The sequence below is a fragment of the Pongo pygmaeus genome, chromosome 3 (assembly GCF_028885625.2).
Source record: "Pongo pygmaeus isolate AG05252 chromosome 3, NHGRI_mPonPyg2-v2.0_pri, whole genome shotgun sequence".
NCBI classification, from domain to species: Eukaryota; Metazoa; Chordata; class Mammalia; order Primates; family Hominidae; genus Pongo; species Pongo pygmaeus.
In genome coordinates this window covers 39,827,051-40,115,408 of record NC_072376.2, presented here as the reverse complement: position 1 = coordinate 40,115,408, position 288,358 = coordinate 39,827,051, and the positions used below count along the sequence as shown (strand labels likewise).

At 43.6% G+C, this 288,358-nt stretch overlaps 2 protein-coding genes across 8 annotated transcripts; one reads left to right on the top strand and one right to left on the bottom strand.

Moving 5' to 3' along the window:
- The first annotated feature begins 74,619 nt into the window (after positions 1-74,619).
- On the top strand, positions 74,620-283,907 carry RBM47 (RNA binding motif protein 47). Of its 7 annotated transcripts, XM_054486415.1 has the most exons (8): positions 74,620-74,716; positions 74,874-75,032; positions 161,446-161,530; positions 241,072-241,194; positions 268,751-269,904; positions 270,956-271,162; positions 274,713-274,924; positions 281,087-283,907. In XM_054486415.1, the coding sequence occupies exons 5-8, from the start codon at positions 268,782-268,784 to the stop codon at positions 281,324-281,326; spliced, it is 1,782 nt and encodes a 593-aa protein (XP_054342390.1). In that variant the 5' UTR covers positions 74,620-74,716; positions 74,874-75,032; positions 161,446-161,530; positions 241,072-241,194; positions 268,751-268,781; the 3' UTR covers positions 281,327-283,907. The 7 variants fall into 7 exon arrangements, with proteins under 7 accessions (XP_054342390.1, XP_054342398.1, XP_054342397.1 ...); XM_054486422.2 differs by lacking the exons at positions 74,620-74,716; positions 74,874-75,032 and adding an exon at positions 75,575-76,090 and having other exon boundaries at positions 270,959-271,162; XM_054486414.2 differs by lacking the exons at positions 74,620-74,716; positions 74,874-75,032 and adding an exon at positions 75,576-76,090.
- On the bottom strand, positions 213,924-214,217 carry LOC129035704 (large ribosomal subunit protein eL37-like). Its single transcript, XM_054486424.1, is given in 1 exon segment — positions 213,924-214,217. A coding segment is annotated over 1 exon segment (294 nt).
- Positions 283,908-288,358: the final 4,451 nt, after the last annotated feature.

Here is a 288,358-nt window from a genome sequence, read left to right as displayed (position 1 = left end):
TTGAAGGGAACTATGCCAGTTTCAGTATCCACCAGAACAGCAGGTCCTGGTTAGCTCCAGTCCAAAAGTCGATTTTTTTTCTTTTTCTCAGCGGGGGAACATGGTCTGTGTTGCCTAGGCTGGAGTGCAGTGGCGCAATCTCGGTTCACTCAAACCTTGGCTTCCGGGGTTCAAGTGATTCTTGTGCCTCAGCCTCCCAAGTAGCTGGGACTACAGGCGTGTACCACCATGCCTGGCTGATTTTTTGTATTTTTTGTAGAGACAGGGTTTCGCCATGTTGGCGAGGCTGGTCTTGAACTCCTGACCTCAAGTAATCTGCCAGCCTCGGCCTACCAAAGTGCTGGGATTACAGGCCTGAGCCACCGCACCCAGCACAGAAGCCCATCTTAACAGAAAAATTTCTCCTGTCGATCTAAAGTTAATTTACGAACTTGCATGAAAATGCAGCTTCTCAGAATCTGCCAAAACTAGATTAGAATGATAAGCTTGGCCCTTAGCCAGCCCTGAGTCATATGGATTTCTGTTTTCACCCTTGAACCAAAAGTTGGGGTTATGAGACCAGCCAGAATATGCTGAATGGGGTCTCCCCCCATCACCACTGCCACCTACCACATTCATCCCTTAATTTGCCACTAGATGCTCTGAGGAAAGGGTCAAAACAGGGGCCACTCCAAACCATAAGCGAGAAGTGGAAAAAAATATACAGGTGAAAGCATGAGTTTACTAGCAATGTCATTTCAGTGGTTGGGCCAGGAGTTGGGGATTGGGGCAATGGAAAGACAAACTGATAATTTATTCAAGGAAAAGTCAGCCATCTAACCCAGGGGCTCAATGAAATCATCACATTTCAATTTTAGCTGTTTATGGCACATATAAAGCGATCTTGCAGGTAAAAAGTTCAGCTTGCCATGCATTAATTACCTCCAGGTCCATCTGGTATTTCTAGTTTTGTATGTTTGTAGAATAAAAGTGAAAAGGAAAAAAAAAAGTGTCCTTGTTTTTGCTCAATATTTCTGTTGAACAGAAATATTGTGTGTGACAAACACAGAGTTTGCTTACAAGTTGGAGCTGCCTTTTGATTAATGGTTCATTTAAATTGTTAGTATAGGAGATAATGGGTAAAGGAAGATTCTTAAAAATGGAAGCCCGGGGTTCTAGCTGTGATACTTCCTCTGCTTAAACCAGTTATGTTCTTATTCGAGTTTCTGTACCTTGCCCTGATCTGATTTTTTTTTTTTACCTGTTTGACATAGAAATTGTGGGAAGAAGTGAAAGAGGTGAATGAGAGAAAAAAACGTGTGGCGTGCTTTAAGTTTACTGGAAAGTTCATCATACATATTATTGTGAACTTATTTACAGTTTATGCCAGTGATAGTTTGCCTTGCAAATAGTAAGTGAATGTTTATCGATTTGCATTTGCATGACAGCATTGTTCTTTATGTTAAAGCACTTTTTAATAATCAATTAACTGTTACTAGTTTTCTGAATGTTCATTTTGTTGATTGTCATATAAAGAATATGATGGTAGTAGAATGTAGCTGAAGTTTGCGAATGTGGAGAACTTTATATTGTTCATCCCTCTGAAAAGACGTATAAGAGAATTTGTTTACTACAATATACTCAGGGCTTGGAATAGTGGCTGGTACATGGTGAAACCTCAATAAATATTGAATGATGTAAGACAGGAGCCAATTAGCAAATCTTCAAAGGAATAGCATATTGATTATATATAAATGATACATAAATTATACATTAATGGAGAAGGTTTAAGCAAATCTTTCTAAGTCCTCTAATTCCAGGTTGGGACAAAAGATATTGTAATTTAAATTTAACTGGCTGGGTGCGGTGGTTTACGCCTGTAATCCCAGCACTTCGGGAGGCCAAAACAGGTGGATCATGAGGTCAGGAGTTTGAGACCAGCCTGACCAACAGGGTGAAACGCTGTCTCTACTAAAAATACAAAAATTAGCTGGGCGTGGTGGTGCATGCCTGTAATCCCAGCTACTCAGGAGGCTGAAGCAGGAGAATTGCTTGAACCCAGAAGGCAGAGATTGCAGTGAGCCGAGATCACGCCACTGCACTCCAGCTGGGCAACAGAGCGAGACTCCATCTCAAAAATAATAATAATAATAATGATTTAACCTATTGCTCTCCTCTCCTCTTCCACTTTAGCTTAATATTTGCAGAGTTTGTAGTTAAGAATAGTATAACATTTTGTGGCAGAGGAAAGGAAACCTTCCTAAAAGAAACAGTGTATTGTATTTTTGTCATTATGTTACAGATAAGGCATATGGGGGAATGATGGCAGGCCTTTTGACTTTACTTTCATTAAGGATTCATAGCCTGGGCTCATGACCTTAAGATGTCCCTTCCCCACAGATAATTAAATTATCTTCTTGTGGCTTTCATGATTTCCATTTCCTTTTTTCTTGTTTTAGTAGAGACAGGGTGTCACTATGTTGCCCAGGTTGGTCTCGAACTCCTGGACTTAAGCAGTCCTCCTGCCTCAACTTCCCAAAGTGCTGGGATTACAGGTATGAGCCACTGCACCTGGCCAATTCTCATTTCTGGTTTTTTTTTTTGAGATGGAGTCTTGCTCTGTCACCCAGGCTGGAGTGCAGTGGCGCGATCTCAGCTCACTGCAACCGCTGCCTCCCGGGTTCAAGGAATTCTCCTGCCTCAGCCTCTGGAGTAGCTGAGATTACAGGCGTGTGCCACCACGCCTGGAAAATTTTTGTATTGTTAGTAGAGATGGGGTTTCACCATGTTGGCCAGGCTGGTCTCAAACTCCTGACCTCAAGTGATCCACCCACCTTGGCCTCCCAAAGTCACAGACGTGAGCCACCGCTCCCAGACTTATTTCTTTATAATAGAATACAACCCATTAAGCTGAACAAGCAGAAAAAAAATGGAGCATAGTCCTATTCTTCCATATTCTTAGGCAAGCTCCTACATTTCTCCAGGTTTTGATTTCATGCTCTATAATTAGCGGTGGCAAACTAAGAACTGAACATCAAATCCAGCCTACCACCTGTTTTTATATGGCCAGTGGGCTAAAGATAGTTTTTATATCTACAAATTGAAAAAAAAATCAAGAGAAGACTAATATTCTGTGGCATGCCAAGCTATATAAAATTCAAATTTCAGAATCCATAAATAAGGTTCTATTGGAACACAGCCAGGCTAATTTGTTTATGTATTTTCTGTAGCTGCTTTCACACTACAACGGCAGAACTGAGTACTATGTAAGTTTTTAAATAAATGAAAGCAACTTAACTGTTTTTCATCAATTGAAGTATAATCTTTAAAATGAATTTGGTAAAACCTCCTCACTTGGGGTCAGGAGCTCGAGACCAGCCTGGCCAACATGGTGAAACCCTGTCTCTACTAAAATACAAAAAATTAGCCAGGTGTGGTGGCCAGTGCCTGTAATCCCAGCTACTCGGGAAGCTGAAGCATGAGAATCGCTTGAACCTGGGAGGCAGAGGTTGCAGTGGGCTGAGATCGCACCACTGCACTCCAGCCTGGGCGACAGAGTGAGACTTGAGACTCCATCTTAAAAAAAAAAAAAAAAGTCCTGGCTGTTTCCTTCAAGTACAAGTTCAGGTTTTTAAGTGGATGTTCTAACATTCTCTTTTCAATCAGAATTTCAACCACAAAAATCAGAGAAAGATGAGTCAGAGTCAATTCTACCCAACAGGGAGTCAGAATGGAATTCTTGAGTAGATTAGTCCCAGGTTTCAATTTCTACCACTGATCACCCAAGAAATATAGCACTTAACTTCTTCGAGCCTCAGTTTTCTCATCTGTAAAATGGCAGTAAACATAGTTATCTCTAGGGCCGAGCTAGTACATGAGAGCATCCCAGGTATTAATTTGGTGTCTTTATTTCAAACCAATATTCCTTAAATATTTATTTACTGTTAGTGGGAGTGAAGAGAAACTGTTTTCCTATTGACAAAAATAAGTTGCTCATCATTTTTTAATGTTCAAAATATTTCTTACACGAATTTATTTGGAATTGCCTTTTATTTTGCAGTTTTTTGCATCTCTTGCAACTGTCAGTTACTCTTAGCCACCAAAGATAAGGCCAACATATATAGGTATATTTATTAAGTCTAATTCAAAATACATTTGAGAGGCTGGGTGCGGTGGTTCACCCTTGTAATCCCAGCACTTTGGGGGGCTGAGGCGGGCGGATCACCTGAAGTCAGGAGTTCAAGACCAGCCTGGTCAACATGGTGAAACCCCGTCGCTACTAAAAATACAAAAATTAACTGGGCGTGGTGGTGCGGGCCTGTAGTCCCAGCTACTCGGGAGGCTGAGGCAGGAGAATTGCTTGAATCCAGGGGGCGGAGGTTGTAGTGAGCTGAGATGGCACCACTGCATTCCAGCCTGGGTGACAGAGTGAGACTCTATCTCAAAAACAAAACAAAAACAAAAACAAAAACCAACCCCTCCCATCTTGTTCTTATCTGTGTGTGTGTGTCTGTATGCTCACAATACATGTTTGTGTGTATACTTTCCTGAAGCAGACCTTTTGTTAAGGGATAGATTAAAGCTGTTATAATTTAAATGATAAAGAGTAAAGTTCTCCTCAGTAAAGAACACTAGGCCCATGCATTGTTTTGCTCCAGATTTGAATCTTCCCTGGCTGCCTTAGGCCTCAGGGTTAGTGCCCTGTGGTCATTGAACTTGTAAGCCCTCCAGATTCTGAAAAGACATAGATGCCACACTAACAAGAATTATCTTTTATTTGCATTCAAGGGCTCTGTATGATCTGATGGGATTGAGACCAATTTACATTTTTTTTAATGTTTAGACATATATAGACATATTTTTTTTTTTGGCTGCTCCATAGACAGAGCAGGGGCATCCCATAGGCAGAGTAGCCCAATTTACATTTTGCCTGTTGAGTAGGGAGTGGGGGTAGAAATCTGAGTTAATGGTCATCAGATTTCTGATTTATTACAATTATCTTATAGAATGGTCTCCTTGAGCTGACTCATGGTTGAATCCTATGAGGACTAAATAAGATAATATGTACATAAGGCCAGGCGCGGTGGCTCACCCCTGTAATCCCAGCACTTTGGGAAGCCAAGGCGAGCAGATCACTTGAGGTCAGGAGTTCAAGACCAGCCTGGCCAACATGGTGAAATCCTGTCTCTACTAAAAATACAAAAATTAGCTGGGTGTGGTGGCATGCACCTGTAATCTCAGCTTCTCGAGAGGCTGAGGTTGGAGAACCTCTTGAACCTGGGAGGTGGAGGTTGCAGTGAGCTGAGATCGCACCACTGTACTCCTGCCTGGGCGACAGAGTGAGACCCTGTCTCGAAAAAAAAAAAATGTACATATACAAGATACTCTCTTACTACCTTACTGCTTGACACAAAGTAGGCACTGAAAGAAAGGTGATTGACGGAGTCATTGTCACCCTGTTGCAGATATCTCCTCAGAAGCGGAAGATATATCAAAGCACCAGGGAGATGTGAGAGGTAGGCTGTCCAACAGAACTCTCTGCAGTGATAAAAATGTTCTATATTTGTGGTAGCCACCATTCACATCAGAACTGAGGGATGCATTTTTTTAAAATCTGATTTTAAATAATCTAAAACTTAAACCACATATGTGGCTGGGCCATCATACCATATTGAACAGCACAACTCCTGAATTTTAAAAGATATCAATAAAGTATTAGACAAATTAATATAGCTCTGGTAACACAGAGAGAACTAATCTTTCTGATTTTTTTTTTTTTTTTTTTTTTGAGACGGAGTCTTGCTGTGTCACCCAGACTGGAGTGCAGTGGCGCAATCTCAGTTCACTACAACTTCGGCCTCCTGGGTTCAAGCAATTCTCCTGCCTCAGCCTCCGAGTAGCTGGGACTACAGGCACCCGCCACCATGCCTGACTCATTTTTTGTATTTTTAGTGGAGACGGAGTTTCACCACGTTGGCCAGGCTGGTCTTGAACTCCTGACCTCAAGTGATCTGCTTGCCTTGGCCTGCCAAAGTGCTGGGATTATAGGAGTGAGCCACTATGCCCAGATTGTTAATAAGATACTAAAATGGGGAAATCCATTACAGGTAAAGAATTCCCACTAAAATTTATGATAAACAAGCATATATATGTATGTGTGTGTGTGTGTGTATATATATATAAAATTATTGTCTTTAATTTTAAAAAGCATATATATATACACATACATATATGTATGTGTATATATACATACATGCATATATACATATGTATACATATGTATTATGTGTGTATGTGTATATATATGCTTTTTTAAATTAAAGACAATTTTTAGAGTAATTTTAGGTTCCCAGCAAACTTGAGGGAAAGGTACAGAGATTCCCCATATACCCCTGCTCCCCCACATGCACAGCCTCCCCTATTATCAACACCTTCCACCAGAGTGGTCCATTTGCTACAATCGATGGACCTACATTGACACCTCATTATCACCCACAGTCCATAGTTTACATTAGGGTTCACTAATGGTGTGGAACATTCTATTAGTTTGGACGAATACATAATGACATGCATGCACCATTGTAGTATCATACAGAATAGTTTCACTGCTCTACCACCCCCCAGTGCTCTGGCTATTCACTCTTCCCTCCCTCTGCCCAATCTCTAGCAACCACTGATCTTGCTACTATCTCCATAGTTTTGCCTTTTCCAGCATGCCATGTAGTTGGAATCATTCAGTATGCAGCATTGTACATATAGTAGAAGCCTTCTGATTGTCTTCTTTCTCCTTTTTTTTTTTTTTAAGACGAGTCTCACTCTGTTGCCCAGGCTGGAGCGCAGTGGCATGATCTCGGCTCACTACAACCATCTGCCTCCTTGGTTCAAGCGATTATCCTTCCTCAGCCTCCTGAGTAGCTGGGATTGCAGACGTGTCCCACCACGTCCAGCTAATTTTTGTATTTTTAGTAGAGACGAGGTTTCACCATGTTGGCCAAGCTGGTCTTGAACTCCTGACCTCTGGTGATCCTCCCGCCTTGGCCTCCCGAAGTGCTGAGATTACAGGCATGAACCAGTGCGCCCAGCCAGGATTGACTTCTTTCGTTTAGCAATATGCATTTAAGTTTCCTCTGTGCCTTTTCATGGAACAGGCCTATATTGAACAGGATATGTAATGTATTATGCTATAATGATGTGGGAAGGTGAATTAGAATGATAACATCTAGGAAAGGTGTTCAAAAATATAATCACATAGTTTGTTAATATCACATATATTCACTCCAAAATATATTCAAATGATTTAAAATAATACTAAATGAAATTTCAGTATTAGTGAAATCGGAGCCTTCTTCCAAAATAGAAATAACTCCACACCATGGATTCAGTAGTGATTTCACTTATGTACCATACGTAATTGAAGAATTAACTAATTCAACAGTTTCTGGAGCTCTCAGGTACAGGCTATTAGGATGAACCATGCAGACATAGGGAAGAATGTAACAGAAAGAAGAAAGGATCTGGGGGAAGCCATTGTACCGGGAAGCACTGAAAGAGGACCACTGTGGCTGGGGTAGAAAAAGGGAGACAGAGTAGAGCTCAAAGGAAAGGGAAGTGAGCAAGGGCTTAATCTTGCAGGACCTTTCAGGCCACAAAAAAGAATCTGGATTTTTTCCTTAGAGCAACTGACTTTGAAAAGTTGGTGGCTGGGGCCGGGCGCAGTGGCTCACGCCTATAATCCCAGCACTTTGGGAGGCCGAGGCAGGTGAATCACCTGAGGTCAGGAGTTTGAGACCAGCCTGGCCAACATGGCGAAACCCTGTCTCTACTAAAAATATAAAAATTAGCCAGGTGAGGTGATAGGCACCTATAATCTCAGCTACTTGGGGGGCTGAGGAAGAATAATTGCTTGAACCCAGGAGGTGGATGTTGCAGTGAGCTGAGATCACGACACTGCAGTCCAGCCTGGGCGACAGAGTGACACTGTGTCTCAAAAAATAATAATAAAAATTAAAATACAAAAATTAGCCAGTCGTAGTGACACGCGCCTGTAGGGCCAGTTATTTGGGAGGCTGAGGCACAAGAATCGCTTGAACCTGGGAGGTGGAGGCTGTAGTGAGCCGAGATGGTGTCACTGCACTCCCGCCTAGGTGACAAAGCAAGACCCTGTTTCGTTTGTTTGTTCGTTTGTTTTTTGAGATGGAGTCTCTGTCTATCACCCAGGCTGCAGTGCAGTGGCATGAACTTGGCTCATTGCAACCTCTGGCTCCCGGGTTCAAGCAATTCTCCTCCCTCAGCCTCCTGAGTGGCTGAGATTACAGGTGTCCACCATCACACTCAGTTAATTTTTGTATTTTTAGTGGAGACAGGGTTTCATTATGTTGGCCAGGCTGGTCTCGAACTCCTCACCTCAGGTGATCCACCTGCCTCGGCCTCCCAAAGTGCTGGAATTACAGGTATGAGCCACTGCGCCCAGCTGAGACCCTGTTCAAAAACAAACACACAAACAATCACCACCACAACAAAAGACATATTATATATAGTTGTTCTAGTATCAAATAATATATAAATGTAATATTATAAACATTCAGAATACCTTAAACAGGGGCTACCATATAGTAAACACTCATACCAGCTATTAAGATAATGCATCATTAATCTACTAAAGATAGATTCTCTATATGCCTAATTTTAAGAGGGGGAGGAAGACTCTCTGATTTTAAATATAGAAAATGGATCAATGGCTGAGTGGCTCATACCTGTAATCCCAACACTTTGGGAGGCTGAGGCGGACAAATCACTTGAGGCCAGGGGTTCAAGACCAGACTGGCTGACATGGCAAAACCCCGTCTCTACAAAAATACAAACATTGGCCAAGTGTGGTGGCATGTGCCTGTAGTCCCATCTACTCGAGAGGCTGAGGCAGGAGAATTGCTTGAACCCAGGAGGTGGCGGTTGCAGTGAGCCGAGATGGTGCCATTGTACTCCACCATGGGCAACAGAGTGAGATCCTGTTTTTTGTTTTTTGTTTTTAAAAAGAAGTTAGGGGTTGCAAAGGGATGATGACAAAATCAGATTTTGCATTTTAAAGAATCTGATGATTGGAAAGAAAACAAATAGATGGAAATCTGTCTAGGGAGAAGCATAAAAACCCACCTAAAAAATGAGGGCAACTGAGTCATATACAAGACCTTCCAAGAATGTAGTAGATTTCCATCATGTTCCATGGCATAGCCCCAAGATGTTTTACAACACAGCGGCTGGGAGGATTCTTTAAAAGTCAGATTCTATCATTGCCTTTCCCCATGCCCTCCAGTGGGCCTCTGTCTCCCCTGAGCCTAACGCTGCCCTGCAGGTCCAGGACCCACAATCTCTCTGACCTCATTTACAATTTCCCCCCTCCTGCTGCTCGAACCCTACTGGCCTCCTAGCTGTTCCTTTAACATGCCAAATACTCCCTGCAGCGGAGTCTTTTCACTTGATGTTCCCTCTCCTTAGAATTCTCTTCCCATCAGATATTTTCATGGCTCCTTCCTCATTTCCTTCAAGTCTCCATTCAGATGTCAGTGTCAGTCGTCAGCATGTTATCAGCCTAACCGGCATATATAAGATCACCTCTAGCCCCGAACAGCCCCTTTTCCGCTCACCCGGCTTTCCTGTTCTCCACAGCACTTATCACCAGCTGACATGCTACGGGCATACCTCGCCTTAGTGTGCTTTGCTGATATTGCACTTTTCACAAAGTGAAGTTTTGTGGCAACTCTGTGTCAAGCAAGTCTATTGGTGCCATTTTTCCAACAGCATGTGCTTACTTCGTGGTCTCTGTGTCACATTTTGGTAATTCTTGCAATATTTTAATTGTTGTTATTATTATATCCATTATGGTGATCTATGATCAGTGATCTTGGATATTACTATTGTAATTGCTTTGGACACCATGAACTACCCATATTAAATTGAGAACTCAATCAGTAAATATTGTACGTGTCTGACTGCTCCACTGAACAGCTGTCCATCTCTCTCCTCAGGCCTCTAGATTCCCTAAGAAACAACAATACTGAAATAAGGCCAATTAATAACTCTACAACAGCTTCTAAGTGTTCAAGTGAAAGGAAGAGTTGCATGTCTCTTACTTTAAATCAAGAGCTAGAAGGGGGCAGGGCATGGTGGCTCACGCCTGTAATCTCAGCACTTTGGAAGGCCGAGGTGGGCAGATCTCTTGAGGTCAGGAGTTCAAGACCAGCCTGGCCAACATGGTGAAACCCCGTCTCTACTAAAAATACAAACATTAGCCTGGCATGGTGGTGCATGCTTGTAATCCCAGCTACTCAGGAGGCTGAGGCAGGAGAATAGCTTGAACCAAGGAGGCAGAGGTTGCAGTGAGCCGAAATTGCACTGCTGCACTCCAGCTTGAGCCACAGGAGACTCCACCTTAAAAAAACAAACAAACAAAAAACAAACAAACCTATAAATCATTAAGCTTAGTGAGGAAGGCATGTCTAAAGCCAAGTTAGGTTGAAAGTTAGGCTTCTTGCAGCCAAATTGTGAATGCAAAGAAAAAGTTATTGGAGGAAATTAAAAGTGCTACTCCAGTGAACACATAAATGATACAAAAGCAAAACAACTTTATTGCTGATATGGAGAAAGTTTGAGTAATCTGGATAGATGCTCAAACCAGCCACAATATTCCTGAAGTCAAAGCCTAATCCAGAGCAAGGCCCTAACTCTCTTCAATTCTATGAAGGCTAAGAGAGAAAAGGAAGCTGCAGAGGAAAAGTTTGACACTAACAGATGTTGGTTCATGAGATTTAAGGAAAGAGGCCATTTCTGTATCATAAGAGTGCAAGATGAAGCAGCAAGTGCTGATGTAGAAGCTGTAGCAAGTTATCCAAAAGGTCTAGGAAAGATTATCAATGAAAGTGGTTACACTCAACAACAGATTTTCAGTACAAACAAAACAACATTGTATTGGAAGAAGATTCCATCTAGGACTTTCATAGCTAGAGAGGAGAAGTCAATATCTGGCTTCAAAGCTTAAAAGGACAAGCTGACTTGCTAGGGGCTAATGCAGCTGGCCACTTGAAGTTGAAGCCAATGCTTATTTAGCACTCTGAAAATCCTAGGGCCCTTAAGAATTATGCTAAATCTCCTCATCCTATGCTTTATAAATGGAACAACAAAGCCTGGATGACAGAACACCTGTTTACATCATGGTTTACTGAATATTTTAAGCCCACCATTGAGACCTGCTGCTCAGAACAAAGGATTCCTTTAGAAATATTAGTGCTCAATGACAATGTGCCTATTCACCTGAGATCTCTCATGGAGATGTACAAGTAGGTTAATGTTTTCATGCCTGCTAACACAACCTTCATTCTGCAGCCTATGAATCAAGAGTAATTTCGACTTTCAAGTCCCGCTATTTAAGAGATAGATCTCAGCAGGATGCAGTGCCTCATGCCTGTAATCCCAGCACTTTGGCAGAACGAGGCAGGTGGATCACTTGTGCCCATGAATTCCAGACCAGCCTTGAGCAACATGGTGAAACCTTGTCTCTACAATTAAAAAAAAAATTAGTTAGGCATGATGGCAAGTGCCTGTAGTCCCAGCTACTCGGGAGGCTGAGGTGGGAGGATCACTTGAGCCCAGGAGTTTGAGGCTGCAGAGAGCTGTGATTGCCACTGCACTCCAGCCTGCATGACAGAGCAAGGCCCAGATGAAAAAGAAAGAAAGAAAGAAAGAAAGAAAGAAAGAAAGAAAGAAAGAAAGAAAGAAAGAAAGAAATGATCTCATAAGGGGCTGAAGCTTGCATCAATAGTGATTCCTCTGATAGATCTGGACAAAGTAACTTCTATACGCACTGGGAAGCCACAAAATTGATGTGGCTCGCTTTATTGCAATATCAACTTTATCATGGTGGTCTGGAACCAAACCCACAAAATCTCCAAGAATGCCTGTATTTTTTTGCTTGCTTAAAGTTTGTCTCTCCCCACTAGAATGTAAACTCCTCGGGGGCAGGGACTTTGATTTGTTCCCTACCTTATCCTAAGCACCTCTAGGTGTTCAATAATCATTTGTTGAAGGAATGAACAGATGAATGAATGAATGAATGGATGAATGAAAGGTGGATTTGATGACCTCTTAAACTCCTTCCCCACTTCACCAGCTGTAGTTTGGAGAACCAGAACCAGCACTTCATGTTCTGCTACCTTGTGCAAAAGCTTCCTGGCCCCTTCCTTTGGGGCAAGTTCCAGAAATTATGGCCAATCTCTCCCATCTTCTACTTCTTTCCCCATCTTAAGTGTCTGTAAGGAACTATGCCAACCCTTCATCCAGTACCAACTTTTCCAGTGCCAACTACCTTCTCCCCAACTCCTGTGTTTTACCAGGTGAGAAAGCAGGCCAGGGCAGCTGGGAGCCACTGGGGCTGGATTGGGAGCAACATTTGGTTGCTGTCATCCAATTGCAGCACACTGGAACTCCTCCAAGGACACGACAGAGAAGCTGCTGCCAGGTCCCCCCAAAGGCTGCATAGACTTTATCCCCACCATACAATGCCAGTCCTGTTGATAAGTGCCCCTATATTTGTTGTAGCACAGGTGCAAACTACATTAAACACACCTGGTAAGTTACTTACTGTGTTTTTTTTTTTAGAGGGGGAAACAGGCAAATGAGATTTTTAGTCTGTCTCAAAACATCAATATCTTCTTTTTGCAGGGAGAAAGTGCTGGCGAGGGGGAAGCAAAATATACAGAAAAGAGAGTGGATTAGGCACCAGAAAGTCTGGATTTGAATCCCAGTTTGTGAGTTGGTGTGTGCCACAGCCTTGGGCAAACCTCTTCTGTCTTCAGTTTCCCATCTGTAAGCAGAGATTAGAATTCCTGATCTGCTGGCCTTTCATGGATGTTGTAGGGATCATAAGACAATAATAGCTGCATACTTTGTGAACTATATACTATTCCTACATGGAGATTTTTATGAACAGAACCATAGTGGTAGCATCTCTCTAATGCCTGATGAAATGAAAGCATGATCTCTCTTCACCCAGTAATGAAAGTTCAACAGAGGTGAGGAAAGGAATCACTATACATTTTTAAACTTCATATTTCTTTTTTTTTTTTCAGAGTTGAGGTCTCACTCTGTCATCCAGGTTAGAGTGCAGTGGCGTGATCACTGCAGCCTTGACCTCCTGGGCTCAAGCAATCCTGCCACCTCAGCCTCCCTACTAGTGGAGACTGCAGGTGTGAGTCACCAGGCCAGCTGGACTTTGCATTTCTGTGGAAAATGACTTTTAGTCATTTATATTAAGTTAATAACAAAAAAAATGGATTCATGCAGACATGGTGAGTATTTGAAATTATGGCTCTGAAAAGAATTTACTTTTTTTTTTTTTTTTTTTTTTTGCAAAGAGGGGGTTTTGCCATGTTGCCCAGGATGGTCTCAAACTCCTGACCTCAAGTGATCCACTGCCTCACCCTCCCAAAGTGCTGGGATTACAGGTGTGGGCCACCTTTTTAAAGAATTTTCTTTAAAAAGAAAAAAGGTTGCTTTGATTTTGTGTGCATGTGTATGTGTGTGCGCGCGCTCATTTGAAATAAGTGTTCATCCAGAAATGCTTTAAAAATATATTCCACATAGCTGGGCGCGGTTGCTCACGCCTGTAATCTCAGCACTTTGGGAGGCTGAGGCGGACGGATCACATGAGGTCAGGAGTTCGAGACCAGCCTGACCAACATGGAGAAACCCCGTCTCCACTAAAAATACAAAATTAGCCGAGCATGGTGGCGCACGCCTGTAATCCCAACTACTTGGGAGGCTGAAGCAGGAGAATCACTTGAACCCAGGAGTAAGAGGTTGTGGTGAGCCAAGATAGCGCCACTGCACTCCAGCCTGGGCAACAAGAGCAAAACTCTGTCTCAAAAAAAAAAAAAAAAAAATATATATATATATATATATATATATTCCAGATAATCTTAACCTAAGCAAATAGTTTAATTAAGATTGACATTTTAGGCTGAGCGCAATAGCTCACGCTTGTAGTCCCAGCACTTTGGGAGGCCGAGGCAGGCAGATCGCTTGAGCTCAGGAGTTTGATACTAGCCTGAGCAACATGGCAAAACCCCATTTCTACAAAAAATACAAAAATTAGCCGTGCATGGTGGCATACACTTGTGGTTCCAGCTATTTGGGAGGCTGAGGTGGGAGTATGGCTTGAGCCTGGGAGGCAGAGATTGCAGTGAGCAGAGATTGTGCCACTTGAACAGCCCGGGTGACAGAGCAAGACCCTGTCTCAAAAAAAAAAAAAAAAAAATTCAGAAATTGAAAAAAAGATTGTCATGTTAGAGTACAATGTTATGAAAGAAAATGTCATTATGCTTGTTGAAGAGTATGAGCAAGACAGTACCCTAGTGTTCATTTGTCATTTGCAAGCATGACATTACTGTGTATATCCAGAGAAGTGGTGAGAATGGTTTACTGTTTATAGGAGGAAGAGTAGGCGGGCATAGGTAAAATCTCAAATAAAAACCCTACAGTGAGTAGAATTAAATTATCTATATGTATCTTCCCCACATTAAAAAGACTTGAGACTTATCAAAGAAAAAATCTAAAATTGCCTTGGGTGGTTGATTCTGAGAATGAGTCAGGTAAACCTGGTGTGCTGTGTGACACTGTAATGAAGTCTTCTGACTGCACTCCAATGTTCAGTTTCCAAAGCGTTTCCATCCAGCTTGGAACTAAGCCATGGCCTTGGCAACTTTATTCACGTACTTTGTGACTCAGTAGTTCCTTCTGCAGGATGTGAATGGAAAAGAGGGTGGAATCCTGCCTACAACATAGACCTTGGTTACAGCATCCCTTTTGGTTAGCAGAGTTGGTGAAACTAATTCAGTTGAAAGTAAATTGCTAAAATAAGAGCTTGAGTTTGTGAATTTCAGATGTTTGTGTTATCCCTATCTACATAGCATGGAGCTCCAACATGGTACTCCCCACCTAAAGTGGCATGGCTGCAAGGATTTCTGAGAAATGAAGGGAGGTATGGATTTCTCCTGTTTTGCCAGTTAATGTTTGCTTACATTTGGAAGGGACGAGTGGGTATCTGGTAGTTCTGCCTGTGTCATTTGAGGTCATCATTCTGTCCTCTCAGGAGCTGAAAACACCACCGTTTAAACCTGAACCTTGACTCCTGGTTGCTCATACATTTGGCAGCCTAGAGACCAATTGCCTTTCATGCATGTTTTAATCATGCAATACATGAAGCCTGGGAAATAAAATTTCCACATTATATAAATTGCAGTAATCAACTCTTGACAGATTTCTGCAAAATGTTTGTCAATAGCTTCCTTCAATGTCCTGAGACATTTTACAAAGAATCATTGTCAGTGTTTCAGAGTGAAAGAAAAATGAGATAGTTATCTACATGATTGCTCCATTCTACTATTGCATGTGCTTGGATGCCAACCAGATTTCTAATAGGGTTTAAAATGTCAGCCAGAATGTACTGAATCTATAGTAGAGGCTAAGATTAAATTTCCTTTGGTTTACTTAGATAAGCTGAGTTTGGGGTTAGTTTGGAAGGAAGGAGGGAGGAGTCACTGGTTTTAATAATATAATTCACTACCCTTTAATAAATCTGGTCTTACTTTCCCCTTTAATCTGTTCCTTTCTGTGCTTTTTATCATAACCAAAGAGTTGGGTAATATTCTTTTTTTTTTTTTTTTTTTTTTTTTTTTGAGACGGAGTTTTGCTCTTGTTACCCAGGCTGGAGTGCAATGGCACGATCTCGGCTCACCGCAACCTCCGCCTCCCAGGTTCAAGCGATTCTCCTGCCTCACCCTCCCTAGTAGCTGGGATTACAGGCATGCGCCACCGTGCCCGGCTAATTTTGTTTTTTTTTTTTTTTTTAGTGGAGATGGGGTTTCTCCATGTTGGTCAGGCTGGTCTCGAACTCCCGACCTCAGGTGATCCACCCTCCTTGGCCTCCCAAAGTGCTGGGATTACAGGCGTGAGCCACTGTGCCCGGCCAGAGTTGGGTAATATTCAAATCTATAAATGGCATCTTCTTTGAAGAAGTTATTTAAATCCAAAAAAAAAAAAAAAAAGGCTGGGCACAGTGGCTCACGCCTGTAATCCCAGCACTTTGGAAGGCCGAGGAGGGTGGATCACCTTAGGACAGGAGATCGAGACCATCTTGGCCAGCATGGTGAAACCCTGTCTCTACTAAAAATGCAAAAATTAGCTGGGTGTGGTGGCTCATGCCTGTAGTCCCAGCTACTCGTGAGGCTAAGGCACGAGAACTGCTTGAACCTGGGAGGCAGAGGTTGCAGTGAGCCAAGATCATACCACTGCACTCCAGCCTAGGCAACAGAGAGTGAGATTCAGTCTCAAAACAAACAAACTAAAACAAACAAACAAAACTTAGCCAGGTGTGGTGGCAGGCACCTGTAATCCCAGCTACTCAGGAGGCTGAGGCAGGAGAATCACTTGAACCCAGGAAGCAGAGGTTGCAGTGAGCAGAGATTGCACCACTGCATTCCAGCCTGGGTGACAGAGCGAGACTCTGTCAAAACAAAAACAAAAACGAAAATAAAAACAAAACCCACAAACTACCATGAAAAGAAATTAGCCATTGAATCACATACATTTCTCTATCTCATGAGAAAATAAAAATGGAGCAACTCAAGCAATCCCTTCATACTCTCCCTAAATTAAACAATGATGTAGAGTTCCCCACTGAAAATGAATTTGCTCAAATCAGACCTGAAGAGCATTACTTTGTTTGAAATTCAAATAGACACAGATGTTTTCTGTTTGATGAAAACAATTTCTACTCTTAAATTGCAAACAGCCTGGGCGTGCCGGCTCACGCCTGTAATCCCAACACTTTGGGAGGCCGAGGTGGGAGGATCGCTTGAGGCCAGTCCAGCCTGGGCAATATAAAGACACCCTGTGTCAAAAAAAAAAAAAAAAAAAAAGAAAAGAGAAGAAGAAGGTTGAAAACAGATATGCTAAGTTCACATGTCATTTTTGGGCCTCTTTGAGTATGCCTGGAAATGCTCCAGATTCAGCCCAGCCTGGCAAGCAGCACAAGCTTTGGGGACATTTCTTGGGCACCGTCTATGGGGAAAGGTCTCAGATCTCTCTGCACCTGTCTTCCTGCTGATATTGGCAAAGCAGAGCCATGTTACTGAAGCTCTATGACTCTTTCTTTTTTTCTTTTTAAACAATGGCTGTTGGCAATATCTGGGCTCCCTTGTGTTCTGCCACGGAGATTTTCTTAGTGTCCAGGAGTCTCTCCCTCCGCATAGACTCCTGGATTGAAATCCTGCGGAAAAGAAGGAGTTCATGTCTTCAGGTCAGGGTAAAGAATCACCATGATTGTGTGCTTTTTAAAAAAATTTCTTTGGCCAGGTGTGGTGGCTCACACCTGTAATCCCAGCACTTTGGGAGGCCAAGGTGGGTGGATCACCTGAGGTCAGGAGTTTGAGACCAACCTGACCAACACAGAGAAACCCCGTCTCTACTAAAAATACAAAAAATTAGCCAGGCGTGGTGACACTTGCCTGTAATCCCAGCTGCTCGGGAGGCTGAGGCAGGAGAATCGATAGAACCCAGGAGGTGGAGGTTGTGGTGAGCTGAGATCACGCCATTGTACTCCAGCCTGGGCAACAAGAACAAAACTCTGTCTCAAAAAAAAAAAAAAAATTCTTAATTTTTCTTTTCATAAGAGACAGGATCTTGCTATGTTGCCCAGGCTAGTCTCAAAGTCCTGGGCTCACATGACCTGCTTGCCTTGGCCTCCCAAAATGCTAGGATTACAGGCATGAGTCACCATACCCAGCCAATTGTGTGGTTTTAACTCCTGAGGAATCCCAAGTATCTTTCTATACAAGCATAATAATATGGATGGAACTGTGTATGTGGTTGAGGTGCTGTGACTTCACTGTCACACATAGACCATTTCAGTTTATTATTTAGTTCATGAGCATAAAGCCACGGGAGGTTCATGATTATAGACATATGGACCTGGATGGGGATCTAAAGGTAAGTCTCAAACTTGAAACGTACATTAGCTACCTTTCAAAGATAGTGTTTGTCTATTCCTAGTGACCTCGAAAATATATAAGCAAAAAAATCTGGACCCTTTACAAAAGGAGAGAGTCTTTCCTTCCGCATCTCCCATCCCTGTGGCCTTCCCTGGGAAAAAGTGGAGGCAGGGACCTAAATCTTCTCAGAATTTCTTGTTTTTTTTTTTTTTTTGAGACGGAGTGTCACTCTGTCACCCAGGCTGGAGTGCAATGGCGCGATCTGGGCTCACTGCAAGCTCCGCCTCCCGGGTTCACGCCATTCTCCCACCTCAGCCTCCCGAGTAGCTGGGACTACAGGCGCCCACCACCACGCCCGGCTAATTTTGTTTTTGTATTTTTAGTAGAGATGGGGTTTCACCACGTTAGCCAGAATGGTCTGGATCTCCTGACCTCGTGATCCGCCCGCCTCGGCCTCCCAAAGTGCTGGGATTACAGGCGTGAGCCACCGCGCCCAGCCCGGAATTTCTTTTCTCAGTGGAAATCTTTGATTTAGTCCAATCTCTGTATTCTAAAGATGGGGAAAATGGAGGCCCAGAAAGTTGCAAGGAAGTATGGGTATTTGATGATGAACGGAGACCGACGCCTTGTCTCTCTGTGTCTAACTCATCGTTTTCAGCGCGGTATCACCATGCCTCTCTGCCATATTACCTTGGGCACATGCACAGAATTTTACATGTAACATCAGAAGCCATTCTATACTTGCCTTTAGGGTGTGGTTCTTGTGCTAATGTAATATTTGTCTTCTTTCCACCCTGTTTGCACAAACTTCCCTAGAGACTGCAGGAGATGTCTGTACTTTGAAGGAGTCTGTGGCCAGGAGCAAAGTAGGATAAACAGTGATTTTTTTTTTTTTTTTTTTTTTTTTGAGACGGAGTCTCGCTCTGTCGCCCAGGCTGGAGCGCAGTGGCATGATCTCGGCTCAAAAGCAGTGATTTTCAAGTGCTTTCCCAAACATCCACAGAAAGAAATACATTTTGTGACCCAGTTCCCAAATGACATGGCTATGGAGGTGCATGTATGTGTGTACATACATAACTGAAACAAAGCCCACAGACAAACACTGGCTCTTACTATTGCAGTGAATTCTGCTCTGTTTCATGTTTGGAAAACCTGTTGCTTGTGACCCATTGAATTGATTTTATGTGTCTTTTATCAATAAGACACGAGTCTGTGGCTTTACTTCATGGACTGTATCTGGCTTGCCTCATCATGTTCTTCCTGACCCAAATATAGCCAAGCAAATTGTTTCTTAATATGGGACCCAGTTATAGCCTATAAAACATGTCACAGGGCGCCATCTTGGTTGGTGTTGTACATTATCAAAGGACTTTCCCCTGGGCAGACACATGTTCCCCAGGGGAGCAGATGCCCTTTAAGGACAAAGCTTGCATTGCCTCTTTTAAGCTGCTGGCTTGTCTTTTGGGTTCCCTTTCCATTGCCCTTCCCAAGTAGGAGTAATCAAAAAATAGTTGCAGACCAACCTGTTCCACTCTATGACCTTGGGCTAGTTGCTTAAACTCTTTGACCCTCAGTCCCTTGATCTATAAAATGAAAAAAAATAATTCTACCTCACACGGCTGTTGTGAAAGATAAATGATATATTACATGTGAAACTGCCTTCTCTACATTAAAGTCAATGTTAAGTATAATTATAATCTTACCTATATCACTATAGGCCATGACACAAAAGAATTAAATGTACAAATAACAAGGGGACCTGCTCTGAACACCTCATTAGTTTCTGATACTTCAACTCCCTGGTATTTAATAAACTAACAAAAACATTAATACATTCTAAAAGCTGATCATTAAATAAACCTATTAACATCTATGTAAAGTTATATGTTGCTACCTAACAAGCCACCTTAAAACTTATTGACTTAAATTTATATATAGAGAAAGTAGAACAGTGGTTACCAGGGGCTGGGAGGAGGAGGGAAAGGGGAACTATTGGTGAGTGGGTACAGCATGTCAGTGTGGGATGATGAAAAGGTTCTGGAGATGGATGGTGGTGATGGTTGCACAACAATGTGAATGTACTTCATGCCATTGAACCACACGCTTAAAAATTGTTAAAATGGTTAATTTTATGTTATGTACATTTTGCCACAATAAAAAAGAAACATGGGCCAGGAATGGTGGCTCATGCCTGTAATCTCAACACTTTGGGAGGCCAAGGTGGGTGAATCACCTGAGCTCAGGAGTTCGAGACCAGCCTGGGCAACAGCTGGTCTGAAATTAGCCAGGATGGTGGCCAATTTCAATATTTTGAAATACAAAAATTAGCTGGGCATGGTGGCAGGCACCTGTAATTCCAGCTACTAGGGAGGCTGAGGCAGGAGAATTGCTTGAACCCGGGAGGCAGACGTTGCAGTGAGCCAAGATTGTGCCATTGCACTCCAGCCTGGGCAACAAGAGTGAAACTCCGTCTCAAAAAGAAAAAGAAAAAAGAAAAGAAAAAGTTCTGGAGATGGATGGTGGTAATGATTGCACAACAATGTGAATGTACTTCATGCCATTGAACCACACACTTAAAAATTGTTAAAATGGTTAATTTTATGTTGTGTACATTTTGCCACAATAAAAAAGAAACACGGGCCGGGCGCAGTGGCTCATGCCTGCCATGAGAGATGCCGAGGTGGGCAGATCACCTGAGCTCAGGATTTTGAGACCAGCCTGGGCAACAGCTGGTCTGAAATTAGCCAAGCTGGTGGCTAATTTCAACATTTTGAAATACAAAAATTAGCTGGGCATGCTGGCAGGCGCCTGTAATTCCAGCTACTAGGGAGGCTGAGGCAGGAGAATCACTTGAACCCAAGAGGCAAAGGTTGCAGTAAGCCAAGATTGTGTCACCACACTCTAGCCTGGGCGACAGAACCAGACTCTGCCAAAAAAAACAAAAAACAAAAAAAAGGGAAGAAAACACTTGGTGACCTAAAACCACAATGCTTTTAGAGTTAGAATTTTGGCCAGCTCATCTCTGCCCTATATGGTGTCTGCTGGGACAGTTCAACTGGGACGGAAGCAAGCATCCAAGATGGCCTCCTCTGTCACACTGGTGCTGGCTCTTAGCTGGGATGCCTCTTTTTCTCCATGTGGACTCTCAACCTCCAAGGCTTCTTTCTCCACATTGCTGCTGTCTACAGCTGGACAGCCTGAACTTCTTTACAAGGCAGTTGGGTTCTCAGAGAGAAAGCAAAAGCTCTAGATCTCTTAAGATCTGGGCTTGAAGTCCCATTACCTCTCAGTGGTTCAGGCAAGTCATTTTGCTGGTACAGATCCTGCGTGGGAGGGGAAGACACACGGGTGAATTCAGAGGGGCATGGTTCCTTTAGGGCCATTTTGTAACAATCTACTACAGCCTCCATGCCAATTTATTAGTATTTCTCCATGCTCTGCCTTATCTTGAATTCTGTTCTAGTACTATATCTCCAGATTAGCACATAGGGTCATGGTTAAGACGATGGACTTTGGCCTAAGGCTTCAAATCTTGGCTCTGCCATTTGTTGACTGTGAGACCTTTGGCCAGTTCTTCACTCTCTCTCTGTTTCAGTTTTCTTACCTATAAAATGGGGATGACAATAGTCTTTATGTCACCGTGTTGCTGTGAGTGTTGAATGAATATGAATAAAAAGCTTAATAACAGTGCCAGGCACAAAGTAAGAACTATATAAGCATTTGCCATTATTGTTATTGTCATTGTCATTGTTATAATAAACATAAGAAGCAGTATGGTGGAGAAGGGAATATTTAGAGCTAAATAAGACAGAAAGGTTGGAAACGCTTGGATACGCAGGACCTCCCTGCCTCACAGAGTTCTCACTTACATCTAAATCCTTTGCTGACATTTAAGCTTTTTTCCTTTTGTTCTGTACACAGGAGACATGGAGAACAGCTGATCAACATCTCTCCATAATAATCTTCTGAACACCTGAAGACAGCTGTGAGAGCTTAAAGATTTGCTGAGGCTAATCTGGGTACAGGTAATTGCATTGATGATATGTTCAAATGCATCTAAGTCTATGCCTGAGTATAGTTGCTGGGTTATAAACAGGCACGTCACACTTCTCTTATACACTTCAGGAAGCTGGAGCGCTGGGTCTTGCTTTCCCTGAAGGCATTAGGGAATGTGCCTGCTCTTTTTCAGAGCGTAAACCTGGAATAGGTTTCCAAGGAGGACAATGCAAGCCGGGGCTGAGAGGTGCCATGTGTATGGCACCCTGCTGGCCCCAAAGACCAGTTAGGCCAGGAACCAATCCTGTTGAACAGTTAATTAGCACCTATTGTTTATTACTGTGAGTTCTTTCTGAGCTTACCAGTGGCCCTTTTGCCTAATCCAATGGACACTTTTCTTTTTTCTTTTCTTTTCTTTTTTTTTTTTTTTTTTTTTTGAGATGGAGTCTTGCTGTCACCCAGGGTGGAGTGCAGTGGTGCCATCTCAGCTCACTGCAACCTCTGCCTCCCGGGTTCAAGCTAGTCTCCTGCCTCAGCCTCTCAGGTAGCTGGGACTACAGGCATGAGCTACCAAGCCCGGCTAATTTTTGTATTTTTAGTAAAGTCAGGGATTTGCCATGTTGGCCAGGCTGGTCTCGAACTCCTGACCTCAGGTGATCCACCCACCTTAGCCTCCCAAAGTGCTAATATTACAGGCATGAGCCACTGCGTCTGGCCCCAGTAAGCACTTTTCTATCCTCAGCTTCATGGACAGCCTTGCAGCATTTGCCATCCTGTCTTATTTTGGAGTGAAGCAGTACATTGTGATGTATTGGAGCCAGAATGCCTGGATCCAAGTCTTAGCTGTGCCCTTTCCAGTTCCACTGACCTTGAGCAAGTTACTTAACCTTTGAGTTTCATCATCTTTATCTCCATCTATAAAATGGGACTGATAATAGTACATTGTCAAAGGTTGCTTGAAAATTTTTAAAGCTATTTTTTTAGCACAGGGGAGGAAAACAGTAAAAATTCAAAAAAAATTTAAAAATCTCTTCTCCATTGACTTCTGGAACATTTGGTTCTTCTCTTGACTGTTGGAGCAGTCCTTCTGTTTCTTTTGCCAACCTTCTTCCACTCATCCATGAAAAACTGGTGGTTCCCCCAAGATTCTGTCTTTGATCCTCCCCTCTTCTCATTTTGTATAACTTTCCTATGTGATTTCTGCCCTTGGTCTTCCAAACCGTTGTGCCCTGATGCCTTCCAAACCTTTATCTCTAGGCTTTTTTCTTTGTAGACTCCTTTATCTGGATGGTCCAAGGTTCCTTAAATTCAAAAGTTCTAAAGCCAGAACTTCCACTCTTGGCTATAATGGGGTAGTAATTGGTACTAGACCAGCCATCCCACCATTAAAACACACCCACACACACACACACCCCTGTAATCCCAACACTTTGGGAGCCTAGGTGGGCAGATTGCTTGAACCCAGGAGTTGTTTTTGTTTTTGTTTTTGTTTGAGACTGAGTCTCGCTCTTGCTGCCCAGGCTGGAGTGCAATGGTGCAATCTCGGCTCACCGCAACCTCTGCCTCCCAGGTTCAAGCAATTCTCCTGCCTCAGCGTCCCGAGTAGCTGAGATTACAGGCATGCACCACCATGCCCGGCTAATTTTGTATTTTTAGTAGAGACGGGGTTTCTCCATGTTGAGGCTGGTCTCGAACTCCCGACCTCAGTTGATCCACCCACCTCAGCCTCCCAAAGTGCTGGGATTATAGGCATGAGCCACCGCACCTGGCAAGCCCAAGAGTTTAAGACTAGCATGGTCAACATAGCGAGACCCTGTCTCTAAAAAAAAAAAAAATCTTTTTTTTAATTAGACAGGCATGGTTGCGCATCCTGTGGTCCCAGCTACTTGGGAGCTGAGGTGAGAGGATCGCTTGGGCCCAGGAGTTCAAGGCTGCAGTGAGCTGTGATTGTACCATTGCACTTCAGCCTGAGTGACAGAGCGAGACCCCGTCTCAAAAACAAAACAAAACAAAACAAAACAAAAAACAAATATTAGTCAACTGTTTCAGGAATTGGCCAGGAGAGAGTACAAGTCTCTGGTCCCTGAGGGAAAAGAAACTCATCTTTTTTTTTTTTTTTTTGAGACAGAGTCTCGCTCTGTCGCCCAGACTGGAGTGCAGTGGTGCAATCTCAGCTCATGCAACATCCACCTCCTGGATCCAAGCGATTTTCCTGCCTCAGCCTCCCGAGTAGCTGGGATTACAGGCGCCCGCCACCATGCCTGGCTAATTTTTTGTATTTTTAGTAGAGACCGGGTTTCACTATGTTAGCCAGAATGGTCTCAATCTCCTGACCTCATGATCCGCCCACCTCAGCCTCCTAAAGTGCTGGGATTACAGGTGTGAGCCACCGTGTCCGGCCGAGAAACTCATCTTTTGTAAGCCCCAGAATCATTCTGGCTCTTTACCTGGGGGGCAATTTCCTGGCATCCAAGCAGGAAAAGGAGAACTTAGTAAGCTGAGGAGGCAGAGTTCAGAGTTTCGGGCAGCTGAGCAGCTGGAATCTGCTGGGTAGAACACTGAAGACAGGAGCTTTGCAGAGGAAGGACTCCAAAAAATCCTCGTGGGGGCATCCTCTGAGCACTTGGTTAAGAGCTGTGTTGCACATTTGAAAGGTGAGACTACCCAAGGATGACCAGGTACCAGCTTCTGTGTGGTTAGAAGAAGCTGAGCAGAGATTGAGTTCAAGCAGCAATGGAGGGGGCGGGCATTAGTTATGGCTCAGCCTGAGTGGGAAAGCACTCTAACACTTTGTTAATGACACTCCAGGCATCCAGCTGTGACATCGAAGAGTTCACATCTTAAAAGTAAGGACCATGGCCGGGCAGGTGGCTGGCGCCTGTAACCCCAGCACTTCAGGAGGCCGAGGCGGGCTCAAGCTTGAACTTGAGCTCTTGAGCTTCAGCTCAGGAGTTTGAGACCAGCCTGGGCAACATGGTGAAACCCCATCTCTACAAAAACTACAAGTAGCCAGGTGTGGTGGCATGTGCCCGTAGTCCCAGCTAATCAGGAGGCTGAGGCAGGAGGATTGCTTGAGCCTGGGAAATTGAGGCTGCAGTGATCGCTGATCACACCACTGCACTCCAGCCTGGGTGATGACAGAGTGAGGCCCTGTCTTAAAAAAATAAATAAATAAAAGTAAGGATCACGGTCTACAGCAATATTTCTTAAATTGTTGTCCCCTGACCAGCAGCATCAACATAACCTGGAAATTTGTTAGACGTTACTGTTGGAAATGCAAATTCAAGGGCCCCACTTCAGACCTACTGAATCAGAAACTCGGGAGAAGAAGCACAGAAATTCATGTTCTAACAATAGTTCTTCAGATGATTCAGATACAAACTAAATTTGACGCGACTGTCCTAGAGGAAGGCCCACACCAGACATGCCCTAACAAAGCCTAAAACTACGCCTTGACAAAATCCACAGGTGAAACAGAGCTCGAAGGTTGGAAAAATATCTTGAAATTTCCAAAGATCTACCCTAACGAAGTTAAAAGCAAAACAAACAACTCGTATACAAGCTCAAAGTGACCAGAAAATAACTGACCTGCCTACTGGAACAAAAATAAAGATAACAGAATCCAAAATTTCTACAATGTATTAGCTGTAGTGTCCAGTAATACCACAAAACATTACTAGACATGCCAAAAAAAAAAAAAAAAAAAAAGAAGGAAGAAAGAAAATAAAGAAAAACAAAAGTAGTCAAAGAAATTGACCCTGAGACTACTCAGATATTAGATGTAGTAGACAAAGACATTTAAGCAGTATTTATAAAGATATTTGTCCAGGTGAGGTGGCTCATCCCTATAATCCTAGCACTTTGGGAGGCCAAGGCAGGAGAAACACTTGAGCCCAGGAGTTCGAAACCAGCCTGGACAACAAAGTGAGACCCTGTCTCTACGAAAAACTGAAAAAAAATAGCCGAGTATGGTGGTGCAGGCCTGTAGTCCCAGCCTGTGGCTGAGGCAGGAGGTTTGATTGAGCCCAGGAGGTCAAGGCTGCAGTGAACCAAGATTGCACCATGCATTCTAGCCTAGGCAACAGAGTGAGACTCTGTCTCAAAAAAATAAATAAATAAAAATTAATCTTTTAAGGTAAAAATAAAGACATTCAAGCCTGAGAAATATAATACTACCCTGTCTCGTGGCTGGGGGCAGTAGCTCACGCCTGTAATCCCAGCACGTTGGGAGGCCAAGGTGGGCAGATCACTTGAGGTCAGGAGTTTGAGACCAGCCTGACCAACATGGTGAAACCCTGTCTCTACTAAAAACACAAAAATTAGCTGGCCGTGGTGGCAGGCACCTATAGTCCCAGCTACTCGGGAGGCTGAGGCAGGAGAATTGCTTGAACCTGGGAGGAGGATGTTGCATGAGCTGAGATCACACCACTACACTCCAGCCTGGCGACAGAGCAAGACTCTGTCTCAAAAAAAAAAAAAAAGTAAAAAAAAAAAAAAATAATAATAATAATTCCCTGTCTCTACTAAAAAAACAAAAGTAAAGGCTAGGCGCAGTGGCTCACGCCTGTAATCCCAGCACTTTGAAAGACTGAGGTGGGCGGATCACAAGGTCATGAGATCGAGACCATCCTGGCCGATATGGTAAAACCCTATCTCTGCTAAAAATACAAAAATTAGCTGGGCATGGTGGTGTGCACCTGTAATCCCAGCTACTCAGGAGGCTGAGGCAGGAGAATCACTTGAATCAGGGAGTTGGAGGTTGTAGTGAGCCGAGATCACGCCCACTGCACTCCAGCCTGGGTGACAAGAGTGAGCCCACGTCTCAAAAAAAAAAAAAGAAAGAAAAGAAAGGTAAAAATTAGCTGGGTGTGGTGGCTTGTGCCTATAGTCCTAGCTACTCAGGAAGCTGAGGAGGGAGGATCGCTTGAGCCCAGAAGTTCAAAGCTGCAGCGAGCTATGATCGTGCCACTGCACTCCAGCCTGAGTGACAGAGGAGATCTTGTCTCTAAAGAAAAAAAAGACCAGGCATAGTGGCTCATGCCTGTAATCCCAGCAGTTTAAGAGGCCGAGGCTGGCAGATTGCTTGAGTCCAGGAGTTTGAGACCAGCCTGGGCAACATAGCGAAACCTCATCTCTATTTGAAAAAAAAAATTAAAAATAAAGATATTTAAAGAATTAAAGGAACACATGTAAATATGCTTAAAATAAAGGAAAATATTATCTTAATGAGTAAATAGGGAACCTCAGCAGAGAAATGGAAACTCTAAAAAAGAAGCAAATGCAAACTCTAGAACTGAAAGGCAAAATAAAATAACAAAACTCACTGGAAAGGCTTAACAGCACACGGAAGATGGCAAAAGAGTCAGTAAACCCAAAGACCAACCAATAAGAATTATCCTATTCGAAAAACAGAGAAAAAAGATTGGAAAAAAAATTAATACAGCCTCAGAGACCTGGAGGACAATATTAGACCTACATGTAACTGATGTCCCAAAAAAAGACAGTGAGAATGGGACAGAAAAATAACGGAAGAATGAATAGCCCAATATTTCCCAAAGTTGATGAAAATATCAATAAATCCAAGAAGCTCAGTGAATCCCAAGCAATATAAGTACAAAGAAAATCCATACCTCAGCTCATCCTCCCCAGATTGTCCAACAAATTTCATTTTTAGAAATAAAGAAAAAATGGGGCCGCACAAGATGGCTCACGCCTGTAATCCCAGTATTTTGGGAGGCCGAGGTGGGTGGATCACCTGAGGTCAGGAGTTTGAGACCAGCCTGACAAACACCGTGAAATCCTGTCTCTACTAAAAATAGAAAAATTAGCTGGGTGTGGTGGCGGGTGCCTGTAATCCCAGCTACTAGAAAGGCTGAGGCAGGAGGATCCCTTGAACCCAGGAGGTGGAGGCTGCAGTGAGCCAAGATTGCGCCACTGCACTACAGCCTGGGCTTTAGAGCGAGACGCCATCTCAAAACAAAACAAAACAAAACTTCACTTTTCTAGGCACATTTGTTCATCTCCATTTCCATTACATTAGGTCAGGCTTTTACTGGCTATAGTAAGAAGCTCAGATTTAGTAATCCAGTGGTCTGGGTTTGAATTTTGGCTTTAACCACTTACTAGATGTGACTATGGGCACGTTCTTTGACTTCTCTGAGCCTTAGTTACACAGTCTATAAAACAGGAATAATAATAAACCTGTCTGTGGAGATTTTTTTTTTTTTTTTAGATAGAGTCTCACTCTGTTGCCCAGGCTGGAGTGCAGTGGCGTGATCTCAGCTCACTGCAACCTCTGCCTCCCGGGTTCAAGGGATTCTCCTGCCTCAGCCTCCCGAGTAGCTGGGATTACAGGAACCCACCACCACGCCTGGCTAATTTTTGTATTTTTAGTAGAGACGGGGTTTCACCATGCTGGACCTGAAATAAGCCTGCATGTTCTATATTGTTCTGAATCCTCACACAGGTCGCTGGGTTACTCTCCTCTCTCCATTTCACGTTTGAGGATGTTGGCCAGGCTGGTCTCAAACTCCTGACCTCAAGTGATCTTCCCGCCTCGGCCTCCCAGAGTGCTGGGATTAGAGGCGTGAACCACCATGCCTGGCCAATCTGTGGAGATTTTTAAGGTTGCATAGAAATATTCAGTGTCGCCACTGTGAGAGTCCCAGGTGGACTATGTTATGCTATAATTACAGGTATTCCCCAGGCTAAAAGAACAGAAGCTATTTGGAATATTGCCAGTTGCCATGGCAGAGGGGAAAAGAGTCTTCTGACACATTATGGTCTAGCTCTTAGTCCTTAAAGTTTTGGCTGGGCGCGGTGGCTCACGCCTGTAATCCTAGCCCTTTGGGAGGCTGAGGTTGGCGGGTCACCTGAGGTCAGGAGTTTGAGGCCAGCCTGATCAACACGGCAAAACCTCGTCTCTACTAAAAATACAAAAATTAGCTGGGCGTGGTGGCGGGCGCCTGTAGTCTCAGCTACTGGGGAGGCTGAGGCGGGAGAATCACTTGAACCCGGTAGGTGGAGGTGCTGCAGTGAGCCGAGATCATGCCACTGCACTCCACTCCAGCCTGGGCGACACAGTGAGACTCGTCTCTGGAAAAAAAAAAATTAGCTGGACATGGTGGCTCGTGCCTGTAGTTCCAGCTACTTGGGAGGCTGAGGCACAAGAATCCCTTGAACCCCGGTGGTGGAGGTTTCAGTGAGCTGAAATCGTGCCACTGCCCTCCAGCCTGGGTAACAGAGTGAGACTCCATCTCAAAAAAAAAAAAAAAGAGATTTCAGTATGGATTTTGGAGGGCCACCAAATTCAGATCATAGCAGTATTTGTGCTATAAAAGCCAAATACAGAGTCCTGTGTTAAGGAACTCCAACAAAGTACATGAGAAGGAAGAAGCAGCAGCAGCTTTGCCAAAATGATTTGATAAAAGAGAGAAATAATGTATTCAGAGCAAAGGGGAGGAACTCAATCTTTGTCTAAGATGAACTTCCGAATCAACTCATTAATAAATGCTCCAATAAAAACAGTGTACTTGTTATGCGTGAAATGCTGTTTTAATATTCTTAAATATAAGACAGATAATGATAGGTGTTTACCATAGACTGTTTGGAGTCTGATCTTTTTTTTTTTTTTTTTTTTTTGAGACAGAGTCTCGCTCTGTCACCCAGCCTGGGGTGCAGTGGTGTGATCTCCGCTCACTGCAACCTCCGCCTCCCCGGTTCAAGCTATTCTCTTGCCTCAGCCTCCTGAGTAGCTGGGATTACAGGCGCGTGCCACCACGCCCAGCTAATTTTTGTATTTTTAGCAGAGACGGGGTTTCACCATGTTAGTCAGGCTGGTCTCGAACTCCCGACCTCGTGACCCGTCTGCGTTGGCCTCCCAAAGTGCTGGGATTATAGGCATGAGCCACAGTCCTGGCCCCGGAGTCTGGTCTTATACTTGATTCACTGAGTAGCTCAGTTACTTAGTTGCTCCCTGCATCAAAGAGGCTCTTATAGTAATAGTAGCTATTAGCAGCTGACAACTATTTTACACAGATACATCATCTCTAATTTTCAAAAGAGTTCTGCGAGGAAGGCATTTGTTGTAGGCAAAATGTCTAAAATGGCCCCTAAATATGTCCCACCTTAATCTCTGGAACCTGTGAATATGATGAGATTTCACTCTGATGATATTATGTTGTATGACACAGTTGACCTTAAGAAAGAGCGATTATCTGGGTGAACATGAACGGCTAAAGCAGAAAGCGGCAGGCACGGTGGCCCATTCGTGTAATCCCAGCACTTTGGGAGGTCAAGGCAAGAGGATTACTTGAGCCCAGGAGTTTAAAATCAGCCTGGGCAACATAGCGAGATCCCCACTCTACAAAATAAATAAGTAGAAAAAAAAAAAAGAATAAAAGCAGAGAGCTTTCTCTGGCTGAGAGCAGAAGTCAGATGTTTTCCAAGTGTCAGAAGGGTTAGGTGTGTAGTTGCTGCTTTGGAATAGAGGGTCACTGTGGAGGAAGGGGGCAGGCTTAAGGAGCTGAGAAATGGCCTCTGCTGACAGCCAGCGAGGAAACAAGGCCTCGGTCCCACAACTGCAGGAACCTACATTCTGCTGACAACAAGGATGAGCTTGGAGGAAGACCCTGAACTCTAGGTGAGGACACAGCCAACCAACATCTTGATTTCAGCGTTTCAAGGCTCTGAGCAGAAAACCTGGTTACGCCATCTGGGGCCTCTGGCCTACAGCACTGTGAAATGATGAGTGGGAGTAGCTCTTACCCTCTAGATCTGTGCTAATTTGTTACACAGCAGTAGAAAACTAATAAAGCATTCATAACCTCCTCCTGCAGAGGAGGAAACTGAGGTACAAGGAAGTTTAGTAAATGTGGTGAAAACTATCTTGAGAATGTGGTTAGGGCAGGATTTGATGCAGGCAGACAGACCTACCCACGTCACCGTTCAGTAATGTGTTAACCAACCAAGATCCACAGGATGCAAAAGGAATAAAGCTCTTGATAGAGGGAAGGATGACTCAGCTTTCTACTCAGTTTTAGAATGACTCAGATTCTTATTTACTATTGGCTGAACAATGGCTTGGGTTTCTGCAAGGATCTTGATCTGTGGGAGTGGCTCCCACGTATCTGCTCTGTTGAGATGTATTAGCTTGTCTCCTTTTTTCGCTACAAGCATTAGATGACTGATTTCCAAACGAGTGAAGCTGAATGGATTTAGCCAGATTAACATTCTAACAGCAAGAAATAGGGGAAGAAAAGGCAAATCCTGGGGCGCTTTGTTAACACAGGGAATCACTCACACAAACATACTCAGGAAAAGCCTTCTCTCCAAGGCCTAGCTTTGTAGATATTCAGCTTCCTGAAGACATGCCAGTTTTAAAAGGAGGAGTTCCAAAGAGCAGTTACCATCAGGACCTGGCCCCAGCTCTTCATGTGACCTTTCCTTCCTCTTTCCAGCTTACTCCACTCCAGCCGCAGGACCTCTGGACCCTCCCTTGAGTATGCTAAACTCCTGCCTGCCTTGGGCCATTGTGCCTCTGTTCTCTTTGGCGTGGAATATTCTTTCTCTAGTTCATGTCGTTAATTCACTTAGATCTCTGCTCAAGTGGCATCTGACTGGAGTGCCTTTCCCTGACCAACTTATTTAAAGCAGCGCTGTTCCCTGCCTGTCACTGTCTCCTTATCCTGCTTTATTCTTTTTCTTACTCTTTTTTTTTTTTGAAGAGGGGGTCTTGCCCTGTCTCCCAGGCTGGGGTGCAGTGGCGCGATCTCAGCTCACTGCAACCTTCACCTCCCAGGTTCGAGCAATTCTCGCGTCTCAGCCTCCCAAGTAGCTGAGACTACAGGTACGTGCCACCGTGCCCGGCTAATTTTTGTATTTTTAGTGGAGATAGGGTTTCACCATGTTGGCCAGGCTGGTCTCGAACTCCTGACCTCAGGTGATTCACCCACCTTGGCCTCCCAAAGTGCTGGGATTACAGGCGTGAGCCACTGCGCCAGCCCCTGCTTTATTCTTCTTCATAGCACTTTGGCTACCTGATATGCCTCAGATGTACAAATAGGTTTATTTGTTTGTCATTGCCTTTCTCCCGCATGAGGACGTAAGCTCTAGGAGGGCAGAGAGGCTTTGTCTGTTTTATTCATTGCTGTATTCCCAGTATCCACAATAATTTACAGCACATAGTAGGGAATCAAATATTTGTTGAATGGATTAATGAATCAAGAACAAAAGCGTTGCATCTGTTAAATGATTTGGCATTCCTGAGCTATTTCTGCACTTAATCTCTCTCTCTCTCTCAGGGGTATTTGCTAATGGGTCTAATATGGGAAAGATACTTAATTCCATGGTTGTACAAAATCTAGAATACAGAAGATTAAAACCTGGAGACAAGGCCGGGTGCAGTGGCTCATGCCTGTAATCCCAGCACTTTGGGAGGCTGAGGTGGGCAGATCATCTGAGGTCGGGAGTTCAAGATCAGCCTGACCAACATGCAGAAAATCCGTCTCTACTAAAAATACAAAATTAGCCAGGCGTTGTGGCACACACCTGTAATCTCAGCTACTTGTGAGGCTGAGGCAGGAAAATCGCTTGAACCTGGGAGGTGGAGGTTGTTTTGCGCCATTGTACTCCAGCCTGGGCCACAAGAGCGAAACTCCGTCTCAAAAAAAACCAAAAAAACAAAAACCTGGAGACAGTGTGGTGTAAGAATGAAGTCCTTCAGGCCAGGCGCAGTAGCTCACGCCTGTAATCCCACCACTCTGGGAGCTGAGGCGGGTGGATTGCCTGAGGTCAGGAGTTCAAGACCAGCCTGGCTAGCATGGTGAAACCCCGTCTGTACTAAAAATACAAAAATTAGCCGGGTGTGGTGGCACACACCTGTAGTCTCAGCTACTCAGGAGGCAGGAGAATCACTTGAACCCAGGAGGCGGAGGCTGCAGTGAGCTGAAATGGCAACACTGCACTCCAGCCTGGTGACAGAGTGAGATTCCGCCTCAAAACAAACAAACAAACAAAAAAACGAATGAAGTCCTTCCTTGACTTTCAATAGGCGTGTGACCTAGGAAAAGTCATTTACTTCTTTTAGCTCCAGATGTCTTATCTTTTAAATGCGGATAATGATAGGGTGCTGTTTGAAGGGACTAGAGCAGATGGGATCTGGCGATTTCTTCTTACACTAAGATCCTTTGAAATTACAGGTCAGTTGGTAGGGAATTAGGAAATGTTGGTTTAACCCTATGTTAAATGTAAACTGAGTGTATAACATAGGGCTAGTCCTTTAACCTCTCTAGAACTCCAGATAAACCAGAATTTCTTTGAGGTCCCTTTGAGGTCAGCTCTCAATCAACTGCAGGCATTGGGAGGAACCAGGTTGACCAGATGTCCAGGTGTTTGTGAGACCTTAATCTCTGTCCCTCCAGGGCTTGGGTCCACCTGTTGTTTGGTAGAGGTGAGGCTTGTAAAGTAGGTATTTTCTGTAAGTATTTTCAGTAAGTATTTTCTGAGCACATGTTTTGTGCCATGTGCTGGGGATACCACAGTGAACAATGCAGACAAGGCCCCTATCCTCTCACATTCTAGGGATAAGAAACAGACAATAAACAGGTAAATGGAAAATAAATCAAGACCGGATGCAGTGGCTCACGCCTGAAATCCCAGCCCTTTGGGAGTCCGAGGTGTGCGGATCACCTGAGGTCAGGAGTTCGAGACTAACCTGGGCAACATGGTGAAACCCCCTACCTCTACTAAAAATACAAAAATTAGCCGGGCATGGTGGCGCACATGTGTAATCCCAGCTACTTGGGAGGCTAAGGCAGGAGAATCGCTTGAACCCAGGAGGCAGAGAGAGGTTGCAGTGAGCCAAGATCGCACTGCTGCACTCCAGCCTGGGTGATAGAGTGAGACTGTCTCAAAAAAAAAAAGAAAGTAAAAAAGAAAATAAATCAAGACTAATGTGATATTGTGGTATAATAAAAAATATATATTTAGTTTTTTTCCTCATTTCCCGCCCAGAGCTCCTAAAACCTTTGTAATTTTCCAAGTGATAAGTTGAAAAGAGTGTCTTTTGTTACTCATAAAAAGCCCCTTTCAACTATACCTGAGTTTTTTGTTTTTGTTTTTGTTTGGTGACAGGGTCTCACTCTGTCACCCAGACTGGAGTGCAGTGGCATGATCACCACTCGCTGCAGTCTCGACTTCCTGGGCTCCATCAATCCTCCTGCCTCAGCCTCCCAAATAGCTGGGACTACAGGCACATGTCTGGCTGTATTTTAAAATACATCTGGCTAATTTTTAAAATTTTTTGTAGAGGCAGGGTCTCACTGTGTTGCCCATGCTGATCTTGCGGTCCTCCTGCCTTGGCCTCCCACAGTGCTGGGATTACAGGCATGAGCCACCGCACCTGGCCCACACCTTCACAAGTTCGTGAAGTGACTTTGGGAAAACCCCTAAGGAGGGGGCGCTGGCTGTCAGGGGAGCTATCTTTGTGATTAGACATTGAAACTTTCGGCCCCACTGTTCAACCTCCGGGGAGAGTCGGAGGGTTAAAATTTGAGTTCAATCAGTAATGGCCAGTGAGTTAATCAATCATGCCCACATAATGGAACCTCCCTAAAACCCCTACACAACAGGGTACAGAGACCTTCCAAGTGAGTGAACAAACACATCAAGATGCTAGGAGGTCAAAAGGATGTGGCTGGAGAGAAAAAAAAAAAAAAAAAAAAAGATGCTGGGAGGGTGGCACGTCTGGAGAGCATGGAAGCTCCACCTGTCCTCATACCTTGCCCTGTGATCTTTTCCACCTGGCTGCTCCTGAGTTGCATCCTTTACAGTGAACTGGGTGATGGTACGCAAAGCATGCTCCTGAGTTCTGTGAGCCATTCTAGCAAATTATGGAACCCAAAGAGGGGATTTTGAGAACCCTTTATTTATAGTCAGTTGGTCAGAAGTATAGGAAGCCCACTGGTTCCTGCATGGTTTTCTGGGCATAGCAGTTGTTCTCCTTCGTACTCCAGCTGTTTCAGGAGCAACAGAATCAAGGTCCTCTAGATTCAGAGAGACAGGTTATGAATTTAGACCTTGACCTTAGGCCTTGACAACAGCAGATAACTACTAATTAGAACTGGCTGGCTGGGCCAGGTGCAGTGGCTCACACTTGTAATCCCAGCACTTTGGGAGGCCAAGGTGGGAGGATCACTTGAGGTCAGGAGTTCAAGACCAGCCTGGCCAACAAGGTGAAACCCTGTCTCTACTAAAAGTACAAAAATTAACTGGGCCTGGTGGCGTGCACCTGTAATCCCAGCTACTCGGGAGGCTGAGGCAGGAGAATCACTTGAACCCGGGAGATGGAGGCTTTTTTGAGACTCTGTCTAAAAAAAAAAAAAAAAAAAAAAGTATAGGAATCCCAGGCTTGCATTTTGGCATCAAAGGGTAGTCTTATGGGACTGAGCCCTTCCTCAGTGGGGTCTGTGCTAATTCCAGAGAGTTAGTGTCAGAATTGATATAAATTGTAGGACACCCAGCTGTTGTCTGCAGAGAATTGGTGAATTGCTTCGTGTGAAAAACCTACCTGGTTTTCCTGACATGTGTTGTGTTGTCAGAAGTGTTCTGTAGGAGTATAGAAAAAAAGGGTTCTTTTTTCCTTTTTCACTAGTGATAAGTGCTAGGCAGGAAATAGAAGAATGATATCACAAAGAATAGCAGATAGGATCTGTTGAGTTAACTTAGATCAGGAAAGGCCTTTCTGGAGCATTTAAGCTGAGCTTTAAGGGATGAGAAGAATCCAGCCATGGGAAGAGCCCTCCAGGCAAGGGAAAAGGCAAGCACAACCCTCGAGGCCTTGAGAATGGAAAGGGCCGGGCTGCCTTAGAACCAGACCAAGGCCAGTGTGCAGAGGGTGTGGTGATTGAAGGCACAGTGGATGAGGTGAGGCTGTGAGGCAGGCAGGAGCTCTTCATGTGAGTGAGGCCTTAAAGGCCATGGTTAGGGGGAACCATTGCCCCAGTTTGCCCAGAACTGAGGGTTTCCTGAAATGCAGGACTTTCAGTGCTGAAATCAAGAAAGTCCTGGGCAAAACAGGATGAGGTCACCCTAGCCATGGTAAGGAATTGTGCCAAGCCGATATTGTGCTGTACTCAATCTGCAATAGGCAATCACTGAGGGTTTTTTTTTTTTGATACAGTTTCCCTCTTGTTGCCCAGGCTGGAGTGCTGTGGCACGATCTTGGCTCACTGCAACCTCCACCTTCCAGTTTCTTTCTTTCTATTTTTTTTTTTGAAACGGAGTCTCACTCTGTCGCCCAGGCTGGAGTGCAGTGGCATGATCTGGCCTCACTGCAAGCTCTGCCTCCTGGGTTCACGCCATTCTCCTGCCTCAGCCTCCCAAGTAGCTGGGACTACAGGTGCCCGCCACCACGCCCGGCTAATTTTTTTTTGTATTTTTAGTAGAGACGGGGTTTCACCGTGTTAGCCAGGATGGTCTCGATCTCCTGACCTTGTGATCCGCCTGCCTCAGCCTCCCAAAGTGCTGGGATTACAGGCATGAGCCATCGAGCCCAGCCAACCTTCTGGTTTCAAGCGATTCTCCTGCCTCAGCCTCCAGAGTAGCTGGGATTACAGGCACCTGCCACCACTCCCGGCTAATTTTTTTGTATTTTTAGTAGAGACAGAGTTTCACCATGTTGACCAGGCTGGTCTCGAACTCCTGACCTTGTGATCTGCCCGTCTTGGCCTCCCAAAGTGCTGGGATTACAGGCGTGAGCCACCGCGCCCAGCCGGCAATCACTGAAAGGTTTTAAGTAGGAAATGATGCCTAGTGATTTCTGATTTTAAAGGTCACTCTGGCTTTTGTGTGGTGAATGCTTAAGAAAGGAGCAAGTGGGAAAAAGAGGTGGCCAGTTAGCCAATTATTACACTCCTCCATGCAAGAGATGATGGGGCATTGAAATAGATTGAAGATGGAGAGATATGAATGGATACAAGATACATTTTGGAGGTAGAATGAACAGGACTTGGAAATGTATGTAGATAAGGCAAAGGAGTTAAAGATGATATCTGGAGCAGCACAACTCACAATTGCAAAGATGTGGAACCAACCTAACTGCCCGTCAAGCAATGAGTGGATAAAGAAAATGTGGTATATATACACCGTGGAATACTACTCAGCCATGAAAAGGAACGAAATAATACCTTCCACAGCAACTTGGATGGAGCTGGAGGCCATTATCCTAAGTAAAGTAATTCACGAATGGATACCAAATATCATATGTTCTCACTTATGAGCAGATGCTAAGCTATGATGATGCAAAGACATAAGACTGATATAACGGGCCAGGAGTGATGGCTCACACCTGTAATCCCAGGACTTTGGGAGGCTGAGGTGGGCAGATCATGAGGTTGAGTTCGACACCAGCCCGGCCAAAATGGTGAAACCCCATCTCTACTTAAAAATTACAAAAAGTAGCTGGGCATGGTTGCACACACCTGTAGTCCCAGCTACTTAGGAGGCTGAGGCAGGAGAATCACTTGAACCCGGGAGGCAGAGGTTGCAGTGAGCCGAGATCGCACCACTGCACTCCAGCCTGGGCAACAGAGTGAGAATTTGTTTGAAAAAAAAAAAAAAAGGAATGATATAATGAACTTTGGGACTTGGGGTGGGGGGGAAGTCAGGAGGGGGAAGAGGGATAAAAGACTACATTTTGGGGTACAGTGTACACTGCTCAGGTGACAGGTGCACTAAAATCTCAGAAATCACCACTAAAGAATTTATCCATGTAACCAAAAACCACCTGTACCCCCAAAACTATTGAAAGAAATTTTTTAAAGATGATACATGCACTCTGGTTTTACTATCTACTTAATTGGTTTTGCCAATAGAGAGAAATCTGAGGAGAACCTGGGTGTGGAAGTTCAGAGCAGGCAAGGATGGAGGTACCTGGAGTTCCATTCAGAAGAAAATGTGATACTCAGAATGAAAACACTCTTACTGTTAATGTTCAGGGTATTTTGTAACCATTAGCTAATTAGTTCTCAAAATAGTTGTTCTGAGTTGTTAATTACCTAAATTCCATTTTACAGTTTCTGGAGAAGAGCAAGTGTCGGTAATTTGCCTAAGGCTAGAGTAAATTGTAGAACTGACAGCAGCACCAATTAATTCCTGGTAGTCTTATGTTCTGCCAATCTTTTAAAAGAGGAGCTCTTAGTTGGGATGAGTAAATTGAATGATGTTTAGGAGAGTAAGGCATAGACTTAATAGTCTGCGGGTTGTGCTTCGACTTTCCCTCTTATTACGTAGGTGACATGGGCACATATATAATAAGAATAATCCTTAGTCAGGCTGGGAGCGGTGGTTCACGCCTGTAATCCCAGCACTTTGGGAGGCTGAGGTGGGTGGATCACGAGGTCAGGAGTTTGAGACCAGCCTGACCAACATAGTGAAACCCCGTCTCTACTAAAAATACAAAAATTAGCTGGACATGGTGATGCATACCTGTAGTCCCAGCTACTTGGGAGGCTGAGGCAGGAGAACGGCTTGAACCTTAGAGGCAGAGGTTGCAGTGAGCTGAGATCGTGCCACTGCACTCCAGCCTGGGCAACAGAGCAAGACTCCGTCTCAAAAAAAAAAAAAAAAAAGAATAATCCTTAGTCTTAGTTTACTCATCCATAAAATAGTAATTTTTATCTTATCTTAGAAAGTCAAATGTTCAACATTTTCTTTTTGTGGTGTCCTCTGCCTAGAAACAATTTTGCCCAGAAAACTATTAACCTACTAGAGAAATCTTCTTTGATCATCCTATAATAAATTAACAGCAGCCACCTTTCACCTAGAGGCACTTTTCACCCCACTTTAGCCACGTTTGATTTCTCTTTATAGCACTTATTACTGTCTGACCTATTATATATCCATTTTTATAAGATCATAGATTTTGTCTGTTTTATTCCCTGCTAGTATCACCCATGTCTAGAACATTGCCTGGAACAATATATGAGTGCTCAATAATATTTGTTCAATAAATTAAATGAAATTATGCACATAAAATACTTAGCACAATATCTGCTCATGACAGAAACTCAGTAATTGTTAGCAGTTCCTATATCAGAATGGGAATTTGGAGACGTACTCAATTTCATACATTCCTTGCCTAAGAAACTTTTAAAGCAATTTTTTTAAATATATCTTTATTAAAAATAACCTTTTTTTTTTTGAGACAGAGTCTCGCTCTGTTGCCCAGGCTGGAGTGCAGTGGCGCAATCTCAGCTCACTGCAAGCTCTGCCTGTTAGCCAGGATGGTCTCGATTTCCTGACCTCATGATCCACCCGCCTTGGCCTCCCAAAGTGCCGGGATTACAGGCATGAGCCACCACACCTGGCCAAAAATAACTCTTTAGGCCGAGCATTTAATGCTCACACCTGTAATCTCAGCATTTTGGGAGGCCAAGGCAGGAGGATCACTTGAGGCCAGGAGTTTGAGACTAGCCTGAGCAACATAGAGATACCCTGTCTTTATATAAAAAATAATAATAATAAATAAAATTTTTAAAATACTTAGTCTATTCCTGGCCAGATGCAGTGGCTCACACCTGTAATCTCAGCACTTTGGGAGGCCAAGTTGGGTGGATAATTTGAGGCCAAGAGTTCGAGACCAGCCTGGCCAACATGGCTAAACTATGTTTCTACTAAAAATACAAAAATTAGCCAGTTGTGGTGGCAGGCGCCTGTAATCCCAGCTACTTGGGAGGCTGAGGCACAAGAATCGCTTGAACCTGGGAGGCGGAGGTTGCAGTAGTTGAGATTGCACTACTGCACTCCAGCCTGGGCAACAGAGGAAGACTCAGTCTCAAAAAAATAAATAAATAAATAAATAATTAAAAAAAATAAAATTATATATATATAAAATATATATTTGGGCTATTCTTGAAACAGTATACCAGTTGTGTACTTCATTTTATTAACTTACAAAAAGACAGTCTTTATATTCCTTGGTGATTCTCATTATTATTTTGTGGATAAGTTATGTGGCTATGAGAACAAAGCAAGCCCAGAGCTGAGTTTTTTATTTTATTTTATTTATTTGTTTTTTCTGAGATGGAGTCTTGTTCGGTTGCCAAGGCTGGAGTGCAATGGCACGATCTCAGCTCACTGCAACCTCCACCTCCTGGGTTCAAGTGATTCTCCTGCCTCAGCCTCCCAAGAAGCTGGGATTACAGGCATGCACCATTATACCTGGCTAATTTTGTATTTTTAGTAGAGATGGGATTTCACTATGTTGGTCAGGCTGGTCTGGAACTCCTGACTTCAGGTGATCCATCTGCCTCAGCCACCCAAAGTGCTGAGATTACAGGTATGAGCCACCGTGCCTGGCCTCAGTTCTTTATTTTAGAAGTGGGTATCTTTTTCTCTAAACAAAAACAGAGTCAAACATATGCTATATAATCAGTGAGTTTGCAAACGAGGATTCCAGCTCCTTCTGATAGATCAAAACTAAACATGCTAGGTTTCAAGTCTGGTATGGAGGGAAAAAAAAGAACTAAACATGCAAACCAACAGGCTCCTAAAACTATCGGTGAGTCAACTAGAAAAACAAAAAACACTCTCCTGGTCATGGCTGGGCTAGAGTGGGTGGAGGAAAAAGCTAAACGTTTGTTCATAAAGACTCTGATTCACTTAGAAAAAGAAAAAGCCAGATGCCATGCGATTGGGATTTGTGTTCACTGCACTGAGGAGTACAGAGCCTTCGTACTCTCAGGGATGACAAGCCATTATTTCACCCTGAACACAAAGAACGGTTGCTTCGTGCACCCCTCACTGTGATTAGCTCTTGCAAATAGGGGATGAAGAATTGAACCCGAGAGGACCTTGGCTGTGGGCCAAGGGCTCAGAATTATTTATTTTACTTTGGTTAAGGAAACAGGGTAAGAGGGCCATGTCTAATAGCCTATTTCTTCATGGGCCCCTGATTTAGGCTTAACAGGATAATAATCACGCACTGTTCTCTCTGAGAGCAACAGGAGTTTTCTTCCAAGAGACCCTGGTTGCACATGCTGGTTTGAGCCAGTGGTGTGCTGGTGGATGTTTAACCACCAGCTTGGGGGAGGTAGAAGGGCTTGTGTGTAGTGTTTGCTGATTTCTGCAGTGTAAATATTCCCACTCTGGCTGATTTCAAGCTACTAATCTGACATCACTGAATGAAGAGTCGGGAAGAAAATGTGAAGTAGCATACTGTTATAATACAATTTCCACTATTCAAATATGGTCGGGTGCGGTGGCTTATGCCTGTTATCCTAGCACTTTGGGAGGCCGAGACAGGTGGATCATTTGATGCCAAGAGTTAGAGACCAGCCTGGCCAACATAGTGAAACCCCATCTCTACTAAAAATACAAAAATTAGCTGGGCGTCGTGGCGGGCACCTGTAATCCCAGCTACTCAGGAGGCTGAGGTGGGAGAATCACTGGAACCCAGGAGGCAGAGGTTGCAGTGAGCCAAGATCATGCCACTACACTCCAGCCTGGGAGACAGAGCGAGACTCCATCTCAGAATAAATAAACAAATAAACAGGCTGGGCATGATGGCTCCCACCTGTAATCCCAGCACTTTGGGAGGCCGAGGCAGGTGGATCACCTGAGGTCCGGAGCTCAAGACCAGCCTGGCCAACATGGCGAAACTCCGTCTCTACTAAAAATACAAAAATTAGCTGGGCATGGTGGCACATGCCTGTAATCCCAGCTACTAGTGGGGACTGAGACAGGAGGATTGCTTGAACCTGGGAGGTGGAGGTTGCAGTGAGCTGAGATCGTGCCACTGCACTCCAGCCTGGGCAACAGAGCGAGACTCCGTCTCAAAAACAAACAAACACAATTGATATAAATAACCTTAAAAACATAAACCACAGTGAACTGTAATAAAATCATTAGGAAGTGATAAGTTTTGAGTATTATTGCTTCATTGTAAGTGTAATGTATTTCATCGTAAGTTCATATAATTTAATTTTAGTAATGGTTGTGTTTAACAACTGGCTTACAGACTTTCTGAAAGTTTAACAATTGGCTCTCAGGAGCCTGTCAGAGCAGGTTCAAGGTGCCCTGCTGATGTGAACCCTGAGGCAGGAGTCCTGTGTGGTCTGGGGCCAGGAAGAACACAGCAGACCCATTGCTTCAAAGTGGAGCTCACCATTCTCTTCAGGGGTTCTCTTTTCTCATTCTGTGAGAATTGTCATTTTAGCATACCTTGCCTCATTTTACTCATTAGCAAAACAGACAGAAGACCACTGCCATTCCTGGTTATGGAGTCTGTAGGCTACCTGTGATTTTACAAAGGAGGAAAGTAAGTCTCAGAAGAGTCATATAATGATGGCGGTGATGATAATGATGATGATGATAGTTGACACTTGTACTATATATGCCAGTTACTGTGCTAGATGCATTACATAATATCTCATTTGAACCTCATAAAAATCATATGGGTAGGTGCTATTATTTGTATTCTCATGTTGCAGATGAGGAAACTGAGACACAGATGACTACACAGTATTTTCTGATTCCACTTCTAGAAAGAAGTTAAGTCAAGATGGAAATTCAGTCTGTCTGGCCAAATTGCTCCTGCTCACAGCTGCTATAATCATATGGTTTGTAAGTGAGGCAGGGGTTGGCAGGAGTCAAGGGTTGGGGAGTGGGGCTGGTGGTCAAACATAGGTCTTCCAGTTCCTGTGGTGGCATAAAGATTGAAAAAGGTGAACTTCTGTGGTTGGTTCATTGTTTTTATTCCTAGTTTATCTGTGGAAAAAGAAAAGTTCTGAAGAATTGAACCACTTGGTCAAATGAGTTGAGTGATCAAGAATGAATGTACAAAAAAATAAAAAAGATTGTCCCTACAAAAAAATAAAAAAGAATTAGCCGATGTCGTGGTACATACCTGTGGTCCCAGCAGTGAGGTATGATCACACCACTGCACTCCAGCCTGGGCCACAGAGTGAGACGCTGTCTTAAAAAAAAAAAAAAAAAAAAAAAAAAAAAGAGGCCAGATGCGGTAGCTCATGCCTGTAATCCCAGCACTTTGGGAGGCTGAGGGGAGTGAATGACCTGAAGTCAGGAGTTCAAGACCAGCCTGCCTAACATGGCAAAACCCTGTCTCTACTAAAAACACAAAAAATTATCTGCGTTTGGTAGTGCGTCTGTAATCCTAGCTACTTGGAGGCTAAGGCAGGAGAATCGCTTGAATGCAGAAGGCAGAGGTTGCAGCGAGCTGAGATGGCGCCACTACACTCCAGCCTGCGCGACAGAGACTCTGTCTCAAAAAAAAAAGGAATGATCATGGGCTTCTCCTAGGCTTCCTAAGGTGCCTTTGAAAACAGGTAACTCTCCAGATTTGAGAAAAAGTGATTGTGACAAAAACTCACATCTTCCATTTCCTTTCTTAAATGGAAATAACATGTTGTGTGTGTTAGAGATAGGACAGTTATAGATATCTTTTTTTTTTTTTTTTTTTTTGAGACGGAGTCTCGCTCTTTCGCCCAGGCTGGAGTGCAGTGGCGCAATCTCTGCTCACTGTGAGCTCTGCCTCCCGGGTTCACACCATTCTCCTGCCTCAGCCTCCCAAGTAGCTGGGACTACAGGCGCCCGCCACCACGCCCAGCTAATTTTTTGTATTTTTAGTAGAGACAGGGTTTCACCGTGTTAGCCAGGATGGTTTCGATCTCCTGATCTCGTGATCCGCCCGCCTCGGCCTCCCAAAGTATTGGGATTACAGGCGTGAGCCACCGAGCCTGGCCTAGTTATACATATCATCATACCTTCTTTTTTTTTCTTTTTTAAGAGACAGAGTTTTACTCTATCACCCAGGCTTGAGTGCAGTGGCACAGTCATAGCTCACTGCAGCCTCAAACTCCTGGGCTCAAGGTGATCCTCCTGCCTCAGCCTCCCGAGTAGCTGGGACTACAGGCACGTGCCACCACACCTGGCTTTTTAAATTTAAATAAATTTTGGCAAATCCACAAATGGAATATTAACAGCCTTTTTAAAAGAATTAGGTGGATTCAAAAGCACATACAGAAATCAGTTACACTTTTGAGTTATATTGTAACTAAAAAAAAGCAACGGCAGAAAAGTGTGATAGTATGTCATCATTTATGCAAAAAGAGACAAAGGAAAGGTACATATGCATATATGCTTGTCTACCTGCTTCGTATCTCTAAAAGGATACACACACACACACACACACACGTGCGTGCGTGTGTGCGTACATCCCCAACAGTTACCTCTAGGAGCCTAGGGGGTTGGAATGGAAGGGAGATGGGATTTTTTACAGCGTAGCATTTTATTTTATTCGTCCTTTATCTGTATGCATGCATTACCTATTCAAATAAATAACTTTTTTTTTTTTCTTAGAGACAGGGTCTCACTCTGTCGCCTAGGCTGCAGTACAGTGGCACAATCATAGGTCACTGCAGCCTTGACCTCCCAGACTACTCTCTCAGCCTCCCAAATGTAAATTTTAAAAACCACTTTCACATACGTTATCTTTTCCATCTTCATTATAACCTTATACTATAGTAGAGCAGATTGTATTCTTCCCAGTTAGGGATGAGAAAATGGAAGTCCAAAGAAAAGTGACTGACTCAGTGTTACCCAACAATGTAAGTGGCTGAGGTCAGGTGGAGACAGCCTATGGCTCTAAAAGTAGGTGGGACTGCATCCAAATTGTCTCATTTTTAGCCCTTGTTTGTGTTTTTTCCCTCTGAAGATTCATCATTTATTAATAAACAAGGGACTTTTTTTAAAAAGAAAAGGAAATAAATGTGATGTGGGAATGTTAAAAAAGAAAATAAAAGAAAGAAGAGAAGAGAAAAAAAGAAAAGAAAATCCAGGACAGGCACTGTGGCTCACTCTTGTAATCCCACCACTTTGGGAGGCCAAGACAGGCAGATCACCTAAGGTCGGGAGTTCAAGACCAGCCTGACCAACATGGAGAAACCCCGTCTCTACTAAAAATACAAAATTAGCCGGGTGTGATGGTGCATGCCTGTAATCCCAGCTACTTGGGAGGCTGAAGCAGGACAATTGCTTGAACCTGGGAGGCAGAGGTTGCAGTGAGCCGAAATCAGGCCATTGCACTCCAGCCTGTGCAACAAGAGCAAAATTCCGTCTCAAAAAAAAAAAAAAAAAAAAAAAAATCAATTCCAGAGTAGTCACAAACATAAACTCTGGAACCAGGTGGCCTAGGCATGAATCTGGGCTTTACCACAGAGAGGTTAAATAACTGGCCCAATGTCACACAGCAGTAAGTGGCAAAGCCCAGCAAATGTGAAATGGGCATAGTAATACTATAATTCAGGTTATTCAGATTTTTTTTGTGAGAATCAAATATGTTCATACTAATAAAGAGCACTTAGATAGTGCCTGGCACAGAACACGTTACAGAAGTGTTTGTTGAATCAATAAAAATATACCAATGCCCTTTTGATACCTTAGGATCATCATTCACCAAAAAGCTGCTTCTTTTCTTGGCTTTGTGTTTCTATCACTCAGGAGGCCTCCCATTTACTCTTTGAGAGTGAAGACTATGGCTTCATCATTTTTCACTGTATCCTGCACAGAGCCTTGTATACAGTAGGTGCATAATAAATGTTTGATAAATGGAGACATTTAGACTCCAGACCCAAATATGCTGCTTAAAGTCTTGGAAAACTCTGCCCCAACATTCTCTGTCATTGGCTATATGGCTTTTAGAACTATTTTTTGACAATAAAATATAATAAAATTTATCATTTTGATGATTGCTATTTTTTTTTTATTTTTTTATTTTATCTTTTGTAGAAATGAGGTGTCACTATATTGCCCAGGCTGGTATCAAACTCCTGGCCACAAACAATCCTCCTGCCTCAGCCTCCCAAATTGCTGGGGTTACAGGGCACGAACCACCACACCTGGCCTAGTGATTTTTTTTTTTTTTTTTTTTGAGATGGAGTTTCTCCCTATTGCCCATGCTGGAGTGCAATGGTGCGATCTTGCTCACTGCAACCTCCACTTCCTGGGTTCAAGCGATTCTTTCGCCTCGCCCTCCTGAGTAGCTGGGATTATAGGTGCCTGCTACCATGCCTGGCTAGTTTTTTATATTTTTAGTAGAGATGCGGTTTTACCATGTTGGTCAGGTTGGTCTCGAACTCCTGACCTCAGGTGATCCGCCCGCCTCGGCCTCCCAAAGTGCTGGGATTACAGGCATGAGCCACTGCACCTGGACGGAAATATTATTTTCTATGTCCACAATTTAAGCACTCTATACATAACAACTCATGAATCTTTACATATATTCTCCCATATATCTTGGTGCATACGAATGTGATATTCAAGTCTATATGTGTCAAAGTAAAAATTATTGTGGAAAGCCTGAGCACGGTGGCTCATGCCTCTAATCCCAACACTTTGGGAGGCCAAGGTGGGTGGATTACTTGAGGCCTGGAGTTCGAGACCAGCCTGGCCAACATGGTGAAACCTCGTCTCTACTAAAAATACAAAAATTACCAGCCCGGCCAACATGGCGAAACCCCATCTCTACAAAAAATGCAAAAATTATCAGCCTGGCCAACATGGTGAAACCCCATCTCTACTAAAAATACAAAAATTACCAGCCTGACCAACATTGTGAAACCCCGTCTCTATTAAAAATACAAAAATTAGCCAGACATGGTGGCAGGCGCCTGTAATCCCAGTTACTCGGGAGGCTGAAGCAGGAGAATTGCTTGAACCCTGGGAGGTGGAGGCTGCAGTAAGCTGAGATTGCACTACTGTACTCCAGTCTGGGTGACAGAGTGAGACTCTGCCTAAAAAAAAAAAAAAAAGACTGTGGGAGCATTAAAGGTGGAAGGATGGGGAAGGCAGCAGCACTGTGAAGAGAAAACTGTTATGGAAAGCGGGAGATTCATGTTTTGCTTGAGCCACTGATGAGTTCTCTGGCCTTCAGACTAGTTCTCTGAGACTTTGTTTTCCTCACCTGTGAAATGGAAGCATTTGGCCAGATGAGTTCTAAAGTCCCTAACATGTTTGAAAAGTGCTAGGACTTTTTTTTTTTTTTTTAAGACAGGGTCTCACTCTGTCACCCAGGCTGGAGTGCAGTGGCACAATCACAGCTCACTGAAGCCTCAAACTTCCTGTGCTCAGGTGATTCTCCCACCTGAGCCTCCAGAGTAGCTGGGACAACAGGCACGAGCTATCATGCCCGGCTAATTTTCAATGTTTTCGTAGAGATGGGGTTTCACCATGTTGCCGGAGCCATTCTTGACTGAACTCCTGAGCTCAAGCGACCCGCCAGCCTCGGCCTCCCAAAGTGCTGGCATTATAGGCGTGAGCCACCATGCCCAGCCTGAAAAGTGCCATGACTTTTTAAGGGAATTTAAGAGATTAATGTAATTAGCAGGGCAGGAGGAGGTCTCCCCAGATGGGTATTGATACCTCAGTGGGACCAAGACTCCCACACTGACTGTGCCACCTGTTTGAGTGGTCTGATTACCCACATCCTCTTTTGAAGGAGCTATGCCCCATCCCTTTGCACGGAGATTCAGTTTCAAGTTAATGTGGTCCAGTTCTAAAAGTCCAAAGAGATTCTTTGCTGGCCTTGATACTCATAGGAACATTTTGCCACCTATTTTATTTTGATCACAACCCAGAATTCCTGCACTGATAGATTACTGAGTCTTTTGATTTATTTTTTTGCAGAAGTAAAATCTGGCAGCTAGTAATCTGGTTATTTTCTGATCCTCGTGGCCAGATGGCACTTTCGATGTTAAAACTGTTCAGAGAAAGAGGTTTCACAATGTTCTATACCTTCTCTGCACTGTTTCTCACATATCCACAATTTTGATGATGCAAACTTTTTTCTGAGCCCAGAAACTTAGACATTCAATGATGAAAACTGATGCGGGAAGCTCCCAATATCTGGTTAGCCAGGGATCATCCTCCAAACCCTGTTTGATTAGACATTCGATACAATGATTTATAGTTCCTGTTTAGATATTCACTTTGATGATGAGCATTTAAAACTTTTTCCATTACAGTTGTTATTACTGCGTGATAACCATTATTGTTGCATTAATAATGAATATCGTATAGAACACTTGCATATTGTCATTTGCAGAGTATCTTTTTATATTTGCCTTTTTTGGGCCGAGCACACTGACTCATGTCTGTAATCCCTGCACTTTGTGATGCCAAGGTGTGAAGATCTCTTGAGGCCAGGAGTTAGAGGTCAGCCTGGGCAACAGTGAGAACCCACCTCTATCTATAAAAAAAATTACTGACCAGGCCCAAATAAAGCAAATTTAAAAAGATACTCTGCGAATGACAATATACAAGTGTTCTATACAATATTCATTATTAGGCCGGGCACGGTGGCTCATGCCTGTAATCCTAGCACTTTGGGAGGCCGAGACGGGCGGATCACGAGGTCAGGAGATCGAGACCATCTTGGCTAACACGGTGAAACCCCGTTTCTACTAAAAATACAAAAAATTAGCCGGGCGTGTTGGCGGGCGCCTGTAGTCCCAGCTACTCGGGAGGCTGAGGCAGGAGAATGGTGTGAACCTGGGAGGCGGAGCTTGCAGTGAGCTGAGATCGTGCCACTGCACTCCAACCTGGGGGACACAGCGAGACTCCGTCTCAAAAAAAAAAGAAAAAAAAAAAAAAATTCATTATTAATGCAACAATAATGGTTATCATGCAGTGGCTCAGGCCTGTAATCCCAGCACATTGGAGGCTGAGGCAGGCAGATCGAGGTCAGGAGTTCAAGACCAGCCTGGATGATATGGCAAAACCCTGTCTCTACCAAAAAAACAAAAAATTAGCTGGGTGTGGTGGCACACACCTGTGGTCCCAGCTACTTGGCAGGGTAAGATGGGAGAATCCCTTGAACCTGGGGAGCAGAGGTTGCAGTGAGCCGAGATCACACCACTGCACTCCAGCCTGGGTGACAGACAGACAGGGAGACCCTGTCTCAAAAAAAAAAAATCTGCCCAAGCCTTTCCACTGTTTTTTTTTTTTTTTTGAGACGGAGTTTTGCTCTTGTTGCCCAGGCTGGAGTGCAATGGCGTGATCTTGGCTCACTGCAACCTCCGCCTCCCGGGTTCAAGCAATTCTCCTGCCTCAGCCTCCCGAGTAGCTGGGATTATAGACATGCGCCACCAGGCCTGGCTAATTTTGTATTTTTAGGAGAGATGGGGCTTCTTCATGTTGGTCAGGCTGGTCTTGAACTCCTGACCTCAAGTGATCCGCCTGCCTCAGCCTCCCAAAGTGCTAGGATTACAGGCGTGACCTACCTCGCCCGGCCTCCACTGTTCTTTTGGGTGCCCTTGCCACCCAAAATAACTCTTTTAGTGCAATACAAGTACCTAGTTTTGGGCCAGGCGTGGTGGCTCACGCCTGTAATCCCAGCACTTTGGGAGGCTGAGGCAGGTGGATCACGAGGTCAAGAGATCGAGACCATCCTGGCTAACACGGTGAAACCCTGTCTCTACTAAAAATACAAAAAAATTAGCCGGGCGTGGTGGCGGGCACCTGTAGTCCCAGCTACTTGGGAGGCTGAGGCAGCAGAATGGTGTGAAGTAAAATCTGGAAGTAAAATCTCCGCTGGAGGCAGAGCTTGCAGTGAGCCGAGATCGCGCCACTGCACTCCAGCCTGGATGACAGAGCAAGACTCCATCTCAAAAAAAAAAAAAGTAAAAAAAAGTACCTAGTTTTGTTATTTAACTTATTAAAAAGATACTTGTTTTTTAAAAATTTTACATGCTGTTTCCCTTATTTCTGTTTACTTCATAATCTTTCTTCTTCTTCTTTCTCTTTCATTTACTAGAACTCAAATTAGAGAGTTTGAAATGCATAGCAATGCAAATAGTTCTTGGATTGATTTCTGACTCATCATCTTTTAGCCAAACAGCTTGAAATTACAGTCAATTGCCTATCTCTTTGGCAGCCTCTGAAGACTCCCTTAGATTTCTGGAGCTGGGAGTTCTTTTTGGTGTTATCTAGCACAGCTTCTTCATGAAACAGAGGAGAGTAAAGGGGGTAAAGTTACTGCAATAAGTTCAAACGAGTGAAGGGAAAACTAGAGAAGGAGTCAGAACTAGAACCCGCATGTGCAATATTCCAGCCCAGGTTTTTTTCTTCTTCCCTTTGCTCTTCCATGAGTGCTATCCCTCCTCTAACCTTTTACTTAAACGAATGTATATTATCTCCCTAATCCCATGTGATGGATTCAAGGATGATTTTATTTTAGTTTTTATTTTTTGAGACGGAATCTTGTTCTGTTGCCCAGGGTGGAGTGCAGTGATGCCATCTCAGCTCGCTGCAACCTCCACCTCCTGGGTTCAAACCGTTCTTCTGCCTCAGCCTCCCAAGTAGCTGGAACTACAGGCACAGGCCACCAGGCCCAGCTAATTTTTGTATTTTTACTAGAGACAGGGTTTCACCATTTTGGCCAGGCTGGTCTCGAACTCCTGACCTCAGGTGATCCACCTGCCTTGGCCTCCCAAAGTGCTGGGATTACAGGCGTGACCCACCATGCCCCGCCTTCAAGGATCATTTTAAATATCAGTGGGTTACACAATTGTGACACTTGAGACACAGCAGTCATAAGACTAGCAAGGCCTCTTTGGAAATCACAGCTTTCAAGATGGGAGTCTCCTCCCAATTTTTTTGTTCTAGTCTTAGGGCGGTAACAAGGGGCTTTCTCGTGACATACCTAAGCCTTCCTGCTTTGGACTGAATTGAAAGTAGGGCAGTACTTGCCAATCCCGTGATATTTTGGTGTCTCTCTCTGGTCCTCACCAAGATTAGGAAGTGGGAACATTTAAATCCCATGCCTGCAGGCTCCCTTTCTCCCTCCCTTCCTTTTTTCTTTTTTCCTTTTTCTTTCTTTCTTCCTTTTAAGCCAAGCACACTGCTAAACCCAAATTTGGAGGTTTTCTAAAAGTTAGGCCTCTTTAAACTCGATCCTTTCCCCCTTCTTTCTCCCACAGTCATGATGCCTGCCTCACAATGCACCCAAAGGCAGTAAGTCTACAAATGCACAGAGGAGGAAAATTGGAATCATGTACTGAGTTGTATTTATTTATTTCATTTTTAATTCTTCTTTTACTATTTATTTATTTTTTTGGCCAGGCAAAGTGGCTTATGCCTGTAATCCCAGCACTTTGGGAGGCTGAGGCAGGAGGATCACTTGAGGTCAGGAGTTTGAGATCAGCCTGGGCAACACAGAGAAACCCCATATCTACCAAAAGAAAAAAAAAAAGAAAAAAGCTGGGCATGGTGTATGCCTATAGTCCTAGCTACTCAGGAGGCTGAGGTGGGAGAATCACCTGAGGCTGCAGTGAGCTATGATTGCACCACTGCACTCCAGCCTGAGCAACAGAGTAAGAGACCCTGTCTCTATAAAAATAAAATAAAATAAAACTTGTTTTTTTAGCCGGGCGTGGTGGCTCACACCTGTAATCCCAGCACTTTGGGAGGCCGAGGCAGGCAGATCACCTGAGGTTGGGAGTTAGAGACCAGCCTGACCAACATGAAGAAACCCCGTCTCTACTAAAAATACAAAATTAGCCGGGCATTGTGGTGCATGCCTGTAATCCCAGCTACTCAGGAGGCTGAGGCAGGAGAATCGCTTGAACCCGGGAGATGGAGGTTGCGGTGAGCTGAGATCACACCATTGCACTCCAGCCTGGAGACAGACTTCTTTTTTTTTTTTTGAGACAGGTCTTGCTCTGTCACCCAGGCTGGCCTCAAACTCCAGGGCTCAAGGGATTCTCCCACGTCTGCCCTGTGTGTAGCTAGCCTACAGGTGTGTACCACTGTGCCAGTACCATACAGAGTTTTAAATTATTATGATTTCTATTTTGAACACATGACCTAAATCAAACCATGATAGTCATCTTTTTTTTTTTTTTTTTTTTTTGAGATGGAATCTTGCTCTGTTACCCAGGCTGGAGTGCAATGGCGCCATTTTGGCTCACTGCAACCTCTGGATCTGGGGTTTAAGTGATTCCCCTGCCTCAGCCTCCTGAGTAGCTGGAATTACAGGCACACATCACCACACTTGGCCAATTTTTATGGTTTTAGTAGAGATGGGGTTTCACCATGTTGGCCAGGCTGGTTTCCAACTCCTGAGCTCAGATGATCTCAGCCTCCTGAAGTGCTGGGATTACAGGCGTTGAGCCACCACTCCCGGCTTGATAGTCATCTTGTGTTTTGAACAGTGTATGAGTTTTCAAACTCTTCTTGTCGTTTAGACCTAGACTCCATTCCTTGCTAGCTGGGAGACCTTGAGTCAGTCATTTAACCTCCTTGAGCTTTTGTTTTTCCCATTTGTCCAGTAGCTATACTAGCTCAAAGGGCTGCTAGGAGAAATAAATAAGTGCTACCTGCTTGGCATATGGCAGCTCCTAACAAATGCTAATGCCTCTTTCATCCTTGCCCAAGTAGTGCCTCTCCTACCCCCTTTCCACCATTGCTCTGCTTTTTCTGTCCCTCCTCAACCCTCCTGGTTCTTTCCTCATTTCTTTTTTTTTTTTTTTTTTGAGACGGAGTCTCGCTCTGTCGCCCAGGCTGGAGTGCAGTGGCACGATCTCGGCTCACCGCAAGCTCTGCCTCCTGGGTTCACGCCATTCTCCTGCCTCAGCCTCCCGAGTAGCTGGGACTACAGGTGCCCGCCACCAGGCCTGGCTAATTTTTTTGTATTTTTAGTAGAGACAGGGTTTCACCGTGTTAACCAGGATGGTCTTGGTCTCCTGACCTTGTGATCTGCCCGCCTCGGCCTCCCAAAGTGCTGGGATTACAGGCGTGAGCCACTGCACCCAGCCTCTTTTTTTCCTTTTTTGAGACGAAGTCTCACTCTGTTGCCCAAGCTGGAGTGCAGTGGCACCATCTCGGCTCACTGCAACCTCTGCCTCCCGGGTTCAAGTGATTTTCCTGCCTCAGCCTCCAGAGTAGCTGGGACTACAGATGTGCACCACCATGCCCAGCAGATTTTTGTATTTTTAGTAGAGACGAGGTTTCACTGTGTTGGCCAGGCTGGTCTCAAACTCCCGACCTCATGATCTGCCCGCCTCAGCCTCCCAAAGTGCTGGGATTACAGGCATGAGCCCCTGCGCCCGGCGGTTCTTTCCTCATGTCTACTAACGGCATGGCTAAACACGAGTTCATTTTCCTAGGCCAACTCCCCATTTCTTACACTCCAGGCTGTTTGGTTCATTTGCATTTCCACCCAGCAGGGAAGACTAACTTTCCTTCTCCCGGCTCTGGAATTTGTGTTTCTGTTTGTTTGTTTGAAGTCTAACATGGCAGGGGATCCTCCTGCATCTTCCATTCCTGCTCATCTTGGTTCTTCAGAGGGGATCACGTCTTCCCTGGCAGGGAAATTTTAAAATAACACCTCAGGCAAAGCACAAAAAGTCAGCTGAAACCAGCTTTCCCCAAAGACCAGCTGCCTGCTCACCCAACAAACAGTTTGGAATTCCTCTACAGGATTCTATCTTTTGAGGGGGTGTATTTATTCAGCCCTTGGTTTACTACCACAGCTGGTATTTGCTGTCACCCTGTGATAAAAACTACCAAGATAAAAGCTTTCTTAAGGACTGACGTCATCTTTGAGATGCCTCAGGCTGATCTGCAGAGATTTTCACCACAGTTACCTGCCTTTGCACCAGTCCTCCGGCCTCACGTATTTTCACACCCTTGGAATTTACTTCATTGATTCCTAATGGCCTGGGCAAATGGGCCTGGAAAGGGAGGTTCTTCTCTGCAATAAGATCACAATTAGAGTCAGCCCTATGGGAGGGAGAAGGAGAGATTTCCTAACTTTTCCTGAAAGCACACCAAGAATTCCCCTTGGCCCAGAGCTGGGGTCAGGAACGCGGCTTCCAACTTCTTAGTGTGTACCCAAGAATTAAAGCCAGGAAATCACAGCAGACGGGTCATGTATTCATTCATCAGACATTTATTAGGCATCTACTCTGTACGAGGCACTCTACTAGGGCCTCGGTTTACAAAGATGCATGTCATAGTTCCTACCAGGCAAAGTCAAATAAACCTACGGATGCTCACAGTGCTATGTGATTCACATCTTAAGGGAGGTCTGTGTTGGCCGGGTGTGGTGGCTCACGCCTGTAATCCCAGCACTTTGGGAGGCCGAGGCGGGCAGATCACCTGAGATCAGGAGTTCCAGACCAACCTGGCCAACATGGTGAAACCTCGCCTCTACTAAAAATACAAAAATTAGCTGGGTGTGGTGGCATACACCTGTAATCCCAGCTACTTGGGAGGCTGAGGCAGGAGAATCGCTTGAACCTGGGAGGCGGAGGTTGCAATGAGCCAAGATTGTGCCACTGCACTCCAGCCTGTGCAACAGAGTAAGACTCTGTCTCAAAAGAAGAAGAGAGGTCTGTGACAAGGTCGAGGATCTCGGAAGAGGGAGGCCATCACACTGCAGATGGTGGAACCTGTTGGAGGAAAGATAGCATCACAGAAGAGGTGACTGTCCGCAGAGCCTTTCAGAAGGAAGAGCTCAGCCACCGGAGAAAAATGACATGAGGGCTGAAGTGTGGGAGAAAGAAGGACTCTGTTTGAGTCCTTTCTGAAGCAGGCCCAGAAACAATAACTTGAAGTCAGTCATGAATTTGGGAGATGATTCCAGGAAACCACAGAGGGGTGTGGGGAATGCAACAGGGAGTAGAAGAAGGGCATGGCATGTTAACAAGATGGTTGCCACTGTGGGCGATTGGAGCTCGGTCCCACCAGGCAGCTCTGGAAGTTGATATAGAGCAAGTTTCAGAGTCATCCAGTAGAAGGGCAAAGAAGGTGGGTGGGGGGAGTTGCTTCCAGGGATACTTCCAGCTTGCCCTGCCTAAATGTTCTTAGAGCCAAAGAAAAGCCGCAGGAGAGTTGTAGATATTTGCAGCAGTATTCAGTGTGTACGGGTCAATGCAGCCAGATATCAGCGAGGCCCCACAGCATCTGCTACATGGACCAAAGGCACTGAGACATGAAAACAGCACCACAGGCTCGGTGCGGTGGCTCTCTCCTGTAATCCCAGCACTTTGGGAGGCTGAAGCAGGCGGATCACCTGAGGTCAGGAGTTTGAGACCAGCCTGCCAACATGGTGAAACCCTGTCTCTACTAAAAATACGAAAATTAGCCGGACGTGGTGGTGGGCGCCTATAATCCCAGCTACTCGGGAGGCTGAGGTAGAAGAATCGCTTGAACCTGGGAGGCAGAGGTTGCAGTGAGCCGAGATCATGCCACTGCACTCCAGTCTGGGTGACAGAGCGAGACTCTGTCTTAAAATAAATAAATAAATAAAATAAATTTTAAAAACAATAAAAAAAAAAAAAAAAAAGGAAACAGCACCACAAATGATGGGCCATTTGTTGAAGTGGCAAGAAGTAGGTTGTGATCTGGGAAGGCAGAGTGACACAGAGACACCAGCCTTGGCCAATATACCACATGGATGAATTGCTAGCACTTACGGGGATGTGAATGAATCATTCCTTCTTCTGTACTCCCAGGCAAAGCAGAGCCCTTGTGCTACTTTAGTATTAGCTTTGTATGCCTACGTGTACCCGACCAGACCATCAGTTGTGGATTGTGATTTCACTCACCATCCTGACTCTAACAGCCAGCCCAGGGTCTAGCACAGGGCAAGGACTCAGAAGGTATTTGAGTGATGGATGGCTAGTTTGGTTTATACTCACAGCTCTACCCAGAGCTATTTACTGTGCTTAGAGCAGGATTATCTTGGATCCAAAAGGGCACGAGATTATCTTGTGGATGCACTTTGGAAGTGGATTGGAGAGGCGTGGTTGACAGGATGCTCTGAAATATTTTGGAGCTCCTTCTCTATAAGTCCGAGCCGGTTCCAGGAGACACTTCCTTCCTCCGCTGCTGCTCTAGCAAGGCGTTGGTGGAACTTTGCCGAATCATCATTTTCATGGAAGACATTTTGCCGCAGTCCTGATGTCATCGGAGCCTGGACTTTCCCTCTGGCCTCAGCCAACTGAGTGGCCTAAGCTCCTCTTTCTGACTAGTTCAGACAGCAGTTGCCTCTGGTTGCCAACCAGAGAAAGAGGCTATCATTGTCATTCAACAAGAGGACGACTTTCTGAAGTGGCCGTGTGACCTTTTCAGAAAATCCCCATGGAAAGGGGAAATATTGTGATGGTAAACAAGAGGAAAACAGAAACAACTCAGTCACCAAAATGGGGCCTCACATCCAATGATTCTGACACAGACCTCAAGATAGAGGAAAGTTAATAGGATCGCATCATAGAGTCCATAAAGAATCTCTAGAGGTCTAGTCAGTCCATCCTCCTGCTGGAGATACAACCAAACTGAATTCATTAAACAGCTATACTTAAACATTTTTTAGCAAAGAATTTTTTTTTTGTCTTTTCTCATTAGACATCAGAAAATGTTTAGATAAGAGGCTCTTTGGAAAAGAGATTTCTTTTGTCTTTTCCCATTAGGGATCAAAAAATGTTTACAGGTAAGAAGGAATAATAGAACTTATTTCCTGGAAACTCATTTCACAGCTGAGGAAATTGAAGCAGAGCCAATACTAAAATGTGTTTTGAGCCACAGTTCAGAAACTTCTTTCAATCATTCATCAAGCATTCCTTGAGTCCCTGCCCCATGGACTTTTACTTGGAGCTGGGGAAATGCAAGTCAGCAAGGCAGTTTCTACACTCCCAGGAGGCAGCTTATAATCCAGATGAAAATGAATATTTGCATTGAATTAACTATAACCAGATGTCACCAATGCCATAATGAAGGCACATTCAAATGCATCTTAAGTCTTACCAAAGGCCTTTTTGGTTTTAAAAAATGGGCACCAGGCTAGGCGAGGTGGTTCTTGCCTGTAATCCTAGCACTTTGGGAGGCCCAAGGTGGGGGGATTGCTTGATTTCAGGAGTTTGAAACCAGCCCAGGCAACATAGTGAGACCTCATTTCTACAAAAAATTTTTAAAAATTAGGTAGGCATGATGACACATACCTGTAGTTCCAGCTACTTGGGAGGCTGAGGTGGGACGATCACCTGAGCCTAGGAGGTCGAGGCTGCAATGAGCCATGATTGTGCCACTGCACTTCTGCCTGGGAGACAGAGTGAGATCTTGTCTCAAAAACTAAAAATAAATATAAAAACAGAGAAATGAATTCACTTGGGCACACACTTAATGACAATTGTGTAAATCCCTAAATTCTGCTGTAAAAACAGAAAACACATGTCCCCATCTCAAGTTTGTAGTGCCAGGCTGTTATTTGTTGAAGGAGTTCAAAGGAGCTAGACCTTCCTACTGCTGCAACCTTGGAAATGTGGTCTCACTATGTTGCCTAGGCTGGTTCTCCAAAATAAAAGAAGAAAAGGAAAATCCTTCTACTTGTCCAGATTTATTGTAGAAAACCACAATGAGGCTGGGCACAGTGGCTCACACCTGAATCCCAGCACTTTGGGAGGCTGAGGCGGGCAGATCACTTGAGGTTAGGAGTTCAAGACCAGCCTGGCCAACATTGTGAAACCCCGTCTCTACTAAAAATAACAAAAATTAGCTGGACGTGGTGGTGGGTGTCTATAATCCAAGCTACTTGGGAGGCTGAGGCAGGAGAATCGCTTAAACCCAGTAGGTAGAGGTTTCAGTGAGCCGAGATCATGCCACTGCACTCCAGCCTGAGCGACAGAGCGAGACTCTGTCTCAAACAAACAAACAAACAAAACAAAATAAATGAAAACCACAGTGATACACACTGTCTTTCTCTCTCTCTCTCTCTCTCTCTCTCTCTCTCTATATATATATATATATATATATACACATATATATTTGAGACAGAGTTTTGCTCTTGTTGCCCAGGCTGGAGTGCAATGGTGCGGTCTTGGCTCACTGCAACCTCCACCTCCCGGTTTCAAGCAATTCTCCTGCCTCAGCCTCCTGAGTAGCTGGGATGACAGGTGTGTGTCACCACACCCAGCTGATTTTTGTATTTTTAGTAGAGACGGGATTTCACTATGTTGGCCAGGCTGGTCTTGAACTCCTGACCTCGTGATCCGCCCTCCTCAGCCTCCCAAAGTGCTGGGATTACAGGCGTGAGCCACCATGCCCAGCAACTCTGTAACTATTTTAAGCAGAAAGGGATTTATTTATGCAAGTAGGTGCTTACACAATTTTTTTTTGTTTTGTTTTGTTTTGTTTTTGAGATAGAGTCTTCCTCTGTTGCCCAGGCTGGAATGCAGTGGCACAATCTCAGCTCATTGCAACCTCCGCCTCCCGGGTTCAAGCAATTCTCCTGCCTCAGCCTCCCAAGTAGCTGGGATTACAGGCACCTGCCACCATGCCCGGCTAACTTTTGTATTTTTAGTAGAGACGGGGTTTCACCATGTTGGCCAGGCTCATCTCCAACTCCTGAACTCAAGGTGATCTTCCCACCTCGGCCTCCCAAAGGGGTAGGATTACAGGTGTGAGCCACTGTGCCCGGCCCTAAACAGTTGTTGGACGAGCAGGTACCTGGCTGGAACTTTGGGCATGACGTCCATAGCAACACTGCAGAACTGGCCTGCCAGGGGAGCTGCTGCATCAGCCCCATCCAGGAAGGTTAGGAATCAGAAAACTACCCCTGTAACTATTGCGTTCATGGACATGCCACTTTCATTTTTCAGGGATCAGAAAAGCTGCCACTGCCACATCTGGAACAGAGCCATGCTATGTCTGCCAGGTCCATACCAGCAAAAGATGGGTGCCCTGTGTTTTCTCAACACCCACAAAGCTAGAGCAGCACACTGGGGTGGAGCTGCAGGAACACTCCATGTATGTGCGCCTGTACTTGCTGGAGAAACAGCCAGAAACCTGGCCTCTCCCTTGCTTTTACCTTCTAAACCTGGCCCAGATGGATCTGTTTGTCAGAACATACATTACATTTGGAACTTTGACTGCAAGGAAGTCTGGGAAAGGTAGCTTTCAGCTTTCCAGCCTTTTAGTACAGGAAGGCACACTGGAAAAAGAGTGGAATGAGATCATCTATAATAGTTACCACATTCAACATCTCTATAGACCTTGTCATCTCTTACCTGGCCCTATGGACCTTGTCATTTCTTACCTGGATGATTGCAATCTCCTCATAACCAATCTCTCTGCTCCCAAGTTCCTTCTTCAGTCTATCCTCTGTGGTGTGCTTGAGGTTTTTTCCCTAAGATACATCCTTGATTCTGTCACTTTTCTGCTCAAAGTCTTGTCACCCATAAAAATAAGAACCAGCTGGGTGTGGTAGCTCACACCTGTAATCCCAGCACTTTGGGAAGCCAAGGTTGGAGGATTGCTTGAGCTCCAGGAGTTTGAGACCAGCCTGGATGTAAAACCCCATCTCTACAAAATATACAAGAATTAGCCAGGCGTGGTGGTACATGCCTATAATCCCAGCTACTTGGGAGGCTGAGGCAGGAGAATCGCTTGAACTCAGGAGGTGGAGGCTGCAGTGAGCCGAGATCGAACCACTGCACTCCAGCCTGGGAGACAAAGTGAGACTGTCTCAAACAAACAAACAAACAAACCCATTCTCCTTTCAAAGCTCTTAAGGACCTGGCTCCAACCCATCTTACTAGCTGCAAATCCTGCCACTTTACCACACTCCCAGGCTTCAGTCACACCTGGTACTAAATGCTTTCTAATCCCAACCCCTACCCCCACACCCCAGTCTTGTCATTGTTGTTCATGTGGTTCCTCTGGCTAGAATGCCCTGCCACCCTTCATTTTCTCATTTTTAATTCCCTTTTTCAGGTTGGGAATGGTGGCTCATGTCTGTAATCCCAGTACTTTGGGAGGCCAAGGAAGCCAGATGGCTTGAGCCCAGGAGTTTGACACCAGCCTAGGCAACACAGCAAGACTCCATGTCTACAAAACATTTTAAGAAAAGTTAGTTGGGCATGGTGGTACATGCTTGTAGTCCCAGCTACTTGGGAGGCTGAGACAGGCAGATTGCTTGAGTCCAGTCCGGGAGTTTGAGACTGCAGTGAGTTATGATCACACTACTGCACTCCAGCCTAGGTGACAGAGTGAGACCATCTCTAAATTTTTTTTTTTCTTTTTGAGACGGAGTCTCGCTCTGTCATCCAGGCTGGAGTACAGTGGTGTGATCTCTGCTCACTGCAACCTCCACTTCCAGATTCAAGTGATTCTCGTGCCTCACGCCCAGCAGTGTTTTGTATTTTTTGTTGTTGTTGTTGAGACACAGTTTCACTCTGTCACCCAGGCTGGAGTGCAGTGGTGCCATCTTGGCTCACTGCAACCTCTGCCTCCCGGGTTCAAGCGATTCTCCTGCCTCAACCTCCCAAGTAGCTGAGACTACAGGCACGCACTGCCACACCCACCCTAATTTTTTAATATATTTTTAGTAGAGACTGGATTGCTCCATATTGGCCAGGCTGGTCTCAACCTCCTGACCTCAAGTGATCCGCCTGCCTTAGCCTCCCAAAGTGTTGAGATTACAGACATGAGCCACCGCACCTGGCCTAAAATTTTTTCTTTCAATAAAAACATAATAATAACTCCCTAGGAGCTAGGCCAGGCACAGTGGCTCACTCCTGTAATCCCAACACTTTGGGAGGCCAAGGTGGGTGGATTACCTAAGCTCAGGAGTTCAGGACCAGCTTGGCCAACATGGTGAAACCCTGTCTCTACTAAAAAAATACAAAAATTAGCCGGGTATGGTGGCGGGCACCTGTAATCCCAGCTACTTGGGAGGCTGATATAGGAGAATTGCTTGAACCCAGGAGGCACAGGTTGTGGTGAGCCAAGATCATGCCATTGCCCTCCAGCCTGGGCAAAAAGAGAGAAACTCCATCTCAAAATAATAATAATAATAATAATCCCCTGTCCAAATATTACCATTTCTAGGAATCTTCCCTTACTTTTTCCCTTTATCCCCACAGGCACAATTAATAGATTCTTCTGGCATATACAACCATCTCTACTGCTCCCCTCACTTTGTACTCTTGTATAGTTATACATGTGTCTGTAGTTCCAAGGTGATGGAATGGATCATGTTTCTATTTATCTGTGTATGCCCAGTGTTTGACTCTTGATACATTATGAATACTGTTGAACAAGTGAATGAATGGATGAATGATTGTCCTGCGTGTCTAAGACACCCAATCCCACCTGACTGGCTTTTATCTTCAGTTTATAGACCTGCTCATCTCAAAAGGCCAGCTCTCCTTTGATCCGACGGTGATTACCCTATCACTGTTCTTCATTTCGTGGCCCCATTAGTTGAGCAGTTTGTCTTGCTTGCTGTCTTCCCGTCTTCACTGCCCAGTCAGTGCTCAGCCTTACCACTCCACGGAAACCACCCTTGTCAAGGGCACCTGTTATCTCCCAGTTGAGAAACAAAACGATCGTTTTCAATCCTTGTCTTACTAACCCTTCGCCTCAGTTGACTTTGTAAATATGCCTTCCTTCTTGAATCTAATTATTTCCTGGACTAACGCTTTCTTCTTAGCTTCTCCATGTGCTCTTGTCCCTTTGCCAGGACACAGTTTCTGTCCCTAGTCCTATCCTCTTCTTGTTCACCCAACACTCTGGGTGATCTCTTGGCTTCAAGCCCTATCAATTCGCTGCCAAGACATCAAACTTGTGCCTACATACGGGACATTCTTCTGCCTGCTAGGTGCACCTGATGAGGCTCACTAGGCCTGTATGTATGGGAGTTTTGAAGTTCGGGAGTTTGAAGATGAATTCAGGCACTACTGCAATGACCTCCAAACTGGTGCCTCTGCTGCTGCTCTGATCCCTTGCTATGTGCACTAACACTGCACTCAGAACTAGTGACCTTGTTAAAACTAGCATCTGTCTGGGCATGGTGGGTCATGCTTGTAATCCCAACGCTTTGGGAGGCCAACATGGGCTGATAGCTTGAGGTCAGGAGTTTGAGACCAGCCTGGCCAACATGGTGAAACCCTGTTTCTAATAAAAATACAAAAATTAGCTGGGCATGGTGGTGCACCTCTGTAATCCCAGCTACTGGGGAGGCTGAGGCATGAGAATTGCTTGAACCTGGGAGGCGGCGGTTGCAGTGAGCTGAGATTGCGCCACTGCACTCCAGTCTGGGTGACAGAGCAAGGAACTCTTTCTCAAAAGAAAACCAAAAACGGCCGGGTATGGTGGCTCAAGCCTGTAATCCCAACACTTTGGGAGGCCAAGGCGGGCAGATCACGAAGTCAGGAGTTCGAGACCAGCCTGGCCAACATGGTGAAGCCCTGTCTCTACTAAAAATACAAAAATTAGCCGGGCGTGGTGAGAGGCGCCTGTAGTCCTAGCTACTTGGGAGGCTGAGGCAGAAGAATCGCTTGAACCCCGGAGGCAGAGGTTGCAGTGAGCCGAGATTGCGCCACTGCACTCCAGGCTGGGCAACATAGACTCCGTCTGAAAAAAAAAAAAAAAACCGACTAGCACCTATCTGACTGGTCACTATTTTACTCAATGGCTCTGCACGCCATCAGAGCAAAAGTCAAAGTCCTTACAATGGACCAGAAGCCTTAGCAGGCTGTATACAGTTTGGCCCCATTATCTTCCTACCTCATTTCTTATTTCGTTTTCTTTTCGTGTGTATGTGTGTGTGTGTGTGCGCATGTCACAGAGTTTCGCTCTGTTACCCAGGCTGGAGTGCAGTGGCGTGATCTCAGCTCATTGCAACCTCCACCTCCCAGGTTCAAGCAATTCTTGTGCCTCAGCCTCCTGAGTAGCTGGGATTACAGGTGCCTGCCACCACGCCCGGCTAATTTTTGTATTTTTAGTAGAGGCGGGGTTTCACCATGCTGGCCAGGCTGGTCTCAAACTCCCAACCTCAGGGCGATCTGGCTGCCTCAGCCTCCCAAAGTGCTGGGATTATAGGCGTGAGCCACCGCGCCAAGCCCTCATTTCTTATTTCTATCCACTCTGGCTACTGCAGCCCAAGCCTTCTAGCTGTTCTTTCTTTTTTCTTTCTCTTTTTTTTTTTTTTTTTTTTTGAGATGGAGTCTCGCTCTGTCGCCCAGGATGGAGTGCAGTGGCACGATCTCGGCTCACTGCAAGCTCCGCCTCCTGGGTTCACGCCATTCTCCTGCCTCAGCCTCCCGAATAGCTGGGACTACAGGTGCCCGCCACCACGCCCGGCTAATTTTTTGTATTTTTAGTAGAGATGGGATTTCAACGTGTTAGCCAGGATGGTCTCGATCTCCTGACCTCGTGATCCGCCCACCTTGGCCTCCCAAAGTGCTGGAATTACAGGCGTGAGCCACCGCGCCCGGCCACTTTCTCTTTTTTTAATATGCATTTTTGCAAAAACTTTTTAATTTTTAGAATTTTTAATTATTTTTAAGAGACAGTGTCTTGCTCTGTCACCCAGGCTGGAGTGCAGTGGTACAGTAATGGATCACTGCAGGCTTGAATTCCTGGACTCCAGCACTTCTCTTCCCTTAGCCTCCCAAGCACAGCCACTGTGTTGGCTGCCAAGTTTTTAAAATTGTGGCAGGGTCTCACTATGTTGCCCAGGCTCCTGAACTGAGTAGCTGGGATTGCATGCACATGCCACCATGCCCTGCTCTTCTAGCTGCTTTTTTTTTTTTGAGAAGGAGTCTCGTTCTATCGCCCAGACTGGAGTCCAATGGCACCAACTCATCTCACTGCAACCTCTGCTTCCTGGGTTCAAGTGATTTTCCTGCCTTAGCCTCCCGGAGTAGCTGGGACTACAGGTGCCCACCACTATGCTCAGCTAATTTTTGTATTTTTGGTGGAGACGGACTTTTGCCATGTTGGCCAGGCTGGTCTCGAACTCCTGACCTCAGGTGATCTGCCTGCCTTGGCCTCCCAAAGTGCTGGGATTACAGGCGTGAGCCACCGTGCCCAACCTTTCCTTTTTTTTTTTTGAGACAGAGTCTTGCTCTGTCTTCCAGGCTGGAGTGCAGTGGCGTGATCTCTGCTCACTGCAAGCTCCGCCTCCTGGGTTCACTCCATTCTCCTGTCTCTGCCTCCCGAGTAGCTGGGACTATAGGTGCCCACCACCGTGCCCGGCTAATTTTTTTTTTTTTGTATTTTTAGTAGAGACGGGATTTCATCGTGTTAGCCAGGATGGTCTCGATCTCCTGACCTCGTGATCCACCTGCCTCGGCCTCCCAAAGCCTTTTCTTTTCTTTTCTTTTTTGAGACGGAGTTGGTCTGTCGCCCAGGATGGAGTGCAGTGGCGCGATCTTGGCTCACCGCAAGCTCTGCCTCCCGGGTTCACGCCATTCTCCTGCCTCAGCCTCCCCAGTAGCTGGGACTACAGGCGCCCGCCACCACGTCCGGCTAATTTTTTGTATTTTTAGTAGAGACGCGGTCTCACCGCGTTAGCCAGGATGGTCTCCATCTCCTGACCTTGTGATCTGCCTGCCTCGGCCTCCCAACGTGCTGGGATTACAGGAGTGAGCCACCCAAAACCTTTTCTTTTTTAACTTTTATTTTAGGTTCAGGAATACATGTGCAGGTTTGTTAATGCAGGCAAACTCGTGTCACAGTGGTTTGGTGTATAGAACATTTTGTCACCCAGGTACTAAGCATAGTATCCAATAGTTACTTTTCCTGATCCTCTCCCATGTCCCTCCAGCAGGCCCCAGTGTCTGTTGTTCCCCTCTTTATGCCCACTGGTTCTCGTTATTTAGCTCCCATTTATAAGAGAGAACATGTAGTATTTGGTGTTCTGTTCCTGCAGGATGTGATGACGAAAGGAAACACTGATTTAGAGTCAGATGTCTGAGTCCTGACACTGCCTTTTAGAGGCTGGTTAATCTTGGGAGAAGTCACTTTATCTTTCCAGGTCTGTTTCCTTACCTATAAAATAAAATGATTGAACCAGAAAAGAGATGGCAGATACGTTTCTCTTTTGGTGCAAACCTGATAAATGACTAGTGGTTTTCTGGATAATTTGTTGAGAATACCAGGCTCAGTGGCAAAGAGTTAAGTTTGCTAGGAATGTTGGCCTCCAGCTCCATCCATGTTCCCTCAAAGGACGTGATCTTGTTCCTTTTTTTTTCAGGGTCTTGCTCTGTTACCAGGTTGAAGTGCAGTGGCATGATCACAGTTCACTGCAGGCTCGACCTCATAGGTTCAAGCAATCCTTCCACCTTAGCCTCCTGAGTGGCTTGGACTACAGGTGTGCACCACCATGCCCGACTAATTTGTAGAGACAGGGTCTCCCTTCATTGCCCAGGCTGGCCTCGAACTCCTGGGCTCAAGTGATCCTCCCACCACCTCAGCCTCTCAAAGTGCTGGGATTGCAGACATGAACCACCATGACTGGCCAAACACTCTTTTTTATGGCTGCATAGTATTCCATGGTGTACATGCATTCTAGCCATTCTTTTTTTTTTTTTTTTTTTTTTTTTTTGAGACGGAGTCTTGCTCTGTCACCAGGGCTGGAGTGCAGTGGCGCAATCTCAGCTCACTGCAAGTTCCACCTCTGTGGTTCATGCCATTCTCCTGCCTCAGCCTCCTGAGTAGCTGGGACTACAGGCAGCCGCCACCACGCCCGGCTAATTTTTTGTATTTTTAATAGAGACGGGGTTTCACCATGTTAGCCAGGATGGTCTCAATCTCCTGACCTTGTGATCTGCCCACCTCGGCCTCCCAAAGTGCTGGGATTACAGGCGTGAGTCACCGAGGCCGGGAGCGGTGACTTCTAGCCATTCTTGAAGGCACCAAGCACACTCTTGCTCTGCCTGGAGTATAATTCCTCTGAGCAGCTGCATTAATCTGTCCCTCACTGTCTTTAGTTCCTCTCAATGTCACCTTCTCGGAGAAGTCTTTCCTTATCACCTTTGAAATATTGCAACCAGCTTTCAGCTTTATTTTATCTCTGTTTTATTTTTTTCTATTCCCTTTTCTGCTCTGTTTTTCTTCATAGTACTTACTATCATCAAGCATGCTTTATATTTTACTTGTTTTTCCTTTGTCTGCTCCCAACAGAAGCAAGCTCCATGAGGACAGAATTTATGCCTATTTTGTTCACTGCTGTTTTCCTCAGGTCTAGAAAAGTGATTGGGATATAGTAGGAGTTCAATGAATATTTACAGAATGAATGATTATCTCATCTATACTCCAAATTTTCTGCTGTCTTCTATCTTACCCCCAATTATCTGACTCTTACCATAATACCATGACTCTCATCTTTTAAATATATCTTGAATCCTCTCTTCACCATCTACTTTGCCACTACCCTGGACTCTGATGGATATGCCTATCTGGTCTCAGCACTCCCTATTTGAAACCTTTCTGAACTCCCTGGCATGGCAGACACTTTTCCTCATGAACTGGGCCCTGTCTGTCTCTCAATTTCATCTCACATCACTGCCATGCAACCCTCCAGCCATAGAAAACTCCTTGCCTTTACACACCTGAATCTACAATTTATTTTGTTCCTTGGTGATTTTTGCGCACCTGAAATGCACTTCTCCTCTTCTTTGCCTTGCTAGCTTGTAGGCAACCTTCAAGACTCTCAGCTCTCCCCAAGTCTGGCCCCTTAAGCCTAGGTTAGAATATATAAGTACTCCCCAAAACAAAAAACAAAAGCAGAACAAACAAGCAAAGAATATATAACTACTCACACAGCATCCTGGGCTTACACATCATATGACCATTGGCTGGTGCTTACCTGCCTTCATAAGATATGAGTTCCTTGAGGACAGGAACCATAGCTCCTTTACTTTCCTTCCTTCCTTCCTTCCCTCCCTCCCGTCTGTCTCTCTCTCTCTCTTTCTTTCTTTCTTCTTTCCCTCCCTCCCTCCCTCTCTCTCTTTCTTTCTTTTCTTTCTTTCTTTTCGTCTTTAAGATGGAGTTTTACTCTTGTTGCCCAGGCCGGAGTGCAATGGCTCACTGCAACCTTTGCCTCCTGGGTTCATGTGATTCTCCTGCCTCAGCCTCCCAAGTAGCTGGGATTACAGGCACCCTCACCACGCCCGGCTAATTTTTTTGTATTTTTAGTAGAGATGGGGTTTCATCATGTTGGCCAGGCTGATCTTGAACTCCTGACCTCAGGTGATCTGCCCACCTCAGCCTCCCAAAGTGTTGGGATTACAGGCATGAGCCACAGCATCTGGCCAGCTCATTTACTTTTCTATCTTCAGCATGATGCACAGTACCTGACACATAGTAGATGCTTGAAAAATGTTGGTTGAAACATTGGCTGGATGTTTAGATGAATAATCATAACAGAAAATACTTAGATGAGGCTTATAATGGTCTGGTGCTGTTCTCAAGACTGCACCTACAGTTACACGTGGAATCCTCCTAATACTCTCAAGGAAGTGGGTACTGCTGAAGAGTCTAAAGGCCCTGGATGGCTAAGTTAGTTGCTCATACTCACCCAGTAAGTGGCAGAGATGGGATTCAGACTCAGGCATCTGGCTCCAGACTGTGTGTGTGCCTGTTTTTTTTTTTTTTAATTTACTGTTTTTGATTGACACGTAATAACTGTACATATTTATGGGATACATTGTGATATTTCAATACATATATACAATGTGTAATGATCAAATCAGTGTAATTACCAAATCAAATCCATCATCTCAAACATTTACCATTTCTTTGTGTGGGGACAGACAGTGTTCTTTTTAAATTTTTATTTATTTTAAATTAAATTTACTTTATTTTTGGGGGATAGAGTCTAGCTCTGTCACCCAGGCTGAAGTGCAGTAGCAGAACCATAGCTCACTGTAGCTTTGATTTCCCAGGCTGCAGCGATCCTCCCACCTTAGCCTCCTGAGTGGGTGCTACCCCGCCAGGCTATTTTTTTTTTTTTTTTTTTTTTTTTTGAGACTGAGTCTCCCTCTGTCACCCAGGCTGGAGTGCAATGGTGCCATCTCGGCTCACTGCAACATCTGCCTCCCGGGTTCAAGCCATTCTCCTGCCTCAGCCTCCTGAATAGCTGGTATTATAGGCACCTGCCACCACACCCAGCTAATTTTTGTACTTTTAGTAGAGAAGGGGTTTCACCATGTTGGCCAGGCTGGTCTCGAACTCCTGACCTCAGGTGATCTGCCCGCCTTGGCCTCCCAAAGTGCTGGAATTACAGGCATGAGCCACTGCGCCTGGCCCTGGCTGGCTAATTTTCGTATTTTTTGTAGACACAGGGTTTTGACCTGTTGCCCAGGCTGGTCTCAAACAACTGAGCTCAAGTGATGTGCCTGCCTCAGCCTCACAAAATGCTGGGATCACAGGCATAAGCCACTGTGCCCAGCCCAGACTGTGTGTTTTTTTTTTTTTTTTTTGAGACAGAGTCTCACTTTGTCCCCCAGGCTGGAGTGCAATGGCGTGATCTCGGCTCACTGCGACCTCCGCCTCCCAGGTTCAAGCGATTCTCCTGCCCCAGCCTCCCAAGTAGCTGGGATTACAGGTGCATGCCACCATGCCCAGTTAATTTTTGTATTTTTTAATAGAGACAGGGTTTTACCATGTTGGCCAGGCTGGTCTCAAACTCCTGACTTCAAGTGATCTGCCCGCCTCGGCCTCTCAAAGTGGTGGGATTACAGGTGTGAGCCACTGCACCCAGCGCAGAACAGCCCTGTGTTCTTGAGGATTAATTGTATATAGGCGACAGACAGATGGTGGCACAAAGGTATTCCAAGCAGAAAAATAACAGAAGCAGAGGCAAGAATGTTCACATTATTTTGACGTAGATTTTATAGTCAGTAAATTTGGCCACATCTGCAATTAATTCTGTCCTATAAAATCATCATCCCCTGCAGTATATTTCAAATTAAAACGTTAACCCTCCCTGTCCCAACATACACACATTTTTAGAGATGGTTTTTCACTATGTTGCCCAGGCTAGACTTGAACTCCTCGGTTCAAGCAATCCTCCCACCTTAGCCTCCTGAGTAGCTGAGACTACAGCTGCATGCCACGGTGCCTGGCTTAACCATATTTTTGAAAACACACTTTTAATCATTCTCAAATGTGTTCCTAACCCTCAAATCCTAGATGAGCTAGACCCTTTCTTGACACACACCTCTCAATATTGACATCGTAACATTTAAATGTACATCCACATTCACTCATTCATTCAATGGACACTTGTTGAGTGCCCATTGTGTTCCAGGCACTGTTCTTGACACTAGTGATACCACTACTAGAATACACACAACATTTGTAACACAATCATGGACATATATGGAACTTTTTGTGAAGCTATGGAGGCCATGGTTAGGGTTACAGGTTCACGAGCCAGAATGCCTGGGTTAAACCCCAACTCTGCCACTTTCTAGTTGTGGGAACTCAGTAATGTCACTTACTTCGTCTCCTTCTGTATAAAATGGTTCTAACAACAGTCTCTAGCTCATGGGCTTGTTGTGAGGATTACACAGTTAATACATGTAAAGTGTGTGGCACAGTGTCTGGCAAATACTCCGTAAGCACTTAATAAATGTTAGCAATTTTATGTTGGCAATCTTTTCTGATAAGTTATTGCTGAATGATTGAGCTTCTTAGGTGGGGCTGTTTTCCATTATAAAATAGAAAGAAATCTGCAGATCGTCTCTGGTAGGGAATAAGTCTTAAAGGGATACAGAGGAATTAACAGCATTTGTTGCCATAACAAAATCATTCCGTGGTCTTGAGTGGGCCTTTAAGAGCCTATAATTTACATTAGTGCTCCCTCCATCTCAGCGGGACAGGCTTTGGCAGAGCTATTTGTGCAAGAACGAAGGTCAAGGGACTCCTTGCGTTGAAGGCCTTTCTCAAAATGAAGGATTTGGCTTCTGAGATTAATGTTCGAAGTGAACCCCTGCTATACTTAATTCCCTTTTCTGTGAACTCAGTACATTTTTAAAATTCAGTCAGGGGCCCTCCTATGGTGTGGCATGGAAACCAACAGCCCAGACTCCCTTTTAAACGAGTTCTGAATGGCTCTCCCTCATCCTATGGGCTGGCTACTGCATTCTAGGGGTAGGCCCTGGGCTAAATCCTTTGGATTAAAGAGTGCCCTGGAATAAACTTCTTAAATTTGCACATATTAAATTTAGTGGGAATTTAATATTAAAATTGAAAACAAAAATATTTTTTAGAACAAGCTTCTATGGGTGTGGCCACCCTATGGGGAAAGTGGAGGCTTTAGAAACTGTGGGGATGAGAGGTCTCTCTGGTCAAGCTGCATGTTCTGGATTAAAATAGGATTTCTTGGCCGGGCGTGGTGGCTCACGCCTGTAATCCCAGCACTTTGGGAGGCCGAAGCAGGCGGATCACAAGGTCACGAGTTCAAGACCAGCCTGGCCAACATGGTGAAACCCCCGTCTCTACTAAAAAATACAAAAATTAGCTGGACATGGTGGTGCACATCTGTAATCCCAGCTACTTGGGAGGCTGAGGCAGGAGAATCTCTTGAATCCGGGAGGCAGAGGTTGCAGTGAGCCGAGATTGCACCACTGCACTCCAGCCTGGGCGACAGAGCAAGACTGCGTCTCAAAAAAAAAAAAAAAAGGATTTCTTTTCTGAATAATACCTGTTGAGAGAAATAATCACCAGTCACAATAGAAAGCTTAGGTTCAGGCTGGGTGCGGTGGCTCACGCCTGTAATTCTAGCACTTTGGGAAGCCAAGGCAGCCAGACCACTTGAGCCCAGGAGTTTGAGACCAGCCTGGATAACATGATGAGACCCCATCTCTATAGTTTCAGTAGTGTGGAATAGTGAAAAGCAGTAAAAACAATCAAACAAACAAAAACAAAATAAAACTTGGCTCTGCAACTTACTAGCAACTACTGAGAACCTTACTTTCTTAATCTGAACAATCAGGTGATACAACTGTTTTGTACCTTATCCATTTTTTTTTTTTTTTTTTTTGAGACGAAGTTTCGCTCTTGTTGCCCAGGCCAGAGTGCAATGGTGCGATCTTGGCTCACTGCAACTTCTGCCTCCAGGGTTCAAGTGATTCTCCTGTCTCAGCCTCCAGAGTAGCTGGGATTACAGGCACCCGCCACCACACCCGGCTAATTTTTGTATATTTAGTAGAGACAGGGTTTCACCATGTTGACCAGCCTGGTCTTGAACTTCTGACCTCAGGTGATCCACCTGCCTCGGCCTCCTAGAGTGCTGGGATTACAGGCTTGAGCCACTGTGCCCAGCCCCGCCTTATCCATATTTAACTCTCACAGTTGTGATGATCAAAGGTGATAATAAATCATCACTGGAAATGCTACGTACATGCTATGCCCACGAGTGGAAATGGTATGCACATGACTCGTTATTTTTCTATTGTGGCTTACCTCTCTTGATGAGGGTGTCTTAGATAGTGTTATTTGATCTAAGACTTAAGCATGGGAAAGACAATTCTTTGTGAGCTGTGGAGCAGGTTTCTTTCCAGATTCAAAAGGAAATACCATTTCTTCAGTAACTTCTATGTGCCAAGGACCATGCTGAGATTTTAGCTTTCATTTAACTCTTGTAGAAATCCAGAGAGATGGCCAGGTGCAGTGGCTCACGCCTGTAATCCCAGCACTTTGGGAGGCTGAGGCGGGTGGATCACCTGAGGTCGGGGGTTCGAAACCAGTCTGGCCAACATGGTGAGATCCTGTCTCTACTAAAAATACAAAACTAGCTGGGCATGGTGGTGCATGCCTGTAACCCCCGCTACCTGGGAGAATCGCTTGAACCTGGAAGGCGGAGGTTTGAGTGAGCAAAAATCGCACCATTGCACTCCAGCCTGGGCAACAAGGGTGAGACTCCATCACAAAAAAAAGAAAAAAAAAGGGCCGGGCGTGGTGGCTCACGCCTGTAATCCCATCACTTTGGGATCACGAGGTCAGGAGTTCAAGACCAGCCTGACCAACATGGTGAAACCCCGTCTCTACTAACAAAAAAATACAAAAATTAGCTGGGCGTGGTGGTGCACGTCTGTAATCCCAGCTACTCGGGAGACTGAGGCAGGAGAATCACTTGAACCTGGGAGGCAGAGGTTGCAGTGAACCGAGGTCGCGCCATTGCACTCCTGCCTGGGCAATAGAGTGAGACTCCATCTCGAAGAAAAAAAAAAAAAAAGAAATCCAGAAAGATAGCTGTTATTAATTTATAAATGAAGACACTAAAACTCAAAGCGATTAAGCAATTTGTCCAACATCACATAGCTCAGAGAAAAAATTGAGATTCAAACTCAAATCTATTGGAAACTAATTTTCATGCTGTTTGCACTCACTCTGGAACATTGCCTCATAGGCAGAAGGAAAAGAAGAAAACAGAAAGTAAAAGACCAGGGTCTAGAAAACTAAAATGCCCCAGGAAAATGGAGTGGGCGTAAGAATTAAAATAATTATAATAATAATAAAACAGGCACCAAGGTTAGCCACAAAAAAGAAATAATAAAAGTTCACATTTGTTTTGCTATAGCCTGCCACTTAGAAAAATCTATTTTATTTTTGTCATGTTCCTGGGGAGGGCAGTGAGAAATAGGAACAAGAATTATACCCATTTCTCCAGCGGATATGGAGTTCAAAAAAAGAAAGAAAGGATATACCCATTTCATAGGTGTCAGTGGGCAAAACTGAAGAAGGAGCAGGCAACATCTGAGAAAGGGTAACTGACCTTCTTTGGGATGAGGACTCACTTCCTGAAGTGGAACCTGAGCCTCCTCAAGCAGGAGTTTTCCCTGACTCCAGTTCCAGTTCACCTGGAGTCACTGACCTCCACACTTTCAAATTTCTCTTATTTTTATCATTTTATTTATTTTTTTATTTGAGACAAAGTCTCACTCTGTCACCCAGCCTGGAGTGCAGTGGCAAAATCTCGGCTCCCTGCAAACTTCGCCTCCCGGGTTCAAGCCATTCTCCTGCCTCAGCCTCCCGAGTGGCTGGAATTACAGGTGCCCGCCACCACGCTGGGCCAATTCTTGCAGTTTTAGTAGAGACAGGGTTTCACCACGTTGGCCAGGCTCATCTGGAACTCCTGACCTCAGGTAATCTGCCTGCCTCGGCCTCCCAAAGTGTGGGGTTTACAGGCGTGAGCCACCGTGCCCAGCGAGAATGTTCCCTCTAGAATCCTTCAGCTCAGTCTGTGACAGCTAGCCTTTTTTGAGGCCATAATCCAGATACTTCTGGAAAAGAAAAGAAAATTTCAGGCTAATATGGAGCTGGGTTTTTTAGTTGTCTTAAGGGGGTGGAGCTGTTGTTTGTGCCTGGCAGCGTCAACCCTTAGGTCTGGTGAGGGAACTTAGCTAAGAGAGTTCCCACTGCCTGCTGTTCACAGTACATGCTGGCTGGTATTGACAAGGAATGAACCGAAAACGCAGGAAATGTTGAATTTGTCTGGGTTAAATTTTGCCTCATGAGAAGATAAAAGATCAGAAGGATTTAAAATGTTCCAGAATTCTTTGCTGGTTTTAAGGAATCATTTTTCCCAAAGGTGGCAAATGCTGCTTTTAAATTTATGGTTTTCTCGATTCCCCTTCAGCCTTTATTTCTCTCTCTTAGGACTACTACTTTTTAATTAATTTTCACTTAACTTTCCAATACTGATGAAATAAAGAAAAGTGAGGGTTATTCATATATATTTTAATAAAATCCAGTTTGATTTTTCAACTTAAAAAAAAAATTTACTAGGACTGAGAACCAGTCCCGGCCTCACCACCCAGTCCTTGGACTTATACTTAACCTGTGTGATCTCAGTGTCTTCATCTGCAAAATGGGGACAAAATAGCTCATAGGATCATTTTGTAAGGATCACATAAAGTAAGAAGGGTGAAAGTGCTCCATAAAGTAGAAAGGGCCTCATTAATGGAAAGGGATTATGATTTCTTTCTTTAAATGTGAAGTTAAATGGAGGATAAAGGGTGGAGGCACTGATAACATTTTAGCCTTCAATAATCACTTTTTAATATTTATGAGGAGTTTCAAAATCATTTCCCTCTCTTTCATACTGCTTTTCGAACGGCAAGGGTCATTATTCGTCCGGCCCAGTCCGGGATAAGTAACTCTCCCAGGGTTAGACACCAGGTCAATTGCCAAAATACAAATGAAAATTAAGCACAGCAGATGGGTGATTGCTGGGCCCTTAATTTCCTTCCTGTTAGTGAGCTTCATGGAATGTAGGCAAATTTATCTCCATTTATCTTGTCAATCTTGTAACTTTTAAGTGAGATGAAATTCAGTTGGCTACCCTTTACAGGGACTTTATTTCCCATTGTATTCAAGACTGTCAGCAATGAATGTAAACCGTTTGTAAAAATCCCATCGTTAGAATCTTCCAGAAACTGAGGCTGGGAGAGATTAAATATCTTGCTCATGGCCTCACAGCTGGTGAGTGGCAATGCTGGGGCTACAGCCCATGTCTAACTCTGACCACACACCCCTTCAGAAAAAAGCCATAATGTAAATAATAATAAGAATAACAACAACAACGGCAGCTAACACTGTGTGCTAGGCACCGTTCTAAGCTCTTTGCATGTGTTAACTCAACCAGCAAAGAACCATTTTTGGAACATTCTTTCACTAAAGTAGCCCGGTATTTTTTTTTTTTTTTTCCCCTCAGCTGAATGACACTGCAACCCGAAATCACAACTCTGTTTTAGGTTCCTGGTGGTGCCTGCTTCCTCTTCTAGTTTGTTTAGTCACAGAATTCGATTCCTGTTGGCCCATTCCGCGCCTACAAACAGGCTTAGCGCTCCACTGAAATGCGGGAGGCTCCTTAACTCTTGTATAAACAGGTAAGGCGAAGGGGGTGGGGCGCGGATTGCGGACATCTGGGTTTCTTGGGAATTGGGATGGGGTGGGGGTTCGAGCCAACTCCCCAGAGAGCAGGCAAGGTGAAGCGAGGGCTTGGCTGCTGTTTCTAAATGCAGTGTTTTTTTGTTCCCTTTCTAGAAACCCTCCGTAACTCTAGGTCAGAGCGCATTAAAATGAGCCACTTCTGAACGAGCAGCGCCCAGGCCCCAGGCCCTGCTGCGAAGGCCCCGGCAAAGGTCAGGGCCCCGTCCGCGTGACGCTCCTGCCTGCGCGCGGCCAAGCCATGCTCGGCCCCAGGTAAGGACGCCCCGGGAGCTCTCCCCGGGCACGCGGGGGTCGCGGAGATCCCACCTCGTCCAGCGACTTCTTTATGGGGGGAAAAAGGGGAGCGGGGCGGTTCCGATCGGCTTGAAATTCAACAGCAGGTTCCTAATTCCTCCAACGTGGTTCTGGCTGGGTTTCTCGCAACAGCCCGAAGGGGGCCGAGCGTCTGACTCGGACAGATGCCCCCAGGTGGAGCAGGTGCCACTTCTGGATGTGTGAAAGGCATGTGACTTTTGGGGCGGGGAGAGAAGTCCGTCTGGTCAAGTCCCCCAATCTCTGCCATCAAGGCCGATTTTCTTTGAACCTTCAGCAAAGGTATCTGCGCTCCTAAAAACAACAGGAATGTGTGGCACTGGCCTTTAGCCAGAGGAGGCTCAGCCAGCAGGATAAAATTTCAGGGCAGATTTACGGGAAGTTGCCGGTGTTGGGAGTAAAAATCTGGTTTGGTGAGTTTAAGGGAAGGGAGTAGACGAGAGACAACCTTGCTACTGTGAGGCGGATGGCCTCGGCAGGGGGCGGGCGGCGGGAGGAGAGAGGGAGGGAACCGGGAAGGGCCCGCAGACCAGACGCTGAGCGCTCCCGTGCGCAGCGCCCCACGCAGCCGGGACCCGGCGCCGCTCTGCGGGTGGAACAGCCGCGCGCACCCGGCCTCAGGAGCTGAGCCCGAGAGAACTTCGCTGCCTTTGGGTCGCCGCTCCCGCTTTCCACTGTGGAATGTGCAGCAGCTTGGGATAGAGAGAAACCAGGGTTTGGGGAGCGGTCCTCCTGGAGACTTTCTCTCTGCGGGTCTCCAAGGTTAAGCAATTCTGACCCACTGGAATTCCCAGAGCCTGGGAGTTAAGCGTAAAACGCACTGTTGCTTTAAGCGGCGCGGTGGGGAGTCGCTGGACACTCCTTATTTTGGTTTTACATTAAAAAGAAGGCGGACGAGAAGATGTTGTAGGTGACTTCCTAGCTGTGTTAAGTTGCTCCTGGGCTGTGAATGGTGTTAATTTCTGAAGTGGGCGGCTCCAAAAACTTAACAAGGAAAGGTAAGGTGGTTTTTGGTAGTCCTTCTAACTATTGTCCCTTAATCTTACATTTGGGTCCCAATTTTTGAAGTATATTTTTTTTCTTTTTCTTCTCTCTTTAGCCCTTATCCCTCATGCTATCACTCACCTTCTGTCTCTTGGTATATTTAGTGGGAAATAAAGGGTTTATAAAAAGGTTTTAAAAAGGTCAACTTCTGGGAAGGCAGATAATCATATACAGTCAGTCCCATCGTGTTTCCTGTAGTGATGAATCTTTTTCCATAAAAGAAACTGATTTTTTTTTTCACGCTTGGAAATACATGATTGGACCGCCCAGTAGCACAGGTGACTTTAGACTCAAGATTATTACAGTGAGATTGAGGAAGCGTCCTGGACAGGAGGCATCTCATTTAAGTGTTAACCAAGGCAGAGGGGGGTCTTCCTGCAGTAATTTACGTCTGAAAGTAACACTCGGTAGAGGTGTAGTTGTTTCAAATTAAAAATTCAGCCTGTAGAAAAGGGTAGGACTGACAAATTATGACATCTGACAAATTAGCAGTTGACCGGATATTTAAGAAATCAGATAAAATAAATGGAAGTGGAATTTTTCAAATAAATGACTCATGTTTTAATTAGGTAGAAGTTCAGCCACTCTTGGGTACTGTCCCAAGGCATAAGTGATAGGAAGATACCATCTTCAAGGTACTTACAGGCCATTACCGACCTGAACTAAAAATCAAACCTTTTTTTTTTTTCTGGTGGTATTTTAATGATTCACTGTTTTCTTTAGCAGGAATATAGATTTAAAAATGTATTCTTTAAAACTTTTAAGGCAAGGTCATACGAATTTATCAGGGGAGGGAAAGCAAAGGGTTGACAACCCAACATGAAGGGGTTGCCGAAGTTTTGAGCTCAAAAGGTTGGCAATTAGATCCAGAGCATTTGAGAATTGCAGGTGCCGATTCTAAAAGGTGAAAGGTGGTCAGCGGCACAACACACAACCTCTAGATAAACCAAAGTACTCAACGTAGAGCATAAGAACAGATCACTTTGTGGGAGTTTGTGTTGCTATTAATTTAAACAATGATCTTTGTTAGATCGCTGACTTGAAGTCTTGGAGGGAACTAAAATCAACCCAGTCTGAAAGGAAAACAGAAGGAAAAAAAGAAAGGAGGAGATGGTTTGAGTTTTAATATTTTTTTCTGGTCTGCTTTACCCTTCACCTTGTTCTGATATACACACTGTTGGCCTCTTTGACTTAATTACTGCATGCTGGAAGGATGGGGTGTCAGAAATTTCCCAAGCACCTAGCTTCATTATTAACTTTCAGTATGTGTCAAATGAAGAAATAAGCCTAGCTCTGCCGTCCTTTACCTGGCTAGGTAGGCCATGCTTTAAATTAATTAGATCAAGATATTCTGAATATCAATCAATTATTAAAGATTTATTATCTTCCTCTTGGTTTTTGCGTTTACAGAAGTTTGTAGGATTGAGAATTCATCATCATCTTTTTTTATCAATCTCTATATTTTTAATAGTCAACATATTTATTTTTGATTCCCCCACTGTGCTGCTTTAAACTAAATTTTGAAAGAATTCTGCCCAAAGCAGTAGTGATACTGAGGATGAAATAAAGACAGAAAGCAAGGGAACTACATGCTTCTGGACACGTGTTCTATAGACTTGCTCTAACTAGTGGTAAAGACTACTCATTTTTTTCCTCACATGATAAGAACATTCATATTAGACTATTTGGTTTACTGTTCTAGGTAATGATTTTTTAAAAGATTGGGTTAAGATGAAATTATTTTCTTACAAAAGGATTTAATTTGCTTTTCAAGTTCTGCTCTGAAGCTCAAGATTAAATCATGTCCCAAATGACTGAGCTTTCATTGCTATAGAAAAGCATTTGGCTATTTCAGTAAGTTTCCACCTCCGCATCTTAAATATCTTGATTTTTCAGAAAAGGTCAGGGGAGTGGATACAAGGGTGAAGGGAAGGAGATTTTCTTAAAATTGGACCAGGCTCAAGTGAAACTGATTAGGTTATCCCAGAAGATACATAATTCTGGGGGAAAAAAACTTACTCTGAAGAGGGTTTAAGTTTGGGATTCATGAGACTTAGAAAAAAGGGTATGTTTAGAATAAAGGTAGAATTTGTGTGCCAAACTTTTATGAAGTTACAATGAAGACATTAAATGCAGCTTTAAGTGCTTGTCACCATGATTCCAAGCTGCAGGTTATATTGCAGTGTTTCAGCTACTGGCCTGATTAGGAGATACATTTTCTTTCCCTCTTGGGAACAGTCTCTGTGTCTTAATGATGATGCTGATTTTCTGGTTTAATATCGTAAAAGGTGTATGTTAGTCCCAACATTACTGCTGCAAGTAATGGCTTCAAAGAGCAACTGGATAAAGATTTTCAATAATAGCAATGCAGAGATGACCTGGGTTTCAAGATAGGAGGCCTTTGGAGCCTCCAGAGAATTGTCATAGAAATGATCAGTAACTAATTGCTCAGTTGCCACCTCATGTTGTTGTTTCCATCTTATGCTGGAGAGGTTCAGGGGGAAATGGCACCCTGCCATTTTTTGTGTGTGGTCCTGAATCATCCTGTTGGTAAAAGTCCTGAGATCGTCGGAGCTGGAGCTCTGATTGTTTCTGTTTCTCTCATAGTTGCTTCCCCGTCTCTTCTGTCAGCGTCTGTAGCGGGGGGGAGGCAGTGGAGAGGGCGATCTCATCCCCTTGAAGTCAATGACCACCTTCTTTTAAGGTTCTCATATCTTTTGCTCTGAAAAAGGTGTGGGGGAGGAAAACTTTCATTTTCCAGCGAAAGTAGAAAGGGAGAGAGTGTCTAGAGGAATAAATGGCCAAGAAACAGGTAAGTTCTGAATGTGGTCCTAGTGTGGAATTTACCAGAAAGCTCACATGGAGATTATCAATGCCCTCAAAGGATTGCAGATAAACTAGCAACTGTGGGAAGTGGAGGCTCCTCCTCCCCTTTTGTAATTCAAATGTTCCTAGTGTACTGCAATAGACACTAGTTTGAGTGAATTCAAGATATCATCTCTTGGTAAAACCAAAAGTAAACTGATTACAAAAGGCACAAACCCTTCAACCACACTCCCACTCTCTGCCTTTCCTCTACTTTCTGTGTGGTTTAAGGACACCTGAAAAAAAAACAATTACAGCTCAGTTTATGTAACTTACATATTTAATAGGAGCAATCTTTTTTGGTTGTTATGAATCTTCCATTTTTGTCATCATAGGAACTTAGTTTATGTAAAAAACGATTTGTGGGTGTGTCTAGATGCATATGGTTTATGTGTTTGTAAAGTAAAATACATAAATAAGCTGATCACATAGAAGTAATTGTGACTATAGTAGCTCTTTTGGTGCACCCTATCAAAGCTTTTAGAGTGGAGTCATTTTATAAATCAAAAGCACAATCTCTGCTTTTCTGAAGGCCATTTCAGGGAGATGACATCAGGAGAAGACAGAGTGCTAGTGTAACCCTGAAAACCCTTTGTGTTTTAGGAAAATATCAATCTTTTGGTCTCAGGAGATTTCTGGTTCTGCAAAATGTATGCTTTATTTATAGACTACACTTAGCCACATTAATCAAGAAAACAACATCCAGTCTACCCAAATCACGATATTTGTCTTTGGGGATGCTATATGTTTGTGGTTCTTATGAATGTGGTAGCCCTGCACGAAGACTACAGTGGCTTCCTGGTGGGTGTATGTTGAATGAAAGGGGAGTTGCTGACAGCTTTGGCCTCCTGATTGTGCCTTGCTTCGATGAATTGTCAGTTTTGCTCATATTCTCTGAGTATCCACCAACTGGGGTGGAAGACAACCTGTTCCCAGACGCTATGGATAATCTAATCCACATGGGTGAGCAAGAGTTAAGTATATATATACCAATGGGCAGTGGGTGAGTGTACAATGAATGCAGGGCATTGTGCAGCTGAAACAGGAACAGGACGCCTGTACCTGACCAAGGAAATGTCAGCATATTAAAATTATAATAAAAACTATCTACCTTTCAGAGCACTGAGACCTGGCTCAATCATATTTGTAAAGCATTTCACGTGCCCCAAGAAAAACAAAAAGTACAGAAGTACAAAATGGACAGGGTTTTTTCAGGTGTTGTTTCTCTTAGATCAATTTAATTCCTGTTCTGAAAATGTGTATTGGAGCCTTGTAAGCTCAGGTAAACCATTTGTGTTTCAAAAACTAGGGTTCCAAGTTGGTGATGATAATAGCACTGTGACTTTTAAAAAGATGGCTTAGGCTGGGCGCGGTGGCTCATGTCTGTAATCCCAGCACTTTGGGAGGCCAAGGCGGGTAGATCACAAGGTCAGGAGTTCGAGATCAGCCTGGCCAATACGGTGAAACCCTGTCTCTACTAATAGTACAAAAATTAGCCGGGCATAGTGGCAGGTGCCTGTAGTCCCAGCTACTCGGGAGGCTGAGGCAGGAGAATCGCTTGAACCCATGAGGCGGAGGTTGCAGTGAGCTGAGATCGCGCCACTGCACTCCAGCCTGGGCAACAAAAAAACAAAAAAAAAAAAAGAAAAGAAAAGATGGCTTAAATAATATTTCTTTTTGTGTGTTGTCATTTGGTTTAAAAAATAATAACATGGTTCTCGGTACACCAAGCCCTTGCCAAGATTAGGCCCATCTTCCCAGTAGCCTTCTCAAAACAAAGTTGCCTTTGTGTAACTACAACTGGGAGGGTTTGGTGACACAGAAAACTCAATGGGGCACTGCAACTTCTTATTAACAGAAAATGCAATGGCCTAATGTTTTTGTTGTTTTTTTGTTTTTGTTTTATGTTCTACCAGTTAATACCTATGATCTATTTCTCCATGAGGATGATCTTACTATTTTAGACTTGTCCAGGGAAGAATGAGGTGGTTATGGCTTTACCTTAGAATTTAGTTAGATTATAAAAGGCTGTAGCATGCTGGTATGGAGGAGAGCTCAGCACTGTGGGCTAGTTTGTTATCAGGGTAATCAGCAAAGTCTGGTCACGTGGAGAGAAAAAAAAGGGGTTTATGTAGAGTAAAGATGCAGGTTTTGGGGAAAGAATGGCTATTCATACTAAATTCACACTCGATAGCAGACTGGCTAGGAGCACGGGCTGCCTTGCTTCCAATCTTAGTTCTGCCACTTACATGTGACTTTAGGCAGGCTAACCAAAAAAGAAAACTCTGTGACTCAGTTTCCCCAGCTGTAAAATGCCTACCTCACAGGGTTATTATAAGGATTAAATAAATTAATCTGGGTCAGGCTTGGTCACTCACACCGTAATCCCAGCACTTTTGGAGACCAAGGCCTGTAGATCACTTGAGCCCAGGAGTTTGAGAACAACCTAGGCAACATGGCAAAACCCCATCTCTACAAAAAATACAAAAATTAGCCAGGCGTGGTGGTACACGCCTGTAATCCCAGCTACCCGGGAGGCTGAGGTGGGAGGATCCCTTGAGATCCGGAGGCGGAGGTAGCAGTGAGCCGAAATTGCGTCACTGCACTCCAGCCTTGACAGAACAAGACTCCATCTAAAAACAAACAAACAAACAACAAGCAAACAAGTTTATACCTCTTTGTCTGCTATTTAATATCCTTTAAAAGGCTGAGAGTTGCCAATAAGCAATGATGAGGAGGAAAAAAGTGCATTTTTTCGTAATTAGAAAAAACTTATTAGGTCATTATTAGAAGGAAAAAAGTACGTTTTCTCAAAATTAGGGAGAGTGAAGAGCTGAGCATGGTGGTTCATGCCTGTGGTCCCAGCTACTTGGGAGGCTGAGGCAGGAGTGTCGCTGGATGACAGGACCTCAAGGCTTTAGTACGTTACGATTGCGCCTGTGACTAGCCACTGCACTCCAGCCTGGGTAACATAGTGAGATCTCACCTCTGAAAAATACGGAGGGTCAACCAAGAAATCCAAGAGTGAAAGGGCAGTATCAGGTGAATATCAATGAGTCACAGCAGTGTGGCTTTTCTGGTGGGCTGACGGTGTACTCTTAGTTACTAGGAAAAGAGATGAGGAAGGACAGGTGGCTGAAGAAGTGTTGGAAGAATTGCCTCTAGTGAAATCCTATTTGCAGAGCAAAGAGAAATCCAATAACAAGTTAGCCCTTCCCACTTGGTGCAAACAGTAGTTTGGCCCAGGGACCTCCTTTGCTTTTTGCTCCACATTGTGGGCTCCAGGATCTACCTCAAGGTATATGTCAGTTTGCCAATGAGTAAACAGAAACTGCCAGCTCATATGATACGGACAAGCCCAGCGTGAAACCTAGGAGTCACTTCTCCGGTGGGAACTGCAGGAGGCACACAGACCCTGAAATTAAATGGTAACACCCATGTTCTCATACACCCTGGTCATGTATGAAAGGTCTTGCCCTTTCTCCATTGGCTAGAGCTAGTCACGGAAGGGTGGATGCGTCTGCAGAATCTGCTTATCTGCTCCCCTGCTTCCACCTTTGTCCTCACCGCTCTCCCCGCACACTCCTTTCTTAACCCAGTATCCAGAGTGACTGTTTTATTTTTTGAGATGGAGTCTCAAAAAATAGTCAGGCTGGAGTGCAGTGGCACGATCTCAGCTCACTGCAACCTCTGCCTTCCAGGCTCCAGTGATTCTCCTGCCTCAGCCTCCCGAGTAGCTAGGATTACAGACATGCACCACCATGCCTAGCTAATTTTTGTATTTTTAGTAGAGATGGAGTATCACCATGTTGGCCAGGCTGGTCTCAAACTCCTGGCCTCAAGCGATCTGCCTACCTTGGCCTCCTAAAGTGCTGGGATTGCAGGCGTGAGCCACCTCACCTGGCCAGAGTGACTCTTTTAAAACAGAAGTCAGCTCATGTCAGTCCCTGCCGAAAACTTTCTAGAGCCTATCTCACTCAAAAAGCCAGTGAATGACTTTATTTCTAGTCCCATCACCTCTTTAACCTCACCTGCTACCACGCACATCCTTACTTCCTCTGCTTTAACCACACTCATCTTCTTGATGGGGTGTGCCCAGCACATTCATACCACAGGGCCTTTGCACTGGCTGCCCCTGATGCCTGAACCATCGTCCCCAGACATCTCCATGCTTCACTCCTTCACCTCCTTCAAGTCTTTGCTCTGCCTCCTCCTGGTTAAAACAGCAATTCCTCCTTCCTGCCCGCATCCTCCGTCTCGCTACCCTGCTTTCTCTCTGGTATTTATTGCTTTGTAGCGTACTATGTAATTGTGTGACCTATTATCTGTCTCTCCCTGACTAGAATGTCTACTTCATTCATTGATGTATCCCAAGCACATTAGAGGAGCGTCTGCCACAGAGTAGGTGCTCCATAAATACTTGTTGAATAAATGAATAAGACACACAGCCTTTTATGCATTTCAAGTGTGACTGAAAGCGTTTTACTCGAAATACAACCACGAACATACCTTTCTGAATGAGCATGGGTTTTCTCCCAGACCTCTCCCAGGAGGCTGCCATGTTTTCTGTGGTTTATTTTCTCTGCCACCACAAGTCCTTGATGGAGGCTGATGACTAAGTAACGTGCAAGGCAGGGCCAAATGTGGGGATGTTGCAATCATTTCAGCACTTCCCCATTTCAGAGCTTCCCTGTTTCCAAATCAAAGCCTCCTCTTTGGCAATCTTTTTGTGATTTACATCTAAATGTATAGCCCTCTGTTTTTGAACCATTTTGCGAATTGCATGCCCTACAGATAATTACACTTGACTGACTTATGTTACTATATTGTTTATCACCTTTTCTATTGTCATTTAATTATAATTAATGATTGTTCTGAAAGTAACTGTCATGACAAATTTTCTTAACTATCTCTTTTCACCTTTGAGGTTTCCACAAGGGCCAATTGCTGCTACAGGATTCCATTTAGATTGTTCTCAGTTGTAGAGCTCAATTAGGTATTTTTGTCTTGACCTGGCATGAAACGGAAGTGCTAGAGTCATTGTTTGAGTCTATAATTTTTCCCCAGAACCTTTGTACAAATACTTGATCTTGCCTTTACCAAGTGGCAAAACAGTTCTCTGATCTGTCACGTTTGTTTGCTAGCCCTGGCTTCGTTCTGTCCTTTGGACAATTACCTAGGTTTGGCAAAATTGCTTTTCTTGGCCTTTGGAGGCACAGTTCCCTCTTTGCGTTCATTTGTCTTGTTTAGATCCATAATTCACTGAAAAGGGCTTCCTCAGTTGCTGGTAGGATCCTGTGGCTACTAGGCTTGGGGACCCTAAAACCATCTTGAAGGCAGTACAGACGCCAGGAAGGTTCTTTGCAGTAAAAAAAGGCAATAGTACATAAAGTCTGCTGAGGGTAGATGAAGAGCCTGGATTTAGTTATTTCCGACTATTGTCAGTCATGGTTTGTGGCTGATTTAGAATTATTTGGATTTTGGGTTTTTTTTTTTTTTTTTTTTTTTTACTTCTAAAGTGATTTGGAAGACATCATCACAATTTGTTGAGGAGTTCAAAAAATACACAGACAAATTATGCCTAATAAACAAAGAGCTAATGTTCATAGTTCTTTCTGCAAATCATCTTATTTCTTATCATATGTACTGAATGGGACATTAGAAATGAATAGGGGGGCCGGGTGCAGTGGCTCACGCCTGTAATCCCAGCACTTTCGGAGACTGAGGTGGGTGGATTGCTTGAGCCCAGGAGTTAAAAAGCAGCCTGGGCAACATGGCGAAAACCCTTCTCTATTAAAAAAAATTTTTTAAAGAAAAGAAAAAATGAATAGCATATAAATGTTAAATTAGACTTGTCTTTGGTAATATACTATATAGAGGGAGCTGGTGGTAATTATTTACCAAAATATAGAACCAGTAAATATGAATTAAATGGGTTTATAAACTAGACACATTGAAAGGACTTATTTTTCTTGCCCAGATACAGACTTTTTGTTTTTTTTTGAGACGGAGTCTTGCTCTTATCGCTCAGGCTGGAGTGCCATGGCACAATCTCGGCTCACTGCAACCTCCATCTCCCAGGCTCAAGCCATTCTCCTGCCTCAGCCTCCTGGCTAGCTGGGATTACAGGCACCCGCCACCACGCCTGGCTAATTTTTGTATTTTTAGTAGAAACGGGTTTCACCATGTTGGCCAGGCTGGTCTCGAGCTCCTGACCTCGTGATCCGCCTGCCTTGACCTCCCAAAGTGCTGGGATTACAGGTGTGAGCCACTGTGCCCGGCCCAGAGTTTTTTTTTTTTTTCATACTGACTCTTACTCTTTATCACCCAGGCTGGAGTGCAATGGTGTGATCTCAGCTCACTGCAAACTCTGCCTCCCGGGTTTAAGCGATTCTCCTGCCTCAGCATCCCGAGTAGCTGGATTACAGGCATGAGCTATGAGGCCTGGCAAATTTTTGTATTTTTGGTAGAGACAGGGTTTCACCGTGTTGGCCAGGCTGGACTCAAACTCCTGATCTCAAGTGATCCGCGGCCTTGGCCTCCCAAAGTGTTGGGATTACAGGCATGAGCCACTGTGTTTGGCCTAGATACAGACTTAACTGCTGTTTGAGCAGCTGCTATGTGCTGGACACTGGATACGAAGTACCCAGTGGTGAATAAAGATTCTCCGCCCTCTGGGACTTTCTTTGTTGGGTAGAGATGAGATTTAGTGCTCTGAAGGAACCAGGAACCCACAGGTACTACACAATAGTAGGTGGGAATCTCGTAGGTGAGGTCATCAGAGAAGGCTCCTCCAGGGAGGTGGGGCTGAAGGTGTTTGATGGGCAGGGAGATGTCCATCTTTGCTAGATGGAGTAGCGTTCATGAAGGTCCTAAGGCTGGGAACGCTTGGCATGTTGAGGGACTTAAAGAAGGCCGACCTTGCAACAGTGCAAAGTGCCCAGCGAGGAGGAGATGGGCACAAGGTAGGGTTATGGGGATTACTGAGACTCAGAGCATGTGGGTCACTAAAGACCATGGAAAAGAGTTTGCATTTTGTTACTCCAGGCCTAAGAGAAAGCCATTAAAGACGACTTCTTAAAAGACAACCCTGACCCCGGCTGGAGCACAGTGGTGCGATCATGGCTCACTGCAGTCTTAAACTCTTGGGTTCAAGTGATCCTCCTGCCTCAGCCTCCCAAGAAGCTGGGACTACAGGCACGCAATCACGCTCAGCTAATTCTTTGATTTTTTTGTAGAGACAGGGTCTCACTATTTTGCCCAGGCCGGTCTTGAATTTCTGGGCTCAAGCAATCCATCCATCTTGGCCTCCCAAAATGTTGACATTACAGGTGTGAGCCACTGTGCCTGTCCAGGGGTTGATTTTTGGGGGTGGTGGTGATGGTGGAGAGAGCCAGTGGCCTGCATGGGATGTCTTCTGTGTGTCCACCTGCCTCTTTTATGGCCTGAGTCTGAGGCCGGCAGTGGTCAGCAGAAACAGCAAGATGTGGTGATGGCCTGGAGGGAGGACTGAGGATGGGGTGTTCTGATCTGTGTTGCTGGCTGTGATGGCAGAGACTGGGGGAAAACAAGTTTGAGGCAGGTTGAGGAGATGAGGAGTTCAATTTTGGGTGTGTTTACTGAGATTCCTGTTCAAACATCCCAAAGAGATGCTGGAAGTTTCCCTTTTTTTTTTTTTTTTTTTGAGATGGAGTCTCGCTCTGTTGCCTAGGCTGGAGTGCAGTGGCTCGATCATGGCTCACTGCAGCCTCTACCTCCCAGGTTCAAGCAACTTTCCTGCCTCAGCCTCCCGAGTAGCTGGGATTACAGGCGTGCGCCACCACGCCTGGCTAATTTTTGTATTTTTAGTAGAGACGGGGTTTCACCATGTTGGTCAGGCTGGTCTCGACCTCCTGACCTCATTATCTGCCCACCTCGGCCTTCCAAAGTGCTGGGATTACAGGTGTGAGCCACTACTCCCAGCTAGAAGTTTCCCCTTTTATATCCAGTGCCTCTAGCAAAAGCAGGAGACACCTCTAGTGCCTGGCATTCATTTTTAGGAAAAGTATTTTTTATTTTATTTTATTTTTAGAGACAAGGTGCCACTCTGTCACTAGACTGCAGTGCAGTGGCGTGACATTGCTCACTGTAACATCTTGGGCTCAAGCAATCAATCCTCCTGCCTCAGCCTCCTGGGTAACTGGGACTACAGGCACATCACCATGCCTGGCTGCCTAGCATTTTTTCTTTTCTTTTCTTTTTTTTTTTTTTTTTTGAGGGTCTTGCTCTGTTGCCTAGGCTGGAGTGTGGTACAATCCTGTTTCCCTGCAACCTCGACCTCCCTGGGCTCAGGTGATCCTCCCATCTCAGCCTCACAAGTAGCTGGGATTACGGGTGCGCATCACCATGCTTGGCTAATTTTTTGTGTTTTTTATAGAGACAGGGTTTCGCAGTGTAGCCCAGGCTGGTCTCAAACTCCTGGGCTCAAGCGATCAGCTTGCCTCAGCCTCCCAAAGTACTGGGATTACGGTATGAACCACCATGCCTGGCCCTTCACATTCTTTTAGACAACTGTTTTGTATTTCAGTGTTTCTCTTTATGTCCACATTGGCAAATATAAAGTATGTGATCTTTACTTATATACCACAAATGACAAAATAATGCTAATTGAGTATCTAGGTGTATAGGAAACTGTAATGGGGAAATGGGGTTGGGGGCAAACATTAAAAAAAAGACCTAAGTATAGTTTCAGTCATCAAACTTATAACTCAAATTAATCATATACATTTACCAAAATTTTAATATTTATATTACATATTTAATATGCAATCACATTAATATAAATATATGTAAAGTACATGTGTATCTTTATATATACTTAACACTGAATATATTTAATATATTTAGCATGTATATGTACTTAATTTACAATATTTAATGCCATGTTTATTTATTTATTTATTTTGAGATGGGGTCTCACTCTGTCACCAGGCTGGAGTGCAGTGGCACCATCTTGGCTCACTACAACCTCTGCCTCCCAGGTTCAAGCGATTCTCCTGCCTCAGCCTCCCAAGTAGCTGGGATTACAGGAGCGCACTACCATGCCCAGCTAATTTTTTTGTATTTTTAGTAGAGACGGGGTTTCACCATGTTGGACAGGATGGTCTCCATCTCCTGATCTTGTGATCCTCCTGCCTCGGCCTCCTAAAGTGTTGGGATTACAAGCGTGAGCCATCGCACCTGGCCTTAAATGCCATATATATTTAATAGTGAAAACAAAAATTTGTGTGAACAGAGATTCATCCCACATAACAAGTAAGAGAAAGATAAAAGAAAACATAAGATGAGGCCGGGCACGGTGGCTCACACCTGTAGTCCCAGCACTTTGGGAGGCTGAGGCGGGTGGATCACCTGAGGTCAGGAGTTTGAGACCAGCCTGGCCAACATGGTGAAACCCTGTCTCTACTAAAAATACAAAAATTAGCTGGCTGCAGTGGTGGGCGCCTGTAATCCCAGCTACTCGGGAGGCTGAGGCAGGAGAATTGCTTGAACCTGGGAGGCGGAGGTTGCAGTGAGCCGAGATTGCGCCACTGCACTCCAGCCTGGGCGACAGAGCAAGACTCTGTCTCAAAAAAAAAAAAAAGAAAAGAAAATATAAGATGAAACAGTGGATTTCCTTGTGAGTTATAACCACTGAGAGACATGCAAATTCATGCTGTAAATACTGACACTATAAAAATGGATCCATTAGAACATGTAAATGTATTTCTTGTGTGTTTCTTACCTAACTTTTGTAAGCTTTGTAAAAGGGGTCTGCTGTGTTTCTTCTGCATATTATGTGGGTGGAAATTAGAAAGCTGATACAGGCACATTTTAAACCACATAATGAAAGGCTGATTTGTATCTCTAGCAAACTGGGTTTTTGAGTTTCTAGTACCTAAAGCGAGCTGGGGATATGAGTGTGAGCAACACACAGGGCTTTTGGAGCTTATAGTGGTGGAAGCTTTATCCGTTTGTTTTTAGCACCACACTGCAATCTCCCAAGCAGAGATTATTCTAAAAAAAAAGATTGCACATATACTTGCAAACTCATAGGAATAAAATGATTTTGGTCTCAAGCAATGACCAAAGAAGTGATTTTTTTTTTTTTTTTTTTTGAGACGGAGTCTCGCTCTGTCGCCCAGGCTGGAGTGCAGTGGTGCGGTCTCGGCTCACTGCAAGCTCTGCCTCCCAGGTTCACGCCATTCTCCTGCCTCAGCCTCCAGAGTAGCTGGGACTACAGAAGCCCGCCACTACACCCAGCTAATTTTTTTGTGTTCTTAGTAAAGATGGGGTTTCACCCATGTTAGCCAGGATGGTCTCGATCTCCTGACCTCATGATCTGCCCGCCTTGGCCTCCCAAAGTGCTGGGATTACAAGCGTGAGCCACCGCGCCCGGCCAAGAAGTGATGTTTTAAAAAGTCATAAAGCATTAGAATTGGATGGAGGTAGAAGAAGCTATGATGGATAATGTTTTGCAACCATGGCTATAGAAACTGTCAGTGGCTGTAGCATTTTATTCTCCAATGTCATGTCAACACCAGTGGAGCCCATGAGGTGTAATTGTATTTATTATTGCTTAATTGAGCCACAGATGGTGTGGTTATTCGTTTTGCATAAGATGGTTCAGTTTCCAAAAGGATGTGAAGCGCCTGAAGTTTTCACAATTAATTAGTTAATTAATTAATTTTGAGACAGATTCTCACTCTGTTGCCCAGGCTGGAGTGCAGTGGCGTGATCTTGGCTCACTGCAACTTCCGCCTCCCAGGTTCAAGCGATTCTCCTGCCTCAGCCTCCTGAGTAGCTGGGATTACAGGCATGCACCATTATGCCCAGCTAATTTTTGTATTTTTAGTAGAGATGGGGTTTCACCATGTTAGCCAGGCTGGTCTTGAACTCCTGACCTCAGGTGATCCACCTGCTTTGGCCTCCAAAAGTGCTGGAATTACAGGTGTGAGCCACCGTATCTGGCTAAATTCTGTTTTTAATAAGAAAGCAACTTTGGTGAAGAGCTGTATAAGGTGTACCTGGAACAGTACTCACTTTGTCATCCAGGCTGGAGCACAGTGGAGTGATCTAAGCTCACTGCAGCCTTGACCTCCTGGGTTCAAGAGAGTCTCTCACCTCGGCTTCCCAAGTAGCTGGGACCACAGGTGCACGCCACCATGCCTGGCTAATTTTTTTTGTATATTTTGTAGAGACAGGGTTTCACCATGTTGCCCAGGCTGGTCTTGAACTCTTGAGCTCAAGTGAGCCACCACGCCCACCCAGCCGTGACTAACATTTATTGAGCACCCACTGTATGCCATGCATGGTTTCTTATTTTTATTATTTTTTTTTGAGACAGGGTTTTGCTCTGTTGCCCAGACTGGAGCTCAGTGGTGTGATCATAGCTCACTGCAGCCTCAACCTTCTGTGTTCAAATGATCCTCCTGCCTCAGCCTCCCAAAGTGCTGGGATTACAAGTGTGAGTCACCGTACCTGGCCATGATTTTATTTAACCAACAAAACCACCCGTGAGAAGTAGGTTTTACAATTATCCTCATTTGACGTGTAGAAATGAGGCGCTATCTAGTAACTTGCCCAAGGTAAATGGTGGTCAGAATTGAGACTCTTTTGTGTATGTGTGTGTGACAGGGTCCTTTTCACCATGTTGCTCAGGCTGGAGTGCAGTGGTATGCAGCCTTGACCTTCTAGGCTCACTGCAGCCTTGACCTTCTAGGCTCAAGTGGTCTCTCCATCTTAGCCTCCTCAGTAGCTGGGACTACAAGTGTATGCCACCTCAGCTAATTTTTTTTTTTTTTTTTGGTAGAGATGGGGGTCTCATTCTTTTGCCCAGGTTTGTCTCAAACTTCTGGGCTCAAGCGTTCCTACCCCTTTGGCCTCTCAGAGTGTTGTAATTACAGGTGTGAGCCACTGCACCTGGCCAAGACCCTTGTAAATCTTCCCAAAGGAGGTCAGGTTTGGAAAAACCAGGTCTTTGGACCAGGACCCAGTCTTCTACAAGATCTGTTCTTGGCTTATATCACCTCAGACAATTGACCCTGGCCATGGCCCTTCTCCTCACTGCCTTTCACTTTCCTTTCTTTTAAAATTAGATAGAAGGGAGGGGAGATTTTGGACTAGGCTTTGACTTATGTTTTACACAGCTGCAATTTTCTCTCATTCTTTTTACTTTCATGGTTCAAATCACTAAAAGGCTGCTGGTTCATTTGATGTTGAAGGGAAGATCGGGGTGGGGTGGATGGGGGATGGTTACTTGGCTTTAAGTCGCAGGAAGGAAATAATGCTGGGTTAGATGGCTCGTTCCAAATCTTACAAAGTTCTTACAGACTTGATTCTTAACTCTCAGATCCCTCCTGAGATAGTGAATATTGCTAGTATATAGGATGGTTCCAGACTGGTGGTTCTAGATTTTGTCTTCCAAGGAACATTTGGTAATGTCTGGAGATGTTTTTGGTTGTCACAATGTGGGAGGCAGTAGTGGGGATGGGGATTGGGAGCTTCTGGCATCTAGTAGGTAAAGGCCAGGGGTACTGCTGGACATCCTACAGTGCCCAGGGGAGCCAATCACAACAAAGAATTATCCAGCCCAAAATGTCCATAGGGCTGAGGCTGAGAAACCCCATTCTAGACTGTTCTCCACAGTCACTACTGTCCTTTTTTTTTTTAGTTTTATTTTTTAAGAGATGGGATCTCACTATGTTGTCCAGGCTAGTCTTGAACTCCTGGTTCAAGCAATCCTCCTGCCTTGGCCTCCCAAAGTGCTGGGATTACAAGCATGAGTCACCATACCTGGCCTGTTACTACTGTCTTACACACTATGCACGGTATTCCTTTCTTTAGTTTTTTATCACCAATGAGTTAAACTCATCTCTCTTCTGATGATGCAGGGTCTAAGAAGGTATTAGGGGAGAAGGTCAGTAAAAAGTTGAACTGAACTCTGTTGTTAGGAATGTTAAGTGTTTTAACAGCAGCCTGCTAGAAAAGTCATTTCATAGTTTTTCCCTTTGTTATGTATTCAGTCACTTCACTGTTTCCTTCTCAGATTCTAAGAATTTTTCTTTCGAGGCTACTAATGTCATTAGACTATCCCCAGAGTTTTGGTATACTTTTTTTTTTTATTGAGGGACTTCTTGATATTTATATATTTTGGACAAAGCTGAACTTTGAGAAAGTTGTTAGTGGAATCTTTTCAGACCTAAAGATGCCTGAAGTTTAAAGGTTTAGGTTTGGTTAAAATGAAGTTGTCCTATGTTTTATTAAGACTGTATCTTGACTTCATTTAAAGCAAAAAAAAAAAAAAAAAAATCATTGTACAGTGCTTTCAGCTTCATGGCGAGAGACTTATATTAAATGAACACATGCTGGTGTATAGCTGGACTGTCAGCAGCTTTGGGAAAACAGCAAACATTCAAGGATGGCTAGAAATGAGCTCCGTGTACCAGGCTGACTTTCCTTTGAAGAAACCTTTTAGTCAATATTTGATGTCCTGTAGATTTGGGGAAGAAAGATAAATAAATGTGTTTGCAGTTGTTCCTGGCTGAGAGAAGCTGAGTTTGCCTAAGTTTCCATAAGGAATTAATTACAACCAGAGGAAATGAAACAAAAGCCTAGGGGATGGAGGTCATAGGTGAATGAAGATCCGTCTGCAAATTGACATGGGTTCTAGGTTTGACTTCTTTGTAGTGGAAATAAAATGCAGCTGAATGAGCTCTCATTTTTGCTGAATACAAGAGACCTTCAGATTTAATAAATGGGAAAATGATGTGTACTGAGAAGCTTGGAAATTCTCCGATGACCTTTTGTGTTATTTCAGTTCATTTAAGGTCACAAAAGTCCTACAAATGCCCTGTTGGATCAGATTAAAGAACTGCTGATCCTAGTTTCTGCAGACTTCAGAGAATATATTTTAGACAAAGTCATTCATAGAATTTCTAGCTATACTTCTTCTTTTTTTAGAGACAGAGTCTTGCTCTCTTGCCCAGACTGGGGTGCAAGTGCAGTGGTGCGATTTCCATTCACTGCAACTTCTGCCTCCTGGGTTCCAGCTATCCTCCTGCCTCAGCCTCCCAAGTAGCTGGGATTGCAAGCATGTGCCACCATATCTGGCTAATTTTTTGTGTGTTTTTAGTAGAGGCTGTTCTTGAACTCCTGACCTCAAGTGATCTGCCTGCATCGGCCTTCCAAAATGCTGTGATTACAGGCGTGAGCCACTGCACCTGGCCATCTAGCTATACTTCTTGAATATCAGTTAGATACGGACCCTAGATACCATTATTTCTCCACATCCACATGTTATGGATCCATGATCAGGATCCAATTCATTCAGATTCCCCAGGACTTCTTGTTAAAGCAGTATTTACTTTTCTTCCTTCCAAAGCTCACTTTCAGACTTCTACAGGTAGCCCATTTACCTTCATTCCAACTCTCTTGACCCTTCATTCTTTTAACATTTGAATTCTATTCCATCTGCATCTTAATCCTACTGTTCTGAAGAGGTCTGAGTCTTGCGTGGAAGGCCAAGACTCAGTGCTTGATTATTTTAGTACACCTCTCATGTATCTTGTTGGAGATACATTACATATATATAATCAATGATATCTTGGATAAGATGTCCAGTTTAATCTCAGATGCCCTTTGGTTTTGCCCAAGTCTTGAATAGTGATTTCAAGTTTGCTTCCAAAACTCATTTTGATGATTCTATGTGGGTGGTTTTTTTGTTTTTTTTTTTTCTGAGACAGAGTTTTGCTCTTGTTGCCCAGGCTATAGTGCAATGGTGTGATCTCGGCTTCCCGCAACCTCTGCCTTCTGGGTTCAAGCGATTCTCCTGCCTCAGCCTCCTGGTAGCTGGGATTACAGGCATGCGCCATCACGCCCGGCTAATTTTTTTTTTTTTTTGTATTTTTAGTAGAGGCAGGGTTTCTCCATGTTAGCCTTGAACTACTGACCTCAGGTGATCCTCCTGCCTTGTGGCCTTCCAAAGTGCCGGGATTATAGGCGTGAGCGACCGCGCCTGGCCTATGTGGGTTTTTTGTTGTTGTTGTTTTCTTTAGAGTAGCAACAACTCCAACCATTTATTCACTGAGTGGATACAGGTTCTGTATCAGGCATTGGAGATACAAAATGCATCAGAAGTATTCTGGGTTGTTGAGAAGCTTACAGACTAAATCAGACACGTAAGCAAAAATAAAATAAAATACTCTTTTGTGCTTTATAGAATAGAGATATTCATTTATCCATCCATTGATTCATTGAAAATCATTTATTTTGTGCCTACATTTACCTAGAGAGACTGAAGCATTAAAAATAAGTGCCATGAAATTTTCTAGATGCTATGATAGGAATCAGTAGCATCAGTTTAACCTGAGGAGGCACAGCAAGCGATGAGGGAAATGTTTAGGGGACTCCTCATAAAGGTAAGACTTTTAACATACTTAACATTTACATAGTGTATTAGTCTGTTTTCATGCTGCTGATAAAAACATACCCGAGACTGGGAAGAAAAAGAGGTTTAATTGGACTTAACAGTTCCCCATGGCTGGGGAGGTCTCATAATCATGGGGGAGGGTGAAAGGCACTTCTTACATGGCGGCAGCAAGAGAGAATGAGGAAGAAGTGAAAGCAGAAACCCCTCATAAACCCATCAGATCTCGTGACCTTATTCACTATCACAAGAATAGTCTGGAAAAGACCGGCCCCCGTGATTCAATTACCTCCCTCTGGGTTCCTCCCACACCACATGGGAATTCTGGGAGATACAATTCAAGTTGAGATTTGAATGAGAACACAGCCAAACCATGTCACATAGCATGTGTTATGTGCTTGATCCTGTTCTTTTTTTTTTTTTTTTTTTTTTTTTGAGACGGAGTCTCGCTCTGTCGCCCAGGCTGGAGTGCAGTAGTGCGGTCTCAGCTCACTGCAAGCTCCGCCGCCCGGATTCACGCCATTTTCAGGCCTCAGCCTCCTGAGTAGCTGGGACTACAGGCGCCCGCCACCGTGCCAGGCTAATTTTTTGTATTTTTAGTGGAGGCGGGGTTTCACCGTGGTCTTGATCTCCTGACCTTGTGGTCTGCCTGCCTCGGCCTCCCAAGGTGCTGGGATTACAGGCATGAGCCACCGCACCCGGCCGTGCTTGGTCCTGTTCTAAACACTTTACAAAGATGAACTCATTGAATCTGCATAAGAAAACTATAAAGTACCTACAATTATGATCCCCATACACAGAAGACCAAGGCACAGAAAGATTAAATAACTTGCCTAGGGTTATGTAGCTAGTAAGGGCAGAACTGGGAGTTGAACCCAGGTGATTTGGCTCTAGAATTAGAATTAGAGATGATTCTTAAATGAGGTTTTTTTTTTTTTTTTGAGACAGAGTTTCACTCTTGGCACCCAGGCTGGAGTGCAGTGGTGTGATCTTGGGTCACTGAAACCTCCGCCTCCCGGTTCAAGCAATTCTCCTGCCTTAGCCTCTTGAGTAGCTGGGATTACAGGCATGCGGCACCACGCCCGGCTAATTTTGTATTTTTAGTAGGGACGATTTCTCCATGTTGGTCAGGCTGGTCTCGAACTCCCGACCTCAGGTGATCTGCCCTCCTCAGCCTCCCAAAATGCTGGGATTACGGGTGTGATCCACAGCGCCTGGCTTGAATGAGTCTTAAATGAGATCCAGAGATATGAAAAGCAGGTAGTTAGTTGCCATTTGGAGAGGGATTCGGAACCTAGAGAGAGATGAGGCTGAAGAGACAAGAAGAAACCAGATGGCAAGGACTTTGTCTCATGGGCAAAGCATATAATTTATAGAAAGCAGAGACAAATGGAAGCTAAAAAAGAAGAAAAAGGTCATGGCTGGGCGCAGTGGCTCACGCCTGTAATCCCGCACTTTGGGAGGCTGAGTTGGGCAGATCACTTGAGGTCAGGAGTTCGAGACCAGCCTGGCCAACATGGTGAAACCCTGTCTCTATTAAAAATACAAAAATTAGCCGGGCGTGGTGGCAGGTGCCTATTAATCCCAGTTACTCTAGAGGCTGAGGCACAAGAATCACTTGAACCTGGGAGGCGGAGGTTGCAGTGAGCAAAGATTGTGGCACTGCACTCCAACCTGGGCCATAGAGTGAGTCTCAGTCTCAAAAAAAAAAACCAATAAAAATAAAAATAAAAATTAGCAGGCCGGGCATGGTGGCTCATACCTGTAATCCCAGCACTTTGGGAGGCTGAGGTGGGTGAATCATGGTCAGGAGTTTAAGACCAGCCTAGTCAACATGGCTAAACCCCATTTCTACTAAAAATACAAAAAATTAGCTGGACGTGGTGGTGGGCACCTATAATCCCAGCTACGCAGGAGGCTGAGGCAGGAGAATCACTTGAACCCGGGAGGCAGAGCTTGCAGTGAGCCGAGATCATGCCACCACACTCCAGCCTGGGCGACAAGAGTGAAATTCTAATAAATAAATAAAATAAATAAATAAAAGAAGAGATATGGAGACATAGCCAAACACTGCAGAGAGCTCACATGTTTCGTGTCATCTTGTTTTTCCAAATCAGCAATGACAGCAGGATGAATGGGTCACCTCTAAGGAATGTACATATAAGATTTAACTTCATTCATTGGTTCCATGTTTGTGGGATTTCTGCTATTTACATTTACTTCACAACATGTGCTCACCCAGAGTGTGCCTTTCATGCCAGAATTTTAGAATTGTACTTGCCTTACTAACACCAACTTGAGCAGAATGATATTATCACAGTCAAAATGGTTATTGCTGCAACAATCTCTAAGTTCAGGATTTGCAGTTTGTCCAGCATCATCAAGCCTAGTTGACAGGAGAGAAAGAGATCCAAGTCTAAGCTTGTTTCACTCTCATTGACGAAAGAAAGGGCTTTTTATTGCCGTTTTGTACTTGGTCTTAATACTCGATATGGATTGGGCCCCTGTGCAGAGGCAGTTGTTTCTTTGCTACTAGGTTGGTAATTTAGAGCCTGCACATTTTGGAAAATAAATTAATCCCCAAGTCTGCCTTCCCCTCAAATGGTAATGCTCTCCTTATTATATCAGTGAGCATTTACTGGAGCAACTACTTGGTACCTATTGGTCACTCTGCTGAGTTCTGGTTGTAGGTGAACAGGACACTCTTCCTGCCCTCAGCTGCTCACACTCATGTGGGGACAACTCACTTGTGTCCAACTCACTGTACTATAACATGGCATGTGATATTGAACAGGGAGCCCACAGGAAGGACAGTTGGGGAAGAGGGGTGATCTTTTAGCTAGATTTTTTTTTTCTGAGATATAATTAGCGTACTGCGAAATTCACCATTTTAAATTAGAAAATTCACCCTTTTTTTTTGGAGACGGAGTTTCGCTCTGTTGCCCAGGCTGGAGTGCAGTGGTGTGATCTCAGCATACTGCAACCTCCGCCTCCCTGGTTCAAGCAATTCTCCTGCCTCAGCCTGCTGAGTAGCTGGGACTACAGGTGTACGCTGCCATGCCTGGCCAATTTTTTGTATTTTAGTAGAGATGGAGTTTTACCGTGTTGCCCAGGCTGGTCTTCAACTCTTGAACACAGGCAATCTTCCTGCCTCGACCTCCCAAAGTGCTAGGATTACAGGCACGAGCCACCATGCCTGGCCGAAAATTCGCCATTTTAAAGTAGAAAATGCAGTGGCTTTTAGTAATTCACAAAGTTGTGCAACCACCACCATTATCTATTCCAGAATATTTTCTTTTCTTTTTCTTATTTTACTTTGAGACATGGTCTCACTCTGTGTCCCAGGCTAGAGTGCAGTGATGTGACCACAGCTCTCTGCAGCCCTGATCTCCCAGGCTCAAGCAATCCTCCCACTGCAGCCTCCTGAATAGCTAGAATTAGAGGCATGTGCCACCATACCTGGATAATTTTTAAATTTTTTGTAGAGATGGAGTCCCACTGTGTTGTACAGGCTGGTCTCAAACTCCTGGGCTCAAGTGATCCTCCTACCACAGCCTCTTAAAGTGCTGGGATTACAGGCATGAATCACCATGCTCCGCCCTATTCCAGAATATTTTCATTACCCCAGAAAGAAAGTCCAAACCCATCAAGCAATCACTTCTCATTTCTCTCTCTCCCATCCCCTGGCAACCAGAAATCAACTTTTTGACTGTGGATTTGCCTGTCTGGACATCTCGCATAAATAGAACCATACGATACGTGGCCTCTCATGTCTGGCTTATTTCTCTTAGCATATATGTTTTCAGGATCCATCCATGTTGTGGCATCTATCAATACTTCATTCCTTTTTATGGCTGAGTAATAGTCCATTGTACGGACATACCAGATTTTGTTCATCCATTCATCAGTTGATGGATGTTTGGGTTCAGCTGGACTTTGAATAAATAGATTTTTGCACAGTGTAGAAGAGATGTTCTGATTTAGGGAAGATAAAACACATCATTTTAAAGTAACACACATGTTTGTGGGCTTTTTTTCTGACAAGGTCTCGCTCAGTTGCCCAGGCTGGAGTAGAGTGACACAATGATAGTTCACTGCAGCCTCGATCTCCTGGTCTCAAGTGATCCTCCCACCTCAGCCTCTCCACGCCTGGCTAACTTATTTTTGTTTCTGTTTTTAGTAGAGAGGAGGTGTCACTATGTTGCTCAGGCTTGTAACACATGTTCATGTCAGTACTTACTTCTCAGTACTTACTGAATGCCATGCACATTTCAAGTCCTTTACAAATAGTAACTTCCTCAGTCCTCATCACAACCCTACTAGATGGCAAATGAGGCATAAAGAGGTAAAGCAATTTCCCCAGGTTGCCAGCCAGCAAGTGGAGAGCCAGAGACCAAATCCAGGCAGTGTGGCTTCAGAGTTCATCTCTCAACCACCAAGCTGTGCTGCAGAGCAGGGACTTGGGGCCGGGCGGGCCGTCGGTGAAACTGTCTATGTGGGGCTAAAGGGCAAAGAGGGTGCAGGAGAGAGCGATGGATGAGGCCAGAGATTGTGTGTCCTCTGCTCTCAGTAGCTGTCCATCTGGGAAGACAGATCTGACCATGTCATTCACTTGTTAAAAACTGCCACTAGTCCACCATTTTTCTTTTCTTTTTTTTCTTACCGAGACCACATTTCCCAGAAGTCCCCTGATTCTCTACAGTAGTTTCTCAGTAACAATCATTTCCCTACTACCTTTTCAATTTCCCCATATCTATATATCACCTACATCATCATTTAATATTTTTCTTTTTCTTTCTTTTTTTTTTTTTTTTGAGACGACATCTCACTCTTGTCACCCAGGCTGGAGTGCAGTAACGTGATCTTGGCTCACTGCAACCTCCACCTCCTGGGTTTAAGAGACTCTCCTGCCTCAGCTTCCTGAGTGGCTGGGATTGCAGGTGTGCACCACCACACCCGGCTATTTTTTTTTATTTTAAGTAGAGAAAGGCTTTCACCATGGTGGCCAGGCTGGTCTCGAATTCCTGACCTCAAGTGATCCACCTGCCTCAGCCTCCCAAAGTGCTGGGTAATATTTTTCTTTAAATCAACTCACTTTTGTTTTACTAAAATCCTTTTACTTAAAGTGGAACACTATCTCATTTCTTAAATGGAAAACCAGTATTTTTCTTTCTTTTTTTTTTTAAGATGGAGTCTTGCTCCCCTTGCTCAGGCTGGAGTGCAGTGGTGCGATCTTGGCTCACTGCAACCTCCACCTCTCGGGTTCAAGCAATTCTCCTTCCTCAGCCTCCCGAGTAGCTGGGATTACAGGTGTGTGCCACCTCGCCTGGCTAATTTTTGTATTTTTAGTAGAGACGGGGTTTTGCCATGTTGGCCAGGCTGGTCTCAAACTCCTAACCTCAGGTGGTCTGCCTGCCTTGGCCTCTCAAAGTGCTAAGATTACAGGCATGAGCCACCGTGCCCGGCTGAAGACCAGTATTTTTCTAATATGCATATAAATTATCCAGACCTTGAAAATGAAATGCCTCCACTCATTTGCCACCTAAAAGCAGCAGGGTGTGTTATACATATGGAGAAATCAGGGCTTACAGAGTGAGGTTTGAACACTGTACTAGGCCCTTCAGAACTCGGGTTCAGTCTGGCTCCAGCCCCAGAGCTGGCACGCTGGGCACAGTGGCTCACGCCTGTAAATCCCAGCACTTTGGGAGGCCAAGGTGGGCGGATCACCTGAGGTCAGGAGTTGAAGACCAGCCTGGCCAATATGGTGAAACCCCGTCTCTACTAAAACTACAAAAAAATTAGCTGGGCGCGGTGGTGGGTGCCTGTAATCCCAGTTACTTGGGGGCCTGAGGCAGGAGAATCGCTTGAACCTGGGAGGCGGAGGTTGCAGTGAGCCAAGATTGCGCCATTGCACTCCCGTCGGGGCAACAAGAGCGAAACTCCTTAACGACGACGACAACAACAACAACAACAAAAGACCAGGTGCGGTGGCTCAGGTCTGTAATCCTAGCAGTTTGGGAGGCTGAGGTGGGTGGATCACGAGGTCAGGAGTTCGAGGCCAGCCTGGCCAATATGGTGAAACCCCGTCTCTACTAAAAATACAAAAATTAGTCAGGCGTGGTGGGGTGCGCCTGTAGTCCCAGCAACTCAGGAGGCTGAGGCAGGAGAATTGCTTGAACCCCGGAGGCAGAGGTTGCAGTGAGCTGAGATTGCACCACTGTACTCCAGCCTGGGCGACAGAGCAAGACTCCGTCTCAACAACAACAACAACAACAACAACAACAACAAAAAGAGCCATGTGGCAATCATGTGAAATGTGTCTTTCTCATCCCTGGACTGGACTCGTCATGCTTATTTTTTTTTATTTTTTATTTTTTAGAGAGACAAGGTCTTGCTTTGTTGTCCAGGCTGGAGTACAGTGGCAAAATCACGACTCACTGCAGCCTTTAACTCCCAGGCTCAAGCGATCCTCCCTCTCAGCCTCCCAAGTAGCTGAGACTACAGGCAGGTACCACCATGCCTGGCTAATTTTTAAAACAATTTTTTAGACATGGAGTTTTGCTGTGTTGCCCAGGCTGGTCTTAAACTCCTGGCTTCAAGGGATCCTCCTGCCTTAGCCTCCCAAAGTGTTGGCATTACAGGTGTGAGCCTCCGCACCCAGCCCATCATGCTTTTTCATTGCAGCACATTGTTACTCTGTCTTTCCTCCTTTCCATCCATCCTTTGCTAGGACCAGCTCAAATAACTTCTCTTAAAGCATCTCAGATCTTCTGGATCCCTCCAGAACTTGGCTCTGCCAGGTCCTATGTAATATTACAGACACTTGTTTAGTTTGTCCCTACCAGGCTGTGAGGTGTCTCAAGGCTGGGGATATTATTTGTTGAATGGATAAATGGTTGGTTAGGGCCAAAGGGTGAAGACCTTGAATGTGACGGTAAGTGTTATGGATCGCAGCATTCCCAAAACATGTTTTGAAATGAACATGATCAGTGCTGTTTTTCACTATGCTGGGTGTGGTTGGTTGTGTGGAGACTGAATGAAGGAATGAGATCCTGGAGTCAGGGACAGGAACATAAAATCAGCACTGATTGAAATGCCTGGTGCTGGCTGGGAGTGTGGCTCACGCCTGTAATCCCAGAATTTTGGGAGGCCGAGGCAGGCAGATTGCTTGAGCTCAGGAGCTCGAGACCAGCCTGGGCAACATGGTGAAACCCTGTCTCTACAAAAAATACAAAAATTAGCTGGGTGTGGTGGTGTGCTCCTGTCGTCCCAGCTACTTGTGAGGCTGAGGTGGGAGTAGCACTTGAGCCTGGAGGTTGAGGCTGCAGTGAGCCAAGGTCATGCCATTGCACTCAAGCCTGGGTGACAAGATGAGACCCTGTCTCAAAAAAAAGAAAGAGAGAGAGAGAGGGAAAGAGAGGAGAGAAGAGGAGAGGAGGGGAGGGGAAAGGAGAGGAGGGAGGAGAGGAGAAGAAGCCTAGTGCCGAAGAGGAGTCACTAAATCTAAAAATATATGTACATTATAACCCAGTGATTCCACTCCTAGGTTATATACTCAACAGAAATTTATACATATGTTCACCAAAAGAAAAGTTTAACAATGTCCTTAACAGCACCATTAAAAATATCCCCATACTGGAAGCAACTCAGATATCCATTAATAGTAGATGAATTAAAAAATTGTGGCTTATTCATTGAATGGGATACTACATAAAATGAGAACAAACAACTATTACTGCATGCAAAAATGTGCTTAAAGCCACAAACTGATGTTCAGTGAAAGAAGCTAATAGGGTGTATCCTGCAAAATCTCTTTTATATAAAGTTCAAAAACAGACAAAATGAATCTAGTGTTAGAAATCAGGAGAGCAGTCAACCTTTGGTGGGCGATGACTGTATATAGGACTTCTGGGGTGCTGACTATATAAGTACTATGTTCAGTTTGTTAAAGTTCACTGAGGAGTACTCTTTAAAAAAATTTTTTTTTTTTAAAGATGGGATCTGACTATATTGCTCAGACCAGCCTTGAACTCCTGGGCTCAAGCGATCACCTGCGTTGGCCTCCCAAAGTGCTGGGATTACAGGCATGGTGAACCATCACACCTGGCCTGGGGTACTCTCTTAACTTGTGAATTTTCTATTTATATATGATACTTCAATGAAAAGTTTATATTTTAAAAAATGGGAAGAAAAGTGATTTGCAAAAAAACTAAAAACTTTTCCTGTTTCAGGAAGAAATAAAGAGCTGACTTAATAAAAAAAAAAAAAAAACAATGAATCTAAGATTCTGAGCTGCTTCTCTCAGTTGCCCATTTGGCTAGTTGTCTTGAGTTTTATGATATTCCTTTTTTTTTTTTTTTTTTTTTTTTAGATGTAGTCTCACTCTGTCGCCAGGCTGGAGTGCAGTGGTGCGATCTCGGCTCACTGCAACCTCCGCCTCCTGAGTTCAAGTCATTTTCCTGCCTCAGCCTCCCAAGTAGCTGGGACTACAGGCGTGCGCCACCATGCCCAGCTAATTTTTGTATTTTTAGTAGAGATGGGGTTTCACCATGTTGGCCAGGATGGTCTCGATATCTTGACCTTGTGATCTGCCCGCCTCGGCCTCCCAAAGTGCTGGGATTACAGGTGTGAGCCACCACGCCCGGCCGATATTCTATGTTTTGGCTCTAAAAGTAATAACTATTAACAATTGCATTTTGTTTTATAACATTCAAACCATATGGAGTCATTCCATTTCCTCTTTAGAACATCTCTATGAGGTTCATTAATTATTCCCAGTCTCCATAGGAGAAAAATGGAAGGTCCAGTGAGGTATCTTTTTTTTTCTTTTTCTTTTTCTCAGTGGAGTCTTGCTCTGTCACCCAGGCTGGAGTGCAGTGGTGCAGTGGTGCAGTGGTACAATCTCCACTTACTGCAACCTCCACCTCCCGGGCTCAAGTGATTCTCCTGCCTCAGCCCCCGAGTAGCTGGGATTACAGGTGCCGACCACCACACTTGGCTAATTTTTCTATTTTTAGTAGAGACACAGTTTCATCATGTTGGCCAGGCTGGTTTCAAACTCCTAACCTCAAGCTATCCACCCACATCAGCCTCCCAAAGTGCTGGGATTATAGGCGTGAGCCACCGCGCCCGACCCAGAGAGATTTCTTAATTTCCCCTAAATTGAAGGGCTAGTAAGTGACTGAACTGAAACAATTTCCTTTAAGTCCTGTTCTTTTCACCACAACTTGGGGCCACCTGGAGTTGGCAGTTGGACTCGTAGTTTCCAGGAACAGAGAGCAGAGGCAGGAGGCCAGTGCGGGAAGAGTGGCAAACAGTCTACATGATAAATCCACAATGGAAGCCTTGTAACTAATTACGTCAAGCCGACAAACAAGCAAGTGAAGCTTTTTGGCATGCCAGTTTAAATCCATTGTTCTTTTGCTGCTTTTCTGCTTAAATAATTAAGGCTCTTAAGTACAAATTAAATAACCTCAAGCTAACAAAAAGAGAATGCCATTGACTTGATTGAGATGTCATTGAAATCTTTTCTGTTGCGTTCAGGTAGTTTTCTGCACACATGAACTTTCCATGAGTGGTCATGGAATGATCCAGCATGTTTTTATCTGGACAGGGCCAGTGGGGCTTTCTGGTTTGACATACCATCCAATGTAGAAATGCCTCTCCAACATTAGCCATAGTCATGATCGGACAAGCGTGTGCACCAAGAACTTCCCTTGGGCCAGGCACTCATTTATAGTTCTCTGAGATTGCTGTTACCAGTGTCTCTATTTTACAGTTGAGCAAGTAGACTCAGAAAGGCTAAGCAACTTGCCCTAAAACACACAGCTAATTATAGCAAAGCAGATCCAGATTCAGGTCTTCCTGACTTGGTATTTGGTATTTGGAGGGTTCAGTTGCTATACTTCTTCATTGCTTCCATCCTGGCCTTGAATTCTTACAGTGATGGTTACATCATCATTTCCGTGAGGCACTTGAGGCTGTGACTGGAAAACCTTACTAGGAAGATCTTTTTTATGTTCTTCTTTATTTCTTTTTCTTTTTCTTTTTTTTTTGAGACGGAGTTTCACTCTTGTTGCCCAGGCTAGAGTGCAATGGCGCGATCTCGGCTCACCGCAAACTCCGCCTCCCGAGTTCAAGCGATTCTCCTCCCTCAGCCTCCTGAGTAGCTGAGATTACAGGCGCCTGCCACCACGCCTGGCTAATTTTGTATTTTCAGTAGAGACGGGTTTCTCCATGTTGGTCAGGCTGGTCTTGACCTCCCGACCTCAGGTGATCAGCCCACATTGGCCTCCCAAAGTGCTGGGATTATAGGCGTGAGCGTGAGCCACTGCGCCCGGCCTTGAAAATCTTCTTTCTTTTAACTTTCGTCTATAAAGCCTACTTCTGCTTTCTTTTTTGTTTTTTTTTTTGAGACGGAGTCTCGCTCTGTCGCCCAGGCTGGAGTGCAGTGGCGCAATCTCCGCTCACTGCAAGCTCCGCCTCCCGGGTTCACGCCATTCTCCTGCCTCAGCCTCCCGAGTAGCTGGGACTACAGGTGCCTGCCACCACACCTGGCTAATTTTTTGTATTTTTAGTAGAGACAGGGTTTCACCGTGTTAGCCAGGATGGTCTCAATCTCCTGACCTCGTGATCCGCCCGCCTCGGCCTCCCAAAGTGCTGGGATTACAGGCGTGAGCCACCGTGCCCGGCCTCTGCTTTCAAGAATAATATCAATAAAGATCCCTTCTTTAGGCCAGTTGTGGCGGCTTATACCTGTAACCCCAACACTTTTGGAGGCAGAGACAGGAGGATTGCTTGAGACCACACATTCCAGACCAGCCTGGTCACCATAGCAACACCCTGTCTCTACAAAAAAAAAAAAAAAATCATAAAAGAATTAGCCAGGTATTATGGCTGTAGTCCCAGCTGCTCAGGAGGCTGAGGTGGGAGGATCACTTTGAGCCCAGGAGGTCAAGGCCGCAGTGAGCTATGATGGCGCCAGTGGACTCCAGCCTGGGCAACAGAGTGAGGCCTTGTCTCAGGAAAAGAAAAAAAAAATTCCTCCTTTGGTGTGGGAAAGGCACTCATCCAAAAATTTAAAGTGTAGGGGTATATTAGTCTGTAGTTTCTAGAATGATGCCAAGGGCTCAGTTATCTCTTGATGTACAACAAACCACCCTATATTCACTGAGTGCCTACTATCTCATGAGTTGGACTGGATTTGGGCAGAGCTTAGCTGGGAGGTTCTGCTACATGTGCGTTACCTGGGGTTAGTTGGTAGTATTCAACTTGTGGCTAGTCTGGCTTGAGGATTTTTGTTTTTTTTCTAATTCATTTCTGTATTCTTATCTGAAGGCTTGATGATTTAAGATGGCTTTGCTCACATGCCTGACACCGTGGCAGGAATGTTTCAGGGCCTCTCCATAAGGCCTCTCCTGCAGGGTTGTTGGACTTCTTACATTTCAGCTGTGTCCCAAGCGTGAGTGTCCCAAGAGATAGGACAGCAAAGCTACCAGGCCTGGGTTTGGAAGCTGGAAGAGTGTCACTTCTGGGTTGAAGCAGGCACAGAGCCCACTCAGGTTCAAGTGGAGAAAGAGTGGATCCCACTTCTCAGTGAGAGGAGTGTCAGAGAGTTTACAGACATTTTTAATCTGCCACACTAAGGATCAACCTAAATGTGTTTCCATTTTCCTGGGTTGGGGGTGGTAAGTGTAAGTACCTATTTGGATTTGAAAATCCTGCTGAACTTATTTTCTCTATTTTGTGGCATTTGAACTTTAGGGACTTCTCTTTCTTTCTTTTTTCTTTCTTTTTTTTTTTTTTGAGACGGAATCTTGTTCTGTCACCCAGGCTGGAGTCCAGTGGTGTGATCTCGGCCCACTGCAACCTCCGCCTCCTGGGTTCAAGCCATTCTCCTGCCTCAGCCTCCTGTGTAGCTGGGATTACAGGGACACGCCACCACACCTAGCTAATTTTTGTATTTGCTTTTAGTAGAGTTGGGGTTTCATCATGTTGGCCAGGCTGGTCTTGAACTCCTGACCTCAAGTGATCTGCCCACCTTGGCCTCCCAAAGTGCTGGCATTACAGGTATGAGCCACTATGCCTGGCCAGGGACTTCTCTTTCTAATAATTATAGAATAATCTTTTTTTTTTATTTTATTATTATTACACTTTAAGTTTTAGGGTACATGTGCACAATGTGCAGGTTAGTTACATATGTATACATGTGCCATGCTGGTGTGCTGCACCCATTAACTCGTCATTTAGCATTAGGTATATCTCCTAATGCTATCCCTCCCCCCTAGAATAATCTTTACCAGTACTAATTATTTATTGAAGTCAAGGATTATGAATAAATTACGACAGATTTCTCCTCCCCAACTCTTTTTTTTTTTTTTTTTTTTTTTTTGGTTTTACAAGGATAAAAGACTTTCTGATAATTCATTTATGGCTTAAACACATATGAGCAGAGGACAGATGGACACTATAGAATATAGAATGTAGAAACCCTAAATCAAAGGATTTTTTAAAAATAGCTTAATTTATACTCTTACTATATTACATCATTTTCAGACTTTCATTCCTGCAAAGCATTTGCGATGTTTTTATTCTTTAAAGCAGTATTTTATTTTTAAAAATTCACCTATTTATTTATTTGTCTCTTCTTTTTTTTGAAACAAAGCATCATTTTAAAGTTCTATGATTGGGGCCGGGCGCAGTGGCTCATGCCTGTAATCCCAGCACTTTGGGAGCCTGAGGCGGGCAGATTGCCTAAGCTCAGGAAAGTTTGAGACCAGCCTGGGGAACATGGCAAAACCCTATCTCTACAAAACAATACAAAGACTAGCTGGGCATGGTGGTGTGCACCTGTGGTCCCAGCTACACAGGAGGCTGTGGTGGGAGGATGGCTTGAGCCTGGTAGGTGGAGGTTGCAGTGAGCTGAGATCACACAACTGCACTTCAGCCTGGGTGACAGACTGAGACCCCATCTCAAAATAAATAAATAAATAAATAAAGTTCTGTGATTGGGGTCAATGGTAAATCTCCTGTGTGCGTACTTTATTTCCCATTAGACATTGCGGTAAAATTCAGTGGTCAGTCCTCTATGTATATTAGTAGAAGGAGTTAATTGAAATTGTTTCTAATCTTTTGATCCTTGTCACACTACTCTGCTATGCAATAATACACTAAAGAATTTTCAGAAAGTAAATGTTGGAGACTTAATATAGTTCCCTGCCTTAAAAAGATTCCATTTTATGGAGTTAGGCTAGCAGTTGGTATGCTAAATTGACCAAAAGATCTCGTTTTAGAAAACAGAAAATGCTTTAATGCAGAAATGAAATCAAGAGACTTAAGATTAGAAATGTGAATACATTTTTGCCAGTGTCTTTGCTCCTTCTGGCTTGATCCTCAGGAAAATTTTTCATGGTGATTCAAAAACTGAAATAAGAGCCTTTTCACGGGCAGGTGCTATTGTTTGTTTGCTTATTTATTTAATGCTTTTTACTAACATAATCATTTCTGCAAAAAAAATGATAATGAACTTGGGCACATTTATGTGCATTGTTTTGTTTTATTTAAAATTTCCAGTTTATCAAATTATTTCAATAAGTATTCATTTAAACGAATACATATTTAATACCTATATGAATATATAAATATTTATTCATTTATTTATTTGAGATGGAGTCTTTCTCTGTCGCCCAGGCTGGAATGCAGTGGCGTGATCTCGCCTCACTGCAACCTCCGCCTCGTGGGTTCAAGCCATTTTCCTGCCTCAGCCTCCGGAGTAGCTGGGATTACAGGCCTGGCTAATTTTTGTATTTTTAGTAGAGACGGGGTTTCGCCATGTTGGCCAGGCTGGTCTCGCACTCCTGACCTCAAGTGATCCGCTCGCTTCGGCCTCCCAAAGTGTTGGGATTACAGGGGTGAGCCACTGCCCTCAGCCTATAAATATTTATTTATTGAAGTATTTTGATAAACTAAAACTATTTTTTTTTTTTTTGAGATGGAGTCTCACTCTGTCACCCAGGCTGGAGTGCAGTGGCGCGATCTTGGCTCACTGCAACCTCCGCCTCCTGGGTTCAAGCGATTCCCTGCCTCAGTCTCCCGAGTAGCTGGGACTACAGGCGCGTGCCACCACGGCCGGCTAATTTTTTGTGTTTTTAGTAGAGATGGGGTTTCACCATATTAGCCAGGGTGGTGTCAGTCTCCTGACCTCATGATCTGCCTGCCTTGGCCTCCCAAAGTGCTGGGATTATAGGCGTGAGCCATCGCACCCGGCCGGTAAACTAAAACTTTAAATACTTTAAATTTTGTTTTATTTCTGACCTACTGAAAGGTACAACAAATACCTCTGTATCTGGGACCAACATGAGGAATAAACCACTAGAGAGATAACTGAAGCCCCTCGTGCTCCTCAACTTGATTCTCTCTCTCTTCTCAGGGGTGGCCACTCCCCTGAATGCAGTGATTATCCTTCCCAAGGACGTCCTTTTTCCTTGCTACATATGGTGTGTACTCATACACGAGGCATGGGGTTTTGCATTCTTGATGGTTAGGGAGGAAGATTAAAAGAAGAATAATCTTTTGGGCCACTTGGGACATTAGATGAAAGTCAAATGTCATCGTCCATAAATACAATTTTATTGGAACACAGTGTAAAGACCTATTTATGACTGTTTTGCTCAACATGGCGGATTTGAGTAGTAGCCACTCAAACTGTATGGCTCAAAAAGCCTAAAATTTTTCTGTCTGACCCTTTACAAAATGGTTGCTAACCTCTTGCGTAGCATAGGCACACATGCTACACTGAGTAAATAATCTGGCTAGAGAAAGAGCAATATATAGGTACATGTGCCTGCACCAGGAAGTGAATAAAAGACCTTTTTCCCCGCTTAAACCTAAGAATTCTCCTGTCCTTTTCTCTTGTCTCAGGAGATCAGGAATGATCCCACCTTTCTCCTCCCAACCTCTATCCATGGAATGATGTTATCTTATTCCTCTGCTTTAAGCTTCTTTCCTCTTGCTCTTCCTTTTCCCACCTCATGTCAACAAAACCAGCAAATTCCATTTGTTCTGTGACAGAAAGAACAGCTCCAAGGATAGTCACCTCCCTGCTCCTCAAAGTTCTCAGCTTAGCAGCATGCTTTGCCCATGTCTCTGATTAGGCACATTGCATTCCCTTGCAGCTTTCCTTGTCTTCTGTGGCTTAGAATGCTAGCTTATTGAACACTGACTGCGTGGAGAAAGGCTGCGTCCACACTGGCTGCAGATAGATACATGAAGACCAGCAAAAAGTAATTGAGCAAATAATCTCTCTTTTTTTTTTTTTTGGCAGGGGGGACGAAGTCTCACTCTGTTGCCCAGCCTGGAGAGCAGTGATGAGATCTTGGCTCACTGCAAGCTCTGCCCCCCAGGTTCAAGCAATTCTCCTGCCTCAGCCTCCCAAGCAGCTGGGATTATAGGCACACGCCACCATGCCTGGCTAATTTTTGTATTTTTAGTAGAGACTAAATATACAAAGGTTTAGGGTTTTGCCATGTTGGCCAGGCTGGTCTTGAACTTCTGACCTCAAGTGATCCTCCTGCCTCAGCCTCCCAAAGTGCTAGGATTACAGGCATGAGCCACAGCACCTGGCCTGATCTTTTAAACATAAATGATAAAGAATTGATAAGGTGATTTCCATTTCTTTTGCAAAAACAAATCATAACTCTTCCTTGTTTCTTTTCTTTTCTATTCTTTTCTCTTTTTTTGAGATAGTCCTGCTCTGTCGCCCAGGCTGGAATGCAGTGGTGCAATCTTGGCTCACTGCAACCTCCGCCTCCTGGGTTCAAGCAGTTCTCTTGCCTCAGCCTCCCAAGTAGCTGGAATTACAGGCACCTGCCACCACGCCTGGCTAATTTTTGTATTTTTGGTAGAGATGGGTTTCACCTTGTTGGTCAGGCTGGTCTCGAACTCACAACCTCAAGTGATCTGCTGCCTCAGCCTCCCAAAGTGCTGGGAATACAGGAATGAGCCACCATGCCTAGCCCTTCCTTGTTTCTTTAATGATGGCTATTCCCCCCTCCCAGGCCAGAATTACGGAGATAATTGTCTCAACTGATTATTTCCTCCTCCAAGAAAAGCTGAAGAATGCATAATGTTAAGCACACGGGGTGCTTGATAGCATAGTGGTAAGGTTCAAGAGCTTTGAAGCCAAGCAGTCCATCTGTTAGCTACGAGACCTTGGAGCTCTCTTAGCAAAGAAGAGAGGAATGTCTATTGCATGGCAATCTGTGGTGTCTGCCAAAAAAGATAGAATACAAAGATTAATCATACAGTAATACTCAGTCTTCAACCTCGAGGTGCTCTTAAAGGAGCCTGTGAAATAAAATAATAAACCATAGAAAATGATAAGTACTACTAGGTAAAAAATCAAGGTAGAGAGTGATAGTATTTACAAAAGAGATACAGAAAGAAATTGGAGTGGAAAAGGGGGGAGACAGTCGGGAGGGCTTCTTGAAGGAGGTGGCAGGGAGAAACAAGGATTTGGGTCCATGGAATTCAGAGCAAGAATATTCTGGGCTATGAGGATAGCATGAGCAAAGGCATTGAGACTGATATATCAGGTTGCATATAGGGAACAGAGACAAGAGAGTGGCTCGGTTTGACCACGAATGAAGTGAAATAGAGGGAGAGAAGAGAATATAGGGTTGAGGTCTGGTTAGGCAAGGCCTTGTGTCATGCAGAGGAGTCTGATAGCTGTGACAGTTTATATGCTCCTCCCCAGTAAGACGTGTAGCCGTATAATGAGAGCTTTTGAGACCAAGCTGTGTCGTCAATTCTGGAAGACTGTCGTACCAGAAGGCCTTGACTTTTCCTATCTTGGTCCAATGTCAACTCCTTGCAGATTTGCTATCTCAGTACAAAAGATGTGAAAGACACTGGAACATGCTGTTTTACAAAACATCTCAGAAAGAGCCAGTCTGAGAAGCAGTGTGCAGTGGCCTCACGTGTGTACCCTCAAATCAAGAGAACTATTCCTGACCATAGCAGAATATGCTTTCTATTGTCTTTCTTATTCCTATACAGTGCTGGTGGAGGAAACAGGGCAGCGTGGAGATTTTCATATTTGAAGTGGGTGGAAGCGGGGGTGGGGGTAGAGAAGAGAAAAATGATTTACTTTTCTTTCTTTCTTTTTTTTGTTTGTTTTTTGAGAAGGAGTCTTGCTCTGTTTCCCAGGCTGGAGTGCAATGGCGCAATCTCAGCTCACTGCAACCTCTGCCTCCTGGGTTCAAGCGATCCTCCCGCCTCTCAGCCTCCTGAGTAACTGGGATTACAGGCACCCACCACCACGTCCAGCTAATTTTTTTTTTTTTTTTTTTGAGAGTCTCACTTGGTCACCCAGGCTGGAGTGCAGTGGCGCGATCTCGGCTCAATGCAAGCTCCGCCTCCCAGGTTCGCACCATTCTCCTGCCTCAGCCTCCCGAGTAGCTGGGACTACAGGCGCCCGCCACCAGGCCCGGCTAATTTTGTTTTTGTATTTTTAGTAGAGATGGGGTTTCACCGTGTTAGCCAGGATGGTCTCGATCTCCTGACCTCGTGATCTGCCCGCCTCGGCTTCCCAAAGTGCTGGGATTACAGGCGTGAGCCACTGCGCCCGGGTCCGGCTAATTTTTGTATTTTTAGTAGAGATGGGGTTTCACCATGTTGGTCAGGCTGGTCTTTAACTTCTGACCTCAGGTGATCCACCTGCCTCGGCCTCCCGAGAAAAATGATTTTCTAAGCGATTCCCTTGGTAGGGATGTACAGGTGTATCAGTGTTTCAGGTATTTCTAAAGCGGTCTTCCAGGGGCCTCCCTACTGAAGGTATTACTCAGTGCTTTCATTGTTAAATACTGAAGGTATTATTCAGTGCTTTCATTTTATAAAAACATTAAAAACTTATTTAATGTTTTTATAAAAATGTATGTCCCAAATTGTTTGCATTGATTCTAAATTGGATGAGGACGTTAGTAAACCTAACTAAGGTTCAGATGCCATTTCAGTTTTACAAGAAGAAATAGGGGATCGAGTGCCGTGGCTCACTGGGAGGCCAAGGCAGGCGGATTGCCTGAGCTCAGGAGTTTGAGACCAGCCTGAATAACATAGCGAGGCCCTGTCTCTACAAAAAATACAAAAATTGGCCGGGCGCGGTGGCTCATGCCTGTAATCCCAGCACTTTGGGAGGCCGAGGTGGGCGGATCACCTGAGGTCAGGAGTTTGAGACCAGCCTGGCCAACATAGAGAAACCCCGTCTGTACTAAAAATACAAAATTTGGCGTGCATGGTGTCGCATGCCTGTAATCCTAGCTACATGGGAGGCTGGGCAGGAGAATCGCTTGAACCCAGGGGGCGGAGGTTGCGGTGAGCTGAGATCATGCCATTGCACTCCAGCCTGGGCAACAAGAGCGAAACTCTGTCTAAAAAAAAAAAAAAAGATTAAGCCAGGTGGATGCCTGTGGTCCTAGCTACTAGGGAGGCTGAGGTGGGATGACTGCTTGAGTCCAGGAGTTTGAGGCTGCAGTGAGCAGTGATTGCACCACTGCACTGTAGCCTGGGCGACCCAGTAAGACTTGCCTCAAAAAAAAAAAAAAAAAAGAAAAAGTAAATGCGATACCAGGTGGTGTAAATAAGAGGAAAATAAGTTAATGATTGCAAATGGATGATTCCTCTCTACTCTACTTCGATGCTAGTTTTTGCAGAGTCACAGGTCAAAGATTCTGCATTTGAAATCTGAATGGGAAATGGTGGACTTCTGGAAATGGAGAGACTCCTAATGAGCATAGCATTATTTTATTTATGAGCAAGCATTTTTCCTGAGGTGTAATGTATTGTTTTGGGAAGTGATGCTCTCTCAGATTACCATGGTAAAGCTCTTCTAGGCATCCAAAATATATATTAACTTTGAGAGGTTCCATTTTCACATAAATTTACCTCCCACCAAATTCTTGCCAGTTCCTGAGCATTACATGCTCTTTCTGCCATATGTCTTCACTTGTACATATCCTATGCCCTCTCTAAAAGGCTAGAGAACTCTACTCCAGTATTGACGCTCTGGGGAGCCCTTGTCTCAGGTAGAACCTATTACTCATTAGAGTAACTGTGAAATTCTCCCCACATATCTTTTTTTTTTTCTTTTCTTTTTCCTTTTGAGATGAAGTCTTGCTCTGTTGCCCAGGCTAGAGTGCAATGGTGCGATCTCAGCTCACTGCAACCTCCACCTCCTGGGTTCAAGCAATTCTCCTGCCTCAGCCTCCCGAGTAGCTGGGATTACAGGGTCACGCCACCACACCCAGCTAATTTTGTATTTTTAATTGAGATGGGGTTTCACCATGTTGGCCAGGCTGGTCTTGAACTCCTGACCTCAAGTAACCCTCCCATTTCAGCCTCTCAAAGTGCTGGGATTACAGGTGTGAGCCACCACGCTTGGTCACATATCTGGTTTTCTTATCCCAGATGTTGTTGCCTTTTTTTTAGACCAAAATTTATACAATGTAAAGTTAACTATTTTAAAGTATACAATTCTGTGGCATTTAGTAGATTCACAATATGGTATAACCATCACTTCTACCTACTTCCAACACATTTTCATCACCCCCCAAGGAGACCCTTGTCCCCATTTAAGAAGTCACTCTTCATCCCACCTTCCCCCAGCCCCTGGCAACCACTGATGTGCTTTCTGTCTCTATGGATTTACCTATTCTAGATTTTTCATATAAATGGAACAATGCAGCAGGGTGTGGTGGCTCACGCCTGTAATCCTAGCACTTTGGGAGGCCGAGGCAGGTGGATCACCTGAGGTCAGGAGTTCGAGACCAGCCTGGCCAACATGGGGAAACCCCGACTCTACTAAAAATACAAAAATTAGCCAGGCGTGGTGGTGGGTGCCTGTGGTCCCAGCTACTCAGGAGGCTGAGGGAGGAGAATCACTTGAACCTGGGGGGTGGAGGTTGCAGCAAGCCAAGATCGCACCACTGCACTCCAGTGTGGGTGACAGAGCGAGACTCCGTCTCAAAAGAAAAGGCATCATGTAATATATGGACTTTTGTGTCTGGCTTCTTTCACTTAACATGATACGCTCACAGTCCATCCATGTTATGGCATGTCCAGCACTTCATTTCTTTAAGACTGAATAATATTCTGTTGTAATGGACAATATCACATTTTGTATATTCATTCACCTGTTGATGGATATTTGGTTGTTCTGCCCTTTGGGCTGTTGCTTCTTAAGATAACCACAACAAAGCTAAAAGCTGATCTCTTATTCACAATGTCATTCAGCAGGTGAGGCAATGTGTCTAAGGCTTGGAGACCGGGGTCCAAGATGAGAGGTTGCAAATAGAGAGTTTACAGGTAATAGGAGGCCCCCAAGATGTTTGCTTGCTCTTCTGTGCACTGTTGTCTTGCCCACTCTTTTTTTTTTTTTTTTAAAGAGACATAGTCTGTTGCCCAGGCTGGAGTACAGTGGCATGATCATGGCCCACCGTTACCTCAAATTTCTGGGCTCAAGCAATCCTCCTGCGTCATCCTCCAGAGTCGCTGGGATTACAGGTGTGAGCCACCATGCCCAGCTCCAATCTTTAAAAAGTGAATCAGTTGACAACGTTTAAAATTTAAGATGTTACACAGGCACACAGGCGTGCACAATTCTAGATTTCCATCTTGTTACAAAAAAACTTTCTCAGTACCTGGCCTGTTCCCCAATCTGGCAACTCTCAGCTAGAATGGAGTGTGGGCTTCTGTCCCTAACGTTTGGGGAAAGCCTTCTCAATTTATCATAGCCCCCAAACCTTGATGAGCCTGAAGGTCAGGAAACATTTGAGCTGCTGTTTTTTGTTTTTTTTTTTTTCTAATAGGTGTTAAGGGGAAAGTGAAAGATTGTTGGGCTCAGGATTCTATCAAAAGTAGAAAAGAAGAAATGAAAGCCGCCGCCTCTCTCATTGCCTTTGTTGACCCTCCAGGTACTTATAATTAGTGTTCTTGATCAGTGTCTTATGTGCTCCTCATGTTCCTAAATGCCAGAATTAAAAATAAAAACAGCTTTATTAAGATATTATTCATATGTTGTACAATTCACCCTTTTAAATTGTACAGTTCAGACTGGGTGCGGTGGCTTACGCCTGTAATCCCAGCACTTTGGGAGGCCGAGGTGGGTGGATCACTTCAGGCCAGGAGTTCGAGACCAGCCTAGCCAACATGGTGAAACCCCATCTCTACTAAAAATACAAAAAAATTATCCAGGAATGGTGGTGCGTGCTTGTAATCCCAGCTACTTGGGAGGCTGAGGCAGGAGAATCGCTTGAACCCGGGAGGTGGAGGTTGCAGTGAGCTGAGATTGTGCCACTGCACTCCAGCCTGGAAAGCAGGCTCTGGGAGACAGAGCGAGACTCCATCTCAAAAAAATAAAAATAAAAGAAAAAATAAATAAAAACTACATTGTACAGTTCAATGGATGCTAGTATATTCACAGGCATGTGCAACCCTCACACAGTTTGGGAACATTTCAACAATCATTTTACACAGTAAGTTTAGAACATCTTAATCACTTCAAAAAGAAGCCTTTGGGCTGGGTGCAATGGCTTATGCCTATAATCCCAGGACTTTGGGAGGCTAAGGCAGGTGGATCACTTGAGGTCAGGAGTTCAAGACCAGCCTGGCCAACATGGTGAAACTCTATCTCTACTAAAAATAAAAAAATTAGCCGGGCATGGTGGTGTGTGCCTGTAATCCCAGCTACTTGGGAGCCTGAAGTGGGAGAATCGCTTGAATCCGGGAGGTGGAGGTTGCGGTGAGCTGAGATCACGCCACTGCACAGAGGGAGACGCTGTCTCAAAAAAAACAAAAACAAGAAAAAGAAACCCTTTAGGTGTTATTCCTCTATCCTCTTTCCCCTAAAACTAAAACTTAAGCAATTTCTAATCAAATCCCAGAGTTTTTGATGGCACACAAAAAGGGACTGAAAGAGAACGTAACAGCAAACACGTCGGCCACGATTCCAGTGCCCCTGTTGCTGAACTATGCCAGTGTCTCTCCTTGTTGCTTCCGCTTATTAACTAATGATGCAGTCTCCTCCCTTGGGCCAGTAAATTCAGGATCTCTTTTTGGAATCTTCATTCTAAGAAAGTAATTTATACTTGTAATGACTCATTACTACACCCCAAGACTAACCAGGCAGGTATCTCCAACGGGCATCTGAGAAGATGGAGATGGATATAGCTAAAATAAATGTGTATGCTGGATCGAAGTCTAGCTACCACCATACCTTCTAGGCTCTCATCCCAGTCAGTGACCTGCTGTGTGAATTTCAGAAATCAAATCTTTTATGCTCTCCATAATTTGGTGTTTTCGAGAGAGTAACGTAGCTTGCTCCCCAACCCTAACACTTCTTCCTATGATGGCCCTCCTTTGAGGAAAGGTTCAGTTTGAATTAGACATGTGTAAGGACCTTCCAGGTCCTTGTCATTATTTTCTTTGAGTGTTCAATTGTGGAACTTTGAATCCTGAAAGGGAAACTGGCCCAGGAGTGATTACCTTGGTTGAGGAGCATTGCATTTTAAATGATAGAGCCCTGGGAAGCTGGAATGTTCCTCCCAAAGTGGCTGGACTCACCCTGTAGGCAGCTCTGACTTTCTTGTTGGTCTAAGGTTACTATATTTAGCAAATGAAAATTATTGGTTGCTTATCTGATATTCAGATTTACTGCGTATCCTTTATTTTATGTGGCAACTGTCTTTGGCTGCACCCCAGTACACCTTGTGGCTTTGTGTTTGCTGTGCCACTGGTCCTCTGAATTGCAGGGCCCCATGAACTGGCCAGGCAAAAGAGAGAGTCTATCATGTTGCTGACAAAAAGAAGAAACGTAGGCTGCAGTATTACCCATGGTGTTGTCTAGCCGAGGGCAGCCTGAGGCCCCATTTCAGGGCTGGCTTAGTCACCCTTGCCTTGAGCAACTCACTATAATTCCTTGGAACTGCAGTTTTGTCCTTTTTCCTCCTCTGAAATGAAAACATTGAAAATACCAGTAACCAGCATGTCAGCATTACTGTTTACTTGTCTCATTTTATTAGCAATCCTGTTTACCATGGCATCACCTCTCCATCTCAGGTAATTCTTATCTTTGAGGGGTGTTTTGATGCCCATTATATAGATAGAGAAACCAAGGCTCAGGAGGGTTAAGGAAAGTGCTGGAAGGTCTTTCCCTTTTAAGTAAAGGTTCTGAGAATTCCCCACCCCATTCCTCCAATGTGTTATTTGGTGAAATCAAGTTAAACTCCAAAACATGCCCCGAGGGGAAAAGGGTTCTTAGAAGCAGAAGGAAGGGGCAGTTACACTTATTATGTCTTCATATTTACAGTGTCTTCTTTTTCTCTTTCTGTGTGTTCCCTACCCCTGGCTCCTAGCGCTTCATAAATGTTTATTGAATGGATAGATGTTTGGAGACTAAGGGAAAGTGAGGGTGGTCAGGGCCTTCTGGTCTCTTCTTAGTGTTAACCCCCATCCCTGCCCCACAGTTCCTCCCTGAGCACTACCTGTGGCCCCTTAATTTGCTCTCCTGAGTCAGCAGTGAGGATTTCCCCAGATGTACCCCATATATTCCCAAATCCTAGCCTCTGAGTCTGTTCAAACTGTTCTTCCCGTTTTCCCCCTGCTTGTCTCTAGATGCCTAAATCTTCCTCCTCCTCAGCCCCAGTTCAGAGTCCTGCTTCTTCACAAAGCCCTTTCCACGCACCCCAGGTGGACCCCTCCTCACGGCTCTTCCAGCCCTTCGCCTGTATCACACGTTTGAGTGTTTAGGGTGGTAGCTGATGCCGGAGCAGGAAGTTCCCTTTAGTAATGTGGATATTACTAAACCCCTCATTTTATAAATGAGAACACTAAGGCCCAAGGAAATCACATGATGTGTCCAAGGTCATGCCGTTGTCTGAAATGCTTGGCAGCTGCCTGCACACAGCTGTTCTGAATCCCCTCCCGCCGCTTCATATCGTGCCACTGTCTTGGATTCACCCACTGTGACTGTGCACTGTCTTCTATAAGGAAACCCCAGAAAACACCCTTCATGAAAGTTTGCAATGGAGAGAGGTCACCGGTGGGGTCTTTGCCTTCTTCACTGTGACTCTTGTTTCCGAGGGCCACCTTCTCGTTGTCCATCGCTCATCAATTACCATTGCCCCTGCCTGCCTGTTCTCAGGAGTCCCATTCTCACTTGAAAAGTGGACGGAACGCCAAGCTGGATCTAGGATGCTTGGGGTGGAATAAACCCAGAACGGAATATGCAATGGCTGCTCTGGTTAACAGGGTAAGGCGTTTTCATCTCTGCCTCTACTCTCTCCCTCCCATTTCCCTGCAACAGCCCTTGCCATTAACCTCTTCTTACCCAGGAGCACCTCCAACATGCCTGCTTTCAAAAAGTCTGACTCCACACCCAGGAGAAAAGCCCCTAACTCTGTTTCTGTTTGCTGGTGGTCAAAGGCTTACCTTCCAGACTCTCTCTTTCTCTGGTTTGAGGAACCTCTTCTTTTCAAGGTGTTTGACAGTAAGAATTATCACAATCTTTTGGAAAGACACTTACACCACCTCCATGACTCAACAGAGTTCTTTACCTCAAACTTAAGCAGGATGAACTGATCAGAATCCAATGCAGTTATGCTCACATTCAGCACAGTGCAGAGGAGAGTGAAGTGGGGGTGTGGTGAGGGTGGGGGGATTTATGCTATCTCCCTAACATGTTAATTCTGTAAGAAGTGTATCCCCTCTTATGGATTTCTGCCCCCATGGCGTTTTGCATAGTGCTGGGCATTTAGTAACACTCAGGCTGAGTAGCTTTGAAACCATCAAATGTACTTTATAGAGAAGGAGCTTGGTGTGGGGGGAAGAGGCCAGAGATAAAGAGTACCATCCTGCTTACCTGCTTCCAGGCTTCCACAGAATGCCCACTCTCCTCTGTTCCCTAGAATGTGTTAATTCATCCACTCATTCAACACATATGTCTAGAGTGCTTGCTGTTTGCCAGATATGATATTTGGTGCTGGGCATCAGCAGTGAATGACAGATGCTGCGTCCTATGTGCCGTGCTTGATGGATGACCCATCACAGTCACATTACTGATAGCAGGGGCATGGTTAATAAACCGTGCTTGATTGTGTGCTGAAACACCTTTGTCATGTGGGACTGCTTGGGTTCGCTTTGGTTTTGTTGTGAAGTATGGGTGCTAAGACAGGCTTTGCCCTGAAAACTCCCCACCACACCCCACCTATTGTGATTACGCTGGCTAATCAAGGCTGCTAGTATGAGGCAAGGTAACAATAGGCAGTTATAATGTATGTGCTTTTTCTTTACACAAGACCTTTAAAAGTCAGTTTATTAGAGCCTATTGAAACAATTAGGAATATTTATGGGGTGATTTCATTGCTTTCTTACCTCTGCAATAAAAGTCATAGTTCTTGATGATTGCAAGCTTGTTCTGGGGCTCTGAAATGGAAGATCCATATGAATTAGGCTCAAAGGAACTTGATCTCATTTTCCTCTTTTTCTTTTTTATTTGGCTCACAAATTCCATTTCATACCCATTTTTTCCCCCTATGGAGAGCAAAGTTTTAAAATAAATAGCAGCAACTCTGTTTTCCTAGTTTAACTAACATGGAAACACTTAATCCTCTTAGTTTTCTTGATTTTGCAAACAAGGATTTGTGAGGATAAAACTTTAAGTAGTCCAGTCACATGGACTAGGTATTCATTTAATGACCCCGAATGAAACCTGTTAGAAAAGCAAAGTAGTGAATTAATAATGTCCCCTAGTCATTTTCTCTGCCTTAATTTTCAGCTGCAGGTTGTGCAACTTTAGTGGAACCTGCGCCTCCATTAGTTGGAACAGACTCTTTGTATCACTAGCTGAGACTCCATCAGCTTTCTGATCTTTCCATTTTGAGCATTAGAAAACAAACAAACAAACACACACGATCTATAGCTGTGCCATCCGATATAAGAGCCACCAGTCACCTGTGGCTCCTGAAATGTGGCTAGCGCAACTGAGTTGAATCTTTTATTTTAATTAATTTGAATTTAAAAACTGAAGCCATGTAAATTATTTTTTTGTTAAACACAACTTTATTGGGAAGCTTGTAAGTACATTTGAGGCAACATGGAGGTGTGTGTGTGTGTGTGAGATCTACTTTTTTTACTGTAAATTTTATGCAATACATACCAAGTATTTCTGTTGAAATCTAGCATCCAAAATGAGATGTGCCGTAAATGTAAAAAGGAATATGAAATATCTCAGTTTAATAGTTTTTTATACTGATTACCTGTTGAAATGACAATGTTTTGGATATGTTGGGTTAAATGAAATATATTATTAAAATTGTCACCTGTTTTTTATGCTTTCAAAATGTGGCTTCTAGAAAATTAATCAAATACATGTCTCCCATTGCATTTATAATGGACAACACTGGTCTGATGGATTGGAATGGAAGTTTCCATGTCATGGCTCACAGGGTTTTTACCAGCCTACCTTGGGGGAGTGTCATGATGTGTGACGTGTTCAGTTTAAAACATGAACAACCAGCCCAGCACGGTGACTCATACCGGTAATCCTAGCACATTGGGAGGCCAGAGCAAGAAAACTGCTTGAGCCCAGTAGATCGAAACCAGCCTGGGCAACATGGTGAAACTCCATCTCTATAAAAAACACAAAAATTAGCTGGGCATGTTGGTGCGTGCCTGTAGTCTCAGCTGCTCTGAGGCTGAGGTAGGAGGATCACTTGAGCCCGGAGGCTGCAGTGAGCCAAGATTGCGTCACTGTACTCCAGCCAGGGTGACAGAGCAAGACCCTGTCTCAAAAAAAAAATGCAGAGTTTGATGGTAGATTTGCATTTTAAACAAATTCTATGTTATAATAGATCACAAAATATATTTAATCATTCTGCTTTTTTTTTTTTTTTTTGAGATGGAGTCTCGCTCTTTTGCCCAGGCTGGAGTGCAGTGGTGTGATCTCGGCTCACTGCAAGCTCTGCCTCCCGGGTTCGCGCCATTCTCCTGCCTCAGCCTCCCAAGTAGCTGGGACTACAGGCGCCCGCCACTACGCCTGGCTAATTGTTTGTATTTTTAGTAGAGACGGGGTTTCACCGTGTTAGCCAGGATGGTCTCGATCTCCTGACCTTGTGATCCACCCGCCTCGGCCTCCCAAAGTGCTGGGATTACAGGCGTGAGCCACCGCGCCCAGCCCATTCTGCTTTTAAGAATTAATTAGTTAATTAATATTTTTTAGGGCAGGATCTCACTACATTGCCCAGGCTGGTCTTGAACTCCTGAGGCAACTCCTGAGGAGTTTCCTCAGCCTCCCAAGTAACTGGGGCTACAGGCATGCATCACCTTGTCCAGCTTCTGTTTCTCTTTTTTTTTTTTTTTTTGTCTGAGATGGAGTCTTGCTCTGTCACCCAGGCTGGAGTGCAGTGGTGCGACCTCGGCTCACTGCAACCTCTGCCTCCTGGGTTCAAGTGATTCTCCTGCCTCAGCCTCCCGAGTAGCTGCGACTACAGGGGCATGCCACCACATCCAGCTAATTTTTTATATTTTCGGTAGAGATGGGGTTTCACCGTGTTGGCCAGGATGGTCTCGATCTCCTGACCTCGTGATCCGCCTGCCTCAGCCTCCCGAAGTGCTGGGATTACAGGCGTGAGCCACCACGCCTGGTCCTGTTTCTTTTTAAAGCTTGTCAAACCCAGAGGGTCTTTAATACTTTTTTGAAAGCAAACCACATCACATATTTAATTATCCTTATCAGTGGAAAGTCTCACAAACTAAACTTTGAATTTTAAACCATTCCACTGATTAAAAGGATCATTCACAGTATGGTTTAATGAATCAAATTATAAATAGCTTTATATAGCATTTAAATAATATTTTACAGTATAAGCACTATGGCAATTGTGGTTAAAAGCTCAGGTTTTAGAGTCCGACACACCTGGGCTTGATTCCATATCTGCCATTTCCTAGTTGTTTGTTCTTGGACTAATATTTTCAATTTGCTGAGCCTTGGTAACCTCATCTATGAAATGGGACAGTGATAGTCCCTACCTTATAGAAAAGATGTAGCTCATGTAAAATGCCTGGCATGTGGAAAGCACTCAGTTGTTGGTAATTGGTATTGATTATGTACTTTTTATTGTTATTATTATTATTGGCATTATAAAGTATCCAGCACTGACCTCAAAGGCCCTCTCTGCCATCTCACTATCTGTTATCTCTGAAGGGTTCTGTCAGAGCTGTCATTCACTTGCAAGTTATATTTACTGTCAAAATTATTTGAGCGTGTTCTCCTTGCTTGCTAATCCCAATGATCTGATTTGATCTTCCGTTTTTTTCTTTTCTTTTTTTTCTTTTGAGACACATTCTCACTTGGTTGCCCAGGCTGGAGTGCAGCGGCGCGATCTCGGCTCACTGCAACCTCCACCTCTCAGGTTCAAGTGATTCTTGTGCCTCAGCCTCCCAAGTAGCTGGGATTACAGGTGTGCACCACCATGCCCAGCTAATTTTTTTTTGTATTTTTAGTAGAGACAGGGTGTTAGTAGAGACGGAGGCTGGTTTTAAACTCTGAGACTCAAGTGATCTGCCCACCTCAGCCTCCCAGTAAGTGCTGGAATTACAGGCGTGAGCCACCGTGCTTGTCCGGCCTGACCTTGCTTTTGTCTCCCTTTGCTCTTTCTTGTTCTTTATCCCCATTCTGCAATTAACCCGTAACCTTGAAGCTCCTTTTCCCTGTCTTTTCTGTACTTTGCACACTCCACTTACTCTACTAGTTTGATTTTTGAGTGTGTATTGAGCACATGCTATGTGCTAGGCTGCCTTCAAGGTGCTTATTCACTAGCAGAAAGAGTTTATACATAAGGGCAATGCGATGTTACAGTTGCTCTGATAGAGTTGGAAGAGAGTACAGCGTGGGCAGGGGTGGTAATGAGACATGGATTCTACCAGGGTGGTGACTAGACTTTGTAGAGGAGGTGACAATTGAATGGTTTTGATGAATGACTAGGCATTGAGAGTAGGGCATAAGGTTGAAGAAGAAACAGGTAGAGGGCTCAGTGCAACACATGAAACAGCCCGGAGCCAGAAGAATGTGTTCAGGAAACGTGAAAAGTTTGTATGGCATATTGGGGTCATAGTACGGAAGGATGGAGTTGGAGTGAGGCAGGGAACAGATCCTGGAATGCTTTGCTGACTATTGGTAGTGAGTGATGTCATCAGATCCTAGTTTTTGTTTTTGTTGTTTGTTTGTTTGTTTTGAGATGGAGTCTTGCTCTGTTGCCCAGGCTGGAGTACAGTGGCATAATCTCGGCTCACTGCACCCTCCACCTCCTGGGTTGAAGCAATTCTCCTGCCTCAGCCTCCCAAGTAGCTGGGATTACAGGCACGCACCACCACACCTGGCTACTTTTTGTATTTTTGGTAGAGTTGGGGTTTCACCATGTTGACCAGGCTGGTCTTGAACTCCTGACCTCAGGTGATCCTCCTGCCTTGGCCTCCCAAAGTGCTGGGATTACAGGCGTGAGCCACTGTGCCTGACCCAGATCTGAGTTTTGGAAAGATTAGTTTGGGAACAAGGACTAGAGTTAGGAATGGCCCCTGTTAGTAAGCTATAGTGAGGGTCTGAGTGAAGAACTTGAACTAAGACATAGGCTGCAGGGATAGAAAGAGGGAGATGAGACATGAAGATTCGAGATGGGTTCTGGGAGTGGACTCAGTAAGCCTCAGTGACTGACTGAGTGAAGGGAGTGTAGGAGCAGGAGTGAGAGGCGCCAACCGGGATTCTGGTGTAGGGACCTGGGGGATGGCGATCCACTTGCTAAGATGGGTGCAGAGGAGGGGAAGCAGGTTCGGGGGAGATAATGAGGTCAGCATTGGATATGGTGAGCTTGAGGCGCTGCTCACAGAGTCGAGGAGGGAGGTCTGGTTGCTCCTGGGGCTGGCGTTCAGGAGACAGCTGGGCTCCTGAGCTCTGTGACTGTGGGAGCTGCTGAGGCTCCCTTTCACTTCTTTTCCCTCTTGCAGGACTGATGCCATACACCTGGGCTGCAGCCTCTCTTCACAGACGCACTCACACATACCCTGAAGGTTCTCTGGTTATCTTTTAAGGCATTTTCTGTCTGTGGTTTCTGAGCTGTCTTCTGAAGAAGAGATAATTTAATCTCACTTCTTCCCCCACCACCCCCACCTTCTCATCCACTCACAAGTAGATTGTATCAACCTGGAAGAAGTCTTCCTCCAAGAAACCAAACAAACCATCTCTATGCGATGGTTTCTCATTCTTCATCTTCCCAAGTGTCCCCCTGCAAGCTTAACACTCTCCAATGACCTCTCCTTTTATTTATTTATTTATTTATTTATTTATTATTACTTCTTTTTTGAGACAAGTTCTCGCTGTGTCACCCAGGCTGGAAGCAGTGATGTGAGCTCGGCTCACTGCAACCGCTGCTTCCCGGACTCAAGGGATCCTCCCACCTCAGCCTCTCGAGTAGCTGGGACTACAGGCGCATGTCACCATGCTCAGCTAATTTTTAAATGTTTTGTAGAGATGAGGTCTCACTATATTGTCCAGGCTAGTCTTGAACTCCTGGACTCAAGCAACCTTCCCATCTCGGCCTCCCAAAGTACTGGGATTATAGGCCTGAGTCACTGTGCCCAGTTTTCTCCTTTTGTTTAGAATAAAACCCAAGCTCCCTCCTATGGCGCATGAGTTTTTCAGCTCATGACCTCTGGCCACCTCCCAACCTCTGTGCTCCCACCTCTGCCTCCATTACCAGATTCCAGCCACAGATTCTTGTTCCTGGAATTAAAGCGAAAACAAAATGAACAAACCTGTTCCTGCCACGGGGCATTTGCCCTTGTTTGTACCTAGATTGCCCTTTCCCTAGATCCTTGCTAGGCTCCCTGTCTCTTTGTTCAACTCTCAGCACAAATATCAGAGCAGCCTTCTCTCTCTCACCAATCTCTGTTAATCTCTATCCCATTCCTCTGCTTTATTTACCTCACAGCTTTTACCACTGTCTGAAATTCTCCTGTCTCTGCCTTTATGTATTGTACGTCCTTTCCCATTCATGTGCGAGCAGTGGTAGGGATCATTCCTCAATATGTGTGAGAGTTGAGCCTAACTGAATGATATGGGAAACTTGCTCAGCAATGAAAGGAAAGAGAACGGGTGGCTGCAGCTGCCAGTGCGTGCTGGTGAATGCAGCCCATGGGCGGTTGGTGGGTTGGGGATGATGGTAACCAAATTTCAAGGCCTTTAAACCATCACCATGCTGTGGTCATCGGGCTTTCTCTTCAGCATCCCTCCTAATTATCTGGCCTTCCCACGTGCCTGAGGTTCCTGATCTGGTGTCCACAATGATCTGAGGACTGATTCGAGGATTCTTGGAGCCCTCAGACCCAGGAAGAAGAGCGTTTTTAGGTTCCAAATGAGGAAAGTAAACTTTTTGTTGTTCAATTTGATTATCCTTCACAACAAAGAGAAGGTACTAGAAACTTGGAGGAGGGAGATAGACAGTGGAAAGGATTCAAGCACATAGGTGAGTCACTTGGATTCTAAGAGTTAAAAAAAAAAAAAGTATAAGGAAACACATTTAGAAAATATCCATGAAGTGGACTCATTTGACTTTGCTAACTAAATCAAGTTCAATTGAAGGAAAATTTTTTACTGGTGAGAGGTCCAGGATATTTGGCATGTTGGAACTTAGACCAATTCGAATTTATAAATCCTCTAAAAGCAGGCCAGGAGCGGTGGCTCACTCCTGTAATCCCAGCACTTTGGGAGGTCAAGGCAGGAAGATCCCTTGAGCCCAGGAGTTCAAGACCAGCCTGGGCAACAAGGCGAGACCCTGTCTCTACAAAAATAAAAAATAAATTAAAAAAATAGACGGGCATGGTTGTGTGCACCTGTGGTCCCCTCTACATGGGAGACTGAGGTAGGAGCATCCCTTGAGCCAGGGAGGCAGAGGTTGCAGTGAGCTGTGATTGTGCCACTGCAGTCCAGCCTGGGTGACAGAGTGAGACCTAGTCTCAAAAAAAAAAAAAAAATTACCCTAAAGTTTACTTTCTCAACGTAATAACTCCAGCAAAGACCCACAGAGAAAAATGCTTCAGAGCTTCTTGGGAATGTAGATTGACTCGTGTATGGAGAAGTGCTCTGATTTGAACCACCTCCATAAGATGGGTAAATTTTCTTCATATCATCTCCCTAAAATAGGTAATCTAGTTCCCACTTAAGTCAGATCTTATTTTTTATAATTTTAATAACTTTTAAATAATTACCCTTAAAGTTATAGAGTTTTACCTAGAGAATCTGAACTAGTCATTCCCATCCAGTTTGTTTCTTTGCTATTGCATCTTTTTTTTTTTTCTGAGATAGGGTCTCGCTCTGTCACCCAGGCTAGAGTATAGTGGCATGATCTCGAGTCACTGCAACCTCCACCTCTGGGGTTCAAGTGGTTCTCCTGCCTCAGCCTCCTGAGTAGCTGGGACTACAGGCGCGTGCCACCATGCCCAGCTAATTTTTTGTATTTTCAGTAGAGATGGGGTTTCAGTGTGTTAGCCAGGATGGTCTCAGTCTCCTGACCTCGTGATCCACCAGTCTTGGCCTCCCAAAGTGCTGGGATTACAAACGTGAGCCACCGTGCCTGGCTGCATTTATTTTTTTTTAATTTAAGATGGAGTCTCGCTCTGTTGCCCAGGCTGGAGTGCAGTGGCGTGATCTTGGCTCACTGTAGCCTCCGCCTCCCAGGTTCAAGTGATTCTTCTGCCTTAGCCTCCTGAGTAGCTGGGACTACAGATGCACGCCACCACGTCTGGCTAATTTTTTGTTATTTTAGTGGAGATGGGGTTTCACCATATTGCCCAGGCTGGTCTTGAACTCCTGACCTCAAGTGATCTGCCCTCCCTGGCCTCCCAAAGTGCTGGGATTACAGGCATGAGCCATCGCGCCCAGCTTGCTATCACGTTTTGAGCACCTACTGTGTGTAGCATTGTGCCAAGCACTTTGTGTGCGTTACCCCTTAGCCCTTACAGCAGGCCCTGCTACACAGCACCATTTACAGATGAGGAACTGAGGCAGCGAGAAGTCATATCTCTTGTCCTAGGTAACATAATAACTCTAGAAGTTAAGGTAAACAAGAAAATGATGGAAAAGGACATAAGCAAAGCTTTCAGATGGAAGAACAATGAAATCTAAGTGGTGGGCATGTAGAAAGGAAAAGCTAAGAACACTGAAAATAAATGGAAGTAGAAAATGGAGGCAGAGGGAGGCCATTTATTCTAGAATCGTCTATAAGTGTCAAGAGGAAAATCCTATGTGTCAAAAGACAAAATTGTAACAAATTTAGTTTAAAGTTCTCAATTGCTTTTATTTGAGATTCTAGAATCGGGCAACACTTCCTTCCATATTATAGAAAAAGGGTTCCAGTCAGCCGAGCAGAAGAGCTTGGCTTTATAAAGTAGAAGGAAAGAACTTAAAGTATGTTAATTGTTTCAAAGATACTTTTTTTGTAAGGAATGGGACAACAGGAGACAGAACAACAGAAAAATAACATCAGATTACTTTAAGGATTAAAGCAGGGAGTTTCATTATGCCAATTAAAGATTTTAAACTGGCCCATTTAAGAAATTTGGTGTTATTTCTTCGTCCTGATTACTGAGAAGGTCAGACAACAACTTAGTTTCTGTTTTGTAATGTGGAACTTTAGCCTGGGTGACTCCATTTTGATTTTCGGTCTGGTCTATTGGGCCCTAGTTGCAGAAGTTTAGTCCAAAACAGTGACCTCCTATAATTCTTTTTTTCTTTTTTTTAAGAGAAGAGGTCTCACTGTGTTGTCCAGGCTGGCCTTGAACTCCTAGGCTCAAGCCATCTTCCCAGCTCAGCCCCCTGAGTAGCTGGGACTACACGCACGCACCACCGCTCCTAGCTTCCTGTAATTTTTATTTGACAGTTTGTTGGTTTCTTCACCAGGGAGTAACACAATGGTACCACATTTATCTAATCTTGAGATATGTGCTGAAGTAGGAAAAAACTCCAGAGTTTGAAACGGTCTGTGATAAGGCAGAGATTTGGGGCTTTGAGTTTCTGGTTTGTTGCATTCCTGTTTCTTTGTGACTATAAGCTTATTCCAGACTTTTTTTTTTTTAAAGTATGAAATACCATAAGGGAGGATCAGGAAAGGGAAAACAGGATTTTTAAAAAAATTGGAACAGGGAATAAATAGCAGAGAGGAACATCTTTTTTGTTTTTTTAAACAGAATCTAACCAGGTACCCATTATACAATCTGCATTTATCTGGACTGTCACTTGAGCTGTTCTCCGAGCTGTCTTCATGTAACTATTAACTCCCTGATCTTTCTGAGGCTGCCTGTGTGAGGTATTTAGTCCGCAAACAAGCTGTTGCTGAGGACTCTCGACAATATGAGCAGGCATTTCCCAGTTTGAGGAAGTCCCTGTGGCCTGTGTTAGATTCGGCCACCAGCATGCACAGAGCTGAAGCGTGGGCGCAGGCATTGGCTAGATGGGGTTCAGCCCCTTTCCCAGAACTGAAACTGGTCCCAATCCATCTCTTGGCTCAGCACTCCAGGAAGGCTATTTGAGGAAGCAAACCTATAAGGAACTAAGAACAGTCATGTGTTCATGATTGACTCACTCAGGGTTTCCTCTTTAGCACGTGACCCTCAGGCCACCCATTCCTTGGAGTGGGCTGAAAGTTAATGATTCATTACTGCCAGGGACGCTTTATTTGAGCAACTCCTTTTTTTCTCCTGGCTTGAGTCACAGGTAGCATTCAGCATGGACTTTGGAGCCAGCCTGTCTGAATCTAATCACTCAGCTCCACCAGCTCTGTGACCCTGGGAAAGTTATTTAATGTCATCCTATCTCAGTTTCTTCATCTATAAAATGGGTATCATCATCATCATCGTCAGGATTTCTGTGAATATTATATGAGATAACACATGCAAAGTGTTTAGAACAGTGCCTGCCACACGGGAATTTAAAGTATCTAGAAAATGAAACAACCCTCAGTTGCTAACTTCAAAAACAGAAATGAGCTGAGCTTGCACCTGTAATCCCAGCACCCTGAGGGGCCCAGGCAAGAGGATCACTTGAGGCCAGAAGTTTGAGGCTGCAGTGAGCCATCCATGATCATGCCACTGCACTCCAGCCTGGGCGATAGAGTGAGACCTTGTCTCTTTTAAAAAAGAAAAATGACAAATGATTTCTCATTGTGATGTTAATATGTTACATTTATCTGATATTTTACAATTTCCAAAATGCTTTCATATATGTTATGTGAGTTGATCACAGGGGCTAGGTAGTAGTTAGAAAGTTTCACCTTTGTAAGAAACAGGCTTGGAGGCCAGGCATGGTGGCTCAGGCCCAGGCTAGGAGTTCAAGACCAGCCTGGGCAACATAGCAAGACCCCATCTCTACAAAAAAAATTTTTTTTAAATTTGATCAGGCATAAGTATGATTGTAGGTGATGGGGGAGACCCTGTCTCCACCCTCCCCCCCCAAAAAAAAACAGGAAAGAGAAAGAAAAAAAGAAATAGGCTGAAGAAAGGGTATAATCTGGGAAAGATAAGGGAAAGCAAGTAAGGGATCCCCTCTCAAGGAATGCATTCCGTTGCCTGGGGCACTGCCCCAGGAGGAGGTGAGGAAAGATGCCTCTTAGCAAGCTATGTGAGCCTGCAGGGAAGGGACACTTCCCCAGTGTCCGATCCAAAGGAGAGCCCTGCCTTGGGTGGCGACAGAACCAGATGAGCTATTAACAATGCCCTCCCGGCCACCAGCACAGGAGCCAGATGCCACTGCTGCTTGAAATTCTAAACTATCCCTGAGTCTAAATTAAAAGTCCTGGTGTAGGCAAAAGAAAGAGAGATCAGACTGCTACTGTGTCTATGTAGAAAGGGAAGACATAAGAAACTCCATTTTGACCTGTACCCTGAACAATTGCACTGGCAGGCTCCCCTTTCTCTTGGGCTTCCTCTAGATCAGAGAGCACCCCTGAGATCAGACCCTTTCTCTCCCTGCTGGAGCCAGGCCTCAGGAGCTTGGTAATGTGTGAGAACAAGCACAGAGGAAACCATGAAGGAATCTGAGGTTTCTCTTCAAAAGAGAGAAAATTCCACATGACCAAATATCACTGTACTCTTGGCGGACAGAATGGCTTCATTTGTCCTTTCAGTGCTAAAACCAGGACGGTCCTGGGCAAACTGGCATGGGTTGGTCACTCAGACACACAGTAGCCCTTATCAAAGTGGTCCAACGGGGATTAAGGACAAAACCATTAAGTATTCAAATTTTAAGTATTCAGTTAACTTGGGGAGACTTCTTAATAGGTAGCTATTCCTTGGTAGTTCATTTTTTTTTTTTTTTTTTAAGATGGAATTTCGCTCTTGTTGCCCAGGCTGGAGTACAGTGTCACGATCTCGACTCACCGCAACCTCCGCCTCCCAGGTTCAAGCGATTTTCCTGCCTCAGCCTCCTGAGTAGTTGGGATTAAAGGGGCCTGCCACCACTCCCGGCTAATTTTGTATTTTTAAGTAGAGACAGGGTTTCTCCATGTTGGTCAGGCTGGTCTCGAACTCCCGACCTCAGGTGATCCGCCTAAATTGGCCAAAAAGCTGGGATTATAGGTGTGAGCCACCACGCCCGGCTTCCTTGGTGTTTCTTTATGGGTAGCTGTATTAATAACATTCCGTTTGTGAATTACAGTGTCTGTTGAGTGTTTCTATAGGGCCAGTATTCTTCAATGTAGGGTTTCTCAATCTTGGCACAGTTGATATTTTGGATTGTTTTAAGGGGTTTTCTTGTGCATTATAGGATGTTTAGCAGTATGCCTGTGCTTATTAGAAGCCAGTAACACCCACCACCAAAAATGTCTTCACGCGTTGCCAGATAACTTCTTGGGAACTTCAAGTGGTTCCCAATTGAAAACTATTGCCTTGAGGGGTCTATAGCAGCTCCCATGTTTTAGGGAAATTGACCCAAACTGATTATCTTCGTAACCTATCTGATGTTCTCTTCATTTTTTGTTCTTTTCCTCCAGTTTTGACATTTCTGATGCTTTTTTTTCTTCTTTGATACAGAGTCTCGCTTTGTTGCCCAGGCTAGAGTGCAGTGGTGTGATCTTGGCTCAATGCAACCTCTGCCTCCGGGGTTCAAGTGATTCTCCTGCCTCAGCCTCCCTAGTAGCTGAGATCACAGGCATATGCCACCACGTCCGGCTAATTTTTGTATTTTTAGTAGAGATGGGATTTCATCACGTTGGCCAGGCTGGTCTTGAACTCCTGACCTCAGGTGATCTGCCCACCTCAGCTTCCCGAAGTGCTGGGATTACAGGCGTGAGCCACCACACCCAGCACATTTCCAATACTTTGATAGCTTCCTTGCCTTTTTCATCTTCCCTGTCATGTATAATCTTGTGATTACCTATGAAATTCTAAAGCATACCTACAGAATACAGGTTTGTCTAACGTTCTGAAAAGAGTGATTCTGTTGAATTATTTTTAGAATCTGGAAATTCTTTCTTCTAACTTTTCAGTTTGTCTCAGTTGGGTGTCCCCTGAGGTTCTCTGGAATCAAACAAATAAAAGTCTTTATTTCTTAGAAAAACCGGAATTAAACTGGGTCTTAACTGAAAAGCTTGTTTCCTCTCATGGTACTAGTTTTACCCAGTCTTTTTCTGAAATAATGAGATTATATTTTATATAAAACTTCAGGAGGAGTTTCCTACACTCTGGGAGAATATTTAGATCTCAGAAGTCTAATAACCCACAACAACTGCAGAGAGGCTGCAGAACGGAAGACCATTTGCACAATCTGGCTTCTTCCACCTCGTGCAGTCAGCCCTGTTCTTCCTCATTATTGAAGTGAAAAATACTCTAAACACTGCTCTTCGGTTGCTATGAAAGCTTTGTGGCAAAAGGTCATCTGATCCACCATAGCCTTTAACAAATGAAAATTTAAACCAAAGATGTCTAATACAATTGTATGAAGTTTCACAGAAATGGAAATTATGATTATCTTTCTTAGGAAACTGTTCCAATTTTTCATTACCCTCAAAGTCAAGATTTATTTTTCTCTTTCTTTCTTTCTCTCTCTCTCTCTCTCTTTCTTTTCTTTTTTTAGACAGAGTCTTGCTCTGTGTGTTCCCCAGGCTGGAGTTTAGTGGCATGATCTAGGCTTACACTAACCTCTGCCTCCCGGGTTCAGGCAATTATCCTGAGTAGCTGGGACTATAGGCACATGCCACCACGCCCAGCTAATTTTTGTATTTTTTGTAGAGATGGGGTTTCACCATGTTGGCCAGGCTGGTCTCGAACTCTTGACCTCAAGTGATCCACCAGCCCCAGCCTCTCAAAGTGCTGGGATTACAGGCATAAGCCACTATGCCCAGCCTAATTACCCTCAAACTCAAAATTTCATCCTTTTCTTAACTACTGAAGACAATTTCTCTTTATAATATTTACTTTATTTGAACAAATTTTAAGCTAATTATAAAATTAACAGTGGCCCTGGAGAAACACAGAACACAAAGGAGATAATTAAAATCACTTGCAATCCCAGTACCCGAGATAACTGGAATTAGTGTCTTTAAAAAATGCGTATAAGATGTGCTTACCAAATTCTCTGGTTAGATTTCTCTTCTTCAGTTCTCAACTAGGGATAGAAAACACTTCTACCGTATTTTTTTTTTTTGAGGTGAAGTCTTGCTCTGTCACCTAGTCTGAAGTACAATGGCGCGATCTCGGCTCATTGCAACCTCTGCCTCCTGGGTTCAAGCAATTCTTCTGTCTCAGCCTCCCAATTAGCTGGGATTACAGGCACCCACCACCACACCCAGCGGCTAATTTTTGTATTTTTAGCAGACAGGGTTTCACCATTTTGGCCAGGCTGGTCTTGAACTCCTGACCTCAAGTAATCCGCCCGCCTCGGCCTCCCAAAGTGCTGTGATTACAGGTGTGAGTTACCGCATCCGGCCCACTTCTGCAATTTTGTGGTGAATTTTAATATATTGTACTTTCAAATGAATAAACAAGGAGGCTCATAGGAAAATTGAAGAATGCATAATGTTGAAGACTTTTTCATTATTATTATTTTTTAAAATTTTTATTATTTAAATTAAAAAAATAGAGATAAGGTCTCACTATGTTGACCAGGCTGGTCTTAAGTGATCCTCCCATCTCGGCCTCCCAAAGTGCTGGGATTACAGGCATAAGCCACCACAGCTGGCCCACTTTCATTATTAAGTTGTTGTTTTGTTCAAATAAACTGCATGTGTGTACCAACTGTTCTTAGTTTCTAATCTGTCTTTAGGGAATTTTTTAATGCTATGCAAGTAAATACACTTAAGAGCTTCTATTCCTCTCCCTCCTTTTCCACAAAAAGTAGAACGTTAGGTGCAGCTTGTTTTTCTTCACTTAATAATATATCTTGAAGATTTCTCAATAACAGTACATTGAGAGCTTCCACATTGCCTTTTTTTTGAGATGGTCTTGCTCTGTCACCCAGGCTGGAGTGCAGTGGCACAGTCTCGGTTCACTGCAACCTCCGCCTCCTGGCTTCAAGCAGTTCTCCTACCTCAGTCTCCCTAGTGGCTAGGATTACAGGTGGATGCCATGAGGTCCAGCAAATTTTTGTATTTTAGTAGAGATGGGGTTTCACCAGGTTGGTCAAGGCTGGTTTCGAACCCCTGACCTCAGGTTATCTGCCCGCCTTGGCCTCCCAAAGTGCTGGGATTATGGGGTGAGCCACGCCCTGGTGGGTTTTTTTTTTTCCCCAGTAGTTTTTGAGGAACAGGTGGTGTTCAGTTGCATGGATAAGTTCTTTTTTTTTTTCTTTTTGAGATGGAGTCTCGCTCTGTTGCCCAGGCTGGAGTGCAGTGGTACAATCTCGGCTCAGTTCAACCTCCGCCTCCCGGGTTCAAGCAATTCTCCTGCCTCAGCTTCCTGAGTAGCTGGGATTACAGGCATGGGCCACCACGCCTGGCTAATTTTTTTTGTATTTTTAGTAGAGATATTGGCCAGGCTGTTCTCTAACTCCTGACCTCAAGTGACCCACCCGCCTCAGCCTCCCAAAGTACTAGGATTACAGGCGTGAGCCACCGTGTCTGGCCGGATAAGTTCTTTAGTGGTGATTTCTCAGATTTGTGTACACCCATCACCCGAGCAGTGCCCGCTGTACCCAAAGTGTAGTCTTTCATCCCGCACCCTTCTCCCACCTGGTTTGTATTTTTTTAAAAAAATTTTAGGTAGTTGAATTGTCAATCTTTTATTATGATTTTTGGATCATGAGTCAGAATAGAAAGGTCTCATTTCAGATTATAAAAGATTCTCCTATGTTTTATTGTAGAACCTTTGTGGTTTAATTTTTCACATTTCAATATTTGATTTACTCAGGACTTATCCTGGTATGAGTTACGAGGTATAGATACAACTTACTTTTTTCTAGACGAATATCTAGTTGTCCCAACACCACTTATTCAGTAGTTCCTGTCTCTGCTGGTATGATACACCTCTTTTATCATTTTCTAAATTCCCATATATACTTGAACATATATCTGGATTTTCTATCTTGTTCCGTTGTTTTGACTACATATGTGTCAGTATTTTCTTTTCTTTTCTTTTTTTTCTTTTGAGATGGAGTCTCACTGTCACTCAGGCTGGAGTGCAGTGATGCAATCTTGGCTCACTGCAACCTCTGCCTCCCAGGTTCAAATGATTCTCCTGCCTCAACCTCCCAAGTAGTTAGGATTACAGGCATGTACCACCACGCCCTGTTAATTGTTGTATTTTTAGTAGAGACAGGATTTCACCTTGTTGGCCAGGCTGGTCTGGAACTCCTGACCTCAGGTGATCCACCTGCCTTGGCCTCCCAAAGTGCTGGGGTTATAGGCGTAAGCCACCGTGCCCAGCCGTCAGTATTTTATTTTCATATGTAGGTGTCTGTGTTGTATCATTCCACTGTTTCCTCTGTTAGTTTGGAAGTCTGTCTTTTAAAAAATATATCTTTAGCATTTACCCACTTTCTGACTCATATGCTAGTCGTGTATTTTAATTCTCTTTATATACATATTTGAAATTTATTAGATATTTCTTTGTTCTTATTAAAACCCCTTAAAACATTATCATGATTATTTTATGCGGTCAGTGTTTATTTAAATTTATCATTTTTATTGCTCTTCATTCTATGCTGTGTTCTCCAACTTTCCATCTTGGTCCATTTTCCTTCTGCTTCAGGAACGCCCTTTAGATCAGGGGTCCCAGGCAGGAGTTGAGCAGCACAGCAGGAGGTGAGCAGCGGGTGAGCCAGCACAGCTTCATCTGTATTTACAGTCGCTCCCCATCGCTTACATTACTGCCTGAGTTCTGGCTCCTCGCAGATCAGTGGCAGCATTAGATTCTCATAGGCGCGTAAAGCCTATTATGAACTCCACATACAAGGGATCTAGGTTGCATGCTTCCTATGAGAATCTAATGCCTGATGATCTGTCACTGTCTCCCATCACCCCCAGATGGGACCATCTAGTTGCAGGAAAACAAGCTCAGGGCTCCCACTGATTCTTCATTGTGGTGAGTTGTATAATTATTTCATTATATACTGCAATGTAATAATAGAAATAAAGTGCACAATAAATGTAATGTGCTTGAATCATCCCCAAACCATCACTTCTCCCTGCACCATTCTCACCCCTATCCACCATGAAAAAATTATCTTCCACGAAACCAGTCCCTGGTGCCAAAAAGGTTGGGGACTGCTGCTTTAGAATATCCTTTAGTGGCAGTCTATTTGTGACAGACTGTCTCACTCATTAGTTTATGTTTATTTTCAAAAAATATTTTTGGCCGGACATAGTGGCTCATGCCTGTAATCCCAGCACTTTGGGAGGCCAAGGTGGGTGGATCACTTGAGGTCAGGAGTTCAAGACCAGCCTGGCCAACATGGTGAAACCCTATCTCTACTAAAAATACAAAAATTAGCCAGGCGTGGTCGCAGCCAATCTGTAATCCCAGCTACTTGGGAGGCTGAGGCAGGAGAATTGCTTGAAACCGGGAGGCAGAGGTTGCAGTGAGCCGAGATTGCGCCACTGCACTCCAACCTGGGCGACAGAGCGAGACTCCATCTCAAAAAAAATGAGAATAGAGCCGCGCGTGGTGGCTCACGCCTGTAATCCCAGCACTTTGGGAGGCCGAGGCGGGCGGATCACGAGGTCAGGAGATCGAGACCATCCTGGCTAACACGGTGAAACCCCATCTCTATTAAAAATACAAAAAATTAGCCGGGTGTGATGGTGGGCGCCTGTAGTCCCAGCTAATCAGGAGGCTGAGGCAGGAGAATGGCGTGAACCCGGGAGGCGGAGCTTGCAGTGAACTGAGATCGCACCACTGCACTCCAGCCTGGGCGACGGAGCGAGACTCCGTCTCAAAAAAAAAAAAAAAAAAAAATGAGAATAGAATTCTAAGTTCATGGTTTGTTTCCCGGCACACTGATGCTATCATTCTACTCTTTTGGCTTCCGTTGTTGGTGCTTAAGAAGGCAGTTGTCAGCCTGCTAGCCCTTTGAAGAAAACTCCATTTTGTATAATAAGCATAGTTGTTTAGAGGCTGTCTAATAATTTCACTCTATGGTATTCTCTGTGAGTTTAATTTTGTTTCTTATATTTCTTCTGGCTCTCACTCATGTTGTATTCATGCACCTGGTTATCTTTGACTGTATGCTGGATCATGTATTTGAAACTGTTTTTGTAGAAATAATTTGAGTTCTATGATTAATGTCCCTCTCAGACCACTCTATACTATCTATCTATCTGTCTGTCTGTCTGTCTGTCTGTCTATCTATCTATCTATCTATCTATCTATCTTTTGAGACAGAGTCTCACTATTGTCGCCCAGGCTGGAGTGCAATGGCGCAATCTCGGCTCACTGCAACCTCCGCCTCCCAGGTTCAAGCAGTTCTCCTGCCTCAGCCTCCCGAGTAGCTGGGACTACAGGCACCCATCACCATGCCCAGTTAATTTTTGTACTTTTAGTAGAGACGGGGTTTCACCATGTTAGTTAGGCTGGTCTCGAACTCCTGACCTCAGGTGATCCACCCGCCTCGGCCTCCCAACACTATACTATTTATTAAGGCCTTCTACTGTGTTTCAATATCTGGTAGTGCTAGTGGCCTGTCAGTCAGAATATTCCTGATTAGGAAAATTCTTTAGGATCAACTTGTCTAGTTCAAATGCCTTGTTTAGTTCCTCTCCCACTTAAAATACGCCTTCCTATTTTTTGTTCGTTTGCTTTTGTTTTTAGAGGGCAACATGTTAAATTCATGTCAATTCGGAAAAAAATTGATATCTTAAGATGCTGAGCCTTCCTATCCAAGAATATGATAGACCACCCTTTTTTGTATTTTTATTTTTTGAGACAGGGTTTTACCATGTTACCTAGGCTGCAGTGCTGTGACATGATCATGGCTCACTGCAGCCTCCATCTCTCGGGCTCAAGCAATACTTTTACCTCAGCCTTCTGAGTAGCTGGGACCAGAGGCACTGCGCCGCCACGCCCAGCTAATTTTTGTGTTTTTTGTAGAGAATGGGTTTCGCCACGTTGTCCAGGCTGGTCTCAAACTTCTGAGCTCAATTGATCCTCCTGCCTTCGCCTCCCAAAGTGCTGGGATTACAGGTGGCATGTGAGCCACCATGCCTGGCCTGGGACAACACTTTTTTTTTTTTTTGAGACAGAGTCTCGCTCGGTCACCCAGGCTGGAGTGCAGTGGCCTGATGTTAGCTCATGGCAACCTCCGCCTCCCGGGTTCAATCGACTCTCAAGACAACATTTCTTAAAAAAAGAATATTGTTGGGATTCTTAGGTGTACATTTTATTCAGTTTGGGACTTTAGAACATTCTCTGTGATCATAACAGAGGTCAGTGTGAAGCTGTAGTTTAACATGTAAATACTCATTTTAGATCTCTCTACAGGAATATAAAGCATAACTTTATCAATGATATGGTGATATTAGATTTGTGGCCTCTGGAAAATAGAAGCATTGGGTTTCATTTTTGTGCCTCTCTTGTTTTGCCTCATCCTGGATCATGTTGGGAACAAAATACCTTAACCTTGGTCTTGATTCTGTCAGGCTAGCCCTACATTTCTTTGGTTTTTATGGACACTGGATTATAAATCTTTCTTCAAATGTATATGTTGTGCTATAAACCATTATATGGGCCACCCAAAAACCATGCTTTCAATGCCTTTACAAGATCTTGGGATCAGAGACAACAGTTACTGCGTGACTATTCTCTATGCACACTGCGTGTTACTGAATTGGTGTCTTACTGAACTAGCTTGAAGTCATGGCTGGGCTTTGTGATGCTGGGCTAGATACTTAACTTTTCAAAGATACAGTTTTGTCCTCTGGAAAATGGTCATAATTATAGAATCTTTTCCACAGTATTGTGAACATTAAACGAGAGAACTTATATATAGTATGTGCAGTAATAGGCACATAGTAAATGCTCAATAAATGTTAGTTGTAACATAACAAAATCTCATTTTACAGGTAACCTCTCTGAGTTTCAGCCACTTATGTAACTTTCCTAAAATTCCGAAGTTGTTAGAGTTGTTAGAAAGTGACAGTGCCCGAGTTCAATGTCTCTGACTCCACTGTTCTTTTCTTGGTGCCACCAATTCATAATAATTAGATTTGGGCTCAAATCTTAATTATGTTACAATCTAACTGTGTGAACATGGATCACTATTACTTATATTCTCTGAGCCTTAGTTTCTCAGTCAATGCTCGTCTCCCTAAGTCCCTTCCCCAGCTCACACCATCTTCAGAGCAAGTCCAGGGCACAGGAACAAGGATAGAGAAAAAAAGAGAGGACAAATGAGGAAGACACAGAATGGGCCGGGCCCAGTGGCTACTGCATGTAATCTCAGCACTTTGGGAGGACGAGGTGGGAGGACTCATGGGAGAATAAAGAGTGGCTAAGGCATACACTCCTTATGAGGTAGGTACTGCTCTTAGCGCTTTACCTGTGTTAATTTAATTTATCATTATCCACCAGAACATAGGTAATGTGTTATGATTATCCCCTTTGTACAAATGAAGAAACTGAGCTAGAGAGAGGTGAAATGGTTTGCATACACTAGTAAGTGACAGAGCTAGGATTCAAACTAAGGTATCTAACTCTTTTTGTTTTTTTTTTGAGATGGAGTCTCGCTCTGTCGCCCAGCATGGAGTGCAGTGGCGCTATCTCAGCTCACTGCAACCTCTGCCTCCCAGATTCAAGCGATTCCTCTGTCTCAGCCTCCTGAGTAGCTGGGATTACAGGCACGTGCCACCACACCCAGCTAATTTTTGTATTTTTAGTAGAGACGGAGTTTCGCCATGTTGGTCAGGCTGGTCTCAAACTCCTGACCTCATGATCCACCCACCTCAGCCTCCCAAAGTGCTGGGATTACAGGCATGAGCCACTGTGCCCAGCAGACATCTAACTCTTAACGATGTTGGCCTCAGAGATGACTCCACAGTTCATCCCCAGCATGACACAGGGCTTTTGGTCGATGACTTATTGTGAGAATGACCACCCAGCTAACCTGAAGGTCAAGTCTGGGGGTGATCCCTACCACTGACCTACTTATTCTTGAAGCAGTTCTCCTCAATAATGTGTAGCCACTTCCACCAAGTTGCTCTTTTGCTTTGTTCTTTTCTCTTGGCTCTCCCTCATTCCTCCTATTCTTTTTATTCTGTCCATCTTTTTCCTTTTTTTTTTTTTTGTTGAGACAGGGTCTCGCTCTGTTACCCAGGCTGGAGTGCAGTGGCACAGTCACAGTTCACTGCAGCCTTAACCTCCTGGGCTCAAGTGATCCTCCTGCCTCAGCCTCCCAAGTAGTTGAGACTTCAGGCGTGTGCCACCATGCCGGGCTAGTTTTTTATTTTTTGTAGAGTCAGGGTCTCAGACCCTATGTTGCCCAGGCTGGTCTTTCGTGGGGTCAAGCAATCCTCCCACCTCGTTCTCCCAAAGTGCTGAAATTACAGGCATGAGCTGCTGGGTCCAGCCCATTTTGTTTCTTTATCATTTATCCTCTCTTTTTTCTCTGTCTTTGTTCCTGTGCCCTGGGCTTGCTCTGAAGATGGTAGGAGCTGGGGAAGGGACTTAGGGAGATTAGCATTGACTGAGAAACTAAGGCTCAGAGAATATAAGTAGTAGTTATCCATGTTCACACAGTTGGATTGTAACAGAATAAGATTTGAGCCCAAATCTTAATTCCAAAGCTTGCACTTTTCACCAGGGCTAATTGTACACATACAGCCAAACTAGTTGTTAAAATGTGGAACTCCCTCTGTGCCTCTTAGTGGAAAGCTGCTACTTGAAGCCTCCTATGTGTCCACCACCACCAGCCAGGCCTCCCTTGCCCCTTCCCCAGGAACCCAAGGACCTGCTCATAAGCCAGCAACTAAAGGGTTAATGTCCAGCCCGGCAGAGGCATCAAGGACCCACCCAGCTCCAGCACCAAGGTTGGCTAGCAGATGTGTGTTGGTGCCCTTGAGGTTCCCCTGCTCTTAACCATACTGCTGTGTAGTATCAAGTGTCATGCTGAGTACTGCTTAACATCACTGGGGGAGTTCAGAATGAATGAGAAAATAACTTCACAGTTCATTAATGAAAATGCCATTTGGGATCAAATCAGAAACACTGGAAGCTTAGTTGAATTCATTGCCTCCCTTGATAAAGTACAGAATGAAGAAGGTTGCATCTGCGGACAAGGAGAAATTCTCTTTGTGTTCTCACCAAGGCTGAGGTGACTGGATGGAGTGTTTCCTTAGGCCCTGCTCAGTCCCCACGTTCACTTCCGGACCTATTCAAGACACCTACAAGAGAGCCCTTCTTCTAGGCCTTCAGCCTCTGGGGCCCTTGCTTAGAAGCTCTGCCACCCCTGCTTGTGCCCCTTCCTCCCACTGAGGATCCTCGGGCCTCAGAGGACCACAAGGCTGGTGTTAACTTTTAGAATGGTTTCTATTAACTTGAGCAAAAAAATGTATTTTCAGTAGAGCCTGAGGTCTTGAACATCATTTCTAATATCCTCTCTTTGAAAAAGGCTTTCTGTGTCTCAAAAAGTAACTCATAAATAAACTTTTCTTAAAGCTAGTGATTTTTTTGTATTCTAAAAGGACTAAATGAGTATGTTTTACTGTTCCCCAGATTCTATTGATTCCTTCCTATTGCTTCATGTTTGATGATAAACCAACAGATGTGTTGTCTGTGCTGTTTTTTTCTCCTGCTTTAAAGCCATACTTTTCCTAATCTTTGGAGATTCCCCGTGTATTCATTAGGATAGGCTAGGTGGCTGTAACATAAAGACCTCCAAATGTCAGTGGCTTACCCAGTAGAAATTTATTTCTTACTTAAGTAGCTTTCCTGGGTGTGCAGCTTTCCTGGGTATGTGTGTGTGCAGATTGGGGGGTAGCTCACCTTCATAAACTCATTGGAGATCCAGACTGGCAGTTGCTTTGCCATTTTTTCATATGATGTCCAAGGTCTCTTGGGCATTGGCATCCCAGTCAGCCAGAAGAGGAAAGAGCCCAGAGGAGAACGTGTGGTAGATTTTTATGGGCAGGACCATGTCACATCATGATGACACACACCACTTCCTCTGCATCCACTGGCCAGAGCATAGTCAGTGGTCACACCTCACTGCACTATGGGAAGCTAGACTGTGGTCTAGCTGTGGTCCATGGAAGGTGGTAACCTCTACACCTTGTATTTTTCATAATTAAAAAAATTGTTTTTTACGTGATGTGAATAGAGATAGTGTCTTGCTATGTTGCCCAGGCTGGTCTTGAACTCCTGGGCTCAAGCAATTCTGCCTCGGCCTCCCAAAGTGCTGGGATTACAAGGTGTGAGCCACCACACCTGGGCTATTTTTCATAACTTTCTTTTTTACATTTTTTCTTAGCTTTTTAGAGACTATCATAAAACATATTTTTCATAACTTTCAAATACATTGGGCAATTGCCATTGTAAATGTGCCCTCCTGAAGGGTGTACCTGGGGCCCTACCACTGCAGTTTTGTGCTCTTTTGTCTTAATTTCAAGAAGTAGCCTTGGTAACACAGCCACATGGAGAGGGATGTTGATTACCCCTCTGGATGAGGTAAGCAAGCTTAGCACATGGGGAAGTAAACCCAGGCTCTGCTTAGTGGACACCACCCTCTGTGAGTATTAACCGTGTGTGCAGTGGGAAAGGCCTCCCTTTGGGGCCCCCAGCTGACCACTGGCCCACTGTGTGACCTTGGGAAAGTCACCTTTCTCTCTGAATCTCAGGTTTCTTATCTAGATCAACTAGCTGATATCTAAGGTATTTTGCAGTTTTAAGAGGGCATAACTCTAAGAATGTGGGCCATGGGTCATCTTGCAGGATAATTACAAGCACAGAGTTTGATTTTACCACTTCTACAGCCATTTAATCATTTTTTTAAAGATGGGGAAAAGGAAAGAAAAGAAAGCATCATGGCATTAAAGTGTTCATTGTTTCAATGCTATTTAGGAAGCAAAACAGATTTCTGTGGAGCTAGCCTAATTGAATGGTCAAACAACCCCGAAGTAATCAACCATGCTAAAATATACTCTTTTTAAAAAATGTATTTATTTATTTATTTTGAGATGGAGTCTTGCTCTGTCGCCCAGGCTGGAGTGCAGTGGCGCCATCTCGGCTCACTGCAACCTCCGCCTCCCAGATTCAAGTGATTCTCCTGCCTCAGCCTCCTGAATAGCTGGGATTGCTAAAATATACTTTTGATTTTTAGCAAGGGCTAACAAATGCCAGTTTAATATAACACATGGGTCCCATCATTTTGGATATTTTTAGTAGCCTGTTTACCCTGCTTTGTCATTGCACTTGACCCTTTTGGGGGTACAGTTTTTGGAGCATAATGCTCACCTAATGACTCTCATCCCCTCGAGGGAATTCTTTATTGTTGCAGTCGCTTCTAAAAATGATGCAGCTCCTGAGCGGCTATATATTATCAGTGAAACAAGTTTTCACTTCTAGGGAATAATAGTCAGAAACAGAAAGGAAATATTTCGGCCAGGCACGGTGGCTCATTCCTGTAATCCTAGTGCTTTGGGAGGCTGAGGTGGGCAGGTCACTTGAGGTCAGGAGTTAGAGAAAAGCCTGGCCAACATGGTGAAACCCTGTCTCTACTAAAAATACAAAAATTAGCCGGGCATGGTGGCGCACACCTGTAATCCCAATTACTTGGGAGACTGAGTCAGGATAATTGCTTGAACCCCAGAGGCAGAGGTTGCAGTGAGCCGAGATCGCACCACTGCACTCTAGCCTGGGTGACACAAGAGTGAGACTGTCTCAAAAAAAAAAAAAAAAAAAAATAGGGGGAAGTGGGAGGAGAAAGGGTCTAAAATGTAATGACGCCCGCCTCCTTAGTCTGATGCAGCCTCAGTGTATTTCACGGTAGAATGATCTTGTCTTTGGGACTGGAAGCCTTCTGAAGTCCCTCTCCTGGTCTGTGCTTCAGTGGGCATGATCAACTTTCACCTGTCCTCCTTTTTCCAGGCTTCCAAAAGAGGACCACTCCTTCTGAGAGACACATTTTTCTTTGATCATGTTAATCCTACAGCCTGATTACCCACCCCTCCTCCTGCTGGTCTTAGAGTCCAGCAGACCAGGTGGTCTCTTTCTGTTAACTTTGCATATCTTTAAATCTAGTGGATTTTGCAGATTATCACTTGGGGGTATGTTTCCTGGATTGTAACCATGGGGTACTGATTGTAAAACATGCAATTGATTTAATAATAGCTTTTTCAAATGAGTAAGTAGTCACATGGGCTATTTGAGAAACAGGTTTCAAGTCATTGAGTCATTCAGGGGACCTTACATTGTGGACCTCTAATGAATGTTAACTGACTGGCTGAATGAATAAATGAATGAGAGAAGGATAGAGATTTCTGATCTAGTAAAAGGATATCTTACATTAAGACAATGGAGGCCAGGCGAGGTGGCTCACACCTGTAATCCCAGCACTTAGGGAGGCCCAGATGGGTGGATTGCTTGAGTCCAGGAGTTCAAAACCAGCTTGCGTAACATAACGAAACCCCATCTCTACAAAAAATACAAAAATTAGCTGGGCATGGTGGTGCAAGCCTGTAATTCCAGCTACTCAGGATGCTGAGGTGGGAGGATTACCTGAGCCCTGGTGGTGGAGGTTGCAGTGAGCTGAGATTGCACCACCGTACTCAAGCTTGGGTGACACAGCAAGACCCTGTCTCAAGAAAAAAAAAAAAAGACAAAAGAAGAAGAAGCAAAAAAGAAGTCGGGCACAGTGGCTTATGCCTGTAATCCCAGCACTTTGGTAGGCCAAGGCAGGTGGATCACCTGAGGTCAGGAGTTCGAGACCAGCCTGGTCAACATGGTGAAATCCCATCTCTACTAAAAATACAAAAATTAGCTGGGCATAATGGTGCATGCCTGTAATCCCAGCTACTTGTGAGGCTGAGGCCAGAGAATCGCTTGAACCCGGGAAGCAGTGGTTGCAGTGAGCCGAGATTACACCATTGCACTCCAGCTTGGGCAACAAGAGTGAAACTCTGTCTCAAAAAAAAAAAAAAAAAGACAGTGGAGAAATGGTCCCAGAAAGGCTAAGATTTAAGTCCCATCCTGCCTCTTGGGCACTTTTTAATAAGATAATCTCTCTGGACCTCAGTCTCCTTTACTGAAAGCGGGTTTAACAGTTCCTTACCAGGCTTGATTGTTGGGAGGTAAAAAACCAGACACATAGTCTCCTTTAATGCAGTTCCTGACACATAGGCAATGCTAAGAATGTGGGAAATAATGAGAGAAAAGGGAATAGCAGCAAACTTTTTTTTTTTTTTTGAGGAGTCTTACTTTTTCACCCAGGCTGAAGTGCAGTGGCGCGATCTCGGCTCACTGCAACCTCCACTTTCTGTGTTCAAGTGATTCTTCTGCCTCAGCCTCCCGAGTAGCTGGGATTACAGGTGCCTGCCACCACGCCTGGGTAATTTTTTGTATTTTTAGTAGAAACGGGGTTTCACCATTTTGGCCAGGCTGGTCTTGAACTCCTGACCTCATAATCCACCTGCCTTGGCCTCCCAAAGTGCTGGGATTAGAGGCATGAGCCACCACGCCCAGCCTGGCAGCAACTTTTTAGTTATGGTGGTCAGCAGTCAAAGAGGACATAGATGGCTGCAACATACAAAATAGATGAAAACTTTGAATCTATGACTAGGCAGGAGAGGGTTGGGGAGGTCACCTCCTGGCTCCCCCCGGGCTGGCAAGTGACCAAAGGCTGGCACCGCCAGGAGCAGGGAGAGCCAAGGTGTCCTCATTCAATCCAAGGAATTGGTTGTATTGTGAGCTCTGGTTAGATTTTTTTAAACATGCACCTGGCAAGGTTGCTTTGAACTCTTGATCATCCAAGAGTGGTCAGAAAGTGCTGGGCCATGCACATGCTCATTCCTCAAACACCTGTGCCTTGGCAAAGTGGAGATAACCAAAAGTCTGAACTTCCATACTCTTGTGTTTTAAAATCAGAACCTTAGGCAGCACAGAAAGCATTTTAAGAGTTTTCTGCACTTTTCATGGAGTGGAGTTAGATTTTGCAGGTGATAACAGTGAAACCTTTAACTGTCAGTGACCCTGGCCATGTTAGGAAATTCCTGACAACTGTCAGACCTCTGTGGGTCAGAACTCAGCTTGGCTGTGTTTTGACAACACTGTTTTGCTGACCAGGCTGGTGTTTAACTATTGTGCCAGGGTCCGGATGGAAAAATAAGAGAGTAATGTCAAGAAAGTGAGTGCGTGGTTATGGGTGAGTGATTCTCAGACCTACTTGCTAATCTATCTAACAGCTATCTGGCTAGTGCAAGTAATTTGGCCAAAATTTTTAAAAAAGGTAAACACTAGAAACTGCTTGTAATGTATAGATTTGAAGGAACACTGACTTATCTATTTCATTTGCAGTTTGTTGTGCTTGAGAGTCAAGGCTGGGGCATATTATGTGCTGCCAAGAGGAATCAGAAGTTGAGAAATCAGGAACAAGTGTTCTTTCTACCCTCTAATAAAGGGCCTGACTTCGCAAAAACAACAATAATCCTATTTTTGCACCACCAAGAGTCTTCCCGATTTGGGTGGGACCTTCGAGGATGGTGGAGGGGATATTTCATGGAACTCAAAAAATGTTTGCTGAATCAAGATTTTCTCTACCCTGGTGTTGGTCACCCACAGGAACAAAGATAGAATCTTTTATATTTAAACAACACCTCAGTTTTTCTTCCTTAACAGTCTTATTTTTAAAAAATTGAGATAAGATCTCCAATGTTTGCTTCAGGCTTTCTCATTCGACATTATCTTGGACTTTGGGGCTTGAGGGAGAAAATGCAGCTTCTCTGTATAGTTTCTGAAATGATGCTTGCATACCCATGTCGCTTGATTCGTTATTGTAGAAATAACACCCACATTATGGGCCAGCCATATCGTATTCTGTGCTTGTCACCTGTAATTGAGAAACACAGCCTGGTTTCATGTTAGACTCACTTGAAAAATATTTATTAGGCTCTCTCCTTCTATTTGCCAGAAATAGAGGCAAAGGCTGCTTTTCCATATAATCCAAACTGACTTATATTCTATCTTGGTGAAGTAGCCTCTGAAGAAAAAACCATTACTGAGGGGCAAATGCTATCTATGTCATGGTAATATACCTTGTAATAGGGATAAAATAAAGGCTGGATCTGCCCTATTCACCACAATCGCTAGCACAGTGCTTGGAACATAGGAGGGGCTTAGTCCATATTTCTTTCTTTTTTGAGACGGAGTCTCACTCTGTCACCCAGGCTGGAGTGCAGTGGCGCAATCTTGGCTCACTTCTACCTCCACCTCCCGGGTTCAAGTGATTCTTCTACCTCAGTCTCCCAAGTAACTGGGATTACAGGCGCCTGCCACCACGCCTGGCTCATTTTTTTTTTTTTTTTTTTTTGACGGAGTTTGACTCTCGACCAGGCTGGAGTGCTGTGGCGCAATCTCGGCCCACTACAACCTCTGCCTCCCGAGTTCAAGCGATTCTCCTGCCTCAGCCTCCCAGTTAGCTGGGACTACAGGCGCCCACCACCACACCTGGCTAATTTTTGTATTTTTAGTAGAGATGGGGTTTCACCATGTTGGCCAGGCTAGTCTTGAACTCCTGACCTCAGGTTATTTGCCCACCTCGGCCTCCCAAAGTGCTGGGATTACAAGCGTAAGCCACCATGTCTGGCCCGTTTTTTTTTGTTTGTTTGTTTGTGTTTTTTTTGTAGTTTTAATAGAGACAGAGTTTCAACATGTTGGCCAGGCTGGTCTTGAACTCCTGACCTTAAGTGATCCACCTGCCTCAGCCTCCTGAAGTGCTGGGATTACAGGCGTGAACCACCATGCCCAGCCTCAGTACATATTTTTTAGACATTTACTCATTCAATAAATGATTGAGTAAATGAATGTCTAAATGTTAAAAATCATAGAATTCGATATAGTTTAAGTTAAAGCAAATGACAGACCAAAAGTTCACAGGGAGGAAAAATGATTTCTGGGCCTGTGTTAATGAGATATCTGTATTTTAAGAGGAGAAATCCTAAATTTCAAATATCAACTTATACAAACTGTGAGTCACTTATTTCTCTGAGCTTCAGTTTTCTCCATCTGCAAAAAATGAGAATAATAATATCTGTTTTGAGCACAAAATGAAGCAACAGTGTGAAAAAGTTAGGTGCAAAACTCCACTATGGGAGCTTTGAGGAATTCAGGACGATGTAATTTACACTGAGATGTGCTTATAATCTGCTTGGGAAGACAAGATCTAACCAGAGTAATCATTAAAAAAGAATAAGAAAATTAAGCAACAATCCAAAACTATAAAGATAACAGGTCACTGAGCAACATATGATAAATTGCCAAATAGGATTGCCCAGGCAATAACAATTTCACAACTCAGAGGTGGGAGAAGGCCTTGTGTTTGTCTGCTGAGGAACCTCTGATTTTTTATTGTAAAATTCTAGACTCATGCATTCATTCACTCAACAATTTTTTTTTTAAGACAGGGTTTCGCTCTTGTTGCCCAGGCTGGAGTGCAATGGTGCAACCTTGGCTCACTGCAACCTCCGCCTCCTGGGTTCAAGCGATTCTCCTGCTTCAGCATCCCGAGTAGCTGGGATTGCTGGCACCTGCCACCATGCCCAGCTAATTTTTGGATTTTTGGTAGAGACGGGGTTTCACCATGTTGGCCAGGCTGGTCTTGAACTCCTGACCTCAGGTGATCCACCCACCTCGGCCTCCCAAAGTGCTGGGATTACAGATGTGAGCCACTGCACCCAGCCAACTCAACAAATATTTATGGAGCTCCTAGGATGTGGCAGGTGCTGTGCTCCATGCTGGGGACACAGATGAGCAAATAGATATGGTACTGTCCTCAAGGAAATTACAGTCTGGTAGGAACAGCCAGTCAGTGAACAAAGAAAGCCAGGGGTATTTAATTAGAACCCACGATGAGTGCCCAAAGGGAAAGTGTACGCCAAGATGTGGGTGAGAATTAAAGGGTGGGACAGTCTACTTTGGGCATTGGGGAAGGCTTCCCTGAGGAATTGACATTTGAACCAAGATCTGAAGAATGGAGGTAACCCCAAGGACTTAGCCAAGTAAGCACACTGTGGGCCCAAATGATCAGCATCTTTTACTTCCACCAATAATGAATTTAGGGGAGAGAAAAGTTGAAGCATAAATTATAATTGCTCTGCATTCTGGACATTATGGAAAAATCAATTTTTTGTTTTTTTGAGATGGAGTCTCGCTCTGAAGCCCAGGCTGGAGTGCAGTGGCACGATCTCGGCTCGCTGCAAGCTCCGCCTCCCGGGTTCACGCCATTCTCCTGCCTCAGCCTCCCGAGTAGATGGGACTACAGGCGTCCGCCACTGTGCCCGGCTAATTTTTTGTATTTTTAGTAGAGATGGGGTTTCGAGACCGTGGTCTCGATCTCCTGACCTCGTGATCCACCCGCCTCGGCCTCCCAAAGTGCTGGGATTACAGGTGTGAGCCACCGTGCCCGGCTGGAAAAATCAATTTTGAATGAGCATATACTTTCATATGTGCACAACTCCCCCCAGCGTGCCCCCCAACACACATTCTCATGCTCACACCCCACCTTCAGCTCTTCATCCCACCTCATCATGTAAATGTATATATATATATTTTTTTTTTGAGACAAGGTTTCTCTCTGTTGCTCAGGCTGGAGTGCAGTGGCGCAAACTCAGCTCACTGCAACCTTTGCATCCTGGGCTCAGGTGATTCTCCCACCTCAGCCTCCCAAGTAGCTGGGATTAACAGGCGTGCACCACTATACCCGGTGAATTTTTTTATTTTTTGTAGAGACAGGATTTCACCATATTGCCCAGGCTGGTCTGGAACTCCTGAGCTCAAGTGATCCTCCCGCCTCAGTCTCCCAAAGTGCTAGTATTACAAGCATGAGCCACTGTGTCTGGCCCTCATAGTATAATCTTAAAAAGAATGTATTGGTGCAAAAGTAATTGCGGTTTTTGCCATTAAAAGTAATAGCAAAAACCGCAATTACTTTATTTTTGAGACAGAGTCTCACTTTGTCACCCAGTCTGGAGTGCAGTGGTGTGATCGTGATCCTCCTGCCTTAGCCTCCCAAAGTGCTGGGATTACAGGCGTGACCTACTGCACCTGACCCTCATAGTGTAATCTTAAAAAGAATGTATTAGGCTGGGTGCGGTGGCTCAGCCTGTAATCCCAGCACTTTGGGAGGCTGAGCGGGCAGATCACCTGAGGTCAGGAGATGGAGAACAGTCTGGCCAACATGGTGAAACCCTGTCTCTACTAAAAATGCAAAAATAAGCCAGATGCGGTGGTGCGTGCCTGTAATCCCAGCTACTCAGGAGGCTGAGGCATGAGAACCGCTTGAACCCAGGAGGCAGAGGTTGCAGTGAGCCGAGATCACGCCACTGCACTGCAGCCTGCACAACAGAGCCAGACTCTGTCTCAAAAAAAAAAAAAAGAAGATCTTTTCAGGTTTCTAGCAGGTTGGCCTCAATGTTTCCCAGAGGCTCCTGGGGAAGATGTTCAGGGAGGCAAAAGTTTTGATCTCCAAGCCTCTGAATGCCATTTTCCCAAAAGTGGCCATGACTTCTGGGAAGTCAGCTGTGCTGTGCCCTAACTCAGCTGCTGTCATCGCTGGTCCAAATCGCCTTCACAGGTGACAGCACAAGGCCACCTTGGCCGTTCATCTTGCCAAATTCTATTTCTGGGACCCACATCAGAAAAACAGTTGAGGCAATCACTGACTTTCAGATCACATTCCCATCATTTATGAGAGAGGCAGGATGATGTGGCGGCCGCAGGCATGGCCTGCAGAATTAGGCTGCCTGATTGCAGTCCTAGCGTTGCCGGTTACTAGGTGTGTGATGTGGGCAAGTTACTTCTCTGCATTAATGTAAATGAGACATCCTTGTCGAAACCCATTGGGTCAGATGTGTTTTAGAATCCAGAACATTTCAGATTTTAGAAAGATAATATGTTGCACGTACCCTGTGTGTTGCTTAATACCACTCATCTCAGGCAGTATTCCTTGATCACACCCATCACTATTTCTTCAGCAGAGCGAATGGACACTCAGACATACTGGAAGAAATGAAGTCTGTAGAGAGTCTCATTAGAAACTAGAAAGTCAGGGGCTGGGTGTGGTGACTCACACCTGTAATCCCAGCAGTTTTGGAGGCTGAGATGGACGGATTACTTGAGGCCAGGAGTTTGAGACCAGCTGGGCAACATGGCAAAATCCCGTCTCTATTAAAAATACAAAAATTAAGCCGGGTGCGGTGGCTCACGCCTGTAATCCCTTTGGGAGTCTGAGGTGGGTGGATTGCCTGAGTTCAGGAGTTCGAGGCCAGCCTGGCCAACATAGTGAAACCCCATCTCTAGTAAAACTACAAAAAATTAACTGGGCATGGTGACGGGCGCTTGTAATCCCAGCTACTGGGAAGGCTGAGGCAGGAGAACTGCTTGAACCCAGGAGGTAGAGGTTGCAGTGAGCTGAGATCGCGCCATTGCACTCCAGCCTGGGCAACAAGAGGGAAACTATGTCTCAAAAACAAAACAAAAAACCAAAAATTAGCTGAGTGTTGTGGTGCGTGCCTGCAGTCCCAGCTACTCAGGAAGCCGAGGCAGGAGAATCACTTGAACCCGGGAGGTGGAGGTTGCAGCAAGCCGAGATCACGCCACTGCCCTTAAGCCTGGGAGATTCTTTTAAAAAAAAAAAAGGAAGAAAGGGAGGGAGGGAGGGAAAGAAAGGAGAGAGAGATGGGGGGAAGGGGGGAAGGGGGGAAGGAACTAGAGAGTCGGATTTTGCTGCTAAATTATTTCTTTAAAATTGTTTTTCTTCCTCTAGAGCAATCAGAAAGAATGCTGAATTATTTCTAAAAATTACTTGGTTTTTCAGAGTTGTAGTGCCTTTTACAGGTGAGATGTACATCTTGGAAAGAATTCAATGAGATCATATATATAAAGTGCTGAGAACAGAAGGCACCATGCGAGTGTGAGCTTTCATTAAGTAAATAAACTTACTTGTTATGATGAAGCCACTGGAGACTTCATTCGTGACACCGTGGCCAGCCCACCAGCTTTTGTCTTTTTTTTTTTGAAGTTTGCTTTGCATATCCCACTTTTTTCCTAGGTATTTTCCATGCTGGGCTATTTGACTTATGTTAGAAGCAAAGCAGCCCCTAGATGTTACTATTGTGCCTGGTATGTTGTCAAACTGCACTTTAAAAGGACAGAGGACAGGAAGTAAATGACGCATGACTCAAGTGACTGGAAATGGTTCTCGGATAGGAAGTTATCATTGGGACAGTAATGAGAGGAAGTACAGTTCAGTTGAATGAGCCCTTAGAGAGCTTTCGTTCCCTGGGCGCAATTCCACTGAGTGCATTCTTTGCACCAGGCACCGTGCTGGGTCCTGGGGTTGCAGAGATGAATACGGGACTGTGCATCCTTTAAGTGGTCCCGCGTCTCCTGATGTTCACCATTTCTATGTGAGCTTGGAGAAACCAGGTAACCTCTCTGCACTTGTGTACTCGGTTCCAGGACTAGAGGGCTGGCTGGCTCATCTTACAACGAAGGCCCTATTTTACCTTCAAATGTCTCTGATTGCAAAGAACTTCTTAGCAGAGGTTGCTGGCCAACCACTGTTCAGCACTCTGAATTCAAGTAAAGGACATGGGCTTTTTAGCTTGTTGATAGTAATAATGTTGGAACAGGTTTGATTAAGGGCTTATTATCTCTCCAACCAGGGGATATTTTATTTCTCAAATATTGACTATTGACTAGTGCTAGACCCTGCGTTAGGAGCTGGGAGTGCCTTGGTGAAGAAGAAAAAAGTCCCTTATCATGGAGCTCACATTTTAGTGGGGCAGATAGATAGTGAAAAGTGATAAAAATGAATACATAATTGGCTGGGTGCAGTGGCTCACACCTGTAATCCCAGCACTTTGGGAGGCCAAGGTGGGCAGATCACCTGAGGTCAGGAGTTCAAGACCTGCCTGGCCAACATGGTGAAATACCATCTCTACTAAAAATACAAAAAATAGCCGTGCATAGTGGCATGCGCCTGTAATCCCAGCTACTTGGGAGGCTGACGCAGGAGAATTGCTTTAACCTGGGAGGCTGAGGTTGGAGTGAGCCGAGACCACGCCACTGCACTCCAGCCTGGGTGACAGAGTGAGACTCTGTCTCAAAAATAAAATAAAATAAAAAATACACAATGCAATTTCAGATAATAATATGAGCAAAGAAGAGAAATAAAGATAGGGAAGAGGAAGAAAGAGTATACGGTTGGTGATTGGAGAAGTCTTTTAAAAGAATAATCAATTCATGAAGTATTCCATATTTAAAAAAAAGCGATCAGAGGTGGCGCATGGTGGCGCGTGCCTGTAGTCCCGGCTACTCGGGAGGCTGAGGCGGGAGAATCACTTGAACCCGGGAGGCGGAGGTTGTAGTGAGCCAAGATCGCGCCACTGCACTCCAGCCTGGGTGACAGCGTGAGACACTGTCTCAAAAAAAAAAAAAAAAAAGAAAGTTGTCAGAGAAGACTTCTTGGAGGAGGTGGCATTTGAGCAAAGACCTGAATTCAGTCAGGGAGAGAGCTAGGATGGGGGGTGGTGTTAAAGGCTGGGAAAGGAAATTCCAGGTGGGGGCGACAGTGAGTGCCAAGGCAGGAGGAGAGGATGAGCTGCTTTGCTGAAGAAACGGCCAGAAAGCCAGTGGTATAGCCAGCACTGTGAGGTTGATGGAGAATGAACAGCAGGGAATGGAGCACAGCCAAGCCACGTTATGCAGGCTCCTAGAGGGAACCTGGGGAAGGACTCTGGATTTTATTCCAAGTGTGAGGACACGCCATTAGAGGGTTTTGAGAAGGGAAGTGATGTGACCATGTTTAAAAAGAAAGATTGATCTATCAGAATATGGATTCGGCAGCCATATACAGAAATGAGTCTACCCCTGTTCAAATTAATCTAGGCCACCTGCTACTGCAGGATCTGGACTAAATGAATTTTTAACATGTCAATAGTTGAAATACAGAACCTATTTTTATTTACATCCTTTATCTTTTTATTTTTTATTATTTATTTACTTATTTATTTATTTATTTATTTTTGAGACAGAGTCTCACTCTGTCGCCCAGGCTGGAGTGCAGTGGCATGATCTCAGCTCACTGCAACCTCCCATCTCCCGGATTCAAGCAATTCTCCTGCCTCAGCCTCCGAGTAGCTGGGACTACAGGTGCCCACCACCATGCCCTGTTAATTTTTTGTATTTTTAGTAGAGACAGGGTTTCACCGTGTTAGCCAGGATGGTCTCCATCTCCTGACCTCGTGATCCACCTGCCTCAGCCTCCCAAAGTGCTGGGATTACAGGTGTGAGCCACCATGCCTAGCCCCTAAATCCTTATCTTTAAAAAAGCCTTAGGGCCTCTATATTTTTCTTTTAAACAAGGTCTTGTATAAAGATGGTTTGCTCTCTAGAAGAGAAAACGTTTCCAGTTTTTGAGTCAATGCCTGTGTCATCTTTTATCTTCTTTTAGTGTAACTTTTGAAAATTATGCTGTGGCTATGCGGTGACTCATACCTGTAATTCCCAGCACTTTGGGAGGCCAAGGCAGGTGAATCACTTGAGGTCAGGAGTTCGAGACTAGCCTGGCCAACATAGTGAAACCCTGTCTCTACTAAAAATACAAAAGTTAGCTGGATGTGGTGGCACACTCCTGTAATCCCAGGTACTCGGGAGGCTGAGGCAGGAGAATCGCTTGAACCCGGGAGGCGGAAGCTGCAGTGAGCCGAGATTCCACCCCTGCACTCCAGCCTGGGCAACAGAGCGAGACTCTGTCTCAAAAAAAAAAAAAGAAAAGTACGCTATTTGATTCTCCCTCCCTCCCTCTTCCTTGTGTACTTCCTTCTTCCCTCCTTTCCTTTCTTTTTTAAAAGTGCTTGTTATTTTATTAGAGACCTGGATTCTGCTTGCCAATGTTAATAAAATGCAGGATTGTTTTTATTAGATACTATTTGTTTGCTTTGTTTTGTTGTTTTCTTTCTTTGTACAAAGATATCTTGGGAATATTGAATATATTCACAGATGGTAGAATCGGAGCTTGCAGTTCTACGTTCTTTGCCCTGACCTTGTTTGAGATGTGCTTGCTTCTGATATGCTGATTCCACATTGCAAATGTGAAAGTATGTACTAAAGTGCCTTAAAATTAAGCAGCAATGTAAATAGAGATTAAATTACCTTTTGAATTTGTCAGCCTCGAACCATATGTATTTTGTGGCCACCATATTTTCTTCATTCTTTTAAAACTGTGACCCAAGCCCATAGTGATGTGTATACCTCTTGTGTAGAAGCAAGTCAGAACATTCACTCTCAGCTACCTAGACAAATATTTGTGGGCAGGCTGGGCTTGCTACCTACACAGCCTCGTAACAGCCCGCTTTTGTGCTCAGGAAATGTATGAGAACCACAAGAGGGCAGCTTGTTCAGTGAACCTAGGGGTGAAAAAGTGCTGTTTGTTAGCTACAGGATAATGAGGGGGAAGATGTCTAAATTTTTCAAAATGTTTCTTGCATAAGGAAGTTTTTTTTTGTTTTTTTTTTTTTTTGCATTCCTTGAAAGTTTCATCTATTCAAAGAGAGAATGATTTTGGAAATTAAGTTTCAAGACGAGTTTCTTCATGCATATCTATTTTTTGCTTCTCTGGAATATAAATACCCATTTCCCCTTGAGTCCCTTATTCCTCCATCTTCTGTCTCTTCAATCTTTATTAAGGTATAATTTACATATGATAGGGCCAGGCGCGGTGGCTCACACCTGTAATCCCAGCACTTTGGGAAGCTGAGGCGGATCACTTGAGGTCAGGAGTTTGAGACCAGCCTGGCCAACATGGTGAAACTCCGTCTCTACTAAAAATACAAAAATTAGCTGGGCGTGGTGCTGGGCACCTGTAGTCCCAGCTACTCTGGAGGCTGAGGCAGGAGAATCACTTGAACCCAGGAGGAGGAGGTTGCAATAAGCTGAGATCATAGCACTACACTCCAGCCTGGGCGACAGAGTGAGACTCTGTCTCAAAAAAAATTACATATGATAAACTTCACACATTTTCAGTGGTGACTTTTAACACATGTATCCAGCTGTGAAACCACTACCCCAATCAAGATGTAGGAACTAACATCTCTGGAAAGTTTTCTCACGCCCCTCTGCAGTCAGTCTCCCCTTGAAGGCCCCACATCCCCTTTAATCTTTAATCTTTGAAAACATTTTACCTGACACAAAGCACTTTATAACTTTAAAGTAGTGATCATGCACAAAATTTACGGTCTTGTGTAGGAGACCATGTGAGAATTCGGGAGAGATGCAAGGAAATCAAACCCAGCTTCGTTCCAAGACAACTCTGTTGGGTTTGACCCTTTGTGGCTGTGGTGGTGGTTATCCTCTGGCTAATATTCATGGAGAGGGAGAACTGTCATTAACTGAACAATCATTAATTTCCCATTTGTTCTTTAATGTTTATTTCTGCTGTATTTAACATTTATTACTGGGCGTGGTGGCTCACGCCTGTAATCCCAGCACTTTGGGAGGTCAAGGTGGGTGGATCACTTGAGCTCAGGAGTTTAAGACCAGTATGGCCAACACAGTGAAACCCTGTCTTGGCTAAAAATACAATAATTAGCTGGCATGGTGGCATGTGCCTGTAATCCCAGCTACTCGGGAGGCTGAGGCAGGAGAATCCCTTGAATCCAGGAGGCAGAGGTTGCAGTGAGCTGAGATAGCACCATTGCACTACAGCCTGGGTGACAAGAGCAAAACTATGTCTCCAAAAAAAAAAAAAAAAAAAAAAAAAAGAAATAAGTAATATGTACTCAGATTTAAAAGCCAGGGCTTCTCTTTCCCTACATAATGCCCTTGGGTAGTGTCACCCGTGGCTGCAGCTGAACACCACGATGACTGACCTTGACCGGCAAGCATCCCTATGTCTGTTTCCCTGTTTCCTGCCTTCATTGTCTCCTGACAGGTCTCCCTGCCTTTAGCCCTCCTCTGCATTGTGGTCAGAGTGATCCTTCTAACATGCAGTTCTGGTGATGTCACCTTCCTGATTAAAATTCTCCGATGGCTCCCTCGGCAATCAAATGTGGGCTCCTGGTTCCTTGCCTTGGCAGCGGCACGTTCTGTTGCTCTCCCCTGCCCGTCTTCACCCTGGCTGTGCTCAGCTCATTGTCGTTCTCCAGAGATCCTGTACGCTCTTATGTCCCTGGACCAGGAACTGACTGTTCTGTCTGGAAAATGCCCTCTTGTCTTTCAGACATGTCTGCCGGGTAAACTGTTATTCATCCTTCAGGACTTGGCTCACATCTTCCCTGATTGACACAGACGTGGGATCATCTTCTTCCTAGCTTCCAGGGCCCCTTGTGGATTAGAGCTGGTGTCACGTTGTTTTATAATGGTCTCATCGCAACTCTGTGCTCCACTAATCTGTACCCTCCTGGAGGGCAATGACTTTGTCTTCTCAACTCGACATTTCTAGCCCAGCTCAGCACCTGGACTCACTATCCAGACTGTAATACCACAAAGGCATAGAACATATTCATATTCACCACTGCTATTGCCATTGCCTGGCATAGGGCCTGGCCTGTAGGAGGTATTCATTTCATATTTGTTGAAAGCATTAATAGTGGGTGTTTTAAAATATCATACTGTAATGGTTTAGCTCAGGAATTGCAACCTGAAGGGCATCATCAAGCCATGGCTGTCTTTTGTATGGCCTCATAGTATTTTAAGTTTTTTGAATTTGATACCTGTGGATAGAGCACGTGCTCTCCTGTTTACCACTGGTTAATTGCACAGTGAATCCACTCTGATTATCATGCCCTTGACCTCCTTACTCATCTGTGATTCATCTGGTCCTGGGAGATGAGGTTGGGGGATGTGGGGAGCGGTAGTGTATTTCTTTGTTTAGGCTGCCATAACAAAATACCCATGGGCCAAGTGGCTTTAACAGCAGACATTTATTTTCTCATGGTTGTGGAGGCTGGAAGTCCAAGATCAAGGTGACAGCAGGGTTGGTTTACCTGGAGGCTTTTCTGCCTGGCTTGCAGATGGCTGCCCTCTCACTGTGCCCTCACACAGTCATCCCTCGGTCTGTGTTGTCTGTGTCTGAATTTCCTCTTCTTATAAAGACACTGGTTATATTGCATTAGGGCCCATCTCCATGACTTCATTTAATCTTAATTACCCATTTAAAGACCCTGTCTCCAAATATAGTCACATTGTGAGATACTAGGGGTTAGACGTCGAATTTGTGAATTTGGCAGGGCAGGGAGGGGCACTGTATATCCTAGAACAGAAAGGGACATGAACTGTCAAGTATTGTGGTCTGTTCCTTGCATGTGATTCCTGTTTTATAACATGTCACTAAAAGGGAACCCAGGAGCTAGCAGAGAGAGCAGTTCGTTCACTGAGGCACAATCTGGATAGTTATAATGTGCACCTGCTCAAAGACCTCATCTCCACTCTGGTCACTTGGATCTTGGTACCATATTCATGTTTATTAAGCAGCTAACATTTAGTCAGAATGCCAGGTAGAACTTAGGTGCTTTTCAGTTTGGAAATCCATACCCTTTTTCATTCTATCACTCCAAAAACTGATGTGTGGGCTGCAAACTTTCTTTGCCAAGGGTTAGGTGGACAGGAGAGGTAAAAGCTGTATAACGACATGGCACCACCTCCATTTGCTGTAAGCAAACAGCCAGGTCCTTTATTACCCTTGAAACAGGCACTCGTGACACAGGTTGGACTCAGAGAAGCAAGTCAAATGCCAGGTTTCTGTGGGTCAAAGTTCCTTCCAGCACTGTGTGTTAATCAGAAGCTCAACCTTAGTTAATTTGGCCATTGCGTTGGGAAGAACTTTGGAACAAAAGATTACTGAGCTGGACTGCAGGAGTTAGCATAGCTCAGTATTTTCTTATCCAAGAGGTACGTTGTAGTCTTTCTTGGAGGGGATCGCAGGAATGAGACATTTGTCACAGCTTTATTTATTCTTGGTGAAACAGTAGTATAATAAAATCTTCTACACTGAACCTAGCTAATCAAAAGTATTTACTTGCTGGGCGCAGTGGCTCACACCTTTAATCCCAGCACTTTGGGAGGCTGAGGCGGGTGGATCACCTGAAGTCAGGAGTTCAAGACCAGCCTGACCAACATGGTGAAACCCCATCTCTACTACAAATACAAAATTAGCCTGGAGTGGTGGTGCATGCCTGTAATCCCAGCTACTTGGGAGGCTGAAGTGGGAGAATCGCTTGAAACCGGGAGGCGGAGGTTGCAGTGAGCTGAGATCATGCCACTGCATTCCAGTCTGGGCGACAAGAGGGAAACTCCATCTTAAAAAAAAAAAAAAAAGTATTTACTTAAAAATATGAAACTGAATTGTTAGAGAATATTATTTGTGTATAGGCAGAAAAGGCAGCTGTAGAGGGCTTCCAAGGTGAAGGAACATTTAAAACTGACACAACTCATAGTGATTTAAATGATTTTGAATTTAATGTGCCTCTGCAGAAAGAATTTTAAATGAACATAATAATCATAGCCGCCCTTCATTGAACATTTCCTCTGTGTACCAGGCCCCAAAGGCTTCATATCTGTTGTCACAATGTCTCCAACAAATGGGTACTATTAGGCCCATATTAGATGAGAAAAACTCAGAGGTTCAGAGAGGTTGAGTGAAATGCCCAAGATCAACCAGCTAGCAAGCAGTAGAGTGGAGTTTCAAGCACCTGGTCAAACCTGTGAGCTTCCCTTCCCTGTTAGTCCACGCTTTATACATTTCCTCTTCTCTCCCTCTCTCTCTTTCTCTTTTATTTATTTATGTATTTATTTTGAGAAGGAGCCTTGCTCTTGTTGCCCAGGCTAGAGAGCAATCGCGTGATCTTGGCTCACTGCAACCTCCGCCTCCCGAGTTCAAGCAATTCTCCTGTCTCAGCCTCCTGAGTAGCTGGGATTACAGGTGCCTGCCACCACGCCTGGTTAATTTTTGTATTTTTAGTAGAGATGGAGTTTCACCATACTGGTCAGGCTGGTCTTGAACTCCTGACCTCAGGTCATCCACCTGCCTCGGCCTCCCAAAGTGCTGGGATTACAGGCGTGAGCCACTGCGCCTGGCCTCTCTTTCTCTCTTTTAAAGACAGGATCTCAGGCCGGGCGCGGTGGCTCACACCTGTAATCCCAGCACTTTGGAAGGCCGAGGTGAGTGGATCGTGAAGTCAGGAGTTCGAGACCCGCCTGACCAACATGGTGAAACCGTGTCTCTACTAAAAATACAAAACATTGGCTGGGCATGGTGGGGCATGCCTGTAATCCCAGCTACTTAGGAGGCTGAGGCAGGAGAATCACTTGAACCTGGGAGACGGAGGTTGCAGTGAGCCAAGATCACGCCACTGCACTCCAGACTGGGTGACAGAGCAAGACTCTGTCTCAAAAAAAAAAAAAAACCAAAAAAAAAAACAGGATCTCACTCTGTTTCCCAGGCTGGAGTGCAGTAGCATAATCGTAGCTCACTGCAGCCTCAGAACTGCTAGGCTCAAGTGATCCTCTCGCCTCAGCTCCTCCAGCAAGCTGGGACCATGGGCACCCAGCTAATTTTAATTTTTTTTTTTTTTTTTTTATGACGGAGTCTTGCTCTGTCACCCAGGCTGGAGTGCAGTGGCGTGATCTTGGCTCACTGCAAGCTCCGCCTCCTGGGTTCACGCCATTCTCCTGCCTCAGCCTCCCGAGTAGCTGGGACTACAGGCGCCCGCCACCACACCCGGCTAATTTTTTGTATTTTTTAGTAGAGACGGGGTTTCACCATGTTAGCCAGGATGGTCTCCATCTCCTGACTTTGTGATCCACCCGCCTTGGCCTCCCAAAGTGCTGGCATTACAGGCGTGAGCCACCGCGCCCGGCCTAATTTTAAATTTCTTTGTAGAGATAGGATCTCACTATATTGCCCAGGTCGGTCTCAAACTCCTGGGCTTAAAGTGATCCTCCTGCCTCGGCCTCCCAAAGTGCTGGGATCACAGGCATGAGGCTCTCCTTTCTCTCTTTGTCATAGTAAGATTTTCTTTCCTGGAGTGTCTTTTAATTAATATGAAACAATAGTCTTGCAGAGCTGGCAAAATGAGGTGACCAGTGGAGATTTCCTATATTGCCTGGTTATGTAGCTTTCCTTTTAGTTCCAGGCACACACAATGGCCTGTGATAATAGCAAAACACCATGTTCCTTCTTCTCACCCCCTCTCCCCATTCCATTTAGTGATCACTGACTTTGGACTTCTCAATACTGGTCTTTGGGTCAGTAGTGTTATCTTTTTCATTTCACAGCTCAAGTAACAGAGGCCTTGGAAGGAGACTCTGTGTCAGGTCACCCAGCAGAGATCAGCAATCCTTGGCTCACTGAGGAGGTTTGGTAAGTTGGCATCATCTTCACCACGACTCAAATGCACATAACCCAGGGGGGGAGAAAAGTGGGTGAACATCACATAGCGACATCAAAATGCTAATCCTTGCCAACCCCCTTTGTTTTTCTTTTTACAAACGTATTGTTGTTGTGTTTGTTTAATTTACTAGGCCAGAGTGCCCTGTATGTTTGTAAGCACAAATGTCCTCAGAGGACTCCCACAGCCAAAAAGAATGACAGAGGTGTATTTGAATGATTTCAGTGAAACTCTTTTAATACTGATTTCATGAAAATGTCTGGCAGTGGGTTCTTCCCGTAGGGTTACTGCATATCATCAACTAGAATGCATCCCCCCACCCTTCACACATACAATTTAACATGTCTGAAATTCGGCACACCTTATGCAAACAGGTCTGGTGAAATACAGCATTTCTCTGATAATCCCCAAATGACCAGCATTAAGTATTCCCTACCTTCTACTTTTCACACAATACAAATGTTTTGTTTTTTTTTTCTTTTTAGAGGGTTGAATTTTTAAGGGTAAGAAATGCATAGTCTGATGAGTAGCTGATTAGTAAGAAGTCTGTGCTTACCAAAGAAAGAATTTAGGTTTCCTTTTTTGTTTTTGTTTTTGAAACGAAGTCACATCATCACCCAGGCTGGAGTGCAGTGGCACGATCTCGGCTCACTTCAACCTCTGCCTCCTGGGTTCATGTGATTCTCCTGCCTCAGCCTCCCGAGTAGCTGGGACTGACTACAGGCACGCACCACCACACCTGGCTAATTATTGTATTTTTAGTCGAGACGGGGTTTCACCATGTTGGCCAGGCTGGTCTCAAACTCCTGACCTCAAGTGATCTGCCCACCTCAGCCTCCCAAAGTGCTGGGATTACAGGCATAAGCCACTGCACCCAGCCAGAATTTAGTTTTCTAATACTGAAAGAAAAACTTTTTTTTTTTTTTTTGGTGATGGTCTTGAGATGAGCACCCCAAGGACCTTGTAAATAGTGGGCGCTGGCACTCAGAACAGCCCATGTGAGATAATGAAGCAGCCTTCCAGACATAAGGTCCCAGAATCAGACACTTTTCCAAGGTTCCCCTCCTGCAATCAGCGGGTAGGAGTTTGCAATGAAAATGCCCCATGCTATGTCCCAGAATGACTCGTTCGTTTATCCGTGAAAGCAGAGTCCAAATCCATGTTCATGTAAAATGTGCAGAAAAATAGCATCTTGAGAGTTAATGCCACAGAATGGGCATGATTCCCTAAAACACATTTGCCTGATTGAGACAGACTTTAACATTTGCAAAACCTCCACGTTATGAGACCCTATAGGTGATAGTACATGATCTGTAGGGATACAAGTAAATCCATTAACAAACATTTTTTGAGCACCTGCTATGTGCCAGGCTCTGTGCTAGGCTCTGTGCTAGACGCAGCATAATTAAGAAGTAATTAGGACAGAAAAGATTGCTGTCCCCACAGGGCTACCTTAGTAGTCACAGAAGATATTAAATAATACATTGACAGAGTAATGAGTGGGCTGATGAAGAACTGTAAGGAGTTAAGAGTTTAAAACAAGAAAACCTAAGCTAGCCAGAGTGCCTCACGCCTGCAATCCCAGCACATAGGGAGGCCAGGGTGCTCAAGAGGATCACTTGAGCTCAGGAGTTCAAGACCAACTGGGCAACATAATGAGACCCGTCTCTACAAAAAATTTAAAAATTGTCATCCCATTCTCTACTGGAAAATAAAAAAATTAGCTGGGTGTGCTGGCACGCACCCATAGTCCCAGCTACTTGGGAGGCTGCAGTGAGAGATTTGCTTAGGCCTGGGAGGTTGAGACCACAATGAGCCAAGACTGCATCACTGCAGTCTAGCCAGGGCAACAGAGCAAGACCCTGTCTCGAATAAATAAATAAATAAAAACAAGAGGACCTTACATAATCTGAGTCAGGAGATGACTATTGGGAAGGTTTCTTGGAATTTAAATGGCGTTCAAACTGAGACCTGGAGCATAGGCAGAGGGGGACTGGAGACAGGCGGCAGTGGCTACATTAAACAGCCTGTGCAGGGTCCCAGTGTGGAGAGAGTGTTGGGGTCAAGGAATAGCATGAGCTATGGGGGGAAAGGAAAAGGGAGAGGGGGAGTGGCTTCAGGTGAACAGGTGTCTCTTGTAAAATGAAAACTTAGTCAAATTTCTGGAAGAATCTTTAAAACCTCTTAAAGAGATTGATTTCAGACTGATGATCAGATTTTTTTGTTTTTGTGGTTCAGACAGAAATCTTACCTTGTGTATCAGCATTATTCCCTAGAGTGAGAGCCCAAGTCTTGCTCCCCTGCTAATCCTTTGAATTCTCCCCAAATCTATGTTCTTAATTTACCTCACCTACCTCCCCCAGGAAAGTAATCAACTTCTAGTAAGAGGTGGTTTTCACAGACAATGTGTCCACATTTCTTTGTCTCTGCAACCTTGATGGCATCCGGGAAAGGTGATCATCGACATAGTCAATGTATGTGTACGATTCTCCCACCAAAGGCAGGATTTAAAAAATAATGCTTTAAATAGAATGAACAGAGGCAGCTACTTGAACCAGCTACTTGACTCTACTTGTGCTTTGAACAGTGTGAGATTCTCAGATTTCAAACCTTAGTGCTCTGTGTTGACATTTTCTTTTTCTTTTTTTTTTTTTGAGACAGAGTTTTGCTCTTGTTGCCCAGGTTGGAGTGCAGTGGTGCCATCTCGGCTCATTGCAACCTCCGCCTCCCAGATTCAAGCAATTCTCATGCCTCAGCCTCCTAAGTAGCTGGGATTATAGGCATTCGCCACCATACCGGCTAATTTTTTGTATTTTTAGTAGAGATGGAGTTTTCACCATGTTGGCCAGGCTGGTCTCGAACTCCTGACCTCAGGGAATCCACCCACCTCTGCCTCCCAAAGTGCTGGGATTACAGGCGTGAGCCACCACACCCAGCCTGTGTTGACATTTTCTATCAAGAGTACTGCTGAGCTGGGGCCCTTTGGCCAGTTACTGAATTGACGGATGCAGAAATTTACACATGTTCATGTATACACACAAGGAACCCTAATTCCATGGAATTGGCCTTCTCAAGCTTGCTGATTTCTTAGTTATGAGTAAATTTGATGCGATATATATATATTTTTTAGAGAATCTTGCTCTGTCACCTAGGCTGGAATGCAGTGGTGCAATCAGGGCTCACTGCAGCCTCGAACTCCTGGGCTCAAGCAATTCTCCCTCCTCAGCCTCGTGAGTAGCTGGGCCCAGCTAATTTTTAATTTTTTATAGAGATGAGGTCTCGCTATGTTTCCCAGGCTGGTCTTGAACTCCTGGGCTCAAGCGATCTGCTTGTCTTAGCCTCCCATAGTGCTGGGATTGCAAGTGTGACCCACTGTGCCTGGCTTGATTCAAAAAAAGTCCAGGTCATTACCTGACTTTCTTTGAGATGTTTATTTGTTTTATGACCTTATATAGAGCTTATTTCACAATACAAAGAATAGAATGAGGATATTATATATGATTTATATCAATAAGTTTGACATTTAGGTTATATGGAAAAATTCCTGGCAAAATATAAATAATGAATCTTAAAGTTAGCTGATTTAAAAAACCAAATAAATAAATAAAATATATAAATTCAAAAACCCAACTGAAAGAGAAAAACACCTATATAGTTCTATAAGGAAAAAAAATAGTAGGGTTTTTCCCCCATTATTCCCCATTTATTATTATTATTATTGTTTTTTTTTTTTTTTGAGACAGAGTTTCACTCCTGTTACCTAGGCTGGAGTCAGTGGCGCAATCTTGACTCACTGCAACCTCCGCCTCCCGGCTTCAAGCAATTCTCCTGCCTCAGCCTCTTGAGTAGCTGGGATTACAGGCATGCGCCACCATGCCTAGCTAATTTTGTATTTTTAGTAGAGATGGGGTTTCTCCATGTTGGTCAGGCTGGTCTTGAACTCCTGACCTCAGGTGATCCTCCCACCTCGGTCTCCCAAAATGTTGGGATTACAGGGGTGAGCCACTGTGCCCAGCCTGTTCATTTTTAACAAAGAATTTTAACGTCCTTCTTATATTCTCTTTTGGCTAATTTCTTTTTTAATTTTATTTTATTTCATTGACAAATAATAATTGTACATATTCATGAGGTACATAGTGATGTTTTGAGACATACCATGTAAAGCGTTTAGATTGGGGCCTTGATTTTTCTCAAGCCACAGCAAGCATATTTTCCTTGATCAACATGGCACCTGAAGTTAGATGGTGGCGATCTGTAGGAAAGATTAGGGAAGGAAATACCACAGGGCTACTGATGGGAACTTTAAGTAAAATAAAAATAGTAAAACATTTGGAGTCCTTACCCTTTCCTACTAATCATAGCCTAGATTTTCATTCCAAGTAAGTTAATAAATTAAGAGGTAGATATTATTTAACTCACAAGTTGAAAATGCAAGTTGCATTTGAAAAGGAGGAAAACGTGGCCTGCTGAAGACATTGTTTCTTTGGTAAATGGCTCTTCATATTTTGGAATTGTAGCTCATTTAGTGAAATCACAGATCTCTTAGAAATAGATTTTCCTAAAATCCCTATCCTAATAACCTAAAAATCACTAGAAGATATATCTTTTTTTTTTTTTTTTTTTTTTTGAGACAGAGTCTTGCTCTGTCACCCAGGCTGGAGTGCAGTGGCACAATCTCGGTTGACTGCAACCTCTGCCTCTCAGGTTCAAGTGATTCTCCTGCCTCAGCCTCCCGAGTAGCTGGGACTATAGGCACCCGCCACCATGCCTGGCTAATTTTTGTATTTGTAGTAGAAACGTGTTTCACCATGTTGGCCAGGCTGGTCTCGATCTCCTGACCTCAGGTGATCCACCTGCCTTGGCCTCCCGAAGTGCTGGGATTACAGGTGCGAGTCACCCGTGTCTGGCTTAGAAGATATACCTTTTGGAAAATGGCCTCCTCATCATGTTGTTTCAAAAAGGCATACTCTAACCCAATTAAGACTTCAGGTAAAACTCATGTGGTCCATATGAGGGATGCTTACTAAAGAGCAAATACACCCAAAGGTCAAACAACTGAGCTAAAACACATTGACTTTTCCTTGGCCAACCACTGGTAGGGAACTGTCACAAAATGACCCCAGGCTGCTCAAGGCAATCCCAAAAGGCAGCTTCTAAAAACGAGTTTTCTGCTTCTTCACTTGAAAATGGAAGAGATTTTTTTTTCCATTACACATTACTTGGTACTGTTTATTTTGTACAACGTAGCTTTTTACTACAAAGAAGGGGAAAGTGGCCTATAATTTAATTTGATTTAAATTAAATCTATGTAGGACCATCATATAAAAGATACTGGAACAAGTATGTGAGGGATACAAAGATAAATCAGACACTATCCTGGCCCCAGCAGAGTTTAAGAATGAGCATTTAAACATTTAGTTAATAAGAAACATGGCTGGGCACAGTGGCTCACATCTGTAATCTCAGCACTTTGGGAGGCCAAGGCAGGCAGATCTTTTGAGGTCAGGAGTTCGAAACTGACTGGCCAACATGGTGAAACCCTGTCTCTATTAAAAATACAAAAAAATTAGCTGGGTGTTGTGGTGCACATCTGTAATCTCAGCTACTTGGGCTGAGGCAGGACAATCACTTGAACTCAGGAAGCGGAGGCTGCAGTGAACCAAGGTTGTGCCACTGCACTCCAGCCTGGACAACAGAGCAAGACTCCGTCTCAAAAACAAACAAACAAACAAACAAAAAACAAAAAACGCCGGGCGCCATGGCTTACACCTGTAATCCCAGCACTTTGGGAGGCCAAGGCAGGCAGATCAGAAGGTCAAAAGATGGAGACCATCCTGGCCAACGTAGTGAAACGCTGTTTCTACTAAAAATACAAAAATTAGCTGGCCATGGTGGCGTGTGCCTCTAGTCCCAGCTACTTGGGAGGCTGGGACAGGAGAATTGCTTGAACCCGGGAGGCGGAGGTTGCAGTGAGCTGAGATTGTGCCACTGCACTCCAGCCTGGCGACAGAGCAAGACTCTGTCTCAAAAAAAAAAAAAGAAAAAAGAAACAATATCAATAAAACAAGAGTGAATTAGATCAAGGAGCATCCTACTTCACATATGTAATGGTATATTTGAAAATGCAGTAGAAGTTACTGGATCCCTTTTCTCATCTGTATCCAGATGTGCCAGGGAGTATATTCACTACCCTCTTGTCTGGACCTCTCCCTTTTCTTTCCTTCTGCCTGATCTCTGATCAAATTTGACGTCAGTGTTAATTTAGGTATGGAGCCTGCTGGTATTGAAAACTTGTGCAAAAGTAACCCTGAAGTCCTTTGCTGTTTATAAGCATAAATGTATAATTACCACTATGATGCAGACTGAAGAACTTTCCAAGACTTGATGTAGCTGGGCATGGTGGCACACGCCTGTAGTCCTAGCTACTTGGGAGGCTGAGGCATGAGGACCACTTGAGTCCAGGAGTTCGAGGCTGTAGTGAGCTATGATTTATGATTGTGCCACTGCACTCTAGTCTGGGCAAAACAGTGACACCCCATCTAAAAAAAAAAAAGAAGGAAAAAAAAAGACTTGTCAGAGTAATTGGGCTGAATTTACACTTAGCCCGTTGTGAATACAGACAACCAGTGACTTCATCACAAAGCCTTCCTGTAAAAGCTAAGATGGTGCTGAGATCTGCTTTCTGGACCCAAACAGATATTTGGGAAAATGGTTTTTGGTAGAACGTAAGAGCAGTGAGTTTAAGGCTAATTCCAAACTTAATGATTTGCCCTTTTAAAATCAGTTCATCAGCCTGGGCAACACAGTGAAATCGTGTCTCTACAAAAAATTTAAAAATTAGGCCAGGTATGGTGGCTCATGCCTGGAATCCCAGCACTTTGGGAGGCTGAGGCAGGCAGATTGCTTGAACCCAGGAGTTCAAGACCAGCCTGGGCAATGGTGAAACCCTATCTCTACAAAAATTAGCCAGGTGTGGTGGCTTGCACCTGTAGTCCCAGCTACTCAGGAGGATCTCCTGACCCTGAGGCTCAGTCAAGGCTGCAGTGAGCTGAGATGGAGGCACCACACTCCAGTCTTGGAGACAGAGAGAGATGCTGCCTTAAAAAAAAAAAAATAGCTGGGCATGGTGGTGCATCCCTGTAGCCCCAGCTACTTGTGAGGCTGAGGTGGGGGGATTGCTTGAGCCTATGAGGTCAAGGCTGCAGTGAGCCATGATTATGCTACTGCACTCCAGCCAGGGCAACAGAGTGAGACCCTGTCTCAAAAATAAATAAATAACATAAAATAAAATTAGTTCATTCATATGGGCAAAAGTTTCATAGATCTAGTGGTTAGTTACTTTGTCTGTGTGCTCTTTGATGTCTTGCTGTTTGCCAAACAAGATAACCTATTTTCAAAACTGAAAAGGCAGGCTGGGCGCAGATCACTTGAGATCAGGAGTTTGAGACCAGCCTGGCCAACATGGTGAAACCCCCCATCTCTACTAAAAATACAAAAATTTAGCCTGGTGTGGTGGCAGGTGTCTGTAATCCCAGCTACTCAGGATGCTGAGGCAGGAGAATTGCTTGAACCTGGGAGGCAGAAGTTATAGTGAGCCGAGATCGTGCCACTGCTCTCTAGCCTGGATGACAGAGTGAGACTCTGTCAACAACAACAACAATTTAAAAACAACAACAACAACAAAAAAAGCAGGACGGGGTGGCTCACGCCTGTAATCCCAGCACTTTGGGAGGCCGAGGCGGGTGGATCACGAAGTCAGGAGATCAAGACCATCCTGGCTAACATGGTGAAACCCTGTCTCTACTAAAAAATACAAAAAATTAGCCGGGCGTGGTGGCGGGCACCTGTAATCCCAGCTACTCGGGAGGCTGAGGCAGGAGAATGGCATGAACCCGGGAGGCGGAGCTTGCAGTGAGCCGAGATCGTGTCACTGCACTCCAGCCCGGGCGACAGAGCGAGACTCTGTCTCAAAAAATAGAAATAAAAAATAAAAGACTCACCAAAAACTGCAAAGGCAGAGAGGTGGATATGAGCCATGACTCAACCAATAACATGGCAGAGAAGCAGACAATTGCCTACAAAAGGAGGCCTGTCTACCTAAACAGAAGAGATCTGGACCTACCATAGAGGAAGAAAAAGAAAATTGTGGACATCAACAAAGTGTATGCGTCTTTTGGCAGAATAGCAGGTCAATAATGGCTTTATGCTTTGTAGGATGGTATTTAATACTCTAGAAAGCAAAGAGAATACTTCAAGGTTATGAAGCCGAAATTGGTAGCTAATGTCAGCTTTGAAACTTGAGGCAAATTTCATGGGTGATACTTAAATGTCAGCCCTGTAGTTTCCAAGAACAAGGTCTCCAAGCCAGTCATTAGACATGCATCAAAGTTCTGCTGAGGTGGGGCCTCATCCCAGGCTGCACTTTGGGTAAAGCAGGTTGCCCCAGGTGTGTCAGCGGTTGCTGTCAGGTGTGGGCAGACAGAAATAGAATGTCTGACATTCACTTCAGCCATGCTCATTGGTTTCTGTGCAGGTATTGCCTGCCAAGAAGTAACAGTATGAGAACAGCCATACTGCTTTCATAAAGAATGACAAAATTTCTATGTCTGCAAAATAGATGAGTTCTTTGAAACTAAGAACAAGGTCAGCAAAATACAGGTGACACCTCAAGCAAAGAATGAAGTGGGCATTGAAATACCATACCAGAGGCTGGGCGCAGTGGCTCACGCCTGTAATCCCAGCACTCTGGGAGGCCAAGGCGAGTGGATCACCTGAGGTCAGGAGTTTGAGACCAGCCTGGCCAACATGGTGAAACCCCGTCTCTATGAGGGGGAAAAAAAAAAATACGAGGCCAGGCGTGGTGGCTCACACCTGTAATCCCAGCACTTTGAGAGGTCAAGATGGGCGGATCATAAGGTCAGGAGTTCAAGACCAACCTGGCCAACATGGTGAAACCCCGTCTCTACTCAGAATACAAAAAGTAGCCGGGGGTGGTGGTAGGTGCCCGTAATCCCAGCTACTCGGTAGACTGAGGCAGGAGAATCGCTTGCCCCAGGAGGTGGAGGTTGCAGTGAGCCGAGATCTTGCCACTGCACTCCAGCCTGGGCGACAGGGATAGACTCTGTCTGAAAAATACAAAAACAAAAACGAAAAAAAAAAAATAGCCAGACGTGGTGTTGGGCACCTGGAATCCCGGCTACTCAGGAGGCTGAGGCGGGAGAATCGCTTGAACCCGGGAAGTGGAGGTTGCAGTGAGCTGAGATGTGCCACTGCACTCCAGCCTGGGTGACAGAGCGAGACTCCGTCTCAAAAAAAAAAAAAAAAGAAATACCATACCAGGCTGGTATGAAAAGGTGCTGAGCACAAACTGGGCCTTTCAGTCTAGGCATGTCAGTACCCACTGATTTTTGTTCATCTATACCTGTGTAATCAGTGATTCTTGGGATCTTAAAATATTAGAGTTATAAGGAACCTAGAGGTCGTGAAGAAAATAATAATGATGATTTACATTTACTGAGGGTTCACTATATACCAGGCATAAGGAAGTCTTTTACTTGTATTATCAGTTTTACTTGTCTAGCCTCATTTGATCTCTTCCATAATCTCTAAAGAAGGGCTAGGATTCCTATTTTGTCAATAAGAAAACAGACTTAGAAGACAGCAAGGAACTCCCACAAGGTCATACAGTTCATGCATGGCAGAGCTGGCTCACATACCTACATCAGTCTGAGGCGAGTTTGCATTTTTTTTTTTTTTTGAGATGGAGTCTTGCTCCGTCGCCCAGGCTGGAGTGCAGTGGCGCGATCTCAGCTCACTGCAAACTCCACCTCCCGGGTTAACGCCATTCTCTTGCCTCAGCCTCCGGAGTAGCTGGGACTACAGGCGCCCGCCGCCATGCCCTGCTAATTTTTTGTATTTTTAGTAGAGACGGGGTTTCACCGTGTTAGCCAGGATGGTCTCGATCTCCTGACCTCGTGATCCGCCCGCCTCGACCTCCCAAAGTGCTGGGATTACAGGCATGAGCCACCGCGCCTGGCCGAGTTTGCATTTTTTAACTACCAGCTCCTTAGAGGGCCAAGGGATTCTCAGAAAAAGGTATGTCCATCGACATTCTGACCAGGTCCCCAGGAGTTCACTAACTCACAGTTCAGTGAAAATGACCAAAGGATGTATTGAAAATCATGGAACCTACACCCTGAAATTTTAACTATATGGAGTGTAATATGCAATTATAAAATGTATTGGTGGGTTCTATTTTGGCCTCTAGTTCCCGCATCACTAAGGAACTTACTGTAACCCTTAACCTAGGTGGCTAAGGGCACAGTGTGGATCCCAGCTGCTCTGCTGTCCCTTGAACTGTTTTTTCTCTGGGGCATCTTCTTGTGTTTCAAGTTTCAATCATGCTGTGAATTTTAAAAAATTACCAGGCTAGGCATGGTGGCTCAGGCCTGTAATCCCAGCACTGTGGGTGTCTGAGGTGGAAGAATCACTTGAGCCCAGGAGTTCAAGACCAGCCTGAGCAACATAGTGAGCTCCCATCTCTAAAAAAAAAAATAAATTAAAAAAAATTAGCCAGGCGCCAGGCATGGTGGCTCATGCCTGTAATCCCAGCACTTTGGGGAGGCTGAGGCAGGTGGATCACCTGAGGTTGGGAGTTTGAGACCAGCCTGACCAACACAGAGAAACCGCATCTCTACTAAAAATACAGAATTAGCCGGGCGTGGTGGTGCATGCCTGTAATCCCAGCCACTCGGGAGGCTGAGGCAGGAGAATCGCTTTAACCTGGAAGGCAGAGGTTGTGGTGAGCCGAGATCACACCATTGCACTCCAGCCTGGGCAATAATAGTAAAACTCCATCTCAAAAAAAAAAAAAAAAAGAATTAACCAGGCATGGTGGCATGTACCTGTAGTCCCAGCTACTGGGGAGAGGGAGTGGCGAGGGTCTAGGATGCAAGGATCACTTGAGCCCAGGAGGTCGAGGCTATAGTGAGCCATGTTTTTGCCACTGCACTCTAGCCTGGGTGACAGACTGAGATCCTGTCTCAAAAAATAAAACAAAATAAGACAAATCAATTCAGAGGCAACCCTTACTGAGTCTCTGATTTAATTGGTCTGAAGGGGAGCCCAGGAATCAGTATTTTTAAAAAATGTATAGATAACCTCTGGTGTAAACTCCTGCTTATTGGCCTGGTGAATGTCTTTGTATTGCTCTTTCCTACCTGAGAGCATTTTCTTTTTCTTCTTCTTTTTTTTTTTTTTTTTCTTTTGAGACAGAGTCTTGCTCTGTTTCCTAGGCTGGAGTGCAGTGGTGCGGTCTCAGCTCACTGCAACTTCTGCCTCCCGGGCTCAAGCGATTCTCCTGCCTCAGCCTCCCAAGTAGCTGGGACTACAGGGGTGCACCACCACACCCAGCTAATTTTTGTATTTTTAGTAGAGATGGGGTTTCGCCATGTTGGCCAGGCTGGTCTTGAACTCCTGACTTCAGGTGAACCGCCCACCTTGGTCTCCCAGAGTGCTGGGATTGCAGGTGTAAGCCACTGCATCTGGCCTCAGAGAGCGTAATCTGTATTCCCTAGCAGCTGTTTTTACTATTGTTTTTCTTATAGTCTTCAAAGATGTATTGGGCTTTGAAAACCTTTTGGCTCCTAGGAAGAAGCTATTACTGCTTGGTGGAGTCCTGTCTGAAAGTGAATTCTCTGTTTACACTGCCCCATTCATTCCCTGTCCTGTGAACTACAGCTACATATCCTCTTTGTAACACTATTCAGAATAGAAAGTTTAATTATTCTACCCCTAAAATCTTGCAGATTGCAAGAGGCTAAAAGCTACTGGTATAGCCTAGAGATCAAGGGATCTTGTGTGGTGTTATGACAACTACTTCTACTTATATGTGATGTTCGCTTTAAATATACACAGACATATCTGTACGTTAGTTGAAGGGGATCTCAAAAATCTCATCTGACCTTTAATTAGACTCCAATAAGAAGTGGTTAAGACATTGACGTATGGGCGGGGCATCTCAAAAAAAAAAAAAAAAAAAGAGGAAAAAAATATGTAAAAAGAAAAAAAAAAGGAAAAAGAATAATATATTTTTAAAAAAGGCCAGGCTTGGTGGCTCACGCCTGTAATCCCAGCACTTTGGGAGGCCGAGGCGGGTGAATCATTAGGTCAGGAGATCAAGACCATCCTGGCCAACATGGTGAGACCCTGTCTCTACTAAAATACAAAAAATTAGCTGGGTGTGGTGGCACATGCCTGTAGTCCCAGCTACTCGGGAGGCTGAGGCAGGGGAATCACTTGAACCCAGGAGATGGAGGTTGTAATGAGCCAAGATTGTGCCACTGCACTCCAGCCTGGTGACACAGCAAGACTCCATCTCAAAAAAAAAAAAAAAAAAAAAAAAAATGCCGGGCGTGGTGACTCACGCCTGTAATCCCAGCATTTTGGGAGGCTGAGGAAGGTGAATCACGAGGTCAGGAGATCGAGACCATCCTGGCTAACACAGTGAAACCCCGTCTCTACTAAAAATACAAAAAATTAGCCGGGCATGGTGGCTCCCACTTGTAGTCCCAGCTACTTGAGAGGCTGAGGCAGGAGAATTGCTTGAACCCAGGAGATGGAGGTTGCAGTGAACTGAGACTGCGCCACTGCACTCCAGCCTGGGCGACAGAGCAAGACTCCATCTCAAAAAAAAAAAAAAAAAAAAAAAAGATTAAAAAAAAAAAAGAGAGATTGATGTATGGCAAAACCAAGGCTGGGAGTTCAGGCCCCACAGAATACCCAGGTCTAGAACTCCTGTCTTTGGAAGCTAATTCTCTTTTCTCCTCACACCCCTGCCTCACTTAACGCTGTCTTTCATGGCCTTTTCTCTTCATTCGCACTACCACCTTCCTAGTTCAAGTCATAATGTTAATTCCTAAATTACTGCCCTAGCCAGAGAAGGAGGAAAAAAACTGGAAGAAACCACATCAAAATGTCATCTGTGGTTGGTAGACGTCTGATTTTAATTTTTTTATATCTGCTTTTCTGAGATTTATACATTTTACATAATAAACAAGTTTTACTTTCCTAAAGGAAAGACACACATCATTACTGGCATAGCCTTCACCCTGGTATCTGAGCGCATGTCCGTTATACAACCTATCTGTGCCTAGCTGTCAGAGTTGCCTTTCTAAAATGTGTTCTCCAGGCTCCTGCTGAAACCCTCAGGGTGTCCTGGAATTTCAAAGTCATAACCCAGACCCACCCTTCCGCCTATCCCCTTATCTCCAACCATACCCAACCCAACCCTCTCTGCTTGGCAGGCCAGCATCCTCCTTGTCCTAGGACCAGGGGAGCTCCATTCAGCTCCTTCGCAGCTACTCTCCTCTATACAGAGAACCCCATACTCTTTGTCCTTTCCCCTTTATCTCTCCAGATGTTATCCTTTGAAGCTCAGCTAGTCTACGGCCAGACCACCTTGATCACCCCTGGTCTCATCTGAAGTTCAGCTCAACTCCTTCCTTCTCCGGGTCAACTTTGTCACCTTTTTTTATCTGCATCAGGAATGGCAAACAGGTTTTGTTTTATGTAAACCAAGTCCATGCCATTGACAATGGTTGCATAGAGAATTCTATTTTCTTTATTTATCCCAGAGTCTTACTCTGTCACCCAGGCTGGAGTGCACTGCCGCGATCATGGCTCACTGTAGCCTCTACCTCCAGGGCTCAAACAGTCCTCCTGCCTCAATTCCTGAGTAGCTGGGACTACAAGCATGCACCCCTCATGCCCAGCTAATTTTGTTTGCTTTTTGTAGAGACAGGTCTCACTATGTTGCCCAGGCTGGTCCCCAACTCCTGGGCTCCAAGGATCCTCCCACTTCAGCCTCCCAAGGTGCTAGGGTGGCAGGTGTAAGCCACCGTGCCTCGCCTTGCATGGAGAATTCTGAAAGCCTGCCCATGTTCAAAGGAAAAAGAGTCCTGTGATTATAGTGGTTTTTGCCATAGGCAAAAGAAGGAAAAGTGACAGAATGAATGTGACATATTTTTCATCCAGATTTATAATAATTATTTTAGACATGTGATGTCCGGTACTGAAGTCCCTAGCCACACATGGCTATTTAAATTCAGATTAAAAATAAGAAAAGTAGGGCCGGACGTGGTGGCTCACGCCTGTAATCCCAGCACTTTGGGAGGCCGAGACAGGTGGATCACGAGGTCAGGAGTTCAAGACCAGCCTGGCCAATATAGTGAAACCCCATCTCTACTAAAAATACAAAAATTAGCTGGGTGCCATGGCGTGTGCCTATAGTCCCAGCTACTCAGGAGGTGAGACAGGAGAATTGCTTAAAACCGGGAGGTGGAGGTTGCAGTGAGCCAAGATTATACCACTACACTACAGCCTGGGCAACAGAGTGAGACTCCATCTCGAAAAAAAGAAGAAGAAAAATAATAATTTAATTAAAATTAAGTACAGAAGATTCTCCACCTAGAATATTTAAACTTCATGATTGTCCAGGCATGGTGGCTCACACCTGTAATCTTAGCACTTTGAGAGGCCGAGGTGGGCGGGTCACCTGAGGTCGGGAGTTCCAGACTAGCCTGGCCAACATGGTGAAACCTCGTCTCTACTAAAAATGCAAAAATTAACCAGGTGTGGTGGCACACGCCTGTAATCCCAGCTCCTGGGGAGGCTGAGACAGAAGAATCGCTTGAACCTGGGAAATGGAGGTTGCAGCCGAGATCACACCACTGCAATCCAGCCTGGGTGATAGAGTGAGACTCCATCTCAAAAAAAAAAAAAAAAAAAAAAGGGTCTAATATCCTTAAAATCCATCGTGAAGTTTATTTACTTTTATTTTAATTTTTATTTATTTATTTATTTATTCATTTATTTTTTAGATGGAGTCTCACTCTGTTGCCCAGGCTGGAGTGCAGTGGCACAATCTTGGCTCGCTGCAACCTCCGCCTTCCGGGTTCAGGTAGTTCTCCTGTTTCAGCCTCCCAAGTAGCTGGGATTACAGGTGTGTGCCACCACACCTGGCTAATTTTTGTATTTTTAGTAGAGAGAGGGTTTTGCCATGTTGGCCAGACTGGTCTCAAGCTCTTCAGGTGATCTGCCCACCTCGGCCTCCCAAAATGCTGGGATTACAGGTGTGAGCCACCATGCCCCACCTTAGATGCTTTTTTTTTTTTTTTTGGTGACGGAGTCTCCTTCTGTCACCTAGGCTGGAGTGCAGTGGCACGATCTTGGCTCACTGCAACTTCTGTCTCCCCGGTTCAAGTAATTCTCCTGCCTCAGCCTCCTGAGTAGCTGGGATTACAGGCATGCGCCACCATGCCCAGCTAATTTTTATTTTTAGTAGAGACAGGGTTTCACCATGTTGGCCATGGTTGGCCCAGCTGGTCTCAAACTCCTGACCTCAGGTGATCTGCCCACATTGGCCTCCCAAAGTGTTGGGATTACAGGTGTGAGCCACCTCGCCCGGCCACATTTTTGACTTAGGATATTTTTTGCTTATGATGGGGTTAATGGGAAGTAGCCCATTGTAAGTCAAGGAACATCTGTAAAATTAAAAATTTTTAATATGGTAGCCAGTGGCACATTTCAAGTGCTTAATAGCCATTTGTTGCTACTGGCTACTATCCTGATAGCAGCAAAGATACAGAACCTTTCCACCATTACAGAGTTATACGAGATGGCCCTGTTTTATTATTTATTTCTTTGTTATTTATTTTTGAGACAGAGTCTCCCTCTGTCACCCAGACTAGAGTGCAGCGGCGTGATCTTGGCTCACTGCAACCTCCACCTCCCGGGTTCAAGCAATTCTCCTGCCTCAGCCTCCTAAGTAGCTGTGGCCACAGGTGCACGCCACCATGCCCAGCTAATTTTTGTTTTTGTTTTTTTTCTTTTTGAAACAGGGCCTTACTCTGTCACCCAGGCTGGAGTGCAGTGGCACAATCTCAGCTCACTGCAACCTCCACCTCCCAGGTTCAAGCAATTCTCCTGCCTTTGCCTCCTGAGTAGCTGGGATTACAGGTGCGTGCCACCATGCCTGGCTAGGTTTTGTATTTTTAGTAGAGATGGGTTTTCACCATATTGGCCAGGCTGGTCTTGAACTCCTGACCTCAGGTCTCCCAAGTGCTGGAATTACGGTGGCTCCATTTTAGATATGTAGTTATATGACAATGCAAGGAAGAATATATTTGCTTAGGTGTGTGTGCCTTGTTTTCTCAGTGAGAGACCAAAAGTGCTTTTTTTTTTTTTTAGACAGTCTCACTCTGTGGCCAGGCTGCAGTACAGTGGCATGATCTCGGCTCACTGCAACCTCAGCCTCCTGGTTTCAAGGGATTCTCCTGCCTCAGCCTCCCAAGTAGCTAGGACTACAGGTGTGCCATCACGCCCAACTAGTTTTTGTATTTTTAGTAGAGATGGGGTTTCACCATTTTGGCCAGGATGGTCTTGATCTCTTGACCTTGTGATCTGCCCACCTTGGCCTCCCAAAGTGCTGGGATTACAGGCGTGAGCCACCACACCTGGCCCAAAACATTTCTATGGGCAGTAATCTTCGCTTACATTTATTTTGTAACCTTAGTGCACCTAACCAGTGCTGGATATGTAAGAAATACTTTGTAAGTATTTGTTGAATTTATTTTTTAGTACTTAGTGGGCAGTGCACCATTAAAGTAAAGTGTATGAATTTTGAAATAGGAAACCAAGTTTCTGGCCCCTTCTCTTCTGCAAACTAGCATGTGACTTAGAATATCTCATTTAACTGAAGCAGGTCAGTTTCCTCAAGAGTAAACAGTTGTAGACTGGACTATATTGGAAGATTCTTCCAGGTTTGGAATTTTGTGGTACATATGGAGTATTCATTTTTAAATAAAAATGTACACCCCCCACCCCCCAAACATACACACACACAATGAAAAGTAGCAGGTTAAAAAATATTCTAGCTTATTTTAAACTTCATTTGTCCTGGGAGGCTGAGGCGGGCGTTATCAGTTGAGGTCAGGAGTTTGAGAACAGCCTGGCCAACATGGTGAAACCCCGTCTTTACTAAAAATACAAAAGTTAGGCCGGGTGCAGTGTCTCATGCCTGTAACCCCAGCATTTTGGGAGTCCAAGGCGGATGGATGACTTGAGGTCAGGAGTTCAAGACGAGCCTGGCCAACATGGTGAAACCCTGTCTCTACTAAAAAATACAAAAAAAAAAAAAATTGCCAGGTGTGATCTCAGATACTTGGCAGGCTGAGGCAGGAGGATCACTTGAATCTGGGAGGTGGAGGTTGCAGTGAGCCAAGATCACACCACTGTACTCCAGCCTGAGCAACAGAGCTAGATTCCGTCTCAAAAAAAAAAAAAAAAAAAAAATCAGCCAGGTGTGGTGGCATACGCCTGTAGTCCCAACTACTTGGGAGGCTGAGGTGGGAGGATTGCTTGAACCCAGGTGGTGGAGGTTGCAGTGAGCCAAGATCACGCCACGACTCTGCAGGGTGGCTGCCTGGGCAAGAGAGAGTGAGACTGTCTCAAAAAAAAAAAATAAATAAAACAAACAAACAAAAAACCAACAACTTCATTTATCTGATTTTCCAAAGATATAAGCCTAGCATTTCAGGATTAAATTCTCTGCCACAGCTATAGCTGACTTGGGCAAGTCAGATGGAGAGGTAGTTGCCTTGGTCAAACCTGGTGAGGTTTTGTACTATCTTTAGTCTCACCGCATGCAGCAGTCACCAGTCAATGCTGCCAACCCTTTTCCATTGCTCTAAGTCAGTAAATTGTGGTCTATTGTCTGTTTATGTATGGCCCTCTAGCTAATGGTTTTTACATTTTTAAAGGGTTGCAAAAAAAAAAAAAAAAAAAAAAAAAACCAGACTGGGCAGCACAGTGAGAGACCCTGTCTCTGCATAAAATAAAAAAATTAGCCAAGTGTAGTGAAGCACACCTGCAGTCTACTCAGGAGGCCGAAGCAGGAGGATCCCTGGAGCCAGGGAGGTTGAGGCTGCAGTGAGCTGTTATGGCACCACTGTACTCCAGCCTGGGTGACAGAGGGAGATCCTGTCTCAAAAACAAAAAACAAAAACCCCAGAAACAAAAAAAGAAACAAATAAAAGAATAATATGTAACAGAAACCACATGGCTTGCAAAGCCTATAGTATTTACCTAGCCCATGACAGAAATGTTTGCCATCCCCTGTACTCAGTGACTTTCCTGTACAGACCCAACCATTTTTTAAGGCGAATCGTTTTCTGAAGTGTTATAAGGTCCTGTGACTCAAACACCATGGAATTAAACTCTACCTTCTCTATGGTTTAGAAAGAACTCTGAAGACAGGGAAGGGCAGCCAGGCTGGCAGGGAGTAGATGGGGATCCTCGACTTGATCAGCTTTGTGTTGAAATACTACAAAGTAGGCAGGATCACGTGTTCTGAAGGCAGAAAGCAAGTCCTTGGATCCAGAGTCTGTGTGTTCTGGTCTTGGCTTTGGGAATTTGATGAGTCACGGTTTCTGGCTGTGTCTTCCTTGACTTACAGCTTTCACAAGAATGAATTCTGAAGGCCCCATGAAGGGGGGAGGGCTGTGAGAATCGTCATCTAAGGTCCATGCTTGCATTTCAGTTTGTCCTTCTTTTTCTTTTTCTTCTTGCTGCCTCTCCTTTGAGCACTCCAGGGATCTAGATTGGATGGGCAGCTAAAGGGACTGAAATGAAGAGGCAAGAGCCAAACTTCAGGCCCTAGAGCAGGGATGGGCCAGTATCTGAATTCTGATAGCATCATTGCCAGGCAGCCCCAGGGCAAATGCAAAGTTGATTGATTTTTCTTAAGAACTCTTACTTTTCTTTCTGATGCTCACTGCCAGGTGTCTAAGGGCCCTGGAGCTTCCCAAATCTCCTTTCTACTTAAGCCTATTCCCTAGGTTTTTACCAAGCCTTGGCTTTTAAAATGCACCTCTTCTTAGTTACCAAAAAACTCCAGTTTTGGCATTTTTTCCCCTATTTATCCTTTTTTTCCCCCTCCTCTCCTTGTCCCATTCTTTCCTCTAGGCTATTTTCAAAGTTCTTTCGCCCCTGGCTTCTGTATACACAACTGCCTTTAGAATAATCCAGTGTGCCTCACCTTAATAAAAATCCAGATTTACAAAACAAAAATTATTTGAAAGGTGAATCTTTTTGTTAAAGAAATCTGGCCAATATGAAAGACTAGCATCTCTTTTTTTATGTTTATCACTTTGTGTGTTTGTTTGTTTGTTTGTGACAGTCTCACTCTGTGATCTGCAACCCCGCCTCCTGGGTTCAAGCGATTCTCGTGCCTCAGCTTCCCAAGTAGCTGGGACTACAGGTGTGCTAATAGTCGTATTTTGTACTAATAAAATAGCTGGCTAATTTTTGTGTTTTTAGTAGAGACAGGGTTTCGCCATGTTGGCCAGGCTGGTTTCAAACTCCTGGCCTCAAGCAATCTATGCACCTTGGCCTCCCAAAGTGCTGGGATTACAGACCTGAGCCATCATGCCTGGCCGTGTTTATCACTTTCTACATTTCATTATAGCAAGCGGTAACTAGGGGAGGTCCCCTAGTTGGGTGCAAGCAGATTCATTTTTGCATTTGCAGATCATGTAACACAGTGAAATTCATAGCCTTACCCCCATACTGGATCATAAAAATATTTTACTTTCCCTATTTTGTTTACTATCAAGCCTGAGCTCATTAAATATATCCAGTGGCCTGGATCAGGATCATGTGAAAAACAGGACCTTGGCTTGCTTACAACGTTTGCATTTGTTTTGGTTGGTACAGATTCATTTGGATAAATTCCCAACTTATTCTCAAAGAAGATTCTAGCGCAGTACCGGGCTCCCAGTGGCTTTTCATTCATAGTAATGAGCGTTAGCCGAGCGTGGTGATGTGTGCCTGTAGTCCTAGCTACTCAGGAGGCTGAAGCAGGAGGATTGCTTCAGCCCAGGAGGTCAAGGCTGCAGTGAGCTGAGCGGTGTCTGTGCACCATTGCTGCATTCTAGAATTCCCAGCCCGGAACTATGCTGTTGTCATGCCTAGGAAAGCATCCATGAGAAAATCCTTTTCTGAGTCCGAATGCCGATTCCAGTTCTGGTTAGAATTCCTTGACACACACGGCACTTCCAGCCTTGGTTTTCACGGTTGCTGTGATAGCAGAACACACAGCTGTGAAACAGAGAGAAGATGAGCAACAGAAATGGATGTGCTAAAATGTGAGATGAAAATATGCAGAAAAGCCAACCCTCTTTAGAAATCTCATTTATTCAGAGTTCAGTGTAAGCCTAATAGGTACAAGCTGAGATTTTGGGGTCTGGTGGGTTCCAGTCTTGCTTTCCACCAATCACTAGCTTCACTTGACTTCTTTGGGTTTCCGTTTCCTCATTTGTATGAGAAAATAGGGATCATGAGAGTACTTGCCACATGAGATTTGGCAGGAGGTTGTATATGTCGAGAATTTAGCACTGTGTCTAGTACACAGCAGGTGCTTAATAAATGTTCGTATTAGTGTTTTAGAACATGTGGGAGGGACATAGCCCAGTGCAGTGTTTCTCAAATTTTGAGGACTCTGGACATCTTCACAGACAGATAAGATACAGGGCACTCAATTGGCTGTAACTTCAGATAAGCAGTAAATAATGTTTTAGTACAAGTATTTCCCAAACGTTGTATGGAACATATATGAAAATATTCATTTCTAATCTGAAATTCAAGTTTAATTGGGCACCCTGAAGTTTTATTTGCTAAATCTGACAACCCTGTTTTCCTTTCCTTTTCTTTTCCATTTTTTTTTTTTTTTTTTTTTTGAGACAGGGCTCACTCTGTCACCCAGGCTGGAGTACAGTGGCGCAATTACTGCTCACTGCCGCTTCAACCTCCCAGGCTCAGGTAATCCTCCCACCTCAGCCTCCAAAGTAGCTGGGACCACAGGTGCATGACACTATGCCTGGCTAATTTTTGGTATTTTTTGTAGAGACAAGGTTTCACCACGTCACCCTGGCTGAATTTTTTTTTTTTTTCCTAGATGGAGTTTTGCTCTTGGCACCCAGGCTAGAGTGCAATGGCATGATCTCAGCTCACTGCAACCTCTGCCTCCTGGGTTCAAGCAATTCTCCTGCCTCAGCCTCCCGAGCAGCTAGGATTACAGGTGCCTGCCACCATGCCCAGCTAATTTTTGTATTTTTGGTAGAGACAGGGTTTCACCATGTTGGCCGGGCTGGTCTCCAACTCGTAACCTCAGGCTATCTGCCCGTCTTGGCCTCCCAAAGTGCTGGGATTATAGGTGTGAGCCACCACGCCCAGCCTACCATGGCTGATCTTGAACTCCTGAGCCCAAGCCAGGAGGGCTGGGATTACAGGCATGAGCCACTGTGCCTAGCCCTGTTTTTATATTCTTAAAAATTATTAGCCAGGTGTGGTGGCTCACTCCTATAATCCCAGCACTTTGGGAGGCTGAGGCGGGTGGGTCACTTGAGGTCAGGAGTTCAAGACCAGTCTGGCCAACATGGTGAAACCCTGTCTCTACTAAAAATATCAAAAATTAGCCAGGCCTGGTGGCGCATGCCTGTAATCCCAGCTACTTGGGAGGCTGAGGCATAAGAATCGCTTGAACCCAGGAGGCAGAGGTTGCAGTGAGCCGAGATCATACCACTGTACTCCAGCCTGGGTGAGTGAGACTCTGTCTAAAAAAAAAAAAAAAAAAAAAAATACAAAGTGCTTTTAAAGTGCTTTTACTTGGGTTCTATATATTGATATTTACTGCATTAGAAATTAAAATTAAGAAAAATATATTAATTTCCTTTAACAAGAATAATAGTAAGCTCATTTTTTATGAAAATGTTTTCATGAAAAATAATTATATTTCCAAAAAAAAAAAGTAGATAAAGAGAAGATCATGTTGTTTATATTTTTTCAAATCTCTTTTGATGATTGGCTTGATAGAAGTCAGCTGTATGCTCATATTTGCTTCTGCTTCAATCTATTGAGGTATGTCATTTTCACTGAAGTTCTATAGGGAAAGAAAATTCAACCTCACAAAGATATGCAATTGGAAAAGGGAGGAATATTATAGTAGACTTTTTGGATTATTGTGAACATTCTTCTTTGATACTAAACCCAAACTCTACAAGAGGTAGTTTTTGTTTTTGTTTTGTTTTGTTTTGTTTTGTTTTGTTTGAGATGGAGTCTTGCTCTGTCGCCCAGGCTTGAATGCAGTGGCACAATCTCAGTTCACTGCACCCTCCACCTCCCAGGTTCAAGAGATTTTCCTGCCTCAGCTTCCCGAGTATCTGGGATTACAGGCGCCTGCCACCATGCCAGGCTAATTTTTGTATTTTTAGTAGAAACAGGGCTTCACCATGTTGGACAGGCTGGCCTCGAACTCCTGACCTCAGGTGATCTGCCAGCCTTGGCCTCCCAAAGTGCTAGGATTACAGGCGTGAGCCACTGCGCCCAGCCAAGAGGTAGTTTCTTAAAGGTTAGTTGCATGCAGAATCTGAAACCGTAACAAGGAAATTTTCATGCTCTGTTACATTAAAATTGGTTGGCCCATCTTGAACTTTGAATGGACTGCTTACCCATGCATGATTCTGTAACATCATGGTTGGTTATTTGGAAAATATTGGTTCACTGAATTGTGAAGATCTTCCAAATATTGAAACATTTCAGTATGTATTTTTAAAAATCCACATTTGTAAATGTCATAGCTGATCTCATGAGAAAAGCCCTTAATAACTGGCTAGCAGTCAAGCTCATGGTGATAAATGCGGGTTGCCCCCAAATTTTTTTCTTCCTTTTTTGTATTTTTTAAAATTATTTTTCTTCTCCTGGCACTGCAGGGCTAACTCATAGGCAGTGCACCCAGAGTCAGCCAGGTTCCCCCATATTTAACTTTTGCTTGAAAGCTTGAATTTGATCATTGGAAATCAGTACTGTCTGTTGTGTTCTTTGAAGTGCCAGGGTCACTTCATTCATTTTCTAGAAAATATCTCCCAAATATTCAAGTCTAAATAATCATAGTTTGTTTTATCAAGTAGTTTAGCCTGTGACTCTCAAGTGATTTTTCCTTGTGACAGCAATCGTAATTTGGTATACAGTAGAAGTGCTTTATCATACTTTCCATTTCATCACACAGAATATTTTAAAAACATCTACTTGAATAGAGACTTAATAAAATAAATAGGCTAGATGGGTGGCTCATGCCTGTAATCCCAGCACTTCGGGAGACTGAGGCAGGTGGATCACCTGAGGTCAGGAGTTCAAGACCAGCCTGGCCAACATGGTGAAACCCCATCTCCACTAAAAATACAAAAATTAGCTGGATGTGGTGGCAGGCGCCTGTAATCCCAGCTACTTGGGGAGGCTGAGGTAGGAGAATCACTTGAACCCAGGAAGTAGAGGTTGCAGTGAGCTGAAATTGTGCCACTGCACTCCAGCCTGGGCAACAAGGAGACTCTGTCTCAAACAACAACAACAACAAAATTAAAATTAAAAAATTTAAAAAATTATAAAAAGAAATAAAAAAATAAAATTGATACTGTGTTATCAAATACATTCTTAAGGAAAATTGGCTTTAAAAAAAAGTAGAACAACTTCAAATGCCTGGTGGTAAAAAAATGCCACAATTACTAGTATACTTTGGTGGCACTGCCTCTTACACTGCTAGAAGTTTTAGCCACCATTGCCTTTTTATCACTAGTCAGTGTCAATGCCATGTAAAAGGGAAATATGTTAGTATTATTAAGAACCTTGGAGCCTCTCAGCGTTCCAGGGACCTCACTCTGAGAACTGCTGGTCTAGTGTCTGATGTCCCCATTATAGGCAGTACCAGACAGTGTAGATTGATCTCCCCTCTCCTATTGCAGCCCCTCCTTCCTTGGGCATTTTGGGAAAGCACCAAGAGCCCCTGGGCCCTTTCTTAGGCATCTGTTGAGGTTGGCTAGGTGATGAGCAGTTTCTGAGGTCACATTCATGGTACTCTTTGAAGTCCTCTAAAGGGGTTTGAATATGATTCATGGGCATTCCTAAACCCTTGGAAGATTCTGGAAGATTTAGAAGCTCCAGATTAAATCTCTACCTCTCCTTTCTGCTCTATTATTTCCTAGTGTCCAAGGGAGCTCAAAACCCCTTTTAGAAGCTGAAACTATTCTGCAGGCCAAATATATACTAGCCTCAAAGATATACAGGCTAGAAATGGGCCCCTACAGCTGAAAGACGCTTTGGAGTAGGCCTGGGGTGATAGAGCAGCACTTACCAGAGACACATTATTCTGCCCTATTGCAGCTCTGCAGTTGAAAATTCTAGGGGTATACCTGCATGCTGGCATACCAAAAACAATAGAGAAAAAACTCCACTTAGAATCACATGGCTGGAGGTGGAAAATGCTATTATAAAACATTTCTATTGCACAGAAGGCACAGTCCTTTCTCAGGGACACATAATTTAGTCTCTGAGCAGCATGAGACTTTCATATGCCAAGTGCCGTATAGAACACGGGGAATTCTAATACAACCTACAGGGTTTAAAGTCAAATAACAAATTTGTGATCACAGAAAAAAAAGAACATAAAAGGCTTACCCAAAGTGGGAGAATCCATATTTTTTGGTTGGATTTTATGGTCAAGGGAGGGCTTCAATATGAAATAGAGTTCATCAGTAGATTTCAAAGTGAACAGTAGAGATTATCTTAATTAGGGATAAGAGGGTAGGGTGGGCTGGGCACGGTGGCTTATGCCTGTAATCCCAGCACTTTGGGAGGCCAAGCTGGGTGGATCATGAAGTCAAGAGATTGAGACCATCCTGGCCAACATGGTGAAACCCCGTCTCTACTAAAAATACAAAAATTAGCTGGGCATGGTGGCAGGCGCCTGTTGTCCCATCTACTCGGGAGGCTTAGGCAGAAGAATTGCTTGAACCTGGGAGATGGAGGTTGCAGTGAGCCGAGATTGAGCCACTGTACTCCAGCCTGGGCAACAATAGCGAGACTCCGTCTCAAAAAAAAAGAAAAAAAATGAAAGGAGGGTAGGGTGGAGGGAAGTGGGAGAGGAGGGTGAGGAGGCCAACGTAAAGGATTGAAGGATGCTGGGTGTGGTGGCCCACGCCTGTAATCCCAGCACTTTGGGAGGCCGAGGTGGGCAGATCGCCTGAGGTCGGGAGTTTGAGACCAGCCTGACCAACATGCAGAAACCCCGTCTCTACTAAAAATATAAAATTAGCCAGGTGTGGTGGCGCATGCCTGTAATCCCAGCTACTCCGGAGGCTGAGGCAGGAGATTCGCTTGAACCCGGGAGGCGGAGATTGCAGTGAGCCGAGATCGTTCCATTGCACTCCAGTCTGGCCAACAAGAGTGAAACTCCGTCTCAAAAAAAAAAAAAAGGATTGAAGGAGAAAAACAGAGTTGAACTGGTTCTGGTCAGAGGTTGGCAGAAAATACATGCAAGTGATTTTTATTTTTTATTTTTGTTTAAGGACAAGATCTCACTCTGTTACCCAGGGCAGAGTACAGTGGTGTGATCTTGGCTCACTGTAGCTTCAACTACAACTCCTGGCCCAAGCAATCCTCCCACCTCAGCCTCCCAAGTAGCTGGGACCACAGGCACATGCCACCATGCCTGGATCATTTTTTATATTTTTTATAGAAACAAGGGTCTCACTATGTTGCCTAGGCTGGTCTTAAACTCTGGGCTCAAGTGATCCTCCTGCTTGGGACTCCCAGAGTGCTGGGACTACAGGTGTGAGCCACCACTCCTGGGCTGGATCTTGATTTAGACCAAGCTTGTCCAACCTGTGGCATGTCCAGCCTGGCTTTGAATGTGGCCCAACACAAATTCATAAGCTTCCTTTGGGATTTTTTTTTTTAAAGCTTATAAGCTATCATTAGTATCAGTGTATTTTATGTGTGGCCCAACACAATTCTTCTTCCAGTGTGACCCAGGGAAGCCAAAAGATTGGACACCCCTGACTGGGCAGTAGGGTGAGTAGGCTACAGTGTGCATGTGCATGAGAGTGTGACTCAGGCAAAGAGAAGGGCTCCAACTGGGACCTGCCTGGATTCTCAGATCTGTCATTATTAGCTGTGTATCCTTGGGCAGCCTCTCTGAGTCTGTCCTCTCATCTGTCTAATTAAATGAGGTGTCATATATCAAATACTTGATTACTGTAGGCACTTGAGAAGCAATGTTTGCAGCTGGGCATGGTTGCTCACGCCTGTAATCCTAGCACTTTGGGAGGCCGAGGCAGGTGGATCACTTGAGCTCAGGAGTTCGAGACCAGCCTGACCAACAAGGTGAAACCCCATCTCTAAAAAAATAGCAAAATTAGCCGGGTGTGGTGGTGTGTGCCTGTAGTCCCAGCTACTCAGGAGGCTGAGGCAGGAGAATCGTTTCAACCCGGGAGGTGGAGATTACAGTGAGCCATGATGGCACCACTGCACTCCAACATGGGTGACAGAGTGAGACTTCGTCTCAAAAAAAAAAAAAAAGAAAAGAAACAATGCTTGTTTTGTAGTGTGATTTGATGGCTACTTTATTGGCTATCTGGACTTCATAATCCCATTTTCTCATCCTCATTGAAATACAAAATAAATAAATAAATAAATAAAAGCAAAGCAACTACCTTAAAACCCCAAATTCTGGCATTTGTTTATATAGTGATCCTTCTGTACCCATCGGGGATTAGTTGCAGGCCCCCCAGATTTTGGATGCTCGAGTCCTCTATATAAAATGGTGCAGTATTTGCATATGACCTACACATATCTTCCCATATACTTTGAGTCATCTCTAGATGACTTAGAATACCTAATCCAATGGAAATGTTAGTAAGTAGTTGTTATGCTGTATTGTTTAGGAAATAATGACAAGAAAAAGAAGTCTGTATGTGTTTAGTACAGACACAGCCGTCCTTTTTACATTTTTACATTTTTAATTTTTTGTGGGCACATAGTAGTATACATATTTATGCGGTACACGAGATTTTTGAATATTCTTGATCTGTGGTTGGTTAACTTCAGGGATGCGGAACCCACAGATACTGAGGGCTGACTGTACGTAGAATATATGCCTTTGAAACACTGTTTTGGATTCAGATTTTGTGTCTTCAAACTTTTTTCATCAAAATTTAAGTATATTTCTGAACAGTAAGGCATTGGACTCCATGCCAGGGGGTGCAGAGGTGAGTGTTCTGGTGATCTAGAAAGGAGTTGAGGGTCGGGCACGGTGGCTTATGCCTGTAATCCCAGCACTTTGGGAGGCCGAAGCGGGTGGATCATTTGAGATCAGGAGTTCAAGACCAGCCTGACCAACATGGTGAAACCCCGTCTCTACTAAAACTACAAAGAAATTAGCAAGGTGTGGTGGTGCATGCCTATAATCCCAGCTACTCAGGAGGCTGAGGCAGGAGAATCTCTTGAACCTGGGAGGTGGAGGTTGCAGTGAGCTGAGATTGCACCACTGCACTCCAGCCTGGGCAACAGGGCAAGACTCCATGAAAAAAGAAAGAAGGAAGGAAGGAAGGTGGGGAGGGAGGAAGGGATGGCATTTGAGGACACACAAGTACCCTCATGCAGAGTGGAATGAGACAGGTGACCCAAGAGGGGTGCTCATGGGAAAGACTTCTGTGATGGGAGTAATTACTCCCCAGCATGCAGGGGATTTACTCCTCTTGGGTTTGCATAAAGAAGGGCACACAAGGGACAAGAGGTCAAGTGAGATAAACCCTAACATTTGAATAAGGGGCTGGCCCGCGTGAGGGAGGAAGGAAGTTGAGGAGAGGGATCTGAGAGGAAACTATGCCACAGGTGGCGGGGAGAGCAGGTTAGACCAGGTGGGGCCTTATGGCTCTGAGAGGAGGTGCTTTTGGAGGTCAGTGGCTTAAGGGAAATCCTGGGCTGTCAGGAAAGGCCACCTCAGCCCCTGGCCTGTCAGCAATGGCTCAGTGACCTTGGGCTGTTGTTGGATCTTTCTACATCTCTGAATCTCGAGAATAATAATACCTGTCTAAACCATGCACTGGGTTGTGTGATATGTCACATAAAATAGTAGAAGGAGAAATAGAATGATGAGGGCCAGGCACCGTGGCTCATGCCTATAATCCCAGCACTTTGGGAGGCCAGGGCAGGCGGATCACCTGAAGTCAGGAGTTCGAGACCAGCCTGGCCAACATGGTGAAACCCTGTCTCTACTAAAAATACAAAAATTAGCCAGGCATGGTGTCAGGTGCCTGTAATCCCAGCTACTTGGGAGGCTGGGGCAGGAGAATCGCTTGAACTTGGGAGCGGAGGTTGCAGCGAGCCGAGATTGTGCCGTTGCACTCCAGCCTGGGTGACAGAGCGAGAATCCATCTCAAAAAAAAAAAAAAGAAAAGAAAAAGAATCATCGCCCTCCCCCAACACCCATTATGTTCCTCTCAGGGAAGCAAGGCAAGAAAGGAGAGAGGAAGAAAGGGAAAAAAGAGAAAAAGGGAGGCCCAGATGAGGCGTTATGAGGCGGGTCAGCTCACTGTGGTAGAGGGCAAGACGAGAAATGTTGTGAAAGCAAAAGGAGCTGACAGGCAGGGCTGGGGGGCGGGGAGGCCCTGTCGCCACGCCCCGGGCAGGCAGATAAAACGGTCATTTATGGTACCCACCCTAACAGATTAGTCAGTCAGACCCAGGAGAAGTGAGGTCAATTGCCCTTTAGTCCCAGGACTAACCGGAAGCTTCTGCAACAGGAGGACATTGAAAATAAGATGGAACCCATCCACATAAGGTAGGAGACCAAAAAATGACAACAACCCTTCTGACATTTTAAAACTGTCAAGAACTGCTCTGTGCCATTTTCTAGTCTCCTGGAGCTGGAGAGCTGTCAGTTCTTGGAAATAACTTCTGTGGTTCTAGACATTTGTACTTTATAGATGAGGAGACGGGCTCAGGGAGGTTAAGTTACTCCCTCAAGGTCACACAGCTGGAGTGTAGAAAACACATGATCTCAATTCTAGGTTCAGTTTTGTTTTGCTTTGTTTTGTTTCCACCCCAGCAGACATTTTAAAGGTAGGAAATGCAAAATTCTGAGCACTGTCTCGGGGATTGGAGGAGTGGGTGGGGACAGAGAATGGGTTATCTTATTTGCCTATCCTGTCTGTGGGTGTGATCCTGCAACCAAAGCCAATTCTGGCTTCTTCTCTAGACGGTCTTGGTCTCCTTTTAGTGAGTGGGCTTGACTGTAGCTAAGTAATTCTACTTTTTCGTGTCTTAGACTGCCCCACTCAGTCCTCCAGCAGCCGACGAGTGCGTGCTGCTCGCATGGGCCCAAGACTCCAGCAATCTCCATAGGTAGTTTCTGTAAAACCAGGCAGACAGATCATCCCTGGGCACCCTCTCTTTATCTCATTAACCCTGGTGGTACCAGGAGGCACCTGACATTCTAATAGTTTGGTGCCAGCAAGTTTCTGTTATCCTCCAGTTGTAATTGTTAACTTGAATGGAATGCAAAACTTCTGGTTTGGAGCAGAGTTGGGTCTTAACTGTGAATAACTTGAAGGATATGGAAAATGGGAAGTACCTTTGGTTATTGTGGAGGATGGTTTATGAGCACTTTTTTGAGTTGCATTTGCTCTGATAAATAGGAATATGTGGTCAATGTGGAGATGCTACTGCGTCTACATATTCACCAGTTAACTCCACCCTTTATTAACTCTTGCCTTTGACAGTTTTTCAGCTCGGCAAGCCACGACTTGTTTGAGGATTAGAACAATGAGCTTATCGTAATGCCACCTTTAAAAAAATTGCTCTAACGCTTCCAGCGTCAAGGTTTATTTCTATGAGCCTTTCCTGCAACTCCGCCCCCACCACCTGAAAGTTTGACATTGCTTTCCCCCTTAAGGGGAAGTGTGGAAATAGAGCCTGCTTGTTCATTTTCATTATTGTACATTACATTATATCTTTTCGACCATTATATTGTGTTCCCTCAGTGGTGTTTGCTCTGAGGGTGGGACACAAGCCTGTTTAGTGTCTCGTAAAACATTTACCAAAAGCACTGAGCCATGGTTTTGAAGGGCATTCCGTTGCCAGAGTGTGGGAGGAGAGAGCAAGCAGGGAAAGAGAGCGCCAGGTGCTTAGCAGGTACGTGCTTCCTCCTTTAGTATATTCATATTAAAAATTTCAAATTGCATACGATTTGGGTTCTCTTCTGCGGAAGGGGCAGGGATGGTGAGGGGAAGATGGGGGCAAAAGGGATTTCTTTGCAAACTCTATTTTTCAGTGGCTCGGAGTCCCCGGATAATTGTAATCTTTAGCTTCCATCAAATGCTGTTTTTGGTTTTGCTAGAGGGACGTGTGTGTAATGGAGAGTAAGTGGAAAACCTTCTTGTGCTTGAGATTTTACAGTGGGCTGAATCAGAATCCTTTAGCAAAGCATTTGCTTTAGCAAAGAGTTCAGAACCAGGTGCTGTGTTTCTAGGAGGCAATGTGTAACTTTGCGATTTGCACTTCTGTGAGCTCGGGAATTCATTCCATTTAAAGGTTTTGCTAAATGGTGGTTCTGGTTTCATGAAAATACTTTTAAATTTCTCCCCCCACCCCACCCCCTATTCTGTTAAATTTAGACAAGATAACAGCAAATTAAAGGTCAGGTTAGGCTGGGTGCGGTGGCTCACACCTGTAACCTCAGCACTTTGGAAGGCCGAGGTGGGTGGATCACTTGAGGTCAGGAGTTCGAGACCAGCCTGGCCAACAAGGTGAAACCCAGTCTTTACCAAAAATACAAAAATTAGCCGGGCATGGTGGTGCGTGCCTGTAGTCCCAGCTACTCGGGAGGCTGAGGCAGGAGAATCGCTTGAACCCCGGAGGCGGAGGCTGCAGTGAGCCAAGATTGTGCCACTGCACTCCAGCCTGGGTGACAAGAGCGAAACTCCATCTCCAAAAAAGAAAAAAAAAAAAGTCAGTTTAAAACGGCCTCTTATCCTCAAATCTGTGTTTTTGAAACAGACCAGCTTGAGACTGACTTTTTCTATACTGGTCATGGTTTAGGATAAACTAATGAATAAATACTTCTTGGGAATACTAAGTCTTTATAATCTAGCTTTTTTGGGCGGGTAGAAAATATAACAAAGCTACAGCCTTAATCAAATGTTTATGTATGATCAATTGTAATAATGATATGCCACACACAGATACCAGTAACTGTGTTATTAATAGTTAAAACTCAAACAGTTATAGGAAAATCTAGGAAAAAAAATAGTTCCAACAGATTTCTATAATTGCCAGTTCTTGGGGAAAGGTGTTGCAGTATAAAATAGGCCATATAACAAGGGTGTGGGATCTTTGGCCTGTACAAGGACAGTACTAAGTTGAAGAGCTCGCCAATTATGAAAGAACATGATTTGGGTATATTTTTGCCCAATGACGCTTGCAGTAAGAAGCCAAGGGTTTTTTCTTCTGAGAAGTGGCCAGTCATTTAAAAACGGCTGGAAGAAATGGTCGTTTCAAAATTGGAAGACATTTCCTCCATAGGACAAACTTCCCTGTGGCTTTGTATATTCAGGCAAATAGGAAGAAATCTAACAATCGTAGAGGTTAAAGACCTTGAGTTCCCTGGAAGCATGGCAGGTTTAATATCTTTTTGTATGCATATCGGAAAATTGAGTTTAGCAGAAAGTCATTTCAGTACTCTGACCACTGCAAGTTTGTGTAACTTTTGACAAGTGGATTAATGTTGTCTTATGTCTCTTTTAAGATTTTGATACTTACTGTATCTAATTGCCTGTTACATAGGTGCACTTAGATTGCTTGAGTTTATCAAGTAGGGAAAGAGAGCCATACCATGTGAATCCAAAATAGAAACCCTGACCAGTGAAATAATTCATGCATTAATAGCACACTTTTTTCTTTTCTTTTCTTTCCTTTTTTTTTTTTTTTTTTTCTTTTTTTGAGATGGAGTCTCTGTCGCCCAGGCTGGAGTGCAGTGGCACAATCTCGGCTCACTGCAACCTCTGCCTCCAGGGTTCAAGTGATTCTCCCACTTCAGCCTCCCGAGTAGCTGGGATTACTGGCACCCACCATCATCTCCAGCTAATTTTTGTATTTTTGTAGAGACAGGGTTTCACCATTTTGGCCAAGCTGGTCTTGAACTCCTGACCTCAGGTGATCCACCTGCCTCGGCCTCCCAAAGTGCTGGGATTACAGGCATAAGCCACCTCATCCAGCCTTTTTTTTTTCCTTTTTTTTTTTTTGGAGATGGAGTTTCATTCTGTCCCCCCGGCTGGAATGCAGTGGCGCAATCTCGGCTCACTGCAACCTCCACCTCCCAGGTTCAAGAGATTCTCCTGCCTCAGCCTCCTGAGTAGCTGGGATTACAGGCGCCCACCATCATGCCCAGCTAATTTTTTGTATTTTTAGTAGAGAAGGGGTTTCACTATGTTGGCCAGACTGGTCTTGAACTCCTGACCTCAGGTGATCCACCTGCCTTGGCCTCCGAACGTGTTGGGATTAGAGGCATGAGCCACCGAGCCTGACAATACCTCACTTTCTAAAGTAGATTGAGCCTGTGTTGATTCTGAAATTTTATCAAAGGAACAGAAAGACTCTGGGAAAAATCTAAAAACAAACCATTTCTAAACACTTGTCATTCCTTGTTTCCCTTTATTTCATTAGGAAAATCCATATTCGGTACAATCTTTTTGTTTAGTTTTTCTTTTCTTTTCTTTCTTTTTTTTGGGGGGGGGGACAGAGTAAGACTCTGTCCCCCAGGCTGGAGTGCAGTGGTGCAATCTTGGCTCACTGTAACCTCTGCCTCCCAGGTTCAGGCGATTCTCCTGCCTCAGCCTCCCAAGTAGCTGGAGCTATAGGCGCCCGACACCACGCCCGGCTAATTTTTGTATTTTTAGTAGAGACAGGGTTTCACCATCTCCTGACCTCAAGTGATCTGCCCACCTCGGCCTCCCAAAGTGCTGAGATTAGAGGCGTGAGCCCCTGCGCCCAGCCCGACTTAGTATTTCCATGAGGAATTGTAAGAAGCTAAGATCAACAAAGGCTACGCTGGCTCCTCCTGTTAGGGGTTCTTATGGTTTCATGATAGTTTATTGACAGATCTAGTCATGCATCACATTAAGTCCTGAATAACTCGGCCCACGTTTCTGGCATTTTAAACTCTGCTGCTATTAAATGTGATATGATAATAATGCTTCTATGTCAGGTTGGCTGTATTAGGCATATAATTGAGTAACGTCTCTACAAGCGTTCTTGTTTGTTATCTGCTCCTTCCGTCCTTTAGACTACAAGTTCTTCTTGATTTGTAAAATGTCATGAGGCTGAAATTTCTGGGGACAATAATAGGACCCTAATGAAAAGGCATTTCACAACATGCCATAATGCCTAAGAGGCAGGCCTGCTGTCTTTTCTGAACAGAGCTGTACGGCTTTGTTAAGGAATAGGTAGGTAACAACCTTTCAAGGTGATTCTGGTGGCTGTGCCAGAAAAGTCACATGCGTAGGAGCTCGGATCAGAACTACATGGGCAACCTGGAGGAACCTTCATAGACACTTGGGCCATATGTGGCTGGTTTTGCTTTTTGCAGGATGAAGTAAAAACTGAATGCGTATAGGTTAGCCCAGTGATAATGAAAAATCCTTCAGTTGTCTAGCAACTCAAGATCTTAAGTAAGGCAATAAAACAGTCCCCACAGCAGCCAAAATTAATGCCATAAATTCAATCAGTACCTCACTCAGTACCTGTTGACTCTTTGTATTTTCTAGTAGAGACAGGGTTTCATCATGTTGGCCAGTCTGGTCTCAAACCCCTGACCTCAAATGATCCACCCGTCTCAGCCTCCCAAAGTGTTGGGATTACAGGCGTGAGCCATCGTGCCCCTCCCGCTATTGACTCTTAGTTTAGACATCTTTCAATAACATTTCTGGTTTCTCAGTGCATAATAAATCACGTCTCTTTCTTTTCTCCTTTCTACTTTTGCTAATGACCATTCAAGCAAGCGTTCACACATGGACTCATTCATTCAGTCAGTACTTACTAATGGCTCACTCTGGGATAGGGTCTCATCTCACAGTTCTTGAATGTCACCTCTTCAAGGTGACCTTCCCAGGTCCCCTAAAGGAGGTCCTCTAATTTTGCTCTGAAAATACACATTGTATTTGTTTTATGTTTGCCTCTTTTGCTAAAATATTAAGTTCCCTTAGGTCATGGATCACGAGTGTCTAACTTGCTACTGTATCTCCAGCGCTTAGCATATCCCACGCATTCAAAAATATGTACCAGATATATGAATAAATGAATGAAAGGAAACAAATGAGAAGGACAGGGATGATTACAGGCAGGCACACAACAGTGAGAAATAGGGCATTATAACAAAGGGGTAAAACTACTGCCATCCAATCCAGAAGCAATGGCCCCCGAACCTATTGTTCCATCTCAGCTGAGCTCTACCATGTAAGTTTCTTTAGTCTTTTTTTTTTTTTTTTGAGATGGAGTTTCACTCTTGTTGCCCAGGCTGGAGTGCAATGGCGCTATCTTGGCTAATTGCAGCCTCCGCCTCCCAAATTCAAGCAATTCTCCTTCCTCACCCTCCCAAGTAGCTGGGATTACAGGCATGCACCATCATGCCTGGCTAATTTTGTATTTTTAGTAGAGACAGGGTTTTACCATGTTGGTCAAGCTGGTCTTGAACTCCTGACCTCAAGTGATCCACCCCCCTCAGCCTCCCAAAGTGCTGGGATTACAGGTGTGAGCCACCACACCTGGCCAGTTTCTTTACTTTTTAAAAATTTTATAGAGACAGGGTCTCACTATGTTGCCCAGACTGGTCTCGAATTCCTGGGCTCAAGTAATTCTCCCACCTAGACTGCCCAAACTGTTGGAATTACAGGCGTGAGCCACTACAAGTCACCAACCATGTAAATTTCTATGGATAACCTTGGTTCACCAAGAAGAATGTGCTTTGTAGCCTCTGTTTAAAATGATAGTGAGGGTACAAATCATTTTAGAAATATTTTTACCCAAGAAAGTAATAGTGTGTTTGCTTAAATGGGTAAATTCAGTTATTTGGAAAATATCCTACACAAGTGATGTCTGCAATTCTGAATTTATCATTCAGAGAAAATATTAAGGCAAATAACTACTTTGAAAAAATATTATTATTATTTATTTATTTATTTATTTGTTTATTTTTTGAGATGGAGGCTCTCTGTTTTGCCCAGGCTGGAGAGCAATGGCATGGTCTCAGCTCACTACAACCTCCACTCCCAAGTTCAAGCAATTCTCCTGCCTCAGCCTCCCAAGTAGCTGGGACTACAGGCATGCGCCACCACACCTGGCTAATTTTTGTATTTTTAGTAGAGATGGGGTTTCACCATGTTGGCCAGGCTGGTCTTGAACTCCTGACCTTAGGTGATCCACCCACCTTGGCCTCCCAAAGTGCTGGGATTACAGACGCGAGCCACTACGCCTGGCCGAAAACATATTATTTTAAATATTCATTGAAGTGTATAACATAAAGGCAGTAAACTGCATGACAAGTATACAGCTTCATGAATTTTTACATATATATGTACCTGTGGAACCACCACCCAGATTAAGGCACAGAATATTTTCAGCATCTCAGCATCCTTGTGCCTCTCCTCCCATTATCCCCTCAACCCAAGGTAACCACCATTCTGACTCGTATCACCATGGCTTGCCTTTGGCTATTCTTACTTCATTAAGATGGAATCAGACAGTATGTACTCTTTTGTATCTGGCCTTTCACTCAACCTTTATCAGTGACGCTCATCCACATAGTTTCATGTAGTTATAATTTATCCTGTGGTTGCTGCGTAGTATTCCTTTGTAAGAACAGACCACAATGCAGAGCATTTTCAGGAATTAACAACATGACTATATGAGCTGAAAATCATTCCCTATCTGTGCCAGCTCTTTAAAGTTAAGTGATGTCTTAAGGTGGGATGGAAATATTATGACCTGAAAGGGTGGAAGGAAAGAAGTCTGTTTCTGGGAGTGTATTTGCTAAGTGCTCTATGTTGGCTGTTTAACTGCAGTAATTACCCTAGACGGTGACTGCTGCTGTTTTGTACATGAGGAAACTAAGCATCAGAAAAGTTTTATGACTTTACAGTGAAGCTGAACAAAACCTGAAAATCATTAGTTACACCAGAGGGCAGTCCCATCCTGGCAAAGACAATGCCAGAACACTGTTGAGGCTCCGCCACCTCCGATTCCTGAGGCTCCGCCACCTCCGATTCCTGAGGCTCAGCTTTTACGTACTGCAGACTTTTCTTTTCTTTTTGAGATGGGGTTTCTCTCTTGTTGCCCAGGCTGGGGTGCAGTGGGGTGATCTCGGCTCACCGCAACCTCCGCCTCCCAGGTTCAAGCTATTCTCCTGCCTCAGCCTCCCAAGTAGCTGGGATTACAGGCATGCGCCACCACGCCTGGCTAATTTGCAGACTTTTCTATCTGTTGGAGAGCTGGCCAGCCACCTGACTTTTTTACTTAGGTCATTTTGTCTCTTTTTCCCTTCAAATTTGTTTTGTTTTAAAAATTAGACTTGCTCTGGACTTTTTTTTGAGATGGAGTCTTGCTCTGTCGCCCAGGCTGGAGTGAAGTGGCGCGATCTCGGCTCGCTGCAACCTCTGCCTCCCAGGTTCAAGCAATTCCTTGCCTCAGCCTCCCAAGTAGCTGGGATTATAGGTGCACGCGGCCACGTCCGGCTAATTTTTGTATTTTTAGTAGAGACGGGGTTTCACCATCTTGGCCAGGCTGGTCTTGAATTCCTGACTTCATGATCCATCCGTCTCGGCCTCCCAAAGTGTTGGGATTACAGGCGTGAGCCACCACGTCCAGGCTTAGCTCTGGAATTTTAAATTTTTGCTTATGAATACTTGTTATTTTCAGACACACATGGTATTAATATATTCAAAAACTTTCATTTAGCAATTTTTGAATTCTTTTTTTTTAAGATCAGGTTTTAGTGTGTATACATAAGGAAATATTTAATCATCATAAGAAAATTAGGTGAATTTCAAGTGGGAATTACTGAGAAGTTTCCTGGGAGTCAATAATCATGTGTTTTAAAGTGGAGTTTATGAAAGTGCTTAAGGCCAGGTGTGGTGGCTTATACCTGTAATCCCAGCACTTTGGGAGAATGAGGCTGGCAGATCACCTGAGGTTAGGTGTTCGAGACCAGCCTGGCCAACGTGGTGAAACCGTGTCTCTACTAAAAATACAAAAATTTGCCGGATGTGGTGGCGCATGCCTTTGATCCCAGTTACTTGGGAGGCTGAGTCAGGAGAATCGCTTGAACCCGGGAGGCGGAGGTTGCAGTGAGCCAAGATCGTACCACTGCACTCCAGCCTGGGCGGCAGAGCAGAATCTGTGTTTTTGGTAGATGGGGTTTCGCCATGTTGGCCAGGCTGGTCTCGAACTTTTGACCTCAAGTGGTTCGCCTGCCACAGCCTCCCAAAGTGCTGGGATTATAGGCATGAGCCACCACGCCTGACCAAGATTTTTTTGAAGGAAAATTGGAGAGAGGCATTCAAGCCACTGCTTGTTTGGCTCCATCTGAATCATTCTCTTCCTCCAATAAAGAGCAAAGTATTTAGGTAGCATAAGAAGTAGAATCAACTGGTTTCTAGCACCCAAGGTAGGTGCAAATGTCCCTGGCACTCAGGATGGTCTCAGAGACACTGAGTCAGCCAGAAGGTAACTTGGAAGCCAGTTGAGTACAAAAGCCATTGCCACAAGTTTGACCTCATGCTGGTCTTGTCCTGTGTAACAGAATGAAAGAGCCAGTCAACGGTGGAGCCCTCTGCCCTTCCCAGTGCAGTGGCTTTCTCTGTATAGAACTTTTACCCTTTCCACAAAGATTCCAACCATGGGTGTTTATTGTTGGGATTAATTGAGATAATATGCAGTATATTAAAGTATCTGGCACATCATGGGTGTCCAGTAGATCTCAGTTTGCCTTCCCTTTGAACAGGATTCCTTGGAGGGAAGTTTGCATACATGAACGGAACCGGACTCTTACTTAATAGTGAATTCAAGACATTGAACATTGTCCCAGGTGGCATTTTTTTCCCTTGAGGATTGTGAAACATTTAGATTAGCCATTGTTTAAGTAAGCACCGTCATTGTCAATCACAAATGCAAACCTGGACTTGGAGTAGAAACAAAACAAAGACTTTTATTCTGCTTTTCCAATAAAATGGCTTCTTACTATAAAGCCATAATAAATACCTACTCTTTCATTTTTTAATAAGAGTATTAGAGCAATTTGTCTGTACCATCACTGCTGTTGTTTGGTAGTAGATAGGTCAGAAAAAGATCGTATAATGAAGGTTACAGCTCACTGCCCACCCAACCCCCAGTGAAGATAGACTTGTCATATGATAAGGGCTTTATTTGCTGCATACGATGACAAGTAAGTTTTTTTGTTTTTTTGTTTTTTTTTGAGACAGAGTCTCACTGTGTCGCCCAGGCTGCAGTGGTGTGGTCTCGGCTCACTGCAACGTGCGCTTCCTGGGTTCAAGTGATTCTCCTGTCTCAGCCTCCTGAGTAGCTGGGGACTACAGGCGCACAGCACCATAACCAGCTATTTTTTTTTTTTTTGTATTTTTAGTAGAGATGGGGTTTCACTATGTTGGCTAGGCTAGTCTCAAACTCCTGACCTCGTGATCTACCCGCCTCGGCCTCCCAAAGTGCTGGGATTACAGGTGTGAGCCACCGCGTCCAGCCAAAAATATATATGTTTTTAAATTCTAGGAAATAACGTTGATTTGGATATAGAAAAATTAAATACCAGGGAATGCTGGCTTATAAATTTTAGTCCAGCATCTTTTTTTTTTTTTACACTTTTTTTTTTTTTTTTTTTTTTTTTAGATGAAGTCTTACTCTGTTGCCCAGGCTGGAGTGCAATGGCACAATCTCACCTTACTGGGTTCAAGCGATTCCCCAGCCTCAGCCTCCCAAGTAGCTGGGAACACAGGCACATACCACCATGCCTGGCTAATTTGTGTGTTTTTAGTAGAGACGGGGTTTCACCATGTTGGCCAGGCTGGTCTTGAACTTCTGGCCTCAAGTGATCACCCGCCCATCTCAGCCTCCCAAAGTGCTGGGATTACAGGCGTGAGCCACCATGCCCGGCCTTTTTTTTTTTTTTTCTTTTTAGACACAAGATCTTGCTTTGTCACCCAGTCTGGAGTGCAGTGGTGCAATTACAGCCACTGTGGCCTCAAACTCCTAGCCTCAAGCAATTCTCTTACCTCAGCCTCCTGAGCAGCTGGGACTACAGTCATGTGCCACCGTGCCTAACTGATAGCCCAGCATCTTTTAAAGATAAAAATCTTTATCTTTGCCTAAAGGAAAATTAAGGAATCTTGTGCTTATTCTGAAAAACAAAATACAAACAACAATTTTTTGTCTTCAGAAGTTGGCAGTCCTTGGTCCTCCCCAAGTACTTCTTTGCTAAAGAATCTGCCATTGGCAGATAACTCACAAATGACTTATATCTAGGCCCTACAAAAACCATGACCAAAATAAGGAATGTGAATAGAATGTGGACAAATTAAATGGTGATAATTTTTGGTGGGTGGGACTTTCAGCACAAATAAGTAATCCAATATTCTTTTAATTTAATTTCTATTAGCAAGGCCTTATCATAGAAGCTGAGGTGGGGAGGGAAATAGAAATAAACAGTCTAATTCACAAAAGAAAAATACTGGTTTACAACCTCACAAATAACCTGCAGATTAAAACAACAATGGGGGTCGGGCTCAGTGGCTCAAGCCTGTAATCCCAGCACTTTGGAAGGCCGAGGCGGGTGGATCACTTGAGGTCAGGAGATCGAGATCAGCCTGGCCAGCATGGTGAAACCGCGTCCCTACTAAAAATACAAAAAGATTAGTCAGGTGTGGTGGTGGGCGCCTGTAATCCCAGCTACTGGGGAGGCTGAGGCAGGAGAATTTCTTGAACCTGGGAGGTGGAGGTTTCAGTGAGCTGAGATTGCACCACTGCACTCTAGACTGGGTGACACAGCAAGACTCCATCTCAAAAAAAAAAAAAAAAAGAAGAAGAAGAAGGAAACAACAGAGAGATACCATTTCCCTTCCATGAAAGACCCCAGCTTACTCATACATGCCTGGTGGCCACACAAATAGCTATGCCTTATTCAGAGAACAGCATGTTTTCTGAATGTATGTCAAGAACCTTAAAGATGCTTAACTCAGTATCCCTAATACTGTTCCAAAGAAAGAATGCAAAATAGAAAACCATCCCTGAAGAATCTGAGCACTCTAATTCCCACCCATAATGAGAGGGTATACCATTTCATTAAAAAAAATTTTTTTTTCACTTTTTTTTCCAAGATGGGGGTCTCACTATGTTGCCCAGGCTGGCCTTGAACTCCTGAATTCAAGAGATCCTCCCACCTCGGCCTCCCAAAGTGCTGGGATTACAGGTGTGAGCCACCATGCCCAGCCTAATTTCATTTTTAATTTTGCTTATTTCCATGTCCTCTTTTGCGTCCCTGTTGTCTTTAATATGAAATCTCTGGCCGTACCTCTGTGTGTGTGTGTGTATGTATATATGTATGTGTGTGTATATGTCTGTGTGTGTGTGCCATATATTTACATATATTCTCTCCTCCCTCTTTAGGCTCTTCCATGCTTTCCATGAGTTTCTTATATAATGAGAAGCAGCATATAATACATACTATTTCTAAAAATAACTGAAATGATTAAAAGCCTTCTGCTGGCAAATCTACAAGACAATGACAGTAAACCCTGTCCAAGGTGAGGGGCAGCAGTGAGGGGTAACCACAGTCACCCTCTCTGCCCTTCGCCTTCACCTTTTTGACCTTTCAGTGGACACCGCTAGTAGCACTTCTCAAACTTGAATCCTCTGAATCTTTTCAGAACGTCCAGGACTGGCATTGCTGGTACCCACTCCTCCTCTTTCACTCTTGTCCTCCCTTAGAGGCAAACCTGCAAATCACCTTTCATGAATAATCCCCTCATCCATGATGTGAAGTACACCTTCTCTTCCCAATGCCCACCACCTACTAATGGCCATCGGCACCTCCAAAAGCATCTACCCAGCCTCCTTCCACCTTGAGGCCACCTTGTCAGGAGAGTCCTTTGCCTAATGCAGACTCATCATACTCCTGTGACAGTTTTTCTTTCTTCTCAGTTTTAGGTTCTGATTTCATATCTTTATAGTGCTTGTTTCAAAGACAGGAAGTGAAGGAGGAGGGAAGATAGAAATGTCAGACTTTAGTCACTGTTTCAGAGTCTGTGATGTAACACTGTCCTCTGTCTGTCCAGGCTTAACAAATTCAACTATTTTCTTTTTCCATTCTTTTTTTTTTTTTTGTACAGACAGGGTTGTACAATGTTATACTATGTTGACGAGGATGGTCTTGAACTCCTAGCCTCAAGCAATTATCCTGCCTTGGCCTCCCAAAGTGCTGGGATTGTAGGCATGAGCCACCACCCCCAGCCCTCTTTTTTTCCGCAGGGTTTTGCTCTCTCAACCCAGGCTGGAGTACGGCAATGCGATTACTGCTCACTGCTGCCTCAACCTCCTGGGCTGAAGTGATCTTCCTGCCTCAACTTCCTGAATAGCTGGAGCTACAGGTGCATGTCACCATGCCCGGCTGACTTTTAAATTTTTTTGTAAAGATGGCGTTTCCCCATGTTGCCCAAGCTGGTGTTGAACTCCTGGGCTCAAGCAATCTTCCTGCCTCAGCCTCCCAAAATGCTGGGATTACAGGCCTGAGCCACTGCACCCAGCAAATTCAACTGTTCTCAAGTTCTGTGTCATTGAAGTCTTACTGATTCACAAGCACTCACTGGCCTCTCTTCCTCACCTCCTCTCACCCCTCCCTACCAGAGAGATGGGAAAAACACTGTCTTAGCTGGGGAAACATTTCTCAACAGCATTCAGGGAGTTCAGTCCGCTTCCTCCTTCATGCTTGACTTCCCTTCAATTCAGACCAGGCTGTATTCATCAAATGACATTCCGGACTCCACTTTTTGAACAGAATAACAAGGACACATCAAACAAATTTGCTGTGGGAAATGTGTCAACATGAAAACAATATAACAGGTGATTTGTCCAATGTGACGTACCCACCCTTGTCATCCAAGAAGTGAGGCAGTCCAACCTGCTTTAGACATATGTCAGAAACAGTTACAAAATGCTCAAGCTTGGCCTCTGTAAATTCATTCTGTTGAGCTGACTGGCCTGTAAGGAGGTTCTAGACCATGATAGTGTTCAAGTCTATATGGATGGAAAACTTCAAGCAGGCCAAGCAGGAGATGGGTGGAAGAAGATGTGTGCATTAGAGGGCCTCGCTGTGGGGCTTGTGGTGGTGTTGAGTGGGTAATTAATGTCAGCATCAAAAAGGGAATTCTGCCTCTGGAGAAGAAGAACTAAAAGATTGAAAATAGGTCACTTGAGTTTCTGAGCTTTATTTCACTCTCATCTGAACATCTGTTGACTCTTGAGAAAAGTTGATCACACATTTCTAATGGTGTATTAAAGCATACTGGAAGCTTCTGCTCACCATTGCAATGGAAAAGGCATTAGTTAGATTAGCTCCTCCACCAGAGTGGGTGCAGCATTTCTAAGACTTACTGATCTAACTCTGCCCCAAATCTCTCGTTCTTCTGTCCAGGAGCTGCCCTATGAATGCAGACCTGTGTTGTCCAATATGGTAGCCCATAGCCGCATGCAGTGTAGTTATTTAAATTTATTTAAAATTAAATGAAATAATTCCTCGTTTGCACTACACACATGCCAAGGGCTTCGTGGCACGTGCGTATCAGTGGTTATTGTATTAGACGATGCAGTCGCAGAGTGTTTCCATCATTACAGAAAGCTCTGTTGGATGGCACTGGCCTAGATACTTGTTTTCAGCATCTGACTATTTGAAGTATGGGCCGTGTATCTCTCCACCCTCTGAAGTTAGAACTGTGAGCAGCAGAACCTAAATGGGTTTTGCATACTAGTCCTCTTTCTGCTTTCCACATCTTCTTTGTCATCCAACTTTTTTTATCATCCAAATTTTATTACAACCTTTGTCTTCATGTTTCTCCATAAGGTGTGATGCTACATTGCAAGGATCAAGTTGAAGTTTAGATTATGCTTAAATTAAAACTGCGACTGTTTTCCAATGTTTTATTTTGCTCATCACGATAAATGAAGCCAGCAGCTGCTCTTCTATGCAGCATTTGGACTCTGAGTTAAAAATTCAGTCACCTGGGATCGCTTGTTTTATATTGCTGTTATTTTTTTAACATTGAGGAACTTAATGAAGAACATAATCATTGCCAGTGGCCAGTTTAAATATTGACTTGCAGATATTTTTTCAAAACTTAGAACTTGAAATTCAGAAACAAGTGAAACCTACTCGTAAGAGACGTGGTACAAAACCAAAGAGTGTCACGACCATGGTCAGTGGTTTCTGTGATAGATTTGTTACTGAAAAAATTGTGGTTAAAGGAACATCTGGTAAGTCAATCAGGTTTTAAATGTATTGAGAAAGCATAAGAAAAGTTGCTAAATCATTTTTTTAAATGACTTAAACTACCTTCTAATTCATTTGGTAAAATTCAGAAGTTTATGTACTATGTTGTTATCCCTGCAAGGCTATACCTACAACCAATTCATTAAATACAAAATTAAGGCAAGTTGTTTAGGGTCAAGTAGATGAAACTTTTATTGGTTTTTTATATAAGTAAATATATATATATGTTTGGAGATGGGGTCTTGCTTTATCACCTAGGCGCAATCATGGCTCACTGCAGCCTCAACCTACTGGGCTCAGGTGATTCTCCTGCCTCAGCCTCCTGAATAGCTGGGACTATAGGCACATACCACTACACCCAGCTAATGTTTGTATTTTTTGTAGAGATGGGGTTTCACCTGGTTGCCCAGGCTGGTCTTGAACTCCTGGATTCAAGCATTTTGCCCATCTCAGCCTCCCGAAGTGCTGGGATTACAGGCATGAGCCACTGAGTCTAGCCTTTTTTTTTTTTTTTTGGGGACGAAGTCTAGCTCTTGTCGCCCAGGCTGGAGTGCAGTGGCATGATATATATATATATATATATATCTATATATTTGGAGATAGGGTCTTGCTTTATCACCCAGGCACAATCATGGCTCACTGCAGCCTCAACCTCCTGGGCTCAGGTGATTCTCCTGCCTCAGCCTCCTGAATAGCTGGGACTATAGGCACATACCACCACACACGGCTAATTTTGTATTTTTAGTAGAACGGGGTTTCACTCTGTTGGCGAGGCTGGTCTCGAACTCCTGGCCTCAGGTGATCCACCCGCCTCGGCCTCCCACAGTGCTGGGATTACAGGCGTGAGCCACTGCGGCCGGCCTATTTTTTAATGTCACAACCAGATATGTTAGAATTGTTTAAGCACAGCTAGTAGCTTTGGGATACCCCAAATACAAAGGTGTTTTAGGGATTTATGTTATCTTTATGCTAAAAAAAGTTTATAGAGGGTTATAATTATATTATTATGGATCTTGCAAAAGAGAGGCATTAAGCACACATTTATTGAATGAATGACTGAGTGAATGAGTGAGTGAATACCCTATAATATGATTAACCCAGTGGTTCTAAGACTTGCAATTGTGACCTGTGTTTATCTAATTTATTCCAAGGAGTCATAGAACTTAATTTTTTAAATTCTAAAAACAGGCTGAGCGCGGTGCCTCATGCCTGTAATCCCAGCACTTTGGGAGGCCGAGGCAGCAGGATCACGAGGTCAGGAGTTCAAGACAAGCCTGGCCAACATGGTGAAACCACGTCTCTACTAAAAATAAAAAGATTAGCTGGACGTGGTAGTGTGTGTCTGTAATCCCAGCTACTCGGGAGGCTGAGGCAGGAGAATCACTTGAACCCGGAAGGCGGAGGTTGCAGTGAGCCGAGATCGTGCCATTGCACTCCAGCCTGGGTGACAGAGCAAGACTCCATCTCAAAATAAACAAATAAATAAAATAAAACAAAATTCTAATAACAAATTGAAATTAGATTTACCTTAATTTTACAAAAGAAAATCTACATCCTAACCTACTTTTAATGAAATAGGGGTGCTATTACATCAGTCACAGAATGTTATTTCAAAACCTTAAGAGAGCTTTGACTAGCCCTCTGCGTTTTGTAGTCTTCATGTAAGTATGTACTAATTGGTTTTGTTTTTTAAAAATTGCAAACATATTGAAGTTTAGAGGGAATAAAATACAAATTCCAATATACCCATCACACAGATTTCTTAGCTATTAAGGTTTTGCTACATTGTGCCATCTATCACTCCCCTTTCCATTCAGCTAAGTCTTCTTTTATTTATTTATTTATTTATTTATTTATTTTTGAGACGGAGTTTCGCTCTTGTTGCCCAGGCTGGAGTGCAATGGTGCGATCTTGGCTCACCGCAACCTCTGCCTCCCAGGTTCAAGCCATTCTCCTGCCTCAGCCTCCCAAGTAGCTGGGATTACAGGCATGTGCCACCATGCCCAGCTAATTTTGTATTTTTAGTAGAGACAGGGTTTCTCCGTGTTGGTCAGGCTGTAACACCTTCAGTTTATAAAGGCACCAAATCACAGTCACATTTATACATTGTGTTAGAAGTGAAAACTTGTATTTTCAGGCACTATGTATAAATGCCTTATACCTTCTTGCAATCAAAAGCTAGTACATCGTACATCAATTGTCATACTTAACAATTTTTTTTTTTTTTTTTTGAGATGGAGTCTGTCTCTGTTGCCCAGGCTGGAGTGCAATGGCACAATATTGGCTCACTGCAGCCTCCACCTTCTGCGTTCAAGTGATTCTCGTGCCTTAGCCTCCCGAGTAGTTGGGACTACAGGCAAGCACCACCATGCCAGGCTAATTTTTGTCTTTTTTGTAGAGACGGGTTTCCCCATGTTGGCCTGGCTGGTCTCAACCTCCTGACCTCAGGTGATCCCCCTGCAGGGATTACAGGTGTGAGCCACCGTGCCTGGCCAAGGCCAATACTTAACAATTTTTAATAGAATGCTGTACTATAATTTGCTTTTCAAGAATTCCTCAGAGGAATTCTTAAATTTACCAGTAATATAAGTATCTTCAGGAAAGGGAATTTAAAGAAGCATCAATTTTAGGTAACCAGTATTCTGGAGTGTGCATTACTGGAAGGCTCACCTCTGGTTATATGGCCCAAACCAATTGTATATTCATCAAACTAAGCAGAACCAGCTTGTTCAGTGAAGTACGATCATTTTAAAAATGGACATTAGAATTTTGAAGTTGGTCTGCTAACAGCGCTCAACATTTGTCTCTGCTTTCTGGAATTATATATATATATATATATATAAAACAAGCACTTACATTTTATTTGCAAAATAAAGGAGGCTTACTTTGGTTTTGTTTTTGTTTTTGAGACAGAGTCTTGCTCTGTCGTCCAGGCTGGAGGGCAGTGGTGTGATCATGGCCCACTGAAACCTTGACCTGCCAGGCTCTCAGGCTTAAGTGATCCTCCTGCCTCAGCCTTCCAAGTAGCTGGAACCATAGTCATGTGCCACCACACCTGACTAATTTTTTTTTTTTTTTTTAATTTTCTATAGAGACAGGGTCTCCCTATGTTGCCCAGGCTGGTCTTGAACTCCTGGGTTCAAGCTATCCTTCTGCCTCAGCCTCCTAAAGTACTGGGACTGCAAGGAAAAGCCAGTGTGCCTGGCCAGGGAGGCTTACTTTGAATTTATAAGTATTTCTTTGGGTTTTGCTAGTTTTTATTTTTATTTATTTATTTAAAATTTAAAAAAAATTATTTTATTTGAGACAGGGTCTCACCTTGTTGCCCAGGCTGCAGTGCAGCCTTGACTTCCTGGACTCAAGCCATCCTCCATCCTCAGACTCCCGAGTAGCTGGAACTACAGACCACACACTACCACACTCAACTAATTTTTAATTTTTTGAAGAGAAGGGGGTCCCACTATGTTGCCCAGGCTGGTCTCGAACTTCTGGGCTCAAGCAATCCTCCACATTGGCCTCTCAAAGTGCTGGGATTACAGGCGTGAGCCACCATGCCCGGCCCTTTGCTTGTTTTTAAATAGTCTATGTTTGTACACATGGCAGGATATTAGAAGGATATGAACTGAAAGTACTTTAGATTTTGTCAAAAGCGGAAAAAAGTAAAGCCAGAAGTAAAGACACACCGAAGTGAGGGACCATCTTTATAGTGGAGAGGGGTCGAACTTGGGAGTTAAGGCCAGCTGGGATTCAGATCTTGCTGTGCCATTTAATTGCTGTACCTTGTCTTGGGCAAATTCTTTAACAGCTCCATTTTTCCATTTCTTTCTTTCTTTCTTTTTTTTTTTTTTTTTGAGATGGAGTTTTGCTCTTGTTGCCCAGGCTGGAGTGCAGTGGTGTGATCTTGGCTCACCACAACCTCCGCCTCCCAGGTTCAAGTGATTCTCCTGCCTCAGCCTCCTGAGTAGCTGGGATTATAGGGCATGTGCCACCACGCCCGGCTAATTTTTGTATTTTTAGTAGAGATGGGGTTTCACCATGTTGGTCAGGCTGGTCTCGAACTCCTGACCTCAGGTGATCCGCCCACCTTGGCCTCCCAAAGTGCTGGGATTACAGACGTGAGCCACTGTGCCTGGACATTTTTCTGTTTCTTATGCTAAAAGCAGGAATGGTACTACTTTCCAGTCCAGGGTGGCTGTAAAGATTAGAGATTACGTATGTAATGTGCTTAGTACAGCCTGACACACTGTAAATTTCGAACAGCGATCGCTCTAGTTATCTGCTGGTAGAGAGGAAACAGAGTAGCCTAGGTAGCCATTTTGGTTGGTAGCTATTTTGGTTATAGCCAAAATTGGCTGAACAATTGCAATGGTTGGATAGAGAGTTTATATGAATGTCTGCATAGACAAGTGATTTTTTTTTCCAGCCTTGACTACACATTAGACTCACCTGGCTGGGGTGGTGTTAGAGGGTGCTTTTAAAAACTATTGCGGCCCAGGACCCTACAAAGATTCTAGGTTTTTCTCTCTTTGTGTGTGTGTGTGTGTGTGTGTGTGTGTGTGTGTTTAAGTTCTCCAGCCAAGATACTGAACAGTTTAGACCAAGTGACAGTTTGGAAGCTATCACTCCTGCTGGTAGCCTTGCCTTGATTTGTGAGTGAGCCACTGCGTAACCCACACAACACAGGTGCTGATCTGGTTCAACCCTAGTCAAAAAGTCTTATGGATTTTCCACAGTTTCCTGTACAAGTTGCCTCCTTGTGGGTTTTGTTCTTTACTCTGCCTTTTTTCTCAGAGGAAACCAGGAGAAGGCAGATGAAATAAAAGGGAATAGAAAGATGGGGATGATCAATTGTTTCTTAGTCCTTTGAGCCATCTCAGTTAACACTGTCAGGACATTAGGCACAGACAAGAGATCGACAAGCAAGAGAGCTTTTCAGGGCAGCATGTAAGCGGCAATCAGCTATAATCAGTGAAAAAGGTTCTCTCCATGAACGTGAGGATATTCTGTTAGCTTTTACTACAGAGGAAAGGGAGAGAGAGCGCGCGCACAATGTGACCACTTTTCAGAAGTTATAAATAAGGAACCTCCAGGAGGAGCCCTCTTTGATTACAATGTGCTTCGTCAATTTTCAGTCTGAATGCTAGCATGCCTCTTCAAAGAAATGTTAGATTAGCACCACTCTTCTGTTATCCCAAAAACTCTGTATAAATTATTAAATGTCCTTTTCAGTACAGGGAACGAGTCATAAACCAAACTTTTTTTTTTTTCCTTTTTGAGATGAAATTTCACTCTTGTCACCCAGGCTGGAGTGCAGTGGTGTGATCTTGGCTTGCTGCAACCTCCGCCTCCTGGGTTCAAGCGATTCTCCTGCCTCAGCCTCCCAAGTAGCTGGGACCACAGGCACCTGCCACCACACCTGGCTAATTTTTGTATTTTTAACAGAGACGGGGTTTCACCATGTTGGCCAAGCTGTTCTCCAACTCCTGGCCTCAAGTGATCCACCTGCCTCAGGCTTCCAAGGAGATTACAGACGTGAGCCACCATGCCTGGCTGAGTAAAATTTTAGGGAACAAATTGAGGAGGGAAATGGCAACTTTTCATGAGACCTGGAAAAATAGGAAGAGTGGATCAGATGAGATTTCTATGGGACCTTGGTCATCCCATCCCCATAGTAATATATACCAAGGAAGAGCCAGGGTGAGGCCCTTTGTTAATTCAGACCTTTTGGCTGCAAGTAATAGAAACCTAATCCAAAATAGTTTAAGGGCTGGGCATGGTGGGGCGTGCCTGTAGTCCCAGCTGCTCAGGAAGCTGAGGCAGGAGGATCGCTTGAGCTGGGGAATTCGAGACTAGCCTAGGCAACATAGTGAGACTCCCACCTCTAAAAATAAAGAAAATTTTAAAAATAGCTTAAGGAATCAATCGACAAACGAATGCATCAGATTACATTTATACATATATATTTACCTAACTGGAAATTCCAAAGCATGCAGCATGACATGCTTTGGTCATCAGGACCGTTTTTCTCTATATGTTTTCTGTGTTGGTTTTATTTTCTACCATTCCTGAGGGAAACCTATAGCAGTCTTATCTGCAGGATGAGAAATTCCCCCAAAGGACTCTGATTCACCCTCGTGGTACACACCTGGACCTGTCCCTGGCTTCTGGGGCTTGGAGGGGTCTGTCATTGGGAGACTTGGGAAGGTGAGTGCGCAGGAGAAAGCACATATGGGCTACACCTGAGAGCCCTCTCCTTGATGTGGTGCTTTGTTGATCTCTGGTTTAGGAATCTCCACATCCTACCCCACAGACTCAGTTGCCCCCAAAGCTGAATGACACCTTGTTCCTTGCCCTCCCACAGATTACTGACTCTCTGGATTATCTCTGTACACCTAAGCCACTTGTTAAGTGGTAGATTTAGCAAGATATTGCTCTGAGGACACTAAGTATTTGACTTGTCTCTACTGACAAACTTTATCATTTCTTGTTTTCACCAAGGGGAAGCCATTTCTAAATATCTAGTTCTAGAAATTAGCAACAGAAGTGCAGGAAAGGTCTGATCAGAAGGGACTCATGTTAACATTATCTGACTGCTTTATTTCAAGAGCAAGAAAACCTCTGAAGCAATGACTAGGGAGGTGGGGGATAAATGCAACATGCCATTCTGCCGTGTATTATAATTATTGAGAACTTGTTTTGTCTTTCCGATTCATCTGTAAACTTGTTGTAAGTTCAATTTTGTGTCTCTGTTACCTGGTATCACATAAAAGGGGGTCAATAAATATGTGTCTATTGAAGGAAGAATCAAGGATTTCTGACCATTGCTCTTTGGCAAAGTTAGAATTATCAGTTGAAATTCACAATATTAACCCTAAGACATCAACATTAGTTTGTTATACAATAAATTTATTATAATTAATATCCTTTCTTTTTGAGACAGGGTCTCACTCTGTTGCCCAGGCTGGAGTGCAGTGGTGCTATCTTGGCTCACTGCAACCTCTGCCTCCTATCTTGACTCACAAGCAACTCTCGTGCCTCAACCTCCGGAGTAGCTGGGATTACAGGCATGCATCACCATGCCCATCTAATTTTTTTTTTTTTTCTTTTTTGAGATAGGGTCTCACTCTGTCACCCAGGCTGGAGTGCAGTGCCAGCCACTGCAACCTCCACCTCCCAGGTTCAAGCAGTTCTCCTGCCTCAGCCTCCCAAGTAGCTGGGATTACATGTGCCCACCACCACGCCTGGCTAATTTTTTTATGTTTAGTAGAGACAGGGTTTCACCATGTTGGCCAGGCTGGTCTCGAACTCCTGACCTCAGGTGATCTGCCTGCCTCGGCCTCCCAAAGTGCTGTGATTACAGGTGTGAGCCACCGTGCCTGGCCAAAACATATAAATTTTATTTTCTGCATCCCTAGGGCTCTTTGTGAAGAAAGAACTTCACATTCTTTGAGGACTTACCGTGTGCCAAGTGTTCTGTGGACACATTGTCTTACTGAAGTCTTACATTCACCCCAGAATGCCTTCTTCCTCCTTCTCAACCATGAAGAGAATTAATCCCTCCCACCTCCTTAATACCACCTGTCATGGCCTTTGTCACACTGCATTGGAATTTGTTTGCATTTCTATATCTGCTACTACACTACGAGTTTTTCAATGACAGTCTATGTGTCATTCAGGTTGTAACCTCGGCACCCAGCTCATAGCGGGAATCCTATAAATATTTCTTAAAACTGGGTATTGTGTGATCTTCATTTGACAAAGTTGACATTGTAGGCTTGCCTGAGGTTCCTAAGTGGAAAGTGACAGGGCTAGTTTTTGAGCTTCTCTGTGCCACACTCCAAAGCCTGTTTTCTTTCTGTCTCCTTTGCTTAATGTTTGCTTTGTTTAGCTTGGTTGCTTGGGAATATTGGAAAGCAACATTGAGATAATGAGGGTGATGGAGGAGGGGAAGCGGAAGGGGAAGATGCAGGGGAGTTGCTGCCTGCTGAGGCTGGGAAGGGAGGCTAATTATGCATTGCTCAGTTAAGCAATGCTCCAGCCCCCTGATTCCCACCCTCATCACACTGCACACTCATATGCATGCGCGTACACACACACACACACACACACCATCAGGGACAGGTCACGGTGGGAGTGCTGAGTGAACAGGGACCAGGAAAGCATTTTCTTGGAAAGCTATTTACTGTGAGAACAAAGAGCTGGGACACAAAACCAGGCAGCCATTGGGACATAAAAATTGTGTGCTAAAGAAACTTCTCTGTAAGATAATTCTGCATGGTGAGGTTTTTAGTGATAAGGTTCTAGTCTGAAGTGAAATTAGGGGAGAACATGGAACATGGACATCATGGCATCCACAGCTGCGTGCCTGAGCTTTATACCTTGGAAACAATGATCGCAACAGGAGAGGTGTCACAGGAGCCTTTGAAATGTGCCCTTCTGAAGTGGAGGGTAATAAGTGGCAGCGTGTGCCATACTTCTCCCACTCTCGCAAAGTGTGACTTCATTATTTTTTTCTTTACTTTTTTTTTTGGACACAGGGTCTCGCTCTGTCACCCAGGCTGGAGTGCAGTGGCACAATCACTGCAGCCTCAACCTCCAGGGTTCAAGTGATTCTCCCACCTCAGCCTCCGAAGTAGCTGGAACTACAGGCGCATGTCCCCAGGCCTGGCTATGTTTTTGTATTTTTCATAGAGATGAGGTTTCGCCATGTTGCCCAGGCTGGTCTCGAACTCCTGAGCTCAAGTGATCTGCCTATCTCTGCCTCCCAAAGTGCTGGGATTACAGGCATGAGCCACCGTGCCTAGCCTTTTTTTTTTTTTTTTTCTTCAGGTTGAGATTTTAAACCAGCACCTTTATGGCATGACTAATCACTGAAATTCTTAAGATAAGCTGGATGTTGCAATAGCTGCCTTCTTGGGTTTATGTGTTGTTCTTTCACAGAATCCATGCCTGAATCTGCAGTATGCAATTTTTAGGCGCCCCATATGATCAATCCTGGTGGTGTTTCAACTTTTAGCCTTGATACTTCAGTTACACTTTCTCTTGCACTTGGCAATGTAGCCACATTTGCCACAGGTTGACTTCTGAAGGTGGTAGGCTTTAGAGCCACAGCGGTGGCACATCGTGTGCATCTTATTGCGATGCTTTCCAGACGATGATGTTCCCTTTGTCATTTGGCTTCTGCAGCTGAGACCAAAGAGTGTGTGTAGCTTTAGAGAAATGTCTGTTCAGACTCTTTACCTATCTTTAAGTTGGGTTATTTTTCTTATTCATTATTGAGTTGTAGGAGTCCTTTATATATTCTAGATACAAGGCTATTATCAAATATACAGTCTGCAAATATTTTCTCTCATTTTGTAAGTTGTCTTTCCTTTCTTAATGGTGTCCTTTGAGAAACAAAGCTTTCCATTTTGACAAAGGACAATTTCATTATTTTTTCTTTTATTGCTTGTGTTTATCATATTTGAAAGGTATCATATCTAAAAGGCTGCCGCCTACCTGAGCTAAGGTCATGAAGATTTATACCCATGTTTTCTTCCAAGAGTTTTACAGTTTTAGCTCTTATGAGGTGGTTGATCTATAATGATTTAATTTTTGTATATGATATGAATTAGGGGTCCAACTTTATTCTTTTGCATTGTGGATATCTAGTTATTAAAGCATAATTTCTTCAAAAGACTATTCCCATCAAATAGTCTTGGCACCCTTGTCCAGAATCGATTGACCACAGATACATGTTTTGGGTTTTTTCCCCTGAACTCTCATTTCGAATCCATTGTCCTATGGCCATCCTTATGCCAGTACCACGCTGCCCACCCTCCCCGCACCTTATGGTTTTCCCCTAAGATTTCCGCATCCTATACACTGTCTTGTTTACTGTAGCTTTGTAGCAAATTTTGAAACCTGGAAGAGTGAGTCCTTGAGCTTTGTTCTTCTTTTTCAAGTTTGTTTTGGCTATTCTGGGCCCCTTGAATTTCTATAGGAATTTTAGGATCCATTTATCAATTTTTTTCCCAGAAACTAGCTGAAATTTTGATGGGAATATTGTGTTGACTCTGTAGATCAGATCGAGGAGTATTGTCATTTTAGCAGTGTTAAGTCTTCTATTCATGAACAAGCAGTGTCTTTCCATTTATTTAGATTTTTTTTTTCTCTTTTTTTTTTTGAGATGGAGTCTTGTCAGGGTGGAGTGCAGTGGCGCTATCTCTCCTCACTGCAACCTCCACCTCCCGGGTTCAAGTGATTCTTGTGTCTCTGCCAGGCGCCACCACGCCCGGCTAATTTCTGTATTTTTAATAGATGGCCTAGATCTTTGATTTCTTTGAACAATGTTTTGTAGTTTTAACACTTGTATTATTTTTGATGCTATTGTAGATGAAATTGCTTTGTTAATTTTATATTTTAGTTTGTTCATTGCTAGTGGATAGAAATTTATAATTGATTTTTCTATATTGCTTTTATGTCCTGCAACCTTGTTGAACTTGATTGTTAGTTGTAATAATTTTTAATGGATTCGTTAGGTTGTTTGCATATAATTGACTATGTCATCTATGAACATAGTTTTATTTCTTCCTTTCCTATGTGGATCCTCTTTCTTTCTTGCTTTTCTTTTTTTTTGTCCTAATTATCCTGGCTAGAAACAAGTACAATGTTGCATATAGAAGTTGTGAGAGTGCACATCCTTGTTGCTGTTCTTCATGGGGAGAGCATTCAGTCTTTTTCACATTAAGTGTATTAGTCACGGGTTTTTTGTAGATGTTATTTATCAGATTGAAGAAGTTCCCTTCTGCTTTAATATGTTGTGTTTTAGTTATGAAAGGTTGGTGCATTGTATCAAATGCTTTTCTGGCAGCTATTCAGATTATTGTGTGTAGTTTTTGTCTTTTGTTGATATGGTGTAGTGCATTGATTGATTTTCATCTGTTAAGCTATCTTGCATTTCTGGGATAAATCAGACTTGGTCATGTTGCTGAATTCAGTTTATTAGTATTATAGTTGTGTATTTTTTAAAAGTCCATATGCATAAGACATATTGATTTGTCGTTTTCTTATATCTTTGTCTGTATTTTCTATGCATGTAATACTGGCCTCAATGGGAAGTGTTCTAGTCTCTTCTATTTTTTGGAAGAATTTGTGAAGGATTGGTGGTAATTAGACTTGAAAACATTTGATAGAATCCTCCAGAGAAGTCATCTGTTCTTGGGCTTTTCTTTGTGGAAAATTTTTATGTTACAAATTCAGCGTGTTTACTTATAAGTCTATTCAGATATTCTATTTCTTCTTGAGTCTGTGTTGGCCCTTTGCATCTTTCTAGGAATTTCTCCTCTACATGTAGGTTATCTAATTTGCTGGCATATAATTGTTCATAGTATTTCTTTGCTATCCTTTTTATTTCTAGAAGATCAGTAGTGATGTCTCTTCTCTTATCCCTGAGTTTAGTAAGTTGAGCCTTTTCATTTCTTTGTCATTCTAGCTAGTGGTTTGTCAATGTTGTTGCTCTTTTCAAAGAACCAACTTTTGGTTTTATTAACTTTTATTTTGTTTTTATAGTCCGTATTTGCTTTATTCCCACCTAAATCGTTATTATTTCCTTCCTTAATCTGTTTCAGATTTATTTTGCTCTTCTTTTTCCTGGCTTCTTAAACTGAAAGCTTAGATCGTTTACTGTATTTTAACTGTTGTCTCCATTCCCCCAAGCTCCATTTTACAGGGCAGTTTGTGAGTATGAATGACCAATGCTGAAACAGTCAGGGCATGCGAACTTTCTGCTTTGGGGACAGAGTTACAGGGCAACTGAATACATGAGGGGGCTATACAGAGTAAAATTGACACACAGCTCTTTCATTATGGTGCAGTCCATATAGCATTGTGATTCTGGGGCAAAAACTTGGGCTCTGGGGTCTGGGAACCTGGATGTGAATTCCGCATCTGCCACCTAATAGTTGTGGGACTTTGAACACTTACTTAATCTTTGTAAGCCTCAGTTTCCAGATCTGCAAAACAGCAGAAAGGTAATTAGTACCTCATAGGGTTGTTGTGAGGATTAAATGAAATAGCATATGTGAAGCACCCAGAACTGGTGATAACAACTGTTCAATAAAGATTAACTATTCTAATCTGGTTGTTGTTGTTAGATCAGATGGGCCTTTGCTGAGTCAACTCCATGTAAAGTAGCTACAGAGCTTGTTGTTGTGTTTCCATTAGTTTGTACCTCTTTGCCAACCATCTATGAACTCCCCTGTATGTACTACCAGGGTAGACCTCACCTGCATTTGCTACCAGGTGCTGTGAGATACACTTCTCACTGCGGTTACAAAGCCCAGGATGTTATTTCAAATGAGCTCTTTTCTCAGACCAATTGCAGGCCTTGCTTATTTGATCATCCACCCATATTACAATGATGATATGAGAACAAATGATGGTATGAGAAGAAAATATTTTCCTAAACAAATTTGAGACATGCTCGGGGTGGAAGTACCATAAATTATGAAAATGGTACTCACTGAAAAGTTCTAATTTTCATTTTATAGCATCTCAAGTTCTCCCCCTTCCCCCCCACCCTTTTTTTTTTCTTTTGAGACAGAGTCTCGCTCTGTCACCTAGGCAGGAGTGCAGTTGTACAATCTCAGTTCACTGCAACCTCTGCTCACTGCAGCCTCTGCCTCCTGGGTTCAAGTGATTCTCGTGCCTCAGCCTGCTGAGTAGTGGGGATTACTGGTGCGCACCACCACGCTGGCTAATTTTGTAGTAGAGACCGGGTTTCACCATGTTGGCCAGGCTGGTCTTGAACTCCTGATCTCAGGTGATCCACCTGCCTTGGCCTCCCAAAGTGCTGGGATTACAGGTGTGAGCCACCACACCCAGCCTCTCTTTCTCTTTCTTTCTTTCCCTCACCCCTAACTCTTATTAATCCCTTTCATCAAAAGCTTCACTAAAGAACAGAAAGGATGCGCATTCCGTTTTTCCCTCCTCTGGCCCTGTAGGTGCAGGGAAATTACAAAATACTAGGCTATACATAGGGGAAAAGTGAGAAAAATTCATTAGCGTATAAATTGATAACCAGCTTTCTTTGGTATATCCATCAACATGAATTTTATCCAAGTAGATTAATTTTTTTTGGAAGACTAAATATAGTGTGAATAATCAATAATATTTTAATAACAATTAAATTTGATTTATCTCTTCATACTTGGGGCTTGCCATTCTTATTCTTTGTGTAGCTATGCTTACGAAGTGTTATGCCAGGACGTGAAAGGTGAGCAAAGAGGGGTGAAAGGTGAGCACAGTTGACTGTCTGGTTTTTGACAAAAAAAAGAAATGATGAGGCCAGGCATGGGGGCTGACGCCTGTTATCCCAACACTTTGGGAGGCCAAGGCGGGTGGATCACTTGAGGTCAGGAGTTCAAGACCAGCCTGACTAACAAGGTGAAACCCTGTCTCTACTAAACAATACAAAAATTAGCTGGGCATGGTGGTGTGCACCTGTAGACCCAACTACTCAGGAGGCAGGAGAATCACTTGAACCCGGGAGGTGGAGTTTGCAGTGAGCTGAGATCGCGCCACTGCACTCCAGCCTGGGTGACCGAGTGACACTCCATCTTTAAAAAAAGACAAGGAAAGAAAAGAAAAGAAATGATGATGTGGAGCTGAAATTACCAACATTATCAGATGGAGGAGTCCTTGAGGAAAATCTCAGTTCCCAAGACCCTGATTCCTTTGGGGTCTTTTTTGTTGCTTTCGGTTCCATCTGCCAATCCCCAGTGAAGGCTCCACTGAGTCTAAAAGAGCTAACAGATGACCCTTGACCATCCTAAGGTTGCTCATTGTGTCTGTCCTTCTTGGGGGAGCACAGAGAATAATTTTTTGTGGCTACTGAAATCTTAGGACTCTTCCAGTTTAAGTGAGCCTTAAAGAAATACTTGCCTTGACTTCAGGATCCAAAATAAACCTGAATCCTTGTGAGTGTCTAGACAACAACTATAGAAAACAGCAACAATCAGAGATCACCTGACAGTTAAGAACTGGCTAAAAATGTTTGCACATTACCAAGATCAAGCAACATATAAATTACCCAGAGACATAGAATAAATGTTGCATAAATGCCTTTGTTATTAAACAGGACATGGGCTCTGTTGAATCATAGTTACATGGGGGAAGTCCTTCTGCCTGAACTTCTAAATTTATGGAAATCACAGTCAAGGTTTCTCAATCCATGTGCCCTCTACCCAACCCTCACCCCATTTCCTCTAAAGATCCTCTACTGGGGGTAAGATATTACAACTTCCATTTAAATCTGTGATGGGGTTTCACCATATTGACCAGTCTGGTCTCAAACTCCTGGCCTCAAGTCACCCACCCACCTTGGCTTCCCAAAGTACTGGGATTACAGGCATGAGCCACCGCACCCAGCCCAAATTTTAAAATTTTTGCTGATATAGTAGGACTCACTGTTTCGATTTCTATCTATTTTAATCAGACAAAGTTTGATTTGAATAAAGTTGAACTATTTTCATGTTTATTCATCAAAGAATTTTGTTTTTCTGCAAACTGCCTGCTCATATCTTTGCTCATATCTTTGCTCATATGTATTGTGTTGTATTTTTTTGTTGATACAGAAGCACTCTGGCATATTAAGGAAATTGACTCTTTAATGACACACTCCTAATTGTAGTTTGTCTTTGATTTTGTTTTAATAAATGTTTTAAAATTCCATTTAATGCTCAGTTCTTGGAAAAAGGAAGATAGATTGGGGCCAATATTTTGTTCAATTTGAAATTCAGATAAATAATCAGTTTCTTCCTTAGCTACTGTATTTAGTTTCTAAACTCTTCACACTAAGCTCTTTTTTTTTTTTTTTTTTTTTGAAACAGGGTTTTGCTCTGTTGTCCAGGCCAGAATGCAGTGGCTCAAACATGGCTCACTACAGTTGGACCTTCCGGGCTCAAGCAGTTCTCCCACCTCAGACCCCCAAGTAATTGGGACTACAGGCGCACGCCACCATGCCTAGCTAATGTTTGTATTTTTTTTTTTTTTACAGATGGGCTTTTGCCATGTTGCCCAGGCTGGTCTCAAACTCCTGGACTCAAGCAATCCGCCCACCTCGGCCTCCCAAAATGCTAGGATTACATGAGTGAGCCACCCTACCTGGCCTATTTTCTCTTTATAACAGTATAGTCTCATATTAATGTGTTGCCCCAATTTTTAAAATTGTCTAGTTGAGTAATTATCCAGAATCATGACTGACACTACTGTTTTCATTAATACTTTAGATCAAAGTAATTCTCACTTAATTCTTATAGTAATTTCACCTGACACTTGGGGACTGGTAATTTTAGCATTGGTGTTTCTAAAAACATACTGTGATAAGCTGCTGCATCACCATTTATTTGGTTTCTTTGTCTATAAAACTAAAGCCAGAGAAATGAGGTGCTTGACAAAGCATTGAGGTGTCAAGGGGCACATACAGATTTCAAATTGGAATCCTGGAACAAACATGGTAGGAGAACAGAAGAGGGTCCCATCTGCATATTCTTACTGCTTAGATACAGCAGCTGTCGACTTAGCTTTCCTTTATCCTGACTTTCCAGAGTTGTTCACCAAACAGGTAACAAGATTGAGCTTTAAGTCTTTATTTCATAAAGATTCTTCATAAATTAAATTATCTTATGACTTATGGCTCCATGTTGTAAGTAAAAAGTCATTTGACCAACTGTTTGGAATTCTTGTCATAACAATTATTGAGCACCAATGTTAGTGAATTTCTGTGTGTGTGCACTGGGTGGTGAGAAAAGGTTGAGAGCAAATACCTTGGGTATACTTTGTAAGGAACCATAATCAGCTTGTCATGCAAACATATGACAACTGTGCAAACAAACATTTTTTACAAGAGATAATCTTAACAAAAACAAAAAATAAAAAAAAAAAACAAGAGATAGTTTTAAACTTTGTGTATAAGCTTTAATTTTCAAATGTAGAATCAGAAGCATTGCTGTTTAGGCAATGTTGTGATGAAACAGGAATCAAATTTGATCCCAAATGACAAACACACAATTGCCAAATATCTAGAAAAGAAGAAGTGCTGAAGTGGTGTGGCAGTGAGTAAAGTTGTGTTGAGAAAGATAGATACCTGGATAAAAAAAAAAATCCTTTTGGAGGAAGGTGATTCTAGAAGAGAGTTACAAAGGAAAACAAGAATCTGGTAGATAGAGAAGGAAGGAAGTGGTCTTGGAGATTTTGTGTGTAGGTGTGTATCTGTTGAGGTTGAAGGGAACAAAGGGAAATTATGCAGTGATTTGTAATCATAAGTTAACCAGAGATTTGCAGCTCATGATCAAAAGCCTGCAATGTTATGGATGACCAAGGATCACCTCAAATTCCCTTCATGGGAGTAACATGATCCCAACCATACCTAAGGAAAATGGTTCTTCCTACTGCTTTCAGGATGGTTAGCAGGGAAAGGTGTCAGCTAGGAAACCCAACAGCTGGGGGTGGGAGGTTGTGCATGGTTAGTGCTGAACTAAATCAGGAAGAAAGGAAAAGAAAAGAATTGGCAGAATGTAATGATGGGTCGAAATGGAGAGAATGAGGGACAGAACAAATAGGTTCGTTTTATCGAATCATTAAAATTTTGCTGATCAAAGTCATATATGTTACAGATATTTAACATACATGTATTATATATGTATTTTAGTCACCCATATTCATATTCTTACTATCCAGAGACAACCACTGTCAATATTTTGTTATATTTTTCTACATTTGATTACTATAATATCAGTAGAAATTGCACCCTACATAAAGTTTTCTCTACTCTCTTTTTTCTTAAGCTCACATATTGTGAACCTTTACTCATGACATTAAATTCTTCATAAATGTAATTTATAGTGGCTGGTGTGTCACCATTTATTTAACCGTTCCTATAAGGATTGTTTCTCAATGTATTATAAAGAATTCTGAGATAAATATCTTTGGATGTAAACATGATTTTTTTCTTATTTCTTAAGGATAGATTTATAATAACATCATTGCTAAGTAAAAAGAAGAAACATTTCCAGGCTCTTCAAATACACTATGCAATTTCTGTTTTAGAAGGGTTTTGATGCTTTCATACTTGTCTTACTGAAGTGTGACACTTAATTACTATTAAGTATTTTAGCTAATTTTATTGGTTGATTAAAAAGTGATATTGTATTGTACTGTACTGTATTGTATTGTATTGTACTGTATTGTATTGTATTTTTGTTCTTTTGAGATGGAGTCTTGCTCTGTCACCCAGGCTGGAGTGCAGTGGCACAATCTCAGCTCACTGCAACCTCTGACTCCCGGGTTCAAGCAATTCTCCTGTCTCAGCTTCCCGAGTAGCTGGGATTACAGGCATGAGCCAATGCACCCGGCTGCACACCAGTGATCTTAAAAAACAGAAAAGCAGATCACAGCGCTTCTCTGCTCAGAATCCTCCAATCAACCAAGGAGAACTTGAAGTCCTCTCCTGGGTGTTATAACGCTCCCATCTGACCCCTGCCTGTCTCGCTCCCTCTGCTTCCGCTGCCCCGCCCCTTTCTTGCTGTTCTGTTCTTCAGGGACTCCTCTGCCTGTCACCATCCAATCTTCAGGGTCTAGAACAAAGCCACACATAGTAGGATCAATAGCCATTGTTGAACGATTGAGTGACTCTTGCAACCAATTCAAAATTGAATGCCTTGCCAAGTTACCATTTGCTCATGGAAAATCAGGCTCATTGTGTCGAAACGATTTGCTTCACTAGTATTTTATGTTGTTCTTTTTCCTGAGCTTATACTCCTCGCTAATTTTAGCATCCCATCTAAACTGATCAGCCTTGGAGTTGATCTTTTAAAGATGTTCTCGTGTTTCTAATTTCACCTGTAATCATTAATAGTGTAACCAGTATTTATAGATCCATCGCAGCTAAAGTTTTAGTGTTTGATTTTTTTCGAATGATTTCAATTACTTCCATATTGCTTTCAAATTTCTTTAGAATATCTACTTTTATTTTTCAAAAAATAAGAGCTCCCTTTTCAAAGTGGTAAAATAATATGTTGAACAGGTAACTAGGCTTAAATAAGAACTGAACCACAAGGTCTTAAGAAGAAAATTTTTCAAAGATTTTTAGACTCCACATAACTCATTTAGTTACTTGCCAGCTTATCAAGCTCCTGAAAAGTTTCAGTTTCCTGGCTGATTATAAAATGTCTAAGGTTTATTCCAATTTTAGGAATACTCAATTCTTGAAATAAGGAACATTCTTCAGGAAAGAGGTGTTTTACTTTTTAATCACAAAGTAAACAAATACAGAGAATACATGTTTTGAAGTGTAGGATTTTGTGATTGCCTCTGTTTGTAACCTGATGCAATTGTAAATAAGAATGCAGGCTAGACCAGGTGCTGTAATCCCGGCACTTTGGAAAGCAGAGGCAGGTGGATTACCTGAGGTCAGGAGTTCAAGACCAGCCTGGCCAACATGGTGAAACCCCACCTCTACTAAAAATACAAAAATTAGCCGGGTGTGGTGGCATGAACGTGTAGTCCCAGCTACTTGGGAGGCTGAGGTGGGAGAATGGCTTGAACCGGGGAGGCGGAGGTTGTAGTGAGCTGAGATCGTGCCACTGCGCTCCAGCTTGGGCAACACAGTGAGACCCTGTCTCAAAAAATTAAAAAAATAAGATAAAAAGGAATACAGGCTAGTTATACCTCCTCCAGGAAGCTTTCCCCATGGACTCTGATCTATCTTAGCAATGCTCTTCACCTGATTGTTGTGGCTCCCATTGTCTGGATAGCACATGCTGTTCCATTTCTGTGTATTCTATATGTTGTAATTATCAGACATTTAATGATCTCTCCAAGAGGATTATTAGCTCCCAGTTAATAGAACTCACATCATGGCCAGGTATGGTGGCTCACGCCTGTAATTTAATAGAAACCACATCATGGCCGAGCGCAGTGGCTCATGCCTGTAATCACAAGCACTTTGGGAGGTCGAGGCTGGTGGATCACCTGAGGTCAGGAGTTCGAGACCAGCGTGGCCAACATGGCGAAACTCCATCTCTATTAAAAATACAAAAAGGCTGGACGCGGAGGCTCACGCCTGTAATCCCAGCACTTTGGAAGACCAAGGCGGGCAGATCGCTTGAGGTCAGGAGTTTAAGACCAGCCTGGCCAACATGGCAAAACCCTGTCTCTACCAAAAATATAAAAATTAGCTGGGCATGGTGGCGCACACCTGTAATCCTAGTTACTCTAGAGGCTGAAGCAGGAGAATTGCTTGAACCTGGGAGGCAGAGGTTGCAGTGAGCTGAGATCATGCCATTGCACTCTAGCCTGGGCAACAGAGCAAGACTCCGTCAAAAAAAAAAAAAAAAAAAAGCCACATCATGATCCAGGTCTTTGACTGCACTTCTCCAGGGCTTGACTACATCTCAAAAATAAAAAATAATAATAATAATAATACAAAAATTAGCAGGGAATGGTGACATTCACCTGTAGTCCCAGCTACTCTGGAGGCTGAGGCAGGAGAATTGCTTGAACCTGGGAGGCAGATGTTACAGTGAGCCAAGGTCACGCCACTGCACTCCAGCCTGGGTGACAGAGTGAGACTCCGTCTCAAAAAAAATAAATAAATAAAAAGAAAGAAACAACATATGATCCAGGTCTTTGATTGCACTTCCCCAGGGCTTGAGTACATCTCAGGATATTATAGAAAGTGCTCCTTAAACACCAATTGAAATGGAAGAGCATAGTACTTGATAAATCCAGAATGTTAGGGGATTTTTGTGGCAATTTTGAGGAAATTATTAAAATATCATTTGATTATTAAAGAGTAAAACTCACAGAATACTTGGCAAAACCACATGCTTCCTGAGCCCTTGTTAACCTGACTGCCTTGTTCCTCCTGGCTCAGGAGGAAATATATCTGCTTTTCACATTATGACAAGGTAGCTGGCTTTTCTTTAGCACAAGTGGAACAAAAGGCTACAATGTTACACATGATCTGTGACTTGGTAATAGGTGTCTTCTCTCTACCAGCATTCACTGTGTATTCTGAACTTTCTCTTTTTAAGATTAAGAAGTCTGTTAAAACTACCACAGAATCTATTAGGTAAATACTGATAATTACTTAGTTTATCAGATGCTACATTTTACTATGTTAGAGGGACAGACAGAAAGGGATCGCCATAAAATCTAGCAGGTTTCTAAGAATTAATGAAGAGTGCTGCCTTGGGTAGAGGAAGGGCTTAGAGAGAAAATGCAAAGAGAATTCTCTTTAGATTCAAATTAGATTTTGTGGCTTTCTTAACTTACGGTTTCATTCATCGAACATTAAAGGGTTTCCTACTTAGCTCCAAAGATGCCGTCTCAAAGTTCCAAAGTTTTTCTGGTTTAGTACAGAAACTCCTGTCCCTGGCAGGCTGACAGAGCAGCAAGGTGAAACATGGGTAGGTAGGTAGAGAGGTAGCTAATTAGGAGGAAAGAAAGATTATCTACTTAGCTTGAGGCGGTAAAGTGTGATCTCTAAGAGCCAGAGTGCCTGGGTTTGAATCCTCACTCCACTACTTATTTGCTGGTTGTTTGTCTTGGACCAATTACTTTATTTCTTGTTTTCTCATCTGTAAAATGGAGATGAGGCTGGGCACCATGGCTCATGGCTGTAATCCTAACATTTTGGGAGGCCGAGGCGGATGAATCACCTGAGGTCAGGAGTTCGAGATCAGCCTGACCAACGTGGTGAAACCCTGTTTCTATTGAAAATACAAAAATTAGCCAGGCATGGTGGCGGACACCTGTAATCCCAGCTACTCAGGAGGCTGAGGCAGGAGAATCACTTGAACCCAGGAGGTGGAGGTAGCAGTGAGCTGAGATCACGGAACTGCACTCCAGCCTGGGCAACAAGAGTGAGACTCCGTCTCAAAAAAAAAAAAAACAAAAAAAATGGAGATGATACTAGTACCTGCCTCAACCTATGTATGGGAGTTGCATGTGTTAATATATGTGAAACGCTTAGAACAGTGCCTGGTGAAGGACAAGGGCTGTATATAGGAGTTAGCTATAGTTATTTTATTACAGGTGGAGGTGATGAATTGAAGTGGCTGCCTCCCACATGTACTCTTGTCACTGTTGTATGTAGCACACATGGATGCTTGAAGTCTGTGGGCTTCATGACTGCCCATTACACAAGAAAGTAGGGAACACAGACTGACTGTGCTTTTGTGATAAATTTAAATTTATATTATCCTGAAAAAGGTTGGTCCCCACCCACTCTCATCCTTTTCTTCTTCCCCTTTGAGTCAGTCTCGCCCCGTCAGCAAACCTTTCTAAGGGATAGGGATTTGGTCCAGTAGGTGAGCACTCAGGGTGGCCCTAAAGACTGTGATTTAAAGAGGGTAGAGGGAATGGTGAATAAGGCGGAGTGAGGGTGAGTGGAGATCCCAGAGCAGCCCACGGCCTAGCCAGTTTAAACTATCTGAAGTTCCTGCAAACTCGAGAAAGACATGGGAAATCAGGTTTGCTTCAAAATAATTATCCAAAAGCATTATGTTTTCTCTTGGATTTTTTTTCTGTAGTTCCTGTACTAGGATCCTACTACTTTATTTGAGATGGCAGCTGCCTTGCCTATTTTCTTTCTTCTTTTTTATTTTCGAGACGGAGTTTCGCTCTTGTTGCCCAGGCTGGAGTGCAATGGCATGATCTCGGCTCACTGCAACCTCCGCCTCCCGGGTTCAAGTGATTCTCTTGCCTCAGCCTCCTGTGTAGCTGGGATTACAGGTGCTAGCCATCATGCTCAGCTAATTTTTTTATTTTTAGTACAGACAGGGTTTTACCATGTTGGCTGGGCTGGTCTCAAACTTCTGACCTCAGGTGATCTGCCTGCCTCAGCCTCTCAAAGTGCTGGGATTGCAGGTGTGAGCCACCGCGCCCAGCCTGCCTTGCCTCTTTTCACACTGACTATCCACTAGCATGTAAGCAAGAAGTACTTAATATATACTTTTTTTTTTTGAGATGGGGGGTGTCTCGCTCTGTTGCCCAGGCTGGAGTGCAGTGGTGCAATCACCACTTACTGCAGCCGTGACCTCCTGGGCTCAAGCGATCCCCGTACCTCAGCCTCCTGAGTAGCTGGGACCACAGGTGTGCACCACCACACCTGGCTAAGATGTGATTTAAATGAGTTTATATTAATAGCATATCCCATGATAAATTGAATGGATTAATATGCTTAATTTTTATTGCTAATAAATGGTAAATATAGTTCCCTTATAATTCAGAGATTATGCGGACATAACCTCCCCACCACCACCCAACACACACGTTTCTTTCTTTCTTTTTTTTTTTTTTTTTTTTTGAGATGGAGTCCGACAGGCTGGAGTGCAGTGGTGTGATCTCGGCTCACTGCAAGCTCTGCCTCCTGGTTTCACGCCATTCTCCTGCCTCAGCTTTCCAAGTAGCTGGGACTACAGGTGCCCGCCACCACGGCCAGCTAATTTTTTGTATTTTTTTAAGTAGAGTTGGGGTTTCACCATGTTAGCCAGAATGGTCTCAATCTCCTGACCTCATGATCCGCCCACCTCAGCCTCCCAAAGTGCTGGAATTACAGACATGAGCCACTGCGCCCAGCCAACACACACACGTTTCTATTCTCCTGCCCTGCTGTTTTTCCTCCTTAGTTCTTTCACAATCTAGCATACTATATACTTTACTGATTCTTTCATTTAATGCCTGACCCCCCTGTGAGACTATGACGTTCGTGAGGGCAGGGATTTTGTCTGTTTTGCTCACTCCTATAGCCCCAGTACCTAGACCCGTGTCAGGCACTTTGAATGGATGAAATATACAAATGTTAGTTACCTTTGTAATGTTAATCTTTAAAACAGTTGTACCTCAGGGCACAATGGTGCAGCTGTAGTCCCAGCTACTTGGGAGGCTGAGGGAGGAGGATCACTTGAGCCCAGGAGTTCTAGACCAGCCTGAGCAACATAGCTAGACTCTATCACAAAACAAAAATAAGTAAATAAACCAAGGGTGCCAATTGAGAAGGTACCATTTTATTTATATTTATTTATTTATTTATTTATTTATTTTTGAGACAAGATCTCACTCTGTCATCCAGTCTGGAACGCGGTGATGCAGTCATGGCTCACTGCAACCTCAACCTCCCAGGCTCAAACAAGCAATTTTCCCGAGCAACTGGGACCACAGGCATATGTCACCATGCCCTGCTAATTTTTTAATTATTTGTAGAGATGGGGTCTCACTGTGTTCCCCAGGCTGGTCCTAAACTCCTGGGCTCAAGCACTCCTCCTATCCTGGCCTCCAAAAGTGCTGGGATTATAGGCATGAGCCACTGTATCCAGCCTACCATTTTAAATTTTAAAAGGACAGCCCACAGATCCTTCCTAATCTCCAGATAAGGAACACTCATTTCAGATATGACAATGTCCATTGTTTAATTCTTCCTTCTCTGTGACTGTTGATGCTATAATAGGATAATAGACAAATTAACGGAAAGAAAATACTATGGTGCTTTAATCATATAGGCTTGTGGATACTGCTTTATACTTCATCTGTTTTTCAATACTGGTTAATTAGCTTCTTAGCCAACTATTATTGCTGATACCGCCAATACAGTTATGTGATTTCATTATCAGTGTTTGACACCTTTTCAGGTGAAGGCTACCATCTGAATGTCTATGTGCACACATATGTGGAGTTTCTTTTATGCTTTAGTCGTGTGTTAATACAATAAACAATTTCAGCAAAGGCTTGAAATTCTAAATAGTGTCAAATATACTTGTGGAAAATGATATGCTACTACTATATACAAAAGCAAATACACACATAATCTTTGCATTGGCTATATCTTAGCTTTTAGATAAATTAAACTAAAAAGTAGTCTGGGCATGGTAGTTCATGTCTAATCTCAGCATTTTGAGAGGCCAAGGCAGGCAGATCACTTGAGCCTAGCAGTTCGAGACCAGCCTGGGTAACATAGCAAGACCTGTCTCTAAAAATAATAAAGTAATAAATAATAATAATAACTCTCTTATCAGGATGCCACAGTGGCCTTAATAGATCCTATCTAAAACAGGCCACATAGTCATGTCTTACTATGCTCCATTTCTTCCTCTCCTGGACCTTAGTCCTGTTTCTTACTCCTTTTTCCAAATCTACCTCAGAGCTTATCTCATCCTAGGCTTCTATTTTGCATCTGTACTTTTTTTTCCTTTTCTCCACAGCCTCAGACCTCAGAACTGCCTGCTGTCACTCTACTCTAAATCAAAGATGCTTTGTGAAAATCAAAGGATCACTCCTCCAGGGACGATTTAAGCTTGTTGCAAGCCAGAACTATACAGAAGTTAATGTGGCCGGGCGTGGTGGCTCATGCCTGTAATCCCAGCACTTTGGGAGGCTGAGGCAGGCAGATCACCTGAGGTCGGGAGTTCAAGACCAGTCTGACTAACATGGTGAAACCCCGTCTCTACTAAAAATACAAAATTATCCAGGCGTGGTGGCACATGGCTGTAATCCCAGCTACTCGGGAGGCTGAGGCAGGAGAATCGCTTGAACCTGGGAGGCAGAGGTTGCAGTGAGCCAAGATCGCGCCGCTGCACTCCAGCCTGGCAATAAGAGCAAAACTCTGTCTCAAAAAAAAAAAAAAAAAAAGAAGTTAACATGGCTCATGTGGCATGACTTTTCTACTGTGATGCACGTGTGCCTATACAGAGGGCTGTGTAGTAGGAGCCACTTTTACTATCAGTAGAAGGGGTGACTTGCTTTTTCTGTGTACTTTTCTATATTTTTTGGGTTTGTTAAAACTAGTGTGTTTATGTGCATGTATTTTTTAAATTAACTTTGTTCAAAGCCAAGGCAGGAAAAATTTGCTCATTTTTTGTTTAGGGCAGCCTATAATTGTAGTTGTTGTTTTCAGGTATTCAGTGAAAAATTGCCTTCTCCTTACCCCCTTAGTCTTAAAATTCATCATCCTGAGATGGTTTATTTCCTATGTTTTTGCCTAAGTTATTTTTTGGTAGCATTTGGTATAGGAGCACACGTGCACACACTCACACCAAACCTCAATCTCAAAATACTCTCTAATGCTTAAAACATGCCAGAACTTTTTCTTATATAATATACCAAATTACTCTTATAGAAAAACAGACTTTCTGAGTCCCATTTATAGTCGAGAGGAATTTAAATTTGTCTAAAATCAGTAGTTTTTGAAAACACTGCCTTAGTAACTAAGGATTGCTTCAGAGTTCCTTCAGCCAGAACATAGCAATTTAGTTTTATATAATATTTAACATAGTTATAATCTTAGACTTGTTTTGGATTTTGACCCTATGTTAACTTGTTGATAATTTATAGTCATTGTCGATAGCTATTATTTTATCTAGGAGTAATAAAACTGTCTTTTAAAAAAATATATGGGTAGATGAATAGATTGAAAACGTTCTTGTTGTCATTCTGGCCGTTTTTGTTTGTTTGTTTTTTGAGACGGAGTCTCACTGTATTGCCCAGGCTGGAGTGCAGTGGTGCCATCTTGGCTCACTGCAACCTCCGCCTCCCAGGTTCTAGCGATTCTCATGCCTCAGCCTTCCAAGTAGTTGGGATTACAAGAGGCCACCACCACACCCGAGTCTCGAACTTCTGACCTCAAGTGATCCACCCGCCTCAGCCTCCCAAAGTGCTGGGATGACAGGCACGAGCCACCATACCCAGCCCATTCTGGCCTTTTTACTTCCAACTGTGGCTCCTTCAAGTTGCTAAGGTTTAACTGAATAAGGTTAACAATGATACAATGATGACTCAGGGAAAACTGGGGACCACATTTTTTTGAAATTTTTGTTTTAGGAGGAGTTAGTTTCTCCTTCCTCTCTTGATGTGCCGCAGAGCTCACTTTCATCCCGATGCAGAGGACACAGAAGTCACATTGCTTTCAAGACCTCCTCCAGGCAGCTTCAGCTCCCTTTTCCTCTAACCTCCCAATTGCCTGAACTGACAAACTCAGCCTCCAGAGAGACTTTCGATGAGGTTCCATCCCATAACTGCTTGAAAAGGAGTGTATTTACTCAGCTTAAGTGCCTCAGGTCCTCCTGATCTGTTGTTATGTACGGATGGTTTTATTACCATAAATCCTGCTGTACTGCCTGCTTCTCTTTCATTCTATGCCTCTTCTACTTGTCTCCACTTCTTACGAGTAAATCAATTTCTAGCTCCAAACTGATAAAGTAAAATAAGGTGAGGGTTTGGTTCATGTGTAATTTTTTCCTATTTTTTTCTTCCCAGACTGATCATCATAAACATGATTGTTGACAGTCTTTTAGACACAAGGTACTTAACCCAAGTTACCTACCCCAGATATAATGAGAAGGGGAAAAAGCAACACTTGCTAAAAATATAACATTTCTAAGAAATCCTAGTAACACTTTCTGAGTGCTTTCTATATGCCAGGAGCTTTTCTAAGCACTTTACATGTATTTATTTATTTAATCCCAACAGCCTAGATGAGGTGGGCATTATTGTTTTTTATCTCTGTATGTAGCTGTACAAATGTAATGGGCGTCTATCTGGTTCTAGGATGGTGGATTTTGAAAAATCATTTGTTTCCTTATGGTCGTTATTTGGGTTTCAATAAAATATTTCTGTTAAATGTCCTCCTCTATGAAGTGGCAAAGCTTTTGTCTTCTTGAGCCTTCCCCAAATCCATCAGTTACAGTAGGGTTTCCATTCCGTTTCAGGTTGCTGTTGAGCATTATCTATGTGGCAGTTTTAACACCTCCCTTCTTTCTGTACCACCCACTCAAGCTCATTCCAGGTGCCCTTAGCAAATGCCTCCCAAGGCATTAAGTGGCCAAAGCTCATTTCGTTGACCAATGAGGAGCCCTGTGCCATGTATAACAGAGTTACACAGCTCCTGGTATCGGGAGCGAAGGTTGCTTAAGCAAAGCTTTCATTACAGTTAGCCTGTCGCGTCCAGATCAAGATTGGAAAGGTAGGGGAAACCTTATTTGTTTTCATTGAAGAGGAGAAGAGGTAATTGTGTTTGGTTAAAGCAATTTAGATCAGACCAGATAAACAAATGATCCATATTGTTTGTCTTTTAATTGAAGACCCCCCCCCCACAAAAAAATTGGAAGTTGGTAAGAATTTCAACTGCTGCACAGTCTGCCTTACCAGCAGTAAAACCAAAATTCTTAAGTTAAAAACATTTTTTAAAAAATCAGTTTGTCTAACAGCTTTTCACTTGATATGCTTGAAAAATCTAGATCTTCACAGTATTTTTGTTGTTTTATAGTTTCCTGTTATTTAAACTATGGGGTAAGAAGCAGGAATTTATCAGCAATGTTGCCCATATTTGTTTTTTAAAGCCATTTCAGAGTCAGTGTTTAGAGAAGGAAATTATAATTTTAAGATGTGATAATTAAAATAAGGAAAAATTAATGGAATTAGCTTTATGATAATTAGCATATAAATGTTGACAATGATGACATTTCCTCTCAGAGAAAAGTTCTCGTATAAGAAGACTCTTATCATTGTTTTCAAACCAAGAGTTAAATTTATGAAATGGAATTATTTAGGTGTAGGTTATATGCTTTAAAGTATTAACATTAGTTTCACTTTCATTATAAATAATTGTTTAGTTATATTTTATATGCTATTCAAAGTTTGTTTTAATATTAACTCAAATGACCAGAGAAGTAGAATCTTTAGTCACTTCTCTCTGTCTAGCAGTGGAGCAATTTGAATAGCATTTGAAGTAGAAGCTAATCTTTTAAAGAAAAATATTCTTCTCTCTTAATGAACCCTTCTCCCTTCTCATTATGATGAATCAATGTTGCAACAAAATGTATATGTGAGAAATGCATATTCTTATACTTATTTATTAGTCTACATCTGATATTTAGTGTCAAAAGATAAGTTTGGGTTCAAAGAAAAGTGTAACTGGTTTTCCCTGATTGCTTTTTTCCAAAGGTGGCTTAATATGGGTTTGTATTTTATAACAGAGATTAGGTAATATGTTTATTTTAAAATGTGACAAATGAGAGATGGCACCATTTGATTAAAAATGTATTTAAATGTTTCGTTTTAAACTCTACTTTGGTCTAATTTGTAAAGAGAATTTTTTAATGTACGTATCACAAAGTATTAAATATCCAAGAATTTCAGTTATTGCAGATTCCATTTTCTTATTTTGACATATTCATTTAAAAAGACTTGCATCCTGAAATTGTATACTTGTATTCAATTTGTTCCAAATGCCTTTTTGTAAGACGTCTGCCGTTCTCAAGATCCTGGTTATTTGTGTCTTTTACTCTGGTTGACTCTCTGGGGGAGATGGGTGTGGGGGGCGACCAACAGTCACAGTGTTAACTATTCACAATGGAGAACGCTTGCTAGCCACCTTGTCCTGTATAAGTCAATGCTGCTTCTCAGTTCCAAGCTAAGGTTCAAAGGTTTAGACTAACTTCACAGATCAGAGGTCAGGTACAAATTGCTGCAATTTGTAGTTCAATTCTGCCGATATGACAGAATTTGACAGCTATGATGATTGCTTTTTTCCACTTCTGCACAGAGGCCAGGCTGGGCAGTTAACAGCGTAATTTGTACAAGTCAGCCCTCAGCACCCAAGTTTAATGAGTAACTAGCTGGTGCCTTAGGTTTCACTGGTACAAGGTGCATATTATAAAAAGGGTCAAATGTCAGTGCACAAAGACTGAGTGGGGAGGGGCATGATAATCTCATCACCACCATCTGTGAATCATATGTAAAGATTCACTAATTTGTGTTTATTTGTAAAATTATATTTCCACTGTAAGAATGTTAGTATGTTCATTTTCTTTGCTATTTGAAAGAGGTAGATAATTTTGTTAGGTGTTAGCAAGAAAGAACTGTCTGATTAGAGATTATTAACTAAGCAGTAGAAAGTGAAATTGCAGTTTTGTTTACTCATTTTGTGGGGTCTCTGAGTTCTCAAAAACTTTCTAAAGTGTGATAGTTTTTTAAGAAGCTAGGGAAACAAGTCAGAACACCAGGTATTTCTGAGCCCATGATATTTATGCCTATCTGATATTCTCTATTTGTCACCCAAAAAGTTGAACTCCTATCTATATTTCTAACCTAGGTTGAGAGTATCATTTACTGTTTAAAGCTGAATATTGGGGTTCTTGAAAAAATTCCTTCCTGATGGGCCTTAACAATTCATGAATTTGCCATTCAGTTTTAACTCCTCATGTTGACTCCGAAGCTATAATATATAATGCATATAGAATCATTTGTCATTTTTGTTATAGCACAGATTTCAGTTTTCTACTCTTCCAAATTGGAGTGCAGCAGCAATTGGATTCTTCCATAGAAGGCCTGGGGTTTGAACCCCAGCATCTTCACTTCCAGCTTAAGGGACCTTAACAAATGGGCAGCCTCGTTATACCTCAGTTCTGGCATCTCCAGAATGAGTAGAATCATAGATCTTGCTTCATGAGGTTGTAGCAATGATTAAATAAGACGATGTATGTGGAATGCTTAGTGCCATACCTAGTGCATGATAAACATTCAATGAATGTTGATGATGACCATCAATACTATTATTAATATTATTATGTTACTTAGGTTGTGAGTTCACCTAGCCTACCACATATACCATCTCAATTTGGTTTAGACTTGGTCTTGGCTGTGTTCATTTCATGAGGGACATAGTGGGATGTGGCATAGGATAAGGTGATTTGGGAATGTTTCAGGATGCATTTCTTTTGAATGTCATAGGGAAGCTTATAAAATTCCTTCATTTCAAGTCTAGCACTCTTTTAGATGCTATCTTTTTTCTTTAGCTGATTTACTGTCACATGGCAAAAACTGTAAAAGGAGATAAATCCAAATTATCTGGTTTCCTTTGAGAGCTCCTTTATTCTGCCAAGCAGTGAAAAACATTTGAGTTTAAAAAGAAAAAATCCATAAATGTTACCTTACCAGTGGGCTAAATTCTATACTTGTTTATATATATATTACACTTACTAGAATTCATGCTTTCCAGAAATGCCAGAAATGAAAATATGAAAGTGATGCTTTTTCATTCCATTTTTTTCATTTTAGTCCTATGGAATGTATCAATAGCATTTGAAGAAAAACATGATTTTTTTTTTTTTTTGAGATGGAGCATCACTCTTGTTGCAGGCTAGAGTGCAATGGCATGATCTCAGCTTACCGCAACCTCCGCCTCCTAGGTTTAAGTGATTCTCCTGCCTTAGCTGGGATTACAGGTATGCGCCACCATGCCTGGCTAATTTTTTATATCTAGTAGAGACGGGGTTTCACCATGTTGGTCAGGCTGGTCTCAAACTCCTGACCTCAGGTGATCCACCCACCTTGGCCTCCCAAAGTGCTGAAATTACAGGCATGAGCCACCGCACCCTGCAAAAAACGATTTTTTAACTATTAATGACAATATAAAATTTATATGCTTGGCATTAAAAAGGTAGTAACAACATCTCAGACTAATTAAACAATTAAGTGCCTACTATTGGCTTGGATTGGGTGTGGAACTCTAGGATTCTAGTTATGAGTCAGATCTAGATTCTTCCCTGGTAGAGTTTAAAACTGACTCAAGATGACTAGCATTACAGCAATTACTATAAGGCTAAACCAAAGAAAATTGCCAACAGTCTACTGTTTTTGTCCTACAAAATAGCAATTTCATATGGTTCAACCTAGTGCTATATGAAGGATTATATGATGTTGGGGGAGCATATCACAGGGGGCTGCAGGAATAGCTTTCTAGAAGGAATGAAGTTTGGGATGAGTGCAAGCTGGCTAGACAGGGGAGTTGGTGAGGGCTGAAATATTGGAACAGCATGTGTTAGGGGGAAGTAACACAAGATGAGGCTGGAGGAGGACGTGGAGCCTCTTTATAGGCCTTACAAACCTTACAAAGGATACAAACTTAGTCTAAGGGCAATGGGAGGAGAGTGTAGGGGTTTAAGCAGAAGGGTGATAAAACCCTTCTTTTTTGAGGTGGAGTTTTGCTCTTGTCACCCAGGCTGGAGTGCCTGGCACGATCTCGGCTTACTGCAACCTCCACCTCCTGGATTCAAGCAATTCTGTCTCAGCTGCCTGAGTAGCTAGGATTACAGATGTGTGCCACCACACCCGGCTAATTTTGTATTTTTAGTAGAGATGGGGTTTCACCAGGTTGGCCAGGCTGGTCTCGAACTCCTGACCTCAGGTGATCTGTCCACCTCGGCCTCCCAAAGTGCTGGGATTACAGGCGTGAGCCACCGTGCCTGACCAAATTGTATATTTTTTAAACAGTCCCTTTGCCTGTAAGGAGACCTAGACTGATTGTTGCAGGCCTGAGTGGATAGGGAGAAGCCAGCTGGGAGTCTACTGTAGAAGTCCAGGCAGGAGCTAATGGTTAGTTTATGAGATGCTTTCAAATGTTGTGTCTTGTGTAATCCTTATAATGGTGATCTTTCAGTATACAGGTGACAACCTGAGGCTCAGAAAGTTATGTAGCATGCCATGGTCAAACTGTTCAGGTGGCAAAGCGAGAAGTAGAACTCAGTTATTTGACCCTCAACCTGGTGATCTCCTGGCAGCTTTAGGACCCCATGTACTAGCATCCTTGGGTGAGGGCAATTGGTTTATCTTAAGAAAGGTTCTGGCGAGATGCGGTGGCTCACGCCTGTAATCCCAGCACTTTGGGAGGCCAAGGCGGGCGGATCACTTGAGGTCAGGAGTTCAGGACCAGCCTGGCCAACATGCTGAAACCATGCCTCTACTAAAAAATACAAAAATTAGCTGGGTGTGATGGTGTGCACCTGTAATCCCAGCTACTTGGGAGGCTGAGGCAGGAGAATCACTTGAACCCGGGAAGCAGAGGTTGCAGTGAGCCAAGATCATGCCACTGCACTCCAGCCTAGGCAACAGAGCGAGACTCCACCTCTTAAAAAATAAAGAAAAGAAAGGATCTGTTTTTAAGAAATGGAATTCTCATTCCTTGGTGGAGGGTTGTGGTGAGAAAGTTATTTTTAGCTTAGCTTTATGACTGAGAGAAGTAGAACAGGACATGACTTGATATTAGACTGGAGCATCTTTTTCCAAAAAATAAATGTATTAATTTCAAGTGTTTTATGTATGCTATGCTTCATTCCAAAAATGGACTTGAAACAGCTTTCAAAACTACATACGACACGTCAAGACACAAATAGAAGACAGGGCAAAAAAATCAAGGTAGGCAAACTACGATGATGTCAGAAGCATTCAGTAAACGTTTGCCCTCAAGTCCCCCCATGTGTTGAAGACAGAGTCATGAGCAGCTATAAGATTCACATGCCCAAAAACATTAAAACAAACCAGTTGTTCTGTCAGCATAGCTTTCCTCCTACTGGAATCTACAAACTTTTCCCTATTTGGTCTTTATGAAGACTCCATGATGGGATGACTGATGTCTATGCAATTTCACGGTACCAGGCTGGGGGGCAGGGGGAGCTGGAATGAATTAACGCCATTAATGTCTGGAAACCACCCCATTTCTCCAGAAACTGCCCCACAGATCTTATTACTATGTTTCCTACCTACTGTGTGACCTTTGGTAAGACAGTTTCCTCCATAGTAAAATCAAAGGTTTGGACTAGAACTAACCTTCTCAAACTGGGTCCTCTGGAGTATCCAATATTGTGTAAGGAGGAATGTGAAGCCACAGGACAAACATAACATATAGGTTTTGCTTGAAGGTTTTTATGACAAACATAACAATGTTAAACATTCCGGCCGCACATGGCGGCTCACGCCTGTAACCCCAGCACTTTGGGAGGCCGAGGCCAGCAGATCGCTTGAGGTTAAGAGTTGGAGACCAGCCTGGCCAACATGGCAAAACCCCGTCTCTACTAAAAATACAAAATGACTCACGTAGTTTTGTGCTACATCATAAAAAGGGAAAGAAGGATCACAGATGTGCCTTTCACGGCTATTCAAGTAACACAGGACATTTCCCCAAAATAAAACACTTAGGGTCAATGTTTGTTTCCAGAAAAATCTGACTTTCCAGAATAACTCCAAACACAATCTATTTTATTTGATCTGCTGGCCTCTGCCTCCCAAAATTAGCCAGGCATGGTGACGCACACCTGTAGTCCCAGCTACTCAGGAGGCTGAGGCAGGAGAATCGCTTGAACCCAGGAGGCAGAGGTTGCAGTGAGCCAAGATCATGTGACTGCACTCCAGCCTGGGGGATGGAGTGAGACGCCATCTCAAAAAAAAAAAAAAAAATTATGGAATGGATTGTGTTGGGAGTTTTTCTGGAAAGTCAGATTTTTCTGGAAACAAACATTGACCCTAAGTGTTTTATTTTGGGGAAATGTCCTGTGTTACTTGAATAGCCGTGAAAGGCACATCTGTGATCCTTCTTTCCCTTTTTATGATGTAGCACAAAACTACGTGAATCCTGTGTTTCATTTATATATTAATAATTTGCTTTCAATTCTTAGAGTTTACATATTCATTACCTTGATATTACATTTTAAAGGGAGACATTTTACCATTATAGAAAGAGTGAAAACTCAAAATTCTGCGCAAATAATATATGTCAAGAATGGTGCTTTATAAATATTTTCTCTGTTCTCCACAACAGTCCTGCCAGGAATGATTTCTGCTTTATAGAGGTGGAAACTGAGGCTCAGGAAAGTTGAATATATTTGTCTGGATTTACTTAGCTAGTAGATGAGAGATGCAGGAGTCTAAATTTTATTTTATTGTCCAGACAGTGTACAATTAATTTCAAGATACACCTTCTTGTACTTTGTACATTCGTTTTCATAGTTTTTATCAACCACTATGATCTTGATTACCAGGTATTATCCAGGATGCAGCATTTCAGGAATTATCTTTTCACAGAGTTGGGTAAAGATTATGGTATTAAAACGTAAATCATTTAACAGCTATTGCTCTATAATTTATTTGAGGGTGTGGCTTTTTTTCTTTCAGGAGATCATTGTTAACAAGATTAAAACTAGATCATGGTGAAGTATTATTGCTGTGTTCCCATAATGTTATGGATCTCACTGAGCACCCAGTCATTCCAATATAAAGATAGTTATGGCAGGATAATTTTGAGCTATAGGTGGTATTAAAGGCCATTTAATCCAGAAGGTTTCCAACTGTGCTCTATGGAGTCCTAAAGGTCTTGTGGTGTCTCCACCGGGACACAATGAATGATGGAAGTGGGGGCACCTCCCGACAACATCCCCTACCCATACTTCAACCAGCTTCTGTTTTATTGGTGTTGTTTCTGCAACTAGTTAGATTTTTGGTGGAAAAAAGTGTGCTACAACTAAAACACAAAGAAAAAACAAACAATGTTGTTGTTTTTTTTTAATGTTGAGAACTATTGGTAATCCAACTCCTTTATTATTCTTATTTATTCTTATTTTTATGTATTTAACTTTTTTGAGACAGAGTCTTGCTCTGTCGCCCAGGCTGGAGTGCAATGGCACAATCTCGGCTCACTGCAGCCTCTGCATCCTGGGTTCAAGTGATTCTCCTGCCTCAGCCTCCTGAGTAGCTGGGATTACAGGCGCCCACCACTGTACCCAGCTAATTTTTCGTATTTTTAGTAGTAACAGGGTTTCACCATGTTGGCCAGGCTGGTCTTGAACTCTTGATCTCAAGTGATCCACTCACCGTGACCTCCCAAAGTGCTGGGATTACAGGCATGAGCCACCGCGCCTGGCCTCCTTTATTATTTTTTTTCCATGGGAGCAAACTTTGGCTCAGACAGGTGAAATGAACCGGGCATGACAGAGGTAGCCTTAAAACTAGCCTTCTGGTTCCCAGTCTGGTGTTGAAACCACTGTGCCATATTGAATTTTGTATAAGTTATTTGGAGCTTCACTTGGCTTGATGGGGGCTCTCTGTAGTTTGGAAAATCAGGCAGATTATATTTCCACACATTGAAATAAAAATAAAAGTTTTGTGCTTAAGATATATTTTAATTCCTTATCTGAAATATCTTTATCTTGAACTTTAAATTATTTTCATGTGAATATTTCCTATATCATTACTTACTAAAGATTATTCTAAACCCCCAAATCATATTTTTCATGGGCCTCTCCATGCAATGAACATCCTCAAAAGAGTCTTGACTCTGCCAAGTACAGTGGCTCAAACCTGTAATCCCGGCACTTTGGGAGGCCGAGTCGGGTGGATCACTTGAGGTCAGGAGTTTGAGACCAGCCTGGCCAACATGATGAAACCCCAGCTCTACTAAAAAATACAAAAATTAGCCAGGTGTGGTGGTAGGCACCTGTAATCTCAGCTACTCAGGAGGCTGAGGCAGGAGAATCGCTTGAACCTGGGAGGTGGCGTTTGCAGGGAGCCGAGACTATGTGACTGCACTCCAGCCTGGGCAAAAGAGCAAAACTCCATCTCAAAAAAAAAAGAGTCTTAATTCTACATTTTAGGGCAGAATAGTAAGTCTCTTTCATACCAACTCTGGTTGGTAGTGGATAGCTGGAGTACTTGCTTCAGTGGTTTTGGGAACCCTCTCTGGACCCTGCAGGAAGAGTTTGAATATCTGTTAGTGATGTGTAGCATAAGCTCCCAAATTGGCTGGGAAGTCCATGAGCTAGATATGATTATTTCTGTAAAGGATGCTATCTCTTTTGTGAGTCTATAACTGTAAAATATAGGCTACATCTGTATTCCTTCTTAAACATTACGTGCATCTTGAAGTCATGCACACTCTGAAGAAGGCAGAGAGAAAAACACAAATGGAAGAAATTGGTCATTTTCTTATTGTTACTGTTCCTTGTTTCTTTAAGAATCAGATAAGCAGTTGCACTTGGTTTGTAGAGAACATGATAATTACAGTAATGGTATTTCATTTTTTGAAGAAAATGGCCCCCCAATTTCTAATTATTATGCTTAGGAACTATGCAAGAGAATCTGCCCCCCCCCCACAATTTCTAATGCACATATGAAAATCATGTTGAAATAGAAAATATTTCTAACCATTTCTTTTTTAACCCTTAGGATTTGCCTCAAAGGGCACTGCAAAAATTGAACAGAGGAATCCCAAGGAAGCTGCCTGAATTTGCCTGTATACTCTCGTTCTGCATCTTATAAAGGACCAGACAAATCAAATTAGTGGTTTTGGTGAGTATACTTCCTCTGGTCCTTTTCCTTTCCACTTAAGCAAGAACATAAGTTTTCATTCCTATCAACCAAGATACCTGCTACTTAGACAATGTGTACCTGTTGTGTGTTCATGTGGCAATGTTAGTGGAATATAGAACGTGATAAGTCATTTGGAACCCTCAATATAAACCTTTATGTCTCTGTACACTTTACATCTTTGTGACTTAAGAGACAAGATATAACTATGTGTTGCTTATAAATCTGCCTCTTAACCTCCCAAAAAAGAGGTCAACTCTATTTCTTTTTTTTTTGAGACAGAGTCTCACTCTGTTACCCAGGGTGGAGTGCAGTGGCGTGATCTCAGCTCACTGCAGCCTCCACCTCCCAGGTTCAAGCGATTCTCGTGACTCAGCCTCCCGAGTAGTTGGGATTACAGGTGTGTACCACCACATCTGGCTAATTTTTATATTTTTATTAGAGACAGGGTTTTACCATGTTGGCCAGGCTGGTTCTCAAACTGCTGGCCTCAAGAGATTCACCCACCTCGGCCTCCCAAAGTGCTGGGATTACAGACATGAGCCACAGCACCCAGCCAGTCAACTATGTTTCAGTCAGACTGTATTTTGATTGTGTGACACGAGAAAGGGTTCTTGGTACAAACTAGACTAGGATTCAGTGTGATAGTATCTTGCGTTTTTGATCAATCCTCATACCTTCTCTAAGTTTGTGTTTCCTCGCCTGTCATCTAAGGTAAAAATAACTGTCATCCCAATTCGTGACGGTCCAAAGAACCACAACATATGTAAAAGCACTTTGACAACCATTTAATCTTCTCCAAGTAGGACTGAGCCCAGGAGGCAGAGGTTGCAGTGTGGCAAGATCTCTTTTTTTTTTTTTTTTTTTGGAGAGGGAGTCTCGCTCTGTCGCCCAGGCTAGAGTGCAGTGGCAAGATCTCGGCTCACTGCAACCTCTGCCTCCAGGGTTCAGGCAATTCTCCTGCTTCAGCCTCCTGAGTAGGTGGGATTATAGGTGCACGCCACCACACCCAGCTAATTTTCATGCCCAGCTAATTTTTTTGCATTTTTAGTAGAGATGGGGTTTCACTGTGTTGCCCAGGCTGGTCTTGAACTCCTGAGCTCAGGCAGTCTGCCTGCCTCGGCCTCCCACATGCTAGGATTACAGGCATGAGCCACCGTGCCCTGCTGAGCCGAGATCTTTCTATGGATCTAGTGAGTGAGATTATTCTATGGACGATAATCTTGTGTGTGCTAGGAAGGGAAGATAAGAGAAAGACTAGCCTCACCCTGACCTTGGATCCCAGCCCTCACATAGCTCCAGAAGGTGGAGGCAGTAGATATCGGTGTGTCAGGGAGGGGCTGCTGGCGACACTGATGTGCCCAACAATCCCTGCAAGAGAAAATAGGTACTTTGTCTTCATGTCCCCTAGGCTAGGTTTTGGATTTAGTCCATTGAATTCAGGGACTCAGAGAGCTAAATTTTTTTAATTGTAATTTTTTTCTTCTTATAAAAGTATACTAATGGAAAGAAATCTGGAAATTATAGAAAAATGTAACAAAATCTACCCATAAGCCCATAATCCAAATATAACCAGAATTAACATGGTGTATTTACTCTGATTTTGTTTGGTTGTTTAATTTTCTTTTTTTTTTTTTTTTTTTTTTGAGACAGAGTCTCGCTCTGTTGCCCAGGCTGGAGGGCAGTGGCACGATCTCAGCTCACTGCAAGCTTTCCCTCCCGGGTTCACGCCATTCTCCTGCCTCAGCCTCCCGAGTAGATGGGACTACAGGCACCTGCCACCACGCCTGGCTAATTTTTTTTTTGTATTTTTAGTAGAGACGGAGTTTCACCGTGGTCTCGATCTCCTGACCTCGTGATCCACCCGCCTCGGCCTCCCAAAGTGTTGGGATTACAGGCGTGAGCCACCGCGCCCGGCTGGTTGTTTAATTTTCATATACAGCTGTCAGTCCCTATCTGCAGTTTCACTTTTCTCGGTTTCAGTTACCTGTGGTCAACTGTATTCCAAAAATAGAGGCATACAGTATGATATTTTGAGAGAGAGAGAGACCACACTCACATAACTTTATCATTAGAGTATTGTTATACTTGTTACATTTTATTATTGTTGTTGTTAATCTCTTACTGTGCCTAATTTATAAATTAAACTTAATCATAGGTATGTATTATATTTGTAAATATGTATAGGAAAAAACAGTATATATAGGGTTCAGTACTATCAGAGGTTTCAGGCATCCACTGGGGGTCTTGGAACAGGTCCCCCTCAGATGAAGGGGGACTACCGCATATCTTTAAATATTATTTAGCAAAATTAAAATAGCTGAGAACATTAAACAGGTACTCTAAGCTGTGGCTATGCCACAATTTATTGACCATTTTTATACCATTGAATATTTGTGTTTATTACATTACACGTAAATATATAATATTACGTTCATTGCATTGTGTTATAAATAGCACTGCAGCAAACAGATTTGAATGTAAATTTTTGCTTGGGTATTTGATTATACATGTCTATAAATGGAATCATTGGGCTAATGAGAATTGACTATTTAATGAACACTGTAAAGCTCTTGATATTGTCCAACTCTTTCAGAAACAGCAAATTTTACCCACCTTCCCACCTATCCCCACGGATCATATATGACAATGTGCATTTCACAGGGCACATGTAAAAACTGTGTATTACCAATTTAGGAAGATTTAAAACCAGAAATATTTTTATAGAGACTCAAAAAATATTTAGGTTGGTGCAAAAGTAATTGCAGTTTTTGCCATTAAATGTAACAACAAAAACTGCAACCACTTTTGCACCAACCTAATAAAAGCCTATTCCCTCCCCTTTACTTACCCCACCTCTAGCTAATATCCAGGTCTCTAAAGTAGAAGACAGTGTCACCAGATCTGTTATTACTTATCAACCTCAATCTCTCTAAAGATATGTGAGGCCTACATTCATTCACTGAATATTTATTATTACCACTTATGTTCATTTCTTGCACTGTGCATCAGGAGAAGCTGCTGGCTCATGTGGTACTTCTGTTTATTGTGATTATATTTTTGAAGCACCACCATACTTTCTCCCACAGGAGCTGCACCATTGTACATTCCCACCAGCAATGCACAAGGGTTCCAGTTTCTCCACATTCTCACCAACACTTGTGGGTTTTTTTTTTTGATAATTGCCATCACAGTGAGTGTGAAGCAATATATCACAGTGGCTTTGATTTGCATTTCCCTAATGATGAATGATGTTGAGCATCTTCTCATGTCCTTAAGGGGCATCTGTGTGTCTTCTTTATTTTTTCAAGGGTCTTTGCAGTGTGTAATGCAGATGTATAATGTATATCTTTGCGGATATATAATGTATATCTTCTTTGGAAAAATATCTATTCAACTTTTTTGACCATTTTTAAATTAGCTTGTTTGCTTTTTGTTATTAAGTTGTAGTTCTTTATATGTTCTGAATATCAACTCTTTATCAGACATGATTTGCACATATTTTCTCCTACACTGTGGGTTGCCTTTTCACTCTCTTGACAGTGTCCTTTGGTGCACAAAAGTTATTCATTTTGATTGTTTACTTTGTCAATTTTTTCTTTTGTTGCTGTGCTTTTGGGGTTGTCCAAAAAATCATTGCCAAATCCAATATCATGAAACTTTGCCCCTGTATTTTCCTCTAAGTTTTTTAGTTTTAGCTCTTACATTTAGGTCTTTGATCTATTTGAGTTTATTTTTGTATATAGTGTAAGGTAAAGGCCAGGATTCTTTTAAAGATGTACTTTTGATTCCCACCAAATCTCGGTGAAAGCCTGTGTCAAGCAGTTAAGAAAACGACACAAGTATTTAAGCCAACATTTGTTCTGAATGGTTTTTCTTCCTCGTATAGGCTTAGGTGGTTTCCCAACAGACAGGTGAAAGCAAGCGTTTGGGGAACTGATGGATCATGTAACTAGGATACAGCAGTGAGGTGGCAGTTGGGCTCAGCAAGTGTTTTGTTGTAAATATGCTTGAAGAAATCCCCAAAAAGAGAACAGCAGGGGTAGATAGTGGCTTAGGCTAGAAAAAAACGTGCATGTGGGTGTTATGTAGGTACATATATTTGCAGCAGAGGGAAGGAGAGAGGACACTCTGTTGTTGGGAATTGTGGGCTATAGAAGATAAAAACATCTTTTGTACAAAAACAAATTTCCTTTCATGCTGCTTCAGAGAAAAAAACTAAATTAGCTACAATTGTGTGCTAACTATGTTTCCAAAACAGTTGTCCTAGTTCTGCTTTATTGTGGACAGAACCTAGCTGTACTTAACAAAATGTGAAGTCTGTCTAGACTTCCCTTGCAGAATATTGAAAAGTACGAAGAATCCCCAGGCTGTGTAAGCTGCCTTGCCTAGCTTCAAATATCTGCACTGGATGGGCACTGCACTCTGACAGGCTTGGAGATGACAGTAGTGCCATGCTAATGCAACTCAGGGTCTCAGGGGCCTCCCCACATGAACAAGATTCTCTACTAGGCTCTCAACATTGGAACGCTTGACATTGGCAGTTGGCTGTCCAAATTCCAAATAAATTAATGTTAAATCTTTTTTTTTTGAGATGGAGTTTCACTCTTGTCGCCCAGGCTGGAGTGCAATGGCGCGATCTTGGCTCACTGCAACCTCTGCCTCCCAGGTTCAAGCGATTCTCCTACCTCAGCCTCTCGAGTAGTTGGGATTACAGGCGCCTGCCACCATGCCTGACTAATTTTTGTATTTCTTTTTTAGTAGAGACGGGGTTTCTCCATGTTGGCCATGCTGGTCTTGAACTCCTGACCTCAGGTGATCCGCCCATCTCAGCCTCCCAAAGTGCTGGGATTACAGGCATGAGCCACTGCGCCCAGCCTGTTAAATCTTTTAAAACTCTGACTTCGGAACCTATGAGAAACAAACTGAAATCCAGCCCATCCCTGTTTTGGTTTTCACGGGGACTGGTTTAGGTCCTCAGCAACGTGGGCTGCTGTAGGTCCTCATTTTCTCTTTGCCATAAAAAGGGATTTGGGAAAGAGGAAATAACTAAGCCAGTTAAATTTTCTGATGTAGGATGGGATAAGACAGACCATGCTTTCTAAAAAAAACAATTTGCAAGACTGGTATACTATATTTCCCTTGAAGCATTAAAGTCATTTCACACTTTATTAACTCGAAGAATATCCAGTATTTCCCTGTGAGCCTGGGAATAAATGATTAGCTCAAATCTGGGCGTTTTTACTGATGTATTAGTTTTTTAATTGGAATATTAACTCCAAGTGCACTCAGTGAAAGTACAGAGTACGCGAGACATGAATAGCAATTAAATGCCAACAATTGTTCCAGGAGTTTAGTAGACTTGGGAAATCATAAATTTCCTGACACCTGAATTTTTCATTGTAAATACTCTAGGTTCAGTAAAACTCTAGCTATGTATTTTTTGTTCATTTCCATTCTTAATTTAAGTGCATATTTCTTGAGTTTCTTTAATTAATGTAGTTGTGCTTTCTATTTAAATTTGTAAGAATTTCCAATTGTCTCTAACTGCCTAGTTTAATTATAGAGACTGGGAAAACTGGTTTTCCTTCTTTTCCTTCTTCTTTTAATACGTATCTTTTTTTTTTTTTTTTTTTTTTGAGACAGAGTCTTACTCTGTCACCCAGGCTGGAGTGCAGTGGTGCGATCTTGGCTCACTGCAACACCTGCCTCCAGGGTTCAAGAGATTCTCCTGCCTCAGCCTCCCGAGTAGCTGGGACTACAGGTGCCTGCCACCATGCCTGACTAACTTTTGTATTTTTAGTAGAGATGGGGTTTTGCTATGTGGGCCAGGCTGGTCTTGGACTCCTGACCTCAGGTGATCCACCTGCCTCAGCCTCTCTGGAGTCCAGTGGCACAATCTCAGCTCACTGCAATCTTCACCCTCCTGGTTCAAGCAATTCTCCTGCCTCAGCCTCCCAAGTAGCTGGGATTACAGGCGTGAGCCACCACACCCGGTCTATTCCCATTTTCCAGTTGAGTGAACTGAAGCTTGGAAGAGTAAGTCACCCACCTGAAGTCACACAGTTAATAAATGGTATTGAACTCAAGCAGTTGAGCTCTGGCATGCACGAGCTCGAGCTCAAGCACTGTAATAAGCAGCCTCTCAAAATACCTTCAAATAAAAGAATGATTAAAAACTGCCTTCATGGGCAGGCCTCATTTATGTGCCTATTTCCTTGTGGCATAAAATCTCTACCAAATTCCTGAGACAGTATAGCAGAAGCTAAGCATATCAGTTAAGGCCAAAAGAAAAAAAGAAAAAAGAAAAAAACAGTGATGGAAATTTTATAGCTCCCTGGCCAGTACCTATTTTACCAAGACGGCTCCAGGGATATTAACATTGGCATTCAATATAATCCATTAGGGTTTGGTGTGGCTTTTCCATGTGACATTCCTGACGCCTGGGCATGTGTTAGAAATGCCAGCTCCTGGCCAGGCACAGTGGCTCAGGCCTGTAATCCCAGCACTTTGAGAGGCCGAGGCGGGTGGATCACCTGAGGTTGGGAGTTTGAGACCAGCCTGACCAACGTGGTGAAACCCCGTCTCTACTAAAAATACAAAATTAGCTGGGCATGGTGGCGCATGCCTGTAATCCCAGCTACTTTGGAGGCTGAGGCAGGAGAATTGCTTGAACCTGGGAGGCGGAGGCTGCGGTGAGCCGAGATAGCGCCATTACACTATTGCACACCAGCCTAAGCAACAAGAGTGAAACTCTGTCTCAAAAAAAAAAAAGAAGAAAGAAAGAAAGAAATGCCAGCTCCTATACCAAAGCTGGCCTATTCATTCTTTGATGGGCTCCTTTTGGCCATGCAGAAGTACCACCAGATAGTACCTGGGTATGACGATTTGTACCCAGTTCTATATGCAGGTAAACCACAAAAATTTTTTTTAATTATTTTTATTATTAATTTTTTTTAGAGACGGTCTTGCTCAGGCTGGAGTGCAGTGGCACAATCATAGCTCAATGCAGCCTTGAACTCCTAGGCTCAAGCAATCCTCCCACCTCAACCTCCCCAGTAGCTGGGATTTCAGGCATGCACCCCCATGCACGGCTCTCCCACAAAACTTATGTAAATAGATACATGAAAAAAAATGTCCAAAGCAATTTGGTGGATGTTAGATATAAAAGGAAAACTCTTTTTGTAGCTTTGTCCTACCATGTTTCTTACAAAAGACAGTGCACATTCATTCATTCTTCTATCTGTTCATTCTTTTATTCAAACATTCATTCAGTGCCAGGCACTGGGGATAAAATAAGCATCACTGCCTTTGAAATGCTTCAAGTGTAGCTAATAAAATAAGGTATAAACACTATTGTTTTAACTTTTCTAAGACATTTCAAACAATGCATAAAGAAGTGGAAAGAGCCTTTAATATCTAAAATCACTTCATAATAGAAGGTGAATTTTACTTTTTTCTGTGTTAAGGACCTGTCTCAGATGGTCTCATTTCTAATAGAGTTCTTTGAAAAGACTTAGAAACAAATGAAATTGATAAAAGAGCCCACAATATTCACAAATACCACAGGATGACGCAGGTTCCTACTCATATCAATGAACTCGTGGTGCTTACTTTTCCAAATTTTTAAAGTAAACAAGCTATTGGGTATTAGAGTTTAACCTTAGCCATATGTTTGCAGAAGGACCTGTTTTTTAAGCTGTCTTTTTTTGTTTTTCACTATGTACTTAAAAAAGGAAGAAAAGAAAAGGGGGAAAAAAAAACAATTATCACCAGAGCTAGAAAGGTGGAACAACATAGAAACAATGCAATGAACAAAAAGAACATGTATTTTCTGGATTAAAGTTGTATTTAATGCATTTTGTCTTTAAGTGATCCCCCCACCAGAAAGTTCACTTCCTTTTTTATATTTTCTCATAAACAGCCTACTATGGTCATATTGTCATAAATATAGTTGATTTTGAAAATATTTTTAGCTTCCAAAATACCCCACGTTCAACTTAAACATTTATAGAAGAAAGTATTTTAACTCATGACTTTTTCAATGTTGAGAGTATTCCTGGGCGAATGCTATTCTACTATAATTATTGCCTTGAGATAACTGGTCAATGAACATGATATCAACATAATCAGGATCTGTTTTTTTCTGTGGTAGCAGATATTGTTTCCTAGTTGCAACTGAAATGACTAATGTTAACCAAATAAAAGCAGAAGGTCACATCTAAAACTGAAGCTAATGTTTGACTATGTCAGTCTGTTTCAGAGCCTTTGTTTCAGGACAGGCAATTTGTCATTTGTTTTACAAAAAGACCTATGTTATTTTTGTATACTACTATTTGACATACCACCAGAAGGTGCATATTGTACATGTATTCATGTACAATATAACACAGTAATAACAGACCATACTGTTACTATATAACTATTACTTGCAAACTACTAATATAGTTTCAAATTAGGAGGAAAAGACTAGCATTCACACACCATTATAATGACTGTAAGTTTATGTTTGGGAACGTTCACTTTCATTTTATTTTATTTTGTTTTATTTAATTTTATTTGACTTTATTAGAGGTGGGGTCTCATTATGTTGCCCAGGTTGGTCTCAAACTCCAAGGCTCAGGTGATCCACCTACCTCGGCCTCCCAAAGTGCTAGGACACCACACCCAGCAAGAAGTTCACTGTCTAAATCTGTTTGAGCATAAATGTAAGAAAATTTTTTTAAACTTAATCCCCAATGTGATAGTAAAATTTAAGAAATTTAACAAATGAAAAATACCCTTGGCTGGGCACAGTGACTCATGCCTGTAATCCCAGCACTTTGGGAGGCTAAAGCCAGCAGATCACTTGATGTTAGGAGTTCAAGACCAGCCTGGCCAGCATGGTAAAACCCTGTCTCTACTAAAAATACAGAAAAAATTAGCTGGGCGTGTACGCACCTGTAATCCCAGGCTGAGGCACAAAAATCACTTGAACCTGGGAGGTGGAGATTGCAGTGAGCCGAGATCATGTCACGACATTCCACCCTGAGTAAACAGCCTTTTACACACAAATTTTAAAATGCCTTTTTTTTTCTTTTTTTTTTTTTTTGAGATGGAGTCTCACTCTGTCACCCAGGCTGGAGTGCAGTGGCACTATCTTGGCTCACTGCAACCTCTGCCTCCTGGGTTCAAGTGATTCTCCCTGTCTCAGCCTCCCAAGTAGTTGGGATTACAGGCGCCAGGCCACCACGCCCGGCTAATTTTTGTATTTTTTAGTAGAGACGGGATTTCACCATGTTGGCCAGGCTGGTCTTGAACTCCTGATCTCAGGTGATCCGCTCCACTCGGCCTCCAAAAGTGCTGGGATTACAGGCGTGAGCCACCATGCCCAGCCCCCACAAATTTTAAAATTTTTAAAAATTCTATCTTTTACATTTGGACTCTCTGGGTTTGGTTTGGTTTTAGATATAAAACAACTCTACTGCCAAAAAGAAGTTAAACTATAAAGTATCACCCCAAAGATGAGGCATCTTTATAAAATTACGATCACAAATTTGCCATTATCTAATTGTGATTTTGAAGTAAGCACATGATCACAGTTTTCTCCATCAAGAAAATGAGGCTGGCTGGGCGTGTTGGCTCACGCCTTTAACCCCAGCACTTTGGGAGACCGAGGCAGGAGGATTGCTTGAGCCCAGGAGTTTGAGAACAGCTTTAGGCAACGTGGTGAGACCTCATCTCTACAAAAAAATAAAAAATTAGCAAGGCGTGGTGGTAAGGACCTGTAGTCCCAGCAACTCGAGAGGTTGAGGTGGGGGGATCCCTTGAGCCTGAGAGGTTGAGGTAGGAGGATTACTTGAGCCTGAGAAGTTGAGGCTGCAGTGAGCTGTGATCATGCCACTGCACCCCAGTTTGGGTGACAGAGCCCTTGTCTCAAAAAAAAAAAGAAAATGGGACTAATACTTTTGTATAGTATTGTCGGTATATATAGATATATAGGAATAGTATGTACAGGAAATATATATGTATAAATTCTCAGTAACTTGAATCATATTCTTAACAACACAGGAAATTTCCTATCTAAAAGAACACTATTATGAAGTTTTTGCAATTAAAGATGACTTTTATAATTAAAAAGTAATCATGCATCAAACTACCAGTTCATATATTCAACTTCTGGCACATAAAGTTTTTCTAAGAATATTATGCCCAGGTTTCTCTCTTAAACCTGCTTCAGTAATTGTAATATTTTAATTTTAACATGGCATATGACACCATAATTAGTTAACAGGCAATATTTAGGGCCTACTACATCCAATGGGTAGACACAAAGCTCCCGTGCAGGAATACAAAGTAGTGATAAAAAGAACATAATACTTACATAATTAGACAAATATAAAAGAGAACATAGTAGTAGCCATTATAACTACACATTTCACATGTACAGTGTCTTAAAGCACTTTCTTATGTAAATGTAGAAGGTAATATCTGTGTAAATGCCCTTTCAGTGTGTCCATAAACATTTGGGAGTGAATCCCCTCAGGTTCTTTACATTTTAATTTTAAAAAGTATCTTGCCAGGCAGATAATTTGCAACTCTAAACTGTGACTACACAGTTGTCTACAAAAAGAAGATCCTTGAAAAACATTTACTCTTGACCATCTGAAATAATAACAAAGGGCCTTGAGCATTTACTGTAGCCAGGTACTTTTTTCTTTTTTGTTTCTTGTTGTTTGTTTGCTATGAGGCAGGGTTACCCTCTGTTGCTCAGACTGGAGTGCAGTGATGCGATCACGGCTCATTGCAGCCTCGACCTCCTAGGCCGAAGCGATCCTCCCACCTCAGGCTCCTGAGTAGCTGGAACCACCACACCTGGCTAATTTTTGTATTTTTTGTAGAGACAGGGTCTCACTGTGTTGCCCAGACTGGTCTGGAACTCCTGAGCTCAAGTGAGCTTCTCACCTCAGCCTCCCAAAGTGCGGGGATTACAGGCTTGAGCCACCACACCCAACCAGTCAGGTACTTTTTAATCCTCCCAACATTGATAATGATAATATTATCACCATTTTATAGATGGTGAAGCTGAGGCTCAAGGAGAGAAAGTGACTTGTGTGATGGCATTTGTTTTTCAAGTAGTACAGTCAAGAGATAGGAAGCGAGGCAGTCTGGCTCCAGAGCCTGGGCATGGAATCACTGCCTCATCACAGTCCCATGTTCTCACTTAAACATTGCGATTATGTGAATTCTAGTCTTTCAACGTTTCCATATAAGAATTTAATTCCATAGGTTTTTAAGTATAAAAACATAGTTTGAACATGTTAACTCCTTTACAAAGAGCCAGAAATAGACTATGGGACAGTTTGCAGAACTCTTTGAAAGCTTAAAAGAGTGGTGGGGAGGGTGCAGAGGGGAAGCGATGGGGATGGTAGAAAGTAATGATTTCCCAACAACTTTACCATGTGTCTGTACTGGAAATTCCTTCCACTCTATCAGCCAATGTCCATTTCTCACCAATCATGGTCTTATCCTGTTAACACTGGCTATTGCTAAACCTGCTGTAAGTAAGTAAGTAGTAAAGAATGAGTATCATGGTAGAAAGAGCTTTGGCTTTGTCATCAGATTGACCTACCTTTCAATTCTGTAAGTTGGGTCAAGTTATTTGACACCCTCAATCTCCTGATCTTTAAAAAGGGGCATTATGGCCAGGTGTGAACCACCACGTAATTTCAGCACTTTGGGAGGCTGAGGTGGGCGGATCACCTGAGGTCAGGAGGTTGAGACCAGCCTGGCCAACGTGGCAAAACCCTGTCTGTACTAAGATACAAAAAAATTACCTGGGCATGGTGGCACTTGTCTATAGTCCCAGCTACTCGAGAGGCTGAGGCAGGATTCGCTTGAACCCAGGAGGCGGAGATTGCAGTGAGCTGAGATGGTGCCACTGCACTCCAACCTGGGTGACAGAGTGAGACTCCGTCTCAAAAAATAAATAAATGAATAAAAATAAGTACATAAATAAATAATAAAAAAATAAAAAGGTGGCAGTAATAGCTAACACTGATCACACCCTTACTTAGCTTCATTCTAAGCCCTTGGCTATCTCATTTACTCCTCACAGTGATGCTTTGAGATAGCGATAATTATCACTATTCTCATTTTGCATGTGAGGATAATAAGGAATCAGGATTTTAAATAGTTAGTTTACCAATGTGTCACACAGCTACACAGCTGAAGAGCTGGGGCTCAAACCCAGGAAATCTGACTTTAGAGCAGAGGTCGGCAAATGTTTGCAGTAAAGGTCCAGACAGTAAACACTTTAGATTTTATAGGCCGTATCATCTCTGCTGTTATTTAACTCAACTCTGCCATTGTCCCCATAAATGCAGCCACAGACTATATGTAAACAAATGGCTATGGTTATGTGCAATTAAAACTTTATGAAAACAGCCAGGGAGTCAAATGTGCAGGTCTCCAGCAGGCATCTACCCCATACTCTAGAGCCCACATTTAAAATTTCCACTCATAGAAATGTCATGAGAAATCAAATTACACATACGTGTTCAAAAAAATAGTTAAGTATCATTAACTTGGGAGTTTTAAAACCATACATTAAGGAAACTCTTGGAGAGATTCTTTCTTTCCTTTTTTTAAAAAAAAATTTGACCTCTGAGAGCACAGAACAAGAGAGATTATTTCTAATTCATCTCCTTCCCTGTAGGGAGGATTGCATTTAAGCTGGCTATTCTCTTTTAGTGCTGCTCTGTTCTTAGCACGTAAGTGAAATACACTCTTCAGCCACTTTTCCAGAAATACTAGACATGGGGTGGGAGAGTATCCGCCTCTGAAATTCTCTCATGGTGCTAACTGCTGGCAGTCACCAGAAGGTCTCACTCATAAAGATGTTCAATAAAATGGAGTTCATCTTCATCATCTTAATCAATTATTTAACATCATCGTGTATTACATTGGCAATAACATGGCATGTGATAACATAATTAGTTCTAAGTGTAAGAGGATAAGTAGAACTTCTACTGCTGCATAATTTCCATCTGTCTCTAAATATAATTAAACAAGAAACATGTAGATTTTCAATCCTCTGCTACATGTGATAGCTGGCTCATTCCCTGAAGTCTGTTTTGGCCCACAGTCCATCCTTGCTTGTGCACATTACTAAGCCACTGTCTTCATTTTGGCACCCAATCAATGTTTGTTGAAGGAAGTTTTGTGACCTCCTAGGGCTGAACAATCTTATATGGTTTTTTATGTTCCTTCCCACCCATTTCTAGCACAGTGCCTTGTACAGAAATAAGTAATCTTTAAATATTTATTGCTATTAATTATGTTATTAAGAAGGAAATTGGCCAGGTGCAGTGGCTCAAGCCTGTAATCCCAGCACTTTGGGAGGCTGAGGCGGGCAGATCACGAGGTCAGGAGCTCAAGACCATCCTGGCCAACATGGTGAAACCCCGTCTCTAAAAATACAAAAATTAGCTGGGCGCAGTGGTGCGGGCCTGTAGTCCCAGCTACTCAGGAGGCTGAGGCAGGAGAACTGCTTGAACCTGGGAAGTGGAGTTTGCAGCGAGCCAAGATCAAGCCACTGCACTCCAGTTTGGGCAACAGAGTGAGACTCTGTCTCAAAAAAAAAAAAAAAAGAAGGAAATCACAGTCCATTTAATTATTGACAAATATTTATTGTCTTTTAAGTGTCAAGCTTTGAGGAGTTTATGATAACCAAGAAGAGACATAAATTCTGCTTTCTCAGAGTTTACATTCTAATTGTAGAAAAAAGGCTTAAAAAAAAAACTGCTGTAGTGGTATGTATTATGAAAAGGCGGATGTTTATAATAGACAGTAGATTTGACCTGGCGGATGCTAGACTAAGGCTGACAAGATACAGAACTTCAGGTTTATCTCGTGCTTTTAATTCCTGAGTTTTCGGTCTCTTGTGCCCTTATAAACACTACTCAGGCCTCCTGCTTGCTTAGCAGAATACTTCATAAACAAATTTATAAAATCGTTTCTATTCCTCTGAATAAATAAAACTCCTGGTGCAAGAGCTACTCATTCTTTCACTGGGGACCCAGCCTGAACTTCCTAGTCATGGCTAAAGCTTCGTGGCTCTCCACTGTCTACCACGGAAAGTGAGAGACTTAGACCATTCACAACCTGGTGTCATTTTCTTTTTGAGCCTCATCTTCTGCCCCATATCCACCTCCTACGTTTCAGCTATTCGAGACTATTCCAGAATTTTTGCAAATGCCCACCTTTGCTCATAATGTTCCCTCTACTCTGTCTCCTCCCTTTCCTTCTTTTTTTTTTTTTTTTTTTGAGATGGAGTCTCACTCTGTTGCCCAGGCTGGAGTGCCGTGGCATGATCTCGGCTCACTGCAGCCTCTACCTCCTGGGTTCAAGCAATTCTCCTGCCTCAGCCTCCCAAGTAGCTGAAACTACAGGCACATGCCACCACACCCAGCTAATTTTTGTATTTTTAGTAGAGACAGGGTTTTGCCATGTTGGCCAGGCTAGTCTCGAACTCCTGACCTCAGGCAATCTGCCCTCCTCGGCCTCTCAAAATGCTGGGATTACAGGCATGAGCCACTGTTCCTGGCCTCCCCTTCCTTCTTCATCTACCCTTGCTAGACTGTGAACTCCAAGGAACATGCAGTAGCCACCACTGTATCCCCAAGCATCTAGCACAGCCTCGTATGCACCCAGTGCTCAATTAGTGTTTGAATGAGCGAATGAATGAATCAATTCATATGCAAATATTGTTTAATCATTTATTGTACCATGTCATTGCCTTTTGCCTACAGACCTGTACAGATGCTGACTTCAATACCAGTGAATTGACTGTATCCCAGAAGCCCATTTTCAGTGATTGTTCATAGTATGTCTTTAAAAAAAAACTGTAAATTTTAAGTGAGGGTTATTGCATTATTGAAGGAACCAGTAATGACATTTGAAAACAGCCCAAGTCTTAAAAACCAGATTGTCAGCAGTTCTCATGTGTCCATGTAGCAGCGGGGTTTGAATTTAAATGAGACAGTTGGATGCTTTAGACTGATTTCGGCAGTGATGTTTGTATGACCCAGGCCTGTCAGTTTGCTGTGATGACAAGTCAATTAGACAACAGAATCAGTCTTACAAGCCTTTATGGTAGTTGTTGTTTTGTTTGAAAATTAAATTGATAGTGTTTCAACCAAATTAAATGAGTATTATTATATCATAGAGACACTTACCTCAAACCCTTGAAAAATGTTGCACATTTCTCAGTCTTGATAGCCTTGACTTTTTTCTTTTTCTTTTCTTTTTTTTTTTTTAGTAGCAACTACATCTTGCCATGTTGCCCAGGCTGGTCTCGAACTCCTGGGCTCAAGCGATCCTCCCACCTCAACCTCACAAAGTGCTGGGATTACAGGCGTGAGCCACTGTGCCTGGCCAGCCTTGACTATTCATAAGAGCCAGATCAAGACACCAGGCGCATGTTGAGGGAGGGCTATAGAAAATAACAACTTCTCTATTTAAAAAGTACCTACCATGTGTGCCAGTATATAATCATATTACACAGTTCCAAGATAGACTCCACCAGTAATTCTCGACAGAAAGCAATTTTGTGCGCACCCCCTGCCCAAATTTGCAATGTCTGGAGACATTTCTGGTTGTCACAACATTGCGGAGGTGGGGGGCTTTTGCATCTAGTGGGTAGAGGACAGGGATGTTATGAAACATCTTAAAACACACAAGACAGCCCCTCATAACATAGAATTATCACAAATATCAATAGGGCTGAGGTTCAGAAACCCTGGGTTAGAGAACACCTGTATTCCCTGCGCAGCTCAAATTCTGGGATTTTATGAAATTAGATAATATATGTGAAATAATTTTTTTTTAATTTTTTGAGACAGAGTCTCATGTGTCACCCAGGCTGGAGTGCATTAGTGCGATCTCGGCTCACTGCAACCTCCGCCTCCCGGGTTCAAGCAATTCTCCTGCCTCAGCCTCCCAAGTAGCTGGGACTACAGGCACCTGCCACCACGCCTGGCTAAGTTATATATACATATATATTTTTTTTTTTTTTTTCTTTTTTCAGTAGTGATAGAGTTTCACTACGTTGGCCAGGCTGGTCTCAAACTCCTCAACTCAGGTGATCTGGCTGCCTCAGCCTCCCAAAGTGTTGGAATTACAGGCGTGAGCCACCTTGCCCAGCCTGGAAGAATTTTATAAATTGCAAAACACTATATGAATTCAAGCTAGTGTTAAATGATAGAAGCCACTGTGGCTTCTCTTCCTTTTCCTTTCTGGTGTCTGCCAGTCGGCCTTTCTGTTCCTTGCCAGATCCCTCAAAGGCTTAGGTTAAAGGAGCCAAGGCAAGGTGTGAAACTAGAAGTCCCTCCTACTGTTTGTTCATGGGTTGGAAAAACGTTGGCCCGGGAGGCATATGTGTGCTGAATTTGTGGGTTTCATTTTTGTTGGTTTCAGCATTACCCCATCAACCTTTTGAGACAAAGTATAAGTAATGCTTATTTAAAGGAAACAAGGCCAGGTGCGGCGGATCATTTGAGGCCAGGAGTTCGAGACCAGGCTGGCCAACATGGTGAAACCTCGTCTCTACTAAAAAAAAGTACAAAACTTAGCTGGGCGTGGTGGTGCATGCCTGTAGTCCTAATTACTCCGGAGGCTGAGGCAGGAGAATCACTTGAACCCGGGAGGTGGAGGCTGCAGTGAGCCGAGATCGCGCCACTGTACTCCAGCCTGGGCGACAGAATGAGATTCCGTCTAAATAAATAAATAAATAAAGGGAACAAGATAATAGTTTCCTAACTGGTATCTGGGTGCTGCCAAACCCCTGCAGAAAATCTCCCCACTCCACCCCTTTCGGGAGGGTGGCTTCAGCCGTCTTGTAGTACACAGCAGGCCTCCCTGAGAACCCACAGCAAAAGGCCGCATTCTCAGGTGTGTGTTGATAGAAATGCCTGGGAAAATTGAGCCTCTTGGCTTTGCATCTGTTTATCATACACACAAGCATTCATTGAATGATGTGCTTTGACATAACAAAATCATCAACACAATTAAGACCCATTATGAATGAACGCTTTCTCAGGTGAGCGAGGGGTGGGCAGAAGGCATGGCCCGGAATCTCATTATTCCGTTGTATCCTCAACCCCTCAGGATTTTACCTAAAGAAAGGAGAGACAAGGAGGGATGTTTATGTGCCCCAAGGGCCATGCTTTTCAATAGCAAGAGGTCCCTGCCTGTGATAGAAAAAAAGAGCCCGTGTTTCAAAGTCTTCGGCTTATTGTTTGGCCTCCCAAGTAAATTCCGTGTTCTGCCTCCATTTTGAGTGGAACTCCTTTTCCACTTTCAAACTCTGAGGTAATAGAGACATCCTGGTGCCAGGGGCCTGCCCGAGAGTGGGCGTGTCCTCTCCAATGTTTATTCTACTGGGTGGTGGTAACTTGGACCAAGGCAGTAAGATAAATGCTCAGGGTAAGGCCAAATCTTGGAAACCTTTTGCAGAAACTGTTTTTCTCTCTGATTTCTTACCCCACCCCCTCCTTCATCCCGAGTTTGGGGCAACATCTTCCTTTACCAAATAATCAAATAATTTTTCTGTAAACCATGAGGTTATTCTGAACTTTTGTGACAGACTCCTCTCTAAAACACAAACTATGGCTTTTAAGTGACATTCTTTAAAGTAATAATAATAATTGCCAACCTTTTTAAACAAATTGTGTGCCACACATTGCCAAATGTCACTTAGTCCTGGTGCTAGTACTAGAACCATCTTAGAGATGTGGAAATGGAACTAAGGTGATTTGCCTGAGGAGACACAGCTAGTAAGTGACACAGTCATGACTTGAACTTAGATCTCTGACTCCAAAGCCTTTGCTCTTAAGTGCATTGTGTGTGTTAGGTCATGCTTACGACATGATTATTAGGACAAAATTTTATGGTATGAATAAGGAACATCAAAATAGAAATCTAACCACACAGATAGAATTACCTCTTGGATTAACACATTTTAAAACCCTCCACTGAATTAAATTCCAGGTAGTGATTGGAAGACACTGTACCCCACTGTATATAGCTTCAAATTGCAGTTTGTCAGTTGGTCAGCAAATATAGCTCCCCCAAGAATTCCAAATTACATACTCATCTCAAACACACACACACACACACACACACATTCACACAAATACACACACACTCACACACTCACACATACACACACTCTCACAGTCACACTCCAAGAGCTGTGAACCAAAGTTAACTTGTAGTCTTATTTATTTATTTTGAGATGGAGTCTCACTCTGTCGCCCACGCTGGAGTGCAGTGGCGCAATCTCGGCTCACTGCAACCTCTGCCTCCCGGGTTCAAGCAGTTCTCTACCTCAGCCTCCCGAGTAGCTGAGATTACAGGCGCCTGCCACAATGCCCGGCTAATTGTTTTGTATTTTTATTTTTTTATTTTTTTGAGACAGAGTCTCACTTTGTCACCCCGACTGGAGTGCAGCGGCACGATCTCGGCTCACTGCAAGCTCCGCCTCCCGGGTTCACGCCATTATCCTGCCTCGGCCTCCAGAGTAGCTGGGACTACAGGCGCCTGCCATCATACCTGGCTAATTTTTTTGTATTTTTAGTAGAGACAGGGTTTCACTGTGTTAGCCAGGATGGTCTCGATCTCCTGACCTCGTGATCCATCCGCCTCAGCCTCCCAAAGTGCTGGGATTATAGGCGTGAGCCACCGCGCCTGGCCTGTTTTGTATTTTTAGTAAAGATGGGGTTTTACCATCTTGGCCAGGTTGGTCTTGAACTCCTGACCTTGTGATCCACCTGCCTCAGCCTTCCAAAGTGCTGGGATTACAGGCCTGAGCCACCGCGCCCGACCAGTAGTCTTAATTCTAGAGTAAACTCATGCATGTTTTTGATCCTAGGTAAAGACTGGTACGTAAACATTGAAAATATTTCCCAGTAGTACACTGGTATCCTTTGCCCTCTAAAATGTCCCAGTTCAAAGTTAAAATCCTAATGAAAGTTACTCTGAACCAACACTAAAAAGAGAATTCAAATCCTTGATGATGTCTGCTTTACCTGTTTGCCTTGAAATTTTATTAACCCAACAAGCTCAAACTCTCCCTAAAACATAACAAAAATCCCTAGTTCAGAATAATAATAGCTTGATTTGAAAGTATATTTTTTCTGCTTATTTTATATATGAAACTGAGTAAATGATTTATTTCAAATATATTGCCATGTTTATTTAATGCTAGCAGCCTTCAGTGAAGACTCATGCATTTTTAGTGTTGGGAAGAATAGCTGTGTGCTGGGAAGGTGCTACCTCAGGGGATTTGGCATCTACATAGATGGTTGGACCTTTTGCATCCAATGTGGCAAGTCTCTTCATGTTCTTTCTGGGAGAGCTTCTGCAGAGTGCTTTAGCCAAGGATTAGGTGAGAAACAGGCTTACACATGGATGCATAAGCCACATCACCAGTGGAGAATCACACTGCCAGACAGCTTACCTGCTATGAAAGGAATCTGGGAGACTCTGATACACCAGTCTCCACCAGAACTCACAGGCTAGGCCTCTCAACTGACTGGTTTAAAGTTGGCTTGGATAACCTCTTGCCTGTTTTCCTGTAAACACAGAATCCTACATATGGGCAAGATTCTTCCCTCCAGTTCAATTTTTTTTTTTTTAAGTTTGATTGTCTTTTTTCTTTTTTTTCTTTTTTTTTTTTTTTTTGAGACGGGGTCTTGCTCTGTCACCTAGGCTGGAGTACAGTGGCGCAATCATAGCTCACTGCAGCCTTGACCTCCCAGGCTCAAGTGATCCTCCCACCTCAGCCTCCCAAATAGCTGGGACCACAGGTGTTACGCCACCACACCCAGCTAATTTTTTAAATTTTTGTAGAGATGGGGGTCTCACTGTGTTGCCCAGGCTAGTCTCAAGCTCTTGAGCTCAAGCAATTCTCCTGCCTCAGCATACCAAAGTGTTAGGATTAAAGGTATGAGTCCCCACGCCCCGCCTTAAGTTCAGTTTTCTTGTGCTAACATTCCTTGATCACTTAGTGCTAGGTTCTGCACTAAGAACTTTACACAAATCATTTTATTTAATCCTCATCATAGCCCTATGATGAAAATCAGGCTCCCAGGGTTCACACACCAGCTCTGATGCTCATTAATTGAGAATCTACTTAGCCTCTCTGTGCCTCAGTTTCCCTATCTGTAGGGTGGAGACCCTAGTAATATCCCATATAGACACTGTGAAGATTAGAATGAGTTGATATGCACAAGCATAGCACTCTGCCTGTCACATAATAGGCATTCAGTAAACATTAGTTAATACAGTCATCATTTTAGAGATGAGAATATAGATTCTTAATGATGTTAAATGTCTTTCCTCAAGGTTCACAGCTAGAAGTAGAGGAACTAAGATTTGGACTTCAGACTGTCTGACTCTAGAGACTTGCATTTATTCAACATGCTATGAAGCCTAAACCAGAATGCCCAGTCCCTTTTAAAACTGTCACATGGTGAATGGATGAAACTGGGGAACTCTGTGTTATTTATCTAGATATTTTGATTTGCTCACAGATAAGTTTCTAGTTCTGAAGTATACTTATTATTTATTCTGTCCACACTTTTGCCCCAAGCAAGAATCTCAACATTCAGGATGTGGTATTTCACACTAGTCCCCAGACACCCCTGATATATTTAAAAGCAAAATTCTGATGGTATATGGGCTTTTAACTTGGTGAACTATGGCCTTATCAGAAACGAATGTTAACAATGTTGAGGTGTACGACCCTTTTGAAGCAGGCTCTGGTCAGTAACCGTGAGTACAAATACCTCAATTCTCACCTATTTGGCATTTGAAGCGTAATTCAGTTAACTGAGTTCAGTTAACTCAGAAGTCAGCTCCACAAGGACGAGGTCCACCATAGCTAGCACAGTATCTGGCACATAGCAGGTGGTCAATAACTATTTGCTGAATGAATGAATGAATGAATGAATGAATGAATGAATGAATGAAAACAAACCCTCTTGTATCTCTTTTGGAATTTTAAGAAATTATTAATATATTAGTGTCAGGAGCTGAGCCAACAACCTTCATCAGACATTTTCTTCTTCCATGTCTCATAAATTTGGCCATTGGAGTTAAACGGAAAACAGCTTGGAAGAGGGGGAAAGGCAGTTAAACAACACTGTCTTTTTTTTTTTTTTTTGAGACGGAGTCTCACTCTGTCGCCCAGGCTGGAGTGCAGTGGTGTGATCTTGGCTCACTGCAAGCTCTGACTCTCGGGCTCACGCCATTCTCCTGCCTCAGCCTCCCGTGTAGCTGGGACTACAGGCGTCCACCAGCATGGCCGGCTAATTTTTTCTATTTTTAGTAGAGACGGGGTTTCACCGTGTTAGCCAGGATGGTCTCAATCTCCTGACCTTGTGATCCGCCCTCCTTGGCCTCCCAAAGTGCTGGGATTACAGGCATGAGCCACCGCGCCTAGCCAAACAACACTGTCTTTAAAATATGTTAGAATTTAAGGCCAGGCACAGTGGCTCACGCCTGTAATCCCAGCACTTTAGGAGGCAGACAGATCACTTGAGGTCAGGAGTTCGAGACCAGCCTGGCAAACATGGTGAAACCCCATCTCTACTAAAAATACAAAAATTAGCCGGACATGGTGGTACGCACCTGTAATACCAGCTACTCAGGAGGCTGAGGCAGATGAATCACTTGAATCCTGGAGGTGGAGATTGCAGTGAGCCAAGATCGTGCCACTGCACTCCAGCCCGGATGACAGAGTGAGACTCCATCTAAAAAAAAAAAAAAAGTTAGAATTTAAAAATTGGTCCTGAAATTAAGTTATCATTCAGCATAGGAAAAATATTATACGTAGCAAGCAGAATCTAAGAGCTTCAAGGATGTGCTCTTCCACATCTCCTAGACCAGGGGTCAACAGAGCCGGAGAGTAAATATCTTAGGCTTTATGGGCCACGCTGTCTGGGTCTCAAATATTTCGCTTTGCCATTGTAGTATAAAAACAGCCATACATTATCTTTTCTTTTTTTTTTTTTTTTTTTAAAGGATAGGGTTGTGTTCCAATACAATTTTATTTATAAAAACAAACAGCAGGCCATATTTGGCCCACAGCCATAGCTTGCCAATGCTAACCTAAAGCACACATAATTACAATAAGTTAAGCATTTCATTACATCTTTGAGAGAAGGGTCATGTTAGCTGTACAGTTGTCTTTTTCAAAGTAACTTGAAAATCTTTTCCTTTTTGTTATTGTTGTTTTTGAGACAGGTCTCACTCTGTTGCCTAGGCTGGAGTGCAGTGGCGCAGTCACAGCTCACTGCAGCCTCAACTTCCCGAGCTCAGATGATCCTCCCACCTCAGCCTCCCAAATAGCTGGGACTACAGGCACACACCACCATGCCTGGCTAATTTTTGTACTTTTTCTAGAGATGGGGTTTTGCCATGTTGCCCAGGCTGGTCTCGTGCTCCTGAGCTTAAACAATCTGCCTGCCTCAGCCACCCAAAGTGCTAGAATTACAGGCGTGAGCCACTGCACCCAGCCTCATTTATCTTTTAATATATCTAAGTGTTTGGCATCTGAATTCATTGAGTAGAGTAGCACACCATATAATTTATTTAATATGGTATATTAAACATGATGATAAGGAGAATAAAACTTGTAGGCCATAAGATTTTCTTGAATGTGTTAACCTGAGTCAGTGTACCTTTTTTTTTTTTTTTTTTTTTGAAAAGGAGTTTCACTCTTGTTGCCCAGGCTAGAGTGCAATGGCGCCATCTCGGCTCACCACAACCTCCGCCTCCCAGGTTCAAGGGATTCTCCTGCCTCAGCATCCTGAGTAGCTGAGATTACAGGCATGTGCCACCACGCCCAGCTAATTTTGTATTTTTATTAGAGATAGGGTTTCTCCATGTTGGTCAGGCTGGTCTCGAACTCCCAACCTCAGGTGATCCGCCCACCTTAGCCTCCCAAAGTGCTGGGATTACAGGTGTAAGCCACTGGCCCAGCCCAGTGTACAATTTTTTAATGGCCCCTAATGAAATCCTAGTTTTATCAACTCTAATTTTTGTCTTTTTTGCATCTCTGAACCTTCTCGTTTTTTTTAAGGATTTTGTTTTTACTGTGGTATATTATACATAACATTTTACCATTTTTAAGTGTATGGTTCATTGGCAGGAAGTATATTCACACTGTTGTGTTGCCATCACCACCATCCGTCTCCAGACCTTTATTATCCCTAATTAAAACACCCACACCCATGAAGCACTAATTCCCCACTCCTCCCTTTCTCCAGCCCATGGTAACCACTAGTCTACTTTCTGTCTATGAATCTGACTACTCTAGGTACCTTGTATAAGTGGAATCATATAATATTTATCCTTTTGTGTTTGGCTTATTTCACTATTAGCATAATGTCTTCAAGGTTCTTCCATATTGTAGCACATATCAGAATTTTATTCAAGGCTGAATAAGCTGGGCACGGTGGCTCACACCTGTAATCCCAGCACTTTGGGAGTCTGAGGCGGGCAGAGCACCTGAGGTCAGGAGTTCAAGACCAGCCTGGCCAACATGGTGAAACCCCATCTGTACTAAAAATACAAAAATTAGCCAGGCGTGGTGGTGTGCGCCTGTAGTCCCAGTTACTTGGGAGGCTGAGGTGGGAGAATTGTTTGAACCTGAGAGGTGGAGGTTGCAGTGAGCAGAGATTGCACCACTGCACACCAGCCTGGGTGACAGAGTGAGACTCTGTCTAAAAAAAAAGAAAAAGAAAAAAGGCTGAATAATACTGCATTGTATATGTATACCACATTCTGTTTATCATAATCCATTGATCAACATTTGGGTTGCTTCCATCTTTTGGCAACTGTAAATACTGTTGCTGTGAACATCATTGTACAAGTATCTATTTGAGTCTTTCGGGTATATACCTAGAAGTGGAATTGCTGGATCAAATGGTAATTCTATGTTTAATTTTTTGAGGAACCATCATACTGTTTTTTACAGCAGCTGTACCATTTTATATTCCTACCAGCATTGCATGAGGGTTTCAATTTCTCCACGTCCTTGCCAATGCTTATTTCCTGTTTTTTGTTGTTTTTATAATAACTATCCCAATGAGTGTGAAGTAGTATCTCATTGTGGTTCTCACTTGTTGGTATGCAATACTTGTAGCTGGTGTAAGAGACACAGCAAATTTGGATATTGCATTAATCAATGTCTGGCTCTAATTAGATATATATGCATGTATGTATGCATTGATTCTTCTCCTCCAAAATTACAACATGGTTTATAAGAACATGTGAACAATAAGATAAATAATACAAACAGCTCAATTCATGTCACTGGAAAAACTGAAAAAATAGAAGAAAACTAAAAAATGAAACTATAACCCAAATTAGATGAACATGAAAGTGTGTTGTAATGTCCCCTACAGTTACTAAAATTGGAGTGAAAAAAATCAATCGTGAACTTCCTAGTGGCCAAAGTAAAAATAAAAACAGGGTCGCTAACGTGGTTTGTTTATTACAGAAGATGAAAGCACAGGTGAAAAAAGGCTTTTCTTGGCTCGTTGATGTAAGAAATAAGCTATCGCTATTTTAAAATATGTAGAGATAATTGTGTTACTGACACCAGCAGATTTCAGACTGAAAGCAAACAGGATTTTTTCTTATATTATTGGGGTTGGGATTGGCAATGACTCCATAACCTGACTACTGTAAGACTGTTTTTGTGGGTAGAATAGTAGTTTCAAAGTACAGTTGGGGTGACAGGAAGGCAACTCCACCTATCTCAGCAGAGAGATAAGTTCTATTCGCTTGGACTTTAGTCAGTTAATGTTGTATACAGTACAACAGGTAAGATCTTGAATTGTCTCCTATGTATTTATATATGTACCTGGCATTTCCTGCCCAGGTCACAGATTGTAACTACATGGGTGTTTATGCAAATAGTCTTCTTAAAAATATATCCTTATCTTCCATTTGGAAGAAGGGAAAGGTCTTCATGTTCAGATTTAATGTTGAAATTTCTTGGTTGGGTGTGGTGGCTCATGCCTGTAATCTTTAGCACTTCAGGAGGCTGAGGCAGGAGGATTGCTTGAGCCCAGGAGTTTGAGACTAGCTGGGGTAACAAAGTGAGGCTCTATCTCTATTTTAATTGGGATCTTTTTTTTTTTTTTGGTTCCTTTTTTTGTGGAGAACGAGGTCTTTCTATATTGCCCAGGCAGGTTTTCAAACTCCTGGGCTCAAGTAATCCTCCCACCTCTGCCTCCCTAAGAGCTGGGATTACAGGCACAAGCCACTGTGCCTGGCCCTCCATCTCTATTTTTAAAAAAAGAAAAAAAAATGTTTTTCAACTTGAAACTACAGAAACTAATTTTCCAAGTATACTACAAAAAAATTTCATGATAACTGGAGACGTCAAACCAGCTTCCAGGCACTTGAAGAGGAAAAAAATAAGAATAGAAGCCACATGTAACAGATATTTTTAAAGAACTGAAAATGTTTATCTTAAGAATTACTCTAAAATTGAAAGAATTGGTCTAAGATTTTACTCAAAAGTTTGGATGAAATTGAGAAGTGACATTTCTTGAGCATTTATAATATTCTAGGCACCATTCAAAATGCTATGTATTAACTCACTCCTGTAAACTTAATGAGGTTAATACTTTATTATCATTCCGATTTTATAGGTAGGGAAACTGAGGTGAGGCATGGAGCAGCTAACACTAGCAAGTATTAGAGCTGAGATTCACAGACAAACATATGCAGTCTGGCTCCAGAAGCCACATACTTACCTGCTAAACTGTACTCCCGCTTGATATTAGAGCAAATTAACCACAGAAGGACTATTTTGGCCATCTGGTAAATAAATAGCTCAGATTTATTTTGTTTCATTATAGTTTTGTTTATTCCTTCAATGATCAAATTCATTTTTATTATCCTTGAAATTTCCATTAATATTCTTGTATACATCTCCTAGTCCTAAATTTTAAAAAATGAATGATACTCCGGGTTCTAATTAATTGATGAAACCTTATATGGCCATTAAAAATGATGTTTTTACAAAGATTTTTAAGAATACGGAGGATTGCTTATAACATAAAGTAGCACCATGTAAATTAGGAGGAAGCCAGGCTTCCCCTTCCCACCTCCTCAAGAAAACATCTAGAAAACAGATGGGAAAGTTTCGTTGTGCTATCATTGGGTAGGAAAATTAGGAATAATTTCTTATGTACTTTTCTTAACTTTCTATAAATTTAACTGAATACTTTTATAGTCCAAAAAATGAAATAGATTTCATTTTTTAAAAGGCGAATTGGAGCCTTTCATTACAAAAGTATAGTCTTCAGCTCTTCATGATAATCTTATTGCATAATTTAGAATCACTTCCACAGAGCCCTCGGCCATATAAGCGAAGGTGGCACAATTCAGACCTGCACTGTGATATGTGGCTGTTTAATTAAAATTTAAAATCCAGCTCCTCAGTCACACTAGCCCCATTCCAAGTGCTCAGTAGCCACATGTGGCAAGTGACAGCTTTTCTAGCATCATAGAAAATTCTATTGCCCAGCATTGGTTTGGAAGAAAAAACAGGGAATCTGGAGCCAGAAAACTTGGAATCAAGTCTGCCTACAAGCTCACACTTGCTGTGTGAAATGGGGCAGTTTACTCAACCTAAGCCTATTTCCCCATGACCAAATTGGGACTGAAGATAATACCATGTACCATATACAGAGGTTAAGAAGATTAAGAGAATGCAGGTGACAGTTGTCTGAAAACAATAGTTTGGTTTACCAGGTAGATGCTGCTTCCCAGTCCCCCAGCCTGAAGTCAGTCTAGCTCTTCAGGGACTGATTCCAAATCTTTGAATGCTTCACACCAAGAATTTTACCTGAATGCCACCATCAAAATCAGATTAGCTCTTATTACAGTTCCTAGACCAAGCCCTTGGCAATGTGCACATTTCATTTCTTCCCTGTAAAAAGCTTTAATACACAGCTCTCCATATACAATGACAGCTCCTAAAAGTTTTCTTAAATAATAAAATCTTCACTGTATTTCCATTCCTACAATTAAAAAGACTCTCTTAAAAAAGAAAAGAAGAAAGCTGTGTTCACCAAAGAAATATATGGAGTTTGTCAGATTCCATATAACAAGGAAATCAGGCGGAGTTAACGGTGCAGGAATGAGGCAAAAGAACGTGAGGTTTTTACCAACAATGATAGCAGTTTCTCAAAACTTCAAAGCTGTCGGGGTACTGATGAAATGGAAGTACTTGCTCATTCTGATTTTTTTTTCTCTCCTAACTCACTTCTGGTTTTTGCTGAAAGACAACTGGACTATTTTAGAAAAGTGTAGGGCTGCTGCATTTCCAGAACGCCTCCATCCTATTTCTCATTTAAACCACCTCCCCTCCCCCGTGGCCTATTAATGCATACTTGCAAGGCTGCGAAACACAACCCAAAAGAGGCAAGATCCAGCGGTTCCCCACTCAGGCTTCTTTCTGCTTCTCCAGGTTTCCGCCAGCTGTGGATGCCTTTGACATTATGACCGCAGAGGATTCCATCGCAGCCATGAGCAGTGACTCGGCCGCCGGGTCCTCGGCCAAGGTGCCCGAGGGCGTGGCGGGCGCGCCCAACGAGGCAGCACTGCTGGCGCTGATGGAGCGCACGGGCTATAGCATGGTGCAAGAGAACGGGCAGCGCAAATACGGCGGCCCACCGCCCGGCTGGGAGGGCCCGCACCCGCAGCGCGGCTGCGAGGTCTTCGTGGGCAAGATCCCGCGCGACGTGTACGAGGACGAGCTGGTGCCCGTGTTCGAGGCCGTGGGCCGCATCTACGAGCTGCGCCTCATGATGGACTTTGACGGCAAGAACCGCGGCTACGCCTTTGTCATGTACTGCCACAAGCACGAGGCCAAGCGCGCAGTGCGCGAGCTCAACAACTACGAGATTCGCCCGGGCCGCCTGCTCGGCGTGTGCTGCAGCGTGGACAACTGCCGCCTCTTCATTGGCGGGATCCCCAAGATGAAGAAGCGCGAGGAAATCCTGGAAGAGATCGCCAAGGTCACCGAGGGCGTGCTGGACGTGATCGTCTACGCCAGCGCGGCCGACAAGATGAAGAACCGCGGCTTCGCCTTCGTGGAGTACGAGAGCCACCGCGCGGCTGCCATGGCTCGCCGCAAGCTCATGCCTGGCCGCATCCAGCTGTGGGGCCACCAGATCGCCGTGGACTGGGCCGAGCCTGAGATCGACGTGGACGAGGACGTGATGGAGACCGTGAAGATCCTCTACGTGCGCAACCTCATGATCGAGACCACCGAGGACACCATCAAGAAGAGCTTCGGCCAGTTCAACCCCGGCTGCGTGGAGCGCGTCAAGAAGATCCGCGACTACGCCTTCGTGCACTTCACCAGCCGCGAGGATGCCGTGCATGCCATGAACAACCTCAACGGCACTGAGCTGGAGGGCTCGTGCCTGGAGGTCACGCTGGCCAAGCCCGTGGACAAGGAGCAGTACTCGCGCTACCAGAAGGCAGCCAGGGGTGGCGGCGCGGCTGAGGCAGCGCAGCAGCCCAGCTACGTGTACTCCTGCGACCCCTACACACTGGCCTACTACGGCTACCCCTACAACGCGCTCATCGGGCCCAACAGGGACTACTTCGTGAAAGGTTAGTGGGGGCTTTTCTCCTGGGTGGGGCCCCCAAGAACGTTGCCTCCTAGGCAGGGGGCACCAGGGATACCGTGACTGGCATTTGCTGAGCTGGTAGGTGCTGAAGGCCCTCCCACCCCCCTTTTGGGTTTGCATTCTGGGTCTAATTCTTTCCTGGCACCGAAGGCCGTCACTTATGCAGCATTGATAGAAATACAGATCGTTCTGGGGTGAGCGGTAAAATCACAGGAATATGCAAGTGCTGGAATTCTGCCTTGCCGGGGTCCACCGGGTTAGGGGCTAGTCCACCGTTCTCTTGGTGCTTAGGTTAAAACCTGCTTGTGATATTAAATCTTAAGATGTTGGTGGAGTCAATGACTTTTAATTTTGTTTTTTGTTGTCATTGATTAGGATATAATGAAACCCAGCATTACCTGGAAAATAAGTTACATAGATTCTGGGTCCTGTTCTCTGATTAACTGGGTCTGTGACTTTAGTTAGTCACTTTAATCTCCCCTGGCCTGTTTTCTCAAGCATGAAATGAGGAAGGTGGACTAGCAAATCTCCTTCCAAATCCAACTTTAAAAAAAAAATTATTTAGTAGTATATATATAGATATAGATATAGATATATTTTTTTTTTGAGACAGGGTCTCACCATGTTCCCCAAGCTGGTCTGAACCCCTGGGCTCAAGCCATCCTCTCGCCTCAGCCTCTCAAAGTGCTGGGATTACAGGCATAAGACACCACACCTGGCCCCAGTTTTTTTTTTGGGGGGGGGGGTGGGGTGGTGGTGGGTAGTCTATGAATGTTTTTCTTTACTGAAATTGCAGATACAATCCTAGAAACTCACCCTGCAGGTTTGCCTCTTGTACTAAGAAGACATGCTTAGGATGCAAATCTAGGCTGAAATAGAATGTTGGAAGCATCTTTACCAGCCTATTAAAGAGCAAAGGTGTAGCCACCTGCAATTTAGACTGGGGCAGTTAAATGCTGAGAACCAAGGGCTGAGGTCTGCCTCCAGCACCGTCACTGTTGGTTGCTGATCATCTTTTGTGTTGTTATTACAAGCAGGCAGCATAAGAGGCCGAGGGCGAGGTGCAGCTGGCAACAGAGCCCCGGGGCCCAGGGGTTCCTACCTCGGGGGATATTCTGCTGGCCGTGGTATATATAGCCGATATCATGAAGGGAAAGGAAAGCAGCAAGAAAAAGGATATGAACTTGTGCCGAATTTGGAAATCCCTACCGTCAACCCAGTTGCCATTAAACCTGGTACAGGTCAGTATGAACCAGATTGAGAATGCTCCCGTTCAGCATAAACCCCAGCCCTGCCGTTTGAAGTGAATCCAAGCCTTTCTCAGGCTCTCACATCTGCACAGGGGTTCCTCTTCTCCTAGGCAGCTAGAGACAAGGCAAAAATAAAGTGGCCCCCGGACCTCCTTATCTAGAACTTCAGGGGATGGTGTAGCTTTGACTGTGTTCAAATCAAACTTGCCTGCAGTAAGGTTTTCTTTTTTTTCTTTTTTGAGACAGAGTCTCGCTCTGTCGCCCAGGCTGGAGTGCATTGGCATGATCTCGGCTCACTGCAAGCTCTGCCTCCCGGGTACACACTGTTCTCCTGCCTCAGCCTCCAGAATAGCTGGGACTGCAGGTGCCCACCACCATGCCCGACTAATTTTTTTTTTTTTTTTTTTTTGTATTTTTAGTAGAGACGGGGTTTCACTGTGTTAGCCAGGATGGTCTCGATCTCCTGACCTTATGATCCACCCGTCTCGGCCTCCCAAAGTGCTGGGATTAGAGGAGTGAGCCACTGCGCCTGGCCGTGCAGTAAGGTTTTCAAAGGGTTGTCACCCATTGTTAGGTTTTTTCTCAGTCTGTGGCTAAGTAGGGAGAGTTATAGGGGGAAGAAAGGAAGAGCATGAGGCTCTCTGTATCTTCTATCAGGTAAAACCTGTCTTTTCCTTACTCAGGCCTATTTCTGCCCCGACCATCTGAAGTCGGAGGGTAGAGCTTATTGCCCCATTCTGAGAGTTGTTTGGAAGGGCAGAAAATTCCCCTTCAGGAGTAAGCAGCACCTTTTGTCCCTCGTCATGGTCTGAGCAAATAAGAATGCTTGGGGACAAGGCAGTGGTGAAAGTTTTGTTGTTGTTGTTGTTTGAGATGGAGTCTTGCTGTGTCACCCAGGCTGGAGTGCAGTGGCATGATTTCGGCACACTGCAACCTCCACCTCCCGGGTTAAGCGATTCTCCTGCCTCAGCCTCCTGAATAGCTGGAACTGCAGGCACGCACCACCATGCCCGGCTAATTTTTGTATATTTAGTAGAGATGGTGTTTCACCACATTGCCCAGGCTGTTCTCAAACTCCTGACCTCAAGTGAGCCACCCGCCTCAGCCTCCCAAAGTGCTGGGATTACAGGCATGAGCCACTGCACCTGGCCTTTAGTGAAAATTTTTGCAGCTAATTCCCTGGTTTCTCATTTCCAGCACTCATTTCCTCCTCTAATTGGATCAGTAGATTGGGAGTAGGGATACTCAAGTATTTCAAGCCAGGGACCCTGAATTTAGCTTTCACCTCCAGGCCCTACAAACCTGTTTATTAATGTCGTTAGTGCCCGTGGCCATCTAATGTGAGGCTGGTCTTCTAATCCGAACCTGCAAAAAACATTAACTCCATTGTGTGAGTCTAGCACAAACTCACGTAGCACCCTGCAGAAGCATCCAAACACATGGAAAGCTCAGTCCGTGGGTAATTGGCGTGACCCTCCTCCAGACCCCCTCCTGGCTTCAGCAGGAGGAGGTTGAAGAACTGTTTGGAGCCCGGCTACTCTGATTTTCTTCTGGTTGAGATTGTACACTTCTTTCCTTAGCTAAAATAGAATCAAGGAATCTGTGCATTTGGGACATAGGTACACATTGGCCTCATAGGGTTAAAAAGCATTTCCCCAATTGAACTTTCTTTTGATAATTCTAGTAATGATTTTTTTTTTTTTTTGCCTGTGTAAGAATTCTGCAATTTCTGCAGTTAAGTGACACCTTAGACTAGATTGCCTTTTAAATGTCACTGGCACTGTGGGCAAAGTAAAACTGATCCTACAGCTCTGTAACTTAATAAAACAGAGCCTGGATATGGGAGTCGTCGCTTCTACTTGTTGAGAAGGGAACTCCTTTTGGCAAGTTACAGTAGCTTAAGGTTTAACAAGAGAAAAGAACTGTTAAATAATCTTTAACTATGTAAAGTTGTGTCCTGGAGCCTGAGGTAGAAATTCCTGTGGGCTGATAGCCAGAACAATTCATTTACTTCATACAACCCCTTGTAGCTTAAACTCACAACCCTCTCTGGGCCCCATCCATTGGCGTCTATTTCTGATCATCCAGAAAATGAGAACATTGTATTTTAGGAGAGGCACCAGGGTGGTGGTGAAGTGTCTGGGCACAAGACCAGTGGAAGATATGGTTGGAAAGGCAGGTAAAAGATTTGATTAAGGTTTTAGGTATATTTTGTCGAATGGCTGTACCATTGTTTAGCTTACAATCATTTGTCTCATTACCTTTGATTGAGTCTGTCCTATTTAGAATAAATGTACCTACAGTTGGAGAAAACCAGAAATAGAAAGATTCTTTGTGTACACATTTCATATTTTTGCTTATCCTTTCAACACACATAAACACACACATACACCCCCCCCCCCCCACAGACACACACTCACACACCAGGGCTGATATCTTTTCCTTTTGATCTCTTCTTACTGTACCTTGACATTCAATAGCTGCTATCTGTTTGAATCTCTGGTTGAAATCATAATTTTGGACTTTACTTGCAGAAATTCTTTGAATTGGGAGGACCTACTAAAAGCCAATCACTCCACAGCTTCACTACTTTGAGTGGACATGAGGAAATTGGGGAATGTGCTATTTTTTTTACCATGTGTTTTTCCTTGAATCGGTAATGTTGAAATCTGAAATACAGGGTGGGGAGGATGTACACAGGTCTGAGTTCTCACAATGAAACCCTCAACAGCACCTGTTTCTTAAATAGTGGTGAAAGTGAAAAGAAGGCAGTGCGGCTGGTGATGAGTGAGGTGTGTAGGAAGGAACAGGTGGGCCCAACTCTCTCAGGCAGTAGGCTTCAAGCCTCTGATCTCACTTCTTCGTCTAAGCCTGTTTTCCCATGGTCAGAGGCCCTTTCTTGCTCAGTAGGACATCAAGAATAAGATTCAAACTGTGATTTTTCTGTAGAAATAGTAGAAAATATGGATGCAAAAGCCTGACTCTAGGGATCTCTTCCACGACAGGCAGGGGGAGTTACCTGCCACCGCCCATCCCTTCCTCTTGGGGAGCAGGCATCTGGGTACATGGCTTGTACTGAGAGAACAATAGTGAGCATGGAGAGGCCCAGGATCTCTAAACGTGGTTTTAAAAAATATCTTAGGCTGGGCATGGTGGCTCACACCTGTAATCCCAGCACTTTGGGAGGCCAAGGCAGTTGGATCGCTTGAGCTCAGGAGTTCAAGACCAGCCTGGGCGACGTGGCGAAACCCTGTCTCTACAACAGCAACAACAACAAAAAGCTGGGCAAGGTGGCCTGTACCTGTAGTCTCAGCTACTCAGGAGGCTGAGGTGGGAGGATCGCTTGAGGCCAAGAGATTGAGGCTGCAGTGAGCCTTGATCGCACCACTGCATTCCAGCCTGGGCCACAGAGTGAGACCCTGTCTCAAAAAAAAGAAAAGTTTTTAAAAAAATAAAAATAAAAATATCTTAGAGCAAGTGCTGGACCCCCCTCAGCGACTGAACGTGATTGACCCGTTTTTCCTTCTTGCTTCTCTTACAGTAGCCATCCCTGCCATTGGGGCGCAGTATTCCATGTTTCCAGCAGCTCCAGCCCCTAAAATGATTGAAGATGGCAAAATCCACACAGTGGAGCACATGATCAGCCCCATTGCTGTGCAGCCAGACCCAGCCAGTGCTGCTGCCGCCGCAGCCGCGGCCGCTGCCGCCGCAGCCGCCGTCATTCCCACTGTGTCGACGCCACCACCTTTCCAGGTAGAGTTCTTATGGCAGTCATTGTCATTTGTGTGTGAAGCCGCTCTTTAACACGGATTCATTTAGTATTCAGCACTGAGAATTTACTGTGTGCCTGGCTGTCTGTTACAGCTATGCGGTTGGGTGACACAAAGCATTTTGAACTTGAAGCATGACAGAAAAAAAAAATTTTAATTAACTGTACTACCCTAATAATTAATATCATTGTATTAAGGGTGGGAATCAATATGTAAAAATGAGGTGTAATTTTTCACAGTGTCATAATATTGTGCATATATTTTTTAAAAATAGCACTGGATAATTGTTAGCTCATATTGTTAAAGAGCTGACACACAAAGTCCAGGGAGTGATTTCACATTTTCACATTTCAAACTGCAGCTCAATGAAGATTTTTTTAAAAAATGTTAACCCCCAGTGTATGTGTGTGTGTGTGTGTGTGTGTGTGTGTGTGTGTGTAAAGAGAGAGAGAGAGAAAGAACATCTGTATAGATATGTAAAATTTTATGCTGGGTACAGTGGCTCATGCCTGTAATCCCAGCACATAGGGAGGCCAAGATGGGAGGATCACTTGAGGCCAGGAGTTCAGGACCAGCCTGGGCAACATGGTGAGACACTGTCTCTACAAATTTTTTTTTTTTTAATTAGCCTGGCACGGTGGCATATGCCTGTAGTCCCAGCTACTGGGGAGGCTGAAGCAGGAGGACCACTTGACCAGCCTTGAGGTCAAGGCTGCAGTGATCTGTGATTGTACCACTGCACTCCAGCCTGGGCAACAGAGTGAGACCCTGTCTCAAAAAAAAATTTACAAAATATGCCCATAATCCTCTCCTCCAACCGTATCTCCCACTGTTCCCCTATCTCTTCCCAAACCCATCTTATCATGTTGGCCTCCTTCCCCACCTTTGTTCATAGTGTATCCTGGTTTCTTTATTCTCATCTCTTCCATAGAATCTTCCCCATCCACCTCCTAGAGAAATTTTCTCTCTTGTACTCCTCATTACTACATCATTACTTGGCCTATGGCTGCCAATGTGTTCTATCTCCCAAGGAAAATGAAGCTCCTACAGACCAAAGACTGTGTCTTGTTTCTTTGTATCTTCACCTCATAGGACATAGGGAGGACATCCATTTAACAGAAGAAAATCTTGTTAAAGCTGTTCTCTGTGAGGCAGTGAATCGTGAATACCAATCACAAGTACTCAGGCCCAAGATCCCTTATCCGATTGAAAAAGAATTATCCAGGCCACCTTTTTTGATTTTTGATTTTTGATTTTTTTGAGACAGTCTCACTCTGTCACCCAGGCTGGAGTGCATGGCTAACTGCAACATCGACCTCCCTGGTGCAAGCAATCCTCCCACCTCAGCCTCCCAAGTAGTTGGGACCACAGACACGCAACACCGTGCCCGGCTAACTTTTTTATTTGTAGGGACAAAGTCTTGCTATGTTGCCCAAGCTGGTATTGAACTCCTGGGCTCAAGCGATCCTCCCACCTCAACCTCCCAAAGTGCTGGGATTACAGGCATGAGCCATCGCCTACATTTTTTAAAAAACAAAGATTCTTAGACTCTAATCCCTGAAGATTCCAATTCAGTCAAACTGGGCTGGGGTCCTAGAATTGATATTTTGCACAGCTCCTCAACGATTCTGAAACAGAGCCAGGCCTGTGACCCTCCACAGTAGGATGCTGTTTACTTGCTTTTGCTCGCTCTGAACGCTAGTCTTGACTGCGTTATTCAGACAGGACAGACTAATTGAAGCTTATTTATCTTTCGGTATGTCATTAAGTATTCTTTAACTTGGGATCTCTGAAAGACAAAAAGAGGAATTGGTTGTAAATGACACTGTAGAATAACAACTAAGTGTAGTTATAATACTTATGGACTGACGGTAAATATTTACAATAACTTAGCAGCAGTACTTAGTGGAATTCTGATAATAATTTCTAATTCTCCTTTACTAAGAAATTCATGAACACTTGTCTTTGATGTGCACTGTGAGTTCTGATCAGGTCCAAATTCCAGGCACCATAATCATGTTCTGACTATTTCTGTCTCCTATCAGTCCGCACTGGCTGTTGCCATCAGGGTTTTTTGTTTGTTTGTTTTTGTCTTTTTTTTTTTTTTTTTTTTTTTGCGACGGTGTCTCACTCTGTCGCCCAGGCTGGAGTGTAGTGGCGCGATCTCTGCTTACGGCAACCTCCGCTTCCCGGGTTCAGGCGATTCTCCGGCCTCAGCCTCCTGAGTAGCTAGGACTACAGGCACGTGCCACCATGCCTGGCTAATTTTTTGTATTTTTTTAGTGGAGACGGGGTTTCATCTCTTAGCCAGAATGGTCTTGATCTCCTGACTTCATGATCCGCCCTCCTCAGCCTCCCAAAGTGCTGGGATTACAGGCATGAGCCACCACGCCCAGCCACCATCAGGGTTCTTATTTGCAGTCTTTGCTTATCCTCCCCTACCTTTGATCATCCTCCCCTACCTTGTAGGTGCTCAGGGGTGTTCCTGTTTAGCCAATTTAACAACACCTCTTGGTATAGTTAGAGCAAGGATAACTGCTCCTCTTTGGCAGGAGGGAAGACTGCAGGGACTCTTCACCTGAATTAGAGGCACTTTTTTTTTTTTTGAGACGGAGTCTCACTGTGTCACCCAAGCTGGAGTGCAGTGGTGGGATCTCAGCTCACTGCAACTTCCGCCTCCAGGGTTCAAGCGATTCTCCTGCTAGAGGCACTTTTTAAAGATGGGTAAATGTTTCTCCCACTACCATCATTGCATTTTTCTTTATTCCTGCTCTTTGATGATGCTGTATTAATGCAGTTGTATACTGGTCCCCCCTTATCCATGGGAGATACATTCCAAGGCCCCCAGTGGATGCCTGAAACACAGATATTACCAAACTAATAATATACTATGCACGAATTTTTTTTTCCTTCTTCACAATTTCACAGATAGAAAATTTCTTTCTTACTGTAGATCTTAGCAACCTCAGCATAGAATTTTTTTCTTTCCTTATTAAGTAGAGAACTTTCCCCTTTTCACTTACAGGGAGGCCTTTAGTGCTCTTCGTTGGCATATCCAAATTGCCAGCATCACTGCTCTTGCACTTTGGGGCCGATATTAAGTAAAATAAGGGTTCCTTGACGGTCAATCTGATAACCCAGATGGCTACTAAGTGACATGGGCATGGAGCACAAACAGTGTCGTTTTCCTGGACAAAGGGATGATTGGTGTCCCAGGCAGGACGGAGAGGGATGACATGAGATTTCATGGAGCTACTCAGAAGGGTGCACAATTTAAAACTTATGAATTGTTTATTTCTGAAATTTTCAGTTGAATATTTTCAGACTTCAGTTGACCACGGGTAACTGAAACCATGGAAAGCAAAGCCAAGTGCTTCCCCGTATATTCTCATTTTACAGATAAGAAAATTAAGGCCTAGCAAGGAGACAGAATTGCTGGCCAGGAGTAGAATTGGGATTGGGAGATCAGATGCCTGATCTCTGCATGCTTTGTCCTTATAGTGTGGTGAATGCCATCACAAAAGGGACATCACATGAATGAAAAGAGAAGCCATGGGTTTGGGGACCTACTCTTGATTCCAGGCCATAAGCCAATGCACGTCTATGTGCAAAACTTGGTGTTGGAGTGGGCAGCCTGAACCCAGATGTCGGGCCAGCCTGTAGCACACGGAAAGGTCTCTCTCACATTGTTGCCTTCCCTGCCATTTCCTCTCCCTTTTTGCACTGGTTATTAAACCTACGTCCACACATGTGGAAAAGATGGCTTGTGTCTTGCTGTGAACCACAGTCTTTCCAGTTCTGGAGCTCCTCTCCCTGGTTGTAAAATGTCACTGATGAGACACTCATTGTTTAGTGTTGTAAGAAGCAAGTTAACGTAGGGCTAAAAGTGCAGGCTCCAGAGTCACACATTGCATTGCTTAAAAGCTGTGTCACTTTGTGCAGGTCATTTAACACTTCCACACAACTCCATATAATCATAGTACCAACTCTACTGGTGGCTGTGATGATTCAATACTGTCATACAAATAAGGCACTTAGAATAGTGCCTGAGTCTGGGGGTTTGTTTTGTTGTGTTGTGTTTTTTTTTGTTTGAGACAAGGTCTCACTTCCATTGCCCAGGCTGGAGTGCAGTGGTGCGATCCCGGCTCACTGCAGCCTTGAATTCCCAGGCTCAGGTCATCCTCGCGCCTCAGCCTCTTGAGTAGCTGGAACTACAGGAGTACGCACCGCCATGCCTGGTTAAGTTTTGTTATCTTTTGCAGGGACAAGGTTTCGCCATGTTGCCCAGGCTGGTCTCGAACTCCTGGCCTCAAGCCATCCTCCTACCTCAGTCTCCCAAAGTGCTAGGATTACAGGCATGAGCCACCTCACCCAGCCTCTGTGTTATTAATTGTTATAATTATCATTATAATTATAAGTTAAAATTATTATAAATTATAATTACTATTTGAGTATAGTTTTAAAAAGTAATCTTAGGCTAGAAGTTCCTAAGTTCCTTTGAGCACAGTTTTGGAACTCTGATTTGCGAATTTTGTAACAGAAATTAGAGCTAATTCCTTTATAAAAATCCAGGAAGAAATAATTATTTTAATACGCCATTTCATATATGCTGAATTGTTTATTTTGGAGATGTATTAACATATAGGGAGACCATACCAGCATCTGCTACAAGGCATTCTACGGCTCACGAGGTGCACCAAATATTCTGTTAAATGACTGTTTTATTTTATTCAAAATCTCTTTTCAATGAAGCATCTCACAGAACTAGTTCCATGGCAAACAATTTGGGAAATACCGAACCACAGTCTTCCCATTCGTACTCCTGTTTGTTCTGAAAACATCTTACGTTGCACTTTCAAGTAGACAGAAGGAAGTAGCAGGGGCTTTTCTAGAGCCAGTGGTGGCCGTCAACAGTTCAGGCAGCTTTACTTAGCTTGTCCTTCCCCACTTCTTCCTCATTTGGAAACTGCTCCTTATCCTTCAAAACCCAGCTCAAATATCCCCGCTGCTGAGACGTTTTCTCCAACTTCCCCGTTAGTTGGTTCTTTCTCTAAGCTTCTACAACAATTTGTATACGTTAATGGTGTCATCTCTTAGGTGGGAGATGATGGAAACCATCCCATTGGCTGAAAATTGTGTATGGTCACAATTTTTTAAGGTCACAGCTCAAGAAGCTGTCCCTTTGGAGATCAGTATATTTTGTTTCTCTAAGTTGACACAGTCTGTTCCTCTCTCTGTCTTTGAGACAGATCATATTCCATCAGTTAAGTGTGAGTTGAGGCAGCTGGCATGTATCTAGAGGCCATGTTTAAGGAAAAATACTGATTTTTAATCACTGTGAAATCAATTGTGTGGATGGTAGATTCTCCGCTGCCTTCTCTAGCTCACTCTGGGGCATAGACTGATTGAGTGGAATGGTAAGTAGAAGATTCTGGAATACAGTACAGAGAAGGTCCTCCTTATCCGCAGGTTCTGCATCTGGATTCAACCAACCGTGGCTTGAAAAAATAAAGACAATAGAAAATAACAATACAACAATAAAAAAATACAAATGTCAAAATACAATATAACAACTATTTACATAGCATTTGCATCATATTAGGTATTATAAGTGATCTAGAGATTATTTTTAAAGTATATGGGTCCCAAGACTTTGGGAGGCTGAGACAGGAGGATTGCTTGAGGCCAGGAGTTCAAGACCAGCCCTGGGCAACATAGTGAGACCTTGTCTCTAAGAAAAAAATTTTTTTACAGTATACAGGAGGATATGCATAGGTTAAATGCCAATACGCCATTTTATCTCAGGTACTTGAGCATCTGAGGATTTTGGTATCCACCGAGGTCCTAGAGCCAATCCCCTGTGAGGATACTGAGGGGCAACTGTATTTCACCTTTCCCTCAGCCTTCCAGGCCTCTCACTTTCACAAGGTGGCATCACTGAGTTTGAGGATGCAGCTCCACCTTACCTCTTCAGTGGGTCTTATCCCACTTCCTTACAATCATTGCTATTTGCCCGCCCCTCTGCCTTCCTCTCCCTTGCTTTCGTGTCTTCGTATTCCCATCTTCTGGGAGACGCTTGTTGAATGAATGGATAATGGGTACATACACGTGTTCAGGAAGGTTCCTTTTTGTCTCTTCTCCTCAGGGCCGCCCAATAACTCCAGTATACACAGTGGCTCCAAACGTTCAGAGAATTCCCACTGCCGGGATCTACGGGGCCAGTTACGTGCCATTTGCTGCTCCAGCCACAGCCACGATCGCCACACTACAGAAGAACGCGGCAGCCGCGGCTGCCGTGTATGGAGGATACGCAGGCTACATACCTCAGGCCTTCCCTGCTGCTGCCATTCAGGTCCCCATCCCCGACGTCTACCAGACATACTGAGGCTGGTGACCAGCACGAAGACAGACCACACAAACACCACTGAAGGAACGCTTGACTATTTATGAAGAAGGAACATGTTGGATTCGCACATGCAACCTGAAAGTGAAGAATGTTAGCAGATTTATTTCTGAAATATTTTATATACATGAAGTTTTCACTAGTTTTTTAAGACTATTTTCAACTTAGCATGCCTACATTCATACATTTCCAAAAGACTTGCAATGGTTCGTGCCTTCATACCATCTTTTAAAAATTTGTATGCTGTACTACATTTGTATAGAGGTTTTTGTTGTTGTTGTTGTTTTTTTAAGGATATATTTTCAGTATGAAGGTTATTTTCTTAACTTCTGCACTCCAGAGATTTCTATTTTGTAGTACCTTCAATAATATATCAACTATATATTAAAAAAGCACACTTGAGCAGCTAGGGAACTATTTTGAAAAATATATACAATATTTAAAGATACAAACAGTAGTGCTTAAAAATACTACATAAAACATTATTTTAAAGATTATACTGGAAAGTGCAATTTTAAAATGAGTAAAACCTCTGCATTTCTGCTGGCATTAAGGGTTGATGGTGTTACCATGTATCATCATGGCGGTACTATTTTTTAAAAGAAATTAAACACTGGATCTCTCCTTAAGCCAACATTGAAAAGACTTGCCACATTTCTGAGTCCAAACACTGGAAAGCTCTCCTTTGCCACGGTTAACCGGGGCTCATTCTCCATGTGCCTTAGCCTTAAACATGCCCCTGCTCCCCCATCTCTCACCCTGTCCCCTCCTCCCCAGATTCCCAATCCCACCGCAATGTTTGGCAAGCCTGGGACTGATGAATAGCTCTGATAGAGGAGCTGGTGGCTTTTATACTTCTTCCTGGGTTTTTGTTGGGGTTTGTTGTTTCGTTGTTTTTTGTTTTGGTTTGGTTTGGTTGGGGAAGTATTATCTTCTACGTGTGCTGTTTTCAGTAGCAGAGTAAGCACAAGGTTTTAATCGAGTTGCATAAGACACCTTTGCATAGCTATTTAATTGCCCAATGTAAAACTTTAATGCCGTTTCTAATGCTTTTATTCATTTTTGAAGTGTGAGTTTGTAGGGACAAAGAATGTACGTTATCATAGACAAGACCTCCAGAGACTCTTGTCAGCAGAAAGTTACGCTTCTAGTTGCCTTACCATGTTTCATGCAAAACTGTCTGTGGTCCTCAAGGGTGTTGGAAACATTATGTTTATTAAATGGGCCTCTCTTCCTTTGCTGTGCACTTGATGGGTGAACTGGATTGGGGTGTGCACATCTAGGAGGAGGAGAAACCTGTAGAAGTTTAAAGATAGTTTGTAAATATCTTCTAATGCTTGTTTTTAGTCCTTTTATGTTGCAGAAGTTCATGGTATGTAGTTTAATGCAAAATGAAACCATTTTATTTCAATGTTATTAAAAAGGTTTGTTTCATTAGGAAGTTAATGTATTGTTGCAGTGTTTTGTGCCTGTTTAAAGGCTTTTGTTTAGCAGAGTGAATGTAAAATACAGTAAAATGTTAAGATTGTCATCTACTTTTTAAAAAAAATATCAACTTGGAATTGTTTTTTAAAGGCTCAATCAAGGAAGTGAGGTGTGCAATAAGGTAGCAAGTACGCAGTTGCGTTTTTATGTCATGTTAGAGATCCATACAATCTTTCCACTCACGGGATTTTTGTTGATGGCTGAATTCTTGTGGATTCATAAGAGGATCATGCCCTTAGCAAGTACTTTTGTTTTGTTTTAAATTAAGAGATTCCCAAATGCCTTTTTCCCCCTCATCTTGAAATGAGATGAGTTTTTATGTGTAAGCAATATTTATTTAACTATTCTATAAAATTATTGAGTGCCTACTGAGGCCTTTAAGCACCCCTAACATTCCTTTCCATCATTCTTTTAAATGACATAAAGTAATTGTGCAATGTTCCTGATGATGTACCCCACAAGCTGCATTCAAGCTCAAATCTGTGGGAATGAGTGACTCAACAAAATGTAATTCGGATCAGATCCTCATCCCCTGACTGTGTGAAAAAAGTACTCTCTTTCTAGAGAAGGATTGTCACAGAGTTTCACTGCATGAAACTGTGACCCAGTATTCTTACTGTATTTTACATATGCCTGTAAATTATTTGCAAAAAAGAAGAAGAGGAAGAGGAAGAAAGAAAAGAAAGAAAGAAAGAAAAAAAAAAAAAAATGATACCTTAACATGGCAACCACCAAACTCCCTTAAAAACAAACGTTGGTGACATGGCCAATTAAGTATCAGTGAGCCTCCCATCTGGGACTTATCTGCTCCTATTGTTTCAAAACCATTTCACGTACACTACTGAGGTAAGTTTATAACTTGAAATGTGAACTTTTTTTTTTTTTAGTGTTAAGAACAAACTATATAAATGTAAAAAAAAAAGTTTTAGAGTTCTGTTTTCAAACATTGCTAGTGGTTTAGTTAACTTTAGCTGCTTTATATTTGAAAAGCTTTTATTTAGATCTTGCTCCATTTACAGTACATTCTTAGGATGTATGTAGTAAATAAAGCTTTCTTTAAAGCAATCGCAAGACCTTATTTTAAATTGTGTTTTCTTTATACTGATTTATTTTTTCTAAAAAAATTAGGAAAACCCTTACAGCATAGAAAGGATTGGCTAATTCGATATTTTCCGTTGGAGAAATCAGCAAGTTACGGTCATGTGTTTGTCTTGGGACTACCATTGAAGATGGGTTACATCGGCCAGGTGCGGTGGCTCACTCCTGTAATCCCAGCGCTTTGGGAGGCCAAGGCGGACAGATCACCTGAGGTCAGGAGTTCGAGACCGTCTGGCCAACATGGTGAAACCCCAGCTCTACTAAAAATACAAACAAAATTAGCCAGGCATAGTGGTGGGTGCCTGTAGTCCCAGCTACGCGGGAGGCTGAGGTAGGAGAATTGCTTGAACCCAGGAGGCGGAGGTTACAGTGAGTCGAGATCATGCCTTTGCACTCCAGCCTGGGCAACAACAGCAAAACTCCATCTGAAAAAAAAAAGATGGGTTACATAGCTGAATTGTGAATTCTGAGTATCCTCAAACTTTGGCTCAAGTGGCAGGAGATTGAACACTGAAATAATACTCAAATCTGGATTGGAATAGGATGTGACAAAGCCTGTCACCACCCTCAGTGCCAAAGTTTATTTATAATCCCAAAGGCTTTACACGCAGAATTTTAAATGGAGAGAGTTGATGTACATTGAGTTTTTTGATGGTCTCATGAAAGTGCTGGGATGACCTTGATGTTGGTCATTGCATTTGAAACCAAAACCTTCTTGTTTCTCCTTTTCACAGTGCATGCGAGGTTAACAGGACACTTTCCTTTTCTCTAGAGATCATCACTAACTTCAGACAGTATCTATCATCAAAGCCAATCAGATGACAGGAGGGAAGGTGGTGGATTGTCAATAGAATAAAGTTCCACTTGGATTTGCCAGTGATTAAGAATTTTACCTTCTTAGATTTGAACCTGGACTATGGCCTCCCAACCTGCATTTCTTGGAATTCTGACTTCCTGCTTCCTCTTAAATGGATAAAGGCCTTTTTAGAGGCAGAACAGACCAGGAAACTTCCCAAGATGACAGCTTATTAGGCAGTGTTTTTAGGGGCAACAAGAGCTACTGATCTTCTTGTTCTAGGAAATAAGTACAAAAGGTCTTCAAGTTGCAGGATCATATTCAGGTTAGATTGATCTCTTTAGAAAAAGAATTAACAATCAAAATGAGGAGGCCAACAGCGTGTCACATGAGGATAATGACTATGATCATGTGATTCACTGGGCTGTTAGGCTTCCATAGCCTCAGACGGACCTCACAAGAACTCAGTGAAACAGGCAGGACAGATAAAGATATGTGACTGGTCAAGATCACACAGCTGGTAATAGGACTCAAATCTATACAAAAGGCCAAGCGCAGTGGCTGCTGCCTGTAATCCCAGCATTTTGGGAGGCCAAGGCAGGTGGATCACTTGAGGTCAGGAGTTCAAGACCAACATGGTGAAACCCCATCTCTACTAAAAATATAAAAATTGGCTGGGCATGGTGGTGGCACCTGTAGTCCCAGCTACTCAGGAGGCTGAGGCGGGAGAATCAGTTGAACCCAGGAGGGCAGTGGTTGCAGTGAGCCGATATCGCGCCACTGCACGCCAGCCTGGGTGACAGAGTGAGACCTTGTCATAAAAGAAAAAAAAAAAAAAAAAAAAAGTCTATGCTCAAGACTCCTTGTCCCAGGTTCTAAATGCCCCATTTTTTTTATTCCAAAAATGTCTGTCATGACAACATGCAAAGAACTTAATTGAAAGAAGAGTTAGAAAACATCATCTGATTTTTCTTGTATATTCAATTTTTATATGATTTCTTTATTGTAAAGCCTTCTGGGCACTGAGGCTTTGTATTTGAGTTTTTTGTTTTGTTTTGTTTGGATTTGATTTTTTTTTTTTTTTTTTTGAGACGGAGTCTGGCTCTGTAGCCCAGACTGGAGTGCAGTGGCGCGATCTCAGCTCACTGCAAGCTCTGCCTCCCGGGTTCACACCATTCTCCTGCTTCAGCCTCCGGAGTAGCTGGGACTACAAGCGCCCGCCACCACGTCCGGCTAACTTCTTCTATTTTTAGTAGGGACGGGGTTTCATCATGTTAGCCAAGATGGTCTCGATCTCCTGACCTCGTGATCTGCCCACCTCAGCCTCCCAAAGTGCTGGGATTACAGGCTGAGCCACTGCGCCCTGCCTTGGATTTGATTTTTTAAGTCATAGGAAGTGTGACATTTTGGCATGGCTGTTTTGATGAAATAACGTTTTGACACCATGATCCTAAAAACAAAATCCATCTTCAGCTTTTTACAAAACTACTGGGTAGGATGACACAGATGTTCTCACCTTATCCTACCTTTTCCTGGACACATTCACCATTTCTGAATCCCCAAGGTCAAAGGGAGGATTAGGTTTAAATATAGAAAGAGACTCAGGGGACATCCACAAAATGTTTTACTTCAATTCCAAGGTCTAAGTTATTGGACTGGATACAGCCTTTTCTCCTGTCTCCTCTTTTCACTTATTAGTACCCAGCATTCCTGTTTCTAACTCTTCATGCCAATAAACTTAGGGGACAAATGTGATTACCCAAATGCTTACCTGTAAGAGCAAGTGCCATGGCCTACTAAAATAGGCTGGGTTTGTGGTTGGAATGCCTAGGGGTGAAACCCCAGCTTTGCTACTTGCAAGTCATGAGACTTTGAAGAAGATGCCTTACCTTTCTGAGCACCAGTTTCTTAACTGGTAAAATAGGGATAATAATCCAGACCTCATAAGATTATTATAAAAATGAGATGAGTTGGCCAGGCGTGGTAGCTCACGCCTGTAATCCTAGCACTTTGGGAGGCTGAGGCTGGTGGGTCACTTGAGGTCAGGAATTCAAAACCAGCTTGGCCATCATGGTGAAACCCCGTCTTTACTAAAAATACAAAAAATTAGCTGGGCATGGTGGTGTGCACCTGTAATCCCTGCTACTCAGGAGGCTGAGGCAGGAGAATCACTTGAACCTGGGAGGCAGAGGTTGCTGTGAGCCGAGATCGTGCCACCGCACTCCAGCCTGGGTGACAGAGTGAGACTCCATCTCAAAAAAAAAAAAAAATGAGATGAGTTACAGACAGTTATTTCCTTTCCCATCTCCTTTTTAAACTCTAGGGTGACTGCATTCCTCTTTGTTAATTCTATCAAGCCTTTCCATTTTAAATCCTTTTATGATTTTTTTAACTCTTTCATTCACTGAAATTTTTTATTCTTTTATTCACCTGTTTATTCCATAAACATTCATTGCTGGAGTGCCAACTATGCAGGATTCACTGGAGAAATAAGTCAACAAAATTGACCCTCTGCCTTCTGGAAACTCCTAGGCATGATAAGACTGTTTTATGGGAGGGGCACATACCCAGGCTCGAGCCAGAGACCTACAAGATCAATAGGAGTTAGGCAGATGAGTAGGGGGAAAAGGGAGAGGGAAATGCCTGGGCCCGGAGGAAAGAACATGGTATCATCAAGTCCATGAAAGCAGTTCAGGGTGGCTGCCTTAAAGGAGGAGAAAGTGTGAAGAAATCCAACCTTTGCACTGTTCAACATTAAATAGGGTTCATGGCCCTGCGTTAACTGTGGGAGGAAGAGATTTGGTTCCTGTGACAAGGAAGCTAGGGGAGCCAGTAATCACGTGGAAAGAACCCTCAATCATTCATTCCTCCTTAGGACTTTCAAGAAATGGTGGCGCCCTGCATTTATCTACACTGCTGAAGCTAGAGCTGCTCCTAGTGAAAAACTCCCTTCCTGCTGCCTTACTGGCCCCAGGGGGGATGCCTCCCAACTCTGAGCTTGTCCAGGAGTTTATAGGAGCAATCAAAGCTTTTAGGGCTGCCCACCTGTTTCTTGTGCAGGTCCAGGTTCCAGCCTCTGGGACCTTCACCCTTTCCTCTTGGGTCATACAGCAGCTGCATGTGGGTGTCCCCACTGTTCCTACGTAAACTCCCCATGGGACAGGAATGCAGGCTTCTCAGCAAAGGTGATGGAGGCCTATAGTCCTCCAGATGACTGAGGGTGGATGATATGGTTTGGCTGTGTCCCCACCCAAATCTCATCTTGAATTGTAGCTCCCATAATCCCTATGTGTCGGGGGAGGGACCCGGTGGGAGGTAATTGAATCATGGGGGCAGGTTTTTCCTGTGCTGTTCTCACAATAGTAAGTCTCATGAGATCTGATGGTTTTATAAAGGGCAGTTCCCCCGCACATGATGCCCTGCCTGCTGCCGTGTAAGACGTGCCTTTGCTCCTCCTTCACCTTCTGCCATGATTGTGAGGCCTCCCTGGCCATATGGAGCTGTGAGTTCATTGAATCTCATTCCTTTATAAATTACCCAGTCACACATATATCTCTATTAGTAGCATGAGAATGGACTAATACAGTGGAGGAGAATCCTAAGTAAAATCTTCAGAGACACATTGCCTTCCCCAA

Coding starts and splice junctions, on each gene's coding strand:
- RBM47 (XM_054486415.1), top strand. CDS start 268,782: ATGACCGCAGAGGATTCCATCGCAGCCATGAGCAGTGACTCGGCCGCC. Junction 269,905..270,955: donor CAGGGACTACTTCGTGAAAG/GTTAGTGGGGGC, acceptor TGTTATTACAAG/CAGGCAGCATAAGAGGCCGA. Junction 271,163..274,712: donor TGCCATTAAACCTGGTACAG/GTCAGTATGAAC, acceptor CTTCTCTTACAG/TAGCCATCCCTGCCATTGGG.